General features: G+C 48.5%; 6 protein-coding genes and 2 long non-coding RNA genes across 20 annotated transcripts; 5 read left to right on the forward strand and 3 right to left on the reverse strand.

The window, feature by feature from the left end:
- Window positions 1-40,009: 40,009 nt before the first annotated feature.
- Window positions 40,010-41,346, forward strand: LOC130458038 (spidroin-2-like). The gene is made up of 2 exons (XM_056820924.1): window positions 40,010-40,570; window positions 40,731-41,346. Exons 1-2 carry the CDS (start codon window positions 40,010-40,012, stop codon window positions 41,334-41,336), a joined length of 1,167 nt encoding a protein of 388 aa, XP_056676902.1. The 3' UTR covers window positions 41,337-41,346.
- On the forward strand, window positions 41,344-110,242 carry PATZ1 (POZ/BTB and AT hook containing zinc finger 1). 5 transcript variants are annotated; one of them, XM_056821463.1, is made up of 5 exons: window positions 41,344-42,838; window positions 43,663-43,726; window positions 56,858-57,029; window positions 104,990-105,157; window positions 105,375-110,242. In XM_056821463.1, the coding sequence occupies exons 1-4, from the start codon at window positions 41,484-41,486 to the stop codon at window positions 105,127-105,129; spliced, it is 1,731 nt and encodes a 576-aa protein (XP_056677441.1). In that variant the 5' UTR covers window positions 41,344-41,483; the 3' UTR covers window positions 105,130-105,157; window positions 105,375-110,242. The 5 variants fall into 5 exon arrangements, with proteins under 5 accessions (XP_056677441.1, XP_056677439.1, XP_056677442.1 ...); XM_056821461.1 differs by lacking the exons at window positions 104,990-105,157; window positions 105,375-110,242 and adding exons at window positions 63,056-63,193; window positions 64,432-65,766; XM_056821464.1 differs by lacking the exons at window positions 104,990-105,157; window positions 105,375-110,242 and adding exons at window positions 63,121-63,193; window positions 64,432-64,602.
- Window positions 110,243-118,672: 8,430 nt separating this feature from the next.
- PIK3IP1 (phosphoinositide-3-kinase interacting protein 1) lies at window positions 118,673-124,173 on the forward strand. Its single transcript, XM_056821468.1, has 6 exons — window positions 118,673-118,950; window positions 119,722-119,838; window positions 120,245-120,361; window positions 121,885-122,082; window positions 122,180-122,258; window positions 122,952-124,173. Exons 1-6 carry the CDS (start codon window positions 118,851-118,853, stop codon window positions 123,157-123,159), a joined length of 819 nt encoding a protein of 272 aa, XP_056677446.1. The 5' UTR covers window positions 118,673-118,850; the 3' UTR covers window positions 123,160-124,173.
- Window positions 124,174-125,034: 861 nt separating this feature from the next.
- LIMK2 (LIM domain kinase 2) lies at window positions 125,035-185,506 on the reverse strand. Of its 4 annotated transcripts, none has more exons than XM_007490438.2 (16): window positions 185,304-185,506; window positions 174,457-174,556; window positions 146,305-146,440; window positions 142,559-142,668; window positions 141,948-142,136; window positions 141,501-141,606; window positions 140,857-141,053; window positions 138,662-138,848; window positions 137,583-137,669; window positions 134,146-134,277; window positions 133,804-133,860; window positions 131,509-131,574; window positions 130,924-131,098; window positions 130,450-130,505; window positions 126,901-127,058; window positions 125,035-126,377 (listed from the first exon to the last, which is right to left on the reverse strand). In XM_007490438.2, the coding sequence occupies exons 1-16, from the start codon at window positions 185,317-185,319 to the stop codon at window positions 126,233-126,235; spliced, it is 1,917 nt and encodes a 638-aa protein (XP_007490500.1). In that variant the 5' UTR covers window positions 185,320-185,506; the 3' UTR covers window positions 125,035-126,232. The 4 variants fall into 4 exon arrangements, with proteins under 4 accessions (XP_007490500.1, XP_056677444.1, XP_056677445.1 ...); XM_056821466.1 differs by lacking the exon at window positions 185,304-185,506 and adding an exon at window positions 176,026-176,224; XM_056821467.1 differs by lacking the exons at window positions 174,457-174,556; window positions 185,304-185,506 and adding an exon at window positions 174,143-174,385.
- Window positions 185,507-193,266: 7,760 nt separating this feature from the next.
- RNF185 (ring finger protein 185) lies at window positions 193,267-226,800 on the reverse strand. Of its 6 annotated transcripts, XM_007490434.3 has the most exons (8): window positions 214,765-214,835; window positions 213,367-213,697; window positions 206,142-206,374; window positions 201,511-201,529; window positions 200,251-200,363; window positions 199,776-199,830; window positions 197,551-197,668; window positions 193,267-195,697 (listed from the first exon to the last, which is right to left on the reverse strand). In XM_007490434.3, exons 3-8 carry the CDS (start codon window positions 206,315-206,317, stop codon window positions 195,600-195,602), a joined length of 579 nt encoding a protein of 192 aa, XP_007490496.1. In that variant the 5' UTR covers window positions 206,318-206,374; window positions 213,367-213,697; window positions 214,765-214,835; the 3' UTR covers window positions 193,267-195,599. The 6 variants fall into 6 exon arrangements, with proteins under 6 accessions (XP_007490496.1, XP_007490497.1, XP_007490495.1 ...); XM_007490435.3 differs by lacking the exons at window positions 213,367-213,697; window positions 214,765-214,835 and adding an exon at window positions 226,668-226,800; XM_007490433.3 differs by lacking the exons at window positions 213,367-213,697; window positions 214,765-214,835 and adding an exon at window positions 226,614-226,799.
- Window positions 216,940-233,277, forward strand: LOC130458185 (uncharacterized). Its single transcript, XR_008917269.1, has 2 exons — window positions 216,940-221,113; window positions 221,297-233,277. It is a non-coding gene; the product is annotated as an uncharacterized LOC130458185 (long non-coding RNA).
- A 7,634-nt stretch (window positions 233,278-240,911) lies between these two features.
- LOC103100767 (uncharacterized) lies at window positions 240,912-242,797 on the reverse strand. Its single transcript, XR_008917270.1, has 2 exons — window positions 242,428-242,797; window positions 240,912-241,564 (listed from the first exon to the last, which is right to left on the reverse strand). It is a non-coding gene; the product is annotated as an uncharacterized LOC103100767 (long non-coding RNA).
- A 20,685-nt stretch (window positions 242,798-263,482) lies between these two features.
- PLA2G3 (phospholipase A2 group III) lies at window positions 263,483-277,704 on the forward strand. Its single transcript, XM_056821470.1, has 7 exons — window positions 263,483-266,965; window positions 267,408-267,540; window positions 268,196-268,330; window positions 269,829-270,304; window positions 273,228-273,357; window positions 273,454-273,570; window positions 274,935-277,704. The coding sequence occupies exons 1-7, from the start codon at window positions 266,116-266,118 to the stop codon at window positions 275,158-275,160; spliced, it is 2,067 nt and encodes a 688-aa protein (XP_056677448.1). The 5' UTR covers window positions 263,483-266,115; the 3' UTR covers window positions 275,161-277,704.
- The last annotated feature ends 63 nt before the right edge of the window (window positions 277,705-277,767 follow it).

Below are 277,767 nucleotides of genomic sequence, written 5' to 3' on the forward strand. Positions count from 1 at the left end.
AGCTACAGGCTTCTCTTTGATAGCTTTGGGTTCGTTGCCAATTATAACCATCTCATTATTTTCTTCTTTTTCTATGATAGTCAGATGATGATACTTAGACCTACTACCATGTGACCCAGTGAGGTATAGTGGATGAAGCACTGGACCTTGAATCAGGGATTTTGTTGTTATTTTTCAGTCATTTCAGTCATATCCAATTCTTGGTGAAGAGATGGGAGTGGTTGGTCATTTCTTTCTCCAACTCATTTTACAGATGCAGAAACTGAGGCCAATGGGGCCAGGTGACTCACCCAGGGTCATATAGCTCGTAAATGTCTAAGGCTAGATTTGAACTCAGAAAGATGAGTCTTTCTGACTCCAGGCCTGGTGCTGTATACATTGCACCATCTAGTTGCCCTATCTCACATTTTTGGAATCAGAAATATTTGGGTTCAAATCCTCCTTCAAATACTTATTTTCAATCTACACTGAGCTATCTCCTTTGTAAAATGGGCAACTACCTCACAGTTCTGTTATTAGAACCAAATGAAAAAATATATGTAAAATGCTTTGAAAACATTAAAATATTACATAAATATCAGCTATTACTTTTTTGGTTTTGAATAATTTTTATTGATATCTTTTGCTTTCATGTGACCTTCATTTCCTCATTTATCTATCTCCCTTCCCCTTCCAGAGAACTTTCCCTTATCATAAAAACATAAAGAGGAGGAAAAAGCTTAGCAAAACTAAACAACATATCCAACATGTCTGACGTATACAGTTCTATGCAGTGAACTCCAAAGAAGTGGGGGAGGCATCGCATCATATCTCCTTTTTGGGGTCAAACTTGGTCCTTAGAATTTCTCAGCATTTAGTTGTGGCTCTGATGTTGTCTTTCACGTTTACATTCCTGTAGTCATCCTGTCTATTGTTTTCTTGGTTCTGCTACCTTCACTTTGCCTCACACCATAGGTCTTGTTCATGCTTCTTACAGTCATCATTTCTTATGGAAAATGATTACAGGGTCATGAATCTAGACCTAAAAGGGTCCTGAGAGACCATCTGACTCAACTCCTTCCTGTTATAGAAAAGGAAATATTCCAATACACTCATGGGACATGATTTGTTTAGTTATTTACCAATTCACAGTCATCTGTTTTTCTCTCCTTTTTTCCCCCCATCACAGAAAGTGACAGTTTTTATTATGACGACTTTAAGCTGATATCTGGTAACACTAATGGCAACAGGGACTGGCCAGTGGGCCCATTTCCCATAATCATATACACTGATGGAAGTTCCCTCATGGAAGAAGCATAGAGTCCTGCTTCCTTGACAATCTTGGTGATATATAATGGAAGCACATTGGAGAGACTAGGGAGCATATGTGTACATCTTATAACTGGTTCTGGTCTGTTAACCATGAAATGGACAGCTGCTCCTTTGAAGGAAGTTGCAAAGCCAGAACTGGAGACAATTGACCCTAGCCTCCCTCTTGGTTGGACCTCTGCAAGACCTTGGTTCTTTGCCTGTCTTGGTGTTTTCTCATTTTAGGTATAGTATTTGGGGGACTATATTCTTGGGGTTTTGGAAGGTCAGGAGAGCTACCTGCTAGAAGTATGGGAGTTTGATTTTTCAGTTAGCTTGGTATTGAGAAATGAAGAGTGAACTTGAGGACTTAGCCCTACAGCAGCTCAAACTAGGTGTTCAAGGGGTATGAACTCCTTTGGTCGGAGAGCCAGTGTTATGTGCAATATGGTGCCACCTAGCAGCCCAGGGAGAACCAGTCCCTCTGTTTTAAGAGCTTGCCAAGCCCTTTTCATGCCTCCTCATCCACCCTTGGTGTCCACCTGTTTCCAAACCTTCACCTGTGGTTCCAAGAAGCTGTAGCATGCATAGTCAGTAAACTGTCTTGGCAAGTGGACTCTACCAGTTAAGGGTAGTCTACAGGACTCAAACCCATTAGTGAATTAGGGGGATGTCTACACCAACTATGTGAAGCCTTTTCCTGGTTGGAATGGGTATAGGAGAACAATTTGTTCCAAAGGCCACGAAGTCAGATGAAACAGACATTGTAGAACTTGGACAACCATGGAAGAAGTCAGGGTCACCTACTGCATCCCAGGTTATCACCAGTCATCCTAACTTTTGTCCTGACTCTGGACTAAAATGTCTCTGGAAGAGAGAATGAAGCTGATGACTTTGTGCAACTGCTTCACTTAAATCGAATTTATGCACTAGTCAAAAGACATAGTGATGTCATTTTGGTCCTCTTCCAGTATGAACGACAACAACCAACTGTTGTGTCCCAGGCATTGTATGAGGTGTTGGTGACAAAATAAAAAAGCCCCTTCCCTCGAAATTTACATTGTGATGGGGCCAATGACATTAAATAAGCAAATATCAAGATACAAAAGTAAGAGAGAGTTGATAGAGTTCCTTCTCATTCCCCTCTGTCTTGATCTATTGATTTGATAAATTTACTTCTAGACCATGGACATAGCCATTGACATTCTACTTATGATCCCTTCATTTCCCTGGGCCTCAGTTTCCATACCTATAAAATGAAGGATAAACTGTCTTCTGAAGTTCATTTCAGTTCTAAATCTATGATCCTATGACCTGTATTTTGTTTACATGTAATTTTTAAAATTTACATGTAAACAAAAAATTTGGACATTCTACTTTAAAATTTTGAGTTCCAAATTTTCCCCATCTCTAGTTATATATATATATATATATAGATAGATAGATATATAGATAGATATATATACACACACACACCCATGTAAAACATTTCCATATTAGCCATGTTAAAAAACAAAATACAGTATAACCCAGTGGAATTGCTTGTCAGCTCCAGGAGGGGGGAGAGAAAAGGGGTGGGAAAAATCATGAATCATGGAACCATGGAAAAAATTTCTAAATAAATAAAAAAAGAAAATACAGATTGAAAAACACAAGAATAATAAAATTTTAAAAGTATGCTTAAATATGCATTCAGATGCCATCAGTTCTTTGTCAGATTTTTTTCTTTCATTCTTTCATTCTTTCAGCATTTCATCATAAATCCTTTGTAATTGTCTATAATCATTGTATTGCTGAGAATATCTAAGTTGTTCACAGTTGATCGTCATGCAATATTGCTGTTACTAGGTACGGTGTTCTTTTGGTTCTGCTTATTTCACTTTGTGTCAGTTCATGTAAATCTTGCTGTTTTTCTGAAATCCTCCTGTGCATCATTTCTTTTTTTTTTAAACCCTTACCTTCCTTCTTGGAGTCAATACTGTGTATTGGCTCCAAGGCAGAAGAGTGGTAAGGGCTAGGCAATGGGGGTCAAGTGACTTGCCCAGGGTCACACAGCTGGGAAGTGTCTGAGATCAGATTTGAACCTAGGACCTCCCATCTCTAGGCCTGGCTCTCAATACACTGAACTATCCAGCTGCCCCCCTGTACATTATTTCTTATAGCACAAGTGTATTCCATCACAATCATATATCACAACTTGTTCAGTTATTCTCTAATGATTGGACATTCTCTGAGTTACCAATTTTTACACAAAAAGAACTGCTATGAATATTTTTGTACATATGGGTCCTTTTCCTTTTCCTTTGATCTTTTTGGGAGATAGACCTAGTAGTAGTATTGCTGAGTCAAAGGGTATGCATGATTTGATAGCCTTTTTTGGGGGGGATTGAAAAATTGTATTTAATTAATTAATTTAGAATATTTTTCCATGGTTACACTATTCATGTTCTTCCTCTCCCCTCCTCCCACCCCCTCCCAGAACCAATGAGCAATTCCACTGGGTTTTATATATGTCATTGATTAAGACCTATTTCCATATTATTAATATTTGCACCAGGGTGATCTCTTAGAGTCTACATTCCCAATCCTATCCCCATCGACCCATGTGATCAAGCAGTTGTTTTTCTTCTGTGTTTCCGCTCCCACAGTTCTTTCTCTGGATGTGGATAGTGTTCTTAGTTTGATAGCCTTTTGGTAATAATTCCAAATTGCTTTTCAGAGTACTCTCCAGAATGGTTGAATTAGTTCATAACTCCACCACCAGCTCATTAATGTCCCAATTTTTCCACATTCTCTCAAACATTCATCATATTCCTTTTCTGTCATATTAGCTGTCAACCTTGAAAAACACAGAACCCCAAAGTAGTTAGAAAGAACAAGTCCTTAATCAGGACAAGAAAGGCAGTGCTCTAACGGCCACCATACAGAGTCAAACCCAAGATATCAATCAGAGACAAGCTCTGGGACTCTGGGAACACTGTCCCCCAGAAAATGCATCTCAAAGGAGATTTTCCAATAAACCGAAGAACTTAGGGTTCTATATACACTCTGGGGAATGAAGGAAAGACACACTGACTGGTTAATAGGGAGCTTGGAAAAGAGGTTGTAGCTCTAGACTGGGGTACCAGGGAGTGGCCTTAAGAGTAGCTAAGAAGACAGAAAGGGTACTTAAGGTTTGAGTATCTCTATCACCCCATTTCAGGTGTACTTAATGGTCCATTGTTCAGTCTAAGACTAAGGTCAGTCTTGGAATTCCTTGAAGACAAGTTCCCAAGGGACAAAGGTAAATTTGGGTGTTCCATCAAACAAGGTCATCCCAGCCAATCTCTTGGGTGTGAGATGGTACATCAGAGTTATTTTAATATACATTTCTGTAATCAATAGATTGAATTTTTTTTATAACTATAGATAGCTTTTCTAAAAACTGCCTATTCATATCCTTTGACCATTTATCAATTGGGAAATGATATATTCTTATAAATTTGACTCAGTTTTCTATATATTTGAAAAATAAGACCTTTGTGAAAGATACTTTATATAAACATTTTTCCCATTTGTCTATTTTTCTGCTTTCTTTTTTAATCTCAGCTGCATTGTTTTTGCTTTTTTTAAAATGTGATGTCAACTTGAAATCTGGAGACCCCCAAGTCTGTCCCTGTCCCCTGAGAATTCACCCTGAGGGAAGTCCCAGACTTACCCATTTCAGACAGAACTATAGACCCTAAGTTGACTTAAATCAAATGTTAAGTAGCCTTTTTGTCTTAGTAGTTTCAACCATTGTATCAAAGTCCTCTCCTTGGCTGGACCCTTCTCTTTTGTATCCATTGTAAAGCATCTGCCTCTCCCAGAAAATCCTGTCTTCCACTTCTCATTTCCTTGTAACCATGGTAATGCCAATCAATCATACTTCGCTGTCCTTAGTTCCCCAAAAGGTATATGTTTCCCAAGTTCTTTGGAGAAATCATCTAGCATGGTCCATTCTCCCAGGGATACATCTGCGGAGCCCCAGGGTGTTGACCCTGAGTAGTTTTTGGCACTGGGCTCTGTGATAGCTGCTGATTCCTGGACCTATGTCTTTCCTGATTAAAGACTTGATTTTTCTGATCACTTTAGTAGTTCTGTATTATGTCCAAGTAAACAGTGATATTATCAAAATTGTCCATTTTACAACTTGTAATTCTCTCTATTTCTTCTTGGGTCATAAATTCTTCTGATGTCCATAAATCTGGCAGGCAAATTATTCCATGCTTTCCTAACTTGCTTATCATCCTGTATGTCTAAATCATGTACTCGTTTTGACCTTATCTCGGCATATGATATGAGATGTTGGTCTATAGCTAGTTCCTGCCAAACTGCTCTCCAATTTTTCCAGTGATTTCTGTCAAATAGTGACTTCTTGTCCTCAAAACAGTTATTTACTATTATGTATTATGTACCTGATATATGTACAGTGATATGTAATCATTGATCTATTACTCTATTTCTTAGCCAGTACCCAGATTATTTTTATGATTATTGCTTTGTAATACATTTTGAGATCTGATACTGCTAAGCTACATTCCTTCAGATTTTTTATTGATTCCCTTGATATTCTCAACTTTTTGTTCTTCAAGAAGAATTTTGTTATTATTTTTCTAATTCTGTAAAATATTTTTGGAAGTTTGATAGATATGGTACTGAATAAGCAAATTAATTTAGATAGAATTGTCATTTTTATTATTTTGTCTCAGCTTAACCATTTATTTAATTTAAATTTTTAAAAAATTTTAAATTTAATTAAATTTAATATATCTCCAGTTGTTTAGATTTGACTTTATTTGTATGATAAAGTTTTATAATTGTTTCCTGGGTTTGTATTGGCAGGTATGAGTATTTTCTATTTTCTGCAGTTAGTTTAAATGGAATTTCTCTTTTTAGCTCTTGCTGCTGGACTTTAATGGTAAAATATAGAAATGCCAATTATTTATGTGGGATTATTTTTATGTCTTATAACTGTACTATTATTCTAAAATGCAAAGTTTAAATTCTTTTTGAGAGTAATTTTAGTTTAAGAAACATGCTACCTCTCTAAATCCAGAAAGTGAACTATTTGGAGAAGGCACCATGAAGATGCCTTCAAAGACAACACGCTGCTCCTGAGTCAACTTTGGGATGTGGTGATTTGAACTGTGTGGGGTTGAATGCATTTGTTTTGTATGTATACTCTTATGTCAAAGGGGACTTCTCCCAACTTTGTCAAGGCACCTAGCATTCATGAGTTTGTTCTTTTTTCTTTTATCCCCAAATTATTGTAATTTAAAAGTTGGCTATGTTTACAAGATCCATTGGAGAGACCAGTTTTCTATGCATCTCAGGGGGGCATGTGTAATTGAAAATCTGTTACCCCCAAAAAGAACTACATTTCCCAGGAGCCCACTGACTTCCTGTCATTACATACTTTAGCCAGCATGGTGGCAGTGGTAAGCTAAGCGCAGGGATTTTAAATGGGTTAATCAGTCATGGGCACGTGGTCTTTAATTTGTATCCTCTTTATTCGTTGATTCTAATGATCATTAATAAATCCCTTAAAATATATAATTTTTATTATTGAGGTTTAATTTTAATTTTTACATAACTTTACTGAAGTTAATTATATCAACTATTTTTAAGTTGATTCTCTAAGAGTCTCTCTATATCATCATATCATAATGTTTGCAAAGAGTGATAGTTTTATTTTCTCATTGCCTATTCTAATTCCTTCAATTTTAAAAAATCTTATTGCTATATTTAGCATTTTTAGAACACTATTGAATAATAGTTTTGATAATGGACATTCTTCCTCACCCATGATCTCCTTGGGAAGGCTTCTAGGTTATTCCCATTACAAATAGATGCTACTTATAATTTTAAGGAAAGCTCCATTTATTCCCACTTTCTAGTGTTTCTTTAAAATAGAAATCAGTGTTATGTTTTGTCAAAAGCTTTTTCTGCATAAATTGAGATAATCATATGAATTTTTGTTGATTCTGTTAATGGTTTGGTCAATTAAGCTAATAATTTTCCTAATATTGAACTAGCTCTGCATTTTTGGTATAAATCCTACCTGGTCATAGTATATGATCTTTGTGACACATAGTTGTAATCTCCTTACTAATATTTTATTTAGATAATTTATTTATTTTAACATTTTACTTAGATAAAATATATTTATTTATTTTTGCAAATTCATTCGGGAAATTGTTCTACTTTTCTTTTTTCTGGTTTAGGTATTGGCACCCAATTTGTATTATAAAAGGAATTCATTAGGACTCTCTTTGCCTCTTTTTCCAAACTGTTTATATATTTTTAGAATTAAGTATACTTTGGATATTTGGTAGAATTCTCTTGGGAATCATCTGGTCCTGGTGATTATTTAAGTAGCTCATTGATAGATTATTCAGTCCCCCCCCCCAAGATAGGGTTATTTATGTATTTTACTTCTTCTATTAATATGGGTGGTTGATATTTTTGTAAATATTCATCTATTTCATGCAGGTTTTTTTAGTATCCAATTGGGCAAAACCACTCCCAATAATTGCTTTCTGTACTTCTTTCAGTGAAATGTTGCTTGGTAATTATAATTATATGAAGTTTTTGTTTAGTCTCTAGAATTAAGGGAGAACAGGAAGTGATTTCTATAGAAAGTGGAATCTTAGCTGAGATTTGAAGGAAGCCAAGAGACAGATGAGGAGGGAGCGAATCCTGGACAGAACAGCCAGCCAGTGAAAATGTCTTCAACATGTCCAATTTCTAGCTTGCTTCCCTAGAGATTTTGGAGAGTTGACCCTTAGGTGAGACTGGGGCCTTTCTCTCTTGACTGATCTTAGATATCTCACTCCCTGTGAGAGATTTCATTCACTCTAAGCATTTTCTGATATCATCTAATTTGTATAATGTCTCTGATTTCTGTTTGTTACTTGCTTGGATTAAAGGGTTTATTCATTATTCACTATTTGTGATGGTCTTTTATGTAATTCATATTGATTAGGGGTCAAATTGGTGAATATAAATTTGGGGCACCTCTTCCTCTTTAAGGAAGAGTAAGCAGAAAAGTCACTTGAATCATTTCTCCAGACCAGCAATATTGGAGTGGGGATGGGGAGATAGATATAATTCCAGGACAATACCCCGTTCTCTCAAAGGAGAATGATGTGGCCAGCCTCTTGGCTCTTTCTCCTGCTCTCCTCCAGGCAGGAATCAAAGTTTTCTATAGAGAGAAATGGATGATTTCAGAGGTACCTCCCCAAAGGCTCCAAGGAGACAACCTATATAGACATGTGTGAGTGTATGTACACACACACGTGTGTGGAAACATATATACTACATTGCTGGGTACTAGAAGAACAGGCAGAGGTGATAATTAAGTTGACATTAGTCATCTTCGAATGACAAGATTATGAAGACAGAGGCTGATACGGTAGGCTTGAGCTTAGACAAATGTCTCAATTTCCAAAACAGGGAAGTAAATGGAATCAATAAACTAGAGACCAGAGAGTTTGACTTCAATCCCAAGCAAAATTCCAAGACTGAGATCTCTTTGCCACCACCTTACCTTCTTAGCAAATTGAATTTCTGTTTTCCTTTGCATTGGACTTGGGGAGGCTGGTAGAGCACCTTTCTGATATATCAGGTATACAAGATTTTACTTACTTACTCACTATCCCTGCCCCTAATTTGAGGATGGTGTAAACCTTAAAATTTCTTAGACTTATAAATGTTGGAAATTTCACCATTGGGAAATTTCATACTTGGAAAATTTCTTACTGATAGTCTATTGGAATGTGAACCCCATTGGCATGGGAGGTTCCTTCTCCTCCCTTCTTAAGATTACTTTAGGACAGAAACCTTTTGCTGAACAATGGAAAGGGCTGCAGCATAGATCAAAATTTAATTATTCCAATCTCCACCCTACTCAGGGTAACAGGATTTAGGAAGGGCTGTAGCAAAGGATCAAGACTTAATTATTTGAGAATATGACCTTCAACATACATGTGCAAAGCCACAGACCTCTAGGCGGTCCTGGGTTAAGCTAGAGCCACCATTGGCACAGGGAAGACATGGACAGTGATTGGTAGATGTGAGAACTGAGGGGAGGGAACTTGGATGGTTTCCTAAAAGATAGTAGGGTCGGAGGACTGAGAGAGGGTGGTTGGAGAGGTTTTGCTCTGAGAGGTTGTGCTCTGAGAAGCTTGCTCTGAAGGAAGCTGAAGGTGGAGGCCCCCTGAGACTGTTTCTCCATTTTGGTCACGTGAGTGATAGGGACTGATCTCTTTTCTTTGCCTCAGCTATCTAAGGGCTTGGGCCTTTTGGCCCAGCCTAAACAGAGGAGGTATTTAAGCCCTATTCCCTTCTCTCCCCTTTCTCTCTCTCTCTCTCTCTCTCTCTCTCTCTCTCTCTCTCTCTCTCTCATACCTTTCTTCCTCCTGTTTGTAATTAAAAACTCCATAAAAGGTTGACTGCTGACTTGAGTTTCATTTAGGAATTACATAGCTGAATTCCTTGGCGACCTTAAATTAATATATATCAGTCTTTTAAGTGATTTCCTTGTCACAATGGAGAGAAGTGATCATCAGTATTAATAATCAATCATTGATTTGAGGTTTTGGTAAATTCTGGATTGCTTTGGTGAAGGAAATTTCCAAATGAGATAAGGGAGGATCTTGATCTATATGCTATGGTGTCCATCATTTTTTTCCTTTCTTTCACTGCCCTTGAAATTTGGACTTCCAGACCTCCATGAAAAAGATGGGAAAGGATAGTCTCCCCACAACAAGCTTGCCCATGGAGAAGTATACACTGTCCTACAGATTAGCACAGCATGGTGGGAGAGGGACCTCATGGGGGGAACATATGTAGAAAAAGAAAACAAACATGGAGGATGTATCCCTTTAATTTTCTGGACATTTAGAAATGATTAAAAAACAAAAAGGAAAAGGACCTATATGTATAAGAATATTTAAGCAGCTCTTTTTGTAGTGGCAAAGAATTGGAAAGGGAGAGGATGTCCATCAATTGGGCAATGACTGAGTGAGTTCTAGTATATGTTTTTAATGGAATACTATTAGGCAGGATATTTTCAGAAAATCCTGGAAAGATTTACACGAACTGATGCAAAGTGATGTGAGCAGAATCAGGAAAACAGTATATACAGAAACAGAAATATTATATGATGACCAACTACGATAACTTGATGGTTCTCGTAGTAGCAATCATAGTCTATATTTGTATGGTACAGTTCTTTTTAAAAATCCTTACCTTCTGTCTTAGAATCAATACTGTGTATTGGTTCCAAGGCAGAAGAGCACTAAGGGCTAGGTAAAGGAAGTTAAGTAACTTGCCCAGGGTCACATAGCTAGGAAGAATCTGAGGTGAGATCTGAACTTGGGACCTCCATCTCTAGACCTAGCTCTTTATTCACTGAGCCACCTAGCTTTCTAAAATATTATTTTAAAAAATGTTTTATGTTTCTGTGTTTGCTCATGGACTCCTGCGAATCTTGGCATCTTATACATTCTCTGTAGAGTAAAATAAATGCTCTTTCATATCAAATATTTATACTGTATCTTGAATACCCGTGAGAATGTTGGGAACATATGTGGGAAAACCTTGATGTAAGTTAAGATTTAGATAGAATATTTTTCTGGATCTTCAGGTGGAAGAGCAGAGTCAAAGAAAAACTGTTCTTGAAGGATCAGCTCTAGGATTGGAACCAATCTATTGAAGCCAGAGTCCTTGTGGAGCCCTGGGCTATGAGATGCTTCTTAGCTGAAGGGAGCATGTTTAGCACATGTAAAAATATTCCTTATACATGTAGAATATTTATCAGATTGCTTACCATCTCAGCATAGGTTTGGGAAGGGAAAGAGAGAGAGAGAGAATGAATTTGAGATTCAAAATTTAAAAACAAACAAATGTTACAAATAGTTTTTCTATGTGATTGGGGAACAAATAAAGTATCCAAAAGAAGAAGAAAAAAGAACATTTAAAAATGCAAGAGTAGTGAATTGGGAGTTTCTCAACACACTCTTCAGGGGGGATTGTATTTTCATAAAAATCTGAGATTTAAAATTTTGTTTGAGAAAAAATCTTCAAGGAAAGCAGCTTGCTAACTCCTAAAATCCAGAGAATGAACTGTTTCCAGAAAGATGCCTGCAAAACCTACACTGCATCAAGAAGATCCAGAATGAACTTTGGGGTGTGGTTGATTGAACTGAAGGGGGTTGAGCATTTGTTTTGAATGTACAATTGTATGCCAAAAGGGACTGTGCCTTTTGGTTTTTGTCAATGCACCCAGCAAAACATTGGTTTTGCTTTTTCTCTCTTCTAGTTCCCTTTTATCTCTAACTACTGTAGTTTCCTCTTGGAGGGTAAAATTTTGTGTGCACCCATAGTTAGAAGATTTTAGAGGTACAAGATGATTATTTTAAGTAATCAGTTGGGGAGACTAGTCTCCCAATCATCATCAGGGGGGATTGTGAAATTGATATGAACTCCACCCTGCTTATTCTTTAGAATTTTAGCAACCAGGAATGTATACACCCCAACTAAGGATTAATTGTGTGTGTGGGAAGGTCTATGACCCACTTGTGCTAGCAAGTGACAAATCAGAAACAACTGACTGCCTCTTGGGCAGGCCAAAGCCACGTTTAAGCCACCTTTGATACATGTAAGGCACAGGAAGTGATGCAAAGAACTGCATTTAAATTTCATGGTCACTTACTGTGAAAGGGTCTTCTCCTTGAAACTTGACCATGGAGGAGCTTGGGCTTGAGGTCTCAGACTGCTTCCCCTTGGACTGTCATGTGGTGAGTGAAAAGGCAGACTCCCTTTCCTTGACTTTCTGGAGATACTAGCCTCTGGAGAAGTCCCTCATCTTGGAGGAGGCCTTGTGGCAGGAAGCTGTGTTAAATTTAATCCTCTGGCCCCCTCCTCTGCCTTGCTGGGGCCTCTGAATTCCTGCCTGGTTCAGAGCAGGTTAGAGCATCAATCTCTCTCTCTCTCTCTCTCTCTCTCTCTCTCTCTCTCTCTCATTTCCTTAATTTCTTCCCTCTATTTGTAAATAAACTACCAAATAAAAGCCATTCTGACTTGATTAATTCATTGGGAGTTAGTAATTAAATCCCTGGTGACCAACTCTCAAATATTCAGTCCAACCATAACCCTAACATTGGCAAGTATGGCCTCATTGTCCCAGAGTCATTTTGGCTACTCAGGGTTCTTGGGCAATCCCTAAGGAATTGGGGGTATCTTTTCTAATGCTATCAGCTTGAATCCCAGCCAGCTGTAGGACTGCTAATGACCAGGACCTCTCAGAAACAATTCCCTTTTTTAAAGGGATATTAACTTCAAAGATATGAGTGTATTCTCCCGTAGACCTCCTTAGCCTCTGATGAGAATGAGTTCATAATGAATAGTTTCTAGTTTTTTGGCCACACCAAGTTCACATCAAATGTGGCACGACTTCTTTTCAGGTACCACTGAGCCTGGTCCCAAAGGCCACTCCTCATTCCTTTAGGAATCAGTGGTGATCTGGGGGGGAAACCCAGCATGGACTCAACTCCCAGATTTCTGGACAGCTCAGTTCCAATCTTATGACCTTTAGAGATTCACAGGGTCATAACCTCCAGCTCCTGCCCCCTAAACAAAAGGACAAATAGCCAGGGCAAAGGATAGGGGCCTCTTTTCAAGGGGACACTTATTGGCCTTAGAGAGTGGGTGGAGACCTTTCCCTTTATAGTAATTGTCTGGAATCCATCAGTGAAAGAGTCAATGCAAGAGAGAGCCCTACCAAGAAGGAGGGAGGGGGCAAGGCTCAACAACTTCAATTAAAGGCTAGGACCAGGCACGGAGTGTCTACACAAGCTCCAAAGCCTCTTCAAGGCACATGTCATCATGGCTCTCCTAGAATTAGACTTCCAGTCTCTTCTATTCTGGGCCCTGCATCAGTGACAGTTCAATGCCTTCTAATTTCTTTCTTTCTTTTTTTTTAACCATTACTTTCTTGTCTTAGAATCAATACTATGTATTGGTTCTAAGGCAGAAGAGTTGTAAGAGCTAGGCTATGGGGGGTCAAGTGACTTGCCCAGGGTCACACAGCTGGGAAGTATCTGAGGTCAGATTTGAACCCAGGCAGGACCTCCTGTTTCTAGGCTTAACTCTAAATCCACAGAGCTACCCAGCTGTCTCCACTCTAATTTCTTCTTGAATCTCTTACCTACAACCTAGTCAAACAAGGATCAATCATAATTCCTTTCCACCAATTCCTGGGTGTTTTGTACCCAATACTCCCCAATCCATTCCTTCTTCTCTATTCTGACTCTTGCTGACGTTGCTGCCTATTTACCTCCTTCCTCATTAGGTTTATCAACTTTAATAATGTCATTACCACTGTCTAGGCAAGTCTGGGTGGGGTAGGGAGGGCATTGGCAAGATGGCGCCAAAAGGAGGCAAAGGGAATAGCTCTGAATGACTCCAGTGGAGCCATAGAAAAGGAGGGAAGTGGGGAGAGAGGAGATGGGAAAGAATCAGGCCTTTTTTCCCTCCATTTGTCTCCCCTCAACTGTGCTTGGCAAGTTCTTTGGAGATATTTGTCAATAATGATTCAAATATCAGAAGGACCTCTATTTGGAAAAGGGAATAGACTTGTTCTGCTCAGCTAAACTAGGAGTAATAACCAGGAGACTTCTTTGGGCCTCGGTCTCCTCATCTGTAAAATGAAAGGATTGGGTCAGAAAGCCTGAGAGCCCTTCTAGTTCATTATCCATGATTCTCTGATTTATGCATACATGGAGGGCATACTTGGTAAAGGCAGCAGAAGAGAATGCACAAACTTCTGTGAACTACTCTCTAAGGCAGACTACAGAAATGAGTAAGTCAAGGTTGAGTGGGGACATGGGTTCAAATCTGGCCTCAGCCATTTCCTAGCTGTGTGACCCTGGGCAAATCACTTAATCCCCATTTCCTAGTCCCTACTGTTCTTCTGCCTAGGAACCAATGCACAGTATTGATTCTAAGATGGAAGGGATAAGGGTTCTTAAATAAATAAATGAATGAGTAATGATTGAAATAGTGAGTGAAAAAGGATTTGAGAAGTGTTAATTCTGTGCCAGGCCATGTGCTGAGATCAAAACAGAAATAAATAGTCCTTACCCTTGTCAACTGGGTTTATAGAACCCCTAAATTTGTCTCTGTCCCTTGGGAATTTGCCTTAAGGGAATTCCCAGACTGACCTAGTCTTAGACTCACCAATGGACCACCAAACATCCATTAAGTATCCTGAATAGGAGTCATAGAAATACTCAAATCTCAATCATCCTTTTTGTCTTGGAAGTTTCTCCCACTGTATCATAAACTACTTCCTGGTACCCCCGTCTCTGGCTATCATCTCTTTCTCAGGTCTGCTTGTAACCAGTCAGTATGTGTTTTCTGTCCTTAATTCCCCCAAAGGTCTATAAGACCCCAAGTTCTCTTGCTCCTTCGGCGGTGTGTTTTCCCAGAGACGTTGTTCCCAGAGTCCCAGAGCGTTGGCTCTGTGTGGTGGCTTTGTCTGTCTTGTCCTGATTAATGACATGTTCTTTCTTAACTACTTTAGTGGTTCTGTGTTCTTCTAGGTTGACGCTCTCAAGGAGGAAGGGGAATGGGGCCAAGAGAGGGAGCTTGAGCATCAGAAGGATGGTGAGTGGATGGATGTAGCAGTCAGTGGTCCTGCCTTTGGAGAAGCAAAGGCCCTACTGGTTGATTATTGGGCCCAGATTCGAGGTGACAAGGACTGGAGGATGTGTGTGCTGAAGACCTGGGTAGGTGACCAGCCAGCCTGGGAGGGGAGCCTGTAGGTGGCTGGATGCGTTTTTCCATTTCTTGGTCACACAGATAACTAAGAAAAGGAAGCAAAGCAAAATGCTGCTGGGTTTGCTGTTGATTGGCAAAGGGCATTTGACCCAGCAGAGCAAACAAAGGCCTGAGGGATGCCAAGTATGAATAAAGACCCTAGAGGATTATGGGAGAAATCCAAAGAGAACAGCAAACTCCCAGAGCTAACTAACTTGAGGATCAAGTAAGAGATAATTTATGAAGGATGCTGGGCCCTAGGGTAGTTAAGAGTCCCTGCATGGAACCAGGAAGTTAATAAGGCAACAGCATTCTAATGGGGAAGATAATACATAAGAGGGAGCCAAAAAGGAGAATGGGGGAGCAGAACAGGGAAGACACCATGACATGATGGTGAAGTCCAGAGAGTACCACGTGGCTGATGTGGGTCTTTCCTCAAAATGGAGGTTCCAGAAGCAATTCATCAATGGGTCAAGGGGGAAGAAGGCAGCTGAAATATCGAAGACTTGAGTTCAAATCTGGCATCAGACACTAGCTGTGTGACCCTGGGAAAGTCGCTTTAAACACTCTTTGCTTCAGTTTCTTCAACTGTAAAATGGGAATCATAATTAGGGCCAACCTACTTCCCAGGGAGATTGTGAGAATCAAAGGAGATCAGATATATGAGGCTTATAAGTTTTAAAATTTTATATATATATATATATATATATATATATATATATATATATATATATGTTAGCTATTATTATATTAGCTATTCCTACTCCTATTAGAGAAGGAAAGGGCCAACCTCTCAATTCTTTATTTTTTTTTTAAGGCTTTACCTTCTGCCTTAGAATCAGTACTAAGTACTGGTCCCAAGAAGAACTGGGCAATTAGGCTTAAGTGACTTGCCCAAGGTCACACACCTAGGAAGTATCTGAGGCCACATTTGAACCCAGAACCTCCCATCTTCAGGCCTGGCTCTCCATCCACTGAGCTGCTTAGCTGCCCCGACCCTATCAGTTCTTTAAGAAGCCAGGAGATCTTCTAGGCTAAAGAAGAGCTCTGGAAAGAACCCGAGGACCTCCTGAAACCTCTTACTTCCTACAGTGACAGGAGTCAGAGGACCAAAGGAACTAGAGCATCAGAATAGGGAAGGACCCAGGTGGCATTCAGGTGGCCAGTTCCAGAGCTGATCTCTGGGAAGTGGTCTGAGCCCAAGATTCAAGTGAAGATGAACTGAGAGCTGAGGACATTACCAGGACTTGGGGGCCATCCCCATGCCTGTAGGACACAAGATAAGCCCCTCCAAATTCAAGCGTACCACTAACCTGCCCGAAGGACAGAGATCACAGGTACCAGAGAAAATGAGAGCAATATTAATGTTTCCATAGTTGTTTGGGGGCTTACATGTGCGCCACCTCTTCCCCCAATGCTGTGAAGTAGGCAGCACAAGAACTCTTCTGAGCCCCATTTCAAAAATGAGAAAGCCTCCCTGTGCCAAAAGCCACGAATCGGAGAATTCCTGGAATCTGGAGACTGGAGGGCCCTCAGAGGCCACCTGGATCAGAATCCCCCAAGGGGGATTATCTGCAGACCCATGGGGACAGGGGAGCCTGAGAGCCCTGAGGCAGCCCATACCACTTTGGGACAGCTCCAGATAAAGAAACAAATGTTAGTAAGTTTTTCCTGACCTGAAACCCCCTTCAGAGCTGGGGGATGCCATGAGTCTTCTTCTGATCCTCCCAGTTGTGTGGAACAGGGTCTTGAACAGTGGACCTACCACCAAAGTACAAGCCAGCAGTTCATTCTTTCATGAAAGAAGGGCACTATCTGCTTTGGATGCTTAGGGAATGCCAGTGTATTGAGCGCAGGGTACCAATTTATAGGGTTTCTAATCATAGAAACTCCACCCCTACCCCATCCCACCCTCCAAACTCCCTCCTTCCATCCTTTGTTCCAGTAAGACTCCAGGCATCTGAACAATGACCTCCAGGTTAGAGGTGGAAGAACCATAAGTTCAAAGCTTTAACAAGGTATACATATGCAAAGGGGACATGAACCTTCTTTGATACCTTCCAGAGATAAGGGACTCACTGAGTTGTGACTTCCCATCAGATGGAGACTTCTTGTCTCCAGGAAACCACTCAAGCCCTCTAGGTCTTTGCAATTTAAAGTGGACCGGCCAAAGGTTTTGTTCTTAGAGAAGAGGGATATTCTTATTCTAAAAGGTCTTAAGGGGAAATGCTAGCCTACCCAGGCTCCTAACAATATTGGGGGCCCGGCTGTGATAGGAGGCTTAAAACAAGCCATATATACACAAAATAAAAGTTTATTTAACTTAAAGGAGGAGGGAAGGGAAGGGAATCAGGGACTACCTTACTTCTAATCCCACCATGGATATTAAAACTCTTAAACTTTCTAAATTATCCTAAACTAACTAATTAAAAGAGTAATTAAAGTTAGAGAGGGATTTGTAGGGGCAAAGACAAAGGGGCCCAAAGAAATCTCACAACCAAGAGTCCTTCTTTGCTCCAGACAGCAGTCTCAGAGAGATGTCACCAGCACCAGTAGAAATCCACTTTCTCTATCTATAGCATCAGCAGTAGGAACAGGAAGAAATATCAAGACAGCCAAAGAGAAGGAACCAATGGCTTTTCTGAGTCCACCCCAGAAATACCAAACAGCTACCCTCTGGGTATCTTGACTGCTATAGCCAAAGCAGTCTCTCTCTCAACCAGAGTCCACCAACTGCCATCCTCGGTGTTCTGTTCCTCCCCTCCTGGGAACTTTGGAATGTTGGCCTGTCATGGCCCAGTGGGATCTTTTGCATCTTGCTTTTTGCAAGGCTAATCCTTTACAAAGCTTAAAGAGATACTTCTTATAGGAAGACACAGATTGCATCTCCCTCACAGTCAATAGTCTAATTCCCCTCTCCTCTGAATCACTTTGTATTTCTTTAATATTTCAGACCTCCTCATCTGCGTACATATGGTTTTCTCACTGTAGAATATAAACTCCTTGAGGGACGCTTTTTGTCTTTGTATCTTCCATGCTTGGAATAGTGTCTGGTACCAGTAGATGCATCTAGGTGGTACCAGAGATAGGGCATTAGAACCCAGGTCAGGAAGACCTCCCTCTAGCATTGACTGGTAGGATGACCTTGGGCAAGTCACTTCATTTCTCACTTTTCTCACCCATTAAATGAGTGTGTGTGTGTGTGTGTGTGTGTGTGTGTGTGTGTGTGTGTGTGTGTAATAGCACCTGTAGGTGTTGGGAGGATTAAATGAGGTGATCAGCCCATCAATGTGTTGCTACCTTGATATTTTTAATAAATTCCTTTGGCAAGTCACTTAACCCCCATTGCTTAGCTCTTACCACTCTTCTGCCTTGGAACCACTACACAGGATTGATTCTAAGATGGAAGGTGAGGGTTTTTAAAAAGAAATAATGTGCCTAGGCACTTCTTAGCTGTGTGACCCTGGGCAAGTCACTTAACCCCCATTGCCTAACCTTTTCCACTCTTCTGCCTTGGAACTAATACACAGGATTGATTCTAAGACAGTTTAAAAAAATTCCTTTGGATTTTCTCATTCTGAGTTTTGCCCCATTTTTAGGGTAAAAGCTCCAAAGGAAAGAATTTTTTTCCCCCAATGATGTATAAAGTGTTTTGTAAACCTTCAAGTGTCATATAAACCCCAGCTATGAGGAAGACAAAACATACAGAAATGGTAGGCACCCATAGCAGAAATGCTGGAATTGCTGAGCCTTTGACTTCATGAATTTGTGCTGCCTTGAGGGAGCATAAGTAAGGATGTCACTGTTCTCAGTCATCACTCACTTCTCTACTGTCCTTCTCTGGCACTGGGTTGCAGGCTGTATCTTGGGCAAGATGCCAAGCAAATGACAGTGTGTGTAGAGTTTACTCCACATGGATATTTTGTGTCTGAGCCTTGTATGCCGAGTATCCTTCTCAGCACACATATAATGTGTGCACATGATACATGGTTGGTGTCTGTTAATACTTTGCAGGGGCTCTATGTTTTTTGACTGGAGGGGAAGAAATATCGTGGAATCTAGAATTTTTTCCACTATCATTGAGAGACCAGCTCTTGTTCTGGCTGTCCTCCTGGGCTATCACAATAGTCTCCAGTCTTTCTTCTTCCTGATTCATCCACACAGCTGCCAAAATAATCTTCCTGAAACACAAGATCCTTCCTCAAGCATGCTGCTTCCTTGTTCAAGAAGTTTCAGTAGCTCCCTCTGTCCTCTAGGATAAAAACCCTGCTTAAAACCCATCCCAGGCTGACTCCAGCCTGCCTTTCAGGATTTATTTCTCCCCTCTTGGGCTCTAAACTCCAATCAAATTGACCCTCTTGCTATCCCAAGTGCCAGTCATTCCACATCTTTATTCCTGTGCCTTTCCTAGGCTATCTCCCAGCTAGAATACATTCTCTTCTCACTTCTGCCAATTAGAATCCTACTTTCCTTCAAGGCTCAAATAAGATGCCAACTCTTTCAGGAAGATTTTTCCTAATTGTCACTGTTATTTCTCTTCAAATTACATACGTTTATTGTTCTTAGCACTTTAATTTGTAGGATATAAGCTGCTTGAAGGTAGGACTTGGTTTTTCCTCTCATTTTTCTCTTTATTATCTCCTGAGTCTAGCATAAAAAATAGGGCAGCTAAGTGGCACAGTTGTTAATGTGGGATCTAGAAACCCTAAATTTGTACTCCAGTAAGATCTGGTGAACCCCAAGTTTTAGGACTAGCTTGTAAATTGGAGACCCCAAAGCTTGTCTCGGATCCCCTGAGAATCCACTCTGAGGGGAATCTCAGGCTAGAAGTTTCAGACTGAATAATGGACCCTAAGGGAAATGACAATCCCACTTAGGTGGGGCTGAACAAATGCTAAATTTCCTTTGATCTTAGAAGCTTTCCCCATTGTCCCAGCCAGTTCCCAAGAAGACCAACCCCTGGGCAGGGACCATCCATTGTAAAGTAGGCGCCCTAGCCTCTAGCTAGGATTCCTTTCCCAAGCCTCCTTGTATCCCATTTCCTTGTAGCTATGGTAATGTTAATCAATCCTATTTCCCTCAGTTTCCCAAAAGGTATATAAGTTCCCCAAATTCTTTTGTTAGTGCTGCCTGAGTCTGGGGACTCTGCATGGGCTTGTAGCACTGTCTCTTTGAGGATGTCTAAGTTCTAGCACTAAACTCCTTTCCTTAATTAAAGAGTGAGTTCTTGGTCAATGGGGATAGGATTGGCAAATATCAATATAGAAATGGATCTGGATCAATGACACACGTGGAATTGCTCGTTGGCTATGGGGGGGGGGAGAACATGAATCATGTAACCATGGAAAAATATTTGAAATTAATTAAATAAAATTTCTAAATCAAAAACAAATTAGTGATTTTTCTGACTACTTTAGTAGTTCTGGGTTATTTCTGAGTTGACACCCTGGAGGCATTCTGGGAGTCTTCCACCCATGCTGTTCCTCCTGGTCAGATTCAACATTACTTTCGAAACTAATAAATTTCTCTTTATTTTTAAGCCAAGTTTCAGAGTCTTGCATTCTTGTAAAAGGTATCCTTCCCGAACCCCACGGATTCATACTCTGAACCGCACAACACCTGGACAAGGCACTTATTTGCCTCAGTTTCCTCATCTGTAACATGGACTGGAGTAGAAACTAGCAAACCACTCCAAACATTGCCAAGAGCACCCCACAAGTGGGGACAGCTGGGTAGCTCAGTGAATTGAGAGCCAGGCCTAGAAATGGGAGGTCCTGGGTTCAAATTTGACCTCAGACACTTCCCAGCTGTGTGACCCTAGACAAGTCACTTGACCCCCATTGCCTAGCCCTTACCACTCTTCTGCCTTGGAACCAATACACAGTATTGGTTCCAGGATGGAAGGTAAGGGTTTATTTAAAAAAAATTTTAATGAAAAAAAAAAAGAACACCCCAAGTGGGGTCACAAAGACTCAGATACAACAGAAAAATGGCTGAAAAAGAAATATAAAAGACGCTTAATAAGTCTTTGTTAAGTGAATACATTAATTAGAAGAAATGATGTGTGCTTATGGGGAGGGTTGGCATTAGTGGAGAATAGTGGAAGAGCAACAGAAGGAATGGGGCCATCTGGGGTTTGGGAAATGATTTTGAAGGGTGTTGTGGGAAAAGTCTTGGAAGAGGAATTAGAGGAGCCGGATTGGAACTGTGCCACCTTGGGCAAGGCGATAGAACCCCTGTTGAATTTCATTTTCTTTCTCTGTCAATTGAGGGCAAGGGTGTTGGCTATGTGACCTTTTAGGTCTGTTCTAGCTTTAAATTCTAGGATCTTTAGAATCTTTAAATGGAGATATTGCTGAAAGACCAAAGAACCCTAGAGACTAGTTCTAATTTTGCTTGAGAAATTCTGTGAATGAAAGAGCTAGAAACAGAAAAAGTGCCCAGCATTGATTGACTAGCACCGCGGATTAAACACACCTACCTTGTTGGTGGGCTTCCTTTGGCAAACTTAAGAAAAGAAGGAAGGAGGGAAGGAAACAAGAAGGGAAAGAAAGAAGGACTAAAGGAAGGAAAAGAAGGAGAAAGAATGGAAGGAAGGAAGGAGGGAGGGAGGAAAGGAAAGAAGGATGGACACTATTTTCCTTCCCTTTTTCTTTCCTTCCTTCTTCCTTCCTCCCTTAAGTTCATGCTAGGGGGCTTGCCAATCAATGTTGCTAATCAATGCAGAACACTTTTTTCTCTGTTTCCAGTTCTATTATCCACACAATTTTTCAAGAGAGCTAGAACTAACATCTAAGGTTCTTTGGTCTTTCAGTAATATCTCTATTTCAACAGTCATGGGGAAACTAGAATTTAAAGCTTGAAGGAGGGAGGGAAGGAAATAAGGAAGGAAGGAAGGAAGGAAGGAAGAAAGGAAGGAAGGAAGGAAAGAAGGAAGGAAGGAAGAAGGAAGGAAAGGAAGAAAGGAAGGAAAGAAAGAAGGGAGGAAGGGAAGAAAGATGGGATGGAGGAAGGAAGGAAGGAAGGAAGGGAGGAAGGGAGGAAAGAAGGGAGGTAGGAAGGAAGGAAGGAGGAAGGGAGAAAAGAAGGAGGAAGGGAAGAAAGAAGGGAGGGAGGAAGGAAGGGAAGAAAGAAGGAAGAAAGGGAGGAAGGGAGGAAGGAAGGAGGAAAGGAGGAAAGAAGGAAGGAAGGAAGGAAGGAAGGAAAGGAGGGAGGGAGGAAGGAAGGAGAAAGGGAATAAAGGAAGTAAGGACGGAGGGAGGAAGGAAGGAAGGAGGGATGGAAGGAAGGAAGGAAGGAGGAAGGGAAGAAAGAAGGGAGGGAGGAAGGGAGGAAAGAAGGGAGGAAGGGAGAAAAGAAGGAAGGAGAGATGGATGGAAGGAAGGAAAGAAGGATTTTTAAGTGCTTAATATATGCTAGGCACTATGCTAAGATCTTTACAAATAAATCATTATAGGATTCATTTTTGGATTTAGGATTCATTGAATGTTGTTTGATCCTGACCATCAGTTTGAGAGATAGATGGTATTGTTATCCTTATTTATAGCTGAGGAAACTGAAGCAAAAAGAAGTTAAATGACTTGTCCAGGGTCACAGAGCTAGTAAAAATCTGAGAGTGGATTTGAACTCAGGTTTTGCTGACTACAGGTCCAACAATCTATGCACTGTGGTTCCATCAGCTGGAAAGGCACAGCCAAGAATTACACAGAATGGATAGGCATGGATAATGGCCATATATGCATCCAAATATGTTCCAGACACTATGCTAGGTGCTGAGGATGCAAAGCCAAAACAAAACAAAATGCCCCACTTTGGGGGCAGCTAGATAGCTCAGTGGATTGAGAGTCAGACCCAGAGATGGGAGGTCCTGGGTTCAAATCTGGCATCAGATACTTCCTAGCTGTGTGATCCTGGGCAAGTCACTTGACTCCCATTGCCTAGCCCTTACCACTCTTCTACCTTAGAACCAATATCCAATCTTGATTCTAAGACAGAAGGGAAGAGTTTTTTTTTTTAAATGCCCCACCTCAAGGAGCTCACATTCTAACATTCTAACATTCTATGAAGAGCAGAATTAGAGCAAAGGTAAGAATCTGTGGGAATGGGAGAAGTCTATTTATTAGATACTCTCAAGGACCCTCAGAATTTCTGTGCACCTGTGGGACACTCCTAGCTTTGTGTCCCTAGCACTAAAGAGTGTCTGACACATAGCAAGTATTTAAATAATTTGATGACTCCTAGTACTGCTAAGCCACCTTCCTTCCTATTCCTCATCCCCCCTTTTGGTTCCCTTGATATTCTTGACCTTTTGTTTTTCCAGATGAATTTTGTTATTATTTTTTCTACATCTATAGAACAACTTTTTGATTGATATATGGCACAGGAGAAGTCAATGAATTTAGGCAGAATTGCCATTTTCCTTGTATTGGCTCAACCTATCCATAAACAATGACTATTTCTCCAGTTGTTTAGATGTGATTTTATTTGTGTAAAAAGTATTTGCAATTGTGTTTATATAGTTCCTGGGTTTGTCTCAGCAGGTAGACTCATCTGCAGCTTTAAACAGAATTTCTCTATCGTTTGCTACTGGACTTTGTTGGTAATATGTGAAAATGGGATGACTTTTGAGGGTTTAATTTATATCTGCAACTTTGCTGAAGTTGTTGATATTTCCATTTTTTGAGTAGGTTCTTTATGTATACCATCACATGATCTGAAAAGAGTGAAAGTTTCGTTTCCTCATTGCCTATTCTAATTCCTTCCATTTCTTTTTCTTGTCTAATTGCTATAGCTGGCATTTCTAGGCAATATTGAATAATAGTGGGGAGAATGGGCATCCTCGTTCTTGTCGCCCATCTTACTAGAAATAAGGCTTCCAACTTACCCCATTAAAGGTCATTGTTGCTCATGGCTTTAGGTAGATATCATTTATCTTAAGGAAAGCTCTATTCATTCCTATGTTTTCGGTGTTTTTAAGAAGAATGGATATTGTATTTTGTCAGATGCTTTTTCTGTCTCTATTGTGATAATCATACGATTTTTTGCTGGTTTTGTTATCGATGTGGTCAGTTGTGTTGATTGTTTTTCTAATATTGAACCAGTATAAATCTGACTGGTCAAAGTATATGATCTTAGTGACATATTGCTATAATCTACTTTCTAATAAATTTTATTTAACATTTTTGCATCAATTGTTTGTCAACTCCAGCAGGTATGAGGAAAGAGGGGAGGAAGACAACATGAATCATATAACCATGGAAAAAATATTTTAAAATTAAACATTTAAAAAATTAAAACAAAAAATAAATAAAAAATTTGCATCAGTATTTGGAAATTGATCTATAGTTTTTCTTTCTGTTTTCACTCTTCCTGGTTCACAGTTCCTAGAAGGACTCCTTCTTTACCTATTTTCCCAAATAGTTTATATAGCATTGAAATTTATTGTTCTTTAAATGTTTGGTCAGATTCACTTGTGAATCCACAAGGTTCTGGGAATTTTTTCATAGGGAGCTCATTTATGGCTTATTCAATTTCTTTTAATAATATAGAGTCATTTAAGCATCCTATTTCCTCTTCTACTAATCTGGACAATTTTTATTTTTATAAATATGCATCCATTTCACTTTGTCAGATTTATTGGCATATAGTTGGGCAAAATAATTCCTAATAATTGCTTTAATTTTATCTTCATTGATGCTGAATTTACCTTTTTGATATTTAATACTGGTAATTTGGTTTTCTTTAAAAAAACAAAATAAACAACTGTTTAGTGATTTTATTATTTTTTCATAAAACCAGTTCTTTGTCTTATTTATTAGTTCAATGGTTTTCTCAATTTGAATTTATTAAACTCTCCTTTGATTTTCAATATGTCCAATTTGTTGTTTAATTGAGGATTTTTAATTTGTTCTTTTTCTAGTTTTTTTTAACTGCATGCTCAATTCACTGATCTGCTTTTTCTCTATTTTATTGATGTAAGTAATTAAAGATATAAATTTTCTTCCTAAGTACTGCTTTGACTGCATCCTATAAATTTTGGTATGTTGAATTCTCATTGTCATTCTCTTTAATTAAATGATTGGTTGTTTCTATGATTTGTTTTTTAACTCACTTATTCTTTAAAATTAGATTATTTAGTTTCCAATTAACTTAAATAAAAACAACCTTTATCTTCCATCTTAGAAGCAATATTGTGTATTGGTTCTAAGGCAGAAAAGCAGTTAGGGCTAGGTAATGAGGGGTAAGTTACTTGCTCAAGGTCACATAGCTAGGAAGTGTCTGTGGCCAGATTGGAACCCAGAATCTTCTGTCTCTAGACTTGCCTCTCTATCCACTGAACCACCTAGCTGTCTCTCAAATTAACTTTTAATCTGTTTCCATGGCTCTTTATTGAATATAATTTTTATTGCATTATGGTCTAAAAAGGATGAATTTAATATTTCTGTTTTTTTTCCCAGCATTTGGTTATAAAGTGTTTATATCCTAATAACATGGTCAATTTTTATGAAGATGCCATATAAAACTGAGAAAAAGGAATGCTTCTTTTGATTCCTGTTCAATTTTCTCCAGAGGTCTAACATATCAAACTCTTCTAAAATTCTATTTATCTCTTTAAAATCTGTCCTATTTATTTTTTGGTTCAATTTACCAAATACTGAAAAGGCAAAGTTGAGGTCCCCATGAGTTTATTTTATTGTCTCTTTCCTCTTGTAAACTCATTTGATTTTTCCTTTAAGAATTTGGATGCTGTGCCTTTCGGTGCATATGTTTACTACAGATATTACTTTGCTATCTGTGGTACCTTTCAGCAAATGCTCATCTATTGAAATTAAGTCTATTTTTACTTTTGCTTTGTCTGAGATCATGATTGCTACCCCACCTTTTTTTTTTAAACTTCACCTAAATCAAGTAGATTCTGTTCCAGCTCCTTATTTTAACTCTCTTTCAAGAGTGTTTCCTATAAACAATATTTTGTTGTGTTTTGGTTTTAAATCTATTCTTCTTTCTGTTTCAATTTTATGTGTGTTTATTCCATTCACATTCACAGTTATGATTATTAACTGACTATTTACCTCCATCCTATTTTTTCCATTTATCTTACAGTCTTTTTACTGTGTTCCTCCTTTGTTTTTGATCATTACCTCCCTTAATCCACTCTCTCTTTTGTTAAGTCTCTCTCCTTTTAATTCCTTTCCTTCCTATTTCTCAATAGAGTAAAATAGATTTCTATGCTATATTGAGTGTGTAGATTATTCCCTCTAAATTCTGATGAGAGTAGGGTATAAGCATTGCCCCCTCCTTCAATTTTCCACTCCCTTGTGAAAACTTTCTTTAGTGCCTCTTTTATGTGAAATAATTTCCTATGCTTCCCCTGCCCTTTGCTTTCTCTCAGTACATTTCTTTTTTTTTCACCTCTTCATTTCATTTCATTCATTTATTAAAAAAAACCCCTTACCTTATGTATTAGAATTGATACTAAGCTTTGGTTCCAAGGCAAAAGAGTGGTAAAGGCTAGGCAAATGGAGTGAAATGACTTGCCCAGGGTCTGAAGCCACATTTGAATTCAGGACTTCTTATTTCTAGTTCTTGCTCTTTATCTACTAAATTGCTTAGTTGTCCCTTTGTAATTTGATTTTTTTTAATGTCCCACCATGGTCATCTCACACCTATATCCTCTATTTATATATACTCTTTCTAACTACCCTGATAATGAAAAAGTTCTTAAGAATGATATTTGTCATCTGCCTATTTAGGATTGTAAACTTAAAAAAAAATTTATTAAAATTTTTTTCCATGGTTACATGATTCATGTTCTCTCTGTCTCCTCTTCCTTCCCCCTCCTAGAGTTGACAAGCAATTCCACTGGGTTTTATAGGTATTATCCCTCAAAATCTATTTCCATATTATTTATTTTTGTAAAAGAGTGATCTTTTAAAACTAAAATCCCTAATCACACACCCAAATGAACAAGTGATAAATCATATGTTTTCTACTAGACTTCTACTCCCACAGTTCTTTCTTAGGATGTGGATAGCGTTCTTTCTCCTAAGTCCCTTAGAATTGTCCTGGATCATTGCACTGCTATTAATAGCAAAGTCAATTACCTTTGATTGTCCCACAATGTTACTCTGTGCATAATGTTCTCTTGGTTCTGCTTATGATGCTCCACCTCATTTCATGAAGGTCTTTAGGAATGTAAACTTTTAAGAAACATTCATCTATTTAATTCCAAATTGTCAGATTTATTGGCATATAGTTGGGCAAAATAACTCCTAATTATTGTTTTAATTTTTTCTTCATTGGTTGTGAATTCTCCTTTTTCATTTTTGATACTGATAGTTTGATTTACCTCTTTTAAAAAAATTAAATTAACCAATTGTTTATCTATTTTGTTGTGTCCCCCCCCATAAAACCAGATCTTTGTCTTATTTTTGAATTAAATGGTTTTCTTACTATCAATTTTATTAACTTCTTTGATTTTCAGAATTCCCAAGTTGATGTTTGATTGTGAAAATTTGTGAACATGAGATTGTACACAGCTCACTATTGACTGATGGAATGAAAGGCGACCAACCACAATACTATGTTCTGTATCCTGGGTGCTAATTGACTCAGTGACTGTAGGTTAATAAGAGTGTGGAAAAGATTTATAGGAGAGGAGGGTTTATAAAATCTTAATATATATATAATAATAAAATAAATGCAATGTTCCTATTTGGTGGATTTTCACCTATTGTGGGAGTCTCTGAAATGTAACTCTCACAATAGGTGAGGGATCACTGTACTGCTTTGGTTGCATCCCATAAACTTTGGTATGTTTCCTTTTTGTCATTCTCTTTAATGAAATGACTGATTGTTTCTATGATTTGTTCTTTGTCCTACTTTTCTATAGGATAAGATTATTTAGTTTCCAATCGATTGTGGTCTTTCTTTCTGCAGCCTTTGCTGAATGTAATTTTTATTGTTTTATGGTCTGAAAAGGGAGTATTTTTATTTCTTCTTCTCCTTCTCCTTCTCCTTCTCCTTCTCCTTCTCCTTCTCCTTCTCCTTCTTCTCCTTCTCCTCCTCCTCCTCCTCCTCCTCCTCCTCCTTCTTCTTCTTCTTCTTCTTCTTCTTCTTCTTCTTCTTCTTCTTCTTCTTCTTCTCCTTCTCCTTCTCCTTCTCCTTCTCCTTCTCCTTCTCCTTCTCCTTCTCCTTCTCCTTCTCCTTCTCCTTCTCCTTCTCCTTCTTCTTCTTCTTCTTCTTCTTCTTCTTCTTCTTCTTCTTCTTCTTCTTCTTCTTCTTCTTCTTCTTCTTCTTCTTCTTCTTCTTCTTCTTCTTCTTCTTCTTCTTCTTCTTCTTCTTCTTCTTCTTCTTCTTCTTCTTCTTCTTCTTCTTCTTCTTCTTCTTCTTCTTCTTCTTCTTCTTCTTCTGCATTTGGCCAGTCTTGCATATATGCTCAATTTTTGTAAAGGTGCCATATATTGCTAAGAAAAAAGTATACTTTTCCCCATTCCCATTCATTTCCCCCTAGAATTCTATCATATCAAACTTTCTAAAAGCCTATTTACTACCCTAACTTCTTGCTTGTTAATTTTTTGGTTGGATTTATCTAGTTCTATGAGGGGAAGGTTAAGTTTATCTGTTAATATACTGTTACTATTTCTTTCCTCCTTTTACTCCCTTTTCATTTAGGAAGTTGGATGCTAAGCCATTTGGTGCATGTATGTTTAGTATTTATATTACTTCATTGTCTGTAGTATCTTTTATCAAGATGTAATTTCTTTATCTCTTTTACTTAGTTCAGTTTTTTATTTTTACTTTTTCTGAGATCCTGATTGCTACCCCTGCTTTTATTTTTTTACTTTAGCTGAAGCATAATAGATTCTGCTCCATCCCCTTATCTTTACTCTGTATGTATCTCCTTGCTTTCAATGTATTTCTTGTAGATACCATATTGTGGGATTCTGGTTTTTAATCCACTTTGCTATCCTCTTCAGTTTTATGGGTGAGTTCATCCCATTCATATTCACAGTAATGACTACTAACTCTGTTTTCTTCCATATTATTTCCCCCTATTTATCCTTCTCTTTGTCTCCTTTCAGCATTTCTCTATTCACAAATGTTTTGCTTCTGATCATCATTCTCCCATTTCACCTTCCCTTTTGTCTGTTCCCCTTTCTCTTATTCTCCCTCCCCTCCTTCTTCCCTATAGGGTAAAGTAGGTTTCTATAGCCAACTAGGCATGTTAAGGAATGCAAACATTTTAACTTTATTAATTCCCTTATGATTTTTCTTTCATGTTTACCTTTTATGTTTCTCTTGAGTCTTGTATTTGAAAGTCAAATTTTTTCTCTGACTCTGGTCTTTTCATCAGGAATGCTTAGAAGTTTGCTGTTTCATTAAATTATCTATTTTTGTCCCCTTGAAGGATTATACTCAGTTTTGCTGGAGAGATTACTTTTGGTTACTATCCTAGGTCTTTTGCCTTTTGGAACAACATATTTCAAGCCCCCAATTCTTTAACGTGGAAGCTATTAAAATATATGTGATACTGACCTCAGCAAGATAGTCTATGATAAACCCAAAGATCCCAGCTTTTAGGACAAAAAATCTACTATTTGACAAAAACTTCTGGGAAAATTGGAAAACATTATGGGAAAGATTAGGTTTAGATCAACATCTCATACCCTACACCAAGATAAATTCAGAATGGGCAAATAACTTGAATATAAAGGAGGAAACTATAAGTAAATTAGGTGAACATAGAATAGTATACCTGTCAGATCTTTGGGAATGGAAAGATTTTAAGGCCAAGCAAGAGTTAGAAAATATTACAAAATGTAAAATAAATAATTTTGATTACATTAAATTAAAAAGGTTTTATACAACCAAAACCAAAGCAACCAAAATTAGAAGGGAAGCAACAAATTGGGAAAAATGTTTATAACAAAAACCTCTGACAAAGGTCTAATTACTCAAATTTATAAGGAGCTAAATCAATTGTACAAAAACATCAAGCCATTCCCCAATTGATAAATGGGAAAGGGACATGAATAGGCAATTTTCAGATAAATAAATCAAAACTATCAATAAGCAAATGAAAAAGTGTTCCAAATCTCTTATAATCAGAGAAATGCAAATCAAAAGAACTCTGAGGTACCACCTCACCCCTACCAGATTGGCTATCATGACAGCAAAGAAAAGTAATAAATGTTGGAGGGGATGTGGCAAAATTAGGACATTAATACATTGCTGCTGGAGTTGTGATTTGATACAACCATTTGGAACTATGCCCAAAGGGAGTTAAAAGAATGCCTGCCCTTTGATCCAGTGATAGCACTATTGGGTTTATACCCCAAAGAGGTCATAAGGAAAAAGACTTGTACAAAAACATTTATAGCTGCACTCTGTGTGGTGGCAAAAAATTGGAAAATGAGTGGATGTCCTTCAATTGGGGAATGGCTGAACAAATTGTAGTATATGTTGGTGATGGAATACTATTGTGCTCAAAGGAATAATGAACTGGAGGAATTCCATGTGTACTGGAATGAGCTCCAGGAATTGATGCAGAATGAAAAGAGCAGAACTAGGAGAATCTTACACACAGAGACTGATACACTGTGGTACAATCAAATGTAATGGACTTCTCTACTAGTAGAAATGCAATGATCCAGGACAATTTTGAGGGACTTATGAGAAAGAACACTATCCACATCCAGAGAAAGAACTATGGGAGCAGAAACACAGAAGAAAAACAACTGCTTGATCACATGTGTCGATGGGGATATGATTAGGGATGTAGACTCTAAATGATTACCCTAGTGCAAATATTAATAATATGGAAATAGGTCTTGATCAATGACATATGTAAAACCCAGTGGAATTGTGTGTCAGCTACAGAAGGAAGATGGAAGGGGGGGGGGGAAGAGCATGAATCTTGTAACCATGGAAAAATATTCTAAATTAATTAAATAAAAAATTTTCAAATTAAAAAAAATATATGTGATGCTGACTATGACTCCATGATACTTTAACTGCTATTTCTGGCTACTTGCAATATTTTCTTCTTGACCTGGGAGCTCTGGAATTTGGCTATAATATTCCACAGAGTTCTCATTTTGGGATCTCATTTAGGGAGGTTATCAATGAATTTTTCAATTTCTACTTAACCCTCTGATTCTTAGATTTCAAGGCATTTTTCCTTTACAATTTCTTGGAAGATGGTACCTAAGCTCTTTTTCCCCCCAGGCAATAAACATCTGCTTTATTTGGCATGGGATAAACCTGGGAATCTATCACTATTTAGCTCTGAGTAGGACCCCTTGTCCAGACAGTTTCTTCTTTGACATTCATGGTGTGTTGTTTGTACCATGAAAGATGAATGCAAATTGTTTGGTAAATACCCCTCAAGTGCCTAGCACTGTACTAAGCATAGCTGATAGAAATGCAAAAATCAGACAGTCATTTCTGGACTCCTTTTTTGATAATGGCTTTCAAGTAGTCCAATAATTCTTAAATTATCTCTGCTTGATCTGTTTCCCAGGTCAGTTGTTTTTTCCAGTGAGATATTTCATATTTTCTTCTAATTTTTAATCCTTTTGATCATGCTTTATTTTTTTTTGTGTCTCATAGAATTATTAATTTCCACTTGCCCAATTATAATTTTCAATTAATTATTTTCTTCAGAGAGTTTTTATATCTCTTTTTCCATTTGGCCAGTTCTGCTTTTTAAGGCATTTTTCTGTTCAGTGGATTTGTGTCTATTTTCCCATTTGGCCAATTCTGTTTTTTAAGGTGTTATATTCTTTCTTTAATTTTTTTGTGCCTCATTCATCAAGCTATTGATTATCACTTCATAATTTTTTGACATCACTTTCATTTCTTTCCCCAATTTTCCCTCTTCCTCTCTTATTTGAATTTTCAACTCCTTTTAGATCTCTTCCAGGAATTCTTATTGAGCTTGTAGTTTTCTTTCAGGCTTTACATGTAGCTGTTTTGACATTGTGTTTTCTGAGTTTGTGTATTGATTTTTCCTTTTGACTTTAAACTTAAAGTTAAAGGTGGGTTCTGCTTCTGGAGTTGGAGAAGTCATTGCCCCAAGTTTCAGGATTTTCATGCTGCTATTTTCAGAGATATCTCCAAAAATCTGTAGATTTTCAGTGCATACAACATGGTATTGCTTTCCTTTTCTGTGCTCTGGTCTTTATTTTGTTCCCCTATTGCCACAAGACCAAGAATCCTCCTGCCCTTGAAACTGTCACAAGATCCTCTCTATTCCTCTGGTTGCAATTATTAGTGCTCTCCACTGACTTAGAATTGAGACCAGGGTCTCCACTTCCCTGTGAGCAACCATAGGTACTCCTCTGTGCCCTGCAACCATAAGCAGGACCCCTTCTTTTTTGCACCTGCAAGTACTATCACTCCTTTTGCCCCCGTGACTGTGATCCAGGGCTATGTATGGGCAATGCAACAGAGTCATGTATCCAGTGCCAGCAAAGAGTTTCCTTCAGTTTCCTCCAGACCAGTTGTCTGAATCAACACCATACAAGAGAGCTCCCAAAGCTGTTGCTGCCACCAATGCAGCACTTTCCAAGTTCTGCTGCTGGTATTACGCTCCAGGCCTGACTACCACCCTGGTGAGATAGATCTTTCCTGTCAACTTCATAAGTTTTCTTGGGCTGGAAAATTGTTTTACTTGAACTTTTGTTGGTTCTGCCTCACCAGAATTTAATCTGAGGTTTTATTTTAGAGTTGTATAGATTAGAATTTGGAAGAACTTTGCTAAGTGTTTCTCTACTCCACCATCACTTCATTATTCCTTATTAGTATAATAGTATTCTATCAAGTTCACATGCCATAACTTGTTCATCCATTTCCCAATTGATCAGCCCTTCAAGTTCCAATTCTTTGACACCTCAAAAAGAACTATAAATATTTTTGTATATCTTTAGAATTTGCTTTGCTTAAGACTAATCTTTTTCTTAATTTGTTCTCCCTCTAATTCTCACCTCTCTTCTCTTGCCCATTTCCCTGTTAAGTGAAATGTATTTCTGTACCCAAGGATGTATATGTTTTTAACTCCTTTGATCACTTCAAAAGAGTGAATTTTAAGTGTCAGCAGCTCCCTTCCTTCCTTCTTCCTTGTTTACATGCAGTCACACCCTGATTATGTGAGGTAGTTTCCCCAATCTTCCTTTCCTTTCCCACCTGATATATTCCCCTTCCCCTTCCTTTGCCTCTTAAGATCAGTAAGACTTAATAGAACCACTTGATCCTTGTCTAATTAGATTCTGTGATCCCTGATGATGATTGTTAAAAGGGAAGATTTTTATTGTTTCTCCATATTAGAAAGTGAGCATGTAATTCTTGTTTAGTCTCTTATGATTGATTGTTCATGTTTGTCTTTTTGTGTTTCTCTTGATGCCTGTGTTTGTGCTTCAAAGTTTCTATGTAGCAGTGGTCTTTTTATCAGGCCTGCTTGAAAAAGTCATGTATTTTTATTAAAGATCCATTTTCTTTTGTATGATTACATTCAGTTTTGCTGTGTATAACACTGATGACATCTTCTAATTGTTTGTGGAGAAGAACAGATAACTCAGGAGGCTGAGATAGAAATGAGTTTGGATGCAAAAGGAATAAGTGGTCATTTTTCACTCTTTTCTTCCCAGGCATCAATTGAAGTAAAAACTGATGTGAGTGGCGGGGCAAGGGAAAGGGGGATAATTTATCTCTCACCTGGTCATCAAGCATCTATAAGCACATGGCTGTTCGGTTTCAAGTTCTCCTTTCTTTTATGCATCCGAGTCTTTCAGAAATAGAACTGACCAGATTGTGTGACCTTGTGAACTTTATTTGAAAATTTTATTTTAAAAATTCATTTAAAATTTTTTTGAGTTCCAAATTCTCTCCTACCCTCCTACCCCTCTCCCACGCACTGAGAAGGCAAGCAATATATCAGTTATACTTGTCAAGTCTTGCAAAATATATTTCCATATCAGATATTTTGCCAAAAAACTCAAAACATTAAAAAGCAAGAAACATAAAGGCAAAGAAAAAAGCCTGTTTCGATCTGTTTTCCAAATTCACCAGTTCTCTCTTTCAAGGTGGATGTACTTTTTGTCATTGGTCCTTTGGAATTGTCTGGAGTCACTGGAATCCTGAGAATATCTAAGTCATGCACAATATTTCATTGTACAATATTGCTGTTACTGAGTACAATGTTCTAGTTTCACTCACTTCATTTTGCATCAGTTTATGGAAGTCCTCCTGATTTTTCTGAAATCTCACCACTTGTCACAATAGTATTCCTTTACAACCAGATGCTACAACTTGTTCAGCCATTCCCCAAGGGATGGGAATACTCTCAATTTCCAATTTTTTGCTACCACAAAAAGAGCTGCTGTAAATAGTTTTGTACAAGCAGGTCCTTTTCTTGTTTCTTTGGTATCTTTGGCATACAAACCTAGTATTCCTGGGTCAAGAGATATACAAAGTTTTATAGCTCTTTGGGTATAATTCCAAAGTATTATTCTCCAGAAAGGTTGGATTAATTCCCTTGTGAATTTTAAAAGGTCAAAAAATCTCTGAGAGGTGCCACCAGCACACAGTAGGTGCTGGCAGAGTCCATTGGAAGTGATAATAATATTCAACAACAGAGGAAGTACCTATAGACAATGTGGAAAGTCACCGCAAGAATGGAGATGGCTTCAAAGACCATGAATCTTCATGATGGAGTGAATCAGTTATGGATTCTAGAAAGGCCTTGATGTTCAGAGCCCAAAAGGGAATTGTACCTATGGGCAGATGCCTAGGAGGTCCCCATAAAGGGGGAGAAGGGCCTCTACTAAACAGGAGTTGCGAGGCATCCCCTTGACTATACATGTTTATCATTACCTAATTATACCCTAAATTTGAGTTCACTCTCCCCAGTGACTTCAAATGTTTGAGGGGAAGTGTGCCCATAGACTGGGAGAGGGGGATGTTTTATTACCATTCTTGCTATATCTTTTCAGTTAAAATATAAAATTTGTCTGTACTCTTTGTGGTGGCAAAAAATTGGAAAATGAGGGGATGCCCTTCAGTTGGGGAATGGCTGAACAAATGTGGTATATGTTGGTGATGGAATACTATTGTGCAAAAAGGAATAATGAACTGGAGGGATTCCATGTGAACTGGAACGACCTCCAGGAACTAATGCAGAGTGAGAGGAGCAGAACCAGGAGAATATTGTACACAGAGACTGATACACTGTGGCACAATTGAATGTCATGGACTTCTCTAGTAGTAGCAAAACAATGACCAGGACAATTCTGAGGGACTTATGAGAAAGATGCTATCCACGTCCAGAGAAAGAACTGTGGGAGCAGAAACACAGAAGAAAAACATGATGACATAGGTTGATGGGGACATGAATGGGGATGTAGACTCTAAGGGATCACCCTAGTGCAAATATCAATAATATGAAAATAGGTCTTAATCAGTGACACATGTATAACCCAGTGGAATTGTGCATTGGCTATGGGAGGGGGGAGGGAAAGAACATGATTCATGTATCCATGGAAAAATAGTCTAAATTAATTAAAAAAAATAAAATATATAGTTTGTAAAAGATAATGGAGGGGTAGCCAGGTAGCACAGTGGATAGAGGACCAAGTCTGGAGTCAGGAAGATTTGGGTTTCATTCTGGCCTCAGACATTTCCTAGCTATGTGACCCTAGGCAAGTCACCTAACCCCAAACCTACCCCTCTCTGCCATTGCCTAGCTCTTGCTTTATTAGAATTGATACTAAGACACAAGGTAAACATTAAACAAAAAAAAAAGATAATGAAGTTCATCTGAAATTGGCCTGGTACTTTAAAGTTTGTAAAGCACGTGACACACATTATCTTATATGATCTCTATAAGAACCTTAGAAGCAAAGTGTTAGAATGACTATTATTCCTTTTTTTAAAATAAAATCTTTACCTCCCATCTTAGAATCAATACTATGTTTTTGTTCCAAGGCAGAAGAGCGGTAAGGGCTGGGCAATCGGGGTTGTGACTTGCCCAGGGTCACACAGCTGGAAAGTGTCTGAGGCCAGATTTGAGCCCAGGACCTCCCATCTCTGGGCCTGGCTTTCAATCCACTGAACCACCCCAATGCCCCTGACTATCATTCCTCTTATAGAAATGGAAACCAAAGATGACAGAGATTAAATGACAGCATAGGGCCACATAGGTGCTAAGTTTACAAGGAATAATTTGAACCCAGTTTGGTCAAATAGGAAGGACAAAGGAGAGAGAGGGAGAAGGAGGAAGAGAGGGAGGGAGAGAGGAAGGGAGAGAAAGAGAAGGAGGGAGGGATAGAAGAAAGGAAAAGAAAGAAAGGAAGAAAGGAGGGAGGGAGAGAATAAAGAAAGAAAAAAGAAATATGGAAGGATGAAAGGAAGGAAGAAAAACATTTCCTGACATTTTGAATGGATAACAAAATGCTTCCTAGAAAAGAAAAACACTGGTGGTGAGATTCCAGGGAAAAAAATACCAATCAAGTGACCTTAGAAAATGGTCCTTTATATCCAGAAAGCATTAATGGTGTTTCCAAGGAATCTCTAAGGTGCCCTGTGGCAAAAGAATTCAAATTGATATCTGCAGACGTGGAGGAGAGAACCAGCTCCATTACTTACTAGCTGGGTGACCTTGACCATTCTGCACTGAAGGGAGAGGTCAGGGGTCATCTAATCCAATAGCTAATGAGCAGAGCTTTCTGGAAGTAGAGGTTGCCATGGGAAGTCTTCCAGCAAAGACCCTTGTTGAGGATATTTATAGGAGGGCCCTTCACTCAGGTATGAGGCGTTAAGATGTCTCTCCAGCTTGAAGCGTCCAATTGATACCTGAAAAAGAATTCTTTCTCCATCTCCCAAAGTGGTCATCCTGCCTTCACTTAAGGACCTCCCTTTCTGAGGAATTCTGAGCAGCCTCCCCATTCCATTTTGGAACAGTTCTCATGGTTGGGAAGGTTTTCCTGACACCACACCTCATTTAACTTTTCCACAGCAGCTTCTCACCTTTGTTTCAGGGGCCAAGAAGAATGGACCAAAAAAAAAAAAAAAGAATCATTCCTCTGTCTACAGCAATTCTTCAAATGCTTGAGAGCCTCGTTTTATTTTCTGCTGCTTATTGAACTGATTACCTCAAATAGCTTTTTTTTTTTTTTAAACTTCTGCATCAGTCAACGGGGATCGTTGTATCTTCCCTTGGTCTATGTGTCTTGGTTTTGTTGCTTTCCGGAGAATTTCTGAAACTGTCTAATGGCTCCAGAAGTATTTACCTTTACCCCTGTCCTTCTTTGGAAGGCTTCTAGTATGTGCCCACTGCATATGAGGCCAGCTTCTTAGGCTAGAACAAGATCCTGTGCCTATACTTTGTAGGGTTCTTAGTGTGCCTTGTCCCTGGCCAAAAGGCTTCTTGTTGTTTTGTTTTTCTGTGACCGATGCTATAATCATGAAGTTTCCCACATTTTTGTTTTTAATATGATTATTTTCCAAACAATCTATCCTTGGCTCTGAGGCATAATGAGGGGAATCTGCTTCCCCTTGATATTCGCGTATGAGCCTTGGGTCGGTTACACAGGAGGGAGATGATAGCCCTGACTAGACGCTCTTCCTGGTCAGATGACATCTACGGGATTGGGTTGAACCCTTGTTTAGAACATCATTGAGCTAGAAGGACCCCCGAGGAAGGCAACTAAGATCCGTGGCCAGGAAGGCCATTTGAAGAAACCAGAGAGAGAGAGATCTTGACATTTTTGAAGGGAGAGAAGAAAAATGTCTCCAGAGAGAACCGGAATCAATGTATATAAATTGCAGAGGCAGATACAGGCTTGATATTAGGACAACTTGCCAATGGGTACAGCTGTCCAATAGTGGAACAGGCTGCTGTGGTAGTGAGCTCCCCATCAGTAGAAGTTTTCAAGCAAAATCTAGATGACCCCTTGTTGAGGATATTACAGAAGGGATTCTCCCAGGGGTCCCAGTTTAAGATAGTCTTCCAGTCTAAAATGTCTAACTCTGATTCCATGTCATTCTATGTCTAGGGGTGCAGCTAGATGGCCAGGAGACTGAAAGACATGAGTTCAAATCCTGCCTCAGATACTTCCTAGCTAGGTGGTGCTTAAGTCACTTAACCTGCCTCAGTTTCCTGATATGTAAAACAGGAATAGTAACATCTACCTCTCAAGGTTGATGAGCTCAAATGAAAAGGGTTTTTTAATCCTTAAAATGTTCCATAGCTTTCAGCTGCTATTATTATCCAACATACCTACTTGGGATCCTGATTCTAAAGAATGCTAGTTGGCTCCTTGCCTCAGATCTTTGGGCCACAGGGTGGAGACAGGGTGGGGTTGCCAAGCTGCTGGACAGAAGGGGAAAGTATGGAGCCAGACCCTTGGACGGTGGACAGTGACCCAATGGGAAGGACCCTCAGTGTCATCTCCTTGAACCCAAACCAGAATCTCTTCCATAGCCTCCCAGCCTGAGTTTGGAGACCCCCCATTTGGTGGGCTACCAGCCAATCAGAAATCTGCTTTTCCTCAATTCCTTCCTTCAGGGGTTCAGCATAACAAGCTTAATTCCTCCTGCAAGTGCCAGCCGCCCAGTGCTTGCCTCGCCCATAACCCCCAAGTCCCTTCCAAGTTTTCTCTTTAATAGCTGAACCATCCCACTTCTTCCAACTGGCTGTCCTATGGCCAGGTCTCTGGGCTCCAATCAATGAGCACTTATTAAGTGGCCACTGGGAGCCAAGTGTGCAGGGGCAGTGGGAGAAGGCTCCCAGAGGGGCCCAGGCAGCCTCCAGGGCTGGGAATAGAGGCAAAGGGAGCTGCGCCTGTCCTCAGGGGGTTTCCTTCCTCGGAGAGCATTTAGGGGTGGCTACTGCAGGGGGACCCGGCCCAGAAGGGCCTTCCTCGGTAGAAGGTGCCCCGGGAACTAGCCACCTGGGGATAGATAGCAGAGGGGAGCTCTGAAAGGAGGAAGGCCAGCATAAATAATGGGATAAATGCCAGGCGAGTGGAACCGAGGAGCGCCAGCTCTTCATCCTCAGCACCTGGGAGGGGGATGGCTTTGGACCAAACTGATGTTTTGCCAGCATGGGTCCCCTAGCCGTCTAGACCAGCACTGAGGCGTTAGGCTGCCCAGGGGCTCCCTGGTTTGAGGGGTCTATCGCTACCCACCACTCCTTGTGGCCTTTCTCCCCCGAGAAGCATGTAAGGAGTGAGCTCTGGGGTCTCTGCTCTCTCGAGCCAGCCCAGGAGGTTCTGTCCGTCTGAAATCTCCTTCTAGGTCGGGCAGGCTCTAGAACAGTCCCTGGGGAGTCTCCCGGGACCCACTGAGCCAGGGACTGCCAGAGCGGTGGAAGGGACCCCAGGCGGGAGGAGCTGCGAGCTTGCCGGTGCTCCCCCTTTGTTCCAGGGCCCCACCCTCCCCAGCCAGGGAGCCAGTGGGCTGGGAGTGCCAGCTGCAGGCGCAGGCCGATCGTGGTGGGGAGCATGTGGCTTTTGCGTGTTATAGTAAATTCGGCATTTGGGATCCGCAGTAAAGTTGGAAGTTGGCTCGCTTCATTTGCATGCTAATACCCAGAATGCTTTTCCAGCCCCCCGCTTTTCAAATGGAAGTGTTTAGTTCGGAATCGGGCAAAAGTTTTGCCGCCGCGTGCATTTTGGGTGCTGGGGACCTCCCGGAGCGCAGGGCCCGGGCCTCAGGGCTGCCGCCGGTGCCCGGGGGCTTCCCTTCCGTGCCCAACTGTCAAACTGCAGCTTCTTTGGGGTTTTTCTCTCCCCCGCCCGCTCCCCCCGAAAAGAGAAAAGAAAGAGGGGCTAGGGGGGCCCCTGTCCCCAGCCCGGGCCGGGGGGGGGTACTCGAGATGGGGGGCGGGCAACCGCAGCGGCGCCCCCCCTCGACTCTGGCGCAGGGCCTGGGGGGCGGGGGTCCGACCATTCTCCGGCCGGGGCCGGGGGCTGCAGCCCCCTCCCGGCCGAGCCCGGCTGGCTGGTGGGAGTCGAGCTGGCTCGCTGGTTCGCTGGCTCGGCAGAGGCTCGTTTGCATCGGGCCGGGGGGGCCGGGCTGCAGCCCCCCGCCCCCGCGCGGGGGGAGGGGAGGAGAGAGGGGAGGGGGGCTGGGCGGGGGCCGCCTGGCATTGGCGGAGGCGGCCGGGCGGGGGGGCAGGAAGCGGCGGCGGGGGGGGGCGGCCCGGGGGGAGGGGAGGGGGGGCCGCGCATCCTCGGCGGCGACGGCGGCAGCTGCGGGGGCGGGGGGCCGGGGCCGCACAAAGAAAGTGCAAACTTTGCGGGCCCGGGAGGCTGCGGGAGGCTGCGGGCGGCGGCCACGTGCGGGCGGCGGCAGCGCGGCCGGGCAGGGGGCGGCGGCGGCAGCGGCGGCGGCGCGGGCCGGGGGGGCCGGGCCGGCGGGCGGGGGGGTGTTGTTGGTATCGCCCCCTCCTTCTCCTCCCCCCCAGGGGTGAAAGTGCAAAAGGAAGTGCAGCCGCTGCCATCTTTCCTCCGCCGCCGCCGCTCCGAACACACCGCGAGCCGAGCCGGAGCTCAGCCGCAGCGGGAGCGGAGCCGCGCCGCGCCGGGCCAGGTTAGGCCAAGTCGAGCCGAGCGGAGCCGAGTCGCGCCGCGCCGCGCGGCGGTGCAGCGCCCGCCCGCCGCCCGCCGCCTGCAGGCCAAGGCCGCCGGCCGCCTCCGCCTCGCGGCCCCGCGCCGCCCGCAGCCCCCGCAGCAGCGCAGGCCTCGGCCCCGGCCCGGCCTCCGAGGCGCGCGCCCATCCCGCCGGGCCGGGCTCAGCTCGGCTCCCTTCACCGCGGCCTTTTGTTCCGTCCGCCTCCGCCTCCTCCGCCCGCCCGCCCGTCTCTTCCTGGCTTTGCAGCAGCCGCGGCCACCGCATCTCGCGGGGAGGCCCAGGCAGCAGCGGCCCCAGCAGCGGCAGCAGAAGCCCCGGCGCGCGCGCCCCCCGCGGCGGTGGCGGCGGTGGCTGCGGCGGCAGCGGCCCGGGCCAAGGAGCGCGCGCTCCTCGCTCTCGGCAGCCGCGCGCCGGCGCCCCCTGCCGGCTGGAGGGGCCCAACCAGCCCCTGGCCAGGCCCGCCAGGCAGCCAGTCACCTGGGTGCCCCCAGAGCAAAGCTGAGCGGACTACAGACAGCCAGGAGGGAAATAGGGAAGCATCCAAGCAGCAGCAGCAGCAGCAACAGTAGCAACAGCAGCAGCAGCAGTCTCCCAGCGGGCATGTGGGCGGGAGAGGCGGCCCGCCAGGTGTAGAAGCGCCCGCCCTCTCGCACGTGCAGCAGCAGCAGCTCCCATCCACTGGTCACTCGTGCCTGCCCGCCCGCCTGCCTGCAGCCATGGAGCGGGTCAGTGGGGATGCAGCGGCGGCGGCGGCGGCGGCGTCCTGCGGGGCTGGCGCAGGTAGCGGGGCCGGGGCTGGCGGTGCCCCAGGGCCCTCGTCCGGCTGCTACACGTACCAGGTGAGCCGCCACAGCACGGAGATGCTGCACAATCTGAACCAGCAGCGCAAGAATGGTGGCCGCTTCTGCGACGTGCTTCTGCGCGTGGGGGACGAGAGCTTTCCGGCGCATCGCGCGGTTCTGGCGGCCTGCAGCGAGTACTTCGAGTCCGTGTTCAGTGCGCAGCTGGCCGAGGGCGGGCCCGGAGGCCCGGACGCAGGGGGCCCACAAGACGTGACCGGGGCTGCTGGGGGCCCGGGGCCTGCGGGTGCCGGGCCCAGCCGGGAGCTGGAGATGCACACGATCAGCTCCAAGGTCTTTGGGGACATCCTGGACTTCGCCTACACTTCCCGAATTGTGGTGCGCCTGGAAAGCTTCCCCGAACTCATGACAGCCGCCAAGTTCCTGCTTATGCGCTCTGTCATCGAGATCTGCCAGGAGGTCATCAAGCAGTCCAACGTACAGATCCTGGTGCCCCCGGCCAGAGCCGACATCATGCTCTTCCGCCCCCCGGGAGCCACAGATCTGGGCTTCCCCTTGGACATGACCAATGGGGCCGGCCTGGGGCCCAATGGCAACGGCATCGCGGGCAGCATGCAGCCGGAGGACGAGGCCGCCAGGGCCGCAGGAGCCGCCATCGCGGGCCAGGCCTCCCTGCCCGTTTTGCCAGGGGTTGACCGCCTGCCTATGGTGGCCGGCCCTCTTTCTCCACAGCTGCTGACCTCCCCTTTCCAGAACGTGGGCAGCAGCGCCCCACCCCTGACTGGCAAGCGGGGCCGAGGCCGGCCCAGGAAAGCCAACCTGCTGGACTCCATGATGTTCGGATCCCCGGGGGGTCTCCGAGAGGCGGGCATCCTCCCGTGCGGCCTCTGTGGGAAGGTGTTCACCGATGCCAACCGCCTTCGGCAGCATGAGGCCCAGCACGGGGTCACCAGCCTGCAGCTGGGCTACATAGACATCCCGCCGCAGAGGGTGGGCGAGAACGGGCTGCCCATCCCCGAGGACCCCGACGGCCCCCGCAAGAGGAGCCGGACGCGGAAGCAGGTGGCCTGCGAGATCTGCGGCAAGATCTTCCGAGACGTGTACCACCTGAACCGGCATAAGCTGTCCCACTCCGGGGAGAAGCCCTACTCCTGCCCCGTGTGCGGCCTGCGCTTCAAGCGGAAAGACCGGATGTCCTATCACGTCCGCTCGCACGACGGCTCCGTGGGCAAGCCCTACATCTGCCAGAGCTGCGGGAAAGGCTTCTCCAGGTAAGCCTGGCCGTGCCCTGGCCTTGGGGGGGCCCTTCCGCCCCTGAGCCAGGCCCCTCCATGCCTCTCTGAAAGCCCTTTGTGTGTCTAGCCTGCTTGGGGCCCTTCCAGGGGGAGGGGCTGGCTCTGCCTGGACACAGCCCTGGTTTCAGGGCAGGCGAGGGCGGGGGGGCTCAGCTCCCTTCTGCTGGGCTCCAGGGCCTTGGGGGTCCCTCACACCCCCAGGGCTGGCCCCATAGCCGCCCTGCCACAAGCTGAGCTTACTGCTGAAACCATGGCCTGGGTGCCCGAGCTCTGCCCAGCCCCGGCCTCCTGGCCATGGGGGTGAGGAACCCTGTGCTGGGGGGGGGCGGGGCGGAGCCCTGGGGACTGGGGGGCCTCCGAGAGGGGCCCGGCGGGGGAGCAGGAAGCAGGCTGCTGTTCCCGCTGCCCTCGAACCAGTCTTACCGGTTGCGAGGCCCCTGCCCACCTGCCTCACCAGACAGCAGGTTTAACCACTCCGCTGGGCCATTAAGGCTCCCTGCTCTGCCCTGCTCTGCTCTGCTGGGTCCCCAGGGAGTGGGGGAGGGGAGCCCTGCGTCCAGAGCTGCTTTACCCTGGGATGGGGGACTGGGGGGGGAGGCTCCCCCCAGGAGAAATTCCAGCCGGTGTGCCCTGCCCCCTTCTGAAGCCCTGGCTGGCCCCAGGGACAGGGAAGCCGGGGGCCTCCTCCTCCCTTGGAGCCCGGCTGGGCTGGGCTGTGGGGCTGCCGGGAAGGGTCCCGCCACCCGTCCCTCCTTCTCCAGGGGCCCCTTTGAAAGTCTTTGTTTCTCCTTCCTTTGCAGGCCAGACCATCTGAATGGGCACATTAAGCAGGTGCACACCTCGGAGAGGCCGCACAAATGTCAGGTAGGGCCCGTGGGGGGCCGGGGCTCGGGGCTGGGGAGGAGAGGGGGCGCCGTCAGGCGGGCCTGGAGCCAGTGGTTGCGTGTGTGCGTGGGGCGGGGGGCCGCGGGGGCAGCCATCCATCCGTCCAGCTGGCAGACGCTTTGCACGCCTCGACTCTCCCTCCGACCTCTGTCGCTGCCGCCACCTTCGGGGCTCCGCCTCCCCCAGCCCTGCCTCAGCTGCTTGGTCGGGCTCCGCTCTGCCGCTTGGCCCCTTCCTCCCGGCGTCCCCAGGCCAGCCAGCGCTTCAGTCATCCGTGGCACAGAGGGATGGCTCGGAACAATGGGTCCCTGAAGGCCCCCACACCCCGGCTCTGTGTTAGCAGATTGTTGGATCTCTTCCCCCTGCCCGCTCCCCCCGCTGCCTGCTTTCTGCTCTGCGAGTGTAGGCAGGCGAATGGAGGAAGGGGAAGCCCGTCCTTCAGAGCCTCTGGTCCTCTGTCCATCCTCCTTAGAGCCTGGGGGTCCTGGAGCCTCTGGTCCTCTGTCCATCCTCCTTAGAGCCTGGGGGTCCTGGAGCCTCTGGTCCTTTGTCCATCCTCCTTAGAGCCTGGGGGTCCTGGAGCCTCTGGTCCTCTGTCCATCCTTCTTAGAGCCTGGGGGTCCTGGAGCCTCTGGTCCTCTGTCCATCCTCCGTAGAACCTGGGGGTCCTAGAACCCCTAGTCCTCTGTCCATCCTCCGTAGAACCTGGGGGGTCCTGGAGCCTCTAGTCCTCTGTCCATCCTCCTTAGAGCCTGGGGGTCCTGGAGCCTCTAGTCCTCTGTCCATCCTCCGTAGAACCTGGGGGTCCTGGAACCCCTAGTCCTCTGTCCATCCTCCGTAGAACCTGGGGGGTCCTGGAGCCTCTGGTCCTCTGTCCATCCTCCGTAGAACCTGGGGGGTCCTGGAGCCTCTGGTCCTCTGTCCATCCTCCATAGAACTTGGGGGTCCTGGAGCCTCTGGTCCTCTGTCCATCCTCCGTAGAACCTGGGGGGTCCTGGAGCCTCTGGTCCTCTGTCCATCCTCCGTAGAACCTGGGGGTCCTAGAACCCCTAGTCCTCTGTCCATCCTCCGTAGAACCTGGGGGGTCCTGGAGCCTCTAGTCCTCTGCCCATCCTCCTTAGAGCCTGGGGGTCCTGGAGCCTCTAGTCCTCTGTCCATCCTCCGTAGAACCTGGGGGTCCTAGAACCCCTAGTCCTCTGTCCATCCTCCGTAGAACCTGGGGGGTCCTGGAGCCTCTAGTCCTCTGTCCATCCTCCTTAGAGCCTGGGGGTCCTGGAGCCTCTAGTCCTCTGTCCATCCTCCGTAGAACCTGGGGGTCCTGGAACCCCTAGTCCTCTGTCCATCCTCCGTAGAACCTGGGGGGTCCTGGAGCCTCTGGTCCTCTGTCCATCCTCCGTAGAACCTGGGGGGTCCTGGAGCCTCTGGTCCTCTGTCCATCCTCCATAGAACTTGGGGGTCCTGGAGCCTCTGGTCCTCTGTCCATCCTCCGTAGAACCTGGGGGGTCCTGGAGCCTCTGGTCCTCTGTCCATCCTCCGTAGAACCTGGGGGGGTCCTGGAACCCCTAGTCCTCTGTCCATCCTCCGTAGAACCTGGGGGGGTCCTGGAGCCTCTGGTCCTTTGTCTATCCACCTTAGAGCCTGGGGGTCCTGGAGCCTCTAGTCCTCTGTCCATCCTCTGTCCTGGAACCCCTAGTCCTCTGTCCATCCTCCGTAGAACCTGGGGGTCTTGGAACCCCTAGTCCTCTGTCCATCCTCTGTAGAACCTGGGGGTCTTGGAACCCCTAGTCCTCTGTCCATCCTCTGTAGAACCTGGGGGTCCTGGAGCCTCTGGTCCTTTGTCTATCCACCTTAGAGCCTGGGGGTCCTGGAGCCTCTAGTCCTCTGTCCATCCTCCATAGAACCTGGGGGTCTTGGAGCCTCTGGTCCTCTTTTCATCCCCCGTAGAGCCTGGGGTTCCTGGAACCCCTAGTCCTCTGGCCATCCTCCGTAGAGCCTGGGGGTCTTGGAGCCTCTGGTTCTCTTTCCATCCCTCATAGAGCCTGGGGGTCCTGGAGCCTCTCTCTGTCTGTCCTCCGTAGAGCCTGGGGGTCCTGGAGCCTCTGTCCTTCCCCCGTAGAGCCTGGGGGTCCTGGAGCCTCTCTCTGTCTGTCCTCCGTAGAGCCTGGGGGTCCTGGAGCCTCTGTCTATCCTCCGTAGAGCCTGGGGGTCCTGGAGCCTCTCTCTGTCCATCCTCTGTAGAGCCTGGGGGTCCTGGAGCCTCTGTCCTTCCCCCGTAGAGCCTGGGGTCCTGGAGCCTCTGTCTATCCCCCGTAGAGCCTGGGGGTCCTGGAGCCTCTGTCTATCCTCCGTAGAGCCTGGGGGTCCTGGAGCCTCTGTCCTTCCCCCATAGAGCCTGGGGGTCCTGGAGCCTCTGTCTATCCCCCGTAGAGCCTGGGGGTCCTGGAGCCTCTGTCCTTCCCCCATAGAGCCTGGGGGTCCTGGAGCCTCTGTCTATCCCCCGTAGAGCCTGGGGGTCCTGGAGCCTCTGTCCTTCCCCCATAGAGCCTGGGGGTCCTGGAGCCTCTCTCTGTCCTTCCCCCGTAGAGCCTGGGGGTCCTGGAGCCTCTGTCTATCCCCCGTAGAGCCTGGGGGTCCTGGAGCCTCTGTCCTTCCCCCATAGAGCCTGGGGGTCCTGGAGCCTCTGTCTATCCCCCGTAGAGCCTGGGGGTCCTGGAGCCTCTGTCCTGCCCCTGTAGAGCCTGGGGGTCCTGGAGCCTCTCTCTGTCCTTCCCCCGTAGAGCCTGGGGGTCCTGGAGCCTCTGTCCTTCCCCCGTAGAGCCTGGGGTCCTGCTTGCCTTTCTCTAGGCCTAGGGGGCCGCCGGCCTCAATGTCTTCTTTCAAGTGCTTTCAGGTGGCTAGGACCCTTCCTCACAGCAGCCCGACAGGTAGGTGGCCGGAGGTCCTGGGCCCCATTTGGCTCTCTGAAGAGGCCGAGGTCCAGAGACAGAATGGCTGGTCTGTGGTGACGTGTTCTGGGGTCAGTGCGCCTGTGGCCCTGCAGCCCTGCTTCCCCGAGTCCTCCCTTCCCGAAGGATGCTGCCAGCCACACTCTGTCCACTGTCTTCCTTTGCCCTTGGCTTCTTCAGCCAGGGAGGAGGCCGCTGCGCAGGTTCTCGTCTGGTCTAGCGCCTCCTAGTGGCAGTGGCCGGAGGCAGGATGAGGACTTTCGTCCTCGAGTTTTGAGGCTAAATCTCGGAGGGTTGACCCCTAGCCCAGGGCCTCGGGGACCACCGAATCGTCCCCTTCCCTTTGGGCTTCTGGGGTCTCCGCTGCAGAGAGGGAAGAAAGCGTGGAGGCCCCTCGATGAGGGCCCCCTCAGGACGCCCCTCCCCGGGAGAGCCTTTGGATGGAGCGTGGCTCCCCGAGGCCCCCTTTGGGGGCGGGGGACAGGAGCCGACGTGCGCGCTGCCTCCCTCCCCGCTCCGACGCTTGTCCCAAGCAGACCCCGGCTCGCTAGGCCCCATGGCTGCGCCTCCAGAGGGGGGCTCGGGGCTCGGGGCGTTGCGCCTGGTGGCCGGGGGTAACCTGCGCTTTCTGCCCTCTTCCAGGTGTGGGGAGGGAGCAGCAGCGGCCTGCCGCCCCTGGAAACTCTGCCTAGCGACCTGGCCTCATGGGACTTTGCCCAGCCTGCTTTGTGGAGGTCGGCCCACCCTGTTCCTGATACCGCCTTTTCCCTTTCTTTAAAAAAATCCTTCCAGACCCTTGATAATGTGGGCCCAGCACACTCCGGCAGCCACCTCTTCTGCTCCGCTCCGCCCGGCTACTTGAGGCAGGGCTGGACCACCCCCGAGGGGAATCGGGCCTTTGCCCAGTGGCCTGTGGGGTAACCTGCCCTCCCTTTGGGGCGGTTTTCTGGGCCGGGGAGAGGGAGCCCCCGGACAGTCAGCGTCGGCCTGGCTGCCCGGGGAGCTCGCCCTGCCCCGGCCCCAGAGCTGCCCCGCTTCTCTCTCCTTAGCCTCTTCCTGGGTGGGATGGTTTGTCCCCATCCCAGGGCTTCTTGGCTTGGGGGACAGCCCCCCACGGGGCCCCCTTCCCAGGGCCAGGGGGAGGCTTCGGGGCCCAGGCAAGGCCTTGCTCTTTCAGTCGGTCCGTTGGCACGGCCTCTCCCTCCTTGGACTCTTGACCAGTGGCGATGGGGACTGATGGTCCTCTGGGCACCCGGACCATTTCGCAGCTCCCCGGGCAGCGCGAGCTGCTCTGGAGGTCCTCCCTCCCCGGGGGCCAGCAAGAGGCCCCACACTGGCTAGCCGTCTCCTCCATCGGTCCGGCCTCCTTCGGGGCAGCAGCTGCCCCCTTCCTCCGGGGTCCCCCTTTCATCTCTGGCTTCCTCAGACCCTCGTGGAAGCCGGTTAACCGGCTCCGAGCGTGGTAGACGTGCGTAGGGTCCCGGCCCTCCCCGCCAGGCCTGCTGGCCTCCCGCAATGGAATCCATCCATGATAAAGTTTTCATTCGAACAGCGAAGCCTTGGTGTGTTTTGTGTCTGGTGTCGGTGGTCCCCCGACGGGCCTCGCTCCCCCTCGCCCTCCGCCTCCCGCCTCCGTCCGAAGCCGCGAGCACACGTGCACACACACTCCGGTGCCCGCCGGATGCCCGCCAGTTGGTTCTGGCCAGGGCTGTTTGCTCGGGCATCAGGCCTGGGCCCCTCGGGGAGACGGCTAGCCTGAGGCCCGGGCCGCTTCCTCGGGGCTCCGGGACCACGGAAGAGATCCATCCCCAGGGCACCCCCTTCCTGGGTCCGGCGGAAAGATGGTCCACTTGGATTCCGGAAGACCCGAGTTCAGGTGGCGCCTCTGAAGCGCGCTGGCTCTGTTGTTGCGAGCAGGGGCCGCTGCTCTGGGCGAGGGGTCTCGGGAGCCCCCGACCCCCTTTCCTCACGGGCCGTGAGATGAAATGTCTGTAGAGCCTTCTGGGAGTGTCCCAAGGGCCTCGCTTGTCAAGAAAGAGCCTGAAGCCCGCAGAGCGATGAAGGAAGAGATGGAAGGAGCCGGGAGAGAGTGCTGAGAGGAGAGCGGCTGCCCAGTGGCGCTGCCAGGATTCCCCTCCCCCTGGGCTGTCCATGGTGCATTGCTGTCCATTGGGGCGCCCGGCTCAGGGCTCGGGCCAGGGCTTTAGATGGGCGAGAAGCTGGACCCAGGGCCTGGCACGGACCCACGGGCTCTGCACGTTGGCCCTCCCTCTCTCCATGGGCGTGTATAGACCCCCCAGGCCTGGGTGTTGGCGTATAGCCCTGCCCTTGCCCGTGTTGGCTCGGTCCTTGAGGCACCATTGGTCATGTAGGAGGAGCTGGGGACTTGGATTCAAATCCTGACTTTGCCTCGTGCCGCCTGAGGCCAGGCTGGATCATCTCCCCTCTCTGGGGCTCCCTTTTGCCCTCTATAAAATAAAGAGGTTTGCCCAGATGTTTCCACGATCCTTGGGGCTCTGAGGCACTCCTCCGGTGCTCGGGGCCATTCCCTCCTAGGAGAGCCCCCGGCCTACTCCCCAGGCTCCCGGGCATGGGATGAGCAGAGGAGTGGGGAGCCTTCAGGAGATCTTGGGGCAGGACTGAGCTTCCCGTCCGGAGGTTCCAGACCGACTTCCTCGTTGCGTGGCTCTGGGCAAGTCGTGCCCCCTTCCTCACCTCGTCCGTAAGCCGGGGCCGATGGCGGGCCTCGGCCCGAGAGAACACGGCCTGCCGTGCCGCCCCTTGAAAGCTCTAGAGGGGGACGTGGGTCTGGGGGACAGTCACGAGGGCTGCCAGCTCCCGCGGCCGCTCTGATCGCGCCTGACTGGCTGGCGGAGGGTGCCCTGCCTCTCCCCGCCTCGTCCTCCCGAGGACTCGGCCCAGAGCTCTGGCCCCAGAAGGACCCGCGTCCTGCCGGGACTTCTCCCCTCAGCGGGGCAGGCTACGTGGGCAGGGCAGCCGGGCGCCAGCCCCAGGCCCCAAGAGCCGTGTGCCCGGGCTCTGTGCCCGGGAAGGCCTGTTTGGTTCTCGGGGGCTCGGCTGGCGGCCCCGGCCTTCTCCAGAGCGGCCCTCCCGCCTCCCGCCGTCTCTCCTTTCTCTTGGATCACGCGGCCGGCCTCTCTCCCAGGCGTTGCTGCCATCCGGTTGTGGGTGCCCGGAGCGATTCCGGGGGGTTTCTGGCTTCCTCCTCGATAAAGGGAGGCCCGGATGACCTCCAAATTCCCTTCCCGGGCTCGAACTCCGAACCTGTCCTTTCCCCGGGCCGAAGCCCCACCGTCAGCTTCTCGGAGGAGAGCTTCCGGTCTGGGCCGAGGTGTGAGGGAGACTCCAATAGTCAGATCTGGTGGCCGGCCTGCCCGTCTCCAGGCACGTCCTGTGTTTTGGAGAAGCGGCTGAAGAATGATGAGACTCGCTTTTCTTGGCCCCAGATTGGGGAACCAGGAGTCCGGGGGCAGGGGAGCCGGGCTCTGTCAGAAGTCTCAGCAGGGGCTGAGCTCCCCGTCCTTGAAGGGCTTCACACAAAGGCACGATGATCACTTCGGGGCGCCACGTTAGGGTAGGACTTACGTCTGCCTCAACCGACGGGCTTTTCAAAGGATGTTTGCTTGGGTAAAAGCTAAATGGGGCTTCCCTTCCCCGAGTGCCCAGTGGCTGACTGGCATGGGGAGAGGCCCGGCCGGCCCAGAAGGGATTAGTGAGGAGGGAGAGAAGCCAGGCCGGTTGGGGATTCGCCGTCTGGCCCGGGAAGGGGACGAGGGAGAGCTGACCGTCGTCTTGAAGTGATCAGGCGAGATCCCGATGAGTGGGTGGCCTGAGGGGGGGACTCCATGCTTTCTGGAGCCTCGTATTCCCTTCCCAGCGCCACGTGGGGCAGACACTCGGCCTCTGCCTCCTGCCCTCTGGAGCTCGGATGGGCGCTGCTCCCTGATGGTCAGCAGTAAACGGTCTGAAGCCTTCCCAAGTTCCCTTAAAGCCTCCCCTTCCGTCTCCGAGTGCCTGCCGAGTATTGGCCCGAGCAGAGCAGCAAGCTCGGCAGTGGGGCTCACGTGACGTGCCCGGGGCCCTTTCCGGCCCTCCTGCGTGTTTTTCGAGAGCAGGCAGGGAGGGGGCTGCCTTGGGGAGAGGGCGCTGGTGACCGATGGTTTGTGGGTGACCGACGTTTCCGCTTGAAGGAGGAGTCTGGACACAAATCTCCAAGCCTCAGTTTCCTCGGCTGTAAAGCTAGGATAAGCCTGCTCCAAAGGCCTCGGGAGGGTGAGGAGAATCAGATAAGATCACACTGGTAGCTTAAGGGTCGGGGAGCCCAATGCCTGTGTAGAAGATTATTTCTGGGTGTCTAAAGTCAGGAGAATGTAACGAAGGCTCAAGCTGTATCATTCCATAGCCTGATGTCATTAGGGCTATACACTTCTGACCCTGGCATTCAGAGCCCCTTAAGCGAGTATTTTTTATTTTTAAAATTCATCCTTTAAATGGAATTTAAAAAATTTCCTAATTACACGGAATAACAATTTTTTAACTTTCATTAAAAAATTTCTTCAGTTCTAAATTCTCTCCCTCCCTCCCCTCTACCCCCAAGGATTGAGAAGGCAAGCCATAGGATAGCCATTATACATGTGAAGTGACACCAAATTTATTTCCTTGTTAGCCATGTTGCCAAAGAAAGAAGCAAGGAAGTGAAAAAATTGCTGCAGCCCGCCCTCGGACTCCATCAGTTCTCTGAAAGCAGATGCCTTTTTCACTAGGAGTCCTTCTGAATTGGCTTTGCTCGTTGGCTTGACCAGAGTGGCTAAGCCATTCCGGGTTGATTGTTGTAGGATATTGCTGTTACTGTCTCCTGGTCGGCCCATCTCGGTGCATCAGTTCATCTAAGTCTTCTCAGGTTTTTCTGAAGCTCACCTGTTCTTAGTGTAGGATTCCATCACAGTCACCTACCACCATTTGTTTAGCTATTCCCCAATGGATGGGCTTCCCTGCAATTTCCAACTCTTTGCCACCACAGAAAAGGCTGCCATTAATATTTTTGTACAGATAGGTCATTTCTCATTTTAAAAATTCTCTTTGGGATCCAGACCCAGTAGTGGTATTGCTGGGTTAAAGAGTATGCCCAGTTTTATAGCCCTTTAGACATAATTCTCAATTTCTCTCCAGAATGGCTTGGATCCATTCACAGCTCCACCAACAATGCATTAGCATCCCTTTTTTCCCACATCCCTTCCAGCATTTGTCGTTTCTGATCAGTGGGAGGAGGTATCTCAGAGTTGTTTAACTTTGCTTTTCTCTAATCCAGTAGCAATTTAGAGCACTTTTTTCATGGGGTTGTCGATAATGTTTATTTTTTATTTTTTTTCTTTTAATAACAAATTTCCACATGAGTTTTCCAAAGTTACAGAATCCAAATGGTCTTCCTCCCTTCTTCCCTCTCCTCCTCCCAAGAGCTGGCAAACAGTTCAGTCTGGGTTCTATATGAATTATCATGCAAAACATGTTTTCCCTATTATTCACATGAATAATCTTATAAAACCAAAACTCCAAAACATATACCAGGTAGACAAGTGATAAATCATATGTTATCATCTGCATTCCTACTCCAACACTTCTTTCTCTGGAGGTAGACAGCATTCTTTGTAATAAGTCCCTCAGAATCGTCCTGGACCATCATATTGCTGTTAGTAGCAAAGTCTATCACAATTGATTGTTCCACAGCATTGCTGTTTCTGTGTACGATGTTTTCCTGGATCTGCTTGTTTCAGTGTGCATCAGTTCATGGAGGTCTTTCCAGCTCTTCCTAAAATCCTCCAACACAGTAGTGTTACATCGCCATCATGAACTACAATTTGTTCAACCATTCCCCAATTGAAAGACATCCCTTTACTTTCTAATTCTTGGCCACCACAAAAAGAGCAGCTATAAATATTTTTGTTCAAACAGGTCCTTTCCCATTTTTTTGAATCTCATTGGAATAGAGACCTAATAGTGATATTACTGGATCAAAATGTATGCATTGTTTTATAGCCATTTGTGCATCATTCTAAATTGCCCTCCAGAATGATTGGATCAGTTCACAACTCCACCAGCAATGTATTAGTGTCCTAGTTTTGCCACATCCCCTCCAACATTCATCATTTTCCTTTATTGTCCTATTGGTCAATCTGATAGGTATAAGGGGGTACCTCAGAGTTGTCTTAATTTGTATTTCTCTAATCAAGAGGGATTTAGAACACTTTTTCATATGATTATTGATAGCTTTGATTTCTTCATCTGAAAACTCCCTCTACATATCCTTTGACTATCATTTGGGCAATGACTTGGATTCTTATAAGTTTGACTTAAGTTCTTTATGTATTTGGAAAAGAGACCTTCATCAGAGAAAAATTTGTTATAAAAATTTTCCCCCAATTTGTTGCTTCTTTCTAATCTTGGTTATGTTGGTTTTGTTTGTATAAAATCTTTTAAATTTAATATAATCAAAATTATTCATTTTACATCTTGTGGTGTTCTTTTTCTTTTGTTTGGTCATAAATTCTTCTCAGATCTAACAGGTAATCTATTCTGTATTCCCCTAATTTACTTAAAACATCACTCTTTATGTCTAAATCATATACCCATCTTGACCCTATTTTGGTACAGGGTGTGAGATATTGATCTAAACCTAATTTTTGCCATTCTGTTTTCCAATTTTCCCAGCAGGTTTTGTCATAGAGGGAGTTCTTATCCCCAAAGCTGGGATCTTTGGGTTTATCAAACACTAGATTGCTGAGGTTATTTACCGATAGTCTATTCCATTGATCTACCCTTCCATTTCTTAGCCAATATCAGTTTGTTTTGATGATGACTACTTTATAGTACAGTTTTAAGATCTGGTGCTGTTAGACCACTGTCCTTCACTTTTTTTTTATCAGTTCCCTTGATATTCTTGATCTCTTGTTCTTCCAGATGAATTTTGTTGTTATTTTTTTCTGGTTCTATAAAATAGTTTTTTGGTAGCTTGATTAGTGTGGCACTGAATAAGTAAATTAATATAGATAGGATAGTCTTGATTTCTTCTGAAAACCACAGTACATATCCTTTGACTATCTGTCAGTTGGAGAATGGCTCTTATTTTTATAAATTTAAGTCAGTTCCCTATGTATTTGAGAAATGAGACCTTTATTAAAGAAATTTGTCTGCAAATATCTTTTTTTCCCAGTTACCTATTTTCCTTCTAATTTTGGTGACATTGGTTTTGTTTAGGCAAAACCTTTTTAATTTAATCAAAATTATCCTTTTATTTCCCATGATCCTCACTATCTCTTGTTCAGTTAATCTGGCTCTTACTTGCCTTTTCAGCCTGATTTCACATCCCTCATTTCAGAGGATCATTCATGGCTTTAGAGTTCTGCAAATCCAACACTCTCTTGGAATAGAAGAGCAGAGGCCTAGAGGGAGCCCTTTCTTGACTTATCCAAGGGCATCCCACTAGCAAGGGCTCTGTGAAGGATTTGAAACCTGCCCCTCCTCCTCCAAAACCCAACTCATATGCCAGAAAGTCTCCCTGGATTCCCTTCCCAAATTTCTCAGGACATTGTGCTTAGACCCCATCTACTTGTATCTATCCCCATCACTGTCAGTTAATAGGATGACCTGAATTCAAATTTGATCTTAGACATTTGCTAGCTGTGTGATCCTGGGCAAGTCACTTAACCCCTGTTTGCCTCAGTTTCTCATTTGTTAAATAGGGACAGATTGGAAAAAGAAATGGCAAACTACTCCAGTGTCTTTGCCACAAAAATCTGTGGGCAAGTCCATAGGGTCACCAAGAGTTGGATACAGCTGAACAACAACAAAACTTGGGTGACCAGGAGCAAGTCACGTTACCTAGGACTGCCTCAAAGGGGATAATAGTACCTACCTTGCAGGATTGTTGTGGGGAATCAAATGAGATAATATTATAAAGTCCCTGATACTTAATACATGCCTGGCACAGAGTAGGTGTTATACAGTGTTTATTTTTATTTCACTTTCTGGTATCAGAGTTATTTGGTTTCCTGCTTTTCTTCAACATTGGATTTGAAGCACAGGTCTAGACCCTGTCTCTCTCTATCTCAGGCAGATCATAGCACACTTCATACAGTAGGTGCTTAATAATTGCTTGTTGGGTGAATGAGTGAATATTTGATAGATGATTTTGGGGAAGGAGGGCTTTAGCTGCTTAGTCTCAGGTGCACTTAAAGTGTCTCCTTTCCTGGGCTAATAATTCCCATGGAATCGGAATCTCGTCATTTCATGGCGTGAGCTGGAGTTCTATCAAGGTCTTTCTTCCATCGCCCCATAGGGTTCCCTGTGGTCCATAAGGACAAGCTCATGGGATTTCATTGCTCCTTCTGAGGTCTTTGCTTAATAGGAAGCAAGCAGAAAGGGAACCCGGCCTACACTAGGCTAATAAGCCTCTTCCCCTCAAATTCACTTAGATGTGACCTAGCTGAGCTCTGCAGCTTGGTGGCTCAGGGTTAGTGCGCTGGGCCTGGCATCAGGAAGAGCCGAGTTCAGATTTGGCTTTAGACCAAGTCTACTGCTACACAGTGATCTAAGTCACTTTACCTCTGTCGGCCTGTTTCCTCATCCATCAAATGGGAATGATCCTAAAGTTAGCGGGAAGATCCAAGGTGATCCTTTTTGTAAAGTACTTAGTGCAGGGCCAGGCACAGGTGCTTCATCGAGGCTAGGCCACTGACGAATTGTTCAAAAACCTTATGCATTTACTCGTTAGGGGAAGTCCGGACTCTGGTTTGTATTTTGATTCAGAATTAAGAAGAATTTGACAACAACTTGTCCAGGGACAAGCACTGGACCTGTAGAGGAAACTCCCTTTCTTGGCCAATGTAGATGGACGCTTTAGAGGTTAAGAGACTTACCCAGAGTCACACAGCTAAGATGTCAAGGATAGGACCGAAACCCAGATCTTCCTGGCTCCTAGGACCAGCTTTTTTACCCATCATGATGTGGTCTCTCAAGAGCTTTTGTAACCACAACAACTATCTAGCTCTTACATAGTGCCTTAAGGTTTGAGAAGTGATCTTATTGGATTCTCCCATCTGCCCTGGGAAGTAGATGAGCAGCCTGAGTCTGTTAGCAGCCAGGTGACTTGGGCCAGCCCAGTTCCTGGTGGGGATACAGAAAGGTGGGCCTTCTCTACCCAGAGTAGACTGACAGATGGGGAGGCAGTTTGGGAGCCTCTTTGAAATGGAATCTCAGGGACCCAGTCAATTAGGAGGGCTTTTTTCCCTCCCCATCCTGTAGGAGCTTTGAGGAAATTTCCCTCTTATCAGTGTGCCTCCTAGGTGTTTTCTCTGGCTGTCCCCCATGCCTGGAACACTCCACCTTCTCCCCTTCAACTGTGGGTCTCTGGCTTCCTTTAAAGTCTCATCTAAAATCCCACCTCCTACAGGAAGTCTTCCTAATACCTTCCCTTCCCTCTGTTCATTATTTCCTATTTATCCTTCATATAGCCTGATTTGTATGTATTTGTTTGCATTCTGTCTCCCCCACTGGATAGTGTACTGTAAGTTTCTTGAGGGCCGACCGTCTTTTGCTTTTCTGTATCCCCAGCACTTAGCACAGTGCCTGGCACAAAGTAAGTGCTTAATAAATGTTGATTGATTGATTGATTAACGTTGCAATTTAAAGTCTTAGAAAAGCTATAGGCCTAAGGACGCCGAGTGGAGATGTTACTTGCTCAGGGTCACTTGATTATTCTGGATCCCTGGAAAGACTTGAATCTTTTCCTGGTTTCGAATGTATTGCCCATAGAGATTGTTAACTTCTTTGTAAGTGAATGCCCCAGGGTGCCTGAAGGTGTTTAATAAGTACTCATTGATTCCAGGGATTGGTTGGTTGAGTCCTGGCTGTAAGGATGGTTCTTAGTCACCCTTCTACCTTGCCTCTTACTGGTTTAAGAAGGAAGTTGTGTCTGCGAAACAAATCGCTCTAACTGCAATACCCATCTGACTTTTGAGATAGTCTCATCTGGGTCCCAGCCAAGCCATCTGCAAACACTCAGAAGTTTAGCGTCTCCCCAGGAACCAGGAGTCCTTTCCTTTGGGGAGATGAGATGGGAACTCACCCTGATTCTCTTTGCCACCCACAGACCTGTAACGCTTCCTTTGCCACCCGTGACCGCCTGCGCTCCCACCTGGCCTGCCATGAAGACAAGGTACCCTGCCAGGTGTGTGGGAAGTACTTGCGGGCAGCGTATATGGCAGATCACTTGAAGAAACACAGCGAAGGACCAAGCAACTTCTGCAGTATATGTAACCGAGGTAATCTTCCTGTTGTCTGGCATCCTACCGGGTGGTGGTGAGCACGGGTGTTTGAGTCAGGGTTCATGGCGCCAGCATCTCCCCACATCCCTGGCCTCCCCAGATGCTACATTCCCTTCCCACTGGATAGTGCACATCTCCAAACCCTACAGGCATGGCCTGGCTTTTACTTCTTGCTGATGCTTGCTCACTTGGTGTTGGGGGCCAACCCAAAGGGCTAAGGGTGGGGAGGGAGTGGCGTCTCTCTCCAGACATGGTTCCTTATGTCTTTTTAGGGAGTGTTGGGGAACTGAACAGATGAAATCAAAGCTCTAAAGATGCCAGTTCATTTGTGTGCTCTAGGTGGCAGGACATATGCATTTTGCAGATGCCACTGAACTAGCAAGTTGCCTGGCAGTCAATGAATACTCTGAGATCACTCAGTCCTCCCAGTGGTAGTAGGCTCTGAGTTTTCTTCTTGCTAACACGCTGGCACCAAAGGACCTACCAGCCAGAGATCTAGGGAGTTTGGAATGGCAAAGACTTTGGGGTGTAAGACATTAGAGAAGAATCCATCGAGTTCTTTAATGAGAGCTCGTGAATCCTAGTCACAGTGGCTTCTTAGTTATCCAGAAACCTCTTTTGAGGATGGTCCTATTTACTCTCCTACTTTGCCTCATACTGGTATAAGAAGGAAGCCATCTCTGTAAGACAAGAGGTATTATTATTAAGTCTCACTGCAACAGCCATCTGACCTTTGGGACAGTCAGGCTCAGCTGGGTCCCACGTCCCACCCAAGTCACTTGTAAACGATTTCTTAAGGCCCCAAACCCATTCGAGCTGATTTAATTTTCATCTCTCTGGATAGCCATTTACCTCACAGAATTCTGATGGAAACATGCCCAGGGTGGGCAAGAATACTTTTGGTGGGGTGGTGGGCAGGCCAAAAATAGAGGCAGAGGCCTCAGCTAAGCCGCCCCAGTCATGCTGGCACAGTTGAGCTTGAAGGTTCAATTTCCCAACTGTCTCTGTCGGTTGTTGGGTAATTTGGGAGAGGAGCTACCTGAAAGAATCCAAAGTGACTATGGGGACCAGTTGTGTTGCAAGATGCTGAAAGGGCAGCTCTTTGTGTTGGCCATGGGGATGCTACCAGGTTTTGGAGCCCCTAAAGGTAGAACAGACAGAGCGGAGCTTGGGATGTTTTCTTTCCACGGGGCATGTCCACAGGCTGCAGCATGTTTTAAAAGTGGTAGGCTTGGCAATGTCCAGTGAGGGGGGTGTGGAGAGCACTGGCTTACGGGCTCAGGAGATCTGGGTTCTCGCGTTGGCTCCGCCATTCACTTGATACATGGCTTTGGACAAGTCCCTTCTGAAATTCAGTTTCCTCATCTGTAAAATGGGGCTAATAATACCTGGCCAGCCTGCCTCAGATTATCCTCACTACCTTGTTGTGGGAGCAAAGAACGGTACGGATTTGAAAGCAGACTTTGCGTACTCTAAAGGGCTCTACAAATAAGATATCATCATCATCATCGTTGTTGTTGTTGTGGGAGAGGGTGTGACTTCTGGCAGGCTCTTAAGTAAATTCTCCTTGTGATCCTTGGCAGAAATATCTAGGACGTTTCTAGCGATTCAGCAGGTGTGAAGTGGCGTCATAGTAACAGCCCTCATGAAGGGGCGCAGGTAGTCTACTGACTCGTACACAGGCCGAGGTCTCGGGCATTGTAAGACGTCCCAGTGACGGGGCAGCCACAGCTTGGGAAATCTAGGATTCGCTTCACTGGCTTCTAGAGGTCGCATGCTTTTCTTCAGATGCCTCTACCATGAGAACCTGAGTAGAGCTGATTGCAAATGGAGCTTTTCCATTAAATGAGGAGAGCCTCAGTTATTGGATGGGATGGGAGTGGGGGGTGGAGGCAGAGGGTGGCAGGCCGGCCAACTGGGTGATACGTAGAGGCCAAATGTGGCTTGGCATCAAGTCTGGCACATTGAGCAAATGGGACTTCCAACCCTTTCCGTCAGCTGGTGCCTAGCATCACTTCTGACCTGGACAAGTAAACTTATCAGGCAGCATTTCAACAACACTCTTCCTTTGTTGAGGCTCCTACCACTTGCTGAACTTGGTGGAGGCCAGTGAAAGAGGGAGCTGGTCCTCCTGGGTGAATTGGGGAATCCCAGCTACCGTCTCCAGGACAGAGACCCCATGGAACCTCATTAACGGACTCGAGCCTGGACAGTGAAGACCACAGAGTAAAGCCTACAGATCATGGGAGAAACCCAACAGATTGGAAATGGACCTTGAGTTAAGCTGATGGAAGCACTAGGCATTTTACAAGATTTTCATGGTTCTCTTCCCCCAGAGCTTGTCAAAAGAATAACGTGACTTAGTCATTGGGATAAATGATTCAGAAACAAGGGGCCACCTTTGGAGCGGGGCCTCCGCCCTGGAGGATGGTGGCCCCATTTCTCCAGGGCACCAGAAGAAAAATCAACTCTGAGCAGACCCATCCTGGGAAGTGAGAGGGAGAAGACGCGGCCCAATTCTTAATCAAGAAGAAAAATGACATTCGAAGTATTAGCACTTCAAAGTTTGCAAAGCTCTTTCCCTAGAACGATGATTCTAGGCCTGTTCCTTGTATAGAAGCCGAAAAAGAATCAAGCAGTTCGCACGTGGCGGAGGGGAGAAGATGAGGCTCTTTCTGGACAGCAGAGACATTTCTAAGCTGCTGTCTATGTACAGGGAGATTTGGGAGCTCGAGAAAAAATTGCTGTAGAGCCTCACTTTGTAGGATAATCCGACTCTGGCCATTCTAGACAGCCAATAAGTGCATTTATTAGGCTCCTGCTGTGTGCCAGGCGTTGGTACGGTCTGGGGTTACAAAGAACGGTAAAAGACAGCTGTGGGTTGGCTCTCGTTCCAGGCCTGTCTTTGCCAGTGGTGTGTGCCGGAAATGATTTCCACAGCATTCATTCTGGGGGTTCAGGGGGTACCGAAGCTCCCGATCACACGCCCACCAGCTCTGTTGGTCAGGCGGTCGTCCCCAGAGGACACTTTCTAGTAGGGCCAGATGTCTGCCTGGCTTGGGGAGGAGCTGCTGCTTATGTTGGCAGGGAGTGTGGACTAGAGATGGCCTTCAAGGCCTTCCTGAGATTCTGGGAAGTCCCTAAGAACCCTTTAAGAGTGGAGCCCTGAACTCTCCAGTCAGCCATGAGAGGGTATTAGGGAAGAAAAGGGTGTGCCGGGCCAGCTTCAGCGTGAGCCTTTACAACTCAGAAATCACCAAACGCTCCAAATCCAGCCATGATTTATTGTTTTATTGTCTGTCTAGACTTTGAAAAGTGGCGAAGATAATGTTGATAATGCATATTAAACGGAAAGATGTGTGTACTTCTTTTTTCCCCGCGAGAGCTGGTTGTTAAACATTTACCAAGGGCAGCCAGGTGTGGAGTAGGGAAGCCTTGGGCTCCACTCTGACCTCAGACGCTTCCTAACTGTGTCACCCCTTGCGCCTTCTGGCTTAGACTTGTTCCTGAAAGAGAAAGCAAGGGCTTAAAAAAATGACCAGCAGCCGCTGTCTGGTTTAGAAGCCCGCTGGATGGGCTTCCGTCATCTAGTCCAGTCTAGAACGCGAGCTGTCTAGAGCTACGGCAAAGGGGGAGCGGGGTCTTTATGAGGCTCGGCGGCTCAGAATTCCCCCGGGAAGCGCGGTTGTGTCCCTGGCCCAGCAGCAGGCCCTGAGGAAGGAATATTTCTTTCTCCAGGGATTGCAGCTAGCCAGAGAACCTGTCCCAGCACCCCCTCTCCTGCTGCCCTCGCCAGAGGGGCCCTGCAAAGAATCCGTCACAGGGAATCGTGGGTGTTGAATGGAGTTGGTTCGCCCTTGTTGGGGGGGTGTCACGACCTGGTCTGGCCACCAGTGTGTGGACGTTGTCGACTCCACTTCATGTGTTCCCTCCCTGCCCCGATTCCTTCGATTAGGGTGAATCTGCCGAGAATGGGCCAAGAGGCCAGGATTCCGCTTTGAGGCCCTTGGCTCCTGAGATGCCCCAGTGGAAGCCTTCTTTGCCTTAGTCCCCACCTCCTTCCTAGCTGCGGTCAGGCCCAGCCCAGTGCCCCGTTCTCCAGGAAGTTGCATTTGCTTGTGCTAGGGAGTTCCTAATATCTAGAAGAACTCGAGGAACTGGAAAAGGAAAGAAAACCAGGCCCTTATGACATAGTTTCAAGGGGCTCCCTGTGGCCTTGTGTTTTGTGGGGGGAAGGAGCCAAGGCTTTTCGGGATCCCCCGTAGCCTCCTTTGTGCTTAGCTGGGTACACCCTGCTTCTCAGGGGCCAGCCCCAAAAGTAAGAAAAAAGGACCCGAAACCCGGCAAATTCTCCTTCCCATTTTTCTGCCTTCTCCTCTGCTCCGTGGCCAGGCAGTCAGCCCCATGGCCCAAGGACCTGCAGCCCGCAGAGCCATGGACCAGCTTCCGGTCCAGTAACTGCTTCATGCAAGGACCTAGAGAGAGGAGGAACAAAGGCAAAACAAAAATCCTATCCAGCCCTCAAAGAGCCCCCGTTCTGAGCAGTGAGCAAATATCAGTCACGCCATATTCAGTTTCTTTGTTGAGAACCCCAACATTTTACCACACAAGGACCAATTTAGTCCAGCCCTTGAAGAAGCAGTTTCCAGAGCCCTGCCCACCCGCCATCTACCCATCCATCCTTCCATCCATCTGTCTGTCCATCCATCCATCCATCCATCCATCCATCCATCCATCCGTCCGTCCATCCATTGACAAGTGTTTGTTAAGCACCCACAAGTGGAAGTACACAGTGGAATATTTCCTCCTTACAATCAGCGTCGCCATTCATCTTCTTCTTGTGTCATCGGGGAGTGGGAGCTGCTGTAGCCCAGAGGACCCTGGCTCTCTCTTCCCATGGGTCCCCTTCGCCGCATTCCTGCCCATTTATTGAGCCTCTGCCTCACCCCCCGGCTAGTGGCCCTCCAAGAGCTTCATTCTAACCCATCAGAGCAGCCTAGACCCCCGGGGGACGTACGGCCCACAGAGAGATGCTGTGAGGGTCCAGGGACCACCAGCACCGTCAATAGAATTTTCCTTCAGACCAATCTCTGCCCCCGAGCGTGATTGGCCTCCCCTCCTGCCATTAGAGAAGCCTGAGCCATGCCAATTTCTCAGTGGAGGCATCCGAGGCCCAGAGAGGGAAGTCACTGACCGGTCACCCAGCTGGGAAGTGTCTGTTGTTGGGGGGGGGTCATCAGGACACGACACTCGCAGTTGGGAGCAGATAACTGGCTTTTCCAGGGTATCGGGCTGTCCCTCAGAACCCTTTGGCCTTGTGATCTTTTTAAAAAATGAATGAAAATTCAGCGTCTGTAAACCGAATCACTATTCTCTGTCATGCTACCCACGCTCACATCTTTTGCCAAAAACTGGGGGGAAATCTTAAAAGACGGCTAGACTTTCCTGCCATCCCAATCTGGAGCAGTGCAGGAGAAAGCCAGGGACGTGGTCCTTAGGGGCCGCTCTTAGCAGATGCTCAGGGCGCGCAGGGGGAGGAGCATTAGCCCAAGAAGCCGCAGAAATCGCCCTCCCCCCACTGCTTTGGCTTTAAGCACGTGGCTGACAGTGAGCAGTGGAAGGACCCGTCTTCATTTCACCCTTCTAGATGAGGATTCGGTGGGAGTCCTCCAGGATAGAGAGCTAGAAACAGAGGCGGTCCCTGTGGCCCTGGACAGCCCTGTGTCCTGAGGCTGCAGTAAAAAGTCCTCCCCAAAGGCATGTGAGGGAGCGCGAGGAAGCTTTGGCCTCTTAAAAACCATCTCGGGGCCCAGAGGCGCTGCCTGCCCCCACCCCGTGTGGTCTCCTTTGGGCTTCATGCCACCATGTCCGGCTCCCTCTTGGAGGAATCTGGCTCGGATTCCTTTCTCGTCATGATGGGCGCCCCGGAAGCCTCGCCCGCCTAGCTGGGGCCTGCTAGCACGAGCAGCAGAGGCGTCTCTGGGTGCCGGTGGCAGGATCTCATCTCCTTTTGTCTCGTTTAGGTTTCTCCTCTGCCTCCTACTTAAAGGTCCATGTTAAAACCCACCACGGTGTTCCCCTTCCCCAGGTCTCCAGGCACCCGGAGCCCATCCCGAGTGGGGGAGCAGCGTTCCACTGCGCCAGGACCTATGGCATCAAAGGCAAGCGACTCCCTGCCCTGCACGCTGCCTGGGCGCGGGGAGGAGGGGCGGAGCCGACGCGGGGCTGTGGAGGGCGGCCGCCGGGCGGGGCCCTGCTGCTGGGTCCCTCCAGGGGTTCGGAGTGAGGCTACTTGGGTCCCCCAGCCAGGCCCCACACCCCCGGCCCTTGCCCGCACTCTGCTGCTGCCAGTCCGCCGGCCCTGCGCCCCTCCCCCTGCATGAGAAGTCGGGGGGCTGCCGCCCACAGGCCCGGCAGCGAGGTCAGAGACGCGGGCTGCGGAGCCTCCCCTTCCTGGGCCTCCTGGACCGTCTCGGGTGCCCGGGGAGAGGGGGAGCCACCCCTGTGGCTCGTCCTGGAGAGAGACGCCTGGGAGGAGAGCTGGGGCTCGGCCAGCTCGTCCGTCTGCCCTGCCCCGTCGATGGCACGCTCCGCGCTCCCATCGGGGGGTTGAGGGCTCCACGACTGTCCACCTGCCTTCTGCGGCCCCCGGCGACCTCGGGGCCGGTCAGGAGCCCGGGCACGGCTAGAGGAGGGCCGCGGGCAGGCGGGCTCTGCCCAGGCATGTAGGCAGGCAGGCAGGCGGGCAGGCGCCTCTGATGTGGAACAAGAAGACCAGGGTCAGAAGAGGCGGCGCCAGTGCGGAGAGCCTGGCTCGGCGCGTCTCGGTTCTGTTCCTCGCCACCTCGGGGCCTGGGCGAGAGCCGATCGCCAGGGTCCGCCCCGGAGCTCTCCGTCCTCGGGGCCTGGGCCTCTTCCTCTCCCGGGGCCTGCTTGAGACCAAGGTGTGGGCAAGCAGAGCCTGGCAAGGCGTCCAGGCTGATCCCGGCCCGCTAGGAAGTCGTGCCGGTCCAGAGGAGCTCCGAGCCTCTGGGAGAGGCCACGGATGGTGGTTCTTGGTTGCTGGCCTCGCTCTGTGTCCTGGAGGCGGGCAGCCTCTGAGGCCCAGCCCGGACGCGTCTGTTGGCTGTTGTTTCGGGGACGTAGATTTCTCTGCCGTCCCGTCCTCGGGCTGAGGAGGGGACGAGGCGGAGGCGGCGGGCAGAGAAGGCCCTAGCGAGGAAGGCGGCATCTCTGGGGGGTCTCGGGTGCCCGGCCCCCGGACTGAGCGGTTAGGCCTCCTCGGGGCCAGCCCCCCGCCCCCCGCCCCCCGGTCCCAGCCCATGCTTGCTAGTCTGAGCCTCCCCTCCCTTCCAGGAGCCTGGCCTCATCTCTGTGTTTTGTCTTGTTCTGTTTGTAGAAGGCCAGAAATGCTCACATCAGGACCCGATTGAGAGCTCTGATTCCTACGGTGACCTCTCGGACGCCAGTGACCTCAAGACCCCGGAGAAACAGAGCGCCAACGGTTCCTTCTCTTGTGACATGGCCGTCCCCAAAAACAAGATGGAACCCGATGGGGAGAAGAAGTACCCTTGCCCCGAGTGCGGGAGCTTCTTCCGCTCCAAGTCCTACTTGAACAAACACATCCAGAAGGTGCATGTCCGGGCCCTCGGGGGGCCCCTGGGGGACCTGGGCCCTGCCCTGGGCTCCCCCTTCTCTCCCCAACAGAACATGTCCCTGCTGGAGTCCTTTGGATTTCAGATCGTGCAGTCCGCCTTCGCGTCGTCCTTGGTAGACCCGGAGGTCGACCAGCCGCCGCTGGGGCCGGAGGGCAAGTGAGGCAGGCTTGTCCCCACTCAAGCAGCCCACGGTCAGTCTGCTGACCCGGAGAGATGCTGTGGAGGAGGAAGAAAATGATGTCATTGGGTTCTGTAGCTGAGAGATTTTTATTCCTTTTTAAGCCCCCGCCTCCCCCGCCTCCCGCCCGCTCCCCACGCCCTGTAGAGGTAGCTTCCGAGACCTAAGCCGCGCGGGGCAGCCCGCGGGGCCCAGAGGAGGGCCGGGACGTGGGGCCGCGGCGAGCGCGGTGGTGGCGGCGGCGGCGGAGCCTCCCCGAGGGATCCCACCCGGCCTTCCCTCCCCCCGTCCCCCCCCCCCGCTCCCCCCTGAGAAACCACAGTAAGTTCCACCCACCCGCAAACACCGATCAATTCCCAGCCGTTGGGACCGAATCCGGAAGCCTGTAGCAGACCACGGTGCCGCCACCCTCTTCGGAGACTCCGATGCGCTGGGCCGGGGGCTCTGAGACCCCCCGTCCCCAGCCAGATCTTTTGGTACTTTGACCATTCAACTTGCTGTGTCGGGTTTTAATTCTCTAATTATTATTATTATTGTTATTATTTTTAGGACCTGTTGTAGTGAGTTGCTACTGAAAGCCAGTCCAGGTGATATACAGAGCTCTTTTTAAGCAGCAGTCACATTAGGGTTAGTATTAAAATTTTTTTAGGTGTATCATAAATAATAACTTGGCTAGTGGATGGTTTCAAGTCTATGGAAGAAATAGTTTTATGCAAAATTTAAAAAAATGCCAGTCTGGTTGGGGTGGTAGAAGTTGGGTTTGTAGCCGGGGCCCCGAGACGGGAGATGCCGTCGCCGCGGAGACTGTGTACCGCTGGTATGTCGCGTTGAATAAACCCAGTTTTGCTGAGTGATGTGATTTGATCTGATCAGACTGTATTAAAAAGTTAGTACGTTCCTTTCTCCGTTCTGTCTGCTTATTGAACCGGGTCGTCCGGAGCTCGCAGCGAGGCAGGGAGCGGCTGAGGGGATGGGCGGGGGCGGAGGCCTGGCTTCAGGCCCAGCAGCTCGGCTCGCAACGCCCCCTGTGCTCCTCGTGTCGTTTTGGGGCGCGAGTTCCCTCGTCCTCTCTCCGTAGTCCTTTCCGTAGAGTGGAACCCCAAGAGGCTTGGGTGTCTGGCGGCGATCCCAACCCGCGGGGCCTCGCCATCCGGGGGCCGCAAATGTGGCTGGGAAGGAGCTGGCATCTTGGTCGTCACTAACCTTGGGTTTCCTGTGTGATGTATTTGGTTTATGCGTGGTAAACCACTGTTCTGAGGAGGGGGCCAGCTCTGCTGGACTGCCGCTGTTCAAGAGGTCCCAACACCCCAAAGCCCTGGTTCTACTGCACCCCGAAATCCTCTTGCGAAAGACTTTCTCTGGCCCTGCTCTTCCAGGAGAAGCCCAGTAAGTAGAGTCCCCAGTGGGAGAGCCAAGATGGGTCCAGGGTAGAGGAGAGGGTCTTCCCTAGAAGGCAAGCACATTTTCCCTTTGAAGCCCTAGGCTCCAGCTCCCAAGAGTCCCAGCCCAGCTCCCTGTGACCTCCAGGATTGATGGGAAATCCTGGCTCTGGGATCCAAAACCCCTCACAGCCTCTCCGGTCCTTCCTCATAGTTCGGCACCTCCAGCCTGTGGGAGAGGCGACCCTCCATCTCTGACAGCCTCTTCCTTGGCTGGCCTCTGCCTCAGCTCACCTGGAACACCCTCCCTTCTCCGCCTCATCTCGTCCTCCAGGATGCCCCTTCTGGTCCCCCGAGGTGGCCTTCTCCCTCCTCTCTCTTATGTGTCTCCCCTGACAGGCCCTGAGCTCCTGGAGGGCAGGGAAGGGGGCTCAGGCATGCCTGGTGCTCTGGACAGCCAAATGTTGGCATACAGTGAGGGCTTAGAAGTGCTTATTGACATCAGGGGACCCGCTTCTCTGTGTCTTCCTTTCGCTGGACCACGAGCCCTTGGGAACTTCCTCTTTCCCCGTTCATTCTCTGGACTATGGCCTGTCCACTTGATGGGTGCAGCTGGAGGCACCTGGGCTCTTGGGGAGCCCCCAGGCAGTTTGGGGTGCTCAGAGGACAGAAGCCCAGGGCCTGGGCTCCTCCCCACCTCCACAAGCTAGTTGGACCCATATGGTTCCATGTGGACAGCTGGCTGGGCCTCTCTCCCTGTGGTGGCCTCCAGCCCCTCCCTCCCTCCTTGGAGCTCAGGCCATGGGCAGGTCCCAACAGATGGCATTGGGTCTTATTTACTGCCAAAGCCTTCTGTCGGCAACACCGGAGCCTGGGAGCTGAGAGCTGAGAGCTCTTCCCCTTCGCTGTGCCCCAGGCCAATGGCAACCGTAAGATATCACAGCACCTCTGATTGTCCCGATCTGCTCTAGCAAAGAGGGTGGAGGGAGGAGATGGGGTGCTGGAGGGCTTCTGTGATGTCCAGGTCATGTCGCTGGAGCTCCCGGGAGGAACCAGACCTTCACCAGTACAGATCAGCAAGTCCTCTGCACCCTAGAGGCTTACTGCGCTGCCTGGGGAGGTGACATGCTCAGTCGCACAACCAGGATGTGTCATAGGTGGGACTAGAACTCACATCCTCAGTCCTGAAAGTGACTTTGAAAAACCAACCCTGATGGTTAGGAACCCAGAACACTAGGCAGGTGCTAGAGCTGATGCAGTTTGGGGAAGACAGTAGATGAAAATAGCCCAGTACTTGGCACATAATAGGAAACTGATTCTCTCCTAACTTTCTGCCTCCCTCCCTCCCTTTCCTTCCTTCCCTCCCTCCTTTCTTTCCTTCCTCCCTCCTTCCCTCCCTCCCTTCCTCCCTCCCTCCCTCTCTCCCTCCCTCCTTCCTTCCCTCCCTTCCCTCCTCCCTTCCTCCCTCCCTCCCTCCTTCCCTCCCTCTCTCCTTCCCTCCCTCCCTCTCTCCTTCCCTCCTTTCTTCCTTCCTCCCTTCCTTCTTCCCTCCCTCTCCCCTTCCCTCCCTCTCTCCTTCCCTTCCTTCCTCCTTCCCTCCCTCTCTCCTTCCCTCCCTCCCTCTCTCCTTCCCTCCTTTCTTCCTTCCTCCCTTCCTTCCTTCCTTCCTTCCTTCCTTCCTTCCTTCCTTCCTTCCTTCCTTCCTTCCTTCCTTCCTTCCTTCCTTCCTTCCTTCCTTCCTTCCCTCCCTCCCTCCTTCCCTCCCTCCCTCCTTCCCTCCCTCCTTCCCTCCCTCCCTCCTTCCCTCCCTCCCTCCTTCCCTCCCTCCCTCCCTCCTTCCCTCCCTGCTAAAATCCAATACAAACCCTAGATCTAGTTCTAGGGGCACCAGCTCTTGGCTCTGAACCAGGCCTAGCTCCATCACTGCTGGCCCCTGGGATGCTGGAATGGTTTCTATCTCCAGCCTCTGAGCATGGCCTGGAGCCTTGTAGGTGCCTAATAAATGCCTGTGATGTCGTTGAGGCTCTGGCTGACCAAGGTTCAGGAAGGATCCTGCCCTTCCTCCTCAAGTTCTTCAGTTTGGAAAGAAGGTTGCTAGGGCGGAGGGATGGCTGAGAGCAGGCCCAGCCCAGCCCCGGTGAGTCCATAGGCATGTGGTAGTGCCGGGGGAGGCATCAGGACGCTCAGGGCCCCAGGCTCGGGGACGGGCCCCTCCCTGTGCTTCCGTTAAACTCATCCTTTTCTCCCCAAATTCTCAAAACGAAACTGAAAATTCATTTCCAAAATAAGCACGCCTCCTGGGGATCGGAGACGAAGGATGCGGGTCCTAGAGCGAGAGAATGGTCCCATCCGGCCAGCAGACCCAAAAGCTGGGGACAAGCCCCGAGGAGCCCCGACCTCAGGCATCCCCATCTTCTCATGCTTGGTGGTCAGTGGGCAAAAGGAAAGCGGCTGGACCAGGTGGTCTCGGGCCCTATCCCCTCCTTCTAGGAGGCTGTCCTGGGCTCTTTCCCAGCCCTGACACCCCCTGTTCCAGCACGCCGCCCCATCCGTGCTGGCCAATAGAACCCAAACGAAGCCATCCATCATGGCGGAACATCAGGCGCTGATGACGGGCTGTGTGGACGGTGCGGAATCTTCGAAGGGCCCCCTTGGGCCTCAGCGTGTGGACGGCTGCTGACCTCACTCCCCGTCTGGCCCCTCATGCCTGGCAGCCCCTCGGGAGGAGGATGGGGGCCTCGCGTGTGGCGTTGGGGCTCGAGGGCTCAGGCGCGCACCCGGGCTTTGCCTCTTTCTTCCTCGGTGGCTTTGGGAAGGTCACTTACTCTTTTGGGGACTTGAGGTTCGTCCTGTGTAAAAGATGGGGTCAGACCGGGCGGCCTCCCCAGCCCAGGCAGAAGGCCACGGAACAAGCCCAGGCTCAGGGCTCGGGTCATCTTTGCCAAGCCGCGATTCCTTGGGCAATGGCCTGGGGGGAAGAGGGGAGGCCTGGGAGCCCCCAAAGAACCACCTGTCTGCCTGACACCCCACCCTGGTGGCTGGCCCTGCCGGGGCCCTCGAGTAATGCTTTGGAGACAAAGACCGGGAAGCTGAGGGAGAGACAAGTCTGGAGCTGGAATTCTTTGTCCCTCTCTAGCCATCTGTTAGTCAGTCAGCCAACAGGCACACCGGGCAACAGAATTCAGTGCTTCCTCCCCCCTCGCCTGGGCCCCTGTGAGAAGGCGTCTGTCCGTGGGCAGGAGAAGATGGCTCTCGGGGTGCCCCATATGAGAGAGGGCAGAGGCAAATGGCCATCGGGACCCCCTGGGGAAGAGCGACGGGGAAAAATCCAATCACCAGAGCCCTGCACGTGGGGAAATGGCGGCGCCGTGGGAGCCGCCTGGCTGCTCCATGTTTGTGCCCATCCAGGCCTGCCCTTCTGTTCCTTCTGAGGGAGGACGTTTGTCTTGGCCTCCCTCATCTCCACCTCATTCAGATAAAGGAATTCGGGGTGTGATGGAAGGACTACCGCATTTGGATTCAGGAGTACCTGGATTCATTGCTCAGCGGGGGGAAGAGTTTGCCTTTGGAACCTCAGTTTCCCCATCTGTAAAGTGGGAGAAATGATGCCTGGACTACTTACTTCATAGTGATTGTGAAGGAAGTGCTTGGAAAACCCCAAAATGCTATAAATACGGTGTGACACGGGGCAGTGCATTACCCTCTCCTTGCCTTGGTTTCCTTCTCTGTAAGTCCTCACACTTGTAGAGTGGCTGGAGGGAAGTTGAGGAAAGGTGCACCTTAGAGCGCTGTTTGCTGGGTGATGTTGGGTAAGTGGCTTGTCCTCCGGGGACTCAGTTTCCATATCAGTACAATTTGAATTTTGGACCCCCGATCGCTAAGATCTCTTCAAGCTCTCCATCGCGCCATCCCCTCAAGTCAACGGCTGGCCATTTTGAGTCCGTTGGACCGTCTGTTGTCTTTTTTAGCCAGGGTCAGTCCCCTGAAGGCTGGGACTCTGTCAGCCTGCTTCTGCTTAATGGCCAAGCGCAACACAGGTTTGCTTTTTAAAAATGGGGGTGACGGGCCAACCCTGCAGAGAGAAACCCAGACAAGAAGGAGGCTGACGGGTGCCTTCCTGACACTCCCAGGTGGGAACCGGGATTTTCCAGAATCTCTCCTGAAAAGGAGTCAGCCAAATCCAGGTCAGAAGGGGCTGACTAAGTGCAGACGCCCCCAGCGAGCCCCCAGAGATTCTTTATAGGCCTCTGTGGCACCCAGACACCAAAGAGCCTTTATTTTTATTTTTTAACAACTCTAAGACAGAAGGGCAAGGGCTAGGCAAACAGAGTGGGCAGACTTGCCCAGGGTCACACAGCTAGAAAGTATCTAAAGTTAGATTTAAACTCAGTTTCCCATCTCCAGATTTGACACTCCATCCACTAAGCCACCCAGCTGCCCAAGGCCCTTATTTAAAGAGGGGGCAGTTAAAGAGGGGGCTCTGTACTGGTTTTTCCCAATTTTCCCACTAGACACACCATCCCCTTTTTTGGACTTGCCCATCATATCCACAGTCAAGTACCTTCTCTCTCCCACCCTCTTCCTTGTGCGTGGGTCATCTTCCCCCATTAGGTTGTAAGCTTCTTGATGACAGATAATATCTGTTTGTTTGTTTTTTAACTTATATTTGTGTCCCGGAGCCCTTAGTACAATGACTGGTGCAGAGTGGGTGATTAATAAATGTTTATTGACTGACTGTTGTATACATATATTTGTTATTCAGTCACATCTAATTCTTGGTGGCCCCATTTGGGATTTCTTGGCAGATCCTGAAGTGCTTTTCCTTTTCCTTTTCCAACACACACACACACACACACACACACACACATACAAATCTAGCTTAAAAGTTTGCAAAATGCTTTATAAACATGACCTCAGTTTAAGTTCACAACAACCCTAGAAGATAGGAATTGTTGTTGTTGTTGTTATTATTGTCATTATAACCCCTTATCTTCTGTGGTAGAATCACTACTGTGTATCGGTTCTAAAGCAGAAGAATTGTCCTAGTTGGCTTCAGGCTCCCGTAGCCTTGATTGGCTTCTGGGATCTTTCCTTCACTCATCCCTGTATCTCCTTTTTCATCCAAAATTGGCCCCATTCTGACCACTCAAGACTTCTCCAAGGTCTGGGCCTGGAGGGTAACTTGGCTAAGGTCCTACAGGTAGTAAATCCCAGAAGAGGGCTTCAAAGACAGGAAGAGTTGGAGGAAGAAGGAACTAATCAGGGAGCAGTATTTGGTGCTCACTATAGGCTAGACAAGGTCCTGCCTGCTGCTTATACAAAGAAAGCCAAAAAGACCCTTCCTTGTCATCAACAGCATATGGTAGGATTCTGGTTTTTAATCCACTCTGCTATCTGCTTCCATTTTATGGGTGAGTTTGTACCCTTTACATTTACAGTTCTGTTATCATCTGTGTATCCCCCTCCAACTTGATTTCCTCTTTTAATCCTGCCCTTTCTCCTTTCACTCATTCCCTCCACACCAGTGTTTTGCTTTTAGTTCCTCACCCCCTTTCCCCTCCCTTATGTTACTCCCCTTCCCACCACCTCCCTTCTTATTCCCCTCCTACTTCTCTATAGGGTCCAAAAAGATCATTCCTGCCCTTCAGGAGCTCACATTCTAATGGGTAAGATGACATGTCAATACTAGATACATAGAAGATATAGAAAGAGTAAATGTGGTCCAGAGGGTAGAGCAGTGGACCTGGAGTCATCTTCCTGAGTTCAAATCCAGCCTCAGATTCTTCCTAGTTGTGTGACCCTGAGCAAGTAACCTAACCCTGTTTGCCTCAGTTTTTTCATCTGTAAAACCAAAATATTATTACCTATAGTAACTACCTAGCAGCTAGGTGCCTCAGTGGATAGAGGGCTGGACTTCACCCTGTTTGCCTCAGTTTCCCCATATGTCTAGTGAGCTGGAAAAGGAAATGGCAACCCACTCCAGAATCTTTGCCATTAAAACCCCAAATGGGGTCACAGAGTGTTAGCTACAACTGAAACAACTGAGCCACAAGCCGCAGAGAGGGAAAACCTTAACAGATGGGGAGAGCAGGAAAGGAACTTACCAGAAGTGGAAGAGTGAGTCCCAAAGGAAGCCATGGATTCTCAGGAAGGAGATAGAACAGAACAGGCACAGGAATAGTGGATATGAAGACTCGGGGGGTGGATTAGGGAGAGTTCAAGTCGCAGCCGAAAGACTGGCGTCCTGGGTTGTAGCATTTTTAGAGAGGAGGCAAGCACAGGAAGTTGGAGAAGTGGGAAGAGGCCAGGCTCTGAAGGACTTTAGATGGCAAAAATGGATTCTAAAAATGAAATTTTATTTTTTTATTTAATTCTACTGAAGTGTTATGATTATGTAATCATTATAGATAATATATAAACACACTTATTTACATTTCTATTAAAATATAAATAACGATAATGTTATGGAATATATATAATAATCATATGATTATATCACCAACCCTTTCTCTCTCCTGCCACATCCTCCCTGGAGTTAAAAAAGGAAAACCAAAACCTCTGCCACAAATATTACTAGTTCAGCAATGCATGTTCCTCATTGGCCATTTCTACAACTATGTGTAATCTAGGCCAGCCTCCAGGGGTGTAGGGGATAGAGCATTGGAACTGGAGTCACAAAGAACTTTGTTCCAATCTGGCTTCAGATACTTCTTTAACTGTAAGACCCTGGGCAAGTCACTTAACTTCATTCTCCCTCAGTTTCTTTATCTGTAAAATGAAGGTAATATCACCTATCTTCCAGTTTGTTGTGAGGATGGGTTAATGTTTGTACAGAGCTTTGCAAATAAGTTTTGTTTTGTTTTTTCCCTTTAAACCCTTACCTTCTGTCTTAGAATCAATACTCAGTAACAGTTTCAAGGCAGAAGAGTGGTAAAGGCTAGGCAATGGGGGTTAAATGACTTGCCCAGGGTCACACAGCTAGGACATGTCTGAGGTCAGATTTGAACCCAGGACCTCCTAACTCCAGACCATCTGTCCATCTTCTGCCCTTTTGCAGACAAATCTTCAAGCCCCATATAAATGCCATCTTTAACGCCATGTTGAAGATGATGACGATGATAACGACTACAATGATGATGATAACCTTTCTGTCCAGATGTGGGCATCATTCTAAATCATCAGTCCTCTGGTGGATCACTACGCTGGCCAGAGTTTAAGTCTTTCAAAAGTTGTTACTATATAGATGGTTCTCCTGGTTCTGCTCACTTCCCTTTATATGGGTCCAAAGTGATAGACAAAGAAACCAACATGGAGGAATAAGAAAACATCTCCAAGTCTGACAAGCCCTCTCCAAATGACCTCAGAAGGCCAAAATGATGTTCGTAGGATCTCCACTCTATAGATCTCCATTTATGTCCCATCAATTGTTAATTATGTTTCTTCCCTTCTTCCTCCTCTTTCTTCCCCTAACGTAGCTTTTCCCTCCTTCTTTTCTTCTATTAGGATCATTAAGACAACACAAATCACTCCCAGCCCCTCCACCTCATCTTATTCCATCTTCCATCATCCCCCATCAGACACTTCATCAATAAAGTCCTTCCTGATTGTGAACTTGTATTTACTTCTGTGTGTTCTCTTTTTTCCACATCTGTATCCCCACGTTCCTACACAGCCTTGGTCTTTATGTGGACATTGCTTAGTGGATCTCTACTGTATTAACAATCCATTTTCTTCTTCTGTCTTGGAAATTACACTTAGTATTGATTTTAAGATGGAATCTAAAGGTTAAAGAAAAAAGTCCATTTTCTTTTTCTCTGTAGGATTATACTCAATGTTTGTTTGTTTTTGGTGTGTGTGTGGGGAGGATAAATAATTCTTGGTTATAAGCCTATATCTTTTGCCATTTGGAATATTACGTTGCAAGCTCTTTATTCCTTTAACCTTCTAAGGTAAAAAATAGGGAACCAAAAGCTTGCCTGAAACATTTGCCACAGGCATGCAGACGCAGTTATGTTGGAGCCAACTAACTCTGAGCCAATTGTTAAATTTTCAGTGTGAGCAGTTACGACTGGGATTTTGGCAAAAGCTACAAAATCAAAGTCAGATTGTTGCTTGTCTAGACATAAGAAAGGAATGGAGAAAATGCAGATCCAGTTTGAAGACTGTGACTTTTCAGAGTGTCTTTATGGCACCCTTACATGGAACATGTTCTGTACATGATCTTCTTAGAAAAGGGATTCCTTAGAGAGCTGGAATAGAATCCTCTGCTCAGGGTTCGCCATGGTGGCTCAAGAGGTGAGCCTAGGGGCAGCTAGATTGAAAGCCAGCTCCAGAGATGGAAGATCCTGGGTTCAAATGTGACCTCAGACACTTCTTAGCTGGGTGACCCTGGGCAAGTCACTTAAACCTAATTACCTAGCTCTTACCACTTTCTGCTTTGGAATTGATAACTTAGTATTGATTTTAAGGCAGAAGGTAAGGGGTTAAAATGTTTTTAAAATGTAAATTTAAAAAAGGGAGATGAATCTAGTCATGCCACTCAGGAAAATATAGGGTGAAAGTGACAGTGCCCAGTGCAACATGGACCTAGATGGAGACCACAGTGCCTCCTGGCAGGGACAGTTCCCATGTTGCAAGGAGTAATGAGCTAGCTTAGCATGGATCTGGAGGAGGAGAGAACCCAGTCACATATGGGAAATGGGGCCGTACTTGTCAGTAAGAGCCAACTGGATGGTACAAGTGAATAGAGTGCTGGCTCTGGAGTCAAGAAGACCCTAGTTCAAGTCCAGCTTCAGACACTCACTGTGGGACCCTTGGACAATTCTGTTAACCTCTCCCATCCTCAATTTCCTTGTCTATAAATTAGAGATATTAATAGCATTTCCTCTCAGAGTTGTGTTGGTTTTTTTTTAACCTTTTCCTTCTGTCTTGGAATCCATATTCTAAGTATTGATTCCAAGGCAGAAGGACAGTTAACAGCTAGGCAATAGGGGTTAAGTGACTTGCCCAATGTCACACAGCTGGAGGTGTCTGAAGCCAGATTTGGACCCAGGACCTCCCTTCTCCAGGGCTGGCTGTCTATCCACTGAGCCATCTAGCTGTCCCAAGTCTACTATCTTGAGGCACCCTATTGCACTTCAGGCAACTCTAATTGTTAGGAAGTTTTTCCTCATCCCAGAACCTAAATTGGTCTTTTTGTAAGCCCTGTCCCTGCAACTCTGCCCCATGTAGCTCCTGGTTCTGGCCTCTGGGGTCCAACAGAATAAGCCTTCTCCCTTCTTTCTAAATATCTGAACATCCCTGTCATGTCGGCCCTGAGTCATCTCTTCTCCAGGCTTGAACGTTCCCAGGTTCTTCAACTAAACTCAACTTAGACTCAAGGCCCTCCCCATCTTGATGGACTTACATGTGTCATTAATTCAGACCTATTTCCATATTATTAATATTTGCACTAGGGTGATCGTTTAGAGTCTACATCCCCAATCATATCCCCACCGACCCATGTGATAAAGCAGTTGTTTTTCTTCTGTGTTTCCGCTCCCACAGTTCTTCCTCTGGCTGTGGATAGCTTCTTTCTTATAAGTCCCTCAGAATTGTCCTGGATTATTGCATTGCTACTAGTAGAGAAGTCCATTACATTCGATTGTGCCACAGTGTATCCATCTCTGTGTACAATGTTCTCCTGGTTCTGCTCCTTTCACTCTGCATCAATTCCTGGAGGTCGTTGCAATATTTTTTATTATTTCCTTTTTACTTTTGAATTTTCTCCTTGCCCCTTTGCCTGACCTGTCTCTGGTGAAGTAAAGAAAAACGAAACTGAATATAAATATATATACTTGTGCAAAAGAAATTCCAGCATTAGCCATGTACAAAAAGAAGGAAGGAAGAAAGGGATGGAGGGAGGGAAGGAGAAAGAAAGAAAGAAAGAAAGAAAGAAAGAAAGAAAGAAAGAAAGAAAGAAAGAAAGAAAGAAAGAAAGAAAGAAAGAAAGAAAGAAAGAAAGAAAGAAAGAAAGAAAGAAAGAAAGAAAGAAAGAAAGAAAGAAAGAAAGAAAGAGAAAGGAAGGAAGGAAGGAAGGAAGGAAGGAAGGAAGGAAGGAAGAAAAGAAAAAAGAAAAGGAAAGGAAAGGAAAGAAAAGGAAAGGAAAGAAAGAGAAAGGGAAGGAAGGAAAAGAAAAGAAAAGAAAAATTACGTTTCAGTCTGCACTCTGAGTACAGCAGTTTTCTATCTAGAAGATGGCATATTTCATTATGAATCCTTTGGAAATGTGGTGGGTCTTCATGCCAATCAGAGTTACTAAGTTTTTCAAAGCTAATTATTTTGATATTGTTGTTACTTTGTGATTTGTTCTCCTAATTTTGCTTACTTTACTTTCCATCAGTTCATTTACATGTTCTGAGGTTTTTCTGAAACCATTCCACTCATTGTTTCTTATGGCGTAATAATATTCTATCACATTCATATACTGTAACTTGTTCAGCCATTCCTCAATTGATTGGGGAATCATCAGTTTCTGATTCTTTGCCAACACAAAAAGAGCTGCTATAACTATTTTTATACATCTGAGCCTTTTTTTCCCTTGTTGATCTCTTTAGGATTCAGTCTTACTAATTATACTACAGGATCAAAGAGTATGCACAGTTTAAAAGCGTTTTTTGGCATAGTTTCAGATTGCTTTCTAGAATGCTCGGACCAGTTCATGGCTCCATCAACAGTGTATTAAATGAATATTTTTTGAATATTGAGATTGTACTTCAGAATTATTTTAATTCTTATTTCTCTAATTATTAATGATTTAGAGCATTTTTATTTGGTTATTGATAGCTTCTTCCTCTGAAAACTGTTTATAGCCTTTGATCATTTTTGCATTTGGGGAATGGTCCTTATTCTTGTAAATCTGACTCAGTTCTTAGAAATGAGACCTTTGTATAGAGACATTTACTGCACATGTTTACCCCAGTTTCCTTCTTCTCTTCTAATTGTTACTGAATTGATTTTATTTGTGCATAAACTTTTAAATTTCATGTAATCAAAATTATATATTTTATATCTTGTGATCCTCTTTATCTCTTATTTGGTCATGAACTTTTCCATAAATCTGATAGGTAATTTCTTTCATGCCCCATTTATTGTCTTATATCATCCTTTATGCCTATCTAATACCCATTTTGAGCTCATATTGGTATATGATGTGAAGTGTTAGTTTATTCCTAATTTCTGCCAGACTACTTTCTAGTTTTCCTAACAATTTTTATTAAATAATGAATCCTTATTCTAATAGCTGGTATCTTTGGATTTTTTCCAAATTACATTATTCTGTTCATTTACTTCTATATATTGCGTTCCGAAATCTGTTCCACTGATCAACCTCTCCATTTCTTACCCAGTGCCAAGTTGTTTTGATGATATAGTTTTACACTGTAGTTTGAGAACTAGTAGTGCTACATTGGCTTCCTTTCCATTTTTTTATTAATTATTTTGATATTCTTCATCTTTTGTTCCTCCAGATAAATTTTATTATTTTTTCCTAGCTCTACAAAGTAATTCTTTCATAATTGGATTGTTGTGGCACTGAATAAGTAAATTAATTTAGATGGTATTGCCATTATTATTATTATATTGGCTCAGCCTGCCCATGAACAAGGAATACTTCTTCAATTATTTAGATCTAGCTTGATGTGAAGAGTAAATTGTGTTCATATAATTATGGTATATTTTTGGTAGGTATACTCTCAAATAGTTTATACTATCTGTAATTATTTTAAATTGAATTTCTCTTTCCTTTCTCTTCCAACTGCATTTTCTTGGTAATATGCAGAAATACAGATGATTCATATGAGTTTATTTTATATCCTGCAACTTTGATAACATTATTATTATTTAGATTATTTTTTTAGTTAACTCTAGAGAGTTAAATAAATAAAGCATCACTTCATCTGCAAAAACTGATATTTCTTTCATAGAAAGAATTTGATAGAATCCTTTCTTTGTCTGTTTCTTCAGTTTACATAGTATTGGAATTAATTGTTCTTTAAATGATCAGTAGAATTCATTTGTAAGTTCATCTGGCCCTGGGTTGTTTTTCTTAAGAAGTTCATTTATGGCTTGTTCAATTACTTAAAAAAAAACCCCAAAACATTACCTTCTATCTTAGAATGAATACAAGGCAGAAGGGTGGTAAGGACTAGGTAATGAAGGATTAAGTGATTTACTTAAGGTCACACAGCTAGAAAGTGTCTGAGACCAGATTTGAACCCAAGACCTCTATATCTAGGCTTGGTTCTCAAACTAGGAGGCACCTAACTGCCCCTTTAATTGCTTTTTGTAATATAATGTTTATTTAAGTAGTCTATTTTTTATTCTATCATCTGGGAAATGTGCATTTTATAACATTAATCAATTTTATTTAGATTGTCAGGTTTAATGGCATATAATTAGGTAAACTACTTCCCTATAAATCCTTTTATTTTTCCTTTATTGGTTGTTAATTTACTCTTTTCGCTTTTTATATTGGTCATTTAGTTTTCTTCTTAATTTTTTTTAAACCAATACCTTATCTGTTTTATTGGATTTTTAAAAAATTATCCCCTAGTTTTATTTATTAGTTTAGTATTTAAATTTTGTTCATCTCTCCTTTGGTTATAAGTATTTCTATTTTGGTGTTAATTGAGGGTTTTCAATATATTGGTTTTCTAGATTTTTTTAGTTGTGTATTCAATTCATTGTTATTTTCCTTCATTCTTTCCTTCACTGCATTTTCTTTATCCCATAAATTTTGGTATGTTGTCTCATCTTTAATGAAATTATTGATTATTTCTGTTTGTTCTTTAACTCATCTATTATTTAGGATTGCTATATGGTTTCTAATTAATTTTTAATTTATGCTTCAGAGACCCTTTAGTCAATGCAGTTTTTAATTGCATTACAGTCAGAAAAAGATGCATTTAATGTTTCTGTTTTTCTGCATTTGTTTGTGAAACTTTTATGCCTTACACATGGTCAATTTTTATGAATGTGCCAACCACAGCTAAAAAATAGGTATACTTCTTTATATTCCCATTCCTTATTCCCCATAGGTCTGTCATATCTAATTTGTCTAGAATTCCATTCCTCTACTTAATTTCTTTCTTAGTTATCTAATGGTTACATTTTTTAAGGTAAATTAAGGTATCTTACTATTTCCTTCTATAACTTATTTAACTTTTCCTTGAAAAGTGTAGAATAATATTAATTCATTGTCTATGGCACCTTTCATTAAAATGCATTTTCTTGATTATTTCTCTTAATTAGGTTTATTTTTGCTTTGCCTTGAGATCATAATTGCTGCCCCGTGACTGCCATGCATGTCTTTTTTTTAAACATCCATAATAGATTCTGCTCCAGCCTCCTTTTTAAAAACTTTGTGTGTATTTTTCTGTTTCAAGTGCATTTCTTGTAAACAAAATATTGTTGGATTTTAGTTTCTAATTCATTATGCTATCTTTATTTTATGGATGAATACACCCCATTCAGATTTACACTTATGGTTGTGAACTGTGTATTTGCTTCCAATTTATTCTCTTCTATTTCTCTTCATTTTTACTCTGTCCCCCTTTTATGAGTCTGTTTTGATTGTGACTACTGCTTACTTAATCTGCCTTCCCTCTTACCCTCTGTACCTTTCCCCTTAACTCCTTTCCCTCCCATTTCCCTGTTGGATAAGAGGAATTTCTGTATCCTACTATGTGTATGAATCTTCCTTCCTTTAACAAGTTCACATGAGGGTAAGATTCAAGTGTTATTCATTCTCCTCCATGGCTTCCTCCACAATATACATTCTTCCTTGTATTCTCTATTTATGTGAGACAGTTTTTCGCATTTTTCCTTTTCTTTCCTCTCTCTCCAGTGCATTCCTCTTCCTCACCAACATATTCTTCTTTTGAGATCATCCAAACAAAATAGTATCATACCCAGACCCTCTGTCTAACTCTGGTGACAATAAAGTTCCTAAGGGATACGTGTGTCATCTCCCCATAGAAGAATGTAAACAGTTGAACTTTGTTTAGTTCTGAGGGATTTCTCACTCATTTTTTAAATGTTTCTCAAGTTCTGTGATTGAATCTCAAATTTACTACCGAGATTTAATCTTTTCTTCAGGAATATTTAAAAATCTTCTATTTCATTAAAGATCCATTTCTCCCCCCACCCCAACGAATTTACTCAGTTTTTGTTGGTTATAAGCATAGATCCTTTTCCTTCTGGAATATTCTATTCCAAATTCTCCATTCCCTTATAGTAATAGTTGTGATCCTGATTATTTGTATTTAAATTCTTTCTGGTTGCTTGCAGTATCTTTCCCTTAACTTGAGAACTTTGGATTTGGGCTATAATATTCCTTAGAGTTTTCATTTTTTTTTTAGTTAACTTTAAAATTCTTTTAATTTCTACTTTGCATGCAGTTCTAAAATATCTGGGTAATTTTATTCATACTTGAAATGTGATATCCAGATTCTTTTTTATTGTTGTTCGTGGCTTTCAAGTATTTCAATGAGTCTAACATTATATCTCTTTGATCTATTTTCCAGTTAGTTTTTTCTATTAGGTTTTTCATATTTTCTTTTATTTTTCTCAGTCTTTTGACTTTATTACTTCTTCATGTCTCATGAAATCATTAGCTACTATTGAACCAATTCTAATTTTCAAGAAATTATTTTCTTTAGTAAGGGTTTGTACCTCTTTTTCTATGCTCTTAATTTTTTTTCCATATTTTTCTCCCTCATCACTTGTAGCTTTCCCCATTTTTTCTTGGTCTCATTTGATTTTTAAAAGAAAATTTTAGCACCCTCTCTAGCTTTTCTAGAATATCTTGTTGAACTTGTGTCCAAACTGCATTTTATTAGAGACTTTATAGATGTTTTCAAGTCATTCTCTTCTTCTGTGTTTGTGTTTTGAGCTGCTCTGTCACCATAGTAGCTCTTTATGGTTGGGTCCTTTTTTTAAAACTCCTTCCAGTCTTGAGATTTAAGTTACTATTAATTATATTATGTTAATGTAGTTTTAATATTAGTTCCGGGGTCTGCACACTTCTGAGGTGGATGTCTAGCCTGAGTTGTCTTTTTAATGTCGTTCTGTTTCTCCCGTTGTGCTGGCTAGAGGGAGGCCTGCAGGCTTTCAGCTCTCCCAAAGTGGTACAACCTGGCTTCCTGGTCTGAGCTGTGCAAGTTTCTGTCCCAGGTTTGTGTCTATTGGTTTGAGGCAGCTAAATGATTCAGTGGATTCAATGTTGGACCTGAAGTCAGGTAACCCAAGTTCAGATCTAGCCTCAGACATACTAGCTGTATGACCCTGCGCAAGTCACTTCACCTCTCTTTGCTTCAGTTTCCTCATCTGTAAAATGGGGATAACAATAGCACCAACCTTGCAGGGCTGTTGGGAGGATAAATTAAGATAGTAAGCCCTTAACAGTGCCTGGAGTATAGTAAGCCTTATATAATGTTAGTTTAATATTATTGTTATTATTATTATTATTATTATTTCTACTTGGGAGTTTCAGCAGAGTGCTGCTTGACTGAATTTCTGTTGGTCCACTGGAAGGCTCTCCAGGTTCAGAGCAACTGAATTGCTGGCTCCCTTTTGGTTTGGGTCACTGTTTTCTGCTCCTGGGATCAGAGCCACAGAGCCCCCATTTCCTTCTGGAACTAGTTCCTTGCTAAGGACAATGCTCACAACCACTCCTTTCCTCCTTGGATCTGTGACCTGGCATTCACTGGGAGATGACATAGCTGCCAGATGGCACCCTTCCTGCATCCAGAACTTGCTCAAGAATCTCCCGAGATATATTTCTGGTGTCCCTTCTCAGCCTTTTCTTGGGCCCTGGACCCTGGACCCTGGAAGGCTTCCCACCATGCCTGCCCCCTTGTCCCAAGTCCCCAGACCTCTCTGTCTCCTTAGGCTGCCCCATCCTGGAAAAAAAATCACTCCCTGTGATTTCTTCTTGGCTTTCTTATCAGAATTCAGTCTTGTGTGTTCTCTAGATCTTTGTCAAGGATGCGTGGGAGAAGAGCTAGACTCACTGCTTCCTTTCACTCCGCCATCTTGACTTAGTCCCATATTGGATTTTACCATAGTAGATTTAGCGTAGGGCTCTGGCCTGTCAAAATCCTTTAGGATCCCAATTCTGCCACCCACCTCATTAGCTAATACAATTTGTAAAGTGTTTGGCACTGTCCCTGACAATAGGCACTTAATCAATGTTTATTGTATAGGCAATAATTTGTTCAACCATCCCCAGTGGATGGGCATTCCAATTCTTTGCCATGACAAAAAAGAGGTCCTAGAAATCTTTGGTACATCTTGGATCCCTTTGGGGTACAGATCTAGTAGTGGTATTGCTGGGTCAAAGGGTATGCACAGGTTAGTGACTTTTGGGGCACAATTTCAAATTGCTTTCCAGAATGGCTAGGCCAGTTTATAACTCTACAAAAGCCCCAAGAGTAAGCCTGTTTTCCTACAGCTCCATCAATATTTGGAATATTCCTTTTATTTTTTAAAATCTAATTTTATTGATTAATTAAGAACATTTTCCCATGGTTACGATTCATGTTCTTTCCCTCCCCTCCTCCCACCCCCCTCCCATAGCCAACACGCAATGGAATATTCCTTTTCTTGATCATCTTTGCCAATCTGATGGATATAAGGTATAACCTCAGAGTTACTTTAATTTATGTTTCTCTAATTATTAGTGATTTGGAACATTTTTTTCATCTGCTTGGTAATAAGATTGCATTTCTTTTTATAATTATAGATTATTTTGATAATTCTTTTTATAGAATTATATATAATATATAAATTATAATTTTATAATAATTCTTTTGATAATTATAATAGCTAGCATTTATATAGCACCTACTATGTGCCAGGCACTATGCTCAGTGCTTTATAATTTATTATCTCATTTGATCTTCACAACAGCCCTGCAAGGTAGGTGCTATTATTGTCCTCATTTTACAGATGAAGAAATTGAGGTAAATGGGTTAAGTGACTTTCCCAGGGTCATATAGCTAGTAAGTGTCTAAGGCCAGATTTGAACTCCAGTTTTCCTAACTCTAAGCTTAGTACTCTATCCACTGAACTACGTAGCTTCATTTGAGAACTGCCTGTTCATATCCTTTGACCTTTTATCTATTGGAGAATGGCTCTTTTTCTTATAAATTTGAATCTGTTCAATATCTTAGATGTAAGACTTTTTTATTCAAAGATATCTTATTTTCCCAATTACACGTAATAACAATCTTCAGCATACATTTTCTGAAATTATAAGATCCAAATTGTCTCCCTCCCTCTTTCCCTTCTCCCTTCTTAGAGATGATAAGAAACGTGATCTGGATATACACGTATTAATACTCATGAAAACACACTTCCATGTTAGTCATTGTTGTAAGAGAACCTCATATAAAACCAAAACCCTGAAATAAAAGCATAAGTACCCTGATGTGAAAAATAGTATGCTTTGATCTGCATCTGACTCACTTTCTCTGGAGGTGGAGAGCATTCTTAGTCATAAATCTTCAGAATTATCCCAGATCATTGCATTGCTGAGAGGAATTAATTTCACAGTTGACCATCTTACCATATTGCAGTTACTGTGTTCAGTGTTCTGGTTCTGCTTATTTCACTCTGCATCAGTTCATGGAGGTCTTCCCAGCTTTTTCTGAAATCATCCTGTTCAGAATTTCTCATAGCACAATAGTATTCCATCCCCAACATGTTCCACAATTTGTTCATCCATTCCTCAATGAATGCACACACCCCTCAATTTCTAATTTTCTTTGCCACCACAAAAAGAGCTGCAGTAAATATTTTTGTACAAATCGGTCCTTCCTCCCCCGTTTTTTAAATCTCTTTGGGATGTAGACCTAGTGCTACTATTACAAGATCAAAAGGCATGCACAGTTTTATAGTTCTTTGGGCATAGTTCCAAATTGCCCTCTAGAATGGTTGGATCAGTTCACAATTCCACCAGCAAAGTATTAGTGTGCCAGTTTTGCCACATTCCCTCCAACATGTATTATTGTCCTTTACTGTCTTATTTGCCAATCTGATAGATATGAGGTGGTACCTCAGAGTTGGTTTAATTTGTATTTCTCTATACAAGAAGGATTTAGAACATTTTTTCATATGATTATTGATTGTTTGGATTTCTTCATCTGAAAACAACTTGTCTGTCAATTGGTAAATGACTTGTATTATTGTAAATTTGACTTAGTTCTCTATATTTTTGAGAAAGGAGACCCTTATCAGAGAAATTTGCTGTAAAATTTCCCCACTCCCCCAGTTTGTTGTTTTCCTCCTAATTTTGATTACGTTGGTTTTGTTTGTGCAAAACCTTTTAAATTTAATATAATCTAAATAATTCATTTTACATCTTCTAATGTTCTCTATCCCTTGTTTGGTCATAAATTCTTCTCTTCTCCATAGATGTGACAGACGAACTAGTCTATATTTCCTTAATTTATTTATGTTATCACCTTTTATGTCTAAATCGTATACCCATATTGACCTTATCTTGGTATATAGGGTGTGAGATATTGGTCTATATCTAGTTTCTGCCATACTGTTTTCCAGTTTTCCCAGCAGTTTTTGTCAAATAGTGAGTTCTTATGCCAAAAGTTGGGATCTTTGGGTTTATCAAATATTAGATGCTAAGGTCATTTACCCCTGTATATTGTGCATTTAATCTATTCCATTGATCTGCCATTATATTTCTTAACCAGTACCAGATTGTTTTGATGATTACTGCTTTATAGTACGGTTTGGTATCTGGTTCTATTAACTCACCTTTCTTCACATTTTTTTTCATTAATTTCCATTATATTTTTGATCTTTTGTTCCTTGAGATGAATTTTGTTATAATATTTTCTAGTTCTATAAAATAGTTTTTGGTAGTTTGATTGGTATGGAACCAAATAAATAAATTCATTTGGGTAGAATTGTCATTTTATTATATTAGCTCAGCCTATCCATGAGCAATTAATATTTTTAATGACTTAGATCTGAATTTATTTGCATGAAAAGTATTTTGTAATTGTATTCATTTAATTCCTGTGTTTGTCTTGGTAGATTCCCATTTATGAGAATTTTGTAGTTATTTTTAACAGAATTTCTCTTTTCATCTCCTCCTGCTGGGTATCATTGCTAATACACAGAAATATTGATGATTGTGTGAATTTATTTTATATCATAGAAGTGATTCTTTTTTAATTCATTTTGGTTGATTTCTTGGGTTCTCTAGGTAGATCATCATATATTCAAAAAGTGATAGTTTTGCTTTCTCTTTGCTTATGTTTATCCTTTTATTTTAAATATCAGTGGGGAAAATGGACATCTTTGCTTTATCTTTGACCTTACTAGCAAGAGCTTTAGTTTCTCTCCATTGCACATAATGTTTTTGTTTTTAAATAGCTCCTATTCACTACATTAAGGAAAGATCCATTTGTTCCTATACTTTCTAGTGTTTTTAAGGAAAAGTGTGGGATTATGTCAAAAGCTTGTAAATGCTATATTGATATATTTTTGTGGTTATTATTATTATTGATATAGTCTTCTTGCTGCTTCAATTGTGTCCAACTCTGCAACCCCATTTGAAGTTTTCATGGCAAAGATACTTGAGTAGTTTGCCAATTCCTTTTACATTTAAGTTTACAAATGAGGAAACTGAGGCAACTGTGTTTATAATTTTCCTTATCTTGAACCAATCCTGTCTTACTGGTATAAATCCAGCCTAGTCATGTATAATCATTTTAATATGTTGTTGTAACTTCTTTGTGAAGATTTTATTTAATATTTCTGCAATTTCCTTAGGGAAATTGCTCTAATATTTCTTTCTCTGATTTGTCCCTGCCTGGTTTATGTATCAAAGCCTTATTTGTATCATGAAAAGTTTGGATGTTCCTCCATATTTTAAAGGATGAAATTATCGTTAACAAAAGATTAGAAAAAAGCTGCCCTCTCTCTCTCTTTTTTAACTTTACCTTATCTTAGAATTGATACTCTTAGTTCTAAGGCAGAAGAGTGATCAGGGATCAGCAATGGGGGTTAGGTGACTTGCCAGGGTCACACAACTTGGAAGTGTCTGAGGAAGAGTGCAGTACCCATGACAAGAACAGGAAAGACTGGAGGAGAGAGGATGATGGGGGAGTTCTGTTTTGGACATTTCGGTGCCTTTGGGACCTCTTGGTGGAAATGTCCAACACGTGATTAGAAACGTGGGGCCGGAGCTCAAGGGAGGGATTAGAGCGAGATCTTGGGACCATCTGTAGAGACATGGTAATTGAGCCTATGGGAATGAATGGCATCACCAAGAGACGAGAAGAAGCATAGGGCAGAGGCTTGGGGAATGCCCACAACTGGAAGAGGGCACAAATGATGATCCAGCAAAGGAGGCTGGAGATGAAAAGTCAGATGGGAGAGAATTAGGAAAAAGCAAGGCTGAGAGTATTTCCGGGAGGAGAGTGGGGTCCAAAGTGGTGGATGCTGCAGAGGGATGGAGAAAGATGGAGGGATGAGAACGGGATTGGACAAGGAAGGGATCATTGGTGACTCATTCCAGAAAGCCCTTGAGAAGGTGGAGGAGTAAATAGGAGAAGTGGCAGCCAAGGGGGTAAAGCTGGGGTTAGAAGCAAGAGGGGACAGTAGAGTCTTGCTTGTAGGCAGCAATGGTGGGGGAAGAGCCAGGAGAAAGGGAGACATTGAAGGCTCAGGGCAGGGATGATGGGAGGGCTGAACCTCCAAAGGGATAAGAAGGGATGGAATGAAGGGCATTAGCAGAGGCAAAACTTCATGAAGCCTCCAGGTCCTCTATGGAGTCCTCTCTAATGGAGGGAGCTCTGGAACCCCTACTGCTAAAGACTCCCTCCTCCCAGGCCTTAGAGAGGGACAGCCAGGTGGTGAAATGGACGGAATATTGGGCCTCACATAAGGAAGCTCTGAGTTCAAATCCAACCTCATGGGAAAATCACTTAACCTCCATTTGCCTTCATTTCCTCATCTGTAAAATGGGGAAAATAACAGCACCCACCCCCAGAGTGGTTGTGAAGATCCAAAGAGACAGTATTTGTTTTTTTTTTATGTTTTATCTTTATTTTATTTCAATAACAAATTTCCAGCTAAGTTTTCTAAAGTCGTAGGATCCATGTAGTCTCCCTCCCTTCTTCCCTTCCCACTCCCGGTGTGGACAGGCAATTCGGTCTGAGTTATATGTGGATTATCATGCAAAACCTTCTTCCATGTCATTCATTTTTGCGAGAGAATAATATCATGAGATGTATTTGTAGAGTGCTTGGCTCGGTGCCCAGCCCCTCGTAGGAGCTTAAGAAATGCTCATTATTACTGTTATTTAGTATTATTTCTATGGCACCTGTCCTGGAGCTCTCTGACCTGGGCCTGATTCCCCAGGGGAGCCGTGTGCGAATGCTACGTGAGGCGAGGGACAAAGCTTTTCTCTCCTTTGGTATCTCCTCCAGAAACTTGCCCCAGAGACCACATATAGTAGGGGCTCCATCAATGGGTTGGTGCTACTGCAGCCCGCATTCTGGGCAAGCTTATTGTGGAAAAGCCAATTATAAATGATGGAAAAAATGGATTCTCTCCCCTGAACCGGCCGCTCAACAATCACTGTGCCTTGGGTCCCAGCACCCTGCGGTCCTTCCTCTTGCGGGGCTCTCCCCAATCTGGTGACCTGCTTAGACCCTCAGGAACATTGAAAAAAATGACGGCAGCCAGGAGGCTCTGTGGGGGATGCCAAGGTGGCCAAGCTCTCACCAAGAACTGGCATCTGCGAGGGCTTATTAGGACTTAGAAGACCTGGAAGGAACCTCGCCACAGAGGGTCACAAAACAGAATCGGAAAGGACCCAAGAGGCCATCATTTACAGCAGAGTAAACTGAGGCACGGAGGATTAAAATCATTTGCTGAGGGTCACACAACCGACTAGTGTCTATGGCTGAATTTGAACCCAGAACTTCTTGGTCCGATGTTCAACACTCTAGTCACTAGACCATACTCAGTCAATTTTAAAAATTTAATTTTTCAATAAACAAGCATTTATTTTTTTGAGCTACCTCTCCTTCCCACCAGAAAAAAGAAAAGGAAAATCAAACCCTTGTAATCAAGATACACCTATGCATATCTGTCTCTTTCTGCACCCCAAGTCCGTCCCTTCTCTGTCTGGAGGTGGGTTTGTGGTTCAATCATTTCTTCATTGTGTCTGACTCTCCATGACCCCATTTGGAGTTTTCTTGGCAAAGATACTGGAATGGTTGGCCATTTCCTTCTCCAGTTCATTTTTACAAATGAGGAAACTGAGGCCAACAGGGTTAAGTGACTTGCCCAGGATCACACAGCTAAGATATTAGAATGGTTTACCATTTCCTTCCCCAGTTCATTTTTACAGATGAGGAAACTGAGGCCAACAGGGTGAAGTGACTTGCCCAGGATCACATAGCTAGGATATTGGAGTGAATTGCCATTTCTTTCCCCAGTTCATTTTTACAGATGAGGAAACTGAGGCAAACAGATGAAGTGACTTTACCCAGGGTCACCCAGCCAATAAGTGTCTGAGGCTAGATTTGAACTCATGAGGATAAGTTTTCCAGGCCCAGTGCTCTATCCATTGTGCCACCCAGCTGTCTTGAACCTCAACTGGGGGGGGGGGGGGCGCATAAACTCCAGACATAGTTTTCTTTTTTTGATTTCTTTTTTTTATTCAGCCCATCCTTTCCCTTCTCTTTCTACACCACAGAAGACATCACCCAGGGAAACACACAGCTTATGTCTTTCGTGTTTCCACTTCTCAGTTCCTTCTCTGGAGGGGAACAATTCCTTTGAAGAATACTTCGTATATGAAATCTGGAGCTGGATAGAACGCTCTCTTGGTTCTACTCATTCCCCTTGTCGTTATCCCCTGTAGTTCTTTCCAAGTTTTAAAGAAATTAATTTGCCGGTGCATTGGTTTTCCATCACAATCATGTACCACAGTTTGTTGAGCCATTCCCCAGTGGATGGGCATCCCCTCGGTTTCCAGTTCTTTGCCACTATAAATAGTTTGGGCCATATGGGTTCTTTTGCTCCTTCTCTGTTCTCCTTGGGAAACAGACCTAGCAATGGTATTCCTGGGTCTGAGGACATAACGCAGTTTTATAATTCTCTGGGCATAATTCCAAATTGTTCTCCAACATGGTTGGATCAGGTCACAGCTCCACCAACAGTGTATGAGTTTCCCCACTTTTCTGCATCCCCGCCAACATTTGTCATTTTAGCCAGTTTAATGGATGTGAGATGATACTGCAGAGTTGTTTTGGTTTGCGTTTCGCTAATCAGTAGTGACTCAGAGCATTTTCTCATGGCCCTATATGCGGCTTTGATTTCTTTATCCAAAAGCTATCTGTTCATTTCTCTTGCCCATTTATCAGCTTGTGGTGGAAGGACAGCTCTGGGCTTAGACCTACAGCCTTGGGCCTGCCACTTGTGTGGTTTGTGGCTCTCCCTCTCTGGGCCCGAGTCTCTTCACTGGTACCATGAAAAAATAGGATGAGAGAACCTTTAAAATCCATTCCAGCTCTAGGAGACCACTTCCTTGTTCTATTTTTGTAGACCAAAATGCTTGTGCATGTTGACGACAATTGCGTTCACAATAAACAAATAAAAACCCATTTGTTTAAAAAGAAAGATTCACATGGCTTGCCGTGACCAGCTTGCAGAGCCTAGCACAGAATTGGCAGTGACCATTTGTCATACAGAAAATGAAAAGGTGGGAGCTCATAGTCCTCTGTGTCCAGGGAGTGGGGGGTTCTGAAGAAAACAGACTTGAAAGGCCATTCAATCTACAAAAGGGAGGCCAAGCTGAGTAGCTAGGTAGCCTGGAAGGAGGATCTGGGTTTAAAAGCCAGCCTCAGACACTCCCTATCTGTGTGACCTTGGGCAAGTCACTTAACCCCATTTTCCTTGCACTTGTCCTTCAGGCTTAGAGTTGTTATTAAGATAGAAAGTAAGGATTTAAAAAAGAAGAAAGAAAGAAGGAAAAAAGGAAGAAAGAAAAAAGAAAGAGAGAGAGGAAGGAAGGAAAGAAGGAAGGAAGGAAGGAGGGAAGGAAGGAAGGAAAGAAGGAAAGAAGGAAAGAAAGGAGGGAGGACTAGAGGAAAGTTGGGAGGAAGCAAGGAAGGAAGGAATAAAGGGAGGGAGGGCAGAAGGAAGGAATAAAGGGGGGAAGGAAGGAAGGAAGGAAGGAAGGAAGGAAGGAAGGAAGGAAGGAAGGAAGGAAGGAAGGAAGGAAGGGAGGGAGGGAGGGAGGAGTGGAGGAAAGTTGGGAGGAAGCAAGGAAGGAAGGAAGAAAGGGAGGAAGGAAGGAAGAAAGGAAGGAAAGGAGGAAGGAAAGGAGGGAGGAGAGGAGGAAAGTTGGGAGGAAGCAAGGAAGGAAGGGAGGAAGGAAAAGAAGGAAGGAAAGAAAGAAGGGAGGGTGGGGGAGAGATAGAGGGAGAGGCCAATAGGGAAAATGGTCCTGGACATGGAATATGGCAGCTGGAAGGGGAGTAAGGATCTGAGCAGCCCTCCTCAATATTGTTTACAATTAGAGAATTGATGGTAGAGATGGTCCTGGGATTGGAATCTGGAGGACTGATTTAGAATCTCATTTCTCAGCCACACTAGCTGTATGCCTTGTACCAAATCATTTAAACTTTTTTGGCCTCAGTTTCCTCATCTGTAAAATGTGAGAAATGCTACTTACACTGCCAGGCTCTGAGATAATATATGAAAAGTGCTTTGCAGACCATAAATATGATCTAAATGTTAGCTATTATTATACCTTTATTAAATGGCAGCTTTTATTGATGATTGCAGTAAGCAAGGGACTGACTGAACAGAGAGGTATCGCCAAGTCAGTAATAGGATCTAGAAAGAATCAGAGAAGCTGATGGAGAGAGCAAAGGGGCCCCCAAAAGACAGGAAGAGATGGCTTGCCTCCCTGATCGATTCCATCTCTCACTCCTCAGCTGCTGTTCCAAACCTTCTCTTCTCTGCTCCAGCCTCCCCTGGGATCTCCCTCCCCCACCCTCTTAGCTAATGCTCTTGCCTCACTCACTCCACAGAAAAAAATGGTGACCATCACCCAGAAGTGCCTGGTACACATCACTCAGCTGTCCCCCCTCCCCCATTTCTCCTTCAGTCCAGCCTCAGCTTTATCTGCTGGGCTACTACGTGCCTTAGCTGGGCTGTTTGATAACTGACACAGGCCATCGCCAAGTCCATTCCCCCTAATATTTTCTTTTCCCCCAATTATGTGTAAAGATAATTTTTTATGTTCGTTCCTAAAATTTTGAGTTCCAAATTCTCTCCTTCCCTCTTCTCCCGCCTCCCTGAGACATTAAGCAATTTAGTCTGGGTTATACATGTGCTATCATGCAAAACATTTCCAGAGTGGGCATATTGTGGAAGAAGAGTTGCATGAAAAAATGTAGAAAATAGAGCAAAAAATAGTCTGCTCCAGTTTACATTCCGATTCCATCAGTCTCTCTCTGGAGGTAGAAGGCATTTTTCATCACAAGTCCTTTGGAATTCCCTTAGATCATTGTATTACTGAGAATAGCTGAGAAGAGCTTTCACAGCTGATCATCGAACAATATTGTTCTGACTGTGCACAGTACAGGACTGTGCCCTGGTGCTGCTTACTTCATGTCAAGCCCATTCTTGACAACGTTCTAGTTAGTAAGACTCCAATAACATAGCTCAACTTCAAGCTAGTATGAAGCATCAATGCTGGACCTTCATAGAGGATAAGAGGCCTCAAGAATTAGAAAAATAGTCATAATCTTTGGCCCCATGATCCCATTTTTGGAAGTGTCCCTTAAGGAAATATCAACAAATTCCTAATGTTCTGTTCAAAAGATATTTAGAGCAACATTAGTTGTAATTTCAAAAAAATCTGGAAACCACCTGGCTGGTCCTACTCCTAACCACACATAGTAGAACTCCAATTGGGCCCTATCTTTGTTATACATGTAACTGAAACAACAAATAGGGAGTATATAAAAGAATATGGAAAAATATAAGAAATAAGTCAAAAGCAGTCAAAGGTCAGCTAGGTGGATAGAGCATTGGGCTTGGAATTAGGAAGACTCATTTTCCTGAGTTCAAATCCAGCCTCAGATACTTACTAGCTGTATGACCCTGGGCAAGTCACTTCACCCTATTTGCCTCAATTTCCTCATCTGTAAAATGAACTGGAGGACCACTTCAGTATCCCTGGAATTCGCTGTTTTGTGTCTAACTCTTTGTGACCCCTTTTGGGGTTTTCTTGGCAAGGATATTGGAATGGTTTGCCCCAAATGGAGTCACAGAGAGTTATATGTGAGTGAAATGACTGAACAAGAACAAAAAAGTGTAAAACTGGAGAGAAGTTTAGTTAGTCCAAGGTTGTGCTTGAACCCTGTCCCTGATACTAGTGTGACCTTAGGGAGGGACCCAAACTTCTCTTAGAGATTCCATTTTCCAGGAGTTTAAAAAACTCTTTGGTTTTCAGCTAGATGCTTTCTTTTTTTTTTCATTTGGAAAACTTAAATGTAAATTTTTTTATTAAAACAAAATAAAGATAAAACAAAAATTTTTAAATGAAGATAACTAGTGACAAAAAAAAAAGATCCAGACATTGACCATGTTCTCAATCCATTGATGTTTACTATTATCTAGCTGACCTCTCTCTATCCCATGAGAAAGTTCCTTCTGAGGTTTGCTTTTAAAATCTGGACAAACTCTTCTGCAACATTCTTTTGATATAATAGTCTCAGCTAGATGCTTTCTAAAGACCTTCCAGTTCTTTTATTTTTTATCATGACTTTCAGATAATTCAATAAATTTTAAATTGTCTCCTCTGGATCTATTTTCCAGGTCAGTTTTTTTTTCTTTTTAAAGTTGATTTATTTAATTAATTAATTTGGAATATTTTTTCAGAGTTAAATGAATCGTGTTCTTTTCCTCTCCTCCTCCCACTCCCCTCCTGTAGCCAATGAACAATTTCACTGGGTTTTACATGATGATCATTGATCAAGACCTATTTCCAATATTGTTACTCTTTGCACTAGGGTGATAGTTTAGATTCTACATCTCCAATCATATCCCCATCAAACCATGTGATCAAGCAGTTGTTTTCCTTCTGTATTTCTACTCCCACAGTTCTTTCTCTGTATCACTTGTTTTTTCAATGCAATATGTCATGTTTTCTTCTATTTTTTTTTCATTCTTTTGATTTGATTTTATTGTTTGTTTCTTTTTATTTATTTATTTATTTTGATAAAACCCTTACCTTTCATCTTAGAATCAATACTGGATATTGGTTCTAAGGCAGAAGAGTGGTAAGGGCTAAGCAATGGGGGTTAAGTGACTTGCCCAGGGTCATACAGCTGGGAAGTGTCCAAGGTCAGATTTGAAACCAAGACCTCCTGTCTCTGGACCTGACTCTCAAACCACTGAGCCACCCGGTTGCCCCCAATTTTATTGTTTCTTGATGTCTTGTGAAGTTGTTAGCTTCTATTTGCCCAATTCTAATTTTTAAAGAATTAATTTTCTTCTGTAACTTTTTGATCTCCTTTTTCATTGGATCTATTCTACTTCTCAGAAAATTCTTTTCTTCATGATTTTTATGCCTCTTTTCTCAGTTGACCAATTTTGCTTTTTAGGCAATTATTTTCTTTTTGCAGTACTTTCATTTTTTCCCCCATTTTTCTCTTTCCCAATTCCTTTTTGAGTTCTTCCAGTGCCTGAAACCAATTCCCATTTTTCTTTGAAGTTTTGCATATGGTTGCTTGGATCTCACTGTCCCCTATTAACTCTGTGCTTCACTCTTCTCCATAGAAATATTCTAGGATTAGGGTGTTTTTTTTTTCTATTTCTCATTTTACCTCCTTTTTTTTGCCTGTGGACTGAGAATTCTGAAAGTTGCTGATTATGTCTCCTCTGCTGATGGCTTCCTGTGAGCTATTTTTTCCTGGGACTACGTCTTTACCATAGGGCAGGCTTTAATAGGCCAAGTGCTATGGACTTCTGGGCCTCACTGTAGGGTGATGCCAGGGCCTGGGACTTTAAGGGTTGAGTCTGAAGTGTGGGGCGCTCTCTTTTTGGTTTAACCAGGATCCTTGGATCCTGAAGTAGGCTTATGCTCAGGCTTGGAACCTGGTGGTGTGTGTGTGTGTGTGTGTGTGTGTGTGTGTGTGTGTGTGTGTGTGGTTGTCCAGCACTCCTCTGTGTGCAGTTTTGCTTCCAGTTTCCCTTTTTCTGGTGAAAATCAACTTTCTCTGCCTACCCTTCAAGTTGTATTCAGTGGGAGAGCCCCTCACTCTATCTTGCTATTGGTTTTTGACTCCTGTTGTTTTTGAGGTACTTTTTAAAGATTGGTTTTGAAGGACTGTTTGACTGGTTTCATCTTTTGCTGCTACTAATATGCCATCTTTTTTTTTTGGACAATTTTATTTAATTAGCTAATTTAGAATTTTTTTCATGGTTACAAATTCTTGTTCTTTCCCTCTCTTCCTCCCAACCCCCTCCCATAGCTAACATGCAATTCCACTGGGTTTTACATGTCATTGATCAAGACCTATTTCCATATTATTGTTATTTGCACCAGGGTGATCATTTAGAGTCTACACCCCCAATCATATCCCCATCAAACCATGTAATCAGTTTTTTCTTCTGTGTTTCCACTCCCACAGTTCTTCCTCTGAATGTGGATAGTGTTCTTTCTCATAAGACCCTCAGAATTGTTCTGGATCATTGCATTGCTGCTAGTAGAGAAGTCCATTACATTTGATTGTGCCACAGTGTATCCATCTCTGTGTACAATGTTCTCCTGGTTCTGCTCCTTTTACTCTGCATTAATTCCCGGAGGTCGTTCTAATTCATATGAAATTCTTCCACTTTATTATTCCTTTTAGCACAATAGTATTCCATCACTAACATATACCACCATATGTTCAGCCATTCCCCAATTGAAGGACATCCCGTCATTTTCCAAATTTTTGTCACCGCAAAGAGCATAAGCTGCCATCTTTAAGACCTTCCAGTTCTTAATTCTGTAATCTTATGAAAATGACTGATCTTAAAACATTGGGGCTTTTGTTTTCTATTTTTTTCTTTTTCAAGTGGCCTTGATTTGTTTTAAAATGCCTATTAAATACACCACATAAGCTCTAACGTGCTCCTAACTGCATCCCTCATAATGTACAACCTTCCCCCTTTCCAACCCAAATTAAATAAAATGATACATACAGCCAATAGTTTGGTTTGGATGCAGTGTAGAATTCAAGAAAGGAGGTAATATGAAACAGGCCTGGAAAGGTAGGTGGGAGGCTCTGGAGAGAAGCTTAAATGTTAGGATAATGCCAGGAGTTTCTATTTTGTCCTAGGGACAAAAGTTGACCATTGAAGTTTTCTGAAGAGTGAAACAGTTAGACCTGACTTAGGAAGATGGGTTGGGCAACTAGATGAAGAAAAGATGAAGAATACATCGGAAGGGCAGCTAGGTAGCACTGTGGAGAGAGTACCAGGCCTGGAGATGGGAGTTCCTGGGTTCAAATCTGACCTCAGACACTTCCTAGCTGTATAACCCTGGGAAATTCATTTAACCCTTATTGTCTAGTCCTTGCCCTCTGCCTTAGAGTTCTCACTACAACAGAAGGTAAGAGGAGGAAGAAAAGAAGAAAAAGAAGTCTTATTTCAGTAGGGTAAGGTTGTAATGAGACAGGTACCACAGCATTGTATCTGGTGCTGTGAATTGGTATAACTGTTCTGGAAATCAGTTTAGAATGATGCAAATAAGTGAATAAAATTTCCATGCCTTTTGATCCAGAGATTCCACTGCTAGGCATGTTCTGTGAAGACGAGAGATAGCACGGACTCCTGTCAGGGAAGTAAATCTGAGTGACGAGATAGGAAGTGATAGAGAAGAAGTGATTTGTGGAAACTGAAACTTAGGAGCAGTATATAACCTTCTCCTCCTCTGATCAGTTAAAGCAAAACATCAGGCAGATAAGTAAGACTGAAAATATGCTCTACTTTGATTGGCTAGGGCCAGATGAATATTTAGTATAATTAAGTATCATGGCCTGTGTTCGAATTAGCTAGCTTTCCTATATTTCACACTCACTGAGTATAACACTTATAACATACTGACTTGGTGAGCACCCATTCTTGAGAGAGAATGAAATAAAAGAGCTGGCGCCTAAAAGATTCTGCCATACCTCGAGAATGTCTAAAGATTTATTTGAGTCTGTGGTCATCCCACTTGTGTACCAAAGTCAGTGGCAAGAAGAAATGCTTAACTGATTCCAAAATATTTATAGGCTTACTATTTGTGAGGGCCAGAACCAAGCAGATGCCCTGAGATTGAGGAATGGCCAAGCAAAGTGTGGTACTTGAATGTAATGGAATATTGTTATACTATAAGAAATAATGAGCATGATGAACTCAGAGAACCTTGGGAAGACTTAGATGATCTGATGCAGAGTCAAGTAAGCAAAGCCAGAAAGAAAATGTAACCAGTGGCTACCTCCATGTAAGAGAAAGTTACCACAATAAAGCAATGAGCTAAATGGGAGAAATTACAAAGAAAAAACCTGACCACAAGGAAGATCTATGAGAGATGTCTTCTCTTTCTCCCTCCTTGCAGAAATAGAAGGAGGAAGGACCCACCTGTGGGGAGGATTGCCTATGGTGTCTGATTTTTTTCAGCATGTTGATTAATATTACTGAATTTTTTCTTCCTCTTTTTTCTTTCTTTTGTTAAAAAAATCTTATTCGTGAGAGATGCTCCCTAGAAGGGTTAGGAGGAAGAAGGGTAAGAGAATACCATTATGTGATATAAAAACAAAAGATCTTAAATAAAAAGTCTACTATAGGGGACAGGTAGGTGGCTCAGTGGACTGAGAGTCAGGATTAGAGACAGGAGGTCCTGGGTTCCAACTGGACTTAAACACTTCCTAGCTACATAACCCTTTTTGTAACTGTATTTTATTGTTTCAAAAGTTTTTCAAAAGTTTGCATTTTGAATTTATGTAATTGTATGTTTTGCACTTGCATTTGTGCAAGTTTGTTTTCATTGATTGTTTTAACTGAAATTTTCTTTTCTTTCATTTATATCTCTAGTGCAGGTTAGCAATAAGAATAGGATAAGATAAGCATAAGATTAAGACTATTTTGGGGGGTAAATATAATAATAATAAAGTTAGGTATAGCTTTAGAATTACATAGACTAGTGAGCATAAGGGAGGAATTATTTATCTCTCCATATGCTCAAAGGAGGGACATTATAAGGATGATATTAGAAATTAAGTCTTGTTATATTAGTTTAGAGATAAGAAGTAGAAAAGCTGGCTTGAGAAAGAATTGGAGTTTCAAACAGGCTGAGACAGAGTGTCAGTTTGTAAAAAATAGACTCGAATACAGGACTACAATCCCCACCAGCCTTTGCTCCACTTCCCCAGAATGCCTTGTAATCTCACCTGGGCCAAGATGGAGAAGGGATTTAAGCTGATTCAAAGGCTTTTGAGGCTCTCTCTCTTGGGTCTTTTGGGACTTCCGTTTTGGAGCAGGCATGTCTCTTGCGTGATGTGAGGTTATTTTGTCTAGGCCTATGGCCTAGGCACATGTTTCTTACTTGTATATTCTTTAATCTTTAACCTTTAATAAACCTCTAAAAAATATAATACTCCTTGCAGAGAGAAACTAATTTCTACCTGCCTCAGTCTCCCTTTCTCCCCTAAATTTTAACTGTTACAAGTTTCAAGTCTAATGGTTTTTCTATGACAGTTGCTCTCTGTGTGTGGCAGTTGGTCTCTGGAAGTTGGCAGTCAGTCTTTCTCTCTGAGGGCTTGGAGGAGGTAACATCTTTTTCTCTCTCCCTCACTGCCTGAGGTAGAAGGAAAGTAGGAAAAACCTGAAGGAGCTAAGTGTTTTCCTTTCCCAACTTGGGAAACACTTGTAACTATTTCTGTTTTTTAGATTATTTAAACTCTGAGAAGATCAAAGAAAGACCAGGTCTTTGGTTTAGACTCTGAGTATAATAAGGCTTAGAGTCCTAACTTGGTTCTTGCTGAGGCTCAGCCAGGTATCCTTTGTTATTTTTATAATTTGGAGACAAAGTTAAGAATTATAAGGATAATAGTGTTAGTTTACTTAGAATTGTAAAATTTGAGTTAGTCATATCAGGAAGGATCAGTGTAGCCTGTGGAAACAGGAGAAGCGGTTCCTTAAGGAACCAGGGAGTTTATTTGGGTGGAGTTAGAATCCCTTAGAGTTAGAAATCCTTTTTTATCCTTATATTTTCAATAGATATTTTATTTTTATATAACAAGAGTCTCATTAGTATCCTTGCGCCTGGCTCTGAAGAGAAGTATCTAAACAGTTTATAATCAATAATCAAATTCATTGCCTATTATTTTTATGTCCTGGACAAGTCACTTGACCCCCGTTGCCCAGCCCTTACCACTTTTTTGCCATGGAACCAACACACAGTATTGATTCTAAGATGGAAGGTATGGGTTTAAAAAAGAGAGGGGGTATAAAAAAAAGTCATCTAGGCAAGTTCTTTGTAATTCTCAAAGTACTGACAAACCACCATCATCCTCATTAATGTTAGCAAGAATAATGTGGAAATAAACACAATCAGAAGACCAGCATATACAATGGGCTGCAATACAGGGAAAGACTAGGAGGTACACAAATACAGGGATGAATGGAAGGGGAGATATAGCAAAGGAATAAGTGATTATAGGTACCTAGGTAAAGTGCTCATTAGTGCCTGAATTTAAAAAAATTTTTTTAATCCTTCCTCAAATACTTACTTTATGATCCTGGACAAGTCCTTCAGATTATCTGAGGTTCAATTTAAAATGAGGATGTAGGGGGTAGTTGGGTGGCTCAGAGGATTGAGAGCCAGGCCTAGAGACGGGAGGTCCTGGGTTCAAATCTGGCCTCAGACACTTCCCATCTGTGTGACCCTGGGCAAGTCACTTCACCCCCATTGCCTAGCCCTGACCACTCTTCTGCCTTGGAACCATTACTCGGTATTGATTCTAGAACAAAAGGTGAGGGTTTAAAAATAGATAAATAAAATGAGGATGTATAGGGGTTGGAAGCCATTGCCTTTAGGGTCCTTTCCCTTTTTGTGCCTTTAATCCTTTGAAGCAACACAAGAAATTCCATCAGAGTGACATATGAGTGGACAAGATGGTGGACTAGCCACGTGGCAAATATGAATAATAATAATGCTAATAATAATAATGGTCAATGCTTTAAGGTTTGCATGGTGATTTACATATATTATCTTACTGATCCTCCCAATACTATTATCATCGCCATTTTATAGATGAGGAAACTGAGTCAACAAGCAACAAATTAAGTGACTTGTCCAGGTCATGTAGCCAGTAAGTGCCTGAAGGAAGGGTGGCGTATGTGCAGTGCCTGCATTCTGTTAGGGTCCACGAGATGTCAGAGGACGTAGAGGAAGGGCTCAGCCTCTCAGAGACTCCTTGTGGAGTTTTCATGGGAGAACGTGGACAAGGGCTGGGAATGGGAAGGATGGGGGGAGGACGGTCCTGTGGCTGGGATCTGCCTCACTGAGGGGAACACCCACAGAATGAAGCCTCACAGCATCCCGTCCGTCCACGTAGAGAGTGCTCTCTCCAAAGTCCACACTTGAAGGATTTTTCTTCCATGAGTGTGAGCGTTCCTTCTGCTAACCCAAATCCCATCCCTTCTATGTCTTAATAAATGGTCTTTGGGAGTTGCTGTGACCACAATTCCCCATCTTGTGGCCAGCTTTTTGCTAATGAATCTCCCTGGATTTAGCTAGGCTGCCTCTCAAATGGAAGCCAATCAAGTAATTATAATTATGCATATAATGGAAATGAATATTTACTTATTAGGAGCATGTATGACTTTATTAGAAGAAGAAATTCCAAAGAGGAAATTCCCTCTATTAGGGTGGACCAAGGCCTACAACTTTTAGTCTTAAAGAGCTTCCTGGGGCACAGAGGGCTTAAGTGACTTGATCAGGGTCATACCACCTCTAAGTGTCAGAAGCTGGATTTGAACCCAGACCTTAGGTTAGCTCCATAAAGACTATGCCAGAGGCATCTGGGTGGCTCAGTGGATTGAGTACCAGGCCTAGAGATGGGATTCTAATCTGGCCTCAGATACTTCCTAGTTGTGGGACTCTGAGCAAGTCATTTAACCACAATGCCTTAGCCCTCACCATTCTCCTGCCTTGGAAACAAAACAGTATTGATTCTAAGATGGAAGGTAAGGGTTAAAAAAAAAAAGACTATGCCATGTTCTTTTTAAAGTCAATTAAAACTAACGAATTAACACAATAGTATCCCAACACACTATTTGGTCTTGGCACACTTGCAACACCTAATACTGCTAGAGTATTTTAAAATTTTTATTTATTTATTTGATTAATATTATTATTATTAATTAGATTATTTTAAAATTATTTTATATGATTATATATTTTAATTATTATAATTAATTAGATTGATTTGAATATTTTCCCATGGTTACATGATTCATATTCTTTCCCTCCCTCCCTCCCTCCCTCCTCCATCCTCCATCCTGTAGCCAACTAATGTTTACAAAGGGGAGGGTACAGGAGCAAATGGGCAATTGGTCATTCTGACTTCCAAGCTGGGGGAGAAGGTACCAAGGTTGAGGCCTGGGTCTGTATACTAGGGTAAAGAGTAGGGCCACAATCCAGGAAGACAGAGGTCTGGAGCTGGGTCCTGGGCAAGAAGCAAGTGCAGAAGTAACACTGAGGCAGTTTTACTCCAAACTCAAACTGGCCCCAAAAGCACATGTCCATTATCTTTTTCCCAAAGTCCACCCCTCTTCCTACCTTCCCTATTATTGTTCAGGTCATCACCCATCCTTCCAGTCCTCCAGGCGCACAGTCTAGGAGTCATACTGGACTTCTCACTCTCTCACCTTCCACATCCAAACTAGAGCCTCTAGATTTTACCTCTGCAATATCTCTTGTAGATTTTACCTTTGCAACATTTCTTGTAGAGTTCATCTTTGCAGTATCTCTCATCAATTTCACCTCTAAAGCATCTCTTATAGATTTCAACTGTGTAGCATTTTTTATAGATTTCACTTTTCTAGCATTTCTTGTAGCCTTCACTTTTGCAGCATCTCTTGTAGATTTCATCTTTGCAGCATCTCTTGTAGATTTCACCACTAGTGCATCTCTTATAAATTTTACCTCTATAGCATCTCTTGTAGATTTCAACTGTATGTATCATTTCTTACAGATTTCACTTTTGCAGTATCTCTTGTAGATTTCACTTTTTCAGTATCTCTTGTAGATTTCCTTTTTGCCACATCTCTCATCAATTTCACCTCTGTACCATCTCTCCAATATACCCCCTTCCAATGTACTCTCTCCAATATGCTCTACTTTGGTTCAGACTCTTATCCCCTCATGACTGGATTACAGCAATTGTTGCTAAGGGAGGAAGGTCCTCCTCATTCCACTCAACTGCCCAAAGTAACCTTTCTAAAATGCAAATCTGACCATGTCACCTCCTCCAGTATTCCTTAAACTCCACTGGCTCCCTATCACCTCCAAAATCAAATATAAATCCCTGGTTTGGCATTCAAAGCCCTTCATAATCTAGTGCTTCCCCTTCCTGTACCCCACCCCAGTCTTCTTTACACCCTGTCATATCCTCTGACATCCAGAGATCCTGGCCTCCTGCCTATTCTTCAAACAAGACACCTTATCTTTGAACTTCAGACATTTTCACTGATTGTCCCCCATGACATGAGTCCTCTCCCCTCTCCTGTCTATCTTCTGACTTCCCCAACTTCCTTCAAGTCCCTGCCTATCTGGATGCCCTCCAAATATCTCTCTTGCTTTCTTCTGTATACTTTTTTTTACACGTTTCATTGATGCTTTTTCCTTTTCCTTTAAAAAAAATTCATTATCATGACTACTGTCCACACCCATCAAGTGACCTACCTTGGCCAAACTATTAAACTGTGCCCCAACTCTATCTGGCCCATGCTAATGCCCCTAGACCAAAGGCACGTGGGCCTGTAGATGTACCCCATCTGAGACCTCTTCTCTGGTCCCAATTCGGAAGTCTTGATCTGGATCCATGTCTGACCAGCTCAATAGCTTGTCTCACAATTGCTTTCTTCTTTCACCTAGTTGGAATCCTGTACATGGAGTTCAGTCTACTTACATATACCTTACAACTTTTAGGCTATATAGTATATGCTATTGGCATGTTCCATATTTTCCAATACTCTACCAAATGGTGTACTGGCAGATGTTTAACAGCCAGCTCCCCAGGGGGGGAAAAATACACTTGACACACTTTTACACTTAATTGGCATTATTAACATAAAAAACAAAAACCCAACAACAAACAACCGTTGCCTTTTCTGGCTTGGAATCAATACTATGCATTGGTTCCAAGGCAGAAGAGTGGTCAGGGCTAGGCAATGGGGGTTAAGTGACTTGCCCAGGTACCTACAGCTAGGAAGTATATGAAGCTGGATTGGAACCCAGGACCTCCCATTTCTAGGCCTGGTTCTCAATTCACTGAGTCAATCAGCTGCCCCCATTATTAACATTTTCTCCATACATTTCTTAAGCCTAAATCAACCAGTCTTGCTTCGTAGTATTTTCAGATTTCTAAGATGTAAATTCTTATTTGTGAAAATTGCTTTCACAAGGCCAACCTGACCCAGCTCCAGCACACCCAGGACTATGCTTTTTCTCAACTGGAGCCCAGTTTCCATCCTGTCCCCTCCTCCCTTACAGATATATCTCTGCCCAAGTCCAAGTTCTATGAATGACCCATTTATACATATGAAATAATAATAATAAAGCTAGAGTGCTGGACCTAGAGGCAGGAAGACCTGAGTTTGAATCCTATCTTAGATACTTACTAGCTATGTGACCCTGGGCAAGTCTCCTAACCTCCATTTGCCTCAGTTTCCTCATTTATACCTCAACTACCACCTCCCTCCCAGAGTTGTTGTAAAGCTCAAATGGGACAATATTTGTAAAGCACTTAGCACATTGTCTGGTGCATGGTAGGTGCTTGTTTCCTTCCTTCCTTCACTGTAAAATGGGCACAATCATAGCACCTACCTCCTCGGTTTGGTGTGAGGATCAGATAAGACCATATTTGCAAGACAAGTTGCAAACCTTAAAGTGCCCTCAAAAAGTGAGCTGCTAATTGTTATAATGGGGCAGCCAAGTGGTAAAGTGGGTCGAGAGCTGGGCCGAGAGTCAGTTCAAATTTGGCATCAGACACTTATTACTAGCTCTGTGAACCTGGGCAAGTCATATAATTCTGCTTGCCTCAGTTTCCTCATCTGCCAGATGAGCTGGAGAATGAAGTGGCAAACCGAGCTAGTGTCTCTGCCAAGAAAACCCCAATGTGGGGTCACGAGGAGTCAAACACAACTGGAATGACTGAGCAACAACAAGGTCTAGAGAAGCCCCCCTAGTCTCGCCTCCTCATTTTACGGAGGAGAAAACTGAGTCCCAGAGAAGGGAAGGGCCAGAGGATCATGACTCTGGAGCTGGGGGAGGCCTCCTAGACCCTTGGGAGAGGGGAAGGGATTTAGGCCCATAAATTCAGAACTCTCAGGACCTCAGAGGCCACGTGAGGTCCAAGAAGGGGAAGGGGCTTCTACCTAAGGGACCTCAGAGTCCATTGGTCCCACCTCTTCACTGTACAGAGAAGGCCTGGGAAGGAAGCCCAGTGACTTCATTACTTTTCTGTCTGCCCCACAAACAAGCTGGCTGCCTCTCCCAGCTTCCCCTTCTCTGTCTCTCACTCTGTCATTCTAGTGACTCAGGCCATCACCACAGGGGATCGTCCCTGAATCATCTCCCTCTTTTATCCCTGTTGTTCACTCAGCCATCGAGTCCCGTCAGTCCCTCCTTCCCTGACGCATTCCAGACGATGTCTTCTCTCCCTTCACTGCCCACTGACCCATGGCCACGTCTCCCCCATCAATCCCATTTGTCGAGTGTTTTAAGGTTCACAATATTATTCTCAATTTACAAACGGGGAAACTGAGGCTTAGAGGACCCTAGATGGCTCATGCATGACCGCCCAGAGGATATCTGGACCCTAAAGGGGTGGGACTTGGGCGGCATTCAGGGCCTAGCTTGGGTGGGGGAGGATGGGCATTGTGCCCAATTGGCAGCCAGATGGTGATGTCTCCGGCCTTCTTAGAGACCCTGCTTTTGAATGAGCAGCGGCGAGAACTGGGAGATTTTGACTCAGACTTCCCATCTCAGACCTGGCTCAGAACCAGGAGCCATACTTTAGGGTTGGTAAATATTGGGGGGTTATTTTGTACTCCTTTACAGTTTCATTCTAATTTGCTCATATTCAAGAACCTCCCCTGTCTGGCCCTGCTCCCGTCTTCCTCTCGCACTCAGTACATAGTTTGGCCTTTCAGGAGATCTTGTCTCCTGCCCAGACCTCCTGACCTTGGCGTGAGGTTCGTGTTGTCCACCCTATTCAAGAAATGTCCCGTGATAGGAATAATTGGTTCTACGGCCTTTAACATAAAGAAGTGCCGTATATTTTGTCAAAAGTAATTTCTGCACCTTGATACAATTGGGTTATTTTTATTTATTTTGAAATAAATAAAATATATAATAGATATTTATTTGTCATTTATTTATAGTGAAAGTTGAATTGACGACTAAGCACGAGAGTGGACCCAGAGATTCCCTGAAAACTTCCGTGGACTCCAGGGATGGCATAACTCAGCATTTGGATACGCTGGAGATGAAGAACTCCCTGGCTATTCCAACCATGTGGTGACCCAACCCGGGCCAGACTCGGCATTTTGGTAAGTGGGGTAGAATCCAAATAATCCCTTGGGTATCCCCTGACCCAAGACGAGTGTAAGGGATGGGCTGTTGTATCATCTGGCTTGGTCTCTTTGCTTGGAATTGCCCATGTGGTCAGGACTGTCTCTAGAAGCTGTCTGAGAGAGGCTGGGGGAAATAAGCTTGTCCTCGAACCCAGGTTCACTTTCCCAGAAAGATGTTTCCCTTCCTCGGCAGGTGACCGAGGATCAACGTCGAGGAGGACATGTCCAGGCTTGGAGGAGACCTTGGGAGTCTAGAACTCTGGAGGTCCTGACCCATTGACCAAAGCTGAGTCAGAGCAAGAGGAGTTTCTTCATTGGAGAAAATGACCACCATAAAAAATCTGGCCCAGTTGTGGCCCATTTTGCCAATAGATAAGTGTTTAGATAGTTGCAGGACTCAGATGAAATAGAAAATGTCCTATGAGCAGTCCTGCAAACTGCTTTGTGTTCTAATGAAGTTTAGGTATCGGCATCCCAGCAGATCATAACAGTAGCGATAAGTTAGTTAAAGAATCTTATTTTAACTTTGTTCTTGTCAAATGTGGGCTTGTGAGTACTCTGTGTTTAGCATTCCGTTTGTGTATAGGAAGTAAATACCTGTCCCATATCTGGTTCATCATTGTAACTCCCCTGCTTTTGAGGAAACCTTAGATGTGAATTTAAGCTTTAAAGAATACATCCCTTGAGACCTTAGGGTGGGGATGGGGGTAACGAGGCAAGAAGAATGAAAAAAGGGGCCTTAGTGCCTCTTGTTCGAGGTCCGTATGGCTCCCTCAAGTCCAAACCCGGACCAAATCTCATGCCTGATTTTTAGAATAAAAAGACCCATAAATGGAAAAAGAAGAGGTGCAGTGCCCCCTTCCAAACCCTGTTGGCCCAGCAGGGGATTCCTGAATGTTAGATGTTGTTTTTGTAATTAATATGTGTATAATTTTCCCAAGATTGAACCAACCCTTCTTTCCTGGTAGAAATCCAACCTGGTCATAGTTTATAACCTTTAAAATCTATTACTATAACTTAATTATTTTACATTATTTGAAGTAGATATCCATTAGAAATATTGATTTATGAGTTTATTTTTCCGACATCTCTCCCTGTTTGAGGTATTAGGACAGTCTCGGAGAAGGAATTTGGTAGGGCGCCATCTTTCCCTACCTTTGCAAACAATTTGTGCAAAATTTGAGTTAACAATTCTTTAAAATGTTTGATATAATTTACATCAAAATCCATTTGGTTCTAGGATTTTTTTCCCTTTGGGGGGGAAAAAACTTATATAAGCTTTAGAGCTTATTCAATTTCTTTTTTCTGAAATTGGATTGTTTAACTTCTGTTTCTTCTGATAATCGGGGTATTTTCTATTTTGTAAGCATCTATTTAATTTTAGACATTTTTCCTAGACTATAATTCAGGATAGTTTCTAATAATTTTCTTTTTTCCTCTTAATTTATTGAGTTCTCCTTTTCTATCTTAGAAACTAGCAATTTGATTTCTCTCTCCTCTTTTCTTTCTTTCACTCTGTCTCTTTCATCAAATTAACTAACCATTTGTTTTACTAATTTTTCCTAAAAAACAGGACATAGTTTTAATTGATCATTTCAGTAGTTTTTTTGGATATGTTCCATTGATCTCCTCTTTGATTATAAGTATTTCTATTTTGCATTTAGTTGGGGTTATGATTTGTTGCTTTTTTAGTTTATTTAGTTGCATGCGCCATTTGTTGATCTGTTCTTTCTCTCTTTTGTTTATGAAAGTGTTTAGTGATATAAATGTTCCCTTAAGGACTGCTTTGGCTACCTCCCCAAAGATTTAGATGTCCTTTTGTTATCCTTTTATTTAATGACATTAATCTCTTCTTTCTATTGCTTGTTGGTTGACCCACTGATTCTTTAGAATGAAATAATTTACTTTCCATTTTCAGTTTTAATACTTTCTTCAGAGTCCCTTTATTGATTATAATTTTTATTACATTGTGGTCAATAAAGGACAGGTTTAATATTTCTGTTTTTCTGAATTGGTTTATTTGGTGTTCATGTCCAATCATATGGTAAAACTTTAAAGGTTCTAGTTGATATGTGTATTCCTTTATATTCCCATCTAGCAAGCGCCAAAGACCTATTGAAGCTAACTTTTCTAAAAATCCTATTTAGGTCCTTAATTTCTTCTTATTTATCTTTTTCTTTTTTAAATTAGAATTGTCTAGATAGAAAAGGGGAATTTTTAGGGTTTTTCTATTTATTTGTTCCTGTAATTCAGTCCTAAAATGGGACACCTACAGCAGAATCCATTACTCTAAGGATTATCTGACCAGGGCAGAGTACTGTGAGATTATCACTTCCTAATTCCTATGCCTCTCACTGTAGCCTAGGATCAAATTAGCTTTTTTTGGTCAGAAAAAGAATGAGTAAAAGAATAAAAAGCAGTTAGTAAACCTTTACTATCTTCCCAAAATTATGCTAAATCCTCGAGATGCAAATACAAAAGCAAGATGAGCTGTTTGCCCTTGAGGGGCTTAGATTATAGTAGGCTGGAAAAGGAAGGAAGGAAGGAAAGAAAGACAGAGAAAGGAAGGACAGATAGAAGGAAAGGTGGGAGAAAAGGAGAGAGAGAGAAAGGGAAGAAAGGAAGGAAGGAAAGATGGAGGGAATGAAGGAAAGAAAGAAACAAGAAAGATGGAAGAAAGGAGAAGAGGGAAGGAAGGAGGGAAGGAAGAGCAGATGGAAGGAAAGGTAGGAGGAAAGGAGGGGGATAAATGAAGGAAGGAAGGAAGGAAGGAAGGAAGGAGGGAGGGAGGGAAAGAAGGAAGGAAGGAAAGAAAGAAGGAAGAAAGGAGGCAGGGAAGGAAGGAAAGAAGGAGTGAAAGGAGGCAGAAAGAGGGAGGGAGGGAAAGAAGGAAGCAAGGAAGGAGGGAGAGAGGAAGGAAGAAGGGAGGAAAGGAGGAAAAGAAGGAAGGAAGGAGGAAAAGAAAGAAGAAGGGAAGGAGGGAAGGAAGGAAGAAAGGAGGGAGGGAGGGCAAGAAGGAAGCAAGGAAGGAGGGAAAGAAGGTAGCAAGGAAGGAGGGAAGAAGAAAGAGAGGGAAAGAAGGAAGGAAGGAGGGAGGAAAGGAAGGAAGGAAAGAAGGAGGAAAAGAAGGAATAAAGGAGGGAGGGAAAGAAGGAAGGAGGGAAGAAGAAAGGGAGGCAAAGAAGGAAGGAAAAGGGAGGGAGGCAAAGAAGGAAGGGAGGGAAAGAAGGAAGCAAGGATGTAGGGAAGAAGGAAGGGAAGGAAAGAAGGAAGGAAGAAAGGAGGGAGAGAGGGAAGGAAGGAAGAAGGAAGGGAAGGAAAGAAGGAAGGAAGGAGGAAGGAGAGAGGAAAGGAAGGAAGGGAAGGAAAGGAAAGGAAAGGAAAGGAAAGGAAAGGAAAGGAAAGGAAAGGAAAGGAAAGGAAAGGAGGAGGGAAAGAAGGAAGAAAGGAGGGAGGGAAGGAAAGAAGAAAGGAAGGAAGGAGAGAAGGAAGAAAGGAGGGAGAGAAGGAAAGAAGGAAGGAAAGAATGAAGAAAGGAGGGAGGGAGAGCAAGAAGGAAGCAAGGAAGGGAAGGAAAGAAGGAAGGAAGAAAGGAGGGAGGGAGAGAGGAAAGGAAGGAAGGAAAGAAGGAGGGAAAGAAGGAAGAAAGGAAGGAGGGAAGGAAAGAAGGAAGGAAGGGAAGGAAGGAGGGAAAGAAGGAAGGAAATGAAGGAAGAGAGGGAAGAAGAGAGAAAGGAGTGAAGGAGGGAAGGAGGGAGGAGGAAAGGAGGAAGACAGAGGAAGGAAAAGGGAGGGGAGGAAACGAATATTTATTAAGTCCTTACTATGTACCAGACACTGTGCTAAGTGCTTTACAAATAATATCTCATTTGATCCACCGCAGGGAGGTTGGTGCTATTATATCATCTCCATTTTAGAGTTGAAGAAACCAAGTTTGAGAGGAATTGAGCAATTTGCCCAGAGTCAGACAGCTTGTAAATATCTGAGGTCGGATTTGAACTTGGGTCTTCCTGCCTCCCAGGCTGGGCTGGCTGGAGCAGACCTTTGGGGAGAGAGAGGGCTGCTGGGGCTCCAGGGAGCATTTCAAGGCTAAGAGGAGGCACTATCCAGGAGGGAGCAGGCGGCCTTGGAGGGAAGGTTGAGTGTTCCTGGCAGCAAAAGACTGCCATCTTCTTGAGCCAAACCCTCTATGCTGCCCATTTAAAGGGACACAACATAGATCTGAAGTCGTTGGGAGGCATTTTTGGATGGGGGGAGGCCCTGGGCATGGGTGGGGGCTCAGGAAAGGCTTTTCTGTGGGAAGAGGTCCAGGGACTCGCCTTGGAAAGAGGCTGGAAATTCTAAGAGAAGGAGGGAAGGAGTGAGCTCAGTCCAGGCTTAGGGATCACTCAGAGACCCAGAGAGGACGCTGGACAGTGTGCTGGATGACCCGGGTGGAGGCTGCTTGAACTGGACAGAGAAGGAGAAGGGAAAAGCCTACAAAGGCTTCAGAGGCCATAGAGGAGGCTGTACTGGATTAGAGGAAATAAGAAGCCGCTGGAGCTTCCGGATTTTCTCAGGAATATAACAAGCGTGGAGGTCATGTGGTCTTGTGGACGTGGCAGGCGTTTTCCCTGTGGGGTTTGCTGGGTGCCAAAGAGGTGGATGTGGAAGGACCTCAGAAAGGACCTCCCAGGCTCATGATGCTTCCGTGGCAATTTTCAAGGGGGATGACCTTCTTCTTGCTGCAAGGTCTAATGCTCTATTTCACAGGACAGCTCAGGAGCACAAAGGAGAGAGCACTGGGCCTGGGATAGAGCACTGGACCTAGAATGAGGAAGACCTGAGTTCAAATCCAGCCTCAGAGAGGTTTACTAGCTGTGTGACTCTGAACAAGTCACTTAACCCTATTTTCCTCAGTTTCCTCATCTGTAGGCTAGAGAAAGAAATGGCAAACCACTCCAGTATTTGCTAAGAAAACCCCAAATGGGTTCACAGAGTCAGACTGGACTGAAATGACTGAACACTTTATCCACTATGTCCAAAAGCAACTTTAATAAATTATGTAAAATTAAAAAAAAAGAAGGGGATAAGTGCTTTGTGTCTCTTTCTCTCTGGGGTGTTCTTAGGTTTCAGTGGGCAATGGGGGAACCGCCATGAAGCCCTGGCCACCAAGATGTGCAAAAACCCAACAAAAACCTGACATGGGTAAAGATATTGCATCATGCATGTGCGGGGATTCAAGGCTGAGATGTTGGAGACATTCTAGAGAGCCTCAGGCCCCCGGGTTTTTCCTGGAGATTGACCAGGAAACCGTTGCTGTCTCCAGATGGCTCTGGATGGAATGAACCAATGAGACCGTCCCATTTTTCCTCTTCAGTCACCATTCTCTATAGACGTGAGTCCCTTCCTTTGGTAGAACCAAGATGGAGAGCCAAGAGGTTAACAAGTCACATCAATGGCCAGGGAGACATGATGCAGACATGGTGGAAGCTCCCATAAATCCTGTTGTGATTCAGAGTCCTTTGAGTCACACAAAGTTGGGCAGAAGATAAGAATCTTCAAAGGATGGGGGCTGAGCCCTTGTGACAAACATAGAGTGGTTTGGTTTTATTTCATTGTTTTCAAACTCGCTCCCCGAATTAAATGAGAGAAGCTAGACACTGGCCTGGGTTTGTTTCTTAATCATCACCTTCCATCTTAGAATTAATACCGTGGATAGGTTCTGTGTAATTAGAATCTGTTACCGTAAAACTACAATTCCCAGCACTCCACTTTACTTCTCATGTTACTTGCTGATGTAGGGAGGATATAAGTTTTGTGGAGCCCCGACTCTCTCTATCTCTGTCTCTGTCTCTCTGTCTCTCTCTGTCTCTCTCTGTTTCTCTCTCTCTCTCTCTGTCTCTCTCTCTGTCTCTCTCTCCCTATCTCTCTCTCTGTCTCTCTCTCCCTCCCTCTCTCTCTCTGTCTCTCTCTCCCCCTATCTCTCTGTCTCTCTGTCTCTCCCTCTCTCTCTCTCTCTCTCTCTCTCTCTCTCTCTCTCTCTCTCTCTCTCTCTCTCTCTCTCTCTGTCTCTCCCTCTCTCTCTCTCTCTCTCTCTCTGTCTCTCTGTCTCTCTGTCTGTCTCTTTCTCTCCTTATGATCATGGCTGACTGAAGCAAGTTTTTTGGGGAAAGGTCAGAGAACTATTCATGGGGTCTTATTTTGGTTAATTAGGTTTTTATTTCTTCTATTTCAAGTGATTATTAATAAACTTTATAAAATATAATACTTGGAGTATTGGACATTGATTTAAATCCTACAGTTCCAAGGGAAGAAAACTATGTCTGTCTTAGTAGTCAGCATTATCTCCCTTCCTCCATGGTTCAGCCTGTTCCTTTTTGACAAAGTTGACCTGTTCCCAGCCCTGGCTTCTGTCCCATTAAACCTCAATGGCATGGAGGACCAAATTGCCTCCTTGGGTCCTGACTTCAAATCTGATGCCCCTTCCCCTTGTAAAAATTAAAATTAATATATAACTCCAAATATTATCTTTTTTAAGATTTATTAATGATCCCTAGAATTAACAAAATAAAAAATTAACAAAATAAAACCACACGTCCATGGCTAATCTACCTGTTCAAACAGCCTGCTCCACCATAGTCGCCAACAGGAAGCAAAGAGAGCTAGCCTTGGAAGACCACCCTATTTATCCCCTGTCTATGTCATCATATAACAACAGGAAGTCAGTGGGCTCCTGGGAAATGTAGTTCAAAGGCACAAGATTTCCAACTATACACCCTAAAACATGCTTCTTCTTCCATCATGCCTTCTTTGCTACTGTTTATGCATTAGTCTCCTTCAGTCATTGTTATTATTATTATTATTTTAATTATTCACAGGATTTATTAACTCTTCCTCCTCCTCCTCCTCCTTCCCAGATTCCCTCTCCATAAGTTTATAGATACTCTAGTATGATGGAGCTGAAATTCCTAATTTTCTTCCTCAGTTATGATTATTGTTATTAATACTAAACAATTGCAATAATAAGGGAGTCCCAGAGGATGAGCTTGCACCCCAAGATTCTTGTTGAATTACCACAAGGGGGGAACGTTTGTTCCACTTTCTCAAGAGTTCAAAGAATGTTTATTCTAAGAAGTAACGGAAATGGCTTGTCCCAGGCCCTTTTCTCTTAGAATGTGATAAAAAAAAAAGACAAGGACAGGGCAGGTAGGTGGGGTTGCAGAGAGAATGCTGGGACTCATCTTCCTGAATTCAAATCTTGCCTCAGACACTTAATTAGTTGCGTGACCCTAGGCAAGTCCCTCAACTCTGTTTGCTTTAATTCACTAAAGAAGGAAAAGATAAAGCACTCCAGTGTCTTTGCCCTGAAAACCCCACAACATCACTGAACAATAACAAATGTGCCAGGTGCTATGCTAAGTGCCAGGGGTACAAAAAGAGGCCAAAGACTGCTCAACTTGAGCCACCTGCGGGGCTCAGTGGAAAGAGAGCCAGGTTTAGAGATAGGAGGTCCTGGGTTCAAATTTGACCTTAGACACTTCCTAGCTGTGTGACCTTGGATGAGTCATTTAACCCCCATTGGCTAGCCCTTGCTGCTCCTCTGCCTTGGGACTAATACACAGGATTGATTTTAAGATAGAAGGTAAGGGGGGGGGGGCAGCTGGGTAGCTCAGTGGATTGAGAGCCAGGCCTAGAGATGGGAGGTCCTAGGTTCAAATCTGGCCTCAGACACTTCCCAGCTGTGTGACCCTGGGCAAGTCACTTGACCCCCATTGCCTAGCCCTTACTGATCTTCTGCCTTGGAGCCAATACACAGTATTGATTCTAGAACAGAAGGTAAGGGTTTAAAATTATGTATATGGATGTGTGTGTGTCTATATATAGTGATGACTCTTTTATTGCCTTTATAACTGGATATACTTTATTTTATGCATTTAAAGCATGATCTCCAGAAGGGGCCGGTGAGTTTCACCAGATATGGTAACAGCTGAGGGCATCCTGGATATTAAAAAAGGGAAGAATCCCAGTCCCAAACGGAAGACTGGCATAAATACGAACCTGATGAACCCTTCTGATGGGGAAGAACTTGGGGAGATCTAAATGCTTGACCCCTTGGGCAGCCGGGTGGTGTAATAGAGAGAGTGCTGGCCTCAGAATCTGGAGTTCAAATCTAGCCTCAGACACTTACTGGCTGTATGACATTGGGCAAGTCACTTCACTCGGTTTGCTTAGGTTCCTCATCTGTAAAACGAGCCAAATACTCCAGTTTCTTTGCCAAGAAAACAGATCTAGTAGTGGTATTGCTGGATCAAAAGGTATGCCCCATTTTACAGCCTTTGGGTAGAGTTCCAAATTGCTCTCCAGAATGGTTAGATCAGATCACAACTCCACCAACAATGCACCAGTGTTCCAATTTCCCCACATCCCCTTCAGCATTTGTCTTTTCTATAGCCATGTAGGGGTCCCTGTTCACCATTGTTTTAATTTGCATTTCTCCAATCAATAGGGAATTAGAGCATTTTTTTCTTTTGATGTTTCACTTATTTCCCACCCTGTCTTACTAGTCCAGCATTTAGTTCAGCTTCAAATGGAATATGAGATTCACTTCTAAGCCCTGCAATTTAGGGAGGATCCTGGTAACCTGGAAGGTGACCCACCTACTTCTGCTTGGCTCTAGAGGGCAAAGGAGTGGCTAGTTCCTAAGAACTTAAACTGATTTTTTCTGGAGAGGATTTAGGTCCTATTTTAATTAAAATCACCTGAGGGAGGGCGGAAGGGTATCCGTTAATCCATCGGAGGAATAATGTTCCCCTGGTTCTAAAGGATAGGTCAGAGACCAGAGAGATGACTAAGCAGGAAAACGCCTTCCAGCCTCTTAACCCATTTCCAGGAAAGACTGTTTTTGATGAGATGAATGCCCTGAACCTGTTCCACTGTCCGTTTCCAGACTGAGCTGCAGCTGGGGGGGTTGGGGGGGTGGTCTGGGGGGAGATGATAATCTCTTCTGTTTTTCCTGCATTTTGGGGTTGTCCAGTCGTGTCTGACTCTTTGTAACCCCAGCTGGGATTGTCTTGGCAAAGAGACTGGAAGATTTGGCTCATTTTACAGATGAGGCAAACTGAGTAAAGGGACTTGCCCAAGGTCACACAGCTAGTAAGTGTCTGAGGCTGGATTTGAACTCCAGATTCCGAGGCCAGCACTCTCTCCATTACGCCACCCAGCTGCCCAAGCGGTCAAGCCTTTTAGACCTCCCTGAGTTCTTCCCCATCAGAAGAGTTCAACAGGGGCGAGGCTAGGCCAACCAGCAAGAGGCTGGCCCTGGAGAGCCGGAGAAGCCTTGACAAGACATGCTCAGACAGCCTCTTACAGACGAAATTGGGATTTTCTCCGCTTCCTGACCCCACCGTCGCCCATCCATCCCAGAAGGGCTCCCGAGAGTCTCTCGTTTCCGTTCTCACAGTCCCTCCCTTCCTGCCGGACAACCGCAATGGCCTCCTAACTCGTCCTTGGCCCAGTCTTTGGGTGGCTCTATCCCTGCCCACAGCAGAGTTCTGGGCGAATCACTCGCTTGCTCAAGAAACCTCAGCGGCTCCCGGCTTCCGCCGATGTCTTTTTTTAACCTGGCATTCTAAGCCCTCTACGCTGTGGCTTCGATTGACCCGTCCAGCTGGATCTCTGCCCCCTTCGCCCCTCCCTGCCCGCCATGCTCCATCCACTCTGGCTTCCCCTCTGCCGGGGGCTGGGGTCCCTCCTCTGCACCTGGAGAAATCCTTCCCTGACTTCCAGACCAGGCCAGGTGGGGGCTACCTCCTACAGGAAGCCTTCCCTGGTCCTCCTGAGACCCGGCTGCCAACCAAGGGGCACGCTGCGTCCTGCCGATGCGAGACGGGTGGGGAGGGCCAGCACGGGGCCGTGGGGACCTGCCTCAGGGGCCACAGACTTCCTGCATGTTCTAGGGCTCCCCGGAGCCTCGCACCCACCCCGGCTCATGGATAGGCTTCGGGAGTCCCGGGGGCAAAGCGAGCTGAACCTCTGGTGCCCTTTGCAGCCTCCAGAAGGGGGTGAGGGGCTCCCCCAGCTGCCAAGGGGGCGGTCGGGAGCACGACGTTCCCCAAGGGGAAGAACTAGACTAGAGGCTGCTGGGAGAGCATCCTCAGGATCCCCTCTTCCTCCCCGGAGCTAAGGAGCGTGCTCTAAGCTGGGGACCATTTCTGTTTGCTGGGACGCCCGCGGGTGAGAGGGACTGGGGGCCCCCCACCTTCCACAAGGGGGCCTTCCCTCTGAAGTCCCTGCGCCCGGGCGATGGTGGGGGAGAGCCCAGCCCCCCCTTGGAGGCAGGAGAAGAGACTGGCCACCTCCGTCCTTCCAGGGTCCCCCCAATGCCGCCAGTCCCTGGCCTTTGGCTCTGTGTGGGCACCCATACCTGGACCGACACTCCCGGTGAAAGTCAGGAGGCTCTCTCCTTCCCGAGCCTCCTTCATCACATGTATCTCCCCAAAGGGCAGACTACGTACACGGATGTCTCATGACTCTACACCCTGGGAACCCCACCTAAAAGGAAGAAGCCAGCTTGTGTAGTGGGCCTGAAATCCCAAAGAACCGAGTTCGAATCCTGTCTCATGCACGTATTGGCAGTGTGATCCTGGGCAAGTCATTTCCCCTCCGTTTCCCCATCTGCAAAATGGGGAGCGTGAGAGCAGCTGCCTCCCAGAGTGCTTGGGAGGGTATCATTTGGCAGGCATTTTGCTACTGAAATGTTGGCTCATTACTATTAGCCCAGGGCCCGGGACTCATTAAGAAATGCTTCCTGCAATCCCATGGGGCTCGGCGCGCTGGCTAGAGGTGCTGCCCTAGAAGGACTCGAAGAAGAAACTCCAAGAGGACTCCAGCCACTCCGGGCGGGGCGGGACCTTCAAGATCAGGCACCTAGTGTAACAGTCCCATTTTATAGAGGGAGAAACCGAGGTCAAGACGAGGCTCAAAGCCACCCAAGGGTGGCCGGGAGAGCCCCGAGCGGCAGGGGCCGCCTTGGTCCTGGGCTCGGGCCCCGTCTGCTTCCCGGGCTAGGACTGGAGGTCCCGGGAGGCTCTCGAGCTCTTCAGGGGAGCACGAGCCGACTCCAAGGCGTTTGGGTCACCTCCGCACCGATTCCATCTTGTGGGAGCGGCTCAATCGATATTCCTTTTCATTCCTCCTCAATTACAGCCTGAAGAGTGGATGGGAGGAGGGGTTCCCTGGTCTCCTGCAATCCCGTCCCCGATCTCTGCCTGGGGAGAGCCCAGGAACCTAAAGGACTGCTGGCCAGCCCTATCCCAGGACCCCGACCCAGCCAGACCCCCCAAGTGCGTCAGCTTATGGATGACTCTTAATCCAGGGAATGCCCGAGTCTGTGGGGGCTGGGAGGATGCCAAAGTCGGGGAGGGATCCCCCAAATCCCAATGTCTGTGGGGCTGGGAGGATGCCAAAGTCAGGGAGGGATCCCCCAAATCCCAATGTCTGTGGGGGCTGGGAGGATGCCAAAGTCAGGGAGGGATCCCCCAAATCCCAATGTCTGTGGGGGTTGGGAGGATGCCAAAGTCGGGGAGGGATCCCCCAAATCCCAATGTCTGTGGGGCTGGGAGGATGCCAAAGTCGGGGAGGGATCCCCCAAATCCCAACGTCTGTGGGGGTTGGGAGGATGCCAAAGTCGGGGAGGGATCCCCCAAATCCCAATGTCTGTGGGGCTGGGAGGATGCCAAAGTCGGGGAGGGATCCCCCAAATCCCAACGTCTGTGGGGCTGGGAGGATGCCAAAGTCAGGGAGGGATCCCCCAAATCCCAATGTCTGGGGGGCTGGGAGGATGCCAAAGTCGGGGAGGGATCCCCCAAATCCCAACGTCTGTGGGGCTGGGAGGATGCCAAAGTCAGGGAGGGATCCCCCAAATCCCAATGTCTGTGGGGGCTGGGAGGATGCCAAAGTCAGGGAGGGATCCCCCAAATCCCAATGTCTGTGGGGCTGGGAGGATGCCAAAGTCAGGGAGGGATCCCCCAAATCCCAATGTCTGTGGGGGCTGGGAGGATGCCAAAGTCGGGGAGGGATCCCCCAAATCCCAATGTCTGTGGGGGTTGGGAGGATGCCAAAGTCGGGGAGGGATCCCCCAAATCCCAACGTCTGTGGGGCTGGGAGGATGCCAAAGTCGGGGAGGGATCCCCCAAATCCCAACGTCTGTGGGGCTGGGAGGATGCCAAAGTCGGGGAGGGATCCCCCAAATCCCAATGTCTGTGGGGGTTGGGAGGATGCCAAAGTCGGGGAGGGATCCCCAGAACCCCAGTCAGTGTCTGGAATGCCAAAGTTGGGGACGGACGTCAATCCCTGCTTGATGGGGGCTGAGATGACTCGGCACTTTGCTTCCTTCCCTTGAATTCAGTTAGGATGGAGCATAGGCGAGCAGCTGTCAATGTGTGTTTGTAGGTAGAGTCCATCCAGCCAAAGGCTCTTTTTTACCTGATGCACTCCCGGAGCCTGAGGCTGGCAAAGGGACACAACGGAGGGGGACACTGTGTCTGGCGACTCACTGACTCGGCAGCTACAAGAATGGATTAAGTACTTACTGAGTGTCCGGTGAGAGAGCTAAGTGATGCCTGGATAGAACTCCAGGCTGGAGTCAGGAAGACCTGGGTTCAAATTCCGCCTCAGACACTTACTAGCTGTGACCTTGGGCAAGTCATTTAATGCTGTTTGGCTCAGTTTCCTCATCTGGCAAATGAGAAGGAAATGGCTCAACACTCCTAAATGTCTGCCAAGAAAACCCCAAATGGGGTGATTAAAGCACAAAAATCGCACAATAGTATGGCAAGAGGGGAGAGAGAATTCCTGCCCTCAAGGAGACAAGAGGCAAACAAGTGTGTACAACAAGATAAAGAGTGGCTCCGCTGGAATAGTCCTGTCGGGAGGCTCAGGGGATTGAAGAAGGCTGAGAAAGGCTTGGGCACCCTGGCGGGGAAGGTCCGGCTCCTCCTTCTCTTCCCAGCTTTTTATGCCTCGCTGCCCTCCTTGACACTGAATCTCCAGACACCAGGCCTTTGCCTTGGCAGCACCCCACGTTTGGATATTCTGCCTTCCGGCTTCCCTGACTTTAGCCTCCGCTAGCACCTTCAGCCTTTCCTCAGTTGCTGGCGCCTCCTCTCTCCAGATTTACAAATATCTCCTCCCCAGGTGCTGGGAGTGGCGCCTCTGATGGGACTCCTGGTCTTCCCGGGGCTTGTTGCCCGGCTTTCTGTTCGGGGATGGCCCAGAGCCTCTGACGAGGGCTCCCTCCTCTCTCCCCAGTCCGTGCCTGGGGCCGAGCTGCCCATTCCTCCGGCCCTGCCCACTGAGGCCCTCGGAGATGGCACTCCTTCCCTCTCGCGGCCGGCCGGGCGTGGGGCTGGCACCTGTGGGCCTCCCTGCGCCCCAGGCGGGGCGAGCTGGAGAAGCGAGCGCGCCTTAGGACCCAGGAGCTGCCCGGCTGCTGCTGCTGCTGCTGCAAACGCCCTCCCCTCCTGGGCTGGGGGGAGGCTGTTTACCAGCACGGAGCAGCTCAGGCGAGCCTCCGAGCGAGCGACCCGCAGCCAGGCGGCCGGCCGGGGAGCCGGGCAGCGAGCGGCCGAGCGCTTGGCCGGGGCAGCCGGAGGACCAGCAGCCGGCGGGGTGGCCAGCCCGGCCGAGGATGCGCTCCGGGATGCCGCTGCCCCTGCCCCTGCCCTGGGGGCCCGCGCTGCTGCTCCTGGGCACGGCGCTCCTGGACGCAGCCTCGGGGTCCCGGGGAGGTGAGCCCCAGTCCGGCCCGGCAACTTGGCGGGGAGTTACGGGGAGGGAGGGCAGGAGTGGGCGGCAGTGGGGAACGCGCAGCGGGCTGCCAGCCACGGGCAGCCTGGGCACCCCAGCTCAGCCTTGGGGCAGCGGGGCCAGAGGGGCTGCAGATCCATCTTGGGCATCGGGACAAAGGCAGCGGGGGAGCAGCCCCGGGGCTTGCTGGTCGGACCCGAGCCGGGGCGCTGCGCTCTCTGGCCTCCCGGTGGCACAGTTTGGAGATGCCGCCGCGGAGCTGCAAGCGAGGCTCCCGCTGGCAGTCAGTCCATCAGGCGCAGCGGGCGGGGGGCAGCCCGGAGCCCAGGCAGCTGCCCCAGGGCTCCCCTCAGCGCATTTTCTCCTTATTTCCTGCTGTGTTCAAAGGGGGGGGTCCAGCTGAAGGCTTGGGAATGGGGGGGTCTGGAGTCATGCCCGGTTTACATAACAGGAACAACTGTCCCATGCACCAGAGCCAGGGAGGCGGGATGCCCACCCACTGAGCACTGGGCTCCAGGCAGCTCTGGCAGGGCCCTTCAGCCTCTCGGTCACATTTTACAGATGGGGAAACTGAGGTCCAGAGGGGAGCAGGGCTGCACGGGGTGTTAGGGGACTCCAAAGTGACAGGGCTTTCCCCTGCGGAGGCTCTGCCGCCCTCCTCGCTGGCCCGGGCACCAGGAGGGTCCTCTAGCTACCAGCTCGTGCCCCGTGGAGATGCCGAGCCCCCCCCCCCCGCCCCTCCTCCCTCACAGGCTGCTTCTGGGACCGGGGCCATCTGTACCGAGCAGACCAGAGCGCCGCTGCCCAGGGACTGCTCTGTCTCAATTGGCAGGAAGTGCAAAGCCAGGGGGCAGAGATCCTCGCCACCGGTGAGGAGGGAGGGCCGCTGGGCGAGGGGGTGGGCACGGGAGTGGATGGGAAGGTCCCCGAGTGCCGGCGGAGGGAGAATGGGAGGTGGGTGGAGGGATTCTGGGGCAGAATTGGGGTGGGGGTGGGAGGAGGGAGAGAAGGCAGTGATGAAGGGCGAAGGGCGGAGGGGAAGAAGCGTAGGAGAAGAAGAGCGGAAGGGACGGAGTTGAGTGAGCAGTTGAAGAAGGAAACTGAGGGAATAAAGAGTTGAGGGAGGAGGCGAGGGAGAAAGTGACGGAGGAGGTGGGGGAGGGAGGGGAGAACTGGCTGAAGGAGATGAGGAACGAGGTGAGGGAGGAGGCGCACAGCGCGCATCTCGGCGGGGGGCCAGACTCCGGCCCCTCCACCCTCGGCCTCTACCCGTAGCGGAGAACCACAGCTTCTGCCGGAACCCGGACTCGGACCCCGCGGGGCCCTGGTGTTACGTGAGCGGCTTGTCAGGAGCCCCCGAGAAGCGGCGCTGTGAGCCCGTCCCGTGTGCAGGTACCGCCACTACCCAGAGGCCGCTTTGGCCCGCCCCTGCTTCCACGCCATTGGCTCGGCTTCTGAGCCCGCCTCCTCACCCCGCCCCCAAGAACTGCCCCGCCCCCGCTTCCTCTCAACCCCAGCTCTAGCTCCGCCTTTGGCCCCGCCCCCTCCACCTCACCATTGGCTGTGGCTGTCTCCGGGCCTCGGCGCTGAGAGCCCATTGGCCGCCAGGGCCGCTCCCCATGATCTCATCCTCGGCGAGCTCGCTGGTAAACAAGAATGTTCTTAGAACCTGTGGGGGGCGGGGACATGGCGGGGAAACTGAGGCATAGGACGAGTTCGAGGTCTGGGCTAGGAGGGGCCGCGGAGATCCCAGACCAGCCGCTGTTACAGAGAGGGAAAGAGACGTGGACCAAGTGGTGGAGCTAGGAATCCAATCAATGTGACCCCGCTGCTGTCGGAGCTGGGAGGGGCCTTAGGCCACTTAGGGGGAAACTGAGGCCCAGAGAGGGAACCCGCAGCTTTCCTGGAAGCGGTTAGAGGTCGTGTTCCCCCGCCCCTGAAGCAGCCCCCTCTTGTAAGCTAGTCTACATGGTGGGGAAAACGTCTTTCCTTTGAGCGAGGCTTGTGGGCTGGCTTGGCTCCGCACAAGCAGGAGCCAGGCCCTCCTCGGTGGTGTCGGGAGGGCATCCTTTAGACATAAAGGCCCATGTTTTCCTCAGTAAGTTAGGGGAGCCCAAAAGAGGGATAGGGAAGAGCTTAGCGCCAGAAGAGAGACAGGGAGGATCATGGGGGGAAAATGAAAATGTAAAAGGTTTTGCACAAACGACCAGTATGGTATAGCTGGAAGAGCCTGTGAATGAGAGCGGGGCCCTGAGTTTGAGTCCTACCTTGCTCTGCCCTATCCTGCAATAACCCTTAAAGTGCTAGATAGGACCCCCGAAAGCTGCCCCCGGCTCAAAGTCATCCAACAAGTCAGAAGGGCCCTCCCAGCAGGCCCTTGGGGTTGACCCACTCACTTTACAAAGGGCACAGAGCTAGTAAATGGCAGAGTCAGAATTTGAACCCTGGACCTCAAATGTCTTGCACCCTACTCCTCAAGGCAACGCCCATCAGGGAACAAGTTGGTAACATTTCTGAAGCACCTACTATGTGCCAGGTGCGATGCCAAGTGCTGTAGAAACAAAGGCATAAACAGGGCATCTGTGCCACAGCCGGTGGTTCCAAACGTCCAGAGGAGACCCTGGGCAAAATGGCCCTGGGGTGCTAGTCAGGGAGGGAAGTCAGGAATAACAACATGGTGACACCTTACAGACACGGTCCCATGGGGCAGGGGCTCTTGTTGCCCCCGTTTTATAGATGAGGAAATGGAGACTGACAGGTTAGGTGACCTACCCTGGGCCATACACCAGTCACAGAAAAAGCCATCGAGGTGGCAGCAGGAGATGGGATTTCACAGCCCGGCTCCGACACCGGAGTTGGCATCCTCTGGAGCCACCTCCGTCCCTCCTGACAGCCGCCCTTTCCTCTACCTCCAGGGACCCCTCCTCAGGAAACCTCACCCGTCCCCACCGAAGCAGAGGCGTCTCAGGGAACCCAGGGGGCCGACGGGGAGGTCTTCGCTGTGGCCGACTCTTTGCCTTCTCACAGTGAGTCGGCGGCTGTGCAGCCTGTGATTGGGGTCCGCCAGAGAGTGAGGATGAGCGCCTCAGAGAAGAAGGACCTCGGGACCCTCGGTACGGCCTGGCCCTCCTCCCAGCCTCCCCTGGGGCTCCCACCCGGCCCTTCATCCCTCGGGACCAGCCACCCTGAACGCCCCCCTCTTCTTGGCAGGCTACGTCCTGGGGATCACCATGACGGCGCTCATTGTCACCATCGGGGCCGGCATCGTCCTGGGCTACGTCTACAAGAGGTCAGTGTGGGACGGGCCCTCCCCCTCCCCTGCACACACCTCTTACAGACCCCGTGGTCCAGGAAGTGAGGCCTGGGTTCAAATTCTGCCTCCGCTGCTTACTCCTTGCATGGCTCTAGTGGAGGCCTTTCTCCTCTCCTGGTCTCCGGTTCTGCTATTGTAAACCGAGTGTTGGCCTAGACGGTCTCTGAGGTCTTGGTGGAGGACTGAGGAGGGACTTGGGGGGCTCCCTGACTCCCCCCTGGAGGGGGTCACCTTGCTGGGCTCTGCTTGGGAGGAAGCTGGGGTTGCCTCAGTGGGGTTTTTGTGCCCCTCCTCAGCCTGGGAAGAGGAAGCCGGGCAGGCGGGCAGGCAGGCAGGCAGGCGGGCTCCTGGCTCTGGTTTCTGGCCCTTTGGCAAGGCAGGGATCACGTTACTGCAGCAGAAGCGGGGCTGGAGCTCTTGCCCGCTGGGGGGGCGGCTTTGTCCCAGGGTGGTGGGGAGGATGTAAAGGGCCCCCCTGCGTCCCCCCGGCCAGGCCGAGCTCCAGGGTGGCTCTGATCCAGGCCAGGAAAGCGGGTAAGCTCTCCCTGCACGGCCTCAACGCCAGGCTTGCTTCTCCTGGGCCTCCATGAGGCCCTTTGAGAAAGGTCAGAGGCCGGGACAGGCAGAACTGGGCGGGCGCCTCCGTGACTCGGATCTGCTTTCCGTCAGGGGGAAGGACCTCAAAGAGCACCATGAGCAGAAGGCCTATGAGCGGGAGATGCAGCGGGTCAGCCTGCCCTTGTCCGCCTTCACCAACCCCACGTGCGACGTGGTAGATGAGAAGGTCGTCGTGGTCCACGGCCGGCAGACACCCGTGGGGGACGCCAGGGACGGTGATGCGCCCCTCATGGGCCGGGCCGGCACGCCGGGGGCCTGAGCCCGCGCTGGGAGGGACACGGCAGGACGGCCCCTCTGCCTCCGGGGAGGCCGTCCATCCACTCCTTTCTGTCCCTCAGGGCAGGGGTCACCTGTGGCTAGAGGGGTGCTGGGCACAGGGGCTTCCCACCGCTCAAGCCAGGGCTGGGGTGGCCTGTCCCGGGGACACCTTTTGTGCTCTAGCATTCCACATGGCCTTCTTCCCGGTGCCCGTACTGTCACCTCTGTAGTTCAGGAAGATGGCGGCCTTGCCCGGGTCCGAGGGAGAGGCCACGGGGAAAGCGGCCTCTATCGTTTGGGCCCGGGGACTTGCCACGGCCCTCCGTGGCCGGAACTCAGTTTGTGCACCTCGAAACAGAGCTCTGCGTGCTAGAAAAAGGGGGAGTCACCAGGCTGTTCCTGGGGCCACAGGCAGGTGCCTCCGGCCAACCCAGGGAGTCGGGGCCAGGAGTGTAGGGCCGAGGACGATATTAGACACTTCCCGACGGTCTCAGGAATGCGCTCCGTGTGGGACCCCCCAGAGGCTGGCAGAAGCTCGAGGCTCCGAGAGAGGGAAGTAGATGGTTCTGGCAGTCCTTCCTGCCTCTGGGCAGGCTGGCAGCCCAGGACAGGCTCATTCCCTCGGGGTCAGCGTCTCCGAATCGCTCCTGCCGGGCTCCTCCGACTTTCCCTCCGTTACTCATAAGGCCTTACGAGGGAGGGAGTGCCTGGTCCTGCCCCCCAATCCAAGCAGCTGCGTGTGTGTGCATACGTGTGACTGGTCCTGCCCCCAATCCAAGCGGCTGCATGTGTGTGTGTGTGCGAATGTGCCAGGCCCAGCAGTGTGCCCTGCCCTGGGGCAGCCCCTGGCATCCCTAAGACTGGCTGGCACGGGGGCCGCCCCCAAGGCTGCGTGAATGGCTCCGGCGCCTTTGCCCATCTCTGTTTTCTATACCTCACCGAACACCTGCACCCGCGGGCAGGAGGCCACTCGGGATCCAACTCGGCGAAGCCCTATTAAACAGGACAAAACGCACCGCCTGTCCTGTGGTCCTTGGCTCGGGTGCCCCAGTGAGCACAGAAACACCCTCCTGACAGTGGGCTGCGGCTCCCCGCTTTACCCGGGCTCTCCGGGAGCCGCCCCAGCTCTGCCCCCAACACAGCTCAGCTCATCAGAGGGGAGTGGCGCGGCGGAGGATTCCGGTTCTGCTAATCACCGGGTGACCTCAGGCGCGTCGCTGCCTCTTTGGGCCCTTCCAGCTCCGCCAGCACTAATCTAGTGTTCCAGGGGTGGAGAGGGAGCCGGGGACAGAGGGTCTCGGGGGAGCTTTTAGACAGCAGGCCCTGGACCCCCAGCTGAGGCTCCACTCTGAAGTTTGCCCCCGACATGAGCACCTGGGAGCCTGGATGCCTTCACGTCTGGCGTCGCCATGGGCTGGGCATTGGCCTATGTGCCAGGCACTGAGACCAAGTCTAGGAACAGGTCTCTTTCAGTGAGGCTAGAGGAGACCTATGTTCGCTTCATTCCATAACTGTGCAGATAGAAGGTTGGGGACCTTAGAACGCAGAATGTCAGGGCTGGGAGGGAGCCTAGAACTGGGGGTATCGGGGCTGGGAGCCTAGAACTGGGGGTATCGGGGCTGGGAGGGAGCCTAGAACTGGGGGTATTGGGGCTGGGAGGGAGCCTAGAACTGGGAATTCTGGAGGTAGCCTTTGCAATTCTAATCCAAACCACTCACTTCAAAAATGAGGGAAACCATGGTCCGAGGCCACACTGCTGGTGGGTAACTAGTGGCAGCTGGATCTGGGGGGACCCCAGGGGCCAAGTCCAAACCAGCTCCTTGGACTCTGATCTCTTGCTCGGATCCAATCCAAAGCCCCAATAATCTGACATTGGTTCCATCAACTCTATTTATTGCTTAATTTATTAAGTTGGCCCCATGGCCGGGATGGGCTCCCCTCTTTACACCCACCACAAACATGGGTTCTTGGCCTGCCAGGGGAAGGATGCTTGCGGCCCGCTTCCTCTCACCTGACTGACCGTCCCGGACCTCCCGAGGGTCCTCCTCCGTCAGGCCCGCCACATCCTGCCACTGAGGAGGCCACAGCTGGTACTACCCAGCTCAGTAGGGAAAAAAGTAAACTCGAGTCTGGAGATGAGAAGCAGCTCCAGCCTTCCTCAGACTACGTACATTATTTCACAGATTTCTGTCAATGGGGCCAACAGAAGCGAACAGCCCCCGGCCGCCCCTTTATGCGTCTTGGGGAGGGCTTAGAGCCACATGAAGCTGTCTGGGGGCTGCTCCTCGGGATTCCTTTCTGGGTCTGGGCTCGCTCCAGGATGGCTGGGAAAAGGGCAGGGGGTGGCGGGTCAGCCTGGCTTCGGGGCTCCCTGCTCTTCTCCCCCCCATCCCTCAGAAGAGGGGCGACTAGAGCCCCCCCGCTGAGCCGGGCGAGGGTGCCCACCGGAGTGGAGATGCCCAGTACCAGGGAACGTCCACCCTCGCTAGCTTGGGGCCCATCCACCCTCGTTCCCTCTCCCTTCTGGCTGCCTGCCGTAAAGCACGTTCTAGGTTCCGAGAAGTGATGCTGTGGTCCCTGGGCCCTTCCCCAGAGGGGCGGCGGGGCAGGCTGGGGCTTGCTAGCTGGCACCACAGGCACGCTTTGCTCGCACACGTCTAGGGTGGCAGAGGCCAGTTGAGGCCTCTTCGGGGGAGAGGCTGCTTCAGGCCTCTGCCCAGGAGGGGAGGAATCCCAGCCCTCTGGATTCTTCCCAGGGCGGGTGTGGACGGCCCGTCCCCAGCTACTCCCAAAGTCCCAGATTCTCCCTGGCTGAGGAGCCGGGCGTCGCTTCACAGCTTGCAGTGGAGGGTTGCGTTTGGAGATGGGGACGAGGCACCCCGCGTGCCCCAGAGATGAATCTCCTGAGCAGTAGTGTCGGGCACGGTTTCCTCCGGAGGAGGTAGCAGAGAACGGCTTCTTCCACTTGCAGAGGGCTGTGCCACGGCTCCAGACGGGCAGTGCCTTGTCCTAATGCCCTCCAGGTGGCTGGGCGCCTCGTTCCTGTCCACACCGCTGGCGGCCCGGGGAAGAGCTTAGGACAAGGGCTCTCGGCTCAGCCCGTACTGCGCGCTCACGTCGTGGTCCAGCTCTTCCAGCTCTGAGGGGAGGGGGATCCCCAGTTCTCCCAGGTAAAGGGAAAGTGCTTCAAAGGAATCTTCCAGTTTTGAGAATGGGGGTCTGGAAAGAAATACAAGCAGCACCTCAGGGTGGGGGGCCTGCATGTCGCCACAGAAGGCCGGACTCCAGCTCTCCCCGCCGGCCTGGGAAGGTGCGAGCTCCCTCACGTACATCGGACTCGCTCACGACCGGACTGCCACGCGCGCTTCTCAGAGCAGACCTGTGAGCCAGGCTGGACCACACCATCCCCATTTCAGAGGAGAGGTCGTGGTCTGGGCCAAGCTCACGAAGCTCAGCGAGGCATCCAGAGCCGGAGCCTGGCCTTCGCCTTGTGACTCCGGACCAGAGCGCTTCTGCTACCTCGTTCTGTCTCCCAGAATCACGGCTGAGAGCTCAACAGATCCCTCACGATGAATGTGTCCTCTCTACAGCCACCTGGATGGCTCCTTGTCAGTGCCCCAAGGACTGACTCTGGGGCTGCGCTGATCCTTTGTGTTCAGGGAGCCAGGCAGGAGGGAAGCCTGGGGCTGGCCCAGAGACCCCTCACCACTGGGACCTACCGGACAGAAAATGGGCCTCTCACCTGCTTTCCGGCTCGAGTTTGCAGCAGATGGCAGCGAGGGGAAAGAAGGCCGGGGGACAGTCTGTGGGCACAAACTTTTCCCAGAAAAGCTTCACGTTGAGGCCAAAGTCCAGTGTGCGGGGGAGACAGTCAGGGTCTGCATACACCTGCCCAATGATCTGCACGGGAAACGAGGGAAGATCAGGAAGGGAGCAGAACTAAGCCCCTTCTCCAGGAGCAGGTAAAAAGGGCAAGCTTTGGGTGGAAGTGCAAAATAGGAACACGAGGAAGCTCAGGACAGTCCCAGGAAGCCCCTGGGCTCTTCTGCCCCAACCTCACAGGAGGCCAGGGGCTACCTGGGACCAACCCCTCCTGCCCAACTACACGGGATGCTCCTCCTTCCTGAAGGACTCCTAGCATTTCCTCCTTGGGTTGCAGCCACTCCTCAGCTCCCAGCTGTGGTGGCAGTCTCCAATCTAATTCAGCAACTATTTTGGCCTGACCATGAGGAGCCAGAGGCTGGAAATGACATGAAGACAAAAACCCAACAGCCCCCACACTCCGGGAGCTTATAAACTCACAACCCAGATGCTGAGAGATTAACTTCATGCTCGATAGAATTCACTTGGGAATCCATCAGGCCCTGGGGATTTTTTCTTAGGGAGTTCTTTGATGGCTTGTTCAATTTCTTTTTCTGATATGGGATTATTTAAGTGTTCTATTTCTTGTTAATCTAGGCAATTTATATTTTTGTAAATATTCATCCATATCACCTAGATTGCCACATAGTTGGGCATAATAGTTTCTAATGGCTGCCTTAAATTCGTTGGAGGTGAGGTCTCCCTTTTCAACTTGGATACTGTCGATTTGGTTTTCTTCTTTCCTTTTTTTAATTAGATTGACCAGTACTTTGTCTTATTTTATTTTATTTTTTCAAAGTACCAGCTTCTAGTCTTATTTATTAACTCAACAGTTCTTTGACTTTCAATTTGACCAATTTCTCCTTTGATTTTTAGATCTCTAATTTAGTCTTCATCTGACTTTTAATTTGTTCACTTTCTAGTTTTTTAATTTGCATGCCCAATTCATTGACCTCTGCCCCCCCCCAATTTGTTAATATATGCAATAAAGGATATAAATTTCCCCGAGTACTGCTTTGGCTGTATCCCATAGATTTTGAAAGGATGTGAGAGATTAACTTCAAAAGGGAAGAAGTGCAGAAGAATTTTCACCTGAGCTATGCTAGAAGGGAGGGAGGAATTCGGGGAGGAGTAAGGGCATTCCAGACATGGGGGACCATCTGGACAACAGCTCAGAGGCCACAATTAAGGAGGGACAGCAAATAGGGAGAGGACTAGAGAGTAGGGGAGATACACATTTCCAGGAACCAAGGCTGGAATGGCAAATGGTGGCTAGAAGGCTGAGGAGTCTGTATTCTATCTCAGTGGCAGAAGGGAGCTAGTAAGGGCTCTGGAGGAGGGAGGGGATAACATGGTCAGAGCTGGGTGGACAGGGGGTTCACAGGCCTGAATACTTAGAACAAAAAGGAGCCTCAGAGGCCACCAAGTCCAATCCTGGTCTTCTATGGGAATTAGAGAGAGCAAAGGATTCCAGACACCCTAGAGGCCATCTGGCCTCCCACCAAGATTTACAGGAGAGGTCCAGGGAATGATCAATGTTGCCCACATAGGAGGTGGCAGAAAGAGGCTGGCAGCTAGGCCCTGACTCCAGATCCAGGGTTCTTCCATGGACCACAATGATCCCCAGAGAGAAGAGACAGGAAGTAAGATGAGACCAATGAGGAAGCTATGAACCTAGTGGGGGTCTGTGCCAGTCAAGAGAGAAGAGAACCCCCTTAGGGGTGAGGACCACCAAGCTGTAGAAACAGACTGGCTGTGGGGATGAAAGGAATGGGAAGTCACACCCCTGGATGACTTGGAGAGTGCCACAAACAACCAGGGGCAACTGACTCCTGAAAAAATCCTAATGGGCTCCATTTCAGACTCCTTGGCTCCCTAACCCTCCAGCAAGGTTGGAGGGACGCACAAGAGTCCCGGGGGACAGGAGGTCAATCTCAGAATGATCTGGATCTATGCAAACTAACGGGATTGCCAGGAAAGAGGAGAACAGGCTCTGGAGCAAAGTCTTGGTGGGCATTCGTGCTCCTTGAGCAAGTCATCGACCGGGATGACAACAAGGATTCTAAAGGATCCACTGAGCAGTCATCAGACAGAAAGCAGGCTCCCAGATGCCAGAGGAGCAAAGCAAATGATCACAGCATCAAGGGCTGCAGGCAGGCCCAGAGGAGAACTGAAAAAAAAAAGGCTACTGGACCAATCACAGGCCACCTGGGAGGCATCAACTGCAGCTGAGCCATAGCTTCTGGAGTTTGATTTCACAGAACTGAGGTGCGAATGGGAGCTGTAAGAAAGTGGGAGGCAAGGAGGGCAGACTAGCCTTTCCAGAAGTTCAGTGATGAGATGGAAAGGAGGGAGGTGGGTCATCATTCGAGGGTGATGTAAAGGTAAGGCCAAGAAGAGTTTTTTTTAAGGCTGAGGAAGGCCTGACAAGGAAGGAGCTGGTGGGTAAAAGGAGAGCCTGAAATAAGAGAAAAAGAAAAGGGATGACAGAGGCCACCATCTCCCAGAGGAGGAGGGGTTTGCTTAGGCAAGCTTCGCCCATCTCTGTATCACAGACTCATTAAAGGGCAGAATGTGTGTGTGTGTGTGTGTGTGTGTGTGTGTGTGTGTGGTGGGATGAGGAGGGGTCAGGAGGGGTAGAGGAGGGAGAGGGAGGAGTCCATGGTGGGTGGCCTCAATTTCCTAATCACAGGAAGGGAAGTCCTCTGTCAAGAGGGAGGGAGGAGCATGTCTGGCATGGCTGCTGTGGCAATTAGCAGCCAGGGAAAATAAAAGGGCTGCCATGGAGCAGAGAGGGTCTGGCGGAGAAGAAGTCACAAATCTGGAGCAAGGCCAGAGGCACGTTTGGGGCCCTTTCTCAAGGATTTGGTAGCATGTGAACAGGAGCTGAGAAAGCAGCCTAGCAGGGCTAAAGGCCAGAGTGTGCCTGGCAATAAGACAAGGGCCCCCTTCTAGAAGAGCCGAGAGTAGCTGCAAATTAAAAACTAAGTCAATAAATAAAAAAGCGAAGGAGGATAGGAATCCCTGGCTCCCGGATCCCAAGGCCAGCAGTCGAGCCTCACTGGGGCGCCCTCATCGCCTCTGGCTCCTTTCATCACTTTGGCCTCCCTTGCACGGAGCACAGGGCCTTCCTTGTTCCTGCAAGTATTTGTGCAATTAAACAGATGGGCTACAATCTGCACCGGCAGAGAAGGGCCACATGAAGGAAAGCGAGCGATTTGTCTTCGCTTCAAGTATGGCAAGTTGGCGGGTCCCACCAGGCTATACCCTCGCCGAGGGCCGGGGTCCTGCCTCCTTCTTGTTGGAGAAAAGCCTGTCCCCCTAAAGGGCTGCCGCCGCCTGTGCCAAGGAAGAGGAAAAGGCCGAGCCGAGGCCGCCCCTGCGCGTCCATCGGGCTGAGCCAGGGTCCGGCACGGAGCGCTCAACTCACCTCACAGAGAACTATTCCAAAGGAGAAGACGTCCACCGTCTCGTCATAGCTCTTTCCTAGGGGAACACGAAAGAAGGGGCCTGAGGACATCTCCTTTGGTAGCCGGCCTTGGGTCCGTCGGGAGGCGCTCGTGGCGGTGTGGGTGGGGGGACCCTGCAAGCCCTTATTCAGCAAGAAGGGACGCCAAGGAGCAGCCCCGAGCCCCGAGAGCCCTGCGTCTGACGCCGAGATGACTTGGCAGGCCCCAGGCCTGGCCGTCTAGGACAGAGTCCAGAAGCTGGCCCGGATGAGCCCTGGCCAGGGAGGAGTCTGGGGAACGCGAGTACAGAGGCCTCGGCTCAGAGAACCCGGCCTCGGGCCTGGCTCTGCCGTCGCTGAGGCGCTTCTGCAGCAGGGTAACGAGGGCAAAGACGTCAGCACGAAGAGTGCCTGAAGTGTGGAGCCCAAGCTTGCCCCCCGGGGCAGACGCCTCACCATTGAGCATCTCGGGGGCCATCCAGTAAGGGTTCCCCACCACGGTGTAGCGCTTCTTGCGGTCACTCTTGCGGAGGGTGCGCTTCTTGGCGGAAGCCTTCTCCGGGGTGGGCTTCTTCCTCTCCTCCACGATGAGCCTCGAGAGCCCAAAATCAGCCACCACCACCGTCTTGTCCTGACCAAAGACACAAAGCGTCGCTCACCCTCCTCGGGGCGGGCGGTGCTTCTTCCCTCCCCAGCCCTTGTCTCTCAGCATACAGGCGCAGGGAGAAGGGCCCAAGAAGGGCAGTCTGCCCCGGAAGGGAGCTTCTGGAGCACGTGAGGAGGGCCGAGAAGAAGCCACGTCTGACAGGGCAGGCGAATGAGGCTCGGGGTGCCAACGGAGAGGAGGGCCGAGATGGACGAGGGGGAGGGAGCGACACCCCAGAGAAGGGAGCCGGAAAGCGGGGTGGACGCTAGAGGACGGCAGGCCTTGCCCCGAGCCAGGGGCCCCAGAGCCTGGCATCTGGCGCAGAAGGGAAAGGTCTGTTGGCTCATGGCTAAAACAGTTCCTGCACGCCTCCCCGGAGCACCCAGGGCACTCACCAGCTTGATGAGGCAGTTGTGGGAGTTCAGATCTCGGTGAATGATGCACATGGAGTGCAGATATGCCTGGAATGGAAGGGAGCATGGAGGAGCATCAGCTGAGGTCCAGCTCTTCTGTCAGAGCTCGCCGGAAGATGTCCCTCTCAAAGGCAGGCTTATTTCTTTCTTTTGAAAAACCCTTTTGGCTCAGAACTGATATTGGTTTGGAGGCTAGACAATGGGAGTTACGTGACTTGCCCAGGGTCACACAGCTGGGCAGTGTCTGAGGTCGCATCTGAACCCAGGACCTCCTGCCTCTAGGCCTGGCTCTCCACCAAGCCACCTAACTAACCTGCAACACATGACTTAAAAACGGTCCTACTTAGACCAGAACCGTGTACACACTACCAGAAATATGCTACAAGGACCAAAAACAAGGTCCCCAGATATGCCCCAAAAATGCCATCTATGCGCAGCTAAAGAAGGAAGTGGTGGAGTCTGAGCGCGGACCAAGGCCGGCCAGCCTCCACTCTACTTCCTGGGTGAGTTTTTAAGCGCACGTGTGGCACGTGTCTCCTATCCCAGCATGCACAGCACGGAAGTACACACTGCCTGAACGCATTTCTCACCTCCAGAAGGGAGAACCTGAATGGGAAGGTCAGAAAGCAATCGCCAAAAATTGTTAGAAAAGCAAACCCCCAACTCCTGCTCATCGGCACTTCCTTCTGTTTTCGTTAATCAGTTAAAGACGTCAAAATGCTTCCGCGGTCTCCTCTCCCCGCTCTCCCTCCATCTCTCTAGAACCTGAGTGGGGCCCCACGGAGCACCAGGATGGCTTTCTCTGATACATCTAAAATCTTCCTTCTGGAAAGGGGCCCACAGGCTTCCTCAGACAGCCCAACGGGTCCTTCCGAACCCCCGCCTCCCCCCGGCTCCTTTCCTGCCTACCAACGCGCCGAGGCGCCTTCTTTCTCCTCCCCCCCCAGCCCGTCTCCCTCTGCCCGGTGTTCTCCAGACCAGCCTTTACAGAACTGAGCAGACGTCGGACTGCTGCAGTGCCATTCCTTTGGCCCACACCTCTCAGGCTGCCCAATGCCTACGGTCAGCCTGGAGCTGAAGGGCCGGACTTGCTGGCCCCGACCGCGTCCTGCGTCCCCGGCTTGTGGTGTCCTCGCTGCTGCCTCTCCCAGGAAGGCTCTCTAGATTTCCTGGCGGCTGTCCGTCATGGCCCGGTCCCCAGCCTGCCCCCTTCCTAGACCGTCACCCAAGGGCAGTTACGGCTGCTTTCCAGCTTGGCACCCAGCAGCTGTTGGGTGGCTCAAGGAAGGCCCTCCTGCCCCGAGTCTCTTCCTTCATTGGCCAATAACTGGCTGTTTTGTTTTCCCCTCCCCCAGGGCTCCCTCCCACTCAGGCACCCCCCAGCTCATGGCAGCATCTCGAATGGGCTCCGGAAGCCGTCCTCTCAGCAGCGCCCTCAGGCCGGGCTCAGCGTCTGTCCGTCTGTCTCCTGCGCCAGCCACAGGAACGTCAAAAGCCCGAGCTCGTCCCCCACCCGCCCAGGGACTAAGCGGGGGACGCGTGCTTCTCCCGGCCCGCCACCGTCTCCGGCTGACCCCTCTGTCCCAGCTAACTGACCGACCTAGGCTTCCCCGGCCTGCTCCGATCGGCCGCTCCGGCGACCAACAACCTTAAACGGCTCCTTTTCTTCACCACTGATGAACTGTACAAACGCCTCAGCCTAGTCCTTAAGGCCTTCTTCTATCCTTCGCAGCCTGGCTCTCCTTCACGTCTTCTCTAGTCTAACTGGATTAATTCTGCTCCCTAAACCCGCCTGCTCATTTCCTGCCTCCATAGCTTTGCTCACTTCATGTCCTAGGCGCCGTCACCCTCCCCATCTGCTTGTCACCTCTTCCAGGAAGCCCTCTCAGAGAAGGGGACTCTCCCTTCCCCGAACGTTTGGAGCAACGTGAGCCCAGCGTTCATCAAAGTTCGCCACGTACACATTTCCTTTCCCTCCCTCTTCCACATTCACAAAATCACGAAACGTTAGAGTTGGGATTGGAACCCAGGACCCCGGACTTCAAGTCCGGCCCCTCCAAACTCCCACGCTGAAGGAAGGAAGGAATGGATGAATACGGCACTAGATGCTGTGGTCGAACCCAAGACCCTGCCCTCACCCCTGGAAGAGTGTTGGCATTCCCGTTACATCCGAGGAGACCCGGCTAATGGTTCCGGTTGGCCCAGGCTCGGGGTTGCATTGGGCCCCAACTCGGGCTTCTCCCCAGGGAACTGAAGGGTGGCTCTGGACCTACTCACCATCCCGGAGGCAATTCCTTTGGCAAAGCTGACCTTCTGTTGCCAGGGAAACGGGTCCTGCAGGACAAGAAGCACCATGAGGGAAAAGGGAAGCTGCCCAGAGCCCGAAGAGCCCTTCATGCCAGGGCGGCACTGCCCACCGCAGGGGTCCCAACCCCTTACTTTGTAAGCGAAGAGGAGAGACTGGAGGGGGCCTCGGAGGCTCCCTGGGGCGCAGAGAGGGGCTCGAAGCCATGCTCTTGGCCCAGACTCTCTCGACTCCCATCTAGAACCCGGTTTCTGGATTCGTATGCGAGGCCTCTGACCCCAAACCTACATCGGGCCCGCAGACCCAGGACTGACCACGCTGCGCAGGAAGTCCTTCAGGGTGCCCCCCTCGATGTATTCTGTCAGCAGGTTCAGCTTCCTGTCCTTGTAGAGGACCCCAATAAACTTGAGCACGTTGGGGTGGTCCAGGCTCCTCATGACTTTGACCTGAGAGGCAAGAAAGAGTTCTCGTGGCAGGGCCGGGCCGGCCGGGCGGAGGAACGGCGCCCCTTCCATCTCCGCGGCCCAGCTGGCAAGGCGGTCAGAGGAAGCTGGACTTTGGCCATGTGCGGGCACCTAAGTGCTCTAGGCTCTTTCCCCTCTGGGGAAGGGGGCCAGGACAGAGAGCCCTCCTCCGATATCCCCTGTAGGAGGCCTGAGGCCGAGGAGGGCGGGTAGTCGGTCAACAAACACGTCTTAGGTGCCCGTGAGGTGATGCAAGGAGAGGCAGAAGACAGTCCGTGCCTGAGGAAGCATGGAGGAGGGGCCGTGGGAAGGAGGGCTTCAAATGTCAAAGCAGGGACGCCCGAATGGGGCGGCGAAGGGACCGGGCCAGGCCCGACTGAGGACGATCCCTCGGGCAGCTGGGTGGAGGATGGCCTGGGGCAGACAGACCTCCGGCAGCTACTCCAGCTGGGGGGGGGGGGGCTGCACTGGAGCGAGGGAAGGAGGGAAGAAGCATCTCTATGTGCAGGCACTGCGCCACGCGCTTTACCAACATTAGCCCGCTTGAGCCTCACGGCAGCTCCGAAAGGTGGGGCTTTCACCACTTTATAGGGCGTAAGGGATTGCCCAGGATCCCTCGGCTGGCCAGATCGGAGCCAGGCCTTCCTGATGCTGGGCCCAGAGCTCTGGCCGCTGCTCACCACCTCCATGATGGATGTGGCCCAGGTGGAGGGGCCGAGGAGGAGTCTGGGGTCTGCAAGGCCTTTTGGAGACGCAGGGTTGGAGGGCAGCCCGGAGGTTAGGGCAGGCCCGGAGACGTGCTTCCTCCCGTCATCAAAGAGTACACGACACCCCCTCCCCCATCAATGAAACAGGACGTGCTTCTGTTGCTGTCACGGGGCTGAAGTCTCCCCGGCATCCCTCACTCTTCCTTCTCATTCATTCCACTCCATCTCTCCAGCCCTCCCTCTTCCCCATCCTCATACTGACATGCCCACCTGCCTTGAGCCTCCAGAAAACCTCAATTGACCCCCTGTTCCCCCCCGCTCCGCTCTCTCCTCCCTTCTGGGGAAGGCCATCTACTTCCTTCCCTCTCATCCCTTTGCAGTCTGGCCTCCTACCTTACCTCCACTAACACTGACCCCTTAATCCCAAATCCAGCGGCCTGTTCTCAGTCCTCGCTGTCCTGCCCTCTGCAATCTCTGATCCCGTCCATCGCCCTCTTCTCTCGAGCTGTCCAGGCCTCCCTTCTTCTCCTTTGCTGGCTGACCTCTATTCCAAGGACTCGGCCTGCTCTGTCCAGTCCTGACCTCTGCACTGGCCTAATGGGCATTTCCAGCCAGATCTTAAATTCAGCCCGTCCAGAGCCGAGCTCTTTGCTCCTTATCTCTCCCCTCTCCCAAACTTGCCCACTGCTGTTGTGTAATTAGAACCTGCTCCCCAGGGCTCTCTCCCAGCATTCCATGTTCCTTCTTGTGTTACATGCTAATGCAGGGAGGATATAAGTTTTGTGTAGCTCTGCCTCTGTCTCCCTCCCCGGAATCTCGGCTGCTGAAGAGGGTTTTCTGGGCGGGCAGAACTACTTGGGTTTATTTTTGTTAGATAATCAGGTTTGAACTTCTACCTCTTTTAGTTTCATTTTCTTTCTACTTCAAGTGATTACTAATAAACTTTATAAAATATAATGCGTTGTTGTTGTTGTTGTTGGAACTGTTGCACATTCATTTAAATCTTGCATTGTCAAGGGTACCGCCAGGGCGGGCGCCCTCCACTGTCATCGTCGCCTTGTCGTTTCTACCTCCGTGACATCTCTCAGACACAGCTCCTTTTCCTCCCTCCTTGACACTGTGAGTCTCTCGGTGCAGGCCCTCTCCACCTCCTCATGCCTGGATCACGTCAAGTCTGTGCCCTCACTCTTATCCACTCTCCATTTAGCTTCTACCTAGGGACCGCTGGGTAGCATGCCAGCCCCGGAGGCAGGAAGACCTGAGGTCAAATGTGGCCTCACACTTCCTGTGTGATCCTGGGCAAGTCACTTAACCCAGCTTTCCTAGCCTTCTCTGCTCTTCTGTCTTAGAACTGATACTGAAGTGAGGGGTGAGGGCAAAAATAAAAGCTATCTTCCTAGTGCAGACCTGATCATGCCCCCTCCCCAGAACAGAATAGGAATCCCGTGTTTGACTTTTAAGGCCCTTCCTGGTTTGTAGGCTTCTCCCACCGGCTTCTGCCTCACATCTGCTTCCTAGTGTGGCTGCTTCCCCCTTCCCTTGTGTCTCAGTCAGAAGCCTCTCCTGATCCCCATAACACTGCTGCCTTCCTCTGACATCACTCCAGCTGATCCCGCCTTAGGACAGAGGAGTTTGCATGTCATCTCTCTGTTGAGACTGGGAGCTCCCTGAAGGCAAGGCTCGTCGCTTCTATCCCTTACCATCTCATCTGTCTTATACTAAGTACTGGTTCCAAGGCAGAAGAGCTTAGGAAAAGGGCAAGGCAAATGGGGGTTAAGTGACTTGCCCAGGGTCATGCAACAAGGAGGCCAGATTTGAACACAGGACCTCCCATCTCTAGGCCTGGCTCTCTGTCCTGAACCACCCAGCTGCCCCCAGGGATTGTCTTCTGCCTCTCTTTGGGTCCCCAGCTTTAAGCTGGTTAGTAAATGCAGGCTGACTTTCTGATGTCTCTGCCATCCTCCCCAGCTGAGGCTGTGATGGACTGAGCCTCCTAATCGGTCGTCTCTTCAGGCCTCCTTTCATACAATCAAGCCACGCAGGTGTTAAGCACCCATCCTATAGCGGGCACTGTGCTAGGGGCTGGAGACCCCAAACCCTGACACAAACAGTGCCTGCCCTGGAAGGGCTCCCAGTGTCCCTGGGCAGACTGCCAGCCCGCCTGGGCGACGAGGGGTGTGCGGGTAACACAGGGCAGCCCTGGGGGCTGGGCAGGAAAGGCCTCCTAACATTCTAGGCAGCCAGCGGCCTAGGCAAAGACGTGGAGGATAGACCTAAAGGATTCGGCCTCTTCGGGGAGAATGGGCCAGGCATTTCTGCTCCCGGGGTCTCCCCTCCTCCCATCTGTTCAGAGCTGAATATGGGCTCAGTGTAAGGGCTGGTGCTCCTTAGCACTTTGGCCTTGCATGCAGTGGCCGCTTAATCCATACTGACCCAAAGGGCCATTTCGGCCTGTTCTCCTCCCCTCTCCTCCTCTAGGTCATCAGAGCTAACTGGCAGGCTTCTGCCCCCCCCATGTTCCCACCCTTAGAATAAGAGGCCCCTCTGAGGAAGCTCCAGGCCTCCGAGGCCGCTCCATACCTCCGTAAGGAAAGTCTTCTGTGTCTCCTCGTCACACCGAATTAACTCCTTCATGACCATGACCTTGCCGGTAGCCTTGTGGGTCACCTGTTGGGAGATTGAGGGCATGACTAGAGGAGCGCCTACAGGTATCCCTGGGGAGCCTCTTGAACCAGCAGGGAGGCAAGAGCCTTTGGGCTCCCACTGGGACCCTCTCAGTGTGCGTGCATGCGTGCACGTACCCAGAGCCAGCAGGTAGGGGATTTGGGGGCCCGTCAGGGAATCTACATTCCCTGGTTTCACCCAGAACATCACGAACCAGAGAAACAAGACAGGACGGAGAGGGAAATCCGTGAGGTGCCAAGACAAAGAGGGGTTCAAGCCGACTGGCAAGGGAGACGGGCCAGACGGCACAGCTTGGGGCAGGGTCTGCGTGACAGCCAGGCACGGGAGCCAGGATGCTGGGGAGGTTGCCATGCTTTCCTCTTCCCTTCTCAGGGGACAAGATGCATGGAAGAGGCAGGGAACGCACTGCTTACCTGGCCCCACCTCCCATCTACGTGCAGAAAGGGAGGAGGAGAGAAAGAAGCGTTAGTCCGCTAGAGCGCCAGCTGCTGGAGGGCAGGCCTGTCTCTCACCCACCTTTTGGATGCCCCCACATCCCCGACAGGAGCTGTTTGACTAAAGCTACTCTGGTGCTTAGCTGGGCCTATGGGCACTCCAGGAGCTCGAGGGGGAATTCACTAGCTGGAGCCACGAGGCTGGCAGAAACAAGGACGTGAAGGATCTGGAGCTCTGCCCCCTGCCATCTATATCACCTGCCCAGTGAGGGTGAGAGGTGCCAGGCAGCCCTTCCCCTCCCTCCTCCCATCTAGTCTTCACGCCCTTGCTGGGCTCATCCCTCTGTTTCCCTTTTAACGGCACAGAAGGGCCTCCACGATCTCCCTTTACCACTGCTCTCAGCGGGGCAGCCTTTGGGGATCCCTGCAGACCCTGTGGTGGCTTAGCTGAACTGGACACAGCCCCGAGCGGGGCAGAATGGACGACAACCTTCAAGGTCCCGTAGGAGGTCCAGGAGCCCCCCCGCCGCTTGTCCTCACCTTGATGGCCTGGCCGAAGAAGCCTTTCCCCAGGACCTCTCCGTGGGTCAGGTCGCAGGGCCGGAAGATCTGCTGAGAGTAGCTGCTCGAGCAGCGCAGGGACTCGGAGCGGCTGATGTCTCGGCTCAGCAGCAAAGGCTCCTTTGGGGAGCTGGGGCCTGGAGACTTGGAAATGCTGTTACTGCGCCTGGGGAGGGTGAACCAGAGCGACATGGAGGAGGGCCTGCTCGAGACAGCCTCACGGGGAAGAAGGGACTCCGTTTAGAGGGGACCCCAAGGATGACGGATGACCCGCCACTGGGATGGCTTCCCTTCGCTCCAGCGGCCCGCTCCTCTCTAGGGGCCAAGGAGGCCATTCAGCCCCCAGGAGGGAAGTGGCTCTAAGTTAGAATTCAACCCACGGAGGGCCCAGCTGATTCTCCCAGGTTTGCACCCTGCAGGGCAATCTTTGGCGAGATCGAGGCCCACCACCATAGCCCTCCCCACGTTTCAAGGATTTCGCCTCGCCTGTGCCTCTGAGGCAGACAGGAAGGGCCAGGGAGGGCCTGTGGCATCAGTGCTAGGTGTGTGGGCACCTCACGCAGGCTCCTGGAAAGGTTGGGCTCTGCCCATGGCCTGAAAGCGTCATGAGGGAATATAGCGTAAGCGAATTTACTCTTGGTCTCCAGTCTGACTGGATGAATCAATGCTCACAGGCATACAACCCGGCACCTCTTTTCTGAGGATGTGGCAAAAGGGGACACGGCAGAGGTGGGCGGGGGGGTGTACCCCACCCGCTCCCCTCTGCCTTGCCCTGGCAGGGCTGCTGGGGCTCTATCCTAAATGACAGGGTGCCACTGTCCCAGAACGTGAGCTCCCCGAGGGCACAGATGGTCTCTGTCTCCCTAGGACTTAGGAGTAGGATGCCCCGCATGCTGAGCTCCATTTCTGTGCGTCATCCCCATTTCACAGGCCTTTCTTATACATGATCTCAGGGATGCTCGCGGATGTCCCAGTGAGGCGGGCAGGGTATGTGTCATAACGACGTTTGAGCCCAGAGATCTTGTGCCAAACAAAGGCCCCAGCATGGGGACTCTGCCCTCTGATGTCAGTCCGGGCTGCTCTGCTTTCTCCTCACCGCCATCTCCAAGCAGAAGAGGGGGAGTCCTCGTCAGGGATGTTAAGCAGGCACGCTTCACATTTTTTCACATCTGGGTCCTCTTCTCCCATTCCCTTCACCTCCAACCCCAGGCTATCATCCCCCCGTCTCCGACAGAGATGGCAGCCCCTTCCCCAAGGCCAGCCCCTGCACGTGGGTCCCTGACCCCTCCCCTCTTCTCCAGCAACTCCCTCTGTCATCTGCACTCCAGCTGTTTATCAGCTCTTTCCCCGTTGCTCCCAAACACACTCGAGTCTCTCCCATCCCCAAAGACTGCTAGATCTGCCACCCCCTTGAGCTATGCTTGGACATCTCTCCTCTCCTCCGCAGAAACTCCTAAAGCCGTCTACACTCCCTGATCCGAGCATCGTCCCCGACTTCCTCTTCCGGCACCCTCTCTCTGCCGCTACCTCCCTTCCCCTCACCGCCTCTCATCCAAATAATTAGAAGAGCTTCTGTCCCCTCTCTGCGCTGCTACCCAGGCTCTGATCTTGGCACTCCATCAACTCCACCGGCTGCCTCTGGCCTTCACGATGGACTACCCGTGCCCCGATTTCTCCTTCAGAGGCTGCCAGCCTGATCTGCAGACTCGTGGGCCACCGTCCCCCTGCCCTCCGGGAGCTGGCCCGTCTGTGTGCCTTGGCCTCCTTTGGGCCTGGAATGCCCACCCCAAAGACTCTTCGTTTAGGCTACAACTCGCTGTGTCCAAGAAGCTTCTGACTCTACGCCAGCGGCGAAGGCTCTCCCTCCCTCCTGCCTAACCAAGCTGGTATGAGCCTAGCTTGTACATATTCGTATTTCTTCCCTTGACTGTCCCGTCGTCTGCCCCAGTAGCAGGTCTTGCCTCCTTCCTTGTACTCGTGTCTAGCACAGTACCCGCCACACATCAATCGACTGTTAACCGGCCCCTGAGGTTCCTTCAGTAGTTCTCCAGCTCTGTCAGTGGGGGACTGTCCTGCCTGGAGGGCTCCTTAGTCACAAGCCGACAGGGACCTGCCTGGGGATCAGAAGGAAGGCCGGACGGGGGCGTCTCGTCCCTTTGGCTCCGAGTGCCTACCTGAGAGACCGCCTCCGCAGCGTCCCGTCCAGGTTCTCCTTAACCTCCAGGGTGCTCATGGCATGGGGGGCCCTGACAGTCTTCATGTGAGGGGAAAGGCGGGCGTCTAGGCGAAGATGGTCCAGACGCTGGGAGACAGGGTCATGCTCGATCAAGAGCTGAAGGGTCTGGCTTGTCTTGCCGATCACGTCCTCCACCTGGAGTGAAAGCGGAGTGAGTGCGGCTGGCTTTCGGGGGAGGATCCCCTGGCGGACCAGGACGAGTATGTGGGGGTCTTCTCTTGTGAATGGTTTATTTCCTCAGGGGGAGCTCTTGACTTGGTCTTTGAGCAGCTAATCCTGTACTGTCTAAACAGCCTCCCTCTTGGTCTCTCCTCCTCTTTACCTCCCTCCCTCTGGTGGACACGGGAAATCCTCAGCGTCTCAAGAGGATCATAGGACATTTGAGCTAGGAGGAGGCGCTTTAGAGATCAGCTAATTCTCCTACATTTTACACATCAGGAAACTGAGGCCACCATTTCACTCATCTCATTACCAGTTTCAGAAAGGAGGAGGGAGGTGGGCTAGGGAGCTGGAGGGACGTTCCCTAAATCAGTCAATCATTTTCTGAGCCCCGTGGGAACAGGAAGGCTGCAGACTCCATACCTCCTCCACCCGCAGGGTTCGCACGGGGGTCCCGTTGATCTCCAGGATCCGATCCCCAGGGTGAATGGCATTTCGGATGTTGGGGCTGATGTGCATCCGGCTGACCCTGAACAGAGACCGAAGTACAACAGGGTTACAGGTCAAGGCAAGGTGGCCTCAGGCCAGTTCAGTCAGATCTCACCAACATTTGGGCAGCGATTCCTTTCCCTCTCCGTCTCCCTATGTCCCTGTTTCTCTTCTCTCTGTCTCCCCTTCTTCCCTCCCTCCCTTTCTCTCTGTAGAGCATTAACATGGAGATCCCAACCACGCTGACCTCAGGCCCCATTTCGCTGTTGATGGACAGCAAGGGAAAGCAAGGAGTCGTGGGGCCCAGAGGGCAGACACAGGGGAACTGACCAGGAGGCTGAGCGCCTCCAGGTTCTCCCTGAGGGATTTTTGGCTACTCACTCTTTCACTTGCACTGTGGTGGCATAGTCAGAGCAGGCACTCTCGACGGCCACTGAGAAGCCCCTCTGGCCTTCTGTGGTGGCTGGCATGGAGATGAGTGTAACGGAATAAGGTAGCTGGTCATGGACAGCCTCTGTGGACAGCCTCTCAAACATGGGCGTGAGCACCACCTCATTGTGGCACTTCCCACTACACAGAGAAGACAATCCATGGAGTCAGCTTCCTGCCTCCACCCACGTCCTGCCAATCCCTAGCTCCACAGCTCCCCTTCCACGAAGCCCACTCCTGACCCAGACAGACACTAAACAGGGCTGGAAGGGGAACAGGCTGGCAGGCCTCCCGGAACCCCCTAGCAACCTCTCGGTGCCAGCTCTGGACTCATGGGTGTTAGGTAGTGGTCAGCCCGAGAATATTACGATGATGACAAAGTACTTTCAGTCCTGAGGTTTTTGTTTGATTCTGAACCCAATTCTGTGAAGTAGGCCGTCGCTTTACAGCAGAGCAAGCTGAGGAAGGGCTTGGTTAGGCCCCGTGGCTGGTTGGCAGCCAAGCACAGGCTCTCCCGCCCCCCAGACTCTCTGCGGGCTGGCTCCCTTTGATCGGCACTTTACCAGTACAGAGTGGAATGCTGAACCAGGGCATAGGCATCTCCATCTTCAATGATCACCTTGCAGCTCATGCAGGCAAAGCATTCTGGGTGATACTTATATTCTCCAGCTACCTATGTGTTGGGGAAGGAAGAGGAAAAGGGACTGAGAAAACAGCAGGGAGAGGTGACAGGTCTATTACTTGGGAACCCTGAAGGGTTCAAATGTTGCAGGGCCAAGAGGGCCTCCTTCTGAGCCAGGTGCTCAGCGCTGACTTGCCAGGAGCGGAGTGGGGTAGGACATGCCTTGGTTGAGCACAGTGAAATCCCATGACGTTCATGCTACCCCACTGGCACAAGTGAGGGGTCTCTGGCCCAGCCAGAGGAAAGGACCCGTGTCTCTCCCCAGTGGAAAGGGGCCTCAGAGATCCTCTGAATGAACAACTTGCTAGGTGTGAATTTTAGACTTTCTCCACCCTGATTAAATCTTTAAAACCCTAACAAACAGGAATGTCTACACCCCTACTTAAGGATTAAGTATTGAGAAGGATGGCCTATGGCAGACATGGGCTAGCAAATGACAATCAGAAACAACTGACAGACCCCTGGGCTGTCCTAAGTCAAGCTTAAGCCGCCATTGGTACATGTGAGACACAGGAAGTGATGTAAAAATAAAGTCTATATCTTCACGGCACTTCCTCTTGCCAGCTCTCTTTTGGTGGAGAGGTGGCTGGTGGCAGCATGCTGGGCATCTTGGCATGGCTGCAGCTATTTTCCGGGTTTGGCAGTGAGCATCCTTGATACAATACTGGGAGAAGCTCAGTAGCGTAGTTCAGGTGAGATGTCTTCCCTGAGCTCTCTCGGAGTTTAGGCTGATTCCTTTTTTTCTTTACCTTTCCTGAAAACGCCATCCTCCTAGGAGGCCCCTCATCTCAGAGGAGGCCTCGTGGCTGGAAGGTCTCTGAACTCCCCTTGGCTCAGGCTAGGCTGGAGAAATCTTATCCCCTTTTCCCTCTCTCTTCTTCTTAATTCTTTCCCTCTATATTAATTAAAGCACCATAAAAATCCCAAACTGACTTGAGTATTTTTATTGGGATTTGAATTAATCCCTGGTGACCAACTAAATTTATACTTCAGTCAAAACCCCCTAAATTTACCCCTTACATAGGCTAGATGCCCGCCCCAAACTGTACTTCAGCAGCTGCCAGCAGTCCACCAAGGAGAGCTCAGACTCCTCTGTCTGATATTCAAGGTGCCAAGGTGCCCTGCAAGCTGCCATCTCTGGCCTCAACACGTCACGTTCTTGATCATGGGACCCTTATGCCCCTACATCAGAACCTTGCCCTTAAGTCTGGCTCCCTGAACCAGATTAAAATGAAACTGGAAACTGCTGAATAAAAGAAATAAAAATACACTGCAATATAGAGAATGCTAACCCGTGGTTGCCATGCTTCTTAAAGGTACTGGCGGGAGAGGTGTGGGAGGAGGGGAGGGAAAGACCGTGAATCATGGAACCATAGAAAAATATTCTAAATTAATTAAATAAGCTTAATCAAAATAAAAGGTACCTGCCTGCTAATGTTGCCTATTCATTAGTGTTGGCACTTATCTCCCTGCTAGACTATGAGCTTCCTGAGGGGAGAAGTCACATCATAGCTAAACTATCCTCCAGGATAAAATCCAGGGAGTCCCCCAAGCCTTAGTGCACTCTGTGCCAACATCTCTGCTTGGCTCTGTCATTCACTGGCCATCTCCCATCTTGGTGCCCCTTGTGCCTGGAATGCCCTCCCCCCTCCTCACATGCGCTTCAAGGACCACCTTCTACACAGAACCTTTCCTGTTCTCTGACGCATCCCCCTCCAACGACTGTTCGTGCCTCTCTCCCAGAATCCCCTCTTTCTATCTCTTTGCTTTCTTCCCTGTGAAAGGGTTTGTTTCCTTCGAGGTCAGGGTCTATCACAGTCCCTGGCACACAGGAGGTGCTTAATAAAGGCAGCGGTCTGTCCTACATCTTTACATGGAGTCTGCCCCCGTCTCCTTGGCCCCCAACTGACACTCTACCATGGCCGTGAAGCCCTACACCGAGACACCCTCCCCAAGGGAGAGGGCAGAAAGGCCGCTGCCCCCTTATCCCTCTGCACCCTAAAGCTGGCTCCAGTGTGGGGGATCATCCTGACCCACCCAAGGAGGCAAGAGTCAAGCAGAGAGAGTCCTGGCCCTGGAGAAGCGAAGGATTTCAGCCTGGGTCCCCCTGAGCTCTTCTGGCTCCTGTGGTTTCTCGGTTCACCCTCCTGGGCTGATGGGAAGGAGCCTGGGCAGGGGCTGAAGGAACCTGTCAGGGCCTCCATTTCTTTCTCATTTGTAACATGAACAGATTAGAGTAGCTCAGGAGTCCTCCTGGCATTTTTGGCGTTACAGACCCTTCTCAGAAATCGTATTTTTAAATAGACAAAATAAAAGACAAAGGATTACAAGGCCAAATGATTCCACTAAATATGATTGTTGAAATATGAAAAGAAACAAGTTTATGGAGCCCCAGGAAAACCTTGGACTCTATCACCTCTAGGCCCACAACCTGAAGACTTAGTAACTGGGACCCCCCCCCCCCCCGGGTATGACTCCCAGCCCCTTCGCCTCCAGTGTCATGAAGGTCAGGGGTCAGGAGGAGGAGAAACGCCCCCACTGTCAGCCATGCTGAACCCCACTGAGGCCTTCCCTCCTCGGGGCTGGAGTGGCTGCTAGAGCTGTGATGAGGTGAGGGCAAAGGGCCTGGGACCCTGCCGAGGCTTGTCAGCAAGGCCACTGGGCCCAAGCTTTAGCCAGGTGTACCTGACCCCAGCTTGCTATCTAGCCCAGGCCCATAAAGCTCCTTCTCCTTTCCAATGCCTAGCTTTGCAGAGCAGGCTGCTTCCTGTTCCTAGGTAAGGTTCCAAGCCAGGAGCTCGGGCCTGTAGGAGAAGGCAGGCTTGTTGGGTGATCGCCGACTCATGGTACTGGGAAGGTGCCGTTAGTGTGGCTCCCTCTCGGGTCAGTGTCTGATTGTCTTCAAGGGGCCACCTCAGTCACTGAGGGGCGAAATGCCTTGGCTGGCCTTCCTGATTTAGAGGCTGCCTGTCCTCTGACCGCCCACCATACTGCCTCTGCCTGGTCGCCCAGCAAAGGGCCTGCTGGCCAGCTCTCTGTCCTGCCCTCTTCTAGCTCTATGCTAGGCCTGGTGGAGGCCTTACTCAAACCAGCAATGAATTATGCCTTTGGCTTGGCCAGCTGAAAGCCTTTCCTCTCCCTTCTTGCCTCGATTCCGGTCCTAGTTTGTCTGGGAAGTTGTCTCTGATCTTGGAGGAGGGGATCTTGTCTTCATCAGTTTTTCTTGGCACACACTGCTCCCACCTGTGCCCATGTCTTATGTCCTCCTTTACACTCAAAGTTCCTTGAGGACAGAACCTGACACCTCAATGACTGGGGGGCCAGAGGGGGGCCGGGGAGGGGGATGAGAAGGGCTTCAGATCAGTGCTGGTCAGGGCTTTGTCTAATCTCTTCCCCAAAGTTCTTCTCCGATTTCCCCCTCCTCTTCCCCCTCCACTCCGTGACTTGGCCCCTTTATGCTCCTTGGTTCTAGGTTGTGGGGACTCTCCTCTTTCAGGCCTTAGGGGGCCATTTACTTCAAAGCTTAGGCCCTTATTTCCTTGGGGTACTTGCCCTCAAGTGAGAGAAGGCCCAGGTGGCAGAAGGAGTGGAATGATGAGCTGCACACAAGTCACTGGAGAGCCTTACCATGACGGGGCCGGTCATGAGCAGTGAGCAGCCATGGCAGAACTCTCCAAACTTCCTCCAGTAGTCCTTGTGGCAGTAGAGCTTCCCATCCTTTTCATAGTACCAGCTGGTGAGGGGATCCTGACATTCAGAACACCTGAAAGAGAAGACACAAATCCTGGGGGTGCCTCCTCCCAGGCGGCCAGCCACGAGGGGCTGGTCCTGGGTCGGGGAGCCATCCACAGGGCTTTCCTGCCGGCGACTCCGGGAGGGGCTCGGCACACAGGAAGTGCTTGTGAACTGCCTGCTGCCCGAGTACTGAAGCCAGCGCTCTGGAGTTCACCCCAGGTTTTCTGTCTCCAAGGCCAGCACGGCTGGTAGAGACTGAATTAAGTTCTCTACAGATCAAAGCTAAGAAAGGAAGGATGCGGCTCAGTGACTCCTGCATGAAGGTGCCGGTGACCGGCGGGTGCTGAGCGGCCGTCAGCTCGGGAGACACCAAACTGCCACGGCCAGCAGTAACCCCAAAGCTGGCCAGTGCTCCGGGCTTGCACTCTGTGCTGCTTCCCACCCAGAGCTGAGGTTCTCTCAGACCCGCGGCTTCACTCCCATACTGTGCCCTAGCACAGAACGTGTCTGTCCACTTCAGTAAGTCAAGGATGGGCAGCGCTACGGGGGTGAGCACTGGCCCCCCAGGAAGGAGCCTCCCCTTGGGAACACCAGCACAAGACCCGCCTCGGGCCCTCTGCAGCTTGCTGGAGACAGTGTGTGCTGGCAGAGGCTTCGAGATGGCAGGATTATCCCCACGCCAACCGAGAGGCGGGCCATGAAAGCGAGAATCAAGGGCCTGAGATAGCATCGCACGGACGGCTACCGACAGGCTCTGGCCACGTGAGGAGGCTCCCGGACCCTTCTCCTTCACAGAAGCGAAAGGAGAGCAAGCGCGTTAAAACGTCGTCACCGAGACTCCCGTGTATCCCTTTCTCTTCCGGACACGTCCCATTATGTTCCCCCGTAGGCTGACTCTCCCCAGGCTTCCCTGGAAGGCTCTGCCGTCTCTGGCTCACCCCTGCTCGTTACCCCTCTCATGCTCCGGCTCCCTTGGGAGGTGACCTCCCAGAAAAGGTTCGCCAGCTGCTTCTGCCCCCTCCCCTCTGTGCCCGTGTGTGGCTGATCTTGGGGGCAGGCTGTTAATCCCCCCGGAGGAGCTCTGCTTGAGGAGAAGGCCAACCACATGCTCGCTCAATTGAACTAGCCTCGTTCTGGTCTGCTTCAGGCCCCATCATGAGCCTCTTCCACTCTCGCTGAGCTGGAGGCAAATCTCACACCGGAAAGGTCTGCTCAGGGTCATCTAGGCTTCCCCTGGCAGGCACTGACACAGAATCCCAAGGTTTAAAAATCACTAGAAATAGGATCTCATGTGATCTTCACAACAACCCTGCAGGGGAGGTGCTATTATAATCCTCATTTTACAGATGAGGAAGCTGAGGCAGGCAGGGTCAAGCATCTTCAGAGTCCCACAGATACCATAAGTGTCCGAGGCTGGATTTGAACTCAGGTCTCCACGTCTCTAGGCCTGGTATTCTATCTACTCTTCCATCTGTGAGCTTGTCTCTCCAAAGCGGTCATCCATACACACACACACACACACACACACACACACACTCATTTGGGGACAGCCCTTGTACCAGAGCAGCTAGACGGCCCAGTGGATAGAGCTCCAGGCTTGGAGACAGGAAGAGCTGAGTTCAAATGCTGCTTCACATCTTTACTAGCTGGGTGACCCTGGGCATATCACTTTACCCAGTTTGCCTCAGTCTCCTTGTCTGTAAAATGAACTGAAGTAGGAAAAGGCAAACCACTCCAGAATCTGTCAGGAAAACCCCAACAACCACCTCACATCTATCAGACTGGCTAAAAAGGAAATCGATAAATGTTAGGGAGGGGGCGTGGAAAAACTGGGATACTAATATACTGCTGGGTGTAGAGCCGCGCCGTTATGCTCCATTCTGGAGCACAATATAGAACCAGCCTCAGCAATACCACTACTGGGCCTATACTCCAAGAGCTCAACGAGAGGGGAAAGGACCTACTTGTACAAAAGTATTTACGGCAGCTCTTTTTGTAGTAGCCAAGAACTGAAGACGGAAAGGATTCCTTCCATTGGGAAATGGCTGAACACGTGGTCTCTGACCGTGACGGGGTACTACGGTGCCGTAAGAAATCACACAAATCCTGGGAAGACTTGTATGAAGTGGGCACGGCCAGGAGACCGTCGTAACAACCACAGCTAGGCTCGGCACTGCAAGGGCAGGAAGAACGGGCCCAGTCTGAATGTAGATGCCACTCTGCACTTGGCTTACTCCACGAATTTTTCTCTTGCATGAGTGCTAGGTGTCTTCTCTCACAACATGATAAACCTCGAAATAGATGCACTGTATGATGAAACGTGCCCAAGCTGTATCATCATGTCTGCCATCTTGGGGAAGGGGGACAGGTCTGAAGGAGGGAGACATCATGGTTGGGAAAATGGTAGAAGAGGATCGTTGAAAACTGTATCAATGTGTAATCTGAGAAAAAGGTTTAAAAACGTAATGAAATAAAATAACAATTTAAAAAAAGGGGGAAACCCCAAATGGACATGACTGGAAAATGGCTGAACAACAACAAACTAACTGGAGAGTCTCGTGCTCCCTTACTCACGATGTCTTTAAATGCCCCCCTGCAACCCTTAGGAGAAATATAAAGGTGGGAAACGTGGACACTACACTGCCGGTCGTTTTCACTACTGCCTTGGGGAGTTTTTCTTGTATGTGTAATATATGTTTTCTTTCAGGCGATGCGGAATATGGAAATATATAATGCACGACAGCACTGACATAACCTACATCAGATTTTTTACCATCTGGGGAGGGAGAGAATCTGAATAACTGCAAAATGTCAGAAAACAGTCAACAAAAACTGTTTCTACATGTAATTAAAAAGTAAAAGGGGGGGCAGCTGGGTGGCTGAGTAGATGGAGAGCCAGGCCTAGAGATGGGAGGTCCTGGGTTCAAATCTGGCCTCAGACACGTCCCAGCTGTGTGACCCTGGGCAAGTCACTTGACCCCATTGCCTAGCCCTGTCCACTCTTCTGCCTTGGAGCCAATACGCAGTATTGACTCCAAGACGGAAGGTGAGGGTTTAAAAAAAAGGAAAAAGAGCAGACTTTTTTTTCTAAAAGAAAAGGAGTAATGTGGATAAACAGAGCAGCCACAAGCGAGTAACAAGCGTTCATGAAGCCCTTTTGAGCTGCCAAGCCGTGGGCTGCCTCGGAAGGCACTGGGCTCCCCTATGCCAGGACAGTCTGCATGGCCACTGGCTAGAGATGCTTCAGGAGCACAAGCGATGGCCTCTGGACCAAGAGCGCAGCCGACAGAGCTGAAGTCTGGGGGTTCGGGCCCTCGGAGACCTGAGCTGGCTGGGGATGCGTGAACGTCCAGGGAGAGGCGGCAGCCGAGACAGCCACGCCTAACTGCCTAGCCTTGCCTCGTGGCGCCCCCTCCCACCTGGACACTTCGCCCGCCCAAGAGGCCATGCGCTATGGCCCAAGGCTGAGCTCGCACAGCAGCTCCTTCGGGACGCCGTCCACATTTGTAGTGGTCACACCTGGGTTCAAGACTCAAGGCCGGCTCTGGCATCTGCAAAATGGCGTCCCAGGTCCCAGGGGAGGCCAGGAGAGGGATCACGTGACAGGCGCATTAGCGCAGGCACCGCTGGGATCTGTTACACCCTCCCCGTGGTATGTGTACCCGAGCCGGAGGGCAAGGGGAGAAGGAGAACACGTCCTGCCCTCCCTGCCAGGAGCCTGCTTTTGTTCTCGCGAACGTCCCTGGTTGGGTGATCTCGAGGCAGGGAGGGGTGTCAGGAGAGACGAGTACAGGCAAGTAGGAGGCAAGTCAGCTTGTTCTGAAGAAGGGCCGCCGAGAGAGTGGCACGGCTTTGAGTCCAGATCCACTGCCCAAGCTCAACCTGGAGGGCCATTCAGGAACACAGAGACTATGGGAGGCAGCTAGAGAGGCCTCGTGGCCTAAAGAGACTCCAGGGAAGAAGGCCAAAAGTGCCCAACAGATAAGCGTGGCAGGCCTGGCATCTGGAGGACCTGGGTTCAAGTCTGGCTCCGACACTTCCTAGCTATGTGACTCTGGACAGGTCACTTACTCTTGCCTAGCCCTTATCCCTCTCTGTCTTAGAACAGATTTGACCCCCGTCTCCCATCTTGGAATGAATACTAAATTGGTTCCAAGGCATAAAGTGGAAGGCAACCTGCCTAGAGTCACACGGCTAGAACCGAGAGAGATGGCTCTCCATCCACTGCGCGCGCTACCAGAAAGTTAAAGGTTTTTTAAGAAGTCTCCAAGGGTGTAGAAGATGTTTCCTGATAGCCTGGAATAGAAAATCTGACTTCCACTCAAGTCGCACGATGGTGCCCTCCAGGCCCCGGGCCCCTCAACGGCCTGTTCACACAAACCAAGGCTCGGCCGTCCAGAAACACGAGGCCTGGCAATAGAACACTGGCTGCCCACGTGGGTCTAGCAATGAAAACCCGACCAAGGAACAGACCCTACAAAAGAGGCAGGGAGAGAGAAGAGGACGCCAGCCGGCCACGGGCTCCAGATTAGCACGGAGAAGCGCCCGAGTCTTCCTGAATTCTGCAGGGCCGACGCTACCATCCCGTCTGTGGGACTATTATCAGAAGGGGCTCCTCACCCCTAGACGGTCAGCCTGGGGAAGCCCGCCGGGCCCTTCTCAGATGCTTGTAAATGCACAGCATAAATCCAGATAGCATTACTAAGGAAAAAGGTTCCCCGTGGAGAACCCCAGCTGAGGGGACGGTTCATGTGGCCTCTCAAGGCCAGTTGGCCGGGATCGGCCCAGGCCTCGGAGGGTGCTAGGAACAGAACGAGTCAGGGGAAGTTGGCAAAGTGCGTGACATCATCTCGTCGGATGCGCCATCCTAGTCAGGGTCGCTGCCACGGCCACCCTCCTCCTCTTCGTGTAAATGTGTGTGAAGCAGGCTTAGCCAGTCACCCGGCTTCGCCAGCCGAGGCCCCAACGCCGACGAGTCTCCCCCGCAGTCACCGAGAACATAGTCTGGGGAAAACAACCTGCTTTTTGCCTCTGCAATGGCTGTCATGCTTCTGCTGTGAATGCTGGGAGAAAAGGCAGTAGGAGACCCGGTCACTCTCCTTAGTTCTCTCCAAGCCTGACCTCGAGTCCCTTTGAGCAGCGGGCACTACCCAATCTTCCTAGAAAAATCAGGACGGAGTCCAAATAGAAATCCACTTCTCTAGGCCTTCCCTGGCAGGAGTTTCCTTCTAAGTGTCTGGGGGGGCTGGGGGGCAGGGTCAACAAGGACGCCCTGGGGGGGTCCCTCAGCTTCAAGGGGACCGAAAGGTGGCCTGCAGAAGCCAACATTTCCCTAACACCAAATAGCTCACATTCCCATCAGCTTTGTAGATGCCCTCAGAAGAGCCGCACCAACACATCAGTGACATCTTAGAGACGAGGAGGGGTAGACGGTAGGGGCTCGACCCTCACGTGGAGGCCTCAAAGCCCAGAGGCAGACCCCGGCTCCGATGGCCCCATTTCTGCCAGCTTCTGGACCAGTGGCTGAACCAAACCAAATGGGGGGGGGGGAGCCCTGCTGGGAGTTTTTCCAGCTGAGTGACAAATCCTGGCTGGGGAAAGAATACTCGAATTTGGGTTTTGTGCTGCTGTAATTCCAACACCTGCCCGTCCAAATGGTTTTTATGGGGGCAGGGGTGAGCCACCAGCTCTCTGCAGCATAGGCAGGGGCTGGCCAAACAGGGCAATTACATTCCTTCAGGATGGAAGAGCAGCTCTCCCAGTCCCTGGAATCCGGTTACATCACTCCTGGGGCTATCCCAGCCCTGGGGCTCCGGGGTGGACTCTGGGCCTTGCTGGGAAAGGGCTCAGGCAGGCCAGGGATGGGGGCAGAAGGCCACCCCCCCCCCCAGGGGCCCAGGAATTCCACAAGGTTCTGGTCTAGGGCTGTAGAGTGGGGGAGGGGGCAGGTGGGCCCTAACTATCCCGGGCTTCCCAGCTGGGCAAACAGAGGGGCCAGCCAGATGCCTGGGAGTAGCCACACTGAGCTTGGAGGGTGATGGGAGGCTTCCAGGGAGAAAGACTGGGGGTGGGGGTGGGGCTCTGTCAGGTCCTATCGGTAAGCGCTCGGCAAACCTTTTCATGCTCTAGGTTGGGATGGCCCAGGGAGACAGGAAAAGGGGAGCCCCAAGAGCAGCCTGGGAGCCCGGCTGTCTTTCGAGGGGTCCCTGGGGCGGAATCCGGGGAGGCCCAAGGACACATTCCCTCAGTCTGCCCTTTACACCAGGCACTTGGAGGCACAATCAACAGCGGCCAGCAGGCTGATAGCCCGGGTGGAGAGAGGGCCAGGCGCCCGGGGGTTACAGACAGGACAGTTCGGGGAGCTGCCACGGGGTCCCGCAGCCGCCGCTGCCTGAGGCCTGGCCCTGTCCCCACCTCGCTGCCACAGCAAGAGAAGAAACAAAGGCGGGCCCCGGGGCAGAGGGAACCCCCAAAGAACTGGCTTTGGGATCGCATGTGGGCCGGCAGGGGAAGGAATGGGCACCTTCCAGGAGCCCCTGCCGGGTCAGGCGCCCCTCTCCTGAGGGCTCCCCTCTTTTCACCTGCCCAGAGCCCAGCTCCATTCGGGAGTAGGTGACCCGGGCCAACTGCACGGAGGAGGCGTCCCCAAACCTGCGCACCACAAAGCCGGGAGGGCCCTCGGGGCCTGAAACCCCCTACAGCGGCCACAGCCCAGGGATGGGTGAGGTGGGGCCAGGTGTAAACGGGCCGTACCTCGCCCACTCCAAAACAGACCTGAGCCCCTCCCTTCCCAGAGTTCCACGGGGGAGAAGCCCCGCCCCCACCCCTTCGGGTCACTTCCCCGAGAAACAGCTGCGGAGGTGCGGGGCTCCCAGCTGAGAGGGCTGGGGGAGGGGGCCGAGTGGAGCCGAGGGGAGGGGGGGACCCAGGATACCCTGGGAAACCACGCACACAGTCTAGTAAAGGGCTCTGGTCAGAGCCCGTGCGGCCGCTCAAGGCGCCCCGCGTGACCCCGGCCGCCTGGGCAGGCGGGCTCCAGCACCTCCCCAAGGGGCGCGAGGCTTTCCCTAAGCAAACCCGAGCGGCCCCGGCCTCTGCACCCCGAGTCACTAGCCAGGAGCTCAGAGAGCCCCGGGGCTCGGCCCGGGCCTCAGCAGGGGCCCCCCACGGCGGCCCCGGCCACATGCCTTCGCCCCTCTCCCAGCCCAGCCCCCCCGGGGCACTCACCGAAAGGGGTCTCTGGAAGCGGAGTCAGCCGGGCCAGACCAGTAAGCGCCCATCTCCGAGCGCGCGCTCGCTCCGCAGGCTCCGAGAACCTGTCCGCAGCAGCTACATGGCAGGGCCGTCCCGCCCTCCCTCACCTCTGCCTCCGGGGCTGGAGGAGGGCCAGGGCTCCGGGCCGCCGGGGGCTCCGGCCCCGAACCTGCGGCTGCGGCTGCGGCTGCTGCGACGGCGGCGAGGGCCCCCTTTCCCAAAGGTGCAGGGCATTCCCTCCGGCCCGGGCGGGCTGTCAAGGGAGCTCTCGGCTCGGCCCCGCCCCCCAGGCTGGGGAGGAAGGGGAGGGGCTGCGCCCCGAGGGAGGGAGGGGACAGAGAGCAGGCGGGCGAGCGAGCGAGGCACTGAGGAGCTGGCCCCCCGCTGCGGAAGAAAGGGGTCAGGCCCCGTTTACAGCCGGGTCAGAGAAATCAGGGGCCCCCCAGGTGCTCACCTGGCCGAGATTTGGTCTGGGGCCCGGGGCCCTCGCGCCAATGCTGTTTGCTTGGCGAGCCTCGGGTTCCTCCTCTGTAAAACGCCGGGCTTAGCCTGAATGACCTTTCCGGCTCTCGGGAACCCCCGAGGGCTACTCCGGGGGTCCGGGGCTCTGCGAGCTCCCACTCCTGCAGCTCTTTAAGGCGCCCTAAACGCCTCCCCTCAAAAGCGTGCAAGGAAGAAACGGAGGCTCCTGGGGGGCCCGCATCAGAGCCAAAGCCCAGGACTCCGCAGCAATCCCCCGTCTCAGTGCCTCTGACCAGCTCAGCCCCAGCCCCAGGGTCTTCACCTGGAAGCCCCCTCTCCCCTAGGAAGAACCCTCCCCATCCCTCAAGATTCAACGCAAACACCTCCTCCTCCATGAAGCCTTCCCTCATCTGCCCTAGATTTAACTGAGGAAGACTCCGAACTTATGGGCTGCGTGCCCCTGGGGGAGTCACTTCCCCTCGGTCTCCCCTCAGTCTCCTCAACTGTAAAATGGAGATCCCAGGGTGGCTGGGAGGCCCCAGGAGGCACTATTTGTCAGGTAATCGGAACTGGATCTAGGCTCTTCCTTTCCCTCCTTCCCTCTCCCCAGTTCTTTGTATTAGGGGATTCCTTGGGGGGGGAGGAGGGGGAGGGGGACCTCTGGGGGAAACCGGAGACCGAAAACAAAAGCTCTTGATTTTTAGGAATCTTCCCTGGAGGCTCTGAGGGGCTCTGCTTTCCCAAGCCTCAGTGACCCAGCAAAGTCCATTTACCCAGGCTGCTCCTGTGCCCTCTTCTCACCAGGAGCCCAGGCCAGAAGCCTCCCTGCATTGGGAGTCCAAAGAGCTGGGCTCAAATCCAGTCTCCCTGACCCTGGACCAATCACTGGTCCTCCTTAGGCGCCTGTCCCTCCCCTGCCACACTAGACTGGAGCCCTTTGCACGGATTTCCCTTCCTTCAGAGCACCCCCCCCTCCCCACTCAAGTAGATGGTGCCTTGCACACAGCAGGCCATCAACAAATGCTTAAGGGCAACATGCAGAATAGAAAGAACACCTGATTGGGTGCCACAGGCCTGGAGTTGAGAGGACCTGGGTTCACCTTGCCTCAGACTTTCTGGCTGTGTGACCCTGGGTAAGTCACTTACCCCTTCTGCCTAACCCTTTCCACTCTTCTGCCTTGGAAATGATACTAAGACAGAAAGTTGGGGTTAACCCCGCAAAAAACCACCAGCCTGGGAATGGGGGGCCTCTTGGAGGGTCGAAGCCCCCCTAGTGGCTGTACCTCATCACTGAATAAGAACTCCACAGCACAAAGCCCCACACTGGAGGATTCCACACTCTCTTCCTCAGGCAGGAAGTGCTTTCTGGGAGAGCAAAGGCTGGCAGGAGAGACCCAACAAGAGAAGGGCCTGGTCCGGCGGGGCAGGAGGCACAGAAGGTTAGGCCATTCCATTGGAGAAGTCTAAGTGTAGCGGAGCTCACATCAATCATGATGCTCGTTTTTTTATTGTTTTCAGTTGGGTCTGACCTCTGCGCCTCATTTGGGGTGTTCTTGGCAAAGATCCTGGTTTGCCATTTTACAGATGGGCGAACAGAGGCAAATGGGGTGAAATGACTTGCCCAGAGTCACACAGCTAGAAAGTGTCCATGCCCAAGACCTGTCACGCTTCACCAGGGCGCGGGACAACACCCTACAGCCCAGGTCCTGCCCCCCAACTCTTCATGAGGTGCCCCTTCCATTTATCTGACACGGGCTGGGGACCCCGGGGTGGTGAGCAGCCGCAGTGAGTGGGTGTCTGGGAACGCGCCCTGTCTTCCACAGCCTGTAGGCCAGTCCCCAGCAGAGCCCAGACAAGGGCCGGCCTCCCCCCAGAAGAGGCAGATCCTCTCTGAAGTCTTGGGGGGAACCCTGTGACCCCGAGAAAGCCAGACTTCTGGAGAAGCTTTGAAGACTCCATCAGCTGCTGTGATAAGCATCTTGCCACACGGGCTGAAGTGAGCCTAAGCCATCTTCTGAGGCCACTTCCAAGGAGGGAAACCAGCCAGGGAGGGCGCAGAGGTTCAGCGCACGATTCCTGGAGCCGGACTGGGGGTGAGAGCGCTGCCCAAGGGCCAGGCCTCCACGGGGATGGCCTGCTCCTCTCATCCCAACAGGAGCCACTTGGAAATGGCCGCAGGGACCCAGAGACAATTGCGGCTCTGATTTTTTATTGTTATTTTTTCAAGGCCTGAGAGATGCTAATCTAGTAGGCATTTCACAAGTCTGAAACCTGGCAGGGAGTCAGATAAACTGAAACCTGCTCCGAAGTCGGTCCTCAAGAGGAGGCTGGCCTCCAGCTGCCATTGTTAATCCATCTACCCGCGTTTATGAAGTGGCGGACTCCCCCTCGCCTCAGCCTCCATCCTTCTCCTCCTTCGGGGTGGCACTCAAGCCCTTCCTCACCCCCACTGCTGGTTGGTCATCATTCTTGGTCCTCGACAGGAACCAAAAGGCAGCCACGGACGGTGTCTGCTGTGGCTGATCAGGCCAATGGGAGCTTAGAGGCTCCCTCCCAGGGACCTTGTGTTCAACTGCTCTGAAGATCCTTGGTGGTTATTCCTGGCTTCTGTCCTCTCCCCCGTGAGAAGGCAAGCTAGCTCCTTGGGAGGGAGGGAGGGAGGGAGGGAGGGCTGTTTCATCCTTTACATTCCTACCCCCAGAGTCTGGCACAGTGCCCAGCACGTAGTAGGTACTTCATTAATACCGGAGGCAGGCTGCCCTCAGCCACTTCCCAGCTGGGTGACCCTGGGCAAGTCACTTGACCCCCATCGCCTAGCCCAGACCTCGCTTCTGCCTTGGAGCAGATACACAGTACTGACTCCAAGACGGAAGGGGAGGGCTTAAAAACAATAAGCCCAAAGCGCCGGGCAGGGGAGGTACAGAGGCTTATTGATATGGAAGGATGGGAAAGAAACCTGGGGACGGGTCAGTGGGAAATGAAAGCAGCAGGGGCAAGGAAGCCGCTTAAGACTGCAAAGCCTCTGCCTCAGAGGGTCCTCCCTCCAACCTGGGAGCTAGACCCTGTTTTCATCCCCAGGGAACAGATGAGGAAACTGGAGCAACATGTACATCTGCAATGCCCTGTTCCAAGTCTACTAGAGCTCCCATCTTCCAGGCCAGGCTACTGCTGCCTCCTCCATAAAGCCTCCCACGGCTCCCCTCCCCCTGCCCCCAGCCCTCTCCCTCAGTGACATCCCCAAAGCCCCCTCTCCAACTGCATGCCTAGAGCCCTAAAAGCAGAGATTCCTCTTCGGTGCCCAGCACGGCCTCTGGCCTGCTCTCCCCAGGGTGGCCAAGCTGATCTTGAGGACCCCGACTTCCTTTGTGACCGTCAGGGGGCCTCGACACGGCCACCACACGTTCACTGAGGGGAGCCGACGGATCAGAAGTCGCTAACTGGTTCAGCGGCCTCCTGTGGCCCGAGGAAAGGCCTCTTCTCTCCCAGGAGGAGCCAGACGGAGAGGGCTGGTGGTTCTCCATTTCTACAGTCCTAGAACTGAGATCCACTGAAAGTTTTTGAGCCGGACCCGAATCAGGAGTATTTGTTTGGCAGCTCAGCAGAGGGGAAAAGGAAGGGCCTGGAAGCAAGGAAGGAGACCCTGAGAAGGCAATAGCAGATGACGAGGGCCTGATCTGGGCTGGGACGTTGTGAGGGGAGAGAAGGGGAGACACAAATAAGATGATGTAAAGGTAAAACTTCCCCGTCTGCATCCCAAGAGAGCAGACGATTACTCTAAACACAAATTCCTCAGGAGCTCCTGACCTGGCAGCCTGGACAAAAGCCACCCAAGCTCTTTCCACTGGCCTCAATCCATAGTATTGATTCTAAGGCAGAAGGTAAGGGTTTAACAAACAAATCAACTGGAGTTTCCTTCTTCAAGGAAAGAAAAGTCCTATTGATAGAGAGCGTTTTACCTCCTTCTGGCACAACCATGGGCTATGGGGATAGTATTGTCCTGGCGTCCCCAGAATACGGAGGGCCAGTGCTCCATCCTTCCTTGGATCACTATGTCCACACTGAATCTTCCCACAGAGTCCTAGTCAGACTCCTTGTCTGGGTGAGGAAGTGACCAGGAGCTCCGGCAAGTTCTATGATCAGAAAGTATGGTCACAGACTCCCAGGGTTTTAAGAGGTGAAGGGGGTCTCAGAGACCTATCCAAAAAAAGGAATCTTCCCAACTTTATTATATGGTTATCCTGCCTCTACTTGAAAACTTCAAGGGGGGGAGCCCATAATCTCCTCTCCAAGCAACCCATTCCACTTCTAGACAGATCTAACTGTGAAGAAATTTTCCCTTACGTCAAACCTAAACTTGCCCAATTGTAAACTTCCTTCCATTGCTTCTCCCCAGATAGCTCCCATGGTGACCAAAGAGAACAAGTCAGATTCCTCTTCCACCCGACAGCTGGTCAAATATTTGAAGATGCCATCCTATACACCTTAATCCTCTCTCTTCTTTAGGTTAAAACATCCCTAGTTCCTTCAGCCCCATCCTCTCTTGGCATGGATTCAAGGCCCTTCTCCATCCTGAGTCTCCTCCCCTTGGACATGGTCCAACTTACCAGCCCCTAGAAAGACGGAATGTTCATCATCCCAACTCTGGAACAATCTCTTTTCACTGCTGAGAGCCAACCTTGATACTGACTTAGCTGTTCAGGCAAGGCAAAAGGAAGGATGCGGCATGGTCTCTGCCTTCGGATTGCTTCCAGGCTAGGTGAGGAAGCAGAAATGACACCTGGCCACTTGGCAGCTTTATGGTTCTGGCCACACTCTGGTTTCTTCATCTAGAAAATGAGAATAATGCCTGTACCCTTCATCTCTCACTTCCTCAAGCGTGGCACTCCAAAGTGAACACTCTCAGGGCAGAGTCTACGGAAGGCGGCACTCTCAGAGGAGTGGACGGCCTCTTGGGCCGTTGTAGATCTGAATTCTTCATATTCAGTGTCTTAAGTTGGCAGACCATACTTTGTTTAGTCTTTCTCCAATTCGCCTTCTTTGTTTTCAGACCTTTGAGACAACCAAAAAATGCTGCAATGAATGTTTCAGTGAACACGAGACATTTCTTTTGGCCCTCAACATCCTTGGGGCATCTGCCTAGCAGGGAGAACTTGAGTTCCAGGGTAGACGCCATTTTTGTCACTCTGAAGCACAATTCCATGGGATAATGAGCATAATGTCTTTCCAAAGTTAATCAGAGCTTTCTAATTGTCCTTGGCTTTTTCGGTGAGTCACAACGAATCTGCTTCCTCAGTCTAGGGTTTCCAGACAGCTATTATTGCAATTCAGGCCACATGTCTGCAGTTGTCTTCAGTCATCTGCCTTTCCTTTCCCTTCTGTACCACCAAAGCTCAAAGTTCTAGATCATCTATCGAGAGCCATCTCCAGGCCTCTCATTGGAAAGATCACGATACGGGGGGGTCCAGAAGAGATCCCGTGATTTGCCCAAGGCTCTGCTGACTTCTTTTCTTCCATCCTTCTCTTCATTCCTGACTCCTTAAGAAGCCACACCAAACACTCTAGCAGTGTATCTCACCAGTGGCTTATGAATGACTGCAGCTTGCACTTAAAGAGTACTTTCCCCATAACAACCTGAGAGGTGAACAGTGCAAGCCTTATTCTCATTGTATAGATGAAGACACCCGAGTTTTCCCAGAATCATAAAGTTATTAAGTATCGGGGCAGCCAGGTGGCACAACAGATAAGAGCACCAGGCCTAGAGTCGGGGACCTCGATGTTCTTCTGTCTTAGAATTGATACTAAGACAGAAGGTAAGGGTTTTATGGGGGGGGAAACAATAAAAAGGGACCCTCAGAGGAGAAAGTGTCCAGCAGGAGAGAATGATACAAATGTCAGATGTTACAGAGGTCAAGAAGTATAAAAGATTTGGCAAGTAAGTAGAGTGATGAGGTCAGACGCCACCTTCCTGATAGTATGGAAGACAGAAGGGCCCAAAACGAGAGTAAATAACTTTGGCTGAGAACCAGGGAAGAGCTGGAGAACGACAATTGATGGGGTGGGAAGTTCGACTAAGGGTCTTTTAATGATGGAGAAGAGTTGGGAAAGTATGGAGGCAGCAGGCAGGCACTGAATGAAGAATTTCTAATTATGGCTTTCGACTCGGAGTGATGAGACGATGGCTGTGTGCCAACTGAGGAAAGCTTGCTCTGCCAGGGATGCCCACAAGACTACCTCCTGTGGTGGCCTGAACACCATCACGACTAGCAGCAACTTCTGCCTTTCCCGCACTGCCACAGGCTTTAACAACCTTCCCATGTGTGCGTGAAAAAGCAGCTTTAATGAAAATCTATTGCTTTAATCAAAGAATCTGAGAGTTGAAAGGGATCTCAGGGGCCATGTGGTTCGAGGCACCCAGGAACGGAATCTCTGCTAGAACATGCCACTTGTCATGGATGTTCTGCCCACGGCTTAAAGAATGAAACGAGAGGACACCCACCATCCCTTGAATGGGATGATGGACGTCTGGGTCTCTCTCATTGTTGGGAAGTTTCCTCTCTCACACAGGCTTAAGTTTATTCTTTGCAGCCTCCACCCCTTAGCCTCCTGGGTTCAAACAGAACCAGATTAATTCCCCTTCACATGAAGCTCACCCACTCCCCAGGCTAAACATGCCCAGCTCATTCCTCATTTGACACGGGACTCAAGGCCCTTTCCTATTTTGTTGCCTTCTCTGGACATTCTCCAGCCAGTTAAAATCCTTCTTAACGTGTGGTGCCCCAACCGAGCACAAAGGCTGCTGGCAGCCACACTCATCTCTTCCTGGAAGCTCCGTCTCTTACTGAAAACCAAAGTCACAGCGCGCTTTTCTGGCTGTCACAGCTGACTCCTATTGAGCTCACGGCAACTAGAAACGCCTAAATACTATTTAACTAGGCCGTTCCCATCTTGCACTTGTGGAGTTGGTTTTTTGAATCCAAGTTTAAGCCTTTATCTTTTTTCTCCTGAATTGTATCTTATTAGATTGAATCCAACGCTAACCAATGAGAATGTTTCTGGAACCTGACTCTGCCATACAGTGTGCTAGCTCTACACCCCAGCTTTGTCATCTGAACATTGGCTAAGTATGCCATTTGTATCTTTGTCCAAGTCGATGATAAAAATGTTAAACAAGAAAGGGCCGGGCACAGATCCCAGGGGACCTCCTCCGGAGTGACCTCAACCATTGCAGCCAGCTCCTAAATCCATCTCCTTCTCCACAAGAACAGCATGAGCTCCTTGGCCGAATGCTTTGTTCGAATCTAAGCACACTATGTCTCTCATGTTACTCTCATCTACCAGCTTAGTGACCTTGTCCAAAAAATAAATGGAGTGGAATTGCGCATCAGCTACGGGAAGGGGTCGGGGAGGGGAGGGAAAGAATATGATTCTTGTAACCAAGGAATAATGTTCTAATTGACTAATTAAATAAAATTTTCAAATAAAAAAAATAAATGGAGACGAAGAGCACTGTGAAACGTAAAATGGATCATTTTGAGTACATTAAATTGAAAAGGTTTTGTATATAAAACAAATGTTGCCCAGATTAGAAGGAAAGTGGAAAATGAGGAAAAAAATTTAAAGGCAATTTCTCAGATAGAGGGGTCGAGAACTTGTTCAAGTTTTTAGGAATAAGAGCCATTCTCCCTCCATTGACAAATGGGCAAGAGAAAAAGAACAGACAATTTTTGGATAAAGAAATCAGAGCCATATATAGGTATATGAAAAATGCTCTAAATCACTACTGATTAGAGAAATGCAAATCAAAACAATTCTGAGATGTCTACCTCACACCCATCAGACCGACTAAAATGACAGAGGGACAGAATGATAAATGTTCCAGGGGATGTGGAAATATGGGACACTAATACTCCGTTGGTGGAGTTGTGAACGAATCCAACCATTTTGGAAAGCCATTTGGGATTACACCCAGAGAGTAATAAAACTATATACACCCTTGCTGGATCTGTTTCCTAAGGGGATCAAGGAATGGGAAAAGAACTTCCAAAATCTCTCTCTCGGCTCTTGTGGTGACAAAGAACTGGACATTGAGGAGATGTTCATCAATTGGAAAATGGCTAAACAAATTGTGGTGGAATGCTATTGTGCCTTAAGAAACGACAAGCAGGATGACTTTAATAAGACTTGGAAAGAACTACTACACATGATAATGGACAGTGGAATGAGTAGAACCAAGAGAACATCATACACAGTTAACTGATTTAATTCTTGAAGAACAAATTGGGAATGCTACCTTCAGAGAGTGAACTGAAAGGTGAAAGACATAATTTGTATGAACGTGTCTGTCTTCCAAATGATGCCTTCTGTGATGTGGGGAGTGGGGGAAAGGGCTGGGACTTGTGGATAAATTATATTAATAAAAGCAACAAAAACCAAAAAAGGAAATGGGATTAGTCTATCGAACACAAGCTGTTTTTGTTTTTTTTAATCCTTACCTTCCATCTTAGAATCAATCATGTGTATTGGGTCTAAGGCAAAAGAGCAATAAAGGGTAGGCAGTAGGGATTAAGTGACTTGCACAGGGTCACGCAGCTAGGAAGTGTCTGAGGCCACATTTGAACCCAGGACCTCCTGTCTTTAGGTCTATCTCTCAATGCACTAAGCCATCTAGCTGCCCTCATGACCTGTTTTTGATAAAGTTTTGCTGATTCCAGAATCACTGCTTCTCTTCTTAGGTGTTTATTTTATTTTTCTCTTTTGAGTGCTTTTTTCTAGATTCTCCCCAGGAATCCAAGCATGACTGACCCATCTCTTTAATGAAAGCTTCCTTAAATCCCCAGACTCCTGTTTGAGGTGGGCCAGGCACCTAATTAAAAAGAATCCTATGAGGTGAGTTTCTTGATAGAGTAGATGGGAAATGACTCTTCTTGGAGTCAGCAGACTTGGCAGCTTTCTTTTATCCTTACTAGCTAAGAGATCCTGGGTAAACCCCTTAAGGAAATGTAGTCAGTTTCCTTTTCTGTAAAATGGAAATAATAAATCTTTTATCACTTCCCCAATAGAGCCGTCATAAGGAAAGTGGGACAAAACTCTGAGCTCTTCTACAGTTAAGAGACAGGAGGGGACAGGACGTTCCAATAACTCACATTTCTATGGTATTTTACAAAGCATTTCTCTCTCTCAATAACCTCGTGAACCATTATTCTCGTTTTTGGACAGGACGCCAGAGGAAAAAATGTATTTGACAATAGGAGACCACAATACAAGTGAGAAAATGTAAACGTACAGAATCTTAGAGTCAGAATGGGCTATTAGTAGGAAGTGGGATGTTTTTTAGCCTGGCAAAGAAAAGGTGTGGGCAGGCCAGGAGAGCTATCTACCAGTACCTAAAGGATGTTCACGGGAAGGAGGTATTAGGTTTGTTTTTCAGAAGGGAGAAGGAGGAAGAAGGGGCAGAAGTAACAAAGAAGCATATTTTGGCTCTAAAAAGGGAAGACTTTCCCAGGAGATGCCCCCAAATGGAGAGGCAGTGAGCTCCCCAGCACTTAGGTCTTCAAGCAGAGAGACTGAATAACGTTATAAAGAATATGCTTCATAGACTAAAGAGACATCCCTCAATTGGTGAATGGATGAACAATCTGTGGTATCTGATGGTGACAGAATACTACTGTGCTATAAGGAAGGATGAACAGGAGGATTTCAGAAAGAGCTGGGAAGACCTCCATGAACTGATGCGGAGTGAAACAAGCAGAACCAGGAGAACATCGTACACAGAAACAGCAATGTTGTGGGACATTCAAGTATGATAAACTTAGCTACTAACAGCAACACAATGATGCAGGACAATTCTGAGGGACTTATGAAAAAGATGCTATCCACATGCAGAGAAAGACTGTGGGAGTAGAGATGCAAAGCATGTGATTTATCGCTTGTTTACTTGCGCATATGTTTTGGAGTTTGGGTTTTATAAGATTATTCACTTACAAAATAAATAATAAGGAAATGTGTTTTGCAAGATAATACATGTATGCCCAGACTGAATTGCTTGTCAGCTCAGGAGAGAAGAAGAAAGGGAAACAATATGGATCATACAACTTTGGACAACTTATGTGGAAATTTATTAAAATAAAACCCCCAAATTTAAAAAAAGTATATGTTTCATAGTTGTCCATTATTTGATGGAGAAAAAGATTTTCAGAGATGCAAAGAACCTTTGAAGTAATCAGTCCAACAAAATATTCCTGGTTCATTTAAAAATGATTCAATTTAGTTTCCAGAAACACATTTATTGTATAAAACAAGAAAAAAGCCCTGAGTTTAAGTGTATAAATCGGAGGAAAATCTGGCACTGAATACCTGTTTACACCTTTTGGTACTATTCAGAATAAAAACTTGGGGACTTCAAACAAAATGTATTCATTAAAAAAAAAAGAAAAGGAGAAAGAATCAGAGAAAGGAATTCTCCAAGGTCATACAGCTAGAAAGTCCTAGAGCTAGAAATGAAATGTAGATCTTCTAACTTCCACATTTGTACGTTTCTATTCTAATTTCTCTTCTCATTTTTTAAAAACCCTTACCTTATGTCCTAGTAACAACTCTAAGATAGAAGGGCAAAGGCTAGGCAAACAGGGGTAAGTGGCTTGTCCAGGGTCAAACAGAGAGGAAGTATATTTAAAGCCAGGACCTCCACAATCCAGGCCTGGCTCTCTATCCACTGTGCTACCTGGCTGCCGTCTCCCCTCATTTTTAGGTCTATAGTCATTTGGGACAAGCCTTTGCCCCTAAGTGTTCTTACCTACTGTCTACTCCTTGTGGATCCTGCTGACTGACCCCAAGGGGAATAATGTCAGACAAATTAATTAAATCAAACAATTCAGCAAATCTGTATTAAGACAGTAAGCAATGAGCTGGGATAGCATAAATACACAAATAATCAGACAATTAAGATAAGATAGCAAAAAGGGATGATCTAAGCTCTCTCTTTAGAGTTCCCAAATTGGGAAGAATCAACCCTAGACGCTCACTCTGGCTCCTGGGTTTGTATCTGGTTCCTTACTCACTAGGACTGCAGCTTTGGGTGTTCAGTATAGCTGGCCCTCTTAGATCTCAGGCCTTGGGCAAGAGAAAATGAAACTGCTTCAGTGGAGCTTCTTTCTTCCTTCCTCTCTTCTTTCCTCCCTTCCTCCTTCCTTCCTCCCTCCTTCCTTCCTTCCATCCCTCCTTCCTTCCATCCCTCCTTCCCTCCTTCCTTCCTTCCTTCCTTCCTTCCTTCCTTCCTTCCTTCCTTCCTTCCTTCCTTCCTTCCTTCCTTCCTTCCTTCCTTCCTTCCTTCCTTCCTTCCCTCCTTCCCTCCCTCTTTTTCTAATTTTTGAAATTTCGTCCAGCCAGATCTCCTTAATTTCTGGATGAAGGCTCAGGACCCTCACTAGATGCCTCACGGCACTGTCGGGGTCGGATGAGTCCTGCCAAGGAATGAAGGCTTTGAGCCAACAATGGGCCGTGTGTCCGAGCTCTGAGAGCCGCTTGGCAAAGGGGGAGAGGCTCGGCGAGGGCCTCGGGGACTCAGGAGGACAGGGGCCCAGGGAGGGAGTGGCCCTGATGAAATCACAGATTCTCCAGTATTTGGTTACAAAGTAGGCCATCCCCTCGTGTTCCCAAGACTCCAGTGAAGGAAATGGAAAAGTTTTAGTAACTGGAATCAGGTGTAAGGTGAGCTCAGAAGAAAGGGCCTGCGGGTCACTTGAAGGTGACTGTAAGCGAGGGCGGTTCAGCGGGAAAGAAACAAAGAGCCGGGGTCTGAGGAGAAAGGCACGGCCCGCCCGGGTTCTGGGCACGCTCCTTGGATGTTACGGCGTGAGCAGGGAGGTTTCCTCAGATCTAGGTTGGGCAGAAAGAAGCAAGCGTGAACATGGAAACACGGGTTGTATGATAATCTGTGTACACCCTGAACCCTCTCGCCTGCCTTCTTGGGGGTGGAGAAGCATGGATTGCGAAATGTCCAAAAGCAAATACTGAAAAAACTGTATTGACAAGAAAAAGAAGAAAAGACACAGATGCCTCCAGCAAACTCTGCCTCCCCCCACCCCCATTCTGGCCCTGCCACCTGAACTGGGGGGGTCAGGCACCTCAGGCGCTTCTCGGCCAGGGGACCCCAGGCAAGTCACTTAGCTCTGCCTGCCTCAGTTTACTGATCCGGTGACAGGGCCTCCTTGGCCTTCCTCGATCAGGACTCTCTGGAGGCCAACTCCAGCTGGCTCTCCCCATGCCGGACGCTCTCTCCCCTTCATCTGCCCTCCTGGCTTCCCTGGCCTCCTTTCAGGCTCAGCTCAAGTCCTCCCTCTGGCATGAGGCCGTCTGATCCTCCAGTCTTTGGGCCTCCTCCGAGATCCTCCTGTCGGCCGGGCTGGGCTCCTCGAGGGCAGGGGCTGCCTTTTGCCTCTTTCTGTAGCCCAGCATGCAGCACAGGGCCTGGCACCCAGCAGGCGTGACTGGAAGACCCTAATTCACACTCCGTGCCCATTCATTACTCCCAGACAGCCCCACGGAGGGCATCCTCTTCACAGAAACGTGCTTTACCCTGAAGGCCTTCCGCCCCGTCTGGACAAAGGCACGGATCACTTCGGGGCAGGGTCCCATAGCTGGGAAGCGTCCGAGTCCTGCTGACTCCAGGCCTGATGCTCTATCACTGGGTTGGCTGGATGGCCCTAAGGGTCAGAACTCTTAGGGCCGAGGCGGTGCTTAGCAATAGAGGCCGTCAAGAACACAGCTGGGTGGTACAGTGGGTAGAGCCCTTGTCTGCAGTCAGGAAGACCCGAGTGCCAATCCTGCCTCAGACACTTCTCAGCGGTGGGGCCCTGAGCAAGCCACTTCACCTCCCCCTGCCTCCGTTTCCTCATCCACAAAATGGGGATAGTCGCGGCACCCGCTTCCCAGGGAGGACCGTGGCAGCGAGAGGTGTGAAGTGCTTGGCACACAGCCTGATCCGTTCCAGGTGGATTTATTTTCTTCTTTCCTCCTGCACCGCTTCCGAGCCACGCTTCGCCAGCACCCCTTTATCCTCGTCCCCACTGCCCGAGGGGCTCGGCCTTCTGTCAAGGGGGCGGGAAAGGCGTGGGGCCCCGAGCCAGAGAGCCGGGCTGGGGGAAGCCTCGCGACAGCAGGGGGCAGGGCTGCTTCACGGAGCGAGGCCAGAACACGAGGGAGGGAGGGAGGGAGGGAGGCTCCTTTAGCGGGCCTCCGAGGGAACTGAGCCTCAAGACAGAAGGGGAAGGCAGAGGGAAACGCGTCCTCCGGGCTTCAGGGCTCTGCCTGCCCCCCAGGGAGGCCCAACAGGGAGCCACACTTTGACCAGCCTGAAGGAGGGGTTTGGGGGAGCCTGTGTCTGAGAGGGGTTCTAAACCTGAGGGTCACGCACAGATCTTCTCGAAGCCCTAACGGAAACGTCCATCAACGCCCCGGGAAAGGGCACTCTGCCATGCAGGGCCGCCTTGGGCCCGCGGGGCCCTGCTCTTCCCCCAGAGCCAGGGGTGGCATGTCAGGGAGCCTCAGCATGGCTCTGCCCCCAACCCAAGTAACGTCACCACAAAGGAATTCTGCCACCCGCACGAGCGGCAGGCCACCGAGACCCTGGACACCGTCTCCCGGCCCGGGACGGGGGCTTCCAGACATCCTCCTCACAGCCCGGGCCCCCGGGAGCCTCTGCTCCTCCCCCAGGCAGCCCCGTCTCCCAGGAAGCCGCACATTTGGGATGTTCTCTTGGGAAATGAGACCCTGTGGGGCGAGCCGGTTCGGACTGCCCCCCCCCGAAAACAGAGCAAATAAGGGTGTGCAGGGCTCTGCGACGAAGGGGGGCTCCACAGGAAGGGACAGGGCGTCCGGCCTAAGGAAGGGGGTGACCTCTAGGCTGAGGACACCCGGCAGATGCCAGGGAGCCGGCAGATCTGGAGGAGGCCCCCAATCTGTGGGATGCTGGAAGACCTCCCCAGCGGCCGGAGCTCTGAGACTTGGGTGGAATCTTATTAGGAGGCACCAGCAGACCTGTCGTCTGTCAACAGAAGAGGGGAGGAGTTGGATCCCGTGAAAAACTCAGCCATTTCCAGCCCCACCCTAGGCGCGGGACAACAAAGAGGCTGGGGGCGGGGTGGTGTCCCGGCAGGCCCAGCTGGCCCAGGGCCCAGGCTGGGGGCCTCAGGGCTCGGCACCAGGGGTCCCAGCTCCCCTCCCCTCCCTCCTCTTCACTGGGGGCATCACAAAGGCCCACAAACCTCTGGGGGAACCTGGGCCTGAGCCCACTGAGGGTGCCAGAAGCCGGCCTGAAAGGCAGAGGGCCGGCCTTGTGGCTCAGCAGGGAGGGGGTGAGGGCAACCGGCTGTACGTCAGAACCGGGCCTTTGGGTCCTAAGGACCTCCCCTCCCCCCCACAGACCCATGCGCGGCTAGTGGGCTTCCGAATGACTGTTCTAATGCCCTGGACTGCCCGCTTAGGCCCCGGGCCAGACCGTCAGCGCCTTGGGCGCAGAGACACTGCCTTTCCCCCAGCACAAAGGGGAGGAGGGCCGCCCGTTCAGGAAGAACTACCAGGAAGTCTGGGAATTCTGGGCACCTGTGACAGAGCTGGACGGGCCTGAGGGCTACAGCAAAGGAGTCTGGGCTGTGTACTTTGGAGCAGAGCCTCGAACCGTGGCCAAGCTAAGAGAGCGCCCTTCTGGCCCCGACCTGGAAGCTCCGGGACCGGGACCCACTTCCTTAATTTCTCAGAGCCGGCCATGAAAGCCCATATTGTATAAAGGCCCCAGGGGGACGGAGAGATTTCTGCACGTGCTAAGTCCACTCTCCGCAGCAGGGAGAACATGAAAGAAGTTCCCAGAGACGGAGTTGGATTATAAAATCTGACAATCTTCTGCCCCTCCGAGTCCCTTCCTTAGTCTCTGCTGACCCAGCAAACCAGAATCTGTGGCCTTTAAGAAGTAATTGTCAGGCAGTTAAGTGGTTCGATGGATACAGTGAGTTCCAATCTGGCCTCAGACACTTACTGGCTGTGTGACCCTGGGCAAGTCACCTAACCCTGTTGCCTCCTCCCCAAAAAATAAATGTCTTCTTTGTCTTCCCTTGGCAACACACCCTGCCTCAGGCACCAGAGGGACCTTCCGCGGGGCTTTCACGTATTCTGCCAAACAAGTATTGATTCAGCAGGTGCTGTGGGTGAAGTCCAGAGCTGGACCCCAGGTAAGACCATGCGACGAGCCATCATCGTCCCTCTCTGAGCAGTTATGAGCCGCCCGCACGGCTGACCCGTGGGCCAAAGGCCTCGGGCGAGCTGCTATGGAGCAGAGGGATATTCTGGGGAGGTTCAGTGTCTCTCCAGCTCCCCTTCCAGGACACCAAACTGAGCCCAAGTCCCACATGTCTCCATCAGGGCCAGGATGAGGAAGAGACTCAATCATGAGTTTGCATGACAAGAGGCATCTGGCCTGGGGGAGAGGGTAGAGAAGAGCAAGAGCAAAGGCATGGCGGGCAGACCCCAAAGCCCAGCTTACAGTGGGACGAGGTAGTAAACTGGGTCTGGCTGGGAACGCGCACCACCACGAATCCCAGGGTACTGAAGATCCCGCCTTTCTACTGGTTCTGGCTAAAATACATTTGAAAATAAGGTCAAGTCTATGAGGGTCCTGGGAGGTCAGCGCTCATTTCTAATTTAAACAAGAACTTGGGGACTCTATTTCTGTACTTATGTTATTAGGGGACAAGAAAGGTTGTACACCATCCCATCAGGCACTATCTTGGGGCATTTGGCCCAAATCTTTTTCGCCTACATTGTTCCAGAGAGGAAGAATCCTTTCCAGCTTGACCCAGCTGGAATTCTAGAAGAGCAAACGACTGGCACCTCTCATGGATCGACTTATACTCTAATTCTTTATGTATGCGTTAAATCGCCCGGCTGTATGGCCCTTTCTGGGCCGGTCTGAGTGGGTGAACTGGGTCCGAGCCCTTTCTGGCTCTGCCCTGGGAGCTCCGTAGCCTTGGCCCCATCATTTCCTTCATTTCTGTCAGTGAAAAGCCATAGCAACATAAAAGGCCCAAGGGGGAAGGTGCTAGGGGGGTAACAAGTACCAAGAATGAACCATCCCTACCCTAGGAAGAGACAAGGAAACATGCACATGCAGAATAAATAAAAAAGTAAATAAGTGCAAATATATATGCACGTATTTATATTTATAGATGCCTACATAGAGAGATAGAAAGAGGAAGACAGAAGGAGACTCAGAGAGGGGGAAGGGAGAGTTAGAAAGGGAAGGCAAGAGAAAATAGTGCAATACAAGGCAGTCTGCGGGTGGCGAAGCAATTGAGGGAATCAGGAAAAGTTTCTTATAGAAGATGGTGCTCAAGTGACATTTTTTCCCCAAACCCTTACCTTCCGTCTTAGAATTAATACTGTATGTATTTTTGGCTCCAAGGCAGAAGGGCAGTAAAGACTAGGCAATGGGGGTTAAGTGACTTGCCCAGAGTCACACAGCTAGGAAGTATCTGAGGCCAGATTTGAACCCAGGATCTCCCTGGATCTCAATCAACTGAGCTAACTAGCACCGCCCTCCTGCCACCACTTATAAGGGGGATTCTACCAGGTGGAGGTATGGAGGGAGGGCAGTCCAGGTATGGACAGGGAGAAGATGAAGTACCATGTCTGTCTCAGAGTGTGACATGGGGAGAATATCCAGTGAGGGTGGAAAGCTATATTACATAAAGGCTAGAAAAGCTAAACAGAGGAGTTTCCGTTGATCCTTGGGGCATTGGGGAGCCATTGGTATTGATGGAGTAGGGAGTCATAGGCAGATCTACCCTAAGGAAAGTGATTTTGGGACCTATGGTAGATAGATTGGAGCAGAAAGCCTGGTGGCGCAGCCAGATAGGAGGCCGCCGCAATAATGTGGGGAAGAGTTGACAAGGACCTGAACCTGGCCATGAGCAGAGAGAAGGAGTCCAATAGGAGAGACACTGTAGAGACAGAAAACACATGTTGTGGCAGTTGACTGCCTCTGGGGGATGAAGGAGAGGGACTAGTCAGGGATGATGGCCAAAGTCATAAAGCTGAGCTATAGCTGGGGCAGAAACAGAGAAGTCGGGAGGAGGAGAGGCATTGGAAGGACAGAAAACAAGTGCAGTGTTAGAGATGTGGAGTTTAAGATGTCTCTGAACATCTCATTTGAAGGGTCCGACACGGGGCATAAGAAATGACAACCAGGATGATTTCAGAAAAACCCGGAAAGACTTCTTTGAACTAATGCAAAGTGAAGTGAGCAGAACCAGGAGAACACTGAATACAGTAACAGAAATATTGTTCAATGATCAACTGTGCAATATCAACAATGCAAAGAGCTAAGACAACCCCAAGAAACTCAAGATGAAAAAGGCCATTGGAACTGATGGAGTCTGACTACAGATGCTTACAGATGGAAGCAGGCCATTCTTCCCTTGATTTCCTTCGTGAATGCAATGTGTCTTCTTTCACAAAATGACAAATGTATTACATGACAGCACATGTATAACAAATTATATTGTTTGCAATTTCAGGGAAGGGAAAGGAGTGGCAGAGAAAATTTGGAACGCAAAATGTCAGAAAACGAAACATTAAAATTATTTCTATATGCAATGGGGGTAAAAGGGGAAAGTTCTGATAGGCAATAGGGCCTGAAGCTCAGGGAGAGGGAATAAGCATTTATGCATCCCCTACTGTGTGCCAGGTGCTGTGACAATCACTTTATCAATGCTGTCTCATAGGATCCTCACAACAACCCTGGGAGGAAAGTGTTTTTATCCCCGTTTAAAAAATAAACCCTTGTTTTTTTGTCCTGGTAACAACTCTAAGACAGAAAGGTAAGGGTTAGATAATTTGGGGTTAAGTGATTAGCAGGATCACAGAGTTAGAAAGTGTCTGAGGCCGGATCTGAACCCAAATTCATCCCAATTCAAGGCCAGGTAATCTATCCACCAAGCCACCTAGCTGTTCCTATTGTCTCCATTTCACAGATAAGGAACCTGAGTCATACAGGAGTTGTGACTTGCTCGAGGACACACAGCTGGTAAGTGTCTGAAGCTGGACTTGAATTCAGGTCTTCCTGACTCCAGGCCCAGAGTTCTATACACTGTACCTACCACCCAGCTGCCTGAAAAAGAAAGGAGATGGCTACAGAGATCAATGGGTACTCTACTGAGATGATACTTGTGGAAGCCGGTGAGGGACATCTCATTTTATCTTTGAAATCTGCCCTTGGATAAGGCTCAAACTGATCTCCTGAAGTTTACTGACCACGTAGCAAGGCTACTCCTGATGGTGTGCCCTCAGGGAAAGCCAATTCAATTCAGCCAAGGGGCAAACCTTGTCGAGCCAGTGCATCCCTCAGACTGTGCTTCACGAGGGCAGGGCCAGTGTCTCTGCCAGGGCCTGGCCCACCAGAGGCACCATGTACAGAGTGAAGTGAGACGGGCCCATCTTTGTTCTTCTGTAAAGGCTAATTACCACGCTCCAAAGACAATTTTCTTAAGGTTTTCAAAAAGGAAGGAGTTGGGTCTGATGTATAGGGGCAACTAGGTGCCTCACTGAGCCTGGAGTCAGGAAGACTTATCTTCCTGAGTTCGAATCCAGCTTCAGAGCTTTCTAGCTATGTGGACCTGGAGAGGGGACTTACCTATTTGCCTCAGTTTCCTCATCTGTCAAATGAGATGGAGAAAGAAATGGCAAACCACTCCAGTATCCCTGTCAAGAAAACCCCAAATGGGGTCACAGAGAGTTGGACACGACTGAAGTGACCGAACAACAATGGCCCTGATGAACTTCTAGTTCTAACATTCTCTGGCCGATGCCAGGCCATTTTCCTGTGCCATCTAGTTTGCCTAGAGCAAAGCAGAAGTTCTGGGAAGTAGGAAAGCAGCAGCAGCAGAAAAAAGCCAAACCCGAGTGGCACGAATTTGGTGAAATGGTCAGAATGCCAGGAAAGGAGGCAAAAGGCTAGTGCTGACCTGGCAGTGGGAAGGGGTGAGGGGCCTGGAGCCACTCAGAATATCCAGTTCAACTGGGGAGGGCAGAGGAAGCCTGGCTCATCTCCCACTTTGCTCCTTTCAGAGGCCCCATGGCATCCTGGTAGAGGCTAGCTCTCTGAAAGGAGGGCACTGAGACAAGGGCTGGCGCAGACTCCGCAGCCTTCAGCCTCACTGGCGAGCTCAGCACTGTGCTCGGAAATTCATGCTAGTGGGGAAAGGGACTCCACCATTGTCGGAACCCTCCTACGTGCCTCTATGAGGCCCACCCTTGTGGCTGCCAACAAATTAGTTTGAAATCTTTGGTGGTAGCCCAAAAAAAAAAAAAAAGATTCGAGGCTTCTATACAATTCACTCACTGAGCCCCAAGACAAAACTGGGGGGGCAGGCCCTTTTCTCTTCCCTATGTAGTTTTTGAGCAGCACAGGGCTCTTTGGAGATTTTTTTGTCCCTCTGATTAGACCTTGATGGTCATTTTAATCTGACCTCACCTAGCGGGTATAGTGGATAGAGCGTTAGGCCCAAGGCGAGGAAGACCTGAGTTCAAATCCGGCCTTAATCACTCCCTAGCTATGGGATTCTGGGCAAGTCACTTAGTTTCAATTTCCTCATCTGTCAGTTGGGCATCATAACAAAAACTTCTGAGGGCAGCGAGGTGGCCCAGTGGGTTGAGAGCCAGGTCTCCTGGGTCCTTATCTGGCTTGAGACACTTCCTAGCTGTGTGACCCTGGGCAAGTCACTTAGTTTCAATTTCCTCATCTGTCAGTTGGGCATCATAACAAAAACTTCTGAGGGCAGCGAGGTGGCCCAGTGGGTTGAGAGCCAGGTCTCCTGGGTCCTTATCTGGCTGGAGACACTTCCTAGCTGTGTGACCCTGGGCAAGTCACTTAACTTCACTGCCTAGCCCTTACTGGTCCTCTTCCTGGGAACCAATGCTTGGCACTGATTCTAAGACAGAAGCTAGAATTCTAAAAAACAAAAACTACCTCCTGGGGCGGCTGTGAGGATGAGACGAGATAATATTTGTAAAGGGCTCAGCATGGTGCCTGGCCCACGGTAGGTGCTCTGGAAATGCCATCCCGAGGATCATGACGTTACTGCCGTTCCTGGAGAGACGTGCTCGGACCACCCAGTGGCTGATTTCAGTCGGCCTCTCTGGAGGGCACCACAGAGGCTGTCGGGTTTGGGGGCGTAACACAGACCAGCCCGAAGAGCAAAAAGCAGCCCCTCCTTTCCTCCACGTCTGTCCACAGGGCCTGGCTGGGAAGCAGGCCCCACAGGCGGCCAAGGGGTCACTCACCGAAAGCAGGACGTGTGCCAGACTTCGCTCACTGTCCTGTACAGTCTCTGGGCAGGAGGGACGTAGTCGCCGCATCCACGACATTTCCAGGCATCTTCACCTACAACAGAGGATGCCGACTCATTGAGAGGAGACGCAGGACGGTGTCCTGGGGGGCGCGAGTTCGAGAGCCGGCTCCGACTGGGGCAGGCCGGTGTACCTTTCTAAAGCTCAGCTGCCCCTCTCTAAGTCAGGGCTGAGGGCTGCTGTGGGGCACGTACTCTGTCTGCTCCCCAAAGAGCTCACAAGCAAAGTCCAGACCCCGTGGGTGGCAGCGCCCTGCTTGGCCAGAGCAAGGCCCGCCACCCGGGAGACGTCCTTGTAAATGACCGTGCCTGGGAGAGACAGCTTGGTTCGGGGCCCTCGCGCTCTGAGCATCTCCGGACCCAAAGGCAGGGCCATGCGGACAGCCAAGGCTCCCGAAGGCGGGGGCGGCGCTGACTAGACCGTGAACAGCCCAGCATTTCAGGCAGGCTTTGGAGCAAGGAGGGAAGCAGCGGGGGGAGGCACTGCTCACAGGAGCCCTCCCTCCTCCTAGAGGAGCTACCTGAAGAGGCAAGAGGAGGGCTCTGAGCTCAGCACACACTGCCCCCCAGCTCCGACGGCTCTCCTTACAGTTGCCCATGGTTATGGCTACGGGAAAAGCCCCAACTCCAAGAAGGGGTGTAGCTGCAGAATCAAATCAGAAGGACTGCCGGGGACCAGACGGGTGCAGCCAGCGGAGGCCAGGTCACCTCTAGCATTTTTTTTAAAATTTAAACCCTCACCTTCCGTCTTGGAATCAATCCTGGGCATCGGTTCCAAGGCAGAAGAGTGGTCAGGGCTAGGCCATGGGGGCCAAGTGACTTGCCCAGGGTCACACCGCTGGGAAGCGTCTGAGGCCACATTGGAACCCAGGACCTCCCGTCTCTGGGTCTGGCTCTCAATCGACTGTGTTGCCCAGCTACCCGCCACCTCTACCATTGAACTACACATCAATGAGGAAAACGATGAGCCCACTGATCAGAATGTCTATGCCAAATGAGAGTCGTCCTTTAAAATCCTAAAGGCTGGAGCAACTAGGTGGTCCAGTGGAGAGTGCAGCAGGTGCGGGTCCGAACCTGGGTTCCAATCTGGCCTCAGACACTTCCTAGCCCTGTGATCCTGGGCACGTCCCTTAACCCCACGGCTCAGCCCTTACGGCTCCGCTGCCTTGTACTTGTATCAATCCGAGGGCCGAAGGTAAAGGTTAAAACAAATCCCTGGAGCCTCTGGAACCTGGCTGAGGGTTTCAAGGCTGCAACCCAAGCTCTCTTCTTTCTGCTGGGGGACTCACCTCCACCAAGCCTGGGCTTTGCCTTGTTTCTGACCCAAATCAAGCTCATCAGTCTTGCTCCCCAAACAGCCTTGTTCACAAAGCTCTGCGGCTTCCAGCTGTGCCTGAAGAGCCCGTGTGCTTCACAGGAGGGGGCGCGTTAGAGCGGTGCGTGGCCGCTGCGTGTTCCCAGCATGCCCCGTGCCCTCGCGCTTTCCCCCAGGACCCCTACCTACCCTTCCAAATACACCGCCAACCCTGCCTCCAACAGTCAGCCTTCTCGGATTTCCTCCAGGGCAGCTTAGCCAGTATCTTCTCCTTCCCCAACACCGGCCAGGTCAACAAGCCTCCCCGGTGCCTCTGGACAGAGGGCTTATACAGAGACGAGGCTCGGGCACAGATAACCAGAAGGCACAGCATCACAGGATTGGTTCCTTCTGGAGGAGAAAACCTAAAGCTAGGGGAGGGCCACTGGAGGAAGGGCCCGGGCTTGTGCAGCCCGGGGGAGAGAAGGCTTAGGGGGACATGTGGGCCGCCTGGAGGGAGCAGTAAAAAAGGCAGGAGAAGATGACTTCACCCCCTCCCTTCATCTTTCCCTTCCACGGAGGGGAGATACTTCTAGGAGAACTGGACAACCTGTGATCTCCTGAATATTCGTAGAATGGAACCCCTGCCTGGGCCCAGAGACACAACTCCCATGTATTTCTTCCAGCTCTCTTCCTGGAAATCCTGCCCTGATCCAGCCCCTTTCAGGGGCCAGAGGTGATCCTCATGGACCAGAAGTTTAAGCCATGGAGACTTGAGAGCCAGGACGGCAGGCGTGGTGGTGCGACAGCCAGCCTGACATGGAAGTCCTGAGAAGCCAGGGTGCCTGGGACTTGAACCCGGAGCCAGGGCTTTAAAAGTCGCAGGTAAACTTCTGGTGAACAAAAGAATGTAATCTGAATTGTCTACTCCTATGGTGATCAGGCCTTGGCTAGTCATCTCTAGCCAATCTGGTGACTCTGGAGAGGCAATGGTATGGACAGAAAAACAAGTCAAAATGGCTTGAGGGGATGGGGAGAAGCAAAGTAGAGTCGGCAGCCAGATGGATCTCATAGCAAACAATGCTTAGTAATTAGAAATGAACTAAAAGCTGGGCTGCCTGGAGAGGTGTCCCCTCATGTTGGCAGCAGACTAGGACCTCGCTCGCCCCTTCACTTCTCTCCCCCATCCTTGGCTGGCTCCTCCATCCACCTTTTACTCCTGTACATCCTGAATTTTTCAAATTGGAAAGGAACTCCAGGTCTCCCCTGATGGCACTCCCAACCTTCTGCCTACACCCCTCTAGGGAGCTCAATCCACTCTCTTCTAGTCATTCAGGTTTACAACCTTCAAGTCCCTCTTGACTCTTCCCTCTCCTTTGACTCTCATATCCAACCCGTTGCCAAGTCCTGTGGGGTACAAATCCATCCCTTCTGACCCTACATTGGGCCCTCACAATTCCGGCCTGATCTTTTTCAGTAGACCACGTGCTGGTCTCTTCCTTTTCTAATCCATTTACTACTACTCAACTGATTTTCCCAAAATGCTGAGCTGACCGTATCATTCTCCTACTTAACCTCCAGGGGCTTTCTAGGATAAAATTCAGATCCACAACATGACCTTTAAAGCCTTCTGCCAGCTGGCTCCCACCTCCCTTTCTAGCCTTCCTTCTCTTTCTCCTTCACACATTCATCATTCCAATCAAACTACCTTTCCGGCTGTTTCAAGTACACACCATTTCCCTTCTCCTGCTTCCACTCGGGCCCTCGTGACTAGAATGGGTGTTCTATTCCCTCAGGCTCAGAGGACCCCTATGTCACACCTAAAACACCCCTCAGCTGCCACCTCCCAGAGTAGGGCCTTTCCTGAAACACCCCCATCAGCACTCCCTCTCTCAGGAAATGATTTTCCATGTGCTTAGGATTTCCTCCCCCGTGTCTCTAATAGACTGTCAACCCCTTGAGAGCAGGGACCATTTCATATGTCTTTGTGTCCTCAGTATCTAGTATTATAGCTTGCGGGCAGTGGGTGTTTAATACATGCTGGGAGTTTTTGAGCAAGGGAGTGACATGCACAGTAACAAGCCTGTCCTCTGAGAAAGGTGTGTGGACAGGGTGTGAAGCTGGGATTGGAGAGGACGGGCCTGGAGGCAGTGAAACCAAGCAGGAAAGAGGTGAGGAGGGACTGGGGCAGGGTCAATGTGAGGAGAGGAAAGGGAAGGGCCTGAAGAGATGTGAAGGGAGCTTCAGTTAGAAGACTACAGGCTGAGTGAGAGAGACAGAGACAGACAGAGAGAGAGGGAGGGAGAGAGAGAGAGAGACAGAGAGAGAGGCAGAGAGAGACAGAGGGAGAGAGACAGAGAGAGAGAGAGGCAGAGACAGAGAGAGAGAGAGAGACAGAGAGAGGGAGGGAGAGAGACAGAGAGAGAGAGAGAGACAGAGAGAGGGAGGGAGAGAGACAGAGAGAGAGAGAGGGAGAGAGAGAGGGAGAGAGAGACAGAGAGAGAGGCAGAGAGAGACAGAGGGAGAGAGACAGAGAGAGAGGCAGAGAGAGACAGAGGGAGAGAGACAGAGAGAGAGAGAGAGGCAGAGAGAGACAGAGGGAGAGAGACAGAGAGAGAGAGAGAGGCAGAGACAGAGAGAGAGAGACAGAGAGAGGGAGGGAGAGAGAGAGAGAGAGGGAGAGAGAGAGACAGAGAGAGAGGGAGAGAGAGGCAGAGACAGAGGGAGAGAGACAGAGAGAGAGAGAGAGACAGACAGACAGAGAGAGAGGGAGAGAGAGAGACAGAGAGAGAGAGAGAGACAAGAGAGGGAGAGACAGAGAGAGAGAGACAGAGAGAGAGAGAGAGAGAGAGAGAGAGAGAGAGAGAGAGAGAGAGAGAGAGAGAGAGAGAGAGAGAGAGGGAGGGAGAGACAGAGACAGAGACAGAGACAGAGAGAGAGGGAGGGAGGGAGAGACAGAGACAGAGACAGAGAGACAGAAATCGAGGACTGCTGCTCGGAGGGTATGAGAGTGGGGCAGAAACATGGCTGTGTCCTCTATGGGCATATGGAAGTTTGGGCTCTCTGAGTTTGTCCCTGATGAATGGGTGGAAGCACAGGCTGAGATGTCCAACAAGTGGTTAAGGTAGCCTGATGCAGGGGAAAGAGTCCTGGATGTAGAGGCCTTGGGTTTGATCCCTGACTCTCCTTCTACCTTTGTGACTTTGAACAAGTCATGTGACCTTGGGGCAGCTATGTTGCTCAGTGGATAAAGACTGAGTCTGGAAACAGGAGATCTTGGGTTTAAATCTGGCCCCAGACACTGCCTAGCTGTGTGACCCTGGACAAGTCACTTAACCCCAATTGCTTAGCCCTTCCTGCTCTTCTGCCTTGCATCAATTCTAAGACACAAGGTAAGGGGCTTTGTTAAAAAGTCATATGACCCCTCTGGGTCTCAGTTTCCTGGTGGTCTTTTCCAGCTTTAGGTCTGTGACCCCCAATATAGATCTGGGAGTGAGAGTTTATGAGATCCCCAAGAGGCAACACTGAGGAAAAGAAAGGAAGAGGGTCCTGTCCAGAATCTTAGGGGAAAGGAGAAGGTGGATGATCCAGCAAAGGGATGGACAAGCCACGCTCAGAGAGGTCGGAAGAGAGCCACACCATGAAGGCAGGAGAGGGCAAAGTACCCGGGGTAGCAACTAGCCCCAAAGCTGCAGGTAGGTCGAGAAGCCTGAGGACTAATTTTGCTTTTAAGAGTCTTCCTTTTATAAGTTCAAGGTTTTAGGTGAAACGGAACCAACGTGACTTTCTTCCCCTTACCTGTTTCTGAGTTAGCTCATTAACTGGGTTACTGACACCTTGCTCTCCCTAGCCCGGCCCTGGTCAAAATGGACAAGCAGAGCTCCTTCTCGTTGGTTCAGGAAAGATCACTGATGCTTCTCAAGTTCCATCAGACAATAAGAGCGAGGGACAAACATCCAACTGGGTTTGGCTCATGAACAACAAGTTCAACTGCTAGGCCACTTGGGAGCCAGGGCTCCAGTGTGTGGCTCCGGCTCTGGGAGAAACCAGGAAATGGAGGGGGAAGGGCAGTGAGCTAGCACAGGGAGAGGAGAAAGATCAGCCTTCAGTGGAACACCCACTAGGGCCAGGGTAATGATTAACAGGTGTTCCCCATAGCTTCTTCTCTATCCCAAAGCTGCTCCGTCTGTGGGGAGGCTTCCCAGGCACCACTAAAGGGAACAGGGGCCCGCCGGGTCCTCTCGTCTTTCCCTCGGTGCCTGGAGATGCAGAAAGATTTCATTTCAGCCACTACTCAGCTCTCTCATCTTTCCCTATTTAAAGATTTTATATAAGTGTTTTTGATGTCTATTATGTGTATGTGTCATTTTCAAATCCACAATTTAATTAAAAGCAGCCTGCGATGATGTGAAATGATGGCTTTTTCTAAACCTGCCCTAGGACTGGCGCAGTGGTGCAGCAGCCACAAGACCTGGGCACTGCTCTATCCTACCCCTGCCTGGCCCTGCCATCTCAGGCAAGTGTTATGAAACGGTTTCCTTCTCTGTAAAATGAAGAGGGTAAAACTAAGTGTTCCTTAGGGTCCCTCCCAGCTTTGGTATCCCCTGTTCTTAGTCTGACATGCTGTGTTCAAGGGCTGTCCTAGCTCTGATATTCCATCTTCTAAGACCTCTCCCAGCTCTAACCTCCCCTGTTCTTAAGGCCCCTCCCAGCCCCGACATGCCCTGTTCTAAGGGCCTTCTCAGCTCTCCTGCTGCTATATTTATTCAGGAAATCAGAATGAAGCTGTAAGCATGTCTCTTCAAAGCCCCAAATGGAGAGGTTAAGTACTATAAACAAATATATTGTAGGAAAAAGAAAGGCCAAACTCTTGCTATGGGTTTCTCATGCTCTTCCAGGCTCTGACTTCCAAGCCTGGAGGGCAGCATGGTGTGGTAGAAACCCGAATTCATCTCGAACACATAACCCTGGATTTCTTAGTGAAAGGAATATAATAAGAGCGTGCCCTGCCAGGGCCCTGGTGAGGACCAAATGCAATCATGCACATCCACAGGCTCCGTCATAAGTGTCAGGGGACTGCCTATCCCCTTACCGCTGCACGTTGTCTTATGTGGGACATGGACCCAAAGGAATCCATTCTCAGCAGCTTGGAGTCCCAGAGTGTCAGAGAAGAACTCTGTCCGCTCAAAATGAGCTGAGTGAGAAGGCTTTTCTCTCTGCTTCTAGGCAGAGCAGAGACGTGTAGCCAGATAGAATCTTTCCAATAAATATACAAATCCTCAGAGCTCTCTATCCCTCACTACCTGAAACCAAGAAGCCAAGGCTGGACCGCTTCCGATGGCCTGATGGTGGGTCGTGGAGGCCGGAGAAGATAACTGCGAATGGCCTCACTTGATCAAAGCTGAACGTTTCAGGGTGAGGTCTGGGAGCTTTACGCAATGCTCTACCTCAGAGCAGGTTGCCCCTCCTCACACACCTGCAAACCCTCCCGGGCCCTTTAGCGCACAGTCTTCCTCGAACGGAAGGCTGAAAGCTAACCCAGGGCTAGCCAAACAGGAACTGAGTGGGAAAGAATCCTCATGATCAGTGATGCAGAAAAACCTAAACCAGAATGAGGAGAAAAGGACCAGGTAGAAAGAGGCCTGGGCCACCCTCTTCCATCTTGTGTCTAACCCTCAGAATGCTTTTGGAGTTTGCACATCAAATCCGGGGCCACACTGCCCATCTTTCTGGATCCCCTGCCATCCCTTTGGCGCCCCCTGAGTATAGGCCCTCCTTAGCTGCCCCCTTACTGATTATTCAGTTGCATGACACTCTTTGTGACACTCCTCCCCCACCATGGAGTTTTCTTGGCAAAGATACTGGAATGGTTTGCCATTTCCTTCTCCAGTGGGTTAGGCAAACAGAGGTTAAATGACTTGCTCAGGGTTACAGAGCTAGTACCTAAAGCCTCATTTGAACTCAGATCTTCCTGACTCCAGGCCCAGTACCTGAGCTACCCCGACTCTACTATAATAGTTTCTTACATAGTCTTTCAGGTCCAATCTACACTCCTTTCAAACTCTCCTGCTTACCTCATCCAGGGTAATCTTCCTGAAACCCAGTTGTGATCATATTACTCCAAATCCTTTCAAAGAGAAAGTTTACTTTTCTCAGCTCTTATAGCCAGAGCCCTCATCCTATGCCTGTCTTCCATTACTCCCATAGAAGAACCCTTAGCTCCTGTCAAAGTGGCCTCCTAAAATCAGCCTGAGAGCCTCCTCACTGCCCTTATTCGCCCCTGTGTCCTACCTCGGACAACACCCCTTAGATATGGCCTCCTGGGTACCCAATCTCTTGTTCCTCTGAACTCAGCAGATCCTACCATTTGGAACTGGAGGAAGACCCCTACGAGAACATCTACTTCCACCCTTCATTTTACAGAGAAGGAAACCAAGGCCCAGAGAAGGCAAAGGGCTTAACCCTGGTCCCCCAGGTGAGGCAGGATGAGAACCAAAGTCCTCAGGTTCCCAATCCGCCTTCTGCCCCACTCCTCTCTGTGGCATGTGACATTTGGTATCATCACACCCTATCTCGTGCTGTCAATCTCTTACTGAGCTTGTCATAGGTGCAGACCATTCAGTTTTATCTGCATTTCTTAGGTCCCTACTCCATAGGAGACTTTGGGCACACAAAGACAATCCCTGCCTTCATGGACCTTCCATTCTACTGGGGAGACCAAGGGGATACACAAACACAATACAAAGGCATCCTTCCACCAACAACATGGCTTATTACAGCACACAATTTCAAGAGGGAGAGAGTGCTAATGACTGGGAGGATTCTGAAAAGCTTCCCGTAGGAGGCAGCCTGGGAGCACATTCCAGAAGTGGAGCACCCCACCCCCCCTTGGACATTGGGATGCTTTTTCCTCTCCCTGTGCGGAGCACGGGGCCTTGGGCAGGCTAAATAAGACACGTGTTCATGGATCCCACCAGAGGGACCTAAGCTGAGCTGCAGCACTGGCTGGATGGAGGAGTCCCTCACCCTCAGGCAGCATGCCGGATTTCTGGGCTTCCTTCTCCTTCCCCTCCATCTGCAGAAATGTGATTCGGCAATGGCCACCCCCTCTCAGTCTCAGAGAGAGGCCAGGAAACAGAAAAGAATGCAGCCTTCTCCTGCCTGCTAAACAGGTCCAGCCACTGAAAGGCTAGAGGATCTGACCAGCTTGTGGTCACTTTCCCAACTTCTGCTCAGAATTAGGTTTGCAGAACCCAAAGACAGATCTGGAGGGGGCTGGGGACAGAGCTGCCCAGAGCTAGCGTCATGGGAACAGGGGAAATCCTGGAGGAAGAGCTTGCCAAACATCCTCACCCAGCCTTGGCACTGTAGCAGGCAGAAGTTAAAGGACCGGCAGCGGCAGTGGTGATTCCCATTCCCCTGGCTTGAGGAAGTTTGACCCGACACTCTGGTCCTTCTAGTGAAGGAAGTGACTCTCCTGGCCAGTCAATCAGGAAACAGGGGAAGGAGACTAACTCTAAGCCATCTCTCCCCCCTCCCCCCCATAGACATACAGAGCATCAGATCCTCAGGGTTCACCAATGGAGGCAGGCCACCCCCACATTCCGGATTGCTGGGAACCACACACCAACAACTAGCTGCAGAATCCAGCCCCACCCCCCACTGAGGGAGTCCAGCAGGGAAAGGCAGGAAACAGGCTAGCCCAGGCTATGGTAGGGAGGAGAGCTGGGAAGGAGGGTCCCAACAATTAACCTTGTCAGTACTCCCAAGGCATCCTCCTACACAATGTGACCAAGAGAACCCCTTCACTCCTGAGAAAAACTAGAACCACCATCCCTCCACCCCAACACCCTGGAGGAACTGATGATGTCCACCTGGCTCCATCCCATTCTCCACAGGAAGTTCAACCCCCTCCCCAATTCCTGCCCCAACCTCAAAAGAGTCCACATTATTCCACCCTCCTCCTCCAATTCTCAAAGAAAACCTCCTGTACCCTTCAGTTCTCTATGACCATAGCATTCTTTGCAGTGCCCTGAGAAATCTCCCCAAATTTGGGGAAGTTTTCCCCTTTGCCCTAGCAGAACAGAGTTCCCGCTTCCCATGGCCCCCAAAGTTTATAAGCCCCCAGTCAGGAACCTGGAACTAACCCCTACTCTCAGAGAGAGAGTCTCTGAGGAGAGGGACATCCACAACTCTTCACTGCCTAGGGAGCACATCCATTCCCTCCTGGAGCTGTCTCCCTCCAATCACCCCAAAAGATAACTGCTCACAGGCCTCCTATTCCTCAGAGAAGCCCTTAATTTTCCCCAAAGAACCCTTACTCCCGATGAAGCACAGATATTGGCAGTCATGCCTGAGTCTTTGTGACCCCTTAAGGTTTTCTTAGCAAAGACAGTAGAGTGGTTTGCCATTTTCTTCAACCAGTTTTACAGATGAGGAAATTGAGGCCAACAGGATTAAGTGACTTGCCCAGGTTAACCAACTGGTTAAGTGTCTGAGGACAGACTTGAATTCAGGTCTGTCTGACTCCAGATCTTGTGCTCTGTGCACTGCCCACTGAGCTGCCTCATGCATAGAACAAGACCGAGCCCCAATCTACCAAATTACCTTCGAACTCATCTCTTATTCCTCCCTCCAAAAAATCCTTTTAACCCCCTAGCTGTCCTCATAGTCTCCATCCCACTGGGAAGCCTCCTCCTACCCAGGAAAACCCCTTCACACCCCCAGAAGTGTCTGCTGCCTCCTGACTAGGCCTCCAGCCTTGTCCCCAAAGGAAATTCCAACCCTCCTAGTGGAAGTGAGCCTCCACTGCCGAAGGAGGCCCTTTGCACCTTCAGAGGGACCCCACCAAAGTTGCCATCCTTTCTCTTCCGACAGAGCCCACTGCCCCCTATCTCTCAGAATGCTATAGCCTTTCCCCTGCACCGTAAGTTCCTGGCGCCATCTCAGTCAGCGAGGCAGAGCTCCAGGGGCTCCTCCGTAGGAGCCCACAGACCCCAACCAGGGCCTCAGTCATTATCTCTTCAGGCCAGAAGAGAACTTTCAGAAAAGGGATCTGGGGAGCTCTTTGGTCCAATCTGCCCCTGAAGACGAGGCTCCCAAAGCTTCCTCCCCCAGCCTCCTGACCTGGTCCTCCAGGAAGAACCCCTCGGCTCCTCCAGGGCACCCCTATCCTGCCATCCCCTCAACCCTCCGCCCCACAAGTCCTTCCTGTCCTCCCTCCCCCCTCTTCAGTCCCCCATGTCCTTCCTGTCCTCCTTCTCAGCTCCCCAATCCTGGCCGTCCTCCACCACCTGCAGTTCCCCCCTCCTCCCTTTCCAATCTGCCACCCCAGTTCCCTTTCTCCTTCCCGCACCCCCAGGGCAAACCAAGACAACAACGCATTTATTAATATAGGCGTCTCCACGATGAGGGGTGCGGGACTAAGCGTCCCTCCCGCCCCCCATCCCTTCGGTTGCCCAGGGCCGGGCAGGCAGGGTCCTACTCACCAGCCACCCCGTCCATGACTCCCCGCCTCGGGCTTTTCCCCGAACTCCAGCGGCCGTCACCTCAGGCGACAACTGAGAACTAGGAAGGCGCGGACCGTCCCGCCTACGGCACCCCGGGAGGGCCAAACCGCACCTGGCTCCGGGCGGCGCCCGGGGCTACGGCACGGCCCCGCCCCTCCGCCTGTGTGCGATCCCGCCCCCTAAGACTAGTGGCCCCGCCCCAAGGTTCGTGGTCCCACCCCTCTGCCGGTCTCCGCCTGTGCGCTGGCTCTCCCCGAAGCTCCACCCCTCTGCCTGCGCGAGAGCCCTCCCCCCCGAGTACCGCCCCTGAGGTTCTAGGTTTCACCCCTCCGCCGGCCTCCGCCGGCGCGCCAGTTCTCCCTCCTCGAAGCTCCGCCCCTCCGCCTGAGTAAGAGCCCGCCCCTAGGCCCCACCCCCCGAAGCGCGAGATCCCGCCCCTCCCCCGACGTCCGGCCGTACCCCTCCGAGGCTCCGCCCCTCCGCCTTTGTGAAAACCCTTGAGGCGCTGGCCAGAAAGAGTCCCGCCATCCTAAGAGTTGGAGAGTTGGACCCTGAGGCACAAGCCCTGTGGCGCTGCGGCACAGCGCCTCCTAGCCCCCGGACAGCACGGCGCCCTTCTGTGCTCCGCAGCGTCCTCGGGTGGAATTGGGTGAGAGGGGCGTGGGCAATACCACTAGAGACCCCGGCACACCAGACAGCGCCTGGTCCAATACGCAGGCGTGGGCTGTGCGCTCGATCAGTGCTCGAAGCGAGAACTTTGGAGGCCATCCGTAACCCCCTCATTTTACAGCTGGAAAAACTGAGTCCAGGATGGGGCGGGGCCTCATCCTAGATTCCATAGCGCCTATGCCCTGCCCCTCCCCGGGTGGCGAATACTTCTACCCGCAAGAACACTCAGTAATAGCAGCGGACTGACTTTTCCCTTTGCAGAGCTCTGGGAGTGGGCTGGATGCACACACCAACCTGGGCAAAGGCAGCACTTGAACCCAGGGCCTCTGGCTCCAACAAATTGGCGATTCTCCGCGGCACCAGGCTTCCACCCCAGTCCTTTGTGGTCCCAGCATTTAGGGAATTGAGGAGGGGCGCCCTATAGACGAATCAACCAACAGGCATTTAGTAAGCACCTGCTGTGTACCAGCTACTGTGCAGGGGCCGGGGATGCAAAAGAAACAGGTCCTTCCCTCAAGGTGCCTACATTCCAGCGGGTCTACAGACACACTCAAAATAGATCCAAGGCCACTTAGGTGTTGCCACGCTCTGGGCATTCTGGAAAGCTATGGGCATAAAGAAGAGCCCCTGTCCTCCAGGAGCTACAGGACACACACAACACAGATACAAGGTAGCAAAGCCAATTCACTTTTATTAAGCACTGACAACATGCCAGGCTTGATGCAAAGGGTGGCAAAAGGAGCTTGAAGACAGGATAAACGGGAAATCCCCAGCAGGGAGAAGCCATGGGCATGCAGGGGGCAGCTGGGACTGGGCTGGGAAGGAAGCCAGGAGGCCAGTGTCTTGGACAACTGTTGGGGAATAAGGAGTTCTGGAGAGGGAGGAGGGGGCCAGGGGATAAAGGGCTTTGAATGTGGAACAGAGCATTTTGTATTTGATCTTGGAGGCAATAGGGAGCCCCAGGAGTTTATAGAGCAAGAGGGTGGAATGGTTAGAGCAGTATCCTAGAATGATTACTTTGGCAGATGTGTGAAGGGCAGATGGACAGGGGAGAGACTAGAAGCAGTGTGAAAAAACCTGAGTCCAAAGGAGAGGGCAGAGGCTGGAGTGAGTGGAGAAAAGAGGATTCCAGAGATCCCAGATTCAGTGACTGATTAGACAGAGTACATGGGATGAAGGAGGGTGAAGATTCAAGGAGAATCACTGGAAGCCTGGGGACCTGGATGAAAGAAAGGAAATACATACTAGATAATAGCAAGTAGCTTCAAGAGGGAGAGACTGGTAATCATTGGGAAGTTCAGGAAAGGTCTGGGATGGGAGTTGGCCTATGGACTGTGCCGTGAAGGGAATGAGGGACTTTAGGAGCTGGAGAGGAGGAAAGAGGGCATTCCAGATAGGAGGAGGCCACTTGTGCCAACCACGTCAGGGTGATGGGAGATGTCAACTGGATCCAAAGTCTGGAAAGATGGATTGGGGCCAGTGTGGAGGCTTTAAAAGCTCAGGAGAGGGCTTTATATTTTATCCTTCGTCTCAGGAGGAATAGGAAGCTGCTGGAGGAGAGCCATGGGCACTTAGAGAAAACGAGTATGGCGGCTCTGCTGTGTAGGAAGAACTGGAGTCAGGAGAGATTTGAGGCTGGGAAACCAATCAGGAGAGTGTAGCAATATTCAAGTCCAGAGGAGATGGGGGCTTGAACCAAGGTGGAAGCCAGTCTGATTTGATCCTGTGCCAAAATTCAGTTCTTCTGTTCAAAATCCAGCCAATTATTGGGTATTACTGCTTGCATACTCAAAGGTCCCATATGGAAGTCAGGGGGGCCATGAAAAATCACATTATTATTATTCTAAGGGACTAGGGGAGGGGGGTAGGTTGTCTCCTGCATTGACCTCTCTCAGGCCTTATTTGGTAAGGCTTTGAGATAAACTAAAATCCTGTGACTCTTTCTGGATAGACCAGATTCAAAAGACCCCACTCATCACACCAAGTACAAGTTCAACCTGAAAACAGGGAGTTTGAAGTAAATGGGCATTCCAGGTACGAGAAAAATACTTTGCTTCCCTCCGACATTTTCCATTCTGGTCACACTGACCTAATGGCTCCCCCCTACATGACATTCCAATTCCCACCTCCGTGGCTTTGTCTAAATGGTCCCCTCGGCCTAGAATGCCCTCTTTGCTCACTTAAACCTCTTAAAATCCCTTGTTTCCTTCAGAGCTCAGTCCAGGTACCTCCTCCCACATGGAAGGACTTGAAGGAACGAGGAGAGCAAATGGTTAATTGTGGGAATTGGAGTGAACCATCCGTCCTGTGACTCAATTCTGTAGCTAGCTTAGTTTCTATTTAATTGTGGGTCTAGTCCAAATTCTGTCCTGTGAGAAGTTTATTCATTTATGGGAATTCAGAGAAAATCGCACTGCATTGTTGGAACCCAGACCTGCCGTCGTTGACCAGAAACAGAGTCATTCCCCAAGATGAATGCTAGGAATTTTCTCACAGTCTCCAGCAGCCCGTATGGTATGTCTTATCTGAGAACTGGCCCTGTACTGATCAGTCAGGTTCTGTTTCTGTGCTCCTTTGCTTGTTTACAGCTCCTTTGCTTGGGGGGAAGTGGGAGCCTTCCTTACTGAATTCAGGGAATTAAACCTGTGGCCCCTCCACTTGGAAAGTCTCTAATCTCATCCAATTAGAAATCAGATGATCTAACATGTTGTTTCCTTTCGTTAAATGGCCTTATTTAATTGTTTTTAATCGATAAAAGTCTGACTCCTATATTTAGGGTCCAACTCCAAGCTGCGGAAGTGGCCTGGTCCCGATTTGTTGGGCAATTGGCATACATTGCTAAATAAACTGATCTGCTCAGAAGATCAAACTTTTGTTTCCTCATCTTTCTCTTGTTACAATATCATTGACTCCCCCCACCCCCACCCCAACGGTATTGGCATCCTCTCCCTCTAGAAATTGCTTTGGATTATTTTACGTAGACTATTTACTTACATCCTTCCAGTCAGTCCCAGATCAAGCAGGCCAAGCCAAGTACGATTCTGTTTCCTTCCCATCCATCAGAGCTAGACGGAAACAAGTCAGCTGTGGTTCCTGATGTCATTCTCACACATTATATACATATGAGCTCCCAGTAATTCCCAGGAATAATCTGCCGCCAGCAGTTTTGTGATCCTGGAGGCTGATTCTGACTTTACTCAGACATGGGACCAAGCTCTCTGCTGAGGGGGTGCAGAGGGGGTCTGGCACCATGTGAAGTCCTGGGAAGAGCCCCTGTAGGCTGCACTTCCCTGGGGGTAGAAGCATTTCCCTTCTTTCAAAGCCAAAAGGAGGCTTGGGCCTAATCTCCTACAGGATGTCTTTCCTGGCTCCCTTCAAACTACTTTGTATTACCCTGGCCTGTTGCATTGACTCGGCTGTGGAAGCGGTGTGGGCTGCCATGCAGACAGGCTGGTGTCCAGATGTGGGCAGGAGCGTACTGGCCTCAGCACGGTGTACCAGCGCTTTTCCTCCTCGGAGCCTGCACAGAACTGGCCAGAGTTGACGGAAAGTTGCCACAGGATGGTTGATATGTCATTAGCATCTCTGGACAGGACTCTGATCTCACCATCCCTCTTGGAATGGGCTCAGGGTTTGGGGACTGGCCTCAATTTCTCTGTGCAACTGTTGTCTGCTGTGGTCCCCGTCCCCCATCCCTTTCCCTTGTATTTAACTATTTGGTACATTTGTATTGTGTGTTGTTTCTTATCCTACTAATTACACCATGAGGTGCTAGAGGGTGCCACAGAGCACAGAGAGCTTGGCCTGGAGCCAGGAAGACATCTTCCTGAGTTCAAATCTGGCATCAAATACTTTCTAGCCAGGTGACCCTAGGTAAGTCACTTTACCCTGCTTGCCTCAGTTTCCTCATCTGTCAAATGAGTTGGGAAAGGAAATGGGCCAACTGTTCCTGTATCTTAGCTGAGAAAATCCCAAATAGGGTCACAAAGACTTGGAACCTACTGAACAACACACACACACACACACACACACACACACACACACACACACACACACACACACACACAGAGGTGTATGCCCCTATATCCATTCAGAATGCATTTGTACTTATCCATCTATCTCTTATGTATCTCATTATCCATGTAGATATCCATCCGACTGTCTGCCCATCCATTCATCTGTCTCTTTCCTTCCCCTTCATAGGATTGGAAAGTTGACAGGGATCTCATCAGCCACTGCATGCAACCCTTCCCACCATAACATGCCCAGCCAGTGGCCGTCTACCATCTCTTAAAGGGATATACCAGCTGCCTTTCCAGGCGGCTCATTCCACTTTGGGGCAGCTCTGTTGGGAAGTTTTTCACCAATCAAAAAGCATCTCTGGAATACCTATTTGCCAGGTGCTTAGAATACAGACTGAAATGACAGTCTGTCCTGGTGGCTGGCATTGGGGCTGGAGTCAAGAAGATCTGAAATTTAAGTCCTGCCTCAGGCACTTATTAGTGGGATAACCTTGGGCAAGTCATTTAACCCCATCTGCCTCAGTTTCCTCAACTGTCAAATGGAGACAATAACAGCACCTACTACCCTTGTTATGAGTCATTTTAGTTGGGTCCAACTCTTGTGACCCCAGTTGGAGTTTTCTTGACAAAGATACTGCAGTGGTTTGCCATTTCCTTTCCCAGCTCATTTTATAGATGAGCAAAGTGAGACAAATAGGGTAGTGACTTGCCTAGGGTCACACAGCTAGTTTGTGTCTGAGCCTGGATTTGAACACAGGTCTTTCTGTCTCCAGACCTGGTACTCTATCCACTTCAATACTTAGCTGCCCAAATTTGTACTTTATTTTACAGACCAAAGAGGGCCAAGGGAGTCTCCTGAGTCATGCCACAGTTGTCTTTGTGCCTCAAGAACACCAATCTGGCATTCATAGAGACCAGGAGAGAAAAAAGCCTGCTTCTAGGGGAACCAGCAAGGAGTGGAATACTCCAGGTGAGGGGTGATGGATGGCTAGTTCTGTGCAGGCTCCGAGAAGGAAAAGCACCTGGTACACCGTGCTGAGGCCAGTACACTCCTGCCCACATCTGGACACCAGCCTGTCCATGGCAGCCCACACCGCTTCCATGGCTGAGTCAATGCAACAGGTCAGGGTAATACAAAGTAGTTTGAAGGGGGCCAGGAAAGGCATCCTATAGATTAGGCCAAGCCTCCTTTTGATGCAATTAGTAGGATGCTGTTTGGCATTTGAAACCCTTCATAACCCAAACCTCTCCTACCTTTCCAGTCTCTACACATGAATCCCCTCCCTGCCACACTCTCTGTCTCTGTCTCTGTCTCTCCCTCTCTCTCTCTGAGCCAGTGACACTAACCTCCATGAACAAGACACAGCATCTTTCAGGTCTAGGCATTTTCTCTGGCGTTCCTCATAGATGGAACCCTTAGCCTCCTCAACTCTGCCTCCTGACTTCCCTGGCCTCCTTTGAGTCCCAACTAAAAGCCCATTTTCTACAGGAAGTCTTCTCTAACCTCTCTTCATTCCACTGCCTCCACTATTAATCCTTCCTATATATCCTGTATGTAACTTGCTTGTATATATATTTATTTGCCCACCTTCTCCCCCATCAGACTGGGAGCTCCTTGAAGGCAGGGCCTCTTTTGCCTTCTTGTATCCCCAGCCACTTAGCCTGGTGCCTGGCCTGGTTTGAACCAGGCAGGGCTCGTTAACCCTCCACTGGAGGAGGGTTGGAGGGGCTGGTGGTGAATAAAGCAAGGATTCCAGCCACAAGGCCACCTCCAAGACAGGGGGGCCTCTCTGGAAGCTAATCCCTTCAGGAGCCAGGAAAGGAGTCAGCCTTTTTTCACTCACCCCCATGGTAGTCCAAAGAGAAGATCCAAGAGCAGTCTTATCCGAAGCAGTCTGAGGTCCCAAGTGGGAGCTCCTCCAAAGTCATGTTGGAAGGAGCAAAGAGCTGGTCACAGGAAGTTGCAATTACTTTTAAAGACCCTTCTTTGAGTCACTTCCTGTGTCTTCCTTTCACTTTATAGGGACCAGTCGAAGTTTTAGAATTTTCTTGGCAGTCAGTCGTTTCTGAGTTGTTGCCCACTCTAGCATGGGGGTTGCAGACCTCCCCTCACTTAAGGAAATGTGGGGGTGCAAACGCTTCTGGTGATTAATCTAAAAGTAAGTGAGGGGAGAGTTAATCCCATCTTTACACTTCCCAATAACATATCTGCTCACAAAGACCAAAGTAGGTCCTGGACATTGTAGGTGTTTAATAAATGTTCATTGAATTGCAATTATGTCAATGAAACTGACTACTAATTGCGTTTTGTCCTTAAATCTTTATCTTTTGTCTTAGAATTAATACTGTGTATTGGTTCCAAGGCAAAAGAGCAATAAAGGTTAGGCAATTGGGGTTAAGTGACTTGCCCAGGGTCACACAGCTAGGAAAGGTCTGAGGCCAGATTTGAACCCAGGACTTCCCATCTCAATGCCTAGCTCTCTAATGAGCCACTTAGCTTGCCCCAAGATGAGATGCCCCAGAAAAGCAGCACTGTTTTCCCTTAAGCAAAAGGCAGGCGAATGTAGCTATGAACTGTTGCATTCAACATAAGATTTGGTGACTGTGAGCTGGTCTCAACTTTGTTCCAAAGGTTCCAAGGGCTCAGGGGGTGTACTTGTGGGAAAGTGTGTATCTAAATCCAAAATGATCAATGTAAAAAGGGGCCCTTATTTGGTGTTTGTGGCTAAGGAAAAAGGAAGATGGTCACCCTGCTTTGTCTTGGAACCACTAGTTAGTTAATGGTCAGGTTTGGAACCCATCTGGTCCCACACCCTCCGCTTCTCTCTGCACAACAAACACTTGGTTAGAGTTTTGCCAACAGATGTATCAGTGCGCCACTGTCACCCTTGGGAGCTGTGTGAGTGACCTCGATCTCCTCTCCTGGAGAGACCTGTAAAAATGGGGGGCTGGCCTAAACAGGGTCCATGGCCCCCATCCTGTGTGTTTACTCTTTGGTGTAGGAGCCCAGGAATTCAACCCTTGGGCAGGAGTCAAGATACTTTTTAAACATGACCTCAAAAGGGTAGGGCTGCTCATTCACAGCTCTAGGCCCCAAAGTCAGATATTGCCCAACTTTGGACTGATGTTTGCGGGTAGGTGGGCGACTTTCAGGCCCCAGAACTGAGGGACAAAAGAGCTTTCTAGAAACAGGGAGAGCAGGGAGCCCGCCCTCGCCAGCCCTCTCCCTATAGCAAGTCCACACTGACAAGTTTCAATGTAAAACCATTTTAATTTTTCTTTCTAAATCAAATCACTTTCACAACAGTGAAAATTAGTAACTGGTAAATGTATCTCAAGGTACATAGTGTCATTGGTGGTCTGTGGCCAGAGCACAGTCCTAATTGATACAAAGGAACAAAAGGGAGAAAAAGAGCCAAGAGCTCCCAAAGGAAGAAATGCATTAACCTGGAAAAGGAAGACGTGTAAGGTCACTGAATGGCCCAGGGGCCCAGGACTGAGGAGGCAGTTCCAAACCTGCTGTGGCCACTGCTTTGGCCTAGCCCCAAAGTAAATGAGCCTCTGATTAACCTCCCTCTGCCTTTGTTTTGTAGATTCCAAGGGATTCCACTTTCTTAATGCAATCCCCATCCTTCTGCCTCTGGCCTCCAACTCCGTCTCCCACAGCCAGGAAGGGACACTGGGCCAACTCCCAAGCCCTGGGCTTCCAGCTCCAAGGGCCTCCCGGATCTGGCCATTTGGGTGAGTGGGGGTCCCAATGGGGATCTTGGATCAGACACATGGGCACCAGCTAAGCGCCTGGCTGTGCATCTCTCTCTCATTGGGTCATAACCAATATGACCCCTACAGAATAGCTGGTTCTGAACCCTTTGAGACTGGGCTGGGGCTTTGGAGAGGGGAGCCTTGGGGGAGGATACAGGTTGGGGGGCTGTCCGTTCGTTCCCTCATCCCAGTATCTTTGGACTCCAGGCTGCTTTCTCCCAAAGCAGAGGCCAGAGTTCCTTCTGGGCTCTACTTCTAAAGAATGAGGAGTGGGCCAGGAGCGGCAGATTTCATATAAGGAAGAAATCCCAACCCTAGAAATACTCTGGAGCTGGGTTTCCTCCAAGGCAATGTTGGGACTCCTTTTGGACCTAAAGATATTCTGGTAAGCTGAGACACAGACACTGAGAGATGGACAGAGAACTGGATGAGATGGTAGCCTGGAACCATTCAGCACCCTACCTTCTTACTGATCAGATTCAAAGAAAAAGTCATTTTCAAACAAGAAACCAAACCAATTATTATACTAAGGTAACTTTCTTCCCAAGATTCTCAATGAAGAGGTGTAAGGAGGGAAGGAAAAATTAAGCAATGATCTAAGGCATCTCTCCCCATCAGGAGTCACCCAACCTTGGCAGCAAACAGGAAGTCTCTTTTAAGACAAAATGTGTAAGGGACTCTATAGTCCTCAAAACTTGGTAAACCCACATCGACGTGGACTCCTCAGAGAGCCTACTGTCTATGGCCCTGCTGAAGAAAGGACAATTGAGGCAGGCTGGCAATGAGCATCCCCCTCCTTCTCTCTTTCAGAAAGAAAACAAGCCTGGAGGTATAGAGGGCCTTTGCCCAGGGGCTGCTTCTGGGAAGGCAGGTTTTCTTCTTCCTGGAGAGATGCAAATAACTAAAACTTAAACTGAATCTTAGAAAGTTTTTAGTGGCTCAAATTTCCCCTCTTCTTTATTGGCAAGAGATCCTCAGAAGCCTGAAAAAAGGTTTGTCTTTGGGGCCTGGAAAGTCTTCACCATTATTCTTCCTGGTAGAGAGAAGCCCTCAAGAAGGGGGCAGGAAGCCTCCAAGCTGAGCTGGGCCACACTTCATTGAGCCAAACAGGCCGTCTCTACCAAGGAGGGAGGTAGCCAATGCCTTTCCAAGGCCAGAAGAAAGCCCAAGGGTCTGGGTCACTGAAATGCTCCAAGCTCCCAGACCTCTTCTGTCAATTCTCCCAGTCTGGTGGTCTACTGCTGTCTGCTCCCAGCTCCAAAGCGGAATCAGGAGGAGGAGCAGGGATGAAGATGGCAGTGGGAGATGGGGGGTGGGAGTGAGGCTGGGAACAGAAGGTGAGCCTCACCCTGACCCCCTTTCCTGCCACTGTGGAGTCAGGCTGGCGTGTGCATAGGTTGCTCACATGGGGAGTCAGGCTAGACTCCTGTCTAAGGAGATGAGATCTACAGGTCTGAGAAATACCATCTGGGCCTTCCCTTTACTTTTACGACGTTACGCTCATACAGATTAGACCAAGGGGGCTTGCCTCTCCCCAGCCCTTCCCCACTTCAGATCAGTTCCCTCTGAGCTGGCTGCCATGGGACCTCTAAGCTGTTCTGTCCCAGGTCCGAGGCTGGCAGGGACCCCATGGAAATGTGGACTCTTCAACCAAAATTTAGCTCATTTCATTCCAAAGCTCTGCTCCCAGAAGCCAGGCTCCTCCAAGGGTTGCTGACCCCATTGATTCCTGGGCCCTGGATGAGCTCAGAGGCTGGGCAGTGAGGGGTTCGACGTGGGGTGGGTGAAGCTGCTGCTGTTTCCCCAGGACGCAGACACACAGTTACGCGATCAAAAGCCAAAACATGATCACCAGAGCCACAAACAGGAAAAGCCGAGACAGGAACTGTTCATCCACATACTGGGGAGTCCCGGGAACAGCTGGGAAAACAGGAAGGAGGACAGTCTCTTAGGACAAACTCTCTCCACTACACAGGCCCCAGCCACTGGTCTGCTTATTTTAAGCAGCATCCTGAAAAACCTCAGCCTCTCAGAGTGAGGGGGGGGCCAACGTGGACCAGAGGGAAAAGCTCGTCCCCAGCAGAACTGACCTTGGCTCAAAGATCTGCCCAAGTGACCTTGTAAACCCTTCGATGGTTCTAACGATTAGAAAGTCTTTTCCCTAAATTAAGATCTAATGTTTCTGTACAAATTCAGTAGGCTGTAGTCAACAAGCAGCACCACCAGTGGGCATACATGTGGTGGCTCTACTGCTTCCACTGTCACTTTTTTGGGGGGTAGGGTGGGGTGCAGGGGGAGGCCTGGGAGTGATGAGCTGAGGGGCAGGAGGGGACAGAGAGCACACGTGTATGGGGTCAGCAGGTGTGTGTTTTTATCTGTGGTTTCAGCCATCCTTGGTGGGTCTTGGACCCATCTCAGAGGTACAGGGGCCCTAAGGTACCACAAAACCCCAGACCACGGAAGAATCAGGACAGTCTCTTTGGACTTCTAACAAATGAGTTGACACCATAATGGCTCCTGGAGACGGGCCTCAGAATACCACCCCAGTTCCATCACACTAACAATAATCAGAAGACAGCAGCACATCACACTGGGCCTAGGTTCAAGGACTGCCTCTGACTTTCACTGGCTATAGGACTGGTGGCAAATCCCTGAAGCCTTCAGTGCCTTGGACAGCTTTCTGAGATTGTCCTAGACCAGCTGTAAATGGGCAGCGTGGAGGGTTTCCCCACTCTGATGATATCATTGGTCTGGACCTCCCTCACTAATGATGGCAGCGCAGAGACCCTGTGCCAATGGGGCACAGGCTGTACCAAATCTTCCCTGGGCAGGAAGGTCTGCCAGTATGCACTGTGATGGAAGCCCAGCTCCCTGGAGTCTAAGCATTTAAGGGAGAGCAGGGGCAGGGGGCTGCATGCTGGGTTTGGAAACTCTGTGTGCCACGTTGCTTCCTACTCATGGGAGCACTTCAAGATCATGTGCAGAGGGGCAGCCAGTTGGCTCAGCAGATAGAGAACTGGGCCTGGAGCTGGGAGGACCTGGGTTCCAATCTGGCCTTGGATACTTCTTCGCTGTGTCACTCTGGGCCACTAGCCCTTGCCACTCTTCTGCCTTGGAAGCAATATTTAGTATCAAGCTAAGACAGAAGGGAAGGGCATAAAAAGAAAAGGTCAGGCCAGACTACAGGCAGCAAGTTATGGGAGGCCACATACACAGTAGGTGGAGTGGGGCCTCCCAAAGGCTGGTCTCACACCGGGAACCTCCCATGGCATGTCTGTTCCTCTCAGGTCAACCACCAGGCCAAAGGGCCAGGGCTCATAGCAGGCAGTCAGGCTGTGAGCCAAGGTTTCCAAATGGTAGAAGAGAAAGTATGCTGCATTTCGAGTCAGGGGCCTGGGTTCAAATTTGGCTCCAGAGTGGCCAGGGAAAAGTTGTCCAGCCTCCTTGGGCTCTGCTGGGGGGCCAGAGGTGATGGCTGCTGGGGCAAAGGGAGGCATTTGTGTGGGGCATGGTCAATGATCAATTTGTTTTGCTTGGTCCTACAGGTAGGTTATAAGGCTTTGGCTTTTCTTTCCTTTTTCAATCAAAAAGGGGAGAGGATGTAGAGCTGGAGACAATGGATTTAGTCCTTTAAAACAAAACGAGAGGGTTATTCTGGGTGAATTCTAAGGCCCCTTCTCAGTCTAGCCCTATGACTCCATCAATTAAACAACAAGTATTTCCTAAGCAGTGTGTCAGAGGCTATAAGACAGCTACTTTTCCCAGTGGCCTACCTGGAGGAGGCCGTCCATCGTTTATGTTAAAAGCTGTGGCGAAGATCCCAAAAGGAAAGGCTCCAATTCCAAAAGACATCTGGAAGCCGCCATCGCCAAAGCCAAAGCCTTGAAATCCCTGGGAGGAAGCAAAGGCAAGAAATGAAAGAGCCATTTTTCCACTCTCCACCATCCAGCTTGCTGGGCCCTACGGCAATCCTGGTCCAAGGTTCAGGCATCCTGTGCTCCTTGGTGCTGGTCAGCCCTCCTAATGTTGAAATTTCTGGGCATGCAGCTGCCAGCAACTTCGAGCTTAGAACAAACTGTGGGAGGGAGTTGGTATATTCTCATTTTACAGATAAGGAAACTGAGGTTCAGTAGGACAGAGATGAAGAACTATACTCCAGAGTCCAATCTCCTCACTCTGTGGATGCAGAAGTTCCAAGTTCAAATCCTGACTCAGGCACTTCCTTGTGAGCTGGGCAAAGCCTTGCCTACATCCAAACCCAAAAGGGGCATTCAGCAAGGATCAGAAAAGGCCTTGTGAGGAGCTTGGGACAGGCTGTCAGGGTAAAGGTGGGGGAGTTGTATGACCATGGTGTGAGGGGCTCATGGATCTCCCAGCTCAGTTCAAAGACTTCTTTCAGGAGTTCTTCCCTCTCTTCCTCCCCCCATCTTGTATTTACTCTGTGCCTAGATCCAGAAGTGTCTACTAGTCTCTGCACAGATGCTTGCACCTGATGGGATAGGGACTGCTGGAGGATAGGCACAAGGCTTGGCTTGCTATGGGCAGCTAAGTGGCTCAGTGGTCAGAAAGCCAGGTCTAGAGTTGGGAAGTTCTGGGGTCAAATCTAGGCTCAGACACTTCCTAGCTGTGTGACCCTAAGCAAGTCACTTAATGCCCATTGCCTAGCCCTTGCCCTTCTGTCTTAGAACTGATACCAGGATAGAAGGTGAGGGTTTAAAAAACAAAACAAAGAAATGCTTGCTGTGATAGGGGATGAGTGGGTCAAGCTGGCCTCTTTTCCTGACCACCTTCCTCAGAACAAGGCCTGAAAGTCCTCCAAGAGGTTTCTGGGGAAAATGATGGCCATGGCTGTGCAGGTGAAGAAGGGCAGTGCATCTACCTCCTTCCCTGTAGGTTCATAGAGACCGTGGATGAGGCCAGACACATGGTCGATGTCCCACAAATGCCAGCTTTTCTCCTGCCAACTGTGTGACTCCCCCTCACGACAGGCCAGCCATACTCAAACTATCTTCCTTGCAGCAGTGGGGGCTGGAAGTGACTGTCACTCCCCCAACCGCTTCCCTTATTCCCCTGGGTTTCCTGGTCCAAGGGAGTGATCCACAGAAGTTTGGGCCCAATGCCACAATGGTATTTGCAGTGGTTGGAACCGAGAAAAGTCCCATGCAGGACCCTCAGTCAGCAGAAAAATGGATGGGAAATAACATGAAGGGAACCTTTGCAAGGGATAAAGGAACAGAAGAAGAATCTGAGGTGCCATTGCTCGAGTCTCCTCCGTTCTCTTTAAACAAGATGGCAGCCAGCCATGAGCACCCCTAGGTGCATGCCTGTGTCTGAGGAGCCCTCGTCTCATGTTCTTTCCAAAGCGCAAGGGGGGATTGTATGTGGCTGTGGCCTGGCCTCAAACCAAACTCCCCTGAGGAGCTGGGGCACCTATTAAGGCCCATCAGCTGATTTAATAAGAGTGCAATTCCCCGGGGAAGAAGTAGCAGCAACTCTGCATCTCCTGCACACTGAAATGTCTCCTTGTCAGAGCCCTTGGGGAATCGGAGACAGCGTGACATTAGCAAGCGCAATGATTTCATCAGGACTTGCTTCCTTGGGCAAGCTTGACTTGGAGCTGCCTATACCGCTGTGAGCCTCAGCCAGGTCCGGGCGGGCTGAGCCTGGGGTCCTGCGGTTCTGAAGGCATCTAAAGCACAGATGCTGGCCATGCTGCTCCCCAGCCAGCCAAAGCTGACCAACAGATGCGGGTTTCCTGGTGGAATTTCCCAGGCTTGTTTCTGGACCCCTGGCAGGATGGGCCGGAAGTGCCAATTCTGCACTAGAGGACGCCTCCAGGCAACTCACTTCAGTCCTCTTTGCCTCCATTTCCTCATCAGTAAAACTTGGATAATGACAGGAGTCTAATGTGTAACCTGCTGTGAGGTCTAAGTGTGGCAATGAATACTTGCTATCAAGTCTTATGACAATGGGATTATCTCAATGGGGATGTTCTTACCCCTCTGTTCTCTGGCTCTGGCCTCTGTCCCTGAGGTCGGGGCGGTGTCTTCTCTCTGAAAAATAAAAATGGGGCTAAATTCACAAAGATTCTGAAGTAAGCCGATGAACAGAGTGCGAATGCTTCAGACCAGGTGTCTGGTGATGATAGTTATTCTCCCTTAAGGGTAATTCTAGCTTCCCTAAATAGACACTTCCTAGCTGTGTGACCCTGGGCAAATCACTTAACCCCCCTTGCCTAGCCCTTACCTTTCTTCTGCCTCGGAACCAGTACACAGTATTGAGTCTAAGGCAAGTGAGGGTTTAAAAACAACAACAAAAACCCCAATGCTGTAGCAGCATGTGTCTATCAGATGACATCATCACCACCCATGGCCCAGCTTTGCCCCACTACTAGACAAAGGTGAAGGAACAACGGGACCTCGAGCCGATCTCCTCCCTCAAGACCCCTTCTCTGTCAAGGGGCTGGCCCTCACCTGGGATCTTGCTGCCCAGTGCTGCCCCTTCCATACAGAGGGATTACTTTATCTCGGCTGATCCCGGCTTTGCACACTGGACACACCTGTCTGTTTGGTCTGGTTTCCAACCACTGAGAAAGAAAAGAAGAAAAACAAAGTAGGTGAATAGACTGTGATGGAAGCACCAGAGAGCTGAAACTAAACCCAGGGCCCACCATGGGCCTTCTCCAGCTCCTCGAGGCCTATGGGCAGGGAGGAGTCTGGCCTAGCAGAGTCGGGGGCCATGCTATGTTATGGCTGACCTCCCCAAATTCTCCCAAAACTAGGCCACCTCCTTGAATCCTCTCCTTCTCTAAAACAATATTTACTATTAATTAACCCCCCCCAATAAGTTCTAGAACACTCTAATAAGATGCTTTGGCCCTGGGAGATGGGGAATGGGATGATCTTCAGCTCTAAGCTTACTACCTGTGGCACCCTGGCAAAGTCACCTTTCAAACCCTGAGCTTCCATTGACCAGGATGCTACAAGAAAGGGAAGTCTTCTTGCCATTGTAATTCTTTCCAAGGCAGAAAAAGGGTCCAGCACTAGAGGAGTCTGCGAATCATCCTGGAGAGAATTCAGATATGCCTGTGCCTACTTTCTGGTCCCTTTGTCCTGTAGGCAGCTCCAAGAGAACTCCCTAGAGCCAACCTCTGGGAAGGCCCATCCAGCTGGGCATCTCAACACTTGTTTCTGACAGTATCCCACCAGGAGCAAAGTTCCACTTTGCCCAAAGCATTCACAAGGACCACCAAGGCCTGACGAATGCTCTTTGTTGGCCCAAATTCAATTCAATCAACTTTTGACTATGTTTTTTGATTACGTTTCTTCTTCCTAAACCCTTCCCAGAATCCAGGCACAAGAACACCTAAGGTGGAATTTTAGCTTCCCTTGATCTTCACAAACACTACTGTGAAATATTATTGTGCCGTTTGAAAGAGTAGAAAATGGAGGCATCTGACATCAAGACCTGGCCACAGCACATGGCTAGTTAAGTCACAGATTGAGATTTGAATCCGGGCCTTTCTGCTGCCTCTCATCTAAAATTCCATGGCCTCCTTTAAAAATGTCCCTTTTTCTTGCTCCCTAAGTGTATTCTGATTGACAGGAGGGGGAAGGGGAGAAAATGAGGCCACCCAAAGGAGATTGCCATTTCTGACAGTGGCCTCAGGGCCGATGGGAGGTATTGTGCAAGAGAAGCTGATGAAAGACAGGGTAAAAAGAAAGGCATCTTACCTGATGTAAACAGGGCCAACTGCAGGCGTCCCCCGGGCAAGGAGTCCAAGGGCAGGCAGAAAGAGGGGACAAACAGAAAAAGGGTATCATTAGCAGCTGCCCTGGTCTGACATGGAGCCTCAGAAGAGCTAGAGGTGGGGCTGGGGCCAGGCCAAACAGCAGGGGTAAAGCCTTGCTTTGTCTGGGGGTTCAGGCCAGCCCCTTCTTGGTCCATCATGGAGACTCCAAAGGGTCCCTTCCCCTCCATCCTTGTTCTTCTTCCTCCTCCTCCTCCTCCTCCATGAAGCTTTCAGAGCCCCAGAATGCACCACTGCTAAGTCATTGAGACCCTCCTCTCTGGACAACATAGCCATGAAGCAACATCTACCAACAACCTCTGTGCTTTTGCCCTGCATCAAACAAAACCAGTCTAACTAATCCCTCTTTGACATGAGGGCCCTTTAAGTACCAGAAGACCCTAACCCAGACCCTAACCCTAACCCCATACCCTTTGCTCTTCAGGATGCCTCACCATCCTGATCACCCTCCTTGGGATAGTCCCTAATCTGTCAACATCCTCCTCCACATGTGGCACTCAGAATGAGGGTCTGACCAGCACGGAGAGCAGGTCCATTGTTCCCTGGGTGCTAGACACTGCGCCCCCTCCTTGTTTGCCAGGACGCTGATTTCCCCAGGGCTGCTGCCAAGGCACCAAGACCTTCCAAGTTGTCCTTGGGACCTGTTCCTGTCACACACCTATAACAGGCCCTTCTGTCTCCTCATCACTGTGCCTGTGGCCCCAGCCTATTAGTCCTGTTCAGTGCTGAGTTATGGATGCCTTTATTCGTTATCTAAGCCACTGATAAAAGCATTAATTGGCACCAGGTCAAGCACAGATATCTGGGGCCCTGTACTACTACTATTACTGCTACAAGTAAACACAATATCTATATATCTATATATATAGAGAGAGATATATATATAGCTATAGCACTTACTGTGTGCCAGGAACTGTGCTAAGTATTTTACAATTATTATCCCATTTGACCCTCACAACAACTCTGGGAGGTAGAGGCTATTATTATCCCCATTTCAAAGATAAGGACACTGAGGCAAACAGGAATGAAGTGACTTTCCCAGCGTCACACTGCTAATAACTGCCTGAGGTCACATCTGAACTCAGGTCTTCCTGACTCGAGGCCCAGTGCTCTATCCACGGCACTATCAGCTGCCATCCTTCCTAGAGATCTCTTTTTCTCCCAAGCTGACACTCTTGGAATTCAGTTCTTCCACTGCTTCTCTCCCATGCCCCCCCCCTTGCAATTTTTCTATCCACACATCACTCCCTATATAGTATAGTTGTTCGTAAGCTCCCGTAAGGCGGGTTCACCTCAGAACCCTTGCTTCCTTTAGGGAAGGCATCTCCTCCCGCCAGGACACATCACGATCTTTCTCTCTTAGAGCACGGGGAGCAAGTTGTTGAAACCAAGAAAGCAGAAGCTCAGGTGGCCAGGCCTGACATCCAGCACGACTTTAAAAAATGCCTGTTGATGGATGGTTTCCTTCCCTCTACTGGGCTAATCTGGGCCTGGGATAACACACAGAGTCTGTCCTGGGCCCATCCTGAGCCATAGGAGTCCTACCTGGAGAAGCCCAAGCTCGACAGCAACATAAGCAAGAAGCCTTTCATGGAGCCCTGAGCCCTGGAAGGATTCGAAATATCTAGAGAGCGAAAGTTCTCAGTGCTGAAGAACAGAACAATTCCAGAGAGAAGATGGCGGCCATCGCAGAGAAAGGGGGAGAGCTGAGTACCAAGCTCCTGTAGAAGCTACGGCTGGAGCATGCTGAGAAGGGTATCGGGTTCTGGCTTCTCCACCTTGTCTGAAGCCCTGGCCGCCGCACTACCAGGAATGAGTTAGGTCACTCACTGAGATTTTGGGGGACATGAGTTGGTTTTAGGGGTTTTTTCAGAAGGCAAAAGTGAAATCAGGCTCAACAGATAGAAATAACTGAACATGAGAACAAACATGGACTGTGATTAATCAAATGCCTTCTTTTCACAAATAAAGAAACTGAGGCCCAGCAGTGACTTCTCCCAAGTGACAAAGCCAGCTGGTGCAGAAACCAGTTCTCCTGGCTCCTAATCTAAGGTTCCTTCCAGGTCTCAACACCTCCTATATCTAAGGGTGAAAACCTACAATTAGACTAAGGAACAAGAAGATCTGAGAAAATGATCTGAACAAAGCCAAGAAATGCAGAAATTATCCAGTTCCTCGTAACTTAGTTTCCTAATAGCTGTAAAATGGGGCTAATGCTATCTATAGGGTGTTATACACACCGAAGTGCTATTATCATGGCAGAGGAGGAAGGACCAACAGGCAAATGAAGAAGCAAGAGTTATTCTAGTCTAGCCTGACCTCTTTCACTAGCAAAACAACACAGGAGCAAGAGAGTCATTGTTTTCCACTTGCTAGACCAGTGCAGTTTAGTCTGTCCCGTGGGTGTCCCGAGGCCATGACCCTTGGAGCTAACATCAGCCCTGGGCCTTCACACCACCCTGGTCAAGTGGGCTGAGGCAGCAAATTCCACCAACAAATACAGGGCTAGAAGGGGTCACAAACCATGATGGGTTATCACTGCCCAGAGACCAACTCAGCCTCATTCCCTGAAGTCAAGGAGGAAAAAGAGAACATCAGGAAGGACAGAGGTGACCAAGAGGAGCCTCCCAAGAGCTGACAGGTTGAGCATTAGAATTCTAATCAGTGATCTGTAGCCCTGATGATGCAATGTGTCTTTAATTCTCACGGAAGATCCTTCCCAGTCTTAAATCCCGATATCACAGGGTTTCAACATCACAAAACTCTCAGAACAAAATCTGACACCTTGGACTTGATCCAAAATATTATTTTTAGAAGGCACTGTCCAGCTCAAAACCTTCACTGGCTCCCAATTTCTAAAGCTTCTTGAGAAACTGAAAAGTCCAGGCCATCTGCTAGAGTTCCAAGGCCTTCCATAAGCTGGGTTCATCTTACCTCTCTCTCCTCTTTGCCTTCCTTCCTTTTCTTATCTTCTCTCTAAGAATCATACTAAGTATGGGTTCCAAAGCAGAACAGTAAAGGTAAGCCATTCAGAGTAAAGTGATTTGGCCAGGATTACATAGCTAGGAAGTGTCTGAGACCACATTTGAACCCAGGACCTTCCAACTCTAGGCCTGGCTCTCTATCAACTGAGCCCTCAACTTTATTTTCTACCTGGCCTCATCAGACATCCTCAGGTCTGGCTGAGCTGATCCCTGCACTAACACTTAGCACTGTGCCTGGTACGTATTAGGCACTTATAAGTGCTTAGTGACTGACAAGGTCACTCCAGTTGTTTCCAAGGACCACCCCCGGGCACAGTGCTGTACCAGTCTTTGGAGGAGACAAAGATGAAATATGGCAGCGGCAGTAGGGTCCGACCTTCTGAAGGGTTGTTTACAGCTTGAGCAATCAGGTGCCACCTGATATGGCATCTCTACCAAAACCATAAGGGGCAGAAGAGGTCAGGAAAGGCTTACGAAGCCTTGAAGCAAGCTCCAACCATGGGGAGGATTTCAACAGGCCCCACCTCGGGGCCCTAGATTCAAGTTCCTGATTTGTCCTGGCCATAGGGGTTGTTCTCAGGATGTGGGCCATGCTCTAAGCAAACTCCACTGGGCCATGGAAGAGGGGAATTTTTACTGGGAGCTGATCACCAGCCGGACCGAGTGTCGCCCCTTTCTCCATGAAAACTTCTTCATGGCAGCTTCTCCGTCCTCCCTCCCCAACCTCCAAGAATTTATAATTACTGACTCCTAGTCTGCTAAAGAAGGAAATGGACCTTCGAGGCCATTAAGTCCAACCTCTTCATTTTAGGGATGAAGTTGCAAAGGTCACAAGGACCATGTGACACACACACACACTACTGATCAGCAGCCATCTCCCCAGGTCAGTGCTTGTCCCACTCTCCTTTGTCACAGAATTAAGCACTGAATTCGAAGTCGTTATTATACAGGTCCCTTATTCTGACTTCGACATCAAGCATGGGAATTCTTCTAAGAGGCCACTATTCTGGGTCCCTCAGTCCTGGCATAGCTGAGCACCCAGCAGGCACTGCTGGGAAAAATAGGCTGTCAGGTCACCATAGCTAGGAATCTCTCCTCAAATACCCTGAGGCTCCCTCTGGTGCTGCCCTGGAAATCTGTGGGGGCTGAGCTACAAGGGACAGACCCAACTGGAAGAAAAGGACCCAGTGTCCTGATTGCTACTATGGAGACGAGGCCAGGCCTCTACTGAGGCTTTACCCCCGTCTTTTTGGGATTTCCAATAATGAACCTCCTCAGACAGCTCTACAACAGACCCACTAGAATCAGTGGAGCCAGGCTCCATGACAAAAGGCTCTGGTAGTGTGGGTTTGTTGTGGCCATCCACAAAAATCCCCAAACCAAAGCTCAAGAGATTCTTCATTAGCCACAGCAGTCCTGCTGGCTGGGCTGAGTTCACCAACTAGAAAGTGTTTTAAAGCCATGTATTTTAACCTGAATCGAGAAGGCTTTACTCTTCCACCAGCTTCTTATTCTCCCTGGGCTGCATGTCCCGCCCCTCTGATTTCAATGTGAAAGAGGAAATACTGACCAGAAGAGGTGGCCACATAGGCTGATGACAGCATCCTTGGCTGTGTCCAAGCAGATGTTGCATTCAAAAGTGCTGTCCTGATTGCCATTATCTCCAGGGCCATTACTGCTGCCACTTGTGCCCCCTGTGCTGGAGCTCTCAGGAGATGTGGAGGCGGTGGGGCCTTTGCTGGCCATTTTTAACCGTCCAAGGCAAAGGTCCAAGGCAAAGAAGACAATCTTCCAGCTAAGCTCCTGAAAGGCAAACATATTTGGATTTACCTTCTGGTCCTGTCTGTCCCACCCTTGGGTCCAGGGGATCAGTTTGTAGCTGAGACTACACATGGACGGAAGAAAATGTAATCCTGCCCCACCCCAAGCACCCTAATACTGGAGAGAGAAAAGGCCCAGGGCAGCTTCAAGCTTCAGGAAAGCTGCCATTGCAGGGGCACATCCATGGTCTCCCTGAGCCTCCAACAACCCCGGGAGTGCTCTGAGGATCCCCATCTTAGCTCAGAAAGAAGTGACTCTTTCAGACAGGATCCCTCAGATAGGAAGTGTCTGAATCACTCCTAACCCACATGAGCTGGGGCCGTGTGTGTGTGTGCCTGCACCCAGCCATGCCCAACAATGGGAGTTCAGCAGGTGAAGGCGAGTCTACTCAGGGCAGGATCTCGGGACTGATGCCACATGACAGAAGACTCAACAGCACCAGCCCATTTCCAGCCAACTTGGCATTTAAATCCGGTCCCCTCCCACCGTCTGTAATGTTTATCCCAAATGAAGAGACACAGCTGACTGGGTATTTCAGGCAGGGCCAAAATAGCTGACCGACATCAAGCTGACAAAGTGCTTTCTTTCCACAGCATTTCTATTCAAAGGTCCCTGACATTCCAAGACGCCTTGAGCAGGGTCACCTCAACTCCCAAACCAGTATGCTTTGCTCAGCACCCCCCAAAGAACCAAGAGAGAAGCAGAGTACTCTCCGCCCCAGTCCCTCCCGAGGCACTCACCACTAGAAGCCGGGCGGGCGGGCTTGGGTTTCAGCTCCTACAGAGGCTGCCCCTGAATCCCGGGTCTTTTCCCTGTACCTGGCTGCTTCAGACCTCTGAGAAACCAGGCTGGAGTATCAGTGCACGTCCCTCACCACAAGCAGCAGACAGCACAGTGAGGCAGGGGGAGAGGAGGCCGCTTTCCACAAGCCTTTCCACTTTGTTACATCATTTTACATGAGGTCCCAGAAGGGCAGCCGAGAGCTGCAGCTCCGGGCCCCACAGGCCGCTTCTCCGCAAGCCACTGATTCATTTTTACCAGCCCGAAGACAAGGTTTTGCTTGCTTCCTGTGGCCCCACATGAAGTCTTTATTCAGCCCTCCCAAAGGCTCAGGAGGCCTGCTTCCTTGCCCTTCTTATTTCACTCTCTCATTAAGTCTGGGCACATTCTCGTCCTCCCAAATGCCAGGCCATGGGATTCACTGGCAAGGTCGCACCCCCCCCCACATAACCAAGCCCCCCCTGTGGGTATAGAGATTTGACTGGGGGGGATGGGGGGGCACAGCTCTCTCCCTGCTCAATCCCCATATTTTGTTCTTTTTCTCCTGCAAAGGGAAGGATGGCAAATGATTTTCACAGAAGCATTTTGCCTGGTTTTTCTGGGCCTTCCCATTTCCTTCACCTTCTTTATCTGGATTCAGGGGAGTCTCTCCTGGAAGGCACAAGGACTGCCATTTTGGCCTGCATCCCTGGCTAGCCTGGAGTTCTGAGCACAGCTGGTGCTCACTAAAATATTTACTTAATTGAACACATCCGGTCATGTCACTCTTCTGTGCAAAACCCCTCATCACTTCCCAATTAACAGTGCCAGTCAAGTCCAAATTTGTCAGCAGTGGATTCAGGTTGCTCTACAACGTGATGTCATTCTTCCTTCCTATCCAGCCTCCCCTCCACACAAAGGGCCCGCCCTGGGTCAGGATTCCTAGGCCTGGAATGCCCTGCCCACTGCATTCCCATCAGCCTTCAACATCTCTTTCAAAAGCCACCGCTTGTGGGAAGCCTGCCCCATGTCCCCATTTGCTGATGCTCTTCTCCTCTTTGGGCTCACTTGGCATTCTACCTTCTCCTCTCTGATGCACTCACGTAATACTATTGTTTTTTCAACCCCTTCCCTTCAGTCTTGGAATCAATACTGTGTATTGGCAGAAAAGTAGTAAAGGACTAGTCTATGGGGGTTAAGTGACTTGCTCAGGGTCACACAGCTAGGAAGGGTCTGAGGCCACATTTGAACCCAAGACTTCCTGTCTCAAACCCTGCCCCACCCATCTATTATTTTAACTCAGAGTCATCCGGTGATAAGTCACTTGAGAGCAGACTTCAAATGTTATCTAATCTTTGCATCTACCCCCAGGGCCTCGGGACAGGGTTAATTTCATTGGCTAATGCAAGGTGTCCCAAAAGTCTTATTGCCACTCTAAGGCTCTAGTAAAGCTTAAAACTGAGCTAAGAGTTTTGAGATGTCTTTGTTGGGGCTCTACTAACTCTTAACACACTCTGTGAGTGAGGCCCTATGGGTGGGAGCCATCGCTGGGTGAGACTTCCCATCTAGGAGGAGAAAGGTGACAGTGTTCAGATAATTCTTTTTTTTTTTAACCCTCACCTTCCATCTTGGAGTCAATACTGTGCATTGGCTCCAAGGCAGAAGAGTGGTCAGGGCTAGGCAATGGGGGTCAAGTGACTTGCCCAGGGTCACACAGCTGGGAAGTGGCTGAGGCCAGATGTGAACCCAGGACCTCCCGTCTCTAGGCCTGGCTCTCCATCCACTGAGCCACCCAGCTGCCTCCTCAAAGCTTCACAGAAGAAATGTTCTATGTGCTGGGCCTTGAGAACATCCTAGGGGAGACTTGAAGGGAAGCAAGCAGAGCCAGGAGAACACTGGACAATGGTCACCTGTGCAAGTCTTGGCTCCTCCGATATATCCAAAGGAGCTCACTGCCTCCAGAGAGAACTGACAGCCTCAGAGTGCAGACTGAAGTGGTTCTTCCAGCCCCCAACAGGGCTGGTGTGGAGATCTGTCTTGCATGACTTCCCATACATAATGGGTATCGTATTGCTCACCTTCTCAGTGGGTGGGGGAGGGGGTAGAGGGAAAGAAAAGAATCAGAGCAAAAGGAAACTAATAAACAAACCCAGCCCCAAGAGTCATAAGGACAGTGGCCTTCCCTAGTCCAACACAGGAAGACATGTGCCCGTCTCCTTGGCCCAAGAGGAGGAGGGGATGATTCCACATTTCTTAAATGCCCACTATGTGCCAGACACTGGGGGAAGCCTGGGGAATACATCTGAAACAAGCACAGTCTCTGCCACCCTGCAGGAGCTTACAGTCTGCGGTGGGGAGGCACACACACAAAGGGTGGCAGGAAAGGCTATCGGGGGGCATCTTGTTCCGTGGAACCGAAAGCAGACAGGGCAGCAGATCCAAAGTGGAGCAGCTGAAAGTCCAGGTGCTGCCCTGATACAGGCAGGCACTGGGAGGAGTTGGGCTCCTGGTCCTCCAAACAAGGAAGCGAGGTCGCTCAAGGCTCGGGTTTAGCGGCATGAGAACAGACTCTATCTACTTTAATCTTCAGAGCTATAGCTTTTCTTCTGCCTAAATAGGAATCTCGTATTTACTTTTCTGTGTGTATCTGATTCTTCCTCCTTCCTTCACCTCTCCAACCCCAAAGGAATATGTGGCTCTTGAAGGCAAGAGCCGGTTATATTTTTGTCTTTACACTCCAAATGACTAGGGCCAGCCACAGTGCCTGCTGCAAGGTAAAGGCCCAAAGATAGGTGAAGAGGAGTACTCGAGGCAAAGGAAGATACCCCCGGAGTTGACAGGAAGAAAAGAAGGCTCCGAGGTGACACTGCAACCCACGAGGCTTCATCAGCAACCTAGAAAGCAGTTCTCAGTATGGACAGTTAATGACTAATTAAGAACTTGAAATGAAGAGAGGATAAGTCTTTCCCCTCCCCAAGTATGCGTCCAACCCACTAAATGATCTCTCTGCAATAGACTGACCGGTGACCAGATGCCAAGAAATTTTTAAAAGGCCTTTCAAGGGTCCAAGTTCTCCCAATTTGGGCTCGAGAAGGAAGAAAACACAAGAAGGCAGTTTATACATAGAACTTAGGGGCCAAGGGCCAACTGAGAAGCAGAGCCTCCAGCACCCATCTCATGTTCTCTGCGGGAACAACACATAACCAAATGAGTTCTCAGATTTGCCATTTGGGAACCTCTTGAACCCAGAAATTCCTCAAAGAGAAGGGGCTCCCAGGTATTCCAAATCCAGGTAATAACTAAATTAAGCATTAACTGAAAGAAACTACAAATTTGGTAGGCTTCTTGGTGTCACAGACAGGTGATTGACTAGAGAGGAAGAGCGTCTCCTAGCACTGTCTCTACCCTTCACTTTGGGCTCCACCAGGCATGTCTAGAGAAGATCTGCCTGAAGCCCCTAACAGTGAAGTGACACATCCAAAGCCATGCAGCTGGTGAGTGGCATAACTGAGTCCTAAGCCCACATCTCTCTTCACTGCTCCTTCCACAACTCACATCATTAGGAGTCTCTCTTAAGACTGGCTTGTAAGGCAGTTATTGGGAACAGAGACTACTTTGGCACAGAAGAGTGTTATAAATGATGGTTAAGTTCCCAGACCGTCTTGTAAAAGCCTAAAGCGGGCTCAGTGGATGGAGAGCCAGGTCTAGAGATGGGAGGTCCTGGGTTTAAATCTGGCCTCAGACACTTCCTAGCTGGGTGACCCTGGGCAAGTCACTTGACCCCCACTGCCTATCCCCAACTGCTCTTCTGCCTTGGAACTGATACACAGGAAGGTAAAGGTCTTAAGAAAATAAAAATAAAAGCATGATTCTGAGAAAGGGTCTCTATGCCTGCCCAGACTGGTTGCCTAAGGGATCCAGGCACCCAGTAGGTGAAGAATCCTGGTTCTCTCCTACCTGTGAGTCAGTGTAGCCAATTTTATCAGATACCCAAGAAAGCTGTTAGTTTTCTCTTATGCAAAATGAGGGAGCTGACCCAGATGCTCCCTACGTTCTTTCTGACTCTTCCCTATAAACCTAAGAGTTTCTAGAGTCCCCAGACAAGCAGCTACAGGTCTCTGGGGGCATGTTTCCATGGTGAAGTTGGGAGGGGGTCAAAGGGCAATAGTGGCCAATCCCACAGGGGTCATTGTCAGAGCTGGATTCCCAGCCTGCTTCACACAGTTATTCTCGTTTTGGGGACATGAATCTGACCAAGAGTTCTCATGTAAAATCAGAGGTCTGGGCCCAAAGCTGGCTTTCTAACTGCACATCTGGCACGTAAGTCCATCTCTTTTCTGGGCTTAGTTTCCTTTGTAAACGGAATGATGTTTTTCAGATCACCTCTGAAGCTGCTCCCAGCTCCCAGCTCCCAGGCCTACAGCCCTGGGAAGGGAAGGGATGTTGGCCATACACTGGCAGTGGGAGGGAGGGAAGGGACCTGAATCTGCAGTCAGGAACTTTCAGGACTCACTGGGACACTTCCTAGCTACATGACCACAGGCAAGTCACTTAGTGACTTGTAGGTCCCTCTTCTGTAAAATGGCAGCAATGCCCACATGCGCTACCCTCATCATGGGAAGGGGATGGTGGTGCAATGACCCTAGGGCTTTGGGCATAATAAAGGGCCATGGCATGGGCACGGGCAGGGGTGAGATCTTTGGGGGGTGGGGTGCAGACAGCAAGCACTCAAGGGAAGAAAGAAGTCCCACAAGCCTTTCCAGATGATCAGAGTTCCTTAGATCCAAATGGGGCAGATAGAAGAAATGTCTGTTTTTATGTGCTGGGGGCAAATCCAGATATGCCCCATCCGACAAGGAACAGTGAAAGTCGGGTCTGGCTAGAAACACCTGACCAAATAACACTGTCCATTTACATTTGGGTCAGTCTAGCAAGTCATCCCTAGTAATGCAGGCTGCAGCCAAGGAACCCCAAGCAGCCATGAGTCAGTCTGTGTACGTGCACCCTTCAAGGCAGGGGTCTGGCTGGCTGGCTCTCCCCCAGCCCCACTCATGCCCCCAAGGCACCCCCCCCTTAGCTGACTGTCTCCATGAGCTGTCATGGCCAAAATAGTCACCATCTTCAGGTGGTGAGAGACTTGTCCTTAGACTGCAGAGGGACAGGCTGCTGCTGGGGCCCTGCCTCAAAGGAGTAAGCCTGAGAACACTGGGCAATCCAAGGCCACCTCCATGTCATCGTAGAGCTCAGGAAGGCCACTGTGTGAGAATTGCCTTTACTACACAATGAGGCCTTTCAAGGGCCTCGGGATCTCTCAGAGTATTAATCTTACAGGAGATGCTGACCTGGATTAGGAGATGGTATGTTCTCATCTGGGAGATCCCACGATCAAACTCTAGCCATAGCCTCATAGCCCTTTAAGGGCTTTCCTCACAAGAAGCCCAGGAGGTATTTAGTGCAATGTTGATATTTAGTGTAAATATTATGGCCCCCATTTTACAGATGGAAAAACTGAGGCTGAGAGGGGCAACAATGTAAATGTTAGCTATTAAGTCACTTCCCCATGATTCTAAGTGTCTAAGGAGCTGTCCTAACCCTCCTTTCTTCCACTTGGGCAATGACTAAGTGGTTGCCTCTATTCAGGGTTTTATAGAGATGATATCTCTTTGGACCCTCACAATAACTCCAGAGGTAGGTAGATGCCATTATCCTCATTTGAAAATAGAGATGGATCCTGGAGCGGGGTCCACAGCTGAGGAGGAGGGGGACCATGGGCTGACTGCTTCTGGGAAACCGGACAGCAGCACTATGGGCTCCCAAGGGCCCACGCCAAAAGCCCAACTTTTCAATCCAACCATTCTACCAGGGTTGCTCCTTGGCACAAGGCCTGAACCACTCTGGCCTCCAAAGAACTAAAGCTGAGCATTACCCAGAGGGCAGTGGAGAAGGGTATGGTGGGTGGGACCCAAGGGGAACCCTAGAGAAGGGCAGGATCATACAACTGAAGAGAAGGCAAGCTGGTCCGCAGTGAGGATGAGGGATGATGGCCCCTGGCGATGCAGAGAAAGTGAAACAGGCCTTGAGCTTGAGGGGAAGACAGCCTGTGGAGAACATTCAGAAGGACCCGGACCAAAGGGGTACAGGATAAATAGGCCCAATGTGCATCATTAGAGGGAATTCCCAAACTGATAAAATAATAGATATATCAGAGTACTTACAGATGAGACAGGGAGGTCAGGCCACACTGGCTGCTGCAGGGCCCTGGGACATCTATCCCTGAGAGTGCCGTGAGAACAGGGGAGATGCCAACTCTCATCTGGCACATTCGGTCTTATGCTGGGGATGCCTCTCACTGAGCATGGCACGTGTGGAAGGCTCGGGGATGGTGGCTACCACATCTCCACACAGGTCACTAGGGCTTCTCTCCTTCTGGCTCACCTGCTTGACTGGGGCTCTAGCTCCCTCTCCCCTTGACACTGCAGGCCCTTCTCTATCTCGGGGGCACTTTGGAATGGCCCCTGAGAATCCACAGCCTGAGCCCTGGGTGATCTGAAGCACAGAAGGCAGAGGGGCCCTTCTCTAGCTTTATTGGAGCAACTTTAGGGGCTCAAGGTTCAAGTCACAGCCACACAGCATCGGGGCTGAATGAGACTTGAGAGAGCATGGGAAACCTGAGGACGGGGGACGGGAAAGGGCATGGTTGAAGGGTGTGGCCTAGTAAAACTGAAGTTGAACCCTCCTTCTCCGATTCCCTGTCTGGGCTCTTCCCACCATGACAGGCTGTTTTTCCACGATGATTTTGTCTTAACTTTCCCGTACTATGCTTAGTGGCTCCCTCCCCCAAACTGTTTTTCTGAAACTCCTGTGTTAGTAAGGAGCAGAGAGGCATCTGGGGCGAGGCTGACCACCCACTTGCCAGTAATCCAAGAGAGAGGAGAGTTCTGGTCCAGACCTGTGGGGTAGCTCGGAGTGTCTGAGATAACAAAGTACAAAAGTGCCACCTCATCACAGACTTGGGATGGGAACTTGCAATCAATGAAAATGGCCAAATGTATTTACCCAGGATCCCAACAAATGGAAAAAAAAGAAAGCCAGTCATAGCACCAATGCTTGGGTTCCCTTCGGACAAAGCCTTTACAGAAAGCACAAGGGAAGCCGATGCTTTCAACTGCCAGATACGATCCCTCGCCTGGCCTTTACCCTGCCATGCAATTTCATCTCAATGTTGATTTTAGTGACTAAATGGAACACAGAACCCTTGTGCCAATAGAAGATTTCTCTGGAAAAAAATTTCCCCTTCTCGTGGGAAAAGCATTTCCAATTAATTTTGTTTCTGTCCCAACCTGGGATTTCTTTGGTGTGAGGAATGTCCAGTGTGGGGCCTTCCTCGGCAACTGCAGGCGGGCAGCCTGATGGTAACACAGGGTCTTACAGAGTTACCTGAGGGGCTGCGAGGTTAAGTGCCTTCTGTGGTCACAGAGCTACCATGTGCCTAGGACCCAAGTCATCCTGATTCAAGGCCAGCCAATGAGTCACTAGTCCATGCTAGTCCACTTGGGCAGAATCAAACTAAATTTTGGTGGAAGGTACTACATCTCCCAAGCCTGTTTCCTCACCTGTAAAGGGAAGGGGTTGAATTAGATGGCCCCATACATTTCCTTATGACAGTCTAGGATTCTGTGAACATTCTCTAGGCTTGGAGAGGATTCCATTGTCACATGGCAGTTCTAGAATTTTGTGAGAGACCTCCGAGGCCCCAGAGACTGCCGAGGACTTAGACCAGAGGTCTCTACCATGTCTGTATACCCCTGGCTGTGATTTTTATCCTTTGTTAAGTATTTGGAGGGAGGGGGAAGGGAAAAGGGTTGGCGATTTTCCTTAATAAAGCAGTTGTAGTCAGGGTTAGATTAGGGCTGACCCAAGGGTCATCAGGAGGAAAGGGGCCAAGCTGACCCAGAGGCAAGCCTGGGAGCAGTGGGGACACACTGGACTCTAATGGGCGTAGGGGATGAGTGTAGCTGTAGTAGAGACAAGCCCCACGACCTGCTCTCTCAGTAAGGGTGGGCTAGAACACATCTTTCCATGGCCTTGGGATCACGTTGTGGCCAGCATCCTTAGAGATCACTAATCTAGACCTAGGGAAAATGTAGCCCAGAAAACTTACATGCAACACATGCAAAGTCACACAACCAACCAAAAGCAGAAGAGCTAGAACCAGCCCCTCCCGAGTCTGGGCTAGACTACCACACCAGCGTGCCATAGAAGTGGCAAGTCAGTTTCCCTCTTGGGTCCTCCCTCTTCTATGTGTAGTGTGCCATGAGCCCGGATGATCTCCAGGGTCTCTTCCCCTTCATCTCTAAGATTACAGAAGCCATTTTGTCCAATCCAGACACAAGCATCAATCTTCTCTACAACTGTGTGGCAAGAAGGACCCTAAGGAAAACCATCTGCCTTATCAATGTCCATCCTAATATGAGGGAGATGGAGGGAGGGAGGAAGGAAGAGAGGAAGAGAGTGAGGGAAGAAAAGAAGAGATGGAAAAGTGGCAGGGAGGGACCCAGCTGCCCAGGGCACACATACTATCACATCCCTAGGCCTACCTACCTTTCTCAGCTACCATATCGTGGGCATTAAAACCCCAAGAAGTGTTGCAAATAAATTGTTTTCTCTGGGCTGTTCCCCACTTGGACCTGTGAAGCTCTTTCTGGAAGCCTAGTTTAGGCCTCTGCCTTTTTTCATCTCAAGATTCTCTCTCCAAGGCTGGCCCTGAACTCTTTCTTGCTTCTAAGTGCTTTACTCCTTTTCACTCTGGGCAAACCAATGCCACCTCTACTTTGATCTCTGGTATCTATGGTGTGTCCACCTTTGCCCAAGCTGTTGATAAAAATGTTAAATAGCTGGGGGCCAGACATGCTCAGACACTTCACTGGAGTCCTCATTCCAAGCTGACACCAAAGGCCAGTTCACTGTCTCTCATTTTCTCCCTGAGAATGGTCTGAGAGACTGAGGATTTGCTAAACTCTAGGCAGATGGACCAGCTTGGGAACCCAGGCATAAAAGGAGAAGAGGAGAGCCTGCAAGGCCGGTTCTGAATGAAACCAGATCACTGGTTCTTTGTAAATGCACCTTCCTTTCCTTGATCTTCCCTTTCTTCGGTTGTTTACCACTGGGCCTGGAACAGGCATCAGCTCACTGAATAGTAGCAATTTGCAGACTCTACTTGATTTCCTTTTCTCTAGGCCTGCAGTCCCTGTTTTGGTTCTCCATTCCTTTTCTTCTTCTTTTAAAAAAAACCCTTACCTTCTGAGAATTGATTCTAAGTATTGGTTCCAGGGAGGAAGAAGAGTAAGGACCAGGCAATGGCCAGGTTCACCCAGCTAGGAAGTGTCTGAAGCCAGGACTTCCTGTCTTCAGGCATGGCACTCTATTCACTGTGCCATGTAGCTGCCTCTCTCCATTCCCTTCCCAAGATCACTGAGGTAGGCCAGTTGTGGCATCCCAGCACATAGTTTATCTGGGCCAGGTGCCCAACCTTATAGGAGCATCTCGGTGCTCCTTTATGGTCTTTGTACTTATCTTTAATACCAGCTCCCTCTAAACCATCTGGGTACTGCCCTGGCCACTACAAAGATCAATTTGTTCTCTCTCTCTCTCTCTCTCTCTCTCTCTCTCTCTCTCTCTCTCTCTCTCTCTCTCTCTCTCTCTCTCTCTCTCTCTCTCTCTCTCCCTCCCTCCCTCCCTCCCTCCCTCCCTCCCTTCCTTCCTTAACTGTTACCTTTCATCTTAGAATCAATACTATGGCTTAGTTCCAAGGCAGAAGAGCAGAAAGAGCTACACAATGGGGGCGAAGTGACTTGTTCAGAGTCACCCAGCTAGGAAGTGTCTGAGGCCAAATTTGAACCCAGGACCTCCCATCTCTAGGCCTGGTTCTCTATCTACTGAGCCATACAACTACCTCTATTGAGTCCTTTCTAGATTTTTCTCTTGGAAACTTGAGGGAATCTCTCTTGCTCTACATGGTCTTGAACTGCAGTCACTTTCTGGGCCCGAGTATGAGGCCAGCTGGGTGTAGAAATGCAGGTGGTTTTTTTCCTTCCTGCTGCTTTTTCTGCTGGAAGTCTTTCTGATTAAGTTTTTGTAAACCCAAGGACACAATAAAGGAAGAGAGCTGAGGCAGACTCTATGTGGGGCTAGCAGGCATACTGCAGAGACTAAACCACAGCCAGGGTGTCACCTCCTTATTCAACTTCCTTTTCTTCACATTTCTTATCACCTCCTGGGCACCACCCAAGGCACAGAGGTTGATAAAAACAGGCCTTCAACAGGACCAAACCCTAAACTCGATCTGACCTCCCAGGGAGTGTGAGGGGGTATGTGTGGGTACTTTGACACAGGCAAGTTTTGAAACCTCTACCATACCCACCTTCCAATGTCTCATCACAACAAGAAGGCTACACCTGGCCTCAGGCTCTGGTTCTGGTAGATGAAAAGCTTTGCGTAGAGGCCCAGAGAGCCCCGTGGGCTCTGTTTCTGCCATCCAAGGTTAAAATTATAGACTCACAGAACTGGAGAGTCTGAAGGGACCTCAATAGCAATCTCATGAAAACTGCATAGAAAAGGAATGTTGATGGACAGTTAGAGGATGTAGTAGATAAAGAGCCAGACCTAGAGACAGGCAGTCTAGAGTTCAAGTCTGACCTCAGATACTTCCTAGCTGAGTGACCTTGGGCAAGTCACTTAACCCCCACTGCCTAGGAGCCAAACCTGAGTACTGATTTTAAGACAGAAGGTAAAGGTTTAAAAAAAAAAAAGAAGCGAAAAAGAATGTCTACCATGCCATCTTCCACAGCAGTTGCAAACTGGCTAAGATTTTTGGGATGCTCAATGCTTGTTCTTGAAGGAATACAAACAATCCTGGAAGTAATCTCTCCATAGTCCTTTGCTTTCTGCAGAATTCTGGCAGTAGAAGCAACTGCTATTTGGCCCCATTTGTTCCCAGACACACTCCCTACAACCTCTTCCTCAAATAGTACACAATCATTCCCATCGTATGACTGAGCACAACAACCTAGATCTACTGCTTGCTGTCTCCCATTCCTCAACTGCAAATTTATTCCTCCTCTTAATGGGCTGAAAAAAGCACATGTCTGGTCTCTAACCTTGCTTGAAAATTCCCAGAGGAAAAAATTGCCACTTCCCAAGGCAGCCCAATTCCTCTTTTTGGATGGCTTTCATTGTTGGAAAGCTAAGATCAGTCTGTTGGTTTTCAGTCCGATAAGCATTTTCACTGACATTTACTGTGTTTGTGATCCTGGATAATTCACTTTGCCCTTTGGCCTGTTTCCTCAACTGTATAACGAGGAAAAAGAACAACACCTATGTATCAGAATTGTTTTCAGTTGTCATGAGATAAAATTTTAAAGTACTTAGCAGAGTGCCTGGCACAAAGAAGGTGCTCTATAAATGATTCCCTTCCTTTTCCTTTCTCTGAGTGCCCACTTTTATGGACCATTTCAGAGAGAGGCACTGGGGATGCGAAGAAAAAGAAAATAATTTGTGCCCTCAATGTGCTTACATTCTCCAGGAGGGAAAACAACTTGGGACAGCTAGCTGGCTCAATGGATAAGAGAGCCAGGCCTGGAGGCAGAAGGTCCTGGGTTCAAATGAGACTCAGACATTTCCTGCCTGTGTGAACCTGGGCAAGTCACTTAATGCCAATTGCCTAGCCCTTACCACTCTTCTATCTTAGAATGGATACTAAGACAAGGTAAAGTTTTCAAAAAAATTAAAAAATAAAGATTTATTTTTCCACCACTAAAAATGAGGCCAACTCACTCAGCATGTGGATAACTAACAGGCTTTTCACAATTTTTGAAAACATTGGCAAATGCAAGGATGTACTGTAGTTAGGCGGGCTACCTTCTGACAAATATTTTTCTCCTGTGAGAACCCCAGGTGATAAACTTGGCAGGATGCAATGTGGTGAAATCAACTTTGGGCACAACTTTCAGAACTACATTTCCCCCGAGTTCTCTGCTGGTAATTTCTCTACCAAGCATATCACATATACATGTCTGTGCCTTACTTAGGGCCCTTCTAAGATTGTCTTAGCTAGACAAGGACTTTGGAGCTCCTCCTGTGCTCAGCAGAATGTTCTGCACACAGCAGGTGCCTAATGTCTGTTGTCCTTTGCTGGAAGAGGACTAAAATGACAGTCTTTTGATCCATGCATGAATTAATTGGATTTCAGGAAGGTAGAGGTATACAAAGTGTCTTCCAGAGTCATCAAAGTCTGGTGGTGAGACTAGTAAATGAAAACGGTTCTGGGATTACATCAGGGTCAGCTTTCTAAAATATTTGTAAAATTAACTGAGAAGAAGCACTTTTCAGTGGAGGATAGTAACATTTCAAAGAGCAGGCGAACATTAAGAGATCAAAACAAATGTTTGCTAAATGAATGAATCAAAACACTTAAAATCTCAATGAAGCTCAGAGCTGAAGGGCTTTAGTTTTCAACTAAACTTAAAGTTGAAGAAGAAAGGTGATGGTGCCAAGGCCACCATCAGGTGAGTGATTGGGCCAGGCCTACAAACACAAATCTGACAATAAGTGTTCTCTATTTAAAACATGACGCCAACACTAACAATGTCAGGAACAAAGGTCTTCAAACATGGCATTATTTTATGGAGACAGTTTAAGTCCAATCTAGTTCTGCTTTGCTTCTGATCCATTCACTACTCCACTCCTAAGAGGAATGAAGACCTCTCAAGGACCCCAAGCAAGACATCTTAGTAATCACTTAACCTACTTGGAGGACATGAAGCTACTTAGCTCCACCAAGACCCATCCAACAGCTCTGTCATCTTTTCCCAACATTATCAAAATGTCATTTTAGACCTACTAAATGAACAATTCTTGATATAGGTCAAGAATTTTTATATTGCTCTGACTATAAGGCTATTTAGCTCATATCTCTACATCTTTCCCCCAAGAATAATACAAGATAATAATACAGGAAAAACTCACATCAAATTGCTTACTATCTCTTGGGGAAGGAGAGTCAATTTGGATCTTATAATTCCAGAAAACCTATGCTGAAAATTGTGATTACATGTAATTGGGAAAATAAAATATTAACAAGAACATCATGAGAGATTTGCTAACATGTCGGTAAACTCTACTCTTACCATTCTTCCAATCTTCTAGACTAGTAACCCTGCCAGACAAGGATATTGGCTGAGTTTGGCCCTTGGTGGTCACTCCTACCTTTTCTAGCTGTTCTCCAATTCCTTTAATGATTTATTGTAGAATTGGGCCAAGAATAGAAGCCAAACTAATGGGCTTCTTACTTTCTGTCCTTGATGATGATGATGACGACTCTTCCACTGTTCATATTCTTGGCACCAACAGTGGCTTCAACACTCACACCAACACATTTAGGCCCAGTAACCTCAACTCATCGAGGCTCTTTGACCGCCTGGGTGAGTTTCCAAATTGATCTCTCCTTAAACAACTTCCCCATTACATCTCTTTAGATCTGCTTTTCTTTGTACCTTCAGAATTTCAGGCTTGGGAGTTTGCCATCCTTCCTAGGAGAACTTCCTTTATAGAACTTAGTTCATGGGATGAATAAATGAAAAAGTCTTTATAAGCACTTCTGTGTCCAATGTACTTTAGATGCAAATGAAAAATCAATTCAGCCTCTGCTCTCAAGGTCCACATTCCAATAAAGGGAGACATGTACAAGGGTTCAGTTACAGGACAGGCAGAAAGACCTCGGGGGCTCAGTGGATAGAGTCAGGCCTAGAGATGGAAGGTCCTGGGTTCAAATATGGCCTCAGACACTTTTAACTGTGGACCCTGAGCAAGTTATTTAACCCCCATTGCCCAATCCTCATTGCTCTTCTGCCTTAGAACCAATATTTAGTATCCAATCTAAGATAGAAGGTAAAGGTTAAAAAAAAGGTATGTCTAATGCAAATACTATCAACAAAGCAATGGGTTCAAATCAAGAAAACATCTAATGCCCAGTGGACTTACGCATCGGCTATGAGGGGTGGGGGTGGGGGGAGGAAAAGAAAATGATCTATGTCTTTAACGAATAATGCTTGGAAATGATCAAATAAAATATATTTAAAAAAAAAAAAGGTATGCTTTGCTGATGATAATTTACTGGATCTCTGATCTCATCCCTATACTTCCCTCCAACTGTGCAAACAGTAACCTATCCATTCCCTTTAATTCCTTGCAATGCCTTTCCCTGTTCTCTTGTAAAACTGCATAGTAGTCACCCACTCACCATCCTCTAAAATTTCATCAGCCTGGGTGCCCTCCCAAAGCCTCTACTGAAGGTGGGGCCCAGGCCAGCCAACTCTTCACTTCCCATCTTGGCCTTCTCCACCATGCCCCTCCAATGAGGGTTTTCTTCCTCTATTAAGACTATATGCTCCTTGAGGGCAGTGCCTGGCACATTAAAGGTGCTTAGTGTTAATGTCTGACCATGACGCAAGGTCTTCCTCTACAGTCATACTATACTGACCTGACCTCCCTTGTGATACCTTTTATACAACTTTTTACGAATAATTCTTTATTGGTCACCTGCTACGCAGCCTGTTTATACTCACCATGCAATCTTTCACTACCCTTTGGGTGAACTACAACTTTATTCCCTGGAGATGGCAGTGATCATGAGTCACAGTCACACAGCATCACCAGGAATCGGCTGTTGATAGAAAGATCTCCCTTTGCTTCAGAGAGATATTGGGGCCACTGGAAACAGGGGGACGCAGTGATCCCCACCTGCTCTCAAAGTCCTTTTCCATCAGGGACCCTGTTCTCTGTGTGTGTGTGTGTGTGTCCAAGATACTACTGCGTCCACTTTATGGGTTGCTCATCTACTTGAATGTCAACAATAGAGCAATGTCACTACAAACAAAAGCCCCGGAGACTTTTCATCCAGGGCATTCTGCTTCCCTCTGACCTCTGTGCTGGACTCCACGGGGGGCAAACATGTACCTCCCACTTGGAGGCCTCACACAGGGTGGAACAAAGTCATCGCTGCTGATAAAGCTTTCAAGGAATCTTGTGTGGATGGGATATTCCAGGTTGGAGGGGATCCTTTAAGTCAACATTTTGCTCTTTCCAGATGCTTTTTTTTTCATAGTCCATAACCAGAGCATTCTTTGCCTTTTTAATCTTTGTGATGGCAAAGTTCTGATCTCTTCTAGACTATTCTTTGCAAATGCCTACTTGTTCCCTTCTCATGGCTACATCAAGAAAGCCCTTTATATGTGTTCAGTCTGGATTAAGCTTGGGCCAATTTCTATAGACAGAAGCGTGCAAATGGATGGTCAAGAACAGACTGACCATCTTTTCAGCTATTCTTTTTCAGGTAATGATAAGATCTGATTCACCTCAAGAATTGGGATCTTCCCATCTTACAGACACAGAGAAGGATCCTTCAGTGCCCACAAAACTTTGCCTCTCTGTGGATGGACCTTCTTTGTGTATAGTGGAGCAGCTTCCTGTCTATTTCTTAGCTCCATGTCTACTTGTTCAGAGAATATAACAAGGACTGTGCAATGCAATTCAAAATCTAAACTGGAAATGGGGGAAGCTAGATGTATGACCCTGGGCAAGTCACTTAACCTTGTTTCCCTGAGCACCTCCCTCCCAAGGTTGTTGTGAGGACCAAATGAGATAATAATTGCAAAACGCTTAGCACAATGCCTGGCACATTGTAAGTGGCACAGAAATATTAGAGGTTCTTATTATTACTGTTAAGCACTGTGGCTCCATAGTCAAAGATGGAAGAAATAGTTTCACAAACTATTTGTGAGAGTCCTTTCTATTTTTCCTATTTCCTCTTCTCTAAGTTTCAGCCTTTAGGCTTTTCAGGTTGGGTTCCTTTGTTTCTATCTCTGTCTCACCTAGGCTTCTCCGCCTCTGGCTTCTGGATTTCTTTACATATGTTTTTTGTTGGTTTTTTTAGTCATACCTTCTGTCTCAGTATTAATTCTAAGACAGAAGAGTGATAAGAGCTAGGCAAATGGGGTTAAGTGACTTGCCCAGGGTCACACAGTTAGGAAGTGTCTGAGGCCAGGTTTGAACTGGAGCCTCCTGGCTCCAGTTCTGGTGCTCTATCCACTGTATTCTCTAGCTACCCCTTACATATATTCTTACTATAGAATGATTTTTCACTCCAACCATCTTTTATTTGTGTTATTACTTCTGAATAAGGTGCATCCTCCCAAACTTACTCAATGGGTCTTTCATCACCAAAGTTCAGTGATCGAACTTGACCCCTTGCCTTTGGATCTCTACTTTTCTTTGCTTGTTACCCATGAGGAAATGCCCTAAAGAGTCATCACTTTTTTTTTTAACCCTTACCTTTTGTCTTAAATAGATACTAAATTTTGGTTCCAAGGCAGAAGAACAGTAAGGGCTAAGCTAATGGGGTTAAGTGACTTGCCCAGCCAAGAAGTGTCTGAGGCCATATTTGAACACAGACCTTCTGTCTCCAGGCCTGGTTCTCCATCCACTGAGTCACCTAGTTGTCCCTGGAGTCATCATTTTTTACTTGTACAATTCTAATAGCTATCCTCTCATCTCCTAGACTCCTTCCTTTCCTCTCCAATCTATCATTCACAGTTACCAAAATATGCTTTCTAATGCACAGGTGTGACCATACCAATCCTTTCTTCAAAACTGCCACTCAATTTCTTTATGAAAAATGTAATTCAGTGGGATACAGAGCCAACAAAGCAGTCCTTGCCCTCTTGTGGCTGATAGTTAATCAAAGAAAACATCTACAAAGAGAAGTAGATACAGAAATACAAGGTAACTTTGGGTACTAAGAAGGGATACCGGGCACCAGATCAGAAAAAGTCCTTCAGCTGAGCCCTGAATTAAACCAGGAATGACTTTGAGGTGGCAAACCTGAGAGACTGCCATGGCCTCAGATACTTCCTGGCTGTGTGACCCTGGGTGAGTCACTTAATCTCCCAAAATCTAGCCCTTGCTGCCTCATCTGTTAGAGTTACTAAGACAGAAAGCAAGGGTTAAAAAAAAATGGTGGTGCCCTTGACATAAATGAGTTAATTAAGAATGTGGAAACATTTAATCCTGCTACTCTTCCAGAGAAACTCCCATTTTTAGAAGATGGTTTGAACTGACCAATTGAAGGCCTAAGCTGAAGACCAAAGTCTGGTTTTTACCTGCTTCTGATAATTGCTTTAGTCAGGATTCTTTGTTTCTGAATTTAGCTCAGAGATCAGCTGGTCCATAAAGGTTAAGTTTAGAAATCCAGCTCTTCTGCTAATTACAGATCTTGTCCTGAACAAGGCATGTTTGCTGGCATTGGGGTTCTGTATGAGAAAGAAAGGGAAGGCCTGGCATCTTTGGCCACCAAACTAGTTTTCTTGGACATGTTTTGCCATCCAAAGGTCTGGGTGCTCCAACAACTGAGTTCTTCAACCCATGGGAAGAGAAGGAATACATTGAATTCATGTGCCTCAACTCTGTAAGCAAGCATTCTGCACTTAATCCCATTTACCCTGCTCCATACATTGTGGGCTTCCTCCTCTCCTGTGTGACTTTTGCTTTAAAAGCCCCCATGCTACAAATTTCTAGACCCTATTTATTGAGTCATGAGTTGATGAGAAGAGAGCTGGGTCCAGTGAAAAGACAAACTGTTCTGGATATACTGAGTTTGAGATGGGCATAGTTATCCGAATTGATTTCTCTAGCAGGTACTTGGTGATGGGGAACAGGAGAGAGGAGGGCTAATAAAAAACACAGGCCCTCCCTCCACATTCAGCTGGGACTTTTCCAGCTCTGTTTGACATCTTTGTGTTCCAGTCAAACCAGATGAGTAGCTAGTGATTCTGGATCTCTTACCCTCACCCATTTTGATGAATTTGCATAGTCAGATGGGCCCAATCCTGGGAATGTACTTTCTAGAGGTCTGGCCTAGAGACCATTTACTTAAAGAAGCCTTCTCCAATTGCAACTCCCCTTTCCTCTTCTCATCTGACATTGTGCTCTACCTCCAGGGATCCCAAAGAACTGTACCCTAGGAAATGTCTATAGTTTACTATGCTAAATATGCTGTATGTCCATCCTAGCCTCCTTATGGCCCCAGGGGAATACAGGTCAAGGACTCTGCCACTTTTCTAACCTTTGCGTTTCCACTGCCTAGCACAGTGCCTTCCACTTAAAAAGAACTTAATAAACATCAGAGATTCCAGCCAAGAGTTGAATCCCACTTACCTTGGCTAAGTCATGGCCTCTCCTGGAACCTTAATTTCCTCACTGTAAAAGGAGGGGGCTGGCCGGATTGCTCTCAAGGTCCCTTGTCTCATTCTATTTCATCACCATCACCGGTCTTAAGTCTTAACTCTCTCAGTTGATGGATGAGTCAGCAGGCATTGTGGCTACTTAACTAGAGACCAGCTGGGAGCAAAGTGCTCCGGAAACCTGGCTGTTTCCTTTCATCACATGTGTCTAGTGCTTTGCACAGCCTGGCAGAAGGAAGGCAGGAACCCTGCAGCCAAGGCCCGCTCCCAGGAAGATGGAACTGCTTCCATGCTGTGCTCAGCCTCAGGGGCCGTACCTAATGGGCTGCTTACAAATGAGAGTTTCTGTATTGTCTCCTCTGATGCTCAGGAAAATATCCTGAAACAGGCCACGAGGGGACTTTTATCCCCATTTTATGGATGAGCAAAAGGAAGTCTGGAGGGGCTAAGAGTTGTCCGAGATCAAGACAGGGCCCCTTCCCCACTGCTCAATGCCCAGCTCCACATTGGGTCTGCAATGAACCCCACAGAAGCAGGCCTCCCAGTGCAGTCAGTCTCACACTTGTCACCACAGCGCTGCCAGGATCAGACCAGGCATGGGAACAGGACGGCGGGAAGTCATCAACATTAGCTGGAGTTGTGGCGAGGAGATAGTGCCAGAACCTCACTGGGTACACCACTCAGTCCCGGCGACTGCGCAAGCGCCCTGGACGCGCCAACAGCATCCCAGGGCGCATGCGCAGGCAGAAGTAAACGAGATCGGGGCAAAAGACGCTGACAGCAGCGGGTTACTCTGGTTAGTAGAGCGCATGCGCAAACCGAGTTAGATGTGTTTGCAACCAGACAAGCTCATCCTGGCGTGTCCCCTTGACCTGAGGCGCATGCGCATCCAGTGTTAAAGCTCAGCGGAGGGGACCACCGCCTCTCCTTAGAGCGCGCCTGCGCAGTGGCAAGTTATGGGGGCGTGTCGGTCCAGTGTAATAAGAGCGAGGCCCCCCTCCCCTGGGGCTCCTATAGCGCATGCCCAGTAACAGGTAGAAGGCGCGTCCTCCCCGAGTCGGAGCCCCCCTCCCTTCCTTGCCCCAGCGCCTGCGCAGTCGAACCAGGTCTCGGAGAGGAGGTCCCGGCCCACTCCCTCCCCGCCCCCCAGCCCAAGGCCAGGCCCTCACCCTCCGCGAATGCAGGCAGCCCCGGAGCGCCGCGGGCCACGGCTGCCGAGGTACCTCAGCGCGCGCTCATTCGCTCGCTCCCTCCGCCACCGCCGCCCGTCACGTCAGTCAGACTCCGGCTGCGGCGGCTCCGGAGCCTCCTCCGCGGGATCCTGTCACCTGACTCAGGGGATGAGATCTACGTAAAGGCACTTCCGGCCCTCTACCGGAAGGGAACGGCGGGCACCGTGGGCGGAGACACCTCCGGCCTGAAGACCAAGGTTCCGCCAGCTGGGACGCATGTGAGTTGCGGAAGAGGGAAGGACCAGGCCCAGAATGTCGGGGGAGGTACGTCAACGGCAGAGCTAAGGGCGGAGTCTAAACTGTACCCTCAGAGCTGGGCGGGCTCTCAGAACTGGGAGTGTCCGGGCTGAGAGGGGCCCTAGAAGAACCGTGAGTAGCAGGGCCAGAGAGACGCTTTGAACGTGGAATGTTTGGAAGGGTCCTTAGAACCGGGAATGTTAGCTGAAAGGGAAGAGCTAATGTGCCTAAAGTTAGATTTGAATTTGGGTTTTCCTGACTCCAGCTCTATCCACTGTGGCCCACCCTAGCTATCTCTAGGCTAGTGTTGCTTGCTGGGTTGTTGGGACATACAGCCTCAATTTAGGAACTGAAGCTGGGTAGATGAGTAAATCAAATAAAAACGAGAGCTAGTATAAGAAAAGAAACATTGGAAACTAATTCTATAATGACTGCAAACAGAGACTTAGAGGGAAAATGGATTTTCCACAAGGTCTCTATGAATACCTACGAGACACGAAACAAGAAGTTTTAAAATGAAATAAAAGCTCTAGTATAGATGAAAGATTCGACCTTCCTTATTATTGACAAGGGCACCACCCAGTTCTTAGCACCGCCCCCTCACAATCTGGGAGTGGTTCTGGATTCCTCCCTATCTCTCAACTCTTCCCTACTTATGGAAGCTATTTGCCAAGGCCTGTCCATTTCACCTGTGCAAATCCTCTTGTAGATTTCACTTCTACGACAGCTCTCCGATCTGCTCCCTTCTCTGACACTGCTGGTATAGACCCTGATCTCCTCACACTTGAAGTATTGTAGTGGCACCCCTCACACCCAACTCAGTCCATTCTCCTTTCAGCCACTAAAGTGATTTTCCTAAAACTCAGGTCCAATCATATAACTCCTCTGCTCAATAGAATCCAGGAGTTCCCTATTGCTCCTAGGTTCAAACACAAAATGTTCTGTTTGGCATTCAGACCTTTTCATAACCTTGCTCCCTAACGGTCAGCCTTTTGGCATCATTTCTCAGCTTCCGGCATTCCCTTTGGTCCTACCCCTGGAATCCTCTTCCCTCCTCAACTCTGATTACTGACCTCCATGGCTAAGTCCCAACTAAGATCTTCAAAAGAAGCCTTCTAAGTTCCAAGGCAGAACAACAATAAGGACTAGGCAATTGGGGTTAAGTGACTTGCCCAGGGTCCCCCAGCTAGGAAGAGTCCAAAGCCAAATTTGAGCCTCCTGGCCACTGAGCCACCTAGCTGCCTCCCCTTCATCCTTAAAACATCTTCACTAGACCCATAAGATATCCTTTTCTCAGATAAATTCCTTGAAAATTCTTTCCACATGTGCTGCCTCCCCTTTCCTCCTCTACCCTTTCCAATCAGGTTTCCAATCTAATCTCTCAACTGAAACTGCTGTCTTCAAAGTTCATGGTTTTTAAGATGCCAGATCTGATGATCTTTTCTGAGCCCTAAAACTTCTTGACCTATTTGCTGCATTTGTCATTGTTGATTACCCTTTCCTGGATATTCTGTCTTCCTTTGTGACACTCCTCTCTCCTGGCTGTCCTACCAGTTTGATGCCACCCTCCCCTTCTCAGACTTCTCTTTTGGCTTATTATTCTCATCATGTGTCCTAATTATGGTCCTTTCCTGGGCTGCCTTCTCTATGTTCTTTCTCCTCACAATCTCATCAGCTCCCTTGGGTTTAACTATATATGTAGGTGTCTCACAGCTCTCTATTCAATACCTTGATTTTCTGTCCTCCATCACTAGTTGTCTATTGGACATTTCATATTGAACATCCCTCCATTGGACATTTCATATTGAACATCCCAAAGACATCTTCAACTCGCCATGGCCAAATGAATTATCTTTCCCTTTAAACTCTTCCTTATTTCTGTTGAATGTGTCACCAGCTTTCCAATCTCCTAGGTTCATTCTCCTTTGTGAATGTGAAATCCCCTATCTATCCCTTGTTCTGCTATGTTCTGTGCTTTGTAAGCGCTACAAAATTACCACTGAGGTTATCATGGAAGTCCTTCACAGCCTGCAGAATACACATGCTAAAATTGCATACCCTGTATGTATTTTGGACTTCACTTCTGTCAAATGGAATTATATTTTTTATTTCACTTCTGACTCCTCCACCCTATGTGTATGCAAATTGCCTTTATAAGGGTTTTGATCTATTTCCTGGCTCCAAAGTGCTTTTATAAGGAATCTGATCTCAAGGCTCTAGGTCTTTGAGTACTGAACCTGAGACCGGTTTTATTGTGAGATTGAATCCCTCCCTCAATAAACCTATTTGGAGACTTAGTTTTTATTTTTTGTGTCTTGGCTAAGAAATTTTTGCCACAACCCTGACATGATTGGGCAGAAATCCTGACCTTCATGGTTTTCTTCTCCAAGAATGGATTCTCTTTTTGGGTTCCCACATCAGGGGCTATGTGCCTTCAATCCCTTTTTCAGGGGGAGATCAACAAATGAAGATTCTTCACCCAGTTGGATCCACTTCAAGCCGGTGAGTACTTTTTAAAACTGCACAGATTGAAATCTACTCAGATCTTTCTTTTATTTTAAACCTTCTGACCATAATTAGCAAAATAGTCATAAATTTCGAATATGCCATAGTTCCTAAGTTTCACTTGAAAGAACTTACTGCTTTTTAAAACTGCCTACTAGAAATGTGAAATTTATTCTTGAAATTATGCAATCAATAGTACAGGCACATAAATTTTTACTTGTTTGGGTTAATTATACTAGGGAGAAAGTCTATGAGTCTGTTAAATATCTGTAACTGTTGACTGGTTAGTATAGTTCTAACTACCATAACAAAAGGTTAGGTTAGGCTTTGTGCCTAACCAGATAATTTGGCTTTCCCCTAAATGAGAAAACAGGGTTTGGACAGTTTCCTAGTCTGTGCAAGAATGGTTCTCCCTTCTCTAGGTAATAGATGCTTCTAAATGGGGACTAGGCTAAGTAGGAGAGAAATTCCTAAAGACTCTCCATTGGAAAAATGTTTAATTGTGTGGGACAAAGAAGAATTACCAGTAGGTAAGAGGATGGATAGGAATAATGCTATTTAAATATTGCTTTAATTTGTGTGAGACCCTTAGGAACTTTTGGCCTAAATTTGGAAACTTTGATCTTTATACTCTAGACAAATTAGAAACCCTTATAGAAAAAAAAACAGGGAAAATGGGAATGGTTAAAATACTTGGTTTGTTGGAAAAAATTATCTACTATGATTTTTGAAGAAAGCAAATAGGGAAAGAATGAGCTTTATCTAGTGTTGTCTGTCCCTTGGACTCCTCCTTCCTATTGTAAACCTGAAGAAGAACAGGATTAAGGGAAGAGTGAGGAGGAAATCTGTCCCAGTTTCTATTTTCCCTGTAATAAATAAATCTCAGCCAAATGCTCAAGAAAATCTAATTTGCATCAAAGAACATCATCCTTTTAGACTTCCTGATTTCTGAGATTTTCAGCTATCTAGAGACAACCCCCCCAACCGCTTATGATATAAGACCCCATACCTGTTTTAGGCTTATTTAAGTCTCTTTTTAGAGGGCATAACTCTACTTAGACTGATATATAAGACATAATGGAGGTTTGCTGTCAGATGGAGAGAGACTAGGAATGGAAATTACCAATCGTATTGTGGCAGGTCCAGGAGGAGGAGGAACATGACCCCTATAGGACTCCAGTTAGGATCCTAATATTATAGGAGATATACTATCACCAGGCTGTCTGGCAATTCATTATGGTGAACAGAAAATTGCAGACACAATAAGGCAGGAATGGGTGGCTTCTGGAATTATTTCAGTGGCTTCTAGTAGAACATCAGGGTGCTTCAAATATATGGCTTTTAATCAACATGCTTTTATAAAAGTTGCATATGGCGGTCTTCCTTTGGCATATCTTCCATCTGAGTCTTCATAAATTGATATCATAAATTTGCCAAAAGTTGGACATTTGAAATATTGTTTGGTTATTAATGACAAATTAACAAGGCGGGTGGAAGCTTTCCCTACTTCCAGAACTATGCAGCCTTTGTGACTAAAATACTTACTAAGGAGATTGTATCTAGGTATGCTCCCCCTCCCCCCAGCTCCAATTGATTCAGACAAAGGTTCTCATTTTCCTCATACAGTTCTTTCTAGAGTTTATGCTAATTAAGGAATAATACCTAGAATTCATACCTCTTATTATCCTCAATCACATGGACAAGGAGTGTCATACACAAAGAGTGTGTGAATAAAGAAATTAAGCTCTTAATTGGGACTATGTTAGGATATACAATTGAAACAACCTCATATGTTAGCCTTGGCTCTATTTCTCTTGAGGAGTAGACCTAAAGGAGATTGTCATATCTCTCCTTGTGATTCTGTTTGGCCATCCACCCTTGAAAGCAAGACCATTTGTACCAGTCTATACTTCTGTGTGTTAGGGGGGCAATTTGTCAATTGCTAAATATAACAGAGAACTACAGAATAGGTTAAAGGAATTACATGCTGTTGAGATTATAGTTCAATCTGGTCCTATTGATTTTTCATTATATGATTTTCATCCTGGTGATGATGTATATGTAAAAAATTTTTAGCATTCCAGAGTAATCCAGCCTGTTTGGGAGGGGCCTTTTCAGATTCTTCTTACTACTCCTACACCAGTCAAGGTTGAATAGGAGGATTCTTGGATTCATTGCTCTCACCTCAAACCTGTACCTTTCACTTGTTGTATGGCCTCTAATGATGCCTTTCAGACTCTTCTGACCTAGAATCAAGGTACTCTGAACAGTTTCCTAAATATCTCTGGGCAATTTTGTGGCAAGTATATTTGATCTTATTACTACTCTTGGGACTACTCATATTTTGGTTTAAGTTTATGACTCAACTATACAGAAGAGTAGGCCTTAACAGATTGCCTTTTTAATCATAGCATGTGTGGATTACCTCTTTTAGCAGGATGTAGAGCTGGTTCTCCTGTAAATATTGGATGTGATTTGACCTTGACTGAGATTTATACATGAGACACATCTTTTTGTTCATTCCTTTTAACTTGTGTCATCACTAAAATTAGTCCTTGAGTTAGTCCAATCTGTTGAAAAATTTTCTTGTAATTCTTAAGACTATACCACATTTCTTATTCTTTAAACCTTTTTTTTTTTAAATCCTTACCTCTCATCTTAGCATCAATGCTGTGTCTGAGGTCACATTTGAACACAGCACTTCCCATCTCTGGGCCTGGCTTTCAATCCACTGAGTCACTCAGCTGCCCCCTCATTCTTTAAATTTTAATGACTGTATAGTTCATCTTAGTGTCATGATGTACCCCTTGAAAGACACAGACCTTGGCCTTTTTTCATTTCAAAATGTCTTCACTCCTGAGGTCATACAGATGAGCAGGACATATGACACCAGTAGTTCTATTATAGAATGTATAATAGGGAGGGAGACTATCAGTATCATCCACCTTTGTCTCTTGGCACATTCTTGTTGCCATTACTTAATACAGTGTTGGTAGTATGGATCACTATATTAATTGTATTATAATGAGATCACTAATAATTCCCATTATAGATGAGTATTCAACATTGCTAGTTCTAAAGGATGTATCCACAATTTATTTGGATTGAGTTGTTCTTTTAAAGTAAGGGTCTATTTCACTTATTTCCTGGAGGGTATAGAGTTAGTTTTGTCATTATATAAGATACTAGATGAAGATTCTAATGAGGTGGTAGATTCTGGATCAACAGAAACAGAAACTGGTGCTGGCATCATGTCTTTAGATGTTGGACCTGACCTGTTGAATATCCTGAACAATTTATATGTTTACATGACTGATTAATTATAGCATAGGCTCCTCCTTGGACAGCTGTTATAAGGGGTCTTTTCAAAAATACTAGAGCATCCTGCAAAGTGATTAGGAAAGACTTATATGAAATGATGCAAAGTGAAGTGAGCAGAACCAGGAGAACAGTGTATACAGTAACAGAAATATTGTTCAATGATCAACTGTGAAGGACTAAACTATTATTAGTAAAACAAGGTTCTAAGATAACCTCAAGGGACTATCTATCCACAGTCAAAGAAGGAACTATTAGAGTCTGATTACAGATCAAAGCTTGCCATCTTCTATTTTATTTCCTTCATGATTTTTTTATTGTATGTGTGATATGTATTTTCTGTCACAGCATGAGCAATATGGAAATTATTTTGTATTGCATGAAAGCACTGGCATAACCTTTATCAGATTATTTCCTGCCTGGGGAAGGCAAGGGCAAAGGAGGGAAAAGAAGAGAATTTGAATGGCAAAATGTCAGAAAACAATTGTCAAAGGACTGTTTCTACATGTAATAAAAAAAATTTTTTTTAAGTAAAAAAAAACAAGGAAAATATATTGAACCTATTGAGGAAATTCTGGGCAGCCACTCTAAGGAAAGAAAACAGTTTGAATTCATTGGATGGGAAATACAGGAAGGTATCTAGGGACGTTGGTGACTCAGGCCTGAGATGGCCAGAAGTTTGGGGTATACACAGGAGAAAATTGACAGCTTCATCTTATAGTGCTTCCTAGTGACTGGGCCAGACATGGTGCCACATGTTGACCTAGTCATACCCTCTTAGTCTTAGTCTTAGTCTTAGGTGGAACATTGCCCCTGAGCAGAGATAAAGTGCCTAAAACACAACAGAGATTTTCACCAGGAATCAGTCAGGTTCCCTAGCCTTCAGTTGTGTTATGATTAAAATAATCTCATGAGACCGATTTTGGGGTGTGTAGAAGTTCAATATTAATCTGTACCCCTTTTTGTCACCCCAAGACAATTTTTTTGGATTTTAAAGGAGAAAAAAGTTTGATTTTAAGACAAGCTAGGAGTTTATTTCTCCTTAGCTTGCTGAAGCAGGATGGAGAAAAGTTCTTTGTTTATCTGTAAACAAGTCTTTTGATTGATGAAGCAACTGAGTCAGGTAGATCCAGGTGGAATCTTCTGTTTAGACTTTCTAACTATCTCCTGGTGGTGACTCCTGGCATCTGGAAGATCCACCTTTTGTTCAGACTGAGATTGGATTCCTCCAACCAAAGAAACTTGGGAAAGGGACGTGATGAAGCTCATAAATTGGTGGAGGGGAAAGGAAATCATGGTTTTTCCTCAGAATCCCAGACTGAGGAGGTGTGCAGTCTGGCTCAGGGCTGGCACAACCAGTGTGGGGAGAAGATGGCTAAGAGAGTGGCCAGCCACACATGGCTGTGCTTTTTCTTTCTATTACCTGCTTTTAATTATTTAACAGATAAGATATGGTCTCCAGAAAAGTTTAATCCCAACATAATAGCAGTTTATTGATTATATCTGTTTATCATAGGCCAGCATCATGACCAATAAAGTGACACAGAAGTCAGAGGCCCTCTTGAATGACCAGAGAGCCTGAATCTAGGTCAGGCAGCTTATTAAAGGGAGTTTTAGGAGCTCCTTACCTTGCCCCTCCCTTGAACATCCCAAGACATTTCTAATTTGTGAGTGTCTAATTAGGAGATAGTCCGTCATTCCCTCAGGCCTTTTCCACACCAACAGATGGACAGGTGAAGGTTTACCTGGGCAAACTGGAAATGAATCCCTGCCCCCTTCATTTAGTAACCAAACCTATGAAAAGGGAGGGCATTCTTTGGGCTATGTAAGGGCAAAGAAAATGCAAAAAGCAGTAGCCCCACATCCCAGGCAAAGGAATACACAGCAGTTCTCCTTAGAATACAGGAACGGAGGCCTTTCTATTCTAGGGCCTCCATATAAGAACACTGTATAGGAGATATAACTTCTCACAGTTGGCAGACTTGATTCTTTTCTCTTACAACATCTGCCCTTCTCCAGCTCTGCAGGATCTCCCTAGCTCTCCATGATTGTTTAGAGATTGCTCACATTGGCTTAGCAACCATACCTGCTAGATGATTCAGTCCCCAAAAGTGTAACTTTCATCTGGGTCTGGTGCCTTGAACTTATCAAGGGCCAATGGTCTCTTACTATCTCTGACAAACCTAGAGACCCTAACTAGAGCTAGGAAACAAACAGATCCCAGCTAGGCAACAGGCCAACACATAACGGTTGCCAACAACATCCCACCCCCTAATACTACATGATTCCCCCACTCAGATGGGCCTTGGTAGCCAGTCTGGCATCAGGCTCCCCCTTGCTGCTCCTTCTCTCACCCTGATGGGACTCCCCCTTCTTTCCATTAAAGCTTTGTTCTTATTACATTACTCTGCTTTCATTGTCTCTTGTGTCGAACCCCTGTCAGTCAGACTCAAAATATCCTACCTCATCTTTTTTTAAAAAATCTATACCTTTCCTCTTAGAATCACGACTGTGTATTGGTTCCAAGACAGAAGAGTGGTAAGGGCTAGGCAATGAGGGTTAAGTGACTTGCCCAGAGTCACATAGCTAGGAAGTGTCTGAGGTCACATTTGAACCCAGGACCACTCATCATCTCCAGGACTGGCACACTGAGCCACCTTGCTGTCCCTCTCTTTACTCATCTTGGATATTGTTTTCCCGTCAACCAATTTTGTTCTCTTGCTTTCCAATCCAAAGACCATTCTTGGTAGAGAAAATAGGAACAAAATAATGGTCAAATGGCTCTGCCCCCTCTCCATTCCTTCTTTTCAGCATTAGTACATCCACCCTGAGGGTCAACATACTGGTCCTGGTGAGTAGTGGGAATTTTCCTTACTCCTCACTGCCATTTGTAGACTTTCACTCAGCCACTGTCACCTAGTCTCTCCTTATTGGGGTTCACTCTATCCAAAATCATGATTCAATCCAGAACTAGGTATCTGTCTTCTCTGCTCAGCCCCAGATTATTTCCCCTGCTTTCTCCAGTAAAGGCCAGTTATTTATTTCCTCCATTCAAAAACTGCTCAAATTTTGCAAACTATAAAGCAGTATAAAACATGTATTATTAGATTTACAATTATTTTTATATGAAACATTAAAATATAAGAAGGCAGTGTATTAATCAGTGCCATAAAGGAAATACACATAATAATTATTAAAAAGAGATCAGAAAAAATACTTAAAACACAAAAGGCTGATAAATTTTTGCTGACAAAGACCTAAATAACTCCCAACTCCTATGAAACTCTTCTGGGAGGCTGATGCCTAAAATATCAAAATATGAAACATTTTCCAGGACTGCTGAATAGCCCCTTCATCTTCCCCTTAATCCCCACACCTTGAGTTCCCTTAAGGCCAGTGCCTTCTAGCCCACCAGGTCATGGCTTGGTCATGGCTAAGCCTCCTGTCTATCAGTAGGCCTCTTTTCTAGGAAGGATTTCAGGGCAGAAAACTCTCAGCTAACATTCCTAGATTTGAATCCAGGTCCTCCCTCTAACACTCAGCTCTAAGGACCCAGGAACTTTTGACCACTGAAACTCATGAGGTTGCCTCTGAGGATAAAAAGGTTCATCTCCTGATTGCTTCGTCCCCTACACTCAGAGCAAGAAATACCAGCAAAAGAAGCAGCCAGGGGTTGGGTTTGTGGAGTCAGAACATATTCCTGCTGCCTTGTGTGGAGTGGCAGTCTTAGCTTCTGGGAGGGCAGAGAGGTCCCTCCTCTGAAAACCCGCACAGAGTAGTTACTCATTCTGTGTCACTTGTATGTACCCCAAGAGGGTGCTCTGAAGGTTTGGGGTGTCTCACTTCTTTATTGCCATTAGCTTGAGCCCCTACTGGCTATGTTCTCCCATTACATCACCCTAGAATCATTTAGCCACTTACCTTCTTCCAATGAGACATTTACATCTAAGATATAATATGAAGCTGGGGGGGGGGGTTGGGTCAGGCAGACTTGGGTTCAGATCTAGATTTGGGCACTCCCTTAGCTGTGTGACCCTGAGGCAAGTCATTTAATCCCATTTACCTAGACCTTGCCCTTCTGTCTTAGAGTTGCTACTAGTAAGGGTTATAGAAAGAGAGAGGAAGGAAGGAAGGAAGGAAGGAAGGAAGGAAGGAAGGAAGGAGGAAGGGAGGGAGGGAGGAAGGAAGGAAGGAAGGAAGGAAGGAAGGAAGGAAGGAAGGAAGGAAGGAAGGAAGGAAGGAAGGAAGGAAGGAAGGAAGGAAAGGAAGGGAGGGAGGGAGGGAGGGAGGAAGGAAAGAAGGAAAGAAGGAAGGAAAGAAAAAGGAAGGAAGAACAATTTTCCCAATGCATTGGAGGCATAATCTCCCTTTTGCCCCTTCAGTAAGGAAGGTGGTTTTAGGATTAGGCTCTTGGTTTAGTTCAGTTCCTACATAACGTTGGGCCCCCAAGTTCCATCCAAATGAGGCATGATCACTGGGTAAATCTTTCTGCTGGGCTGGGGTCCCAAAGGCCACTCCTAGCAGCCTCTTCCTTCTCCAGTCTGGGTCATGATGTCCCCCTGGCTGCAAGAACTGCCCTGGATTCTGACTCCCAGATTTCTGTGGCTTACTCCCCACCCCCCCAATGGAGGTCAGAGACGCCACTCCATTCACCAAGAAGAGATGAGTGAACCAAAAGGCCAAAGACTCGGGGCCCATCTCTTGAGGGAGGGGAGGGAGGGAGAAGGCTCTAAGGGCCTTCCCCTTACCACCCAATCTCTCCAGAGAGTCACTGAGGTCCCTGCCATGAGGCAATTGGCAGGCCTTTGTGAATGGCTCTAAAGCCAAGCAGAGAGCCCCTTTCACCATGTGTTAGTCAATCATGATGGTCCTTCTGGAACATCAGCTCCCCTGCAAGAGAGATTGCATCAGCTTGGCAAGCTCCATTCTATCTGCAGATGGGAATGGGGGATGAGGGCAGAATTGTTCCTCCCTTTAGAGTCTACCAAAGGGGCAGCTTTTCCTGGTTTAGTGGCCTAGATTCTTTGACAAAGTCCCCTCCCCTGTAGCTGTCATGGGGATGGAGGGATTGCTGAATCATCACAAAAATCAGGCGCTCCCAATGAGCTCATCTCTGCTCCACACATGTCTCTAGGGGGGCTGCTTTCCCCTGGTTACTCTCATCCCCACTTACATTTTTGCTATCCTCGGCAAATTCGCCAGGGTACATTCAGCCACATTCTCAATTCTGGAAAGGTCTTTAGAGACCTTGGGACACCCAAGCGTTGTCCTCTTCAGTGCCTTGTCTCAGCCCATGTGGCAGAGTTCTTAATTGTCTCCTAAATGCCACGTTAAGAGCCCCAAAGAGTAAATTCAGCATAGTTCTTAGATAATTGCCAAATTAGCCATCTTTTGTGAGAGCCGGGCCTACCACAGCTGGGTCTGGAGACCGTAATCGCTCCAAATCTGAGGCTGTGCAAATTCAGCAAACAAATGGCATTTTGCAGTTTAATATAGATTCCCACTTGCCTGGCACTTCAAAAGGTCTGGGAGGATTGGGGGATGGGGTGGGGGAACAGCTAGGTGACTCATTGGATTAAGAGGCCCAGAGATGGGAGGCCTTGGGTTCCAATATGGCCTCAGACGCTTCCTAGTTGTGTGACCCTGGGCAAGTTGCTTAACCTCCATTGCTTAGCCCTTACTGCTCTTCTGCCTTCAAACCAACTGGTTCTAAGACAGAAAGTAAAGGTTTGTTGTTGTTTTTTTTTTTAAGTCTGTCCTAACCCAAGCAACAAGGAAAAACCAACCACTAATGCTGAACTAGAATTAACAGTGGACGAAGCCAAAGAATATTGTGAAGGGAGGAGGTTTCTCAAAAGGAAATTTCTAGTATGAAATGGACTCCCAACAGGGAGCAGATTTACCTCACAAAGAAAGCCAACAAACTCCAATGGGTCCAAAACACGGGTAGAGTTCCCCAAAAGGAATTAAGCAAGTCGGAGTTGGTAGGAATCAATTTCCCCGATTTCAGGTAAGTTCTTCAAGTGTAGCATCTCCTAATAAAGGAAGCTCCAAGGGAGAAACTACCTTCAGTGCTGTTCATAACATAGCAAACTTCATTACATGCCTAAAATGATTATAAACCCCCACTGGTGAGTCTGCCTTTAATAGTCAGGCAATAGATGCAATTAACTCAAAGTAAAGTCTTTAAGATAATACCAGTAACTTCATTTCCCCAAAGATCTGGGAGACAGTATCCCACAAATACACAGTCAGTCTAAAGACTAGTCATGGGGCACACATACAAACACACACACACACACAGGGCATATATATGACTAAAGTAACTCATGCCTCTAGTACGGCAATACCTTAACAACTTTTCTCATAGCATCCTCATTCCACTCCAGTCTGTGTAGGTCATTCTGCTAGGCTGGATCTGCTCTTCTCCACAATTAGATTCCCAACTTTCAGGGATAAGTATCCCTTAAAACTATGGTTGGCTTTCTTTGTTGACAAGAAGTCAGGCTCCTTGAAACTTTGATTCTCTCTCTACTCTTTCTGTCTGCTAAATGCAGTGTCTCCTACTGGACAGGTATCTCTGTTGCAAGATACTTCTGCTGGGGGAGTAGGGTAGGGAGGGTGCAGAAGAGATAAATTCCTCACATTGCCCTCCTGTAGAAGTTTAGGGCTCTTGTTCTATGAAGGGGTCTCCAAACTAGCAAGCCTGCTTTTTTTTTTTTAAGGGTTGCCAGGAGTGTGGCTAATCCTCATTTAGCCAATGGCAAGGTGTTCTCCAATTTCATTAGAGACAACTCCTTCATGATTCAGGGGGTAACAGGATATTGTTGTTCATTTGTATCTGACTCTTTGTGATCCCATGGACCATAGTTATCCTTGGGATTTTCTTGGCAAGGACACTGGAGTGGTTTACCATTGCCTTCTCTGGTGGATCCAGTGGGTCCTTTTGTTAGGCAACCAGAGGTTAAGTGACTTGAGCAGGGTTATATAGCCAGGAAGTGTCTGAGGCTGGATTTGAACTCAGGTCTTCCTGATTCCAGACCCAATACCCTATGCCTGTGTTGGCAAACCTATGACACATGTGCCAGAGGGAGTTTCTCCCTTCTCCTTCTCCACTATGTGCAAGGTCATTCCTTACTTCACCTGTCCCTCTGCCCAGCAGCCCAGTGGGAGCACTTCCTCTCTCCCTTGTCTGGGGTAATAAAGGAGCAGCTCACATGTGACATGAGGGTTGCTGTTTGGGCACTTGGCCTCTAAAAGGTTCACCATCACTACTCTATACAGTGAGCTGCACCTGCCTCTCATCAGCTGCCTCTCATCAGGCTACCACCTCATAATAATGCCTCATATCTCTATTACTAGTTCTAGTCTGTGACTTCATCAACTAGGTTGCTGGGGTGGGGGAGTGGGAGAAAGGCAGAGATGGTTAGATTAAGCACCAAATCCTGATCCTTTCTTCTACATTTTTAATTTTTATTTTTAGATAAGTTTGGTTTTAGTTTGTGATTCTCCCTAAAAAGAAAATATCTGAAATAAGAAAACTGTTTCTTGCACAGACATCATTTTATAATTAAAAAAAAATCTACCCCTTCTTTTCCCTACAGTTTTCTTCTTATCTTGAACATTTAAGGACAGGCTTCAATGTACAGATAAATGACACATTAAAGTGAACACCTATAATTAGACTCCTCCGCCATTCTATCCTTCTCTGGCAGTCACTTCAAGGCTATTCTGGAGCCCCAACCATATACTATAACTTTCTAGGAAAGCTCTTTGCCCAGTGTAACCTTTTAAGGCTCTATTTTACTGCTCGGTTATCTGCTAGAAAGACAAGCCTGAGCCTCCAAATTTTTCCTAATTGGGGTGGAAACATTTGATATTGAGAAAAGAGCTCTTATCTGAAACATCAAAATGATTAGAAGGTGTTGGTCACAAATTTAGAAATTCCCAGAAGGGAAGCTCAAAACTCGACGTGTTAAATTATCTCCTCCCTCGCATGGATAATTAGACAAAGAGATGATTTGTTTTGCACAGTTAAAGAAGACACATTTGCAACACTCCTAAGCAGCCTCTCAAATGCCAACAATCCTACTTGGCTGATGACAGAGATTGCAACAGATGTGGCAAGGATTTAAGTCCCCAAAAGAGCACATTCCAAAGACAGTCAAAAGAGTGTCGAGCTAAAATTCAGTGATTCTACCAGAATGCTGGGAAAGGCACATCAAGAGGAACCAGGTGACTTTGTGGGGCTGTTTCTGTTGAATAAGTCATTGGTATGGCAGCCTTAAGACGTCTGCCTTTAACCACACTAAGATCTTTGTATCAATTGCTGTAGGAAGATATGATGACTGGCTGGCATCCTTCTGTTCACGAGCTCGGGTGAGCTGGCTCCTGGTGTTGTCTGGATGGAGTGACCTACATGTAACAGTAGTTTCGTGCCCAAAGGCAGCTCTTCAGGGAGAGTTAGAAACATTGTGACATCTCCAGCTTTCCAGTCCAAATAAGTAGCAGCCTTCTTGGACACTGTGAACTGACCGTCGACCCCTCTGAAGAGTTCATGCGAGTTCCCACCCGTAGGACTTACCTGATCCAAAAATGGATACCGTCCCAGCCATGTCCTCACCATTCCACTCATCGCCATCTTGATGGTACTGTCTCATTGGTGATCATCAGTGATGGAGAGAGGCAGCTTCTCTGGGGACCCTTCTCTCTTGAATGCAATGATATTCTTATTCCAGATAAGGGTGATCATCTTAACATTTCACTTGGCAAATTTTAGTGCCAGCTTTGCAGCTCAGCTGTTGTATAAACTGGGATAAAGTCCTGAGCTTGGGAGAAGAAGAAAATGCTCAATGATTCTCCTAAAAATCATGAAAACAGATGCATGGTGTCCACCTTGGAGCTGGGGGCCATATCTCTAAGCAACAGGTGGAACATACTGAGTGAGGGTAGAGAGGAGGAGCCCCCTATATCTTAATTGCCAAACCTGGTAGACATTTTTTCTGTCATTCTTTTTTTTCTTTAAACCCTTACCTTCCATCTTAGAATTAAGTATTGGTTCCAAGGGAGAAGAACAGTAAGAGCTAGTCAATTGGAATTAAATGACTTAACCAGTTTCACACAGCTAGAAATATTTGAAGCAAAATTTGAACCCAGGATCTCTAGCCTCCAGACCTACCTATCTCTCTATCTGCTGAGACACCTACCCGCTCCTGTCCCTATTCTTTTATTTTTAAACCCTTATCGTCCATCTTAAAATCAATACTAGGTATTGGTTCCAAGGGCAATTGTGGTTAAGGGACATTGAGGTCACACACCTAGGAAGTATTTGAGGCCAGATTTGAATCTATGACCTCCTGTCGCTAGGCCTGGCCCTCTATTTTCTAAACCACGTAGCTACTCTGTCCCCATTCTTTTTAATTTTTAATTTTCTTTAACAGCATTTTACATTGCAAACCACTCTTTCCTCATAGATAGTCTCTGGTTTTCATGATACTCTTCTCTTTTAACTCCCCTATCTGTCTGATCATTCCTTCTCAAACTCTTTTACTACCCCTACCTACCTAACTACCCCGAACTGTGAGCCCATCCCCAGATTCAGCCCTGGATCCTCTTCTCTTCCATCTCTGTACTGTCCCTTGTTGACCCCATCAGCAATCATCTTTATGAAGATGACTTACAGTCATCGCACCAGCTAAAGTTCTTCTCCTGAGCTCTAGTCTTGGATCAGCAATCCCCTGCTGGACAATTAAAGATCGATATTCCAAAGAAATGTCAGATTCAACATGTTTAAATCTGACCTCACTCTCTGTATCTCTGAAATCTTCATTCTGAGCCCCCTTATTTCCATTGACGATATTACCATCCTTCTGATAACCTCGGTTTGCAACCTTAGAGCCGTCCCCACAATCCAGTCAGTGACTAACCTTGTTTAAGCCTGGATGACTGAACAGTGAAACTGTGACGGATGTTCCTAGCCTCGAGGGCAACTTTGTGAGGTCAAGAGGGTGAAAGGTCCTGAGTCCAAGTGCTAATTGGTCAGGAGAGAGGTACAATGGACGAGGCTTCTCAAAGGAGAAGATGACCACCACTAGGAGAATGAATAATATAGATAAAGGGACTTAAGAACGCCCAACCCAAGCCATGGTTTGTCAGGAGATCTGGCCTTGGGAGCTGTGTAGACAACACAGCTCTGAAAAGAGGTGAAGAGTTTCCATGAGTCCTCCATGAGTGTTCTATTTAGGGATTCCTGTGAGTCTTTTCATAATAGGTTGTCATTGAAATTTTAACTATCAAGGCATACGAATGGATCTTCTGTATTTTAAGTATTTCTTTTGTGGTAGATAAGATAGGCATTCTACACTGGATCAATTTTGTAAATAGAGAACTTCGTATGGAGAGATCCTGTTTACCTCTTTTTTTCCCCCAAATATTTTTTATTTCAAACACAAATCCAAATGAAACAAGCATTTCCATATATAAAGAAAAAGGAGATAATACACAAATGAAATCACCGATCTTCTATATGTTTAACTTACTTTTCTTCATAATAGATCTCATCTTCTGGTGTCCTACTCTCTCTCCACCCTCCCCACATTGCATAGAATATCATCATGGAGGCCAACATATTAATATTCATTAAGTCTTTCATGTTTTATCTTTCTGTTCCCTTTCTGGAGATAACTTTCTCAGTTTATATTAGTTCTCTGAATGGGTATAATGGCTCCTGGTTCTACTCATTTCCCTGTTCATTATCTCAGATGGTTCTTTTCAGATTTTTAAAAAATCATTTGTTCATCATTTCTTATGGTGGAGCTTATTTATCTTCTATTGGGAAACTCTAGACAGAAGTCACACCAGAGCTTTCAGGGACTTTCCTTGGTTCTGTGGTGGCAAAGAATTGGAAACTGAGGGGATGCTCCTAAACTGGGGCATGTTGGAACAAGTTAGGACATCAAAATGTGATGGAATATTATTTCTCTATAAGAAATGATGAAGGGAGTGGTTTCAGAAAAACCCAGGAAGACTTATATGAATGGATGCAAACTTAAGTGAGCAGAACCAGGAGAACAATTTATACAATGGCAACAAAATTGTAAGAATTTTTAATTTTGAAAGAATAACTGATCAACAAAGTGATCAACCACAATTTCAAAGGATTCCAACAAAACATGTTATCTACTTCCAGAGAACTAATAGACTCGAGTGCAGATTGTGGTATATTTTCTCTTCTTTCTCTCTTTTCTACCCTTTTTGGGAACATGGCTAAAGCAACATCTTGTTTTGCCTGGCTATACATATTTGTAACAGGTCTTGTTTTTCTTGACTTCCCAATGGATGAAGGAGGGAGTGAGAGAATTCAGAAATGAAAATAAAATTGAATTAAAAAAAAAGACTTTCCTTGGGCTCAGTGAGGTGGTGGGGGAATGAGTTAGACAATCTCAGAAGAATCTCATCCCCTCACTTTGTAGTAAAGTCCTCGCAGGGCAGGAACCTAGATTGTGTAGAACCCAGAGCTTGGATCCCTCCAAGGAAGAAGGAAAAAAGGAACCTTCATGAGGCATCTATGGGTTTTTCACACATAATAAAAAGGAGTCAAAAAGTGTGGAGATCAGATATTACAGAAAGCACCATGGCAGTGTCAGCTTTCTTAGAAGTCTTGCTTCACCCTCATGTGGACTCTTGCAATAACCTCCTAATTGGCCTCCCTGCATTTCAGTGTAATCCCTCTCCAATTCAGCCTTCACACAGTTGACAAACATGATTTTCTTTTTTTTTTTTTTAAACCCTTACCTTCCGTCTTGGAGTCAATACTGGGTATTGGCTCCAAGGCAGAAGAGTGGTAAGGGCTAGGCAATGGGGGTCAAGTGACTTGCCCAGGGTCACACAGCTGGGAAGTGGCTGAAGCCAGATTTGAACCTAGGACCTCCTGTCTCTAGGACTGGTTCTCAATCCACTGTGCTACCCAGCTGCCCCCAAACATGATTTTCTTAAAGCACAAATATGATCTTTTCACTCCCTTGCTAAATAAACTCTAATGGTTTATTGTTGTCCCTGGAATTAAATAGAAATCCCTTAGTTTGTCTTTGGATCACCCTGGTGTCTAGTACAGAGGCTGACACATAGTAGGTGCTTAATAAATATTTGCTGTTCCAATGGGAGCATTCAGAGGAGGGTGGCATTTGGGGAAGGGCCTGAAAGTCAAGCCATATGGGGATTGGTTAGTGACAGAGAAGACTAGGGGGCAGGGATGGTGGAAGACAAAGTTATTGTAATCAGATATGTGAAAGGCCATCATGTGGCAAAGCTTTGGTCATCTTGATCTTTGGGGCAGCTGGGGAGCTCAGTATACAGACCACCTGGCTTAGAGTCAGGAAGACCTGAGTACAGATCCAGCCTCAGATACTTACCAGGGGTGTGACCCTGGCTAAGTCACTTAACCTTTTTTGGCCCCAGTTTCCTCATCTGTAAATGGAGAAGGAATGGTAGCCATTCCAGGATCTTTGCCAAGACAATCCCAAACCGGGTCACTAAGAATCAGACATGCCTGAAAAAAATGACTCAACAACCCAGCTTGGTCTCTGAGGTCAGAACTAGGAATAATAGGGTGGAGTGGGGTGGGGAGAATTACCAAAAGGCAAAGTTATGGTAGATAAAAGGGAAAACTTCCTAAAACTTGGAGCTGTCCCCAAGTGGAAAAGGACCTCCCCAGGGTCTTCCAGCAGAGGCCATAGGATTGGGGATATTGCAGAAGGGATTCTTGTCCAGAGTGGCTTGGATGAGGTGAGGCAGAAGGCCCCCTGCTAGCTCTAAGAAGCTACGATTTGGGGATTTGGGCCCCTCGACTCTCAGGCCTGGGATCTGCCTCTGGGATGGAGGCTGGAAGGTGTGCCCTCAATGATGAAATCTGCTCCCCAATTAGAAAGAGGGATGAAGGTGGTGCCCCTGCTCCCTGGGGGCAGAAGGAAGGTGTCATCACCGAGATTATTGCAAGAGCCTCCTAATTGGTTTCTCTGCCCCAAGAGTCTCCTCCACATAGTTGCAGCCCCAGTGATTCTCCTGGAGCCCAGAGCAGACCAAGGGACTGCCCTGCTCCATCAATGCCAGTGGCTGCCTTTGGCCCCCAGCATCCATTCTAAACCCTTCTGTTTAGACCTGGCTCCAATGTATTCAGCCCCATGGGCCACAATGGCCTCCTGCCCTCAGAAATCCAACTGGCCCAGCCTCTGCTTCTCAACCCTGTCACTCCATTCATCTCCCATCTCTGCATCTTTGTATTGGCGATCCCACATGAGCTCACCTCCTTCTGCTTCACCAACTTCCTTGTACTTCCTTTGGCTTCACAACGTCTGTTTCCAGATCCTCTCAGCTGAACTGCCCTCCCGCCTAACTCCCTTCTATTGATCTAGCTTGGATTTTTTTAACCCCTTACCTTCCGTCTTAGAATCAATGCTGTGTATTAGTTCCAAGGTAGAAGAACAGTGAGGGCTAGCTAGGCATTGGGGGTTAAGGGACTTGCCCAGGGTCACACAGCTGGGAAGTGTCTGAGGCCAGATTGGAACTGATCTAGTATGAGTGGCATAGAGTATTTGCTTAATAAATACTTGTTCATTGGTTGAAAGAGCTCCACAGAAAGAGGGGAATTCCCAGGCAAAGCTACAAGGAGATAAAGTAACTCCCACCCAGTTGCTCATTCATTCAACAAACAATTATTAAATGTCTATTGTATTCTAGGATGGGCAACTAGGTGGTGCCCTGGATAGAGCACTGAGCCTGAGTTCAAATTTGGTTTCAGATACTTACTAGCAATATGACCCTGGGTAAGTCACTTAACCTCTTTTGCCTCAGTTTCCTTATCTGTCAAATGAGCTGGAGGAGGAAATGGTAAGCCATTCCAATGTCTTTGTTGTGAAAACTCCACAAGGGGTCATAAGAGTCAGACACACCACCACCCACAAACTCGAGGTATGGTGCTGGGTGCCCCGGATACAAAGACAGGTAGAGCAGTCCTCAGACTTACTTTGGGAGGACTCAGAGAGATTTCGGACACATCCAGGAAAGTTAGAGTTCCCCTAATCCAATTTCCTTGTTTTGTAAAGAAGGAACATAGCTTTAGTGGGTTGGCCAGAGTCCAAACTAGAACGGATTTCCTCTTAAAACTGAAATGAATTTCATATTCTTCCCATACCGCCTTTTAAAAAATCCTTTCCTTCTTTCCATCTTAGGGTGGATTCTAAGTATTGGTTTCAGGTCAGAAGAGTGGTAAGGGCTAGGCAATAGGAGTTAAATGACTCGTAGAGAGTTGCACAGCTAGGAAGTATCCAAGGTCAAATCTGAACTCAGGGCCTCTGGTCTCCTAGGCCTGGTGCTCTATCCACTGAGCTACCTAGTTGCCCCTCCATATCCTTTTTATTTTTATTTTTTTAATCTGCCATTAGGCAGTATTGATTCTAAGGCAGAAAAGCAGTAAGGGCTAGGCAATGGGGGTTAAGTGACTTGCCCAGGGTCACACAGCCAGGAAGTATTTGAGGCCAGATTACCACATCCTTTTCCCTAGGCAGATTGTCCCTTCTATAGTTTGGCCCTTGTTTCTGTGCCTCAGCTGGCTGGAAGAGCCAGCACTCTGAGGGGGGAGGGGCCGAGGTTTCCAGGAGCTCTGAGGGCTGGTGATAAGATTAACCTCAGACTGAGTATGCCCTCAGGCAAGGACCTTCAGTGAGACTCAGATAGAAGGATCTGGTCAGGGGGCTACAGGCTCCTCCTGTCTCTCTCTGTTTCCCTGCTGTCTGGGTGCCCCCTCGACTGGGTCAGGTTGTTTTCAGGATTCAGCCTTCAGCTCCTAGGCCCTTTTGCCAGCCCTGAGGGTTACTGTTGTTTCAGAGGACCCTGCACTCTGAGGGGGGAGGTGTTGTGGCTTCCTGGAGCTCTGAGGGCTGGTGATAGGATTAACCTCAGACTGAGTATGCCCTCAGGCAGCGACCTTCAGTGAGACCCCAATGGAAGGTTCTGGTCAGGGGGCTACAGGCTCCCCCCCCCCCTGCTGTCTGGGTGCCCCTGTGACTGGCTCAGGTCGTTTTCAGGGGGTGGCCCTCAGAACAGCCGGCTCCCGAGGCCCCCCTGCCTGCCCTGAGGTTCCTGCTGCTGCCTTGGACTCAGCACTCTGGGTTGGGGGGGATGGGTCCTGGGACCTTCCCTTAGCCTTCCCCTTAGATCCGAGTGATCTTGGGCTCCCACTCTTGGGGGGCCGTACCTTTTGACCCAGGTCCAGGAGGAGTGTTTCCGGGGTCTATTCTGCTATTTGTTTGAATTTCGATGCCCTAGGAGCATTCCGTTTGAGATCGGTAAGGAAGGGTTTCTGGAGCTCCGAACTTTAGCTTTCTCTAAGCTGCCATCTTAACCGGAAGTCCTCTACCACATCCTTTTCAATTCTCATTTATGGAGCTAAAAATCTAATCCCGAATAGAGAGAAGCACGATATTATGGGAAATGTTTTGGGCTTGGAGATGGGCAGAAGGGCTCAAATCCTGGCTTAGTCACTTACTAATCATGTGACCTTTGGCTAATGGCCTGGACTGGCCTCTTCCAGCTTCCTGCCATCAAGGGATTTGGCCATTCCATCTAGGGCTTGACCCCTGCCCTGGCCTCTTCCCACCATTTCTTCCTGCAGCTCCTCCTAGCTCTTGACTTGCCTGTAGGGAGAGGAGAAAAAAGCTGCTTCATCAGCTCCCCCCAGTGGTGCCCCTCCAGAGCTACCCAACACACTCAGAGATGCCGCCTGAGACTAAATCCCTACCAGTGGGAATAGCCATCTGGAACCCAACAGCCGATGAGTCACAAACTCCCACTCCAGCATCCCTCCCCATCCTGGGGATCCTAAGGCCCGGCTGCCATTGTAGAAGGCCATTCTCCTTCCCTTCTCTTTTCTCCCTCATCTCTATTCCCCTCCACCCGGACTCCCCAAGTCTGAACTCTACCCCCTCCCTCCACTGTGCTCTCCAAAATGTGTGTTCTGTAGGCTCCAAGTTTGCTTTGTCTTAAACCTTTTCCCTCCCCCCTCTTCATTATCTGACTCCTTGAGATGGGAGCCTCCCTGGCCACCCTTTCCAGCACTGGTTGCGTTTTCCTCACTCTGTTGGAATGGAGGAGTAGTTGGAATAGTCAGTTGATAAACATTTAGTAAGTAGCTACTTCAGGAGGCATCGAGGTTGCGCCACAGTGCACAGAGCGTGGGTTCCGGAGTCCGAGAAGACGAGTTCAAATAAGGCCTCAGATATTTAGAAGGTGTGTGACCTTGGGCAAGTCACTTAACCTCTGTTTGCCTTAATCTTCTGGAGAAGGAAATGGCAAACCAGGCCAGTATCTTTGCCAAGAAAATTCCATAGAAGTAGTCGACAGGGTGTAGAAATTAAAAATAATATTTCTACGCATATAAAGTTTATTGGAAGGGAGGACAACGTTCCTATAAGTAACCTGACTGCGTGGCGCCTAGCCTGCCAGTCTCTTCCTCATTCCCCCTCACCTGCCTGCTCTGCAGCTTCTCCCTTTCAGTTCTCTGGCGGTTCTCCTGGAGCAGCCCTGGCGCAGCTTGATAGACAGGTAAAGCTCCTCAGGAGGGGGAGGGGAGTGCATGAAGATTCAAACACACCTGGATGCTCAATAATGACAAAGTACCCACTATGTGCCAGGCACTGTTCTAAATGCTGGGGTAACAAAGAATGACAAAAGACAGTTTCTTCTCATGGGGAGCCCCCAATCTAAAGACAATTATGGGCAAACAAGATCTACCTGGAGAAAAGGTTCTAAAAGACTTCTTTTAGCTAAGATTTGAAGGAAGTCAAGGAGGGCAGGAAACGGAAATAAGGGGGGAGAGAATTCTAAGCATGAGAGGCAGTCTGGAAATGCCCAGTTTGCCCATTTCCCATGACCTACTGCTCCTCCATCTTACCTCGGCAACCCACAAGAGATGGTGGTACACCCATTTCTGGGTTCATGATTCCCTTGCCCTAGCCCGGTGGTCATTCCATCTCTCCCTCTGCCTTACGATCCCAAGCCCTGTTCTCTATTTATCCCCACTGCGGTCCCCCTACTCCTCAGTTCACTCTCTGGCCATCACTCTTCTACTGGCCACTCCATCCCTTGCCTATCTTGACCTTGAATGAACCAGTTGAACTCTACACTCCCCCTGAATGCCTTGTGCCTTTATGATATTATTGCCATTTTTGTCCTGCTGAGCCTCAGCCTGGATTTCCCCATCAGCCATTGCCTTTGTTTCTATTTAGGCACTTGAGAAAATAATTAAGTTATGCTGATTGTCTTTTCGTGGTAGCAAAGAATTGGAAATTGAGGGGTTGTCCATCAATTGGGGAGTGGCTGGACTGTTGTAGTATGTGATAGTGATGAAATACTATTGTGCTAGAAGAAATGACAAGCAAGATGATTTCAGAAAAATCTAGAAGGATTTCCATGAACCGATGCAAAGTGAAGTGGGCAGAACCAGAAGAACATTGTACACAGTAACAGCAAATTTTTTTTAGTGAACAATTGAGCATGCCCAATTTATTCTCAGCAATGCAGTGATCCAAGATGATCCCAGAGACTCAGGATGAAAAATGTCATCTGCCCCAAGAAAGAACTGATGTTTCTTTCTGCTCTAAATTTATGATTCTGAGGATTCTAAGAATCTGGAAAGTCTTCAAGACATCTCTTGTTAGGTAAGAAGCTTATTGATTAAATCAGTCAACCAGAACTGAGTGTGAACTGAGTCTATATATCTCCTTGAATCACTCAAAGCCATTGCCTGGGACACAGCCCCAACCCGAGTAATTTGTAGGGGGCAACGAGGTGGCACAGTGGATAGAGTACTGGACTTGGAATCAGGAAGATTCATCGTCATGAGTTCAAATTTGGTCTCAGACACTTAATAGCTATGTGACCCTGGAAAAGTCACTTAAATCTGTTCACCCAGTTAGTCTTCTATAAAATGAGAAAAAAGGAAAGAGATTTGAGCTTTACACAGAATGATGGAGCAGAAGACGAGGACCTGTTCCAGGACTATAGGGAGGCAGGAGGAAAGTTCTGCTCTTTCTCTAACTTCCCTACCCTGTGCCTGTCTATTCAAAGACACTCTGATAGAAGTCTATTGTTTCATTATTCAAACATTTCCAGTAACTTGAATTTTGCCTCCACCACAAAGAGGCCAGAGGTTTTAGTAGGAAGAAACAGAAATGTAAATTTAGGCAGAGAGCCCAACCTCTACCTAAATGTTAGGAATTACCCTAACTAGGGGCTTAAACTCCCCAAAGCCACAGAGGAAAGAACCACCTGGAGCTCAGAACAGTTAAGCCACCCTTAACCTAGGTTTATTTGGGCAGCTAGGTGGCGCAGTGGACAGGCATTGGGCTTGGAATCAGAAAGACTCACCTTCATGGGTCTTTCATGAGTCTTCATACTAGCTGTATGACCCTGGGCAAGTCATTTAACTCTGCTGGCCTTAGTTTACTCAACTGTAAAATGAACTGGAGATGGAAATGGCAAACCCCTCCAGTGTCTTTGCCAATAAACTCCCTCCTAAACTCCCTCCCCTCTCAAAAGGGGTCACAAAGAACTTGAATGACTTCCAGGAATTGATGCAGAGTGAAAGGAGCAGAACCAGGAGAACATTGTATACAGAGACGGATACACTGTATTACAACCGAATGTAACGGACTTCTCTGCAATGATCCAGGACAATTCTGAGGGTCTTACGAGAAAGAAGCTATCTACAGCCAGAGGAAGAACTGTGGGAGCGGAAACACAGAAGGAAAACAACTGTTTGATTACATGGGTTGATGGAGATATGATTGGGGACCTAGACTCCAAAAGATCACCCTAGTATAATTATCAATAATATAGAAATAGGTCTTGATCAAGGACACATGTAAAACCCAGTGGAATTGTACGTTGACTAAGGAGGGTGGGGAAGGGGGTGGGGGAAGAACATGAATCATGTAACCATGGAAAAATATTCTTAATTAAATAAAAAATTTCAATTAAAAAAAAGGGGGGGTCACAAAGCATCATCGAAGGGCAGCTAGGCATTTCAATGGATAAAGAGCCAGGTCTGGAAACAGGAGGTCCTGGGTTCAAATTTGGCTACAGACATCGCCTAACTGCATGACCCTGGGCAAGTCACTTAACTCCCATTGCTTAGCCCTTACTGCTTTTCTTCCTTGGAACAGATACTTGGCAAAGATTTTTTTTTTTTTAATTCATAGGTCACAACTGAACAATAAGGCTTAAAAAGAAAGCTATTTGTAACACAATGTTACACGAGTTATCTGAAGGTGGAATGAAATAAAGTACAGAAAACATTTTATTCATCTTTGTGTCCTAGACTTTATATTTTATAAATTGTATTTCTATTTTACTTTGCATATATTTTATTTATTCCTTTTTCTTTCATCCGTATTGTTTCTTTATTATATTCTTTATTCCTATTAAACCTTGGAGAGGCCTTCGCTTTAATTGTGATGGCTGGAGCTGGGCTACTTTTCCACGAGGGGGCAGCAGAAGCCAGTCCAAGCTTGGCCAAGCTCCAGTCCTGTGGGATTGTCCTCGAAGCCCTTTTCCCAGGATCTTGGTTCCTCCAGGGAAAAGGGGGAGAAAGACCTTTGATTCCATTTCTTTAGGGCCAGGCCTCAAGGGAAGGTGTCTGGCCTTCAGAATAGGAAGAAATTCTGTTCTCCAGTTTACTTGGGTATAAAGGATGGAGGGCTTGGATGGAAAGATGGAAGCCCTAGGTTCCCATTCTGTTTGATATTTCGAGTTAACAATTTCCTAATTTATAAAACAAATATTAATTAAATGCCCAAGCACCATGCCTGGAAAAGCCAAGCAGACCCTGCCCTGGAGGAGTTCACACTCTAAAGGGGGAGTGTACCATTTAAGGAGGTTAATAAAACGTCCTCAGGGTCACAGAGCCTAGATGTGATTGAGGCCCTCAAGGGAGAACAATCGGTGCTAAGATGGCGGCCCCACTGGGCAAAGTCTTCCCAGAGTTTTCTCCTTTCTCACTTTATCTCTGAACTTCCTTCCTGCCCAGTGCCTACAATGTATGTTTCCTCTCTTTTCTTCCCTTGGAGTGGCATGATGGGATTAGGGGTGAGAGTTAGAGTTAGGGTTAGGGTTAGGCAGGAAGATGGAGGTTCATGACTCATCTCTGATCCTTACTGGCTGTGTGACCTTACTCAAGTCACTTCCCTCTCTGTGGCCCCAGCTGCTCTTTAAGACTAAATTGCAGAGAAGGTACCAACCTGCATTAGAAGAGGGAGCATCCTCACATGGAATTCCCTGCACCAAAAACTGTTAGGTCCAAGTCCTATTCCTGTCCTGCCCTGGGAAAATCACCTCCCAGGACGCTGGATAGCTTTATATGCTTAGACATTTCAGGGAAAATGTTCACCTATATAAACAGAGAGAGTTCCCCCCATTCCCAAATCCCTGGTCCAGGCCCTTCCCAATCCCTACCCTTGTCTTTTCCTAGGATATATTGAAGGATGATGGATGAGGTCATACTTGACCCTCTGATGGGTCCTCTCCATTACTCCCTCCATCATCTATTCCCCACAAATTCCCACTTTAACAAGTAGGCCTCAGTGACTATTCTGCCCCCCCAAATCCTTGTCACCCCCAAGTCTTTTAAATCTGTAGTCATTTCTTTTACTCTCAAACATGGTAGTATATAGAAATGGCCTCAGGGCCTAGGGGGCTTGGATGAAGGGGAGCCCTCTTTCTTTCTTACTTGGCCCCTTCCAGCTCTCTATAAATCTCTGATCCTGATCTTTAGTCTTAGAACTTAAATTGACTGAGATGGAGGTAGAGGACAAGGAGGGCATGTCCTCAGGCCACTCTACCCTGCTCTTCCAGTCTTCCAGGGATGCCCTTCCAATCCTCCTCCATGGGCTTCTTGTCTGGGCAGACCCACAAGCCCTCCTTCCTTGGAACTTGTTCAGCAATCTTTTCCTCGTAATTGAATTGTGGCCATTATGTTTCTCATCCCAAGTTTGCACTCATTGGCCAATCTCAGTGTGCTAGAGCTCAGGTGAGGTGAAGGAAGGAGGGGAGGGGAGAGAGTTTCTGCCTGTCCTACTTGCCTTCTCATCATGTATCCTATATTCTAGCCAAATTGGCCTATGTGGCTCTCTGTTCCATTGTTTCTACTTTTGCACAGGCAGTCCGTCATTCATGGACGCCCTCCCTCTGCACCTCCGCCTCCTAGAATTCTGAGTTTCCTTCAAGGCTTTGGCTCTGGCCCATAAGAGGACATCTCCCCTTGGCCCTTAGTGCCCTCTCCCCCTTGAAATAAGTTTGCATTTCTTTGTATAAGTAACTCCCAGCACTGTTCTCATCTTAAAGCTCTCTAAGGGACAGTCTGTGGAGTTGAATTGGCCCGGGCATTTTAAGGTGAAGGGGACTACCCAAAATCTTTCTAAATATGATTGTGAGCAGGATTTTCAAAAGCAAAGGAGATGAACATGACATCCCACTGAAATTAATTTATACTTCTAGTGTGATCCCAACAGAAGGATTCATTGCAAAACTAGACAAAATAAGAACAAATTCATTTGGAAGAACAAAAATCTAGGCTCTCAAGGCAAAAAAAATGTCTTTAAGGAAGAATAGAAAAGGCAATTTTCAGAGAAAATAATCCAAATCATCCTAGCCATCTGAAGAAAAAAAGATCATAATTGGTAGTAATTTGAGAAATGGAAAATTCAAACTACTCTGAGGTTCTCCCTCACGCCCCTCAGATGACAAATGCTGGAGGGGCTGTGGGAAAACAGGCACACTGGTGGTGGAACTCTGAACAACTCCAGCCATTCTGGAAAGCAATTTGGATACATTGCCCCCTTCCCTCAAGTTACAGAACTGTGCCTCCCCTTTGACTTCTTCTGGAAGAGATCAAAGAAAGAGGATAAGGATCCATATGGACAAAAATATTTATAGCTCAGGCAGGTGAAGCCTAGACCTTGGATCAAGAGATCACAATTCTAGAGCTGGAAGAGATCTCTGAGACCATTGAGTTCCACCTATTCATTTCACAGATGAAGAAAATGAGGTTTAAGGAGTTCAGGTGACTTGCCCCAGATTACACAGGGACTGGGCAGTCAAAGTAGGGTTTTCTAGGTTAGAAACATTCCGTTTCCTAGCATCTCTTTGAGAGAGGGGAGAGAAACCATTAGGAATTAGAGGAAAGTCCTCCCTAGGACACATTTTAGTGCCCCTGACATGAAGAGCAAAGAGGGAGACCTAATGAGAGCTTGATGTCACCGTGCACCAAGCCCGGGATTGCGGACTCTCCCATGAAGACCACCATGCTGAGGCTCTTTGGGGATACCCTGAGCTGCAAGGCCTCCCTGTTCTTCTCTATATAGCTCTGGAGGGGACAGTCCTGGCCCCACCATGATGGTGGAGAGGAAGGGAATGAGCAGGAGGTCCCAATTCAGAATTATCAGGTCCAAGGACCTCCTTCATGAGGAGGGTTGTGGGAAGAAGAATTTGCTTCCTGTAAATAAACACATGAGTAAATAAACCATGACTACCTGGAGTCCGAGAGCCTGGGTTCAAATACCAGTTTTTTGTTTTAGTATCAATTCTAAGAGAGAAGAAGGACAAGGGCTAGGCAATGGGGGTGAAGTGACGTGCCCAGAGTCACACAGCTAAGAAGGGGCTGAGGTCAGATTTGAACCCAGGCCTGGTGCTCTAGCCACTGGGATTCCTAGCTGCCCTCAACTCTCAGTTTTGCTTCTCACCATCTGTGCAATCTTGGACAAGTCATTTGCCCTGTGTTACTGATGAGGTTGGAGAAGGTAACTGTAAAAGATCTCATTGTCCGGTGTCCAGCATGGCCCCTGCCCTCCCAGGGGGTCCCACTGTTTCTTCCCCTCACCTGGCCATGCATCCCTTCCAATCTTTCAAAGCTGCCACAAACAGACTTCAATCTGTTCCTTCCAGACCTTTATGGTCTCAGGTTTCCACTTGGCCAGGGGCTGGAGGGAACCTCGTGGTGCTGGAGGTTTGGCAAGGGGATGGTGGTCACTAGAGTGGTCCCAGAGGGGGAGGGGAAAGAATGAGACCACCTGTTACTCCAGCTGTCAGCCTCTGAGACCCTTCAGTAGTCAGGGATCTCCTGCCCCCAAGATCCCTTGGCATCAGCTTTTGGGGCTCCAGGCATCCTCACCCCTAAGGCCCCAAGGGCATAACGGTGGTGTCCGAGTGCCCTGAGCAGGGGCAAAAAAGCCCTGGGAACAGAGAAAAGAAAAAGTGGGGTCTTCAAATCCCATCTCTGATGCTCCCTTGCCAGACCCCCTTGTGAAGTGGGAAGAGTCCTTATCTGAAGTGAGTTCAAATCTCACCTCTGACCAGTACTGGCTGGGTGGCCTTGGGTAAATCACTTAGTTTCCTCATCCATAAAGTGAGGGGATTGGATTATGTAGCCAGAGAGGCCTCTTTCTAACCTGGGGCTTCCTTTAGGATCCCATGAAGTCCATTACCCTCTTGGGGCCTTGGTTTCCCCTTTTGTAAAACAAAGGGGCAATGGCACCAAGTCATGGGACTGTCTCAGCTTAGAGCCTGTGAGCCCTGGCTGGCCCTGTTCCTTGCTAGCTGGGGGACCTGTCTCTGAGCCTCGCTTTCCTCAATGGAGGTTTGAACGAGGTAGCCTGTTGTCTGGGGAATGCTCTCTCCACCCCAGAAATGAGTTTGTTTAAAATTGGTCAATATTTGCTCATCTGATATGGAAATAAGTTTGTCCAATTCCCAGGGATCATTGAGAGCCGACTGCCTGTGGGAGAAAGGCAGGAGCAAGGGAGAGATGTCTAAGGCCAGATTTGAACCTAGGGCCTGGCTCTCAATCCACCTCACCCCCTCGCTGCCCCGAGGGCAGAGACTATTAACTTTTGTCTCTATTTCTTCACTCCCTAGCCTGGCACAGTGTAAGGGCCTGAGGCCTGAATGGGAGTAACCTCTATCCTCAGTCTGAATTTGCCTGGGGAAGCCTTGGCCTTGACAGACCTCCAGGGCTGCCCCGCACATCCACCCTCTCTTTTATAATCCTCCCAACCTCTCCTACCCACAGCTCGGTGGGGGGACCCCTTCTGTGCCTTAAGTGATGGGCCAAAGCCATCTTCCTCCCTGCTCTCCCTTCCCCTAGTCTGCCCAACCACTTTCCCACAGACGGCTCACCACACCTGGTGAGCTGGGCAGGGTTACCCTTGGCAAGGGCCAAGTCCCTTCCATTTGGAACGGCCCGTGTTCTCTCTGGCAAGGCCATTGAGAGGAAACAAGAACAAGCACAGACGTACGTTGTGCCGTGAGAAAGGATGACTAGGACGATCACGAAGAAATCTGGGCAGACTGCTATGAACTGATGCGGAGTGAAGCAAGTAGAACCAGGAGGAAAGGCCAGAATGGACGAGGATCAGCAGTGAGTGACTCAACCATTATGGGCAACGCAAGGATCCAAGACGAGCCTGAGAGACTCGGGAGTCTCCAAAAGGCTCTCCACCACCATGGAAGGAGTTGGCCGCGTCTGGATGCCTGCCCAAGTGTGCCATCCTGTACTTTATCTCCTCAAGGAATGTTTCTCAAATGAGTCTTCTTTCCCATGACAAACATAGAAATCTGTATCAGCTGAAAATGCATGCGTAACCTGTACCTGCTGGGAGGGAGGGAGAGAATGTGGATTGCAAAATATCAGAAAACAATGATTAAAGTTGGGGCTAGGTTACACCCAGAGTTATAAAACTGTGAGTTTATAAACTTTGAGCCAGCAACCCTTGCTGGGTCTGTTTTCCAAGGAGATCAGGGAAAGAGGAAAAGAACCCATGTGTCCCATAATATTTATAGCAGTCCCGGCAAAGAACTGAAATCAAGGGGATGGCCATCTCTTGGGGAATGGCTAAACAGGATGTGGTATAAGGTTGGGATGGAATACAACTGTGCTGTAAGAAGTGAGGAGTAGGATAATTTTTTTTTAACTCAGAAAGAGGAGGCAGTTGGGTAGCTCAGTGGATTGAGAGCAGGCCTTGAGATGTGAGGTCTTGGGTTCAAATGTGACCTAGCTTTGTGACCTTGGGCAAGTCACTCTTCCCCCCCCCCCCCCCGCCTAGTTCTTATCGCTCTTCTGCCTTGAATCCAATACACAGTATTTTTTATTCTAAGATGGAAGGTAAGGATTTAAAAAATTAAATTAAATTTGACTTAATTTAATGAAATTTTTAAAAAAACTTGAAAAGAACTATGTGGGATATTGAACGGTGAGATGAGTAGAACCAAGGGAATGTTGTACGTGGCCACAAATTTAATTCTTGAAGAATAAATTGTGAATATCATCTCCAGAGAGTGAACTGAAAAATGGAAACATGAAAGAATGAAAGACATATTATATATATATATATATATATATATGTATATATTGCTATTTCCTTGATGATTCCTTCTATGATATAGAGTGGCTGAGATATTTGTAAATAAGTTCTATTAATTTTTGAAAAGTGTATCTAGGGGCAGCTAGGTGGCACAGTGGATAGAGCGCCAGACCTGGAGACAGGAGATCCTGGGTTCAAATATGGCCTCTGATATTTCCTGGTTGTGTGGCTTTGGGCAAGTCCTTTAACCCTAATTGCCCAACTCTTACCGCCTTTCTGCCTTGGAAACAATACTTGGGGTCAATTCTAAAAGAGAAGATAAGGGTTTTTAAAACTAGAACCTACAGGGAATCTGGAAAATAAGTATAAAAAAAATATTTTTAAAAAGTACCTATTGTAGGATTTGAGTGATAATCCATGTGGATTATAATCCAGTGGAATTGCTTGTCAACTTCTGGAGAGGGGAGGGAAGGGGAGGGAGACAACATGAATCATGTAACCATGGAAAAAAGTAAAATAAAATAAAACTTTAAAAAAGTACTTATTGTGTTCTGTATAGCTGGGTGCTGGGCAAAGGAGGGATGGGCAGGATAGAATTTGGGGGTTGTAGACAGAGGGCTAGATTTAGGGTCAAGAAGACCTGGTTTCAGCTATTATCTTGGACACTAGCTGTGTGAACATGGGCAAGTCCCTTAACTTCTCTGAGATTTAGTTTCCTGAACTATAAAATGAAGACAAACCATAAAAAAGGCAGCTCACACTACACATCATCTCCCAACTCCGTGCATTTTCTCTGGCTGTGCCCCCTTCCAGGAAGTCTCTCCCTTCTCATCTCTGCCTTGTGGCTTTCTTTAAATCTCAGCTAAAATCCCACTACCTACAGGAAGCCTTTCCCAAATCTCCCCTTAATGCTTCTGCCTTCCCTCTGTTAACTTTCTCCTGTTTATCCTGGTTATTGCTTATTTACATATTGCTTCTCCTGTTTCCTACCTCCCTGGGCTGTTGGGATGATCAGAAAAATTGATATTTGTCCAACACTTAGCACCGTGCCTGACACACAATTTAAATGTTTGTTGCCTGACTTTTTAACCACTGCTTCAAGCTCCAAGCACCCACAGTGACTCCACGCTGCCTCCCAGTTTATTATCCTAAATGTGAGTTATTAAAAGGGAGTGCAGTGAAATAGACAGATCAATGGATTGCTACTGGATTCAAGGTCTGCCTCTCTTGGCCGGGCAGTGGCCTTGGGCCAGTCCCTTTCCCTAAATCTGAGCCACAGTTTTTTCCTAACTGGCACCCTGGACTTATATCTTTCTTCACCCTCTACCCCCATGCACACAGAGCTGCCAAAGTATTTTTGTTCTTGTTTTAAGCCCTTTCTTTCTGTCCAAAATTCAGTTTTAAGACAGAAGAGTATCAAGGGCTAGGCAATCGGGGTTAAATGACCGGTCCAGGGTCACATAGCTAGTTTTTCTACAGCATCAGTCAGATCCTATGCTATCCCTCTCAATAACTCTGGTGGCTCCCTATGACCTCCAGGGCCAAAAGGAAAACTGTCCATTTGGCATTTTGGAAAATATGAGTGTTGCCTTCATTGTATGGATGAGGTAAGGGAGGTCTGGAGGGAGAAGGACGTCTCTCTCCCTGGGTAATAAAATGAGTCAGTGGAAAAGGCAGAACTCAGAGCAGGTCCTCCGGTAACATGTCTACACATGTAGAAACCACCTGCTCATTCTTTCTGCCCCATGTCTGGTAGGTCCCAGGATCTAAGATTTAAGATATGGGAGGGATCTCCCGGGCCAATTCTTCTCAATCCAGACTTGATGGAGAATTCCCTCTATAGCTCCATCCACGAGTGGACATCCAGTATTTGGCTGAAGACTTCCGGGGAGAGGGAACTACCTCCTGTGGCCGCCCAGGACAGCTTTGGGACTGTACAAAATTTTAGGGAGTTTCTGATCACATTTTACTTAAATTTCCCTCTTTGCTGTTTTCGCCTAGTACTCCCAGGCCTATGGAATCCAAGACTAATCTCTCTTCCTTTTAACAGTCCTTCAGATCTTTAAAGACACTTCATGCCTCTCTCAATGTTCTCTTCCCCCAGAATCACCACCCCCAATTACTGTAAGGGAAGCTCATTTGGCATTAACTTGAGGCAATACATAATATTGATTCTAAGAAGAGAAAGGTAGTTTTTTTTAGTCTTCTCTAGCACTAAAAGCCCTTATCTTTCACTTTCAACTCTCCTTTCTTCATAACTTCTCAATTTTCAGTCAGTGGAATCACCATTTTGCCAGTCACCCAAACTTGGGAGTCATCCTTGATGCTTCCCTCAATCTCATCTTAACATCTAATTAGTTGCCAAGTCTTATTGATTCTATTCCTACAATATCTCTGCTATCCATGCCCTTCTCTCCCCTCACTTGGCCACCACCTTCATTCTAGCCTTCATCTCCTTTTGCCTGGCCTATTGTAATGTCCTCCTAATTGGTCCCCATCACTGGTCTCTTCCCCCTCCAATCCATCCTCTATTCATTCACAAAAAGGATATTTCTAAAGCATAAATTTGATCATGCCATTCCTTTGCCCCGAACCTCAATTTCAGCAGTTCCCTATTTTTGATGTTTGGTCATTCTGGTTGCCAAACCTTCCCAATCACTATAAGAGGCTTTACACTCTTCCCTGTTCCTCAGGCTCCCAACCTTGGAGTCATCTTGGACTCCTCACTTTTCCTCATCCTCCATATCCAGTGGTGCCAAGACCTATGCATTTCTTTGCAACATCTCTTATATATTTCACCTCTATAGCATCTCTTGTAGATTTCTAGCGTCTCTTGCATAGTTCATCTCCACAACACCTCTTACAGAGTTCACCTGTATAGCATCTCCTATAGATTTCACCTCTAATAGATTTCAGCTCAAAATCTCTTGTAGATTTCTGCTCTGTAGCATCTTTTATAGATTTTAGCTGTGCAACATCTGTAGGTTTCACCAGCATCTCTTGTAGATATCACCTGTGGTAACATCTTACAGATTTCACCTGTGCAACCTTTGTAACAACTCTTTTTTATAATATATATTTTTAAAATTTTAATTTAATTTAACTTTTATTATCACACAAAATACATTTTCATATTGGCCACTGTTGTAAGAACACACTCATACAAAACCAAAACCCCCAAATAAAACTGTAAATACACTGATGTGAAAGATAGTATTATTTGATCTGCATCCATCTGACTCCAAGAGTTCTTTCTCTGGAGGTTGTGGCATTTAAAAGAGTGGATGCCATAAACTGTAAGAGTTAAAATGATTGAGGTTATAAACTGTAGTGAGTAAAATAGTGGAAGTTATAAATTGTAGTAGATATAAGAGTGGGTGAGTACATTTGTGACCGCAGAAAATATGTTTCACTACAGTGTCTTGGTTTTAAATCACATATAAGGTGGTCGCCAGGGAAATATTCCCAATTATGAATATACCCAAGTCAACTGGGTTTTATAGAGAATTTAATTAATAATACAATGAGGAATTAAAGAAAAGAGAGAAAGAGAGAAAAAGGAAATAAGTATGAAGGGCCTTAAGCCAACATGGCCTAGACCTGAGTTTATGTCTACAACTATTTTAAATATAACAGTTTATGGCTGACCACCAATTTGGTGAGAAAACCCTCAAAAAGCTTCTGTGAAATCTCTTGCTTCTGTGAAATCCCTTTCCTTTATCTCTTTATTACTTGCTCTATCAGTCAGTTTTGTTTTCTTTTTTAACTTGGCTTCAAAAATTACAGCTGCAAGAACGGGTGAGTAAAAAACCTTTTTGATTCTCCTTAAATTAAGCTGTTTTAGATCTTAGCAACAGGGCCCTAAGGTCCTGGCTAGCAACTGCCTGTCCCTCATTTGGAGTTTTCTTGGCAAAAATCCTGAAATGGTTTGCCATTTTCTTCTCCTGCTTGTTTGATAGATGAAGAAATCGAGGCAAACAGGGTTGAGTGATTTGCCCAGGGTCACACAGAAAGTAAGTGTTTAAAGTCGTTTTTGAACCTAGGAAGGTATCTTCCTGTCTTCAGGCCTGTCACTCTATCCACTGTATCACCTCTGGCTCCCCATTTTCCTTAGGATGAAATACTAACTTCTGTTTGGCATTGAATGCCCTTTACAATCTGACTTTTCACTTTCTACCTCCCACTACTGACTCCTTCTCCAATCAAGGTTTCTACACTCCAGACTCACCAGAGCTACACAAGCCTGGTTGTGAGCCTTGGGGGATAGAACTATATGAACCTCTGTAACTAAGGCCAAGCCAAAAAGGATTTCATTTTCCGTTTCTGAACTGTAACCCTGGGCCTGATCTTGATCTGATCCAATGATTCCTTTTCCTGCATTCCCCCAATCCTCACTGTAATGTTCATGGTCTTTGAGGCTCTTGGAATTCTCCCCACCTCCTCCAGGAAGCCCCCCTGACCTCCCCTCAATCTCTTTCTCCTCTGAACAGATACTAATTCCTGTTTCTCACCCCCTCCCCTTCTAGTTACTTCTCCCACAGTGCCTGGTGGGATGTTTGCTCTTGTTGTGTTCAGACAGTGAATTAAATCTTGGCCCAGAATAGAGCTGATGAACAATCACTGATTGGCTTCTATTGGAATCCAGCATTTGCTTCTTTCTTAACCTCTGGCTCAGATGATCCTCCACTGCTGAGTTTCTTCTGGTCTAAGCCAGGGGCCCCTGAGACCCTCTCTTTCTCCCCAGGCCTGGCCCTCACATCTCTGGCTTTGCTCCCTTTCTCTCCCCCCCCACCCCCATCTCTCTCTCCACCATGAAAAGCTCCCTGCCCACCCTGTGGCCGCCTCAGGCTCTCTCTGACCTGAATCAGGCAAGGCTAGGTCTGGATTTGGCTGATTCAGAGGCCACCCATAACTTTTGCTTTTAGTCCTCGGCCCCTGGGGATCAGATGCCCTTCCAGTCCATTTGACCTCTTTCTTCATTGGCTCAGTTTGACCCTGTGCCTCAGAGGGCAAAGGATGGGGGTGGGGGTGGATACTAGGCCTCCCCCTACCTTCTGGTGGAAGGGGAGGCCTCATGGGAGGCTTCAGCCAGCAGGGCAGAGGGATAAAGAGGGGGAGGACAAATCCTGTAGAGGCTTGAGAATCTCTGACCTTCTTCCCTGCCCTCCCACCTGCTCACTACCAAGAGGATCACATCCTCCATTCATCCCTCTTCCTTATTGAGACTAACTTGGCTTCTGATAAGAGATAAGAAGGATGAGGCCATGCCTGGGGGGGGGGGAGGAGTCTGCAGAGGAGCAGAAGGAGGGGGGACACCAGAGCCAGAAAGTGGCAGGAATCACTGAGAGAGGCAGCTGAGGCATTCTTATTAATTATTCATTCTTGCCAGTGTTTATTGACTCAACTCCAAAGCACTCAGCATTTATCTTCATCCTGCCTCCTCTTTTGACAGAGGAGGAAACTGAGTCCCAGAAAGGGGCTGGGATAGCCCCAGCGACTTGTGGGGAGTACAGTAGCAAAGCTAAGATCCAGAGGAGGATCAAAGGATCTCTGCATCAGGAAGGGGGCACAGAAATCAGGAAATCCAACTTCTTTATTTACAGGGAAAGAAACAGGTCCAGAGAGGAGAAGGGACTCGCCCTCATCGCTGGATCTGAACTCGTATCCTTGAGGTCAGAATTCCACTGCCCAGGGATGCTTCTTCAGCTCCTAGTTCTATCCAAGGTGCCTTCACACAGCCTCCTTGCAATGCTGAGATCCCTCATTTACACAGGAGGAAACCGAGTCACAGCAAGTACAGGCCAGTGGTCTGGGGCTGTAGGGGAAAGAGAGGATCTGCCCATCCCCCTAATGCTTCCTTCTGAGCCTCATTCCAGCTTGCTTCCCCTGCTCCCAAGGGCTATTTAGTTTCCCCTCCCATCCCAGAGGCTCCCCCCCTTCCCAAGCCTCTGTGACCCACCCCCACCTCCAGCTGCTGGGATGACTGACTGACTGACAGGGTGGCCTTGGGCTGGGGGAGGGAGGATTGTGGAAGAAACAGCTGCCAGCTTCCAGAAGTTGATATCCTTCATGGCCTCTCCAACAGCCCAAGGGGCATTTTCCCAATAATAAGGGGTTGTTGGGGGCCAGACAGGAAAATGGAGGACCTTGCCTGGGTCTCAGTTTTTCCCTTTATAAAATGAGGTGTTTGGACTCAATGGCCTTTGTTTTCATTCACGTGTGTCTGTGAATGTGCGTATGATTTTATCTGGGCATTTTCTTTGTCTTTAAAATGAGGTTACATTGTGTATGTGCATACACCAACCCCACATAGATATCAAAGCACCGTAGATCCAAAAACAGACCAAAGAGCCAACCCCCCTCATTTTACAGAGGAGGAAACTGAGGCTGAGACAAAGGAAGTGACTAGCTCAAGGTCACATGGGGCTCTTGTGGCAGGCACATCTGCTCCAGATCCAGGATCTTGAGCTCTCTAAGGTCCTTTTCCAGTTCTGATATTCTTAGGCAATCCTGGCCTAGTTGTCTATAGTCACTGATCAAGGACCTAGCTTGGGCCAGCAAGCACTGTGCTAAGCCCCTCTAGCAGAGATAAGAGGAAGTCCATTGTTGTTGTTTGCTAGGAGCAGAGACCACGGGCAAATCAGGGGTGGTCCAGCCTAACCCCCTCTTCTTGCAACCCCAAACACATATTTATAGACAAAATTCCCACCCCCAGATCCCCCGTCCACATGCAAATCATAATGTCCCCAGAGCTCCATCAAGTCCAAATACTTCAGTTTAGAAAAAATGACTGAATGGACAGCAGCCTCCAACAGACAGAGAGGAGGAAACTGAGGCTCAGGGAAATGATTTACTTGGCCAGAGTCACACAGCTAGTAAAGATTGGAGGCATGATTTGAACTTGGGTCTTCTGGACTCTTTGCCCAGCATCTGATCTCTGGAGCTCTCTCCGTGTGACTTTGGATAAGTTATTGGCTCCCCCTCTCTGGGCCTCCAATTCCACTTCAGTCGAAAGTACCAGCCTGGGATTGGACTCAAGGGTTCTGGTTCCAAAGCCAGGGCTCTTTCCATTCCTCTGGGCTGCCTCCTTGTTCTGACTAGCTCCCAAGGCACGGTGTCTGTTCAGAAGTTTTTAGTCATGGCAGACTCTGTGTAATGCCATTTGTAGTTTACTTGGAGAAGATCCTGGAGTGGTTTGCATTTTCTTTTCTAGCTTATTTTACAGATGAGGAAACTGAGGCAAATGGGGTAAAATGACTTGCCCAGAGTCACACAGCTAGGAAGTATCTGAGACCAGATTTGAACTCAGGGAGATGAGTCTTCCTGACTCCAGGCCTGGGGCTCTATCCACTTTGCCAAGCACTCAAGGTACTACCCCACATATTGGTGACTCAACCATAGAGAAAGCTGGGTGGAGAGTGGATCCACAGGTCCTTGGCCCAACCCCAGAGTTATAGGTTCAAGACCCAGATTGGAGGGTGGGGTGAGGAGAGAGCCAAACAAGTGTGACCCTGGACAGCTGGCATTGCATTCTGGTCCTTGCCACCCTGAGATTTACCAGGAACTGGGACAGCTGCTTCGGGGATGAGGCTGGGGAATTGGGGGCCCCTCCAGAGCTCTCCCCACATTTGCCAGGACCCTAAACCCCGGCTGCCCAGAGTGTTCCCTTGCCCTTCACCTCATTCCTAGTGAGCTTCCTCGATGGCCCAGTGCCAGCTGATTTGTGACAAAGGTGGGGCAGTGCCAACCCTTTCCCTGGCACTGGGGCCCTGCCCATCACCCTATACGCATGGCCCTCCTCTTCATGCCTACTGTAGGGAACAAGGCAGCTCCTTGGGGCTCCCAGCACCAGGGGAAAAGGGAAACTGAGAACAGACCTTGTTTTCCTGAGACCCGGGGAGCAGGGATGGGCTTCCCAATCCCCCCTGGCTTTCAGGTAAAGGGCAGAAAGAAACTCCCAGGGCGGGGCTGGGATGGGTGGTTTAAAAGGGTTTGAGCCAATCAGAGGCCGCCCTGGGGCCCAGCGTGGCTGGTGGATTCGGTTACAGAGCGCAGATCACCCCATATGCTTCATCCTCTGGAGCTGGTGCCTCTGCCTGCCTGCCTGCCTGCCTGCCGGCTCCTTCATTCATTGGTCCAGAAGCTACTTCTCCCCCCGCACCAGCCTCCCTTCCGCTCCTGGGCAGCCTCGTGGGACCCTCCGGGAGTGGGCAGAAGGGGACAAGTGTCTGGGGGCGAGGGGAGCCGAGATGGGACACCCACGGTGGCTCCTGTGGGTGCTCATCCCCCTGGAGACAGTGCTGGCCAAGGGGAACCCGGTGCCAAGGTTCAGCTGGAACAACACCTTCTGTCATGTGGCAGTGCCCGGGACAGTGCCCACTTCTCCCCTCCGGGCCCTGAGCTTCCTGAGCCAGGGTCCCCATGGGTTGGCTTTCTTCCATGCCAGCTGGGATGGGCAGGGCCACCTGCTGGAGTGTGCCCATTGGGAGGAAGCTGCCATCGTTCTGCCGTATCAGGCCGCATGTGCCCAGGAGAGGGGCAGCGAGACATCACTTGGCATTTTTGCCCACCCCTTGAGGCCCGGACTGCAGCAAGCCTTGGAAGTCCTCGAGGAGCAGCAAGGTGTCTGTGGCAGCAGCTCCGAGGAGGTGCCACCGAGGCCCGGGCAGGAGGCAAACTGGGAGCAGGGGACCAAAGGGCAGCCTGAGGGGGAGGAAGAGCACCTGGCAGCCAGTGGGCACCGGCGGGTGAAGAGGGGCTGGACCATGCCTGGGACACTGTGGTGTGGAGTTGGGAACTCGGCGGGGAACTCCACGGAGCTGGGTAAGAGACGTTCCTCCACCCGGGTCTTTGGGAGAGGGCAGGCTGCCCCTCTGAAAAGCCCTCCTTAAGGGGGACTCGCATTTTGTTCTGGGCTTGGACACTAAAAGGCAAGATGCGGTCATGGGAAGATCCATTCATTTAGAGTCTGAGGACCTGGGTTCAAGTCCTGACCTGACCCCTTCTGTCTTGGGTGGTGCTGAGCCTCAGTTTCCTTCTCTGTAAAATAAGGGGGGTGGATTCCACGACTTGAGGTTTCTGTCCAGGTCTAAGGATGGAAAAGGAATGATTCCATTGTAGTCTGCCATGAGGAGAGGAAGTGGAGCTGGGAGAGGAGTGTCGGGGGCCCAGGGATGGCTTCTGCTCTTGCCTTGCAGCCCAGGGAGGAATGGGGGGATGGGGTACCCCCTCATGCCTGCTGAGGGCACGGGGCCTCCCCCCACAGGCATCTTCCAGGGGCCAGACCTGTGCTGCCGGGAGCACGACCGCTGTGCCCACAACATCGCCCCCTTTGAGTTTAACTATGGGATTCGGAACTACCGTTTCCACACCATCTCCCACTGCGACTGTGACACCAGGTGAGTGGCCTCTCTGGCTCCCGGGGCTCCTCCTTGGTCCTTCTTGGCCTGGCCACCCCCACTCAGGAGATGCTCCAATGGAAGAGAGGATGCAGGATCTGGAGTGAGGGGTTCAGATATCCTTAGGGCCAGGGCGTCTGGGACTGTCCTGGGCCCTCTCTGGGCCTCCATTCTGCTTCTAAGGTCCCTCCCAGCTCCAGCCTGGGGCTGGGGGGCGCCGGGGAGGGAGCCCCACAGGCCAGGACTTGGGCTCTTCCTTCGGGAGTTCTGGCTTCCGTTGTCTTGATCCCAATACGGGCGGGGTGGGGGAGGTTGGCCTGCAGGAGGGGCCCTTCACCCAGGGGATCGTGGGAAGACCTGGGAGGGCTGTGAACGGCTCCATCCCGACAGAAATGGTTTGCTTTGAGATCCGGAGTGTTTGGGTTTCTGCATTTAAGTCTCTTATCTGGATGGGTCCTTTGTCCCCTCAGAAATGCCCCCGAAGGCTGAGAGCCCCCCCACTATCGGAGGCCCCTCCAGCCTCTTATCCTTGGGGCAGGGGCCGGGCCCTCTCCAACTCCCCCAAATCCCAGGATCGCTCCCCGCCTTCCAAACCTCCCCTTCCCGTACCGCCATGCATGGGCGGAAGGGACCCACCTTGGGCTTCTGGTACCAGGTTCCAGGGCTGCCTCCAGCGCCAGCGGGATGCCATTTCCAACTTTGTGGGCACCACCTTCTTCAACCTGCTGGAAATTCCCTGCTTTGTGCTGGAGGAGAAGGAGGAGTGCATCCAGTGGTACTGGTGGGGCGGGTAGGTAGCCTTGTGCCAGCCTGGCAGCACCGGCCAGGCTTCCCCAATTCCTCGCTGCTGCCCACCTCTTGCCCAAGGAAAAGGTCCCCAGCGGATCCTGGGGGGCCCATGGGGCACCCCCCAGGACCCTTCCCCTGCTGATCCCCCTGTTAGCCAGAGGGTCGGGGCGCCCTTGGCCGAGCGGGTCAGAGTTTGTGCCTGGAAGTGGGTCTGTCCTCCCGGGGCTCCCTCTGCCTCCTACCCAGGTGGCTGGGAGAGAGCCATTTCCCATCTCAGTTTCGATTTCCTCACCTGTATGATGAGGTCATGTTACTGCCTCCCTGGAGCCTCACAGGATTGCTCTGCTGAGACATTGGGGGGAATCTTGACCTCCGGGGAGACAGGGAGTTCCTCCCTCAGCAGCTGTGAGTCCGGGGTGGGGGCCTTCTCTCTGGGATGGACTCGGCTTCCTCCCCAGTAAAATGAGGGGCCTGGAATTGGGGAGACTCTCAGTGCTCCCCCCACCCCCTGGGAGAGAAGGCCAGGAATAGGCGGGAGCCCAGCCCCAAGGGCATCAAACCAGTAAGACAGCCTGCTGACTATCTTCCCCAGGAGGCCTTCCCTAGGCTGGAGGTGTATGGAGAACAGCAAGTGACAGAACAGAGGGGGGACCTAGAACAGGGGATGTTAGGACTGGGGGGAGCCTAGAACAGGGGATGTCAGGGCTGGGAGGGACCTAGAACAGGGGATGTTAGGGCTGGGAGGAGCCTAGAACAGAAGATGTCAGAAGATGTCAAGGTTGGAGGGACCTAGAACAGGGGGTGTCAGGGTTTGGGGAGCCTAGAACAGGAGGTGTCAGGGTTGGGAGGGAGCCTAGAACAGGGGATATCAGGGCTGGGAGGGACCTAGAACAGGGGATGTTAGGACTGGGGGGAGCCTAGAACAGAGGATGTCAGAAGATGTCAAGGTTGGGGGAGCCTAGAACAGGAGGTGTCAGGGTTGGGAGGGAGCCTAGAACAGGATGTCAGGGCTGGAGGGACCTAGAACAGGGCATGTCAGGGTTGGGGGGAGCCTAGTACAGGAGGTGTCAGGATTGGGAGGGAGCCTAGAACAGGGGCTGTCAGGGTTGGGAGGGAGTCTAGAACAGGATGTCAGGGCTTGGAGGGACCTTAGAACATAACATAACATAAGTAACATAACAAGTCTTTATTAAGCACCTACTGTGTGTTAAGGCATATAACAGGCCTTTATTGAACATCTCTTGGCTTTGTTGTGTGTTAAGTATGGTGTTATCCCACCTCCCTGGAGGTGCTCCTCTGAGCTGGGCCTATAGTGTCCCCCAAAGTATAGTCAGAGAATGGTGAGGGCAGAGACTCCTAGTCCCTTCAGTTCCTCAGACCTCAGTTTGCCCCATTCTACAATGGGAAGGCTGACCCAGATGGCCTCTTTGGGCCATTCCAGCCCCAGATCTAGGAGCCTGTGGACCTGTGAGCCATTCCTGCTTCTGCTCCATCTCTAGGTGTAGGAAATATGGCTTTATTCCCCGGGCCCGACTTCTGCAACCGAGTCGCTTCAATGTGACTCAGGTCCAGCCTAGCCAAGCAGAGAAGCCTTCCCGGAGAAAGCAGCTGAGGCAGAGACATCAAGGTCAGCCCAGGAAGTCCAAGAGGCCCAAGTCTCGTTTCCAAACTCCCCCCACTCTGCCCAGCAGTCTACAGAGAGCAAACACCAGTGCCCAAGCACTGTCTCCAACCCTGCCTCATCTGGCTCCCAGCTTGGGGAGTCCCCACATAGGGATCACCCCAGGAATGTGGATGAGGGTGACTGGGGACCACCATGCTCAGGAGGAACCCCTGGATGGAGGATGGAGGCCAGAAGGGACACAAGCATCCAGAGGCCCAACAGAGGGAGCTGCTGAGGGACCACCGAAGGTCCCAAATCCTGGAGAAGGAGCTCCGAAGCCCACTTTCTACCCAGCTGATAAGACCTTCCAAGGTGAGTGGCCCAATAAGGGATGGGCTCACTGAGGTGGACACGGTCCTTTGAGTGAGGGGGCCAAGCCTGGGCTCTCCCTCTCTGAACCTTTTTCCTGAGGAGTCAAGCAGTGTTGAGTCTGGGTGTGTCTGAGTATGAGATTCATTCTGGGTGTGGACACGGGTCTGTGCCCCCCAGAAGGATAGTGGCACAAGAACCAGGCTTTGATGCAAATTCACGAGGGCTCAGGAGACAGAATACTGGTTATCATTCAGTCATTTTCAGTTGTGTCCCACTCTTCATGACCCCATTGGGGGTTGTCTTGGCAAAGATATTGGAGTGGTTCACCATTTTCTCCTCCAGTTCATTTTGCAGATGAGGAAACTAGGACAGAAAGAGTGAAGTGACTTGCCCAGGGTCACACAGCTAGTGTCTGAGGTCAGATTTGAACTCAGGAAGATGAGTTTTCCTGGCCGCATATCCACTGTGACACCTCAGCTGCCTTGATAATGGATGTAAAGGGCTTCTTCACCATTGAAATGAACAGAAGCTGTTATTTCTGACATATGTGTATGTTCCCTGTGTTCCTTCATGTTCCCACGAAGGTCTGTGTTTGATGAGGCAGGGAGAGAAGCTGATTTAGGATGAAAGTCAGGACAGGCTTCCTCAGAGGGAGAGCTACCCTGAGCTGGATGGGCTGCCTTAGGAGGCAGAGAGCTCCCCTCTTCAGAGGGCTTCCAACAGGGACTGGAAAACCATTTTTTTTTGTAAAGATATTTTCTTTTACCAATTACATGTAATAACAATTTTCCACATATGTTTTCTGAAGGTATAGGATCCAAATTGTCTTTTCCCCTTCTGGAAATGGCAAGCAATTTGATTTGGGTTACACATGTATTATCCTGTAGAACATCTTTCTATTTTTGTAAGAGAATACTCATCAAACCAAAACCCCCAAATAAACCAACGTGAAGGAGACTATGCTTTGACCTACGTTCCAACACCCACAGTTCTTTCTACAGAGGTGGGGAGCATTCTTTGTCCTAGGTCCCTCAGAATTGTCCTGGCCCATTGCATTGCTGGGAGTAGTTGATTGTTCACCCTATTGCTGTTACTGTATACAGTGTTTTCCTGCTTCTGCTCATTTCACTCTGCATCAGTTCATGGGGGTCTTTCCAGTTCTTATAGAAATCCATCACTTCATCATTCCTTATAGCACAATAGTCCTACATCACCACCCATATCTCCACCATTTGTTCAGCCATTCCCCAATCAAGGACACCCCCTCATTTAGCACCCCAAAAAGAGCTGCTGGAAACATTTTCCTACAAGTAGGTCCTTTCTCCTCCCACTTTTTTCTTATCTCTTTGGAATATCGACCCAGTAGTGGTATTACAGGATCAAAGGGTATGCACTATTTTATAGCCCTTTGGGCAAATTTCCAAACTGCCTGGAGGACCATTTTCGAGATAATTCAAATACCACCTTACACAAGACTCCTTTCCCAGCATCCCTCCTGTTAGTACCTCCCCGCTCTGAGATTACCTTCCTATACTGGGTACACCAATCTTGTAGGTGCCCAATTATTTACATGTGTTTTCCCCATTAGAATGAGAGATCTCTAAGAGCAGGGGCTGGTTCTTACCTTTCCTTGTACTCCAGCTCTTAGTTCAATGCAAAGTATACAGTAAGCACTTAACAAATGTTTGTTTGTTTTTTTAAACCCTTACCTTCTGTCTTAGAATCAATACGAGGTAATGGTTCCAAAGTAGAAGAGAGGTGGTGGTGGTGGGAAGCTAGGTGGTTCAGTGGATGGAGAGCCAGGCCTAGAGATGAGAGGTCCTGGGTTCAAATCTGACCTCAGAGACTTCTTTCCTTACTGGGTGACCTTGGGCAAGTCACTTAACCCCCACTGCCTAGCCCTTACTGCTCTTCTGCCTTAGACCCAATACACAGTATTGATTCTGAGATGGAAGGTCAGGGTTATAAGAAAAAAATAAAATAATAAAAAATAAATTAAAAAAAGAAGAGGTTATCTTAGATTTAGAATCTTAGGGTTAGAGCTGAGAGGGACCTTCTCGAGGTCCCCCAGACCAGTCTAGGATTTTAGATGCTGAAACGCAAGTCTGCGGAGAAGAAGGGACTTGTTGAGACCACACAGGTAGTAAATGAGAGTCAGGATTTGAACTTGGGACTTGTGAGCCCCCAAACCAAGGAGATTCGGACCCCACTGCGGCCCTTGCCATCTTGGGGATTTTTGTGAGGACTTGGCAATGTAAGCTGGGGGTACGCCAGTGCAGAGAAGGGTGGGTAGAGGCGAGGCTGTGATTCCGCGTGGGCCGGAGGATGTCCTTAATGCATCGTCTTCTAGACTCAGACTTGGAAGGGCCTTCAAAGGCCATCTAGAACAACCCTTTCATTGGACAAAGAAGGAAGCAGTCTCAGTGGCAGTCACTGTGGGAGCTGGGATTGGAGCCCAGGTCTTATAGGAGCATCGGTTTAGAGGTGGAGGGGCCCTCAGGGGCCACCTAGTACCATCCCCCCATTTTACCAAAAAGGAAACTGAGGCCCAAGGAGGCGATTGGCCATGCAGGGAGTGAGTGTTAGGAGGGGTATTTGAACCTCATGGCATTCTCTCTGGGGCTACTGGGCCAACCCATCCTCACTTTACCAATGAGGAAACTGAGGCTCGGTGAGTTGAAGTTCCTTGTCCCAGTCACACAGGTGGTGGGCATGGAACTTTGGCTCTAAGGCCCGGGCTCCTTCCGCTGTACCCACAGGGAATCTGGTTCTCGCCTGGCTGGCCGTGTGTCCGGTTCTGCGTGTCCCTAAGCGGGCGTGTGAGGTGCCCCGATGCCCGCCCCGAGGGCGCATGCCCAGAGGCTTGTTGGCACGTGCCCGGCCCCTTCCTTGGTCTCTGAGAGGCTACGTTTCCCACCTCCAGATTTCTCCAAGACTTGCCAGTGCTACCGGGAACTGGACCGATGTCCGCACAAGATCGAGCCCCGGGAGACCAAGTACCGGCTGCACAATCCGGGCAGCCACACGCTCTTCCACTGTAACTGTACGAGACGGTGAGCGCGGACGGCCCGTGCGGGCCTGGGAGGGCAAGGAGGGAGGGAGGGAGGGAGGGACCCGCAGGGAGGGCTCAGCCCCGGGTGTCCCTGCAGGCTGGCCAAGGCTCTGAGGACCAAGAGCCCCAACGAGGTGGAGGACAAGCTCTGGAACCTGTTGGCGCTGACTTGCTTTAAGCTGGAACCCCCCGAGGACTGTGGACCGAGCCGCGGGTGAGGACGAGGGACACGGGGCTGAGAGCACTGGCCCTGAGTTCAAATCCTTGCTGACATCTGCACGACTCGGGCACGTCCCTGCCCGTTTGGACTAGAGGGACTTTCTTCCTAAGCCCTCCTTGTCACCGCATTGAGGCCTGGGCCCACAGCATGGCTCTTTGTCCAGCAGGTGGCAGGAGAGACCGCCATGTTTGTCGTGACTTTGGCCTCTAGGGGCAGGATGGGCACCCCAGGGAAGGGGGTGAAGCACATGGGTTAGGAAGATCATGAGGCCGGGCAGCAGAAGACCTGAAGCCTCATCTTCAGGCCTCATGAAGATCTTCTACCCATTCCCTCCGTGACCTTGGCCAGTTCACACCCCTGTTCTAGGCCTCCTCCCAGCCCTGACCCCCCCTGTTCTAGGCCCCCTCCCAGCCCTGACACCCCCTGTTCTAGGCCCCCTCCCAGCCCTGACACCCCCTGTTCTAGGCCCCCTCCCAGCCCTGACACTCCCTGTTCTAGGCCCCCTCCCAGCCCTGACACCCCCTGTTCTAGGCCCCCTCCCAGCCCTGACACCCCCTGTTCTAGGCCCCCTCCCAGCCCTGACACCCCCTGTTCTAGGCCCCCTCCCAGCTCTGGCACCCCCTGTTCTAGGCCCCCTCCTAGCCCTGATCCCCCCTGTTCTAGGCCCCCTCCCAGCCCTGACACCCCCTGTTCTAGGCCCCCTCCCAGCTCTGGCACCCCCTGTTCTAGGCCCCCTCCTAGCCCTGATCCCCCCTGTTCTAGGCCCCCTCCCAGCCCTGACACCCCCTGTTCTAGGCCCCCTCCTAGCCCTGACACCCCCTGTTCTAGGCCCCCTCCCAGCCCTGACACCCCCTGTTCTAGGCCCCCTCCCAGCCCTGACACCCCCTGTTCTAGGTCCCCTCCCAGCCCTGACACCCCCTGTTCTAGGCCCCCTCCCAGCTCTGGCACCCCCTGTTCTAGGCCCCCTCCTAGCCCTGATCCCCCCTATTCTAGGCCCCCTCCCAGCCCTGACACCCCCTGTTCTAGGCCCCCTCCCAGCTCTGGCACCCCCTGTTCTAGGCTCCCTCCCAACCCTGACACCTCCTGTTCTAGGCCCCCTCCCAGCCCTGACACCCCCTGTTCTAGGCCCCCTCCCAGCCCTGACCCCCCCTGTTCTAGGCGTCCTCCTAGCTCTGGCACCCCCTGTTCTAGGCCCCCTCCCAGCTCTGGCACCCCCTGTTCTAGGCCCCCTCCAGCCCTGACACCCCTTGTTCTAGGTCCCCTCCCACATATGACACCCTGTTCTTAGGGCCCTTTCTCCCAGCTCTGCCATGTTAGGGTTCATCGATGCTGGCTGACCAGTTGCCTTCCTCCCCCAGCTGCAGAGGTGGCTCTCGGGCTGTGATGGTTCCTGCCCGGCACCTCCGGCGTCTGTGGAAGAAGCAGGCTGGATGGCAGAGCGCTGGGCCAGGGAAGAAGAAGAAGAAGAGAAGGCGGGAGAGGCGGCTGCAGGCCCGGAGGTGGGGACAGGAGCATGGCGGCCCCATGACTCTCTATGACAAGTGCCTCCGGAGGATTTCGGCAGCATCCTGGGCCGCCCAGTGACGGGGAGGCAGCTGGCGGGATCCGAGGGGCTGGACGTGCAGAGAAAGCTCCCTCCTGGGCCCCATGGAGCCCACCCTCGACTCCAGCTTGCCCAGGGGGCGTGCCTTGCCCATCCGAGCTTTGGTGCTGGCTGGCAGCGGGCCTGCCCCATCCACAATCTTCTACTCAGGACGAACAATGAGAACCAAAGGGCATTGCTGCCCACCACTGACCAGACTGGGCTGGCACCTTTGCAGATGCCCATGGCCAGCTGGGCAGAGGGCGAGGGCCATTGTGGCACAATGCCGTCTCTGGACTGGGAGGCAGGAGACCTACGTTCTTCCCAGACTCCACATGGGCACATTCCTTCATGTGGGTAGGCCTCAGTTTACCTATCTAAATGTGAAGGACTTGATGGTTTGTTACCCTCCCAGGCCTCAGTGTCTTCATCTGGAAAATATGGGGATTGGACCCGTTCTGGAGCTCTGGTCCTTTCTTCTGAATACTCCAATAGAATCTGGGCCAGCCAAAGCCATCGATAGCCTCCCACTCCAAGAGACACGTGGTTGGCCCCATCCCCAGGCCCTGCTCGGGCCAGTCTTGGCTCCAGTTTAATTTATTGGGTAGGGGCAGCACGTCAGGCCTGGAGTTGGGAGATCCTGGGTTCCAATCTGGCCTTGACACTTCCTAGCCATGTGCCCCTGGGCTAGTCACTTCACCCCAGTTGCCCGGCCCCTACCCCTCTTCTTAGAACTGATACTAAGGCAGAAGGTAAATGTGTAAGAAATGTTTGTATTTGGTTGTCTCTGCCCTTGGGATGAGGAGCTGACTGACTGCCTGGGGCAGGGAGATGGAGGCGGGGTAACTTATGGGGTCCCCACCCTGTTTGGTCTGCTGGCTGGATCTGGCTTCTCCCCCAGGATGCAGTGCCAGCGGTCACTTGCTCCCCAGGGTGAGCGGCTCATGGCACCTTTGTATCCATAGTCTCCACGGTCCCCTGCAAGATGCCCCTGTACCGGCCGGCCCCCGTGTCCATGGGGAAGGCAGGGATGAGGACAAGGGACTGGGTCAACCCTGGAGGACACCAGGAGGAGAAGGCTGAGCTGGGCTGAAGTCTTGGGGACACTGAGGAATCTTGCCCCTCCTCTGTGCCCTCCGTCTCCGAGGCAGAGGCTGCCAGGGAAGGGGCGAGCCTCAGAGACAGAATGTGGCGTCCATACTGGTATTCACCATGGAGGCACTGGCTACCTGAAGAAGAAATGGCCGGGGGTCAGGAGACCTGAGTTCAAATTTCACCCTTGAAGTTTCCCAACGGGTTGACCTTGGGGAGCTCCTTTCTTTCCGGCCTTCAGACTCCTCCTCTGTAACTCTCTGTGGTGCCCCAGCCCTGAGCCCAGCTCCTCCAGCCTCTGTTTGAAGATCTCCAGGGCTGGGGAACTCACCACCTCCACATCCACCCATTCCATTGTGAGATCCATCGTAATTGCTAGGAAGTCTTGGCTCTGTTGAATGCCCTGTAATTTCCACTCATTGCTAGCAGTTCTAACCTCAGGACAAGCACAAATAGGTGACTCCCTCCTTCCTGTGACAGCCTGTGGTGGAAGGCATTGTCTTGGGAAGCTGGGGGTGATTGAACGCTGGGCTTCCTTCAAGGATTAGTCATCACTACATGTCCCCTCTGGAGAAACCTGTACTGGCCTCCATTGGAAGTGTGGGTCCCCCCCAGCCTTCTCTTCCAATTAACGGGGATCTAGGCACCCCAGATGCTTCTTGGCGGCATGACCTTGAGCAAGTCACTTCCGCCTGCCTGCCTTAGAGTTGTGACTAAGACGAAAGGAAGGGTTTAAAAAAGAATGAGATAGAGAAGGGAATGGCGAACCACTTGCGGGTTTTTCCCCAAGAAATCCCCAAATGGAGCCAAGAAGAGTCAGACACGATGGAAAACGACTCAAGAAAACTCGCCCCCACCCCTGCCCCATTGACAAAGCCTTCCTCGTGCAGTAGGCCATGTTCCAGGGCTTGTGATACAAGGTTAAGTCATGAGGGGACTATCCCCCTTTGGGGGGCTTTTGTCCTGGAGGGAAGCAGGTTTTATCCAGATTAATTTCTGCTCCGTATCATCAGACAACTGGCAGATGTCTTTGTTGTCCAGTTTGGTACAGCGAGGGAAGCCCTGCGTTCACAATCCCTGGTCTAGTCCTTCATCTCCCACCTCCATGTCTTTGTCCTGTCAGTTCCTCGTGCTTGGAATGACTTGCCTCCCCTCTTTCTACCTCACAGCATTGCTGGTTGCTTTCAAAGCTCTCAATCCTCCAAGGCGCCCAGATTTATTTTTGTCTTTCTTCATTCTAAGACACGGTGTTTCTCTCTTCAAATGGAAGCTTGAAAGTGGACTTATTTTTGTCTTTGTATCCCTGCTGCCCCACACACGGTAGGTGCCTAATCCATGCTTGCAGTTCCATCTTCCTTATTACTGTGAACATTTTCTCCTCAAATTATTCTGCATTTACTCATCTGGATATGTGTACATGTACCCCTCCCAAGGATGGAAGAATGGAAGCAACTGAGCAATTTACTTCAAGCACCCTATTATACGCCAGTTGAGGCAGCTTGGAGTCAGGAAGACCC

Source organism: Monodelphis domestica, chromosome 3 (genome assembly GCF_027887165.1).
Source record: "Monodelphis domestica isolate mMonDom1 chromosome 3, mMonDom1.pri, whole genome shotgun sequence".
NCBI lineage: Eukaryota > Metazoa > Chordata > Mammalia > Didelphimorphia > Didelphidae > Monodelphis > Monodelphis domestica.

Coding starts and splice junctions, on each gene's coding strand:
- LOC130458038 (XM_056820924.1), top strand. CDS start 40,010: ATGGGGGGCGGGCAACCGCAGCGGCGCCCCCCCTCGACTCTGGCGCAG. Junction 40,571..40,730: donor CGGGCGGGGGGGTGTTGTTG/GTATCGCCCCCT, acceptor GGGCCAGGTTAG/GCCAAGTCGAGCCGAGCGGA.
- PATZ1 (XM_056821461.1), top strand. CDS start 41,484: ATGGAGCGGGTCAGTGGGGATGCAGCGGCGGCGGCGGCGGCGGCGTCC. Junction 57,030..63,055: donor CTGCAGTATATGTAACCGAG/GTAATCTTCCTG, acceptor TGTCTCGTTTAG/GTTTCTCCTCTGCCTCCTAC. Junction 63,194..64,431: donor CAGGACCTATGGCATCAAAG/GCAAGCGACTCC, acceptor TTCTGTTTGTAG/AAGGCCAGAAATGCTCACAT.
- PIK3IP1 (XM_056821468.1), top strand. CDS start 118,851: ATGCGCTCCGGGATGCCGCTGCCCCTGCCCCTGCCCTGGGGGCCCGCG. Junction 122,083..122,179: donor GAAGGACCTCGGGACCCTCG/GTACGGCCTGGC, acceptor TCTTCTTGGCAG/GCTACGTCCTGGGGATCACC. Junction 122,259..122,951: donor CTGGGCTACGTCTACAAGAG/GTCAGTGTGGGA, acceptor GCTTTCCGTCAG/GGGGAAGGACCTCAAAGAGC.
- LIMK2 (XM_056821466.1), bottom strand. CDS start 176,209: ATGCTGTGCCTTCTGGTTATCTGTGCCCGAGCCTCGTCTCTGTATAAG. Junction 142,669..146,304: donor TCATGACCGGCCCCGTCATG/GTAAGGCTCTCC, acceptor CCCAACACATAG/GTAGCTGGAGAATATAAGTA. Junction 142,137..142,558: donor CAGCATTCCACTCTGTACTG/GTAAAGTGCCGA, acceptor TTCTCTGTGTAG/TGGGAAGTGCCACAATGAGG.
- RNF185 (XM_007490435.3), bottom strand. CDS start 206,317: ATGGCCAGCAAAGGCCCCACCGCCTCCACATCTCCTGAGAGCTCCAGC. Junction 199,831..200,250: donor ACTGGGCAGCAAGATCCCAG/GTGAGGGCCAGC, acceptor TTTATTTTTCAG/AGAGAAGACACCGCCCCGAC. Junction 197,669..199,775: donor CAGAGCCAGAGAACAGAGGG/GTAAGAACATCC, acceptor GCTTCCTCCCAG/GGATTTCAAGGCTTTGGCTT.
- PLA2G3 (XM_056821470.1), top strand. CDS start 266,116: ATGGGTGGTTTAAAAGGGTTTGAGCCAATCAGAGGCCGCCCTGGGGCC. Junction 268,331..269,828: donor CAGTGGTACTGGTGGGGCGG/GTAGGTAGCCTT, acceptor CTCCATCTCTAG/GTGTAGGAAATATGGCTTTA. Junction 273,571..274,934: donor GACTGTGGACCGAGCCGCGG/GTGAGGACGAGG, acceptor TTCCTCCCCCAG/CTGCAGAGGTGGCTCTCGGG.